Source organism: Coloeus monedula (genome assembly GCF_965178545.1).
Source record: "Coloeus monedula genome assembly, chromosome: 4".
Classification (NCBI taxonomy): Eukaryota; Metazoa; Chordata; class Aves; order Passeriformes; family Corvidae; genus Coloeus; species Coloeus monedula.
In genome coordinates, this window is record NC_138784.1 from 63,448,075 (window position 1) to 63,691,867 (window position 243,793).

At 41.8% G+C, this 243,793-nt stretch overlaps 1 protein-coding gene across 1 annotated transcript; it reads right to left on the minus strand.

Annotated features, from left to right (window-relative positions):
- Positions 1–69,308: 69,308 nt before the first annotated feature.
- On the minus strand, positions 69,309–232,603 carry LHFPL3 (LHFPL tetraspan subfamily member 3; the record flags this gene model as incomplete). The annotated part of the gene is made up of 3 exons (XM_082280371.1): positions 69,309–69,313; positions 71,409–71,645; positions 232,135–232,603. 3 exons carry the CDS (start codon positions 232,601–232,603, stop codon positions 69,309–69,311), a joined length of 711 nt encoding a protein of 236 aa, XP_082136497.1.
- Positions 232,604–243,793: the final 11,190 nt, after the last annotated feature.

Consider the following 243,793-nt stretch of genomic DNA (forward strand, 5'->3'; position numbering starts at 1 on the left):
GAGGGTGACCTCTCCAGGTTACTCCTCGAAGTTCAGAGATTCCTCACTGCAACAGAACCTTGGTAAGTGGTTAATAGCATGCTAAACTTCGAAATCTTAGCTAAGTGATATAAAGGATTGATTGTGCAAATATAATCTTTCAGACATAAACCACTGAACAAGTCTGGGACTAGGACTGGATTCAGCCACACCTACACTTCTCTTTGAGAAGGGGTTTAGAATGCAAGGGGTTTCTTTCTGAACCTCATGCCTCAATGACAGGGTCTCTCTGGCAGTTTTGTCTGACCTTGTCCTCTATATAGTAAATAAACAATCTTGCCATTGAATCTTGTTAAACCATTGTTGCATTTACCATTGAACTTTGTTAAATCACTGTTTTATATCAATAAAGTATACTGTTGCTTCTCTCTTGTATATTGTTGCTGCTCTCATACAAGTGCAGTTGCTTCCATCCATGACAGATGGTTTTAGGGCCACAGGGGTGATGATGGGCTGAACAGGCAGAACGCTATTTTTTTAGACATAGTTTTCAGAGAAGAAACAGAAAAATGTTGAAGGATCCAGTCAAATAAATTTGGCCAGGTTTCAGCATCGGTGTACAACACACAGCTGGACAGAACTTTGCTGTCAACTTACATGCTGTCATTCAAAAGAAAAAACCCAGCACACCATCAGACCTAAAGCTATACTCCTTAAATGTTTAATGCACTCAGTGACTGTCCTGCCCTCCCTGAAAGACTCTGGCCAATTCCTGTAGTTTTAAAATCCAATTTAATTTTACATTGGATTTCCCCCCCTTTTTCTGTTGTATGTAATGACTGAAACATGGCAGGATGAAAAGGCTGTCAGTTCAGAGGCTGGTTGGTTGCAGGCAGTGTGCTGTGGGGAGAGAATAATGAAATCATCGAATGGTTTGGGTTGGAAGGGACCTGAAAGGTCATCTCCTTCCAACCCACTTGCCATGGGCAGGGGCATCTTCCACTTGACCAGACTGCTCAAAGCCCCACCCAACCTGGCCCTGAACACTTCCAGGGACAAGGCATCTCTGGGCAACCTGTTCCAGGGCCTCACCACCCTCACAATAAAGAGTGACATGGCAGGGATACATTATTTTCAGCATTGTTTTCTCCAAACAGAAGTTTTTTGAAGCTATTACAACAATAAGCAAAAGTCTCCAGGACTAAAAGTGGTTGTCAAGAAAAATTGATCAAAAAAAAAAGGCATTCAGCAATGAAGTCTGACCACCTTGTGCCAAGATATGAAAGGAGACATGTATTTGGAAATTAAGTCTGGAGTCCAGAGTGGGTTAGGGCAGACTAACCATTTGTGGTCTTGACTTCATGTTGGGGTCCCTCCCCCGCCGTGTAGCCCTGGCAGAGGGGCCCTGAGGGCACAGACACGGGGTTTCCCTGCCCCTGCTCAGCCTCGTTCCCCATGGGTTGGTTTGTGTTCCCTGCGCGGGCAGAAGGATCCTTGGTCCGTGACTGGAACAGTTCCTGGGCACAGCCCCGGCCATGCGGCTGGGGAAATAAACATCTGTGAAACAGCTAGCAAGAATCAGTCCATAGATATTTCCTTTCCACGGGACGCCTGGTTTGATATATGCATGTTGCAGTATCCCCACTGCAACAACTTCATGTTCCTGTTTTCTTCCAGATGGAAGCTTTGAGAAAGGTGAGAAGATTTTTTGGGAGGAGAGAGAGAAGATGGAGGTTAGGCCTGGAGATGCACCTCACATAACATCAGCTCTCTTACAGTCAGATATCAGATGTGAGGGTCTAGGAAGTCCTTGGAGAGGTTCAGGGCCCTCCTGGGGAGACTTGTTTATTAGGATGGCTCCCAGGATGGATGAGTGATGTTGGCTCCCGTGGGACTGAGACCTGGATGAGACAGGAGGCCTAAATCTGAGATAGACAAAGTGAGGTGTGTGAATCCTGGAGTTATAATTAACCAGCACAAAGTGATTAACCACATTCATGGACACGAGAAGAGAGAAGCTGTTGCCCATGTATGGAAGATCTCCAGCCTGAAATATCAAAATATTAGGCAGCTTTGGATTAGTTGTTTATAACAAGCAATCAGAGACCTTGTCTGAGCACAGCTTGAGGATGGGTATTTTTAGTCCTTTTGGGGTGTGCCACTGTGCTCCAGGACTGCCTTCCCAGGGAGCAAACAGCTTTGCAGGAGCTGGGTCTGAGATTCCAACTACAGCTCAGGAAGGCTCAGTAAGATCAGCTAAACAGCTTAAGGATTGACTAGGCAGGGATGCAAGGAGTGGGCCAGCCTGATGGGAAGGCATGAGCCAAGCTACATATAGCAGTCAGCTTAGCTCTCTTGTCACTGAGATCGTGCCTGGAGGAGCAGGTGAATTTTGAATGCAAATCTTCTGAAATGGGGTTACAGCAGCTTAAAGAAGGCACCTCTTTAGAGCTTGGCAGTTTTCTTATCTCTGAAAGACCCTCCTTCAGCTACTCCTAAATATAGCCAGGTGGCAGTGACAGGCTCTAAAACTCTGAATATGGGCAGGCTTCAAGCTTCCCTGCCACCCTTCCTAGTCCCTGGCTCGGGTGGCTTTCCTCTGGTTTGAATGCAGCTCTAAGAATACAACATATGTGTATTTATTGGTGAGAAAGACAGGAGGAGAGTGACAGGCAGAGGGAAGAGAGAGTTATCCAAGGATGGATCAAGTTGTTGCTGTCATCACTGTCATCTGCTGGCACCAGTCTGGGCTGGTGGAAACAGGGCTCCCTTGGGTGATGGCTCTGCTAGCCATGCCTCGCTACCAACAGCTTTTGGGTTCCTCATCTGGGCAGGTTGGTGCTCATGGCTGTGCCTCCTGGGCAGGCATCACCATCCCTCTGCTACTGTCACACACAGCAAGTGTGCCCTGGACACGGCGGAGGCTGTGTGTCTGCCCAAGGTGAGAACCGGCACACTGAGACGTTGTGATCAGATACTGCTGAACAGTGGGCTGCCTTTTCCTCCATTTCAATATTTGCTTCTGTCAAGAAAAGGAAGATTTTTATCATAATGAACAAACACAACAAAAAGCCTCCTATTCTTTCTTCTAAAGAGTTTTCTTTTACTGTGGAACATCACAGAAATGCTCCTTCCTCTGGTGGTCCCATTCCAGAAGGCTCATCAATTTGTCTTTTGTACTTGGTGGTGTTTCTGTCAAGTTTGGGATGGGAGTCACGTCTCAAGACAGGTTTGCTGGCATGGGAGATCTAGTATGTTGTTGGAAGGACTGGCAAGAGGCTGAAATGCCTTCATCAATAATGTCTTTCACATGAAGTAGCTTCCTGCTCTGCAGAGTTGGAGGCTCGAGTCAAGCAAAATCAGTCACTTGTTGTTCATCTATTTTTATTTCCTCCATGTGGTTTGCTGCAGTCTTTCTTTGCCCAGATGGTCAAATAAATTGCTGTCACTAAACAGGAGTCTCTGAACAGTGATTCCTAAACTCTTCCTGTTCTTTAACTGTTAAATGAGAAAATGTTTCACCTTCTTTATATTCTGCCCATTTGCTGTAGCTGTTTTTCAGTTTCTCTCCTGGAACCCAGAGGATCTGTAGGTATTTTGTTTGTTTCTCCAGCCTTCAAGCTGCGTGATCAGACTGCTCAGAAAGGTCTGCATTGTCTGTATTTAAAAACTGTTACAAACTTTGATGTACTTGTTTTCTGGGAGGTCCTCTGAGGATCCAGCCATGTCAGTGAGGTACCTTTACAAGGTTCTGGGCATATTGGCCAGAAAAAGTTTGGGTCGGCATTGTACAATCCTATGCTTTTTTATTTTGTTAATAACATTTTATATCTAGCTTTAGTAGCAGTATATCTTCCAAGAGTTTTCCTGTGATAGACAATGTTAGATGTTGATGTTGGCACGTTTTTGGTTTGGGGAAACAAGCCTTGCTGCCATTGTTACGAAGCTCTCCTTGTCTGGGCTGGGCTGTCAGGGCAGGCCGGAGGCAGAGCCCAGGGCCAGCGTGGGCTGCGGGGCTGCGAGTGAGCCCCAGCCTGCAGGAGCCACTCACTGCCTTCGGTGTGTGCTCAGGCTCCACGCCGGCTTGAGCCTGCTTTTCTGTGAGCAGGGAGAGAGTGGGAGTTCGGTGCTGGGAGAAAGCCAAGATACTGAAGCAGATTCTTGAAGGTGCCAGCCAGGATCTCTGTGTAAGGAAGCTGCTACGATGGGGCTTATTTTAGTGATGTGACAGAAACGGAGCTCTGCTCTTTTTTCAACAGACAGGATTTCTCCAGATGATTTCCCAATTCATATAGTGAGTCTTTCCTCCTAACAGAAACAAAGAGGGCTGTGACAGTTCTCTGGCCATTCCAATATGTTAATATGACATCTCTGTGAATGAAATTTCCTGAAAAGAGATGCTGGTTTTTTTATTATAGCGTAATAACTAAAGCATTGCAAGAAGTTTAAATGTCACAGAAAACATAAGAAAAATATCAATGCTGGCAGACCTTAAATGCTGCAGAATAATAAAAACATTTAAACTCTCTCCTTTTTTTGGTGTGAAATGAATTTCCCTGTTCTTTGGCCAGTGCCAAAGCTCTGTGACCTGGGAACATGGCACAAATCCATGTTGTGCAAAGGCACATCCAAGGATTTCCAAAAGTTTTCCAAACTTTCTCTTTGTATGTACTTGTGCTGATGGGAAGAGAAAATTTGATTAATGAATTGGGCTGGGACTGGGGCTGTTGGGTCTCACCACGGAGGGGAAGGGTCCTGCAGCTGCAGGACTTTGTCCAGAGCACCTCTGGGGCAGGGGCTCACCAAGGCAAGGCTGTATTTCCTTCCTCCTGAGACACTCCTCTCTGACTGGTTGGCTGCTGTAATGTTGGTTCTCAACCAAAACCTGCTAATGAGCTGCAAATATTGATCCCATTTCTGCCTTTGAGAAAGATACAGGTGCCAATTTACATGTTTATGGGCAACAGGAAGATAACGATCTGGAGCAGCTTTGGTCTGAGATTTCAAGACTGCAGCTTAATGATTAGCTTACCGAGCACAGGAATGTTAATTAACAGGCTAGATACTCTCTAGGCAAATAGGAAGTATTTAGAACTGTACATTAGGCCTACAATTGTTTCCAAAGGTATGAAATTACATGTTAAACTACTGAAAAAATCTCTGTGGGGTTAGATGATACTCAGCTAGAGGAGAGTCTGGATTTGGGAGTTGGCACAGCCAGGGTCTAGGGAGAGGGAGAGGGTGAGCTTTTTCGTGAGTACCATCTGCCATGAAAACCTGCCTGATATGCAGCAAGGACAGTGTTGAGTGCTCACAGTCTTGAAGGCTTTTCTGCCATCTTCCCTTTCTTGCTCCAAACCCAATTTATGCAGGCTTTGGACAATATATAAGGATTTATTATTGCCATTAATTTATATTATTCCCTTAAACATTTTCTTGAGTTGCTCTAGAGGTGTGAAGGGCACTCTTGTAAAAGAAAGAGATTCCTTCCCTGAAGAGCTTTCAGCACAGAAGGCAAACTGCAATTAGCAGTGCAGAGAGAAAAAAAAAGCCATCTCAGAGAAGGAAGGGGAGGGCTGTGTTAGGAAATTGCCAGCTGAAAAGCATGCAGAAAGGCAAACTGGTTTGCAGAAGCCCTGAATGACAGGTGTAGTACAATGTCCTCTGGGCCAGAACAGGAAGATAACATCCCAGTGTATCCAGCAAGCCCTGTAGTCATAGGCAGGTATCCATGTGGTGCTGTAGATAGTTCACCTTAATTCCTCCTCTGGAAGGATCACACCCCACACAATATAAGATCGACTCCAGGGCTTAGAATTCTTGTTGGCTTCTTTCCCCCTCCTGTCCTGCACCTGATTCACACAAACACATGGACAATTTTCCCATTGTTTGGTTATTCCCACCAATGACCGTAAGACAAATCTTGGTAAAATGCACCTTTCAATGTAAGAATGCCACTGTAACAGGAAGAGACAGCAGGGCAATCTCGAGCAGCAACCAACCCCGTACAAAACACTAACAGAAAGGGGGGAAATCTCCAGTCCACCATCTCAAATCAAGCACCAGTTTCACGAGGATTCCTCAAAGGTCAGTCACCAGTTTCTCAGAGACAGCAATAATTCAGAACAACCTATTAGATAAAGAAGATACTGATATAGATTTGCTCAGAAATGAAGCTCATCTGTAAAAAGGGAGGCAGCTTAGACAAAGGAAACAAGTCTGTTCCAGTTGCGTCCCCACAGCTGCATTTGCGGCAATGCTCCCTGGGGAGCCTTTTTCTCCACCTACAGCCTTAGTGAAGGGGGGGCTAATGCCCTATCCTGCTGTGTAGCTCTAGAAAAGCTCCAATAAAAGCTTCCACCCACCCACACCCTAAACAAGTAATATCTGTCCATCCTTCCCTTTCATTTTGGTCCATCAGGGTATGGCCAGGTCAGCAGTGGGGGCATAGGAGACCCTGTGTGTACCCTTGGTGCTGGGCTGCTCAGGGACCAGTGCCACTGCCGCTGGCCCTGCTGGGGCTGCCAGGGCTGAGGGTCCTGCCGATGCCCCCTCTCCTCCAAGAGACCCTGGCAGTGTTGACTTTCCAGTGCAGGTGCCGCCTGTGTTTGGTATCTGGCACCGAGACACCTCCTCGGTGCTTAAATAATAACGATGGATTTCTGCTCTGGAGTGATAGCTTGTGCTGCGCAGCTGGGTTAATGCGTGTCAGCTGTCATCGTCCCTGTCAGCCGCTGCTGTCACTGAGCAGCAGATAAGTAAATCTGTGATGATGCATATCCCAGAGAGAGCAGGGATTAAATATTTCATCGCCTCGGACACTGAAACATCTCCTAATTTGGTGTCCTTTTCCAGCGGTCACATCCTCTCGGTTCGCCCAGCCCTGGGGAGAGCAGAGGCTGCCTGGGTTTCAGAGGCCACGGGGCCGGGCATTGCCGGTGGCAAAGTCCCTGCAGGCAGGGCAAGCCAAGCTGCTGTGCCAGTCTTTGCACATTTAAAAATAAGCAGAAACTGAAGGAAAAAGAAAATCCTCCTTTTTTCCCAATGGGCATGATAAGGCAGTTGAGCCTCTGTTGTACAGACCAGGGACAAGTGGCCTAGTGCCCACCTTGGGCTGTCTCTGGGACACGCTGCTGAGCACCATGGGCTGAGCATCTGCCGTGTACGGTGGCTCACTCCACTTGGGCAGCACTGTGGAAAGCATCAGCAGTGGTTGTAGTTAGGTAAATGTGCTTGTTTCATGGTGTTCCCAAAGTGATGGGTTGCTGAACCCTGGAGATGAGTTTGGTGGTCATTCCTACAGCCCTTACATCACCACGTGTCCATCCTCTTCCTTCTCTGTGGTGATATTCAAAGCCCTTTGCTAGCAAAGTCTCATATTATCGTCTGCTTGGAGACAGGAAAAAAAGCTACAATTCAGATTTCTTCATGTTTTTGGACTTTTCTGCTGTTGCCCATAGGAACTTTATATTGAAGGAATTTTCAGTGCAAAATACCGATTTGTTGACACTGAAATTTTCTCAGATGCTTCTTTTTTTTAACACATGAAAGGAGCTATATGTGGAAAATGAAAGAAAATGCTCTGATAAACAAGATCTTGGCTACTTTTAGACTAACTACCTACAGACACAAATAAAAATGAAAATGTCTCCTTTTTTTGTTTCACACTGGAAGAGAAGGAAGACCCATCCTGTTAGTGCTGCTCATGAAATAAAGTCCTCGTTTTCCAGAAAGACTTAATGAACCATAAACCTTCAAAAACCAGGAAGACATATAAACATGAGTTCTGAAAAGCCTGATTTCTTTCTTATTTCCTGAGAGCTCGTGGTTTTCTTTGCAATTTTGAGGAACAGAAGGTTGTTTTTTTGTTTGGTTTTGTTAGCATCTTTGTTTGTTTGTTTTTTAAGCTGAGATTCAAGTACAACATGTGACTCAGAATTGGAACTTGGAAAAGAGAAAGCATGAGCAGTTGTGACACTTCTAAACCTGTAGGTACTTCCACAGGCATTTCATCTTCATCCCTTCCTTGTCTTCATATGAACTAATCTCTTTATCTGGACAACAGATAGAGTGTATCTTCCATTTGGGTATGTTCCCCTATAGGTCTGTGATTGCACTGACTCTGGGACCAGTAGCTGGACCTCAGCAGGAAACAAACTGAGGTTTTGAAGGTGGATCTTTCTGCTTCCCTGTTATGTAAGGTCCCCAAATCAGTATTCATCTGTGCACTGTGAAGTAGCAGCATTTCTGCTTCTTTTTGTTTTTTTTTTTTCATGTGGGGAAAGTATAGTTTGTTCTGGCTTCTTACATAAAAATAGAAAATTTTATGAGATGCATTTCCCTCAGGCCCCACAGAGTAGATTTTGTTCTGTAATAAGAGACCAATGTGTTTTAATTGCTTGTTGTAGACTATTACCTGTTAAATTTGTCTGACAGTGTGACACCAGCAAAAAACTTCTTTTCTGTTTTACTTCCTTCTACTTTAGAGCTGTCAAACAACTTGAACATCTAAGGATAAAACATGACAGATGACTCAAATATGTGACAGGTCATAAAATATTGATTCTTCACGTTACCTGCTAATGAAACACGTCACCATGGGTAAATCTTCCTTACTTTGGATTCCTGACTTTTAATTGTTATCATTCCAGTTTAGGTTGTAGTCTAGAATTAGGAAGCAATGGGTTGGGTCCCAGGAAATGCTAAAGCCTATAAATAAGGAATCAGTTCTACTTTTCTTTAACTAGTGTTTTTTATCTAGACTCCCAGCCATGTTTTCTGTTAAAATCTACATCTGATGGAAACCCTTTTGGACCTTTCTGGGTCTTTTTTGATTCAGTAGAACCAAACCAGCTCCTAAGATCATATTATAATGAGAAGCACCAAGGATCAATCAAGGACTTCCCATTGGGATTTTTTTCCCCAAGAGAAGAACCTTCTCTTGATCATGTATGAAATAAATAATAATTACTAGATTTCTTTTCAGGATTTTGCCATTTTCCCAGTTAAGCTTATAATTTTTAGTATTTTTATGTAATTTTCAACTAGCAGCAGCTCAGTCTGGGTTTTCTTGTCTGGTCCTACTAGGTCCTTTCTGTCAAATGAAGGCAGCATTTTTTTGGCTAGAGATCTCTATGTAAGATCTTTTGGCAGGAAGAAAGGGACGCTGCCCTACTTGAACCTACCTTTCAAGCAAAATCTGGAAAACAATGTTTGAAATTATATTAGTAATCTCTTGAGTAGGGGTTGTGTCTTGTACAAGTTTTTTACTTCAGCAGTGAAATGATGGGAACTGCCAGCCTCCTGACTCAAGCCTGTGAGAGCAGAAGTGTGTCTTCACTTCTTAAACACTTCCCTGTCTGTGACTGAAAACTTCCCACAGAAAAGTTAACATCATTCCTCCTCAAAGGAGCCCTTTCTAATGCGGTGAGACCCCTTTCTAACAGTGAGCTTTCAGTGCAAAAGTACCTGGTGCCAGAGGAGCGCCAGTGCAAGGACGTGTTGGAGGCTGGCAGACATTCAGCTCTGAGAGCAGGACGTGCTGGAGTCTGACATGGTCTCTGCTGCTGTTGAGGGGAAGACCCCTGCTCTCCATAACTCCCATGCCTGGAAAACTCAGTAGCCCACAGGTGCCAGACTGTCCCTGCTCCAGATGGAATGAACAGTGCAGAGGAGCTGATGTGCTTTAGGCTGTTTTACTGGAAGCAGAAGGACATAGCCTTTGTGCAGCTTTGGAGGGATGGACACGCTCTTCCATGACGCACCATGTAATTATTCCCAGGGCAGATCCAACCTTAGGAGTGCTGAGAATCATAGGCCAACACTTGTAAACAAAAATACTGCCCCTTTTCCAAGGGAGGGGAGTGCTGACATGGCTAATGCTGACAGCAGGAGCAGCTGGGTTGTTCCCAGGCACCATTTGACACACTTGGAGGATTTGGATGGTGCAGCCAGACCTTGAGAGTATCTCTCTGGTAACCAAATTACCACAACTGGCACTTTAATTCTTCACTCAGGAATTAAAGTGAGATGAGAAGACCAGCCCTTGTATCACAGCAGCCCCATTGGGGTTGGATGACAAAAAGTCTATTGAAAGTATAGAACAAGCATTTGATGAACACTTGTTGATGTAGCACCTGTGTGCTTGGAAGGTTATCTGTTTTCCACTTCTATAAGCCAGACTACAAAAGGACTTGAACCATGAATCTGAAAAATCTGAAAAGCATCCTCATAGCATTTAGGAAACATTATTTAGATAAGCTGCTATGAAAATAAATGCAAAACTTGTTGGAAAAACATACTGTTAGAGTGGTGATTAGTGGCTCACTGTCCAGCTGAAGGACTGCATTTATTAGAGTTTCATGGGGATCTCTCTCAGGTCTGATGTTATTAAAATACTTTCACTAACCACTTGGATAGTGGAATAGAGGATCTCCTATGGAATAGAGGATGTCCTCCTCCATTTGTAGGTCACAGTAATTCAGGAGGGGGTCCAAGCGTGTTGTCGGACAGAAACAGTATTCAACATTTATCATGACTTAGAGAAATGGTCTAAAAAACAGAACACAATTTAATAGCAATACATGCATGGCAGAAGAGGGAGTTGTACATAAAAGTTAGGGACCAAATGACCACATGATCCCACAAGGCCCTTCTGTTGTGAAAAATTGACAAATGCCCTACCATTTTGGAGAAGCAGAAAAATTTATCTGCAAGATGCACAAAGTGAGTCTACCAGGCTGCTCAGCAAGGCCTCAGCTGCATGGTTGGCTTTTTGGCACCAGACTGTAAGGGAGAAGTGAACCTACCTGGTAAATACAAGAGTGGAACAACAAGAGTGTCAGAAGCCTTGGAATTCTTAATGTAAGAGAAAACACGGGCAATTGATTTGTGTAATCTAGAGGAAAGGAGACTTACTGGACATAACACTCTTAACTATGAAAAAAAGCTGCTGTGAAAATGAAGGGAATAAATCACAGGAATGTGACAAGTAATGGACTTAGAGTGCAGCCAGGGAAATTTCACAGACATTAGGAAAACCTGTCCAAGATAAAGTCCCTTGGCCTGGGGAGCAGCTGCTGAGAGAGGAGTGGGAGCTGGTAATGCTGGGGGTCCTGCAGTGCTCCCCTCACCAAAATGCTCCCGCTCCCTGCAGCCAGGCAGAGCTAGAGGCACATAAAAACCCACATTGCACACACTGACATCCAACAGGGAGAGAGGAAAAGAAAAATGTCCCGTCTCCATCTTACACCCTTTGCCCCACAGGAGGGACAACAGCCCTGTGAGGATGCTGGGCTACAGGGGCAATTCATAAAGCAGGGCTCAGGTGACAGCAGTGTCTTGCTGTTCACCACATCTCCAGTTGAAGGGACTAAATTACTTAGGAACATCATGTTTTCTCCCCAGGTGACTTACACAGAGGGCATTTCCACTGATCAGGGAAGAACGATTCCCCAGCCCATATTTCTGTGCCAACTGTACTGTCTATTTTTAACAGCAAGCTGCCATTAGCATTTGTTTGCTAAAAATAAACACATTTCAAATGCAATTCATTACCTAGTGCATTAGGGTAAAGGCAATTTATTCTTCAGTCAAGAAGAAATATTTTTAAGAGATAAATTGGTTCATGCAAATATCTGTGACTTGCACTCAGCGCACGTGGTACCAGCAGAGACAGTGCTCTGATTTCAGTCAATTGATGGGATAGATCACAAAATTCAGGAAGCTGCTGAGGAGCTCAGTGCAACATCCTATTTAACTTAATTAAAAACATGACGACAATTATTATGTAAGAGAAAAACAAAAAAGGGTTGTGGGATGGAAGACACGGTTCTCCCTTAGAGCTGCAGCACAACAGTGTAACAAATGGGCAGATAAGATTCTGAGCAGGTGGTACTCTTTATTATATTGATGATAGTGGCTTCCTAAAACCTAAACATCACTGCTTCTTGCTCACAGAACAGGGGAATATTACAAGGGCACAATTCTGAATCAGAAAATGCCAGTACAAAAGGATTTAAAAATGGGTTTAGATGAGCTGCTGAGACAGGAGCTGGATGGTGATCTCTGGTGAAGCTGTCCTTCATGAATCCCTTAGTTTCCTTTTTATTTAAAAAATCAGTTTCCAGAATGTTTTGTGGAGATAAGGTACTTGAAGCAAAACTTGCTGGTTTTTGGCAGGAGGATTTGGAGGGCATGTAGTGAATTCCTGCTCTGAAGGTTCACAACTAGGAATTGAACCTGAGCCTCACATGCCCCTATCTCCTTCAGAAAAAAAATAACTCACCATAAATAAATAACAAATCATAAAAAGAAAAATATCGACTCAGAGTCCTCAGGATATCTGGGGGAAAAGCAAAGCTTTTATATCCAGCCACTGCTAATGCAGCAGGTCCTGCAAAATTGGCACAGTCTGATTTTCCCCACTAGAGGGGACTGCGGTATCTGCAGTTACCTGCTCACTCACAGCAGTTCTGGTAACTTCAAAATATGTGGCATTACTAAGAAAATTAATTACTGCTACTTGTAATATAATTTAAAACAGTGTAAAATTGGAATATGTCAGAAACGCTTATTAAATGTACAAAATGAAAAAATAATAATTTCTTGGATTTAGGTTCCTTCATTAAATGTTATTTTGAAGTGACCATATTTAAAAAAAAAAAAAATCTCCTAGTTTATCTGAAAAATGTGGGGTGTTTTTCTATATTGTTTTGCAATGTACATATGAAATACTTCAAATTAAAACACAGTCTGTTTAACATCAGAAACCTAATCTATAAAATGCTTCTGATGATTCACAGTAACTTGTGTTAAATCTGCAAAAACCAACACCTTGGTGTCCCGAAAAAGTTTGGTGGCAGGATCCTTAGCTAATTGCAAACACTTGAACCAAAATGCAGAGAGAGAGATAAGAGCCCAGGCGTTCTTCCCACCTTGGATGTGCTGCTGGGGGATGCCACAGCAGGTGGCATAAAGAAGGCTCTGAATATGGGAGAAAACAAGTTCTGACTTCTCATGGTCTGTTATCCCTGCAGTTTTGGCACTTCAGCATTTCCAGGTGCCTTTTTCACCAGAAATGCCCAGCAAAGTAGCACAAGTTAAAGCAGATCTGCAGTTGTTGAGGTTTTGAATTCCTGGATAGGGAATCACAGAATCATAGAATTGAGGTTGGAAAAGATCTAAGATCATCAATTCCAAACTCTAACCCATCATCACCACGTTTGCCACTAAACCATGTCCCTTAGTGCCACATCCACACATCTTTTGAACACTTTCAGAGGTGGTGTTTCTACCACTTCCCTGGGCAGCCTGTTTAAATTCCTGGTCACTCTTTCAGTGAAGAAATTTTTCCTAGTATCTAATCTAAACCTCCTCTGGTGCAACTTCAGGATATTTCCTCTTGTCCTGTCAGTTGTTACCTCCTTTCAGGCAGTTGTAGAGAGTGATAAGGTCACCCCTGAGCCCCCTCTTCTCCAGGCTAAACAACCCCAGCTCCCTCAGCTGTTCTTTGCAAGAACTATGTTGAATGTGCACGCACTGGTGCCTAGGGCACTTGCCAAGGGCCAAGACTTGGGTTTGAAGCTGGTTGTTCCTGCTATAGGTTTTGTTTTACAGAGCTTTATTTGCGTCAGTTCTTACTAAGGGAGCAATAGTGGGAGATACCTCCTTCATTCTGTGATTCAGCCATACGTGGGTTGTGCTGCACCTTCTCCCCTGCCACAGTGGTGATCCTGTGGGAGGACCTATTTGCACCTCTGCTCACCACTGCATCTCTTTGGCAAGATCAATCCCTGGTTTATTACTGATCTTTTACTGCAAATCATTAAACCAAAATTAATATTGTCTATCTGCCAGTTGCCAGCAGTTTTCTTGTCTCAGTGTCAGAGACTCAGAAACCTTCAGAGGTTGGCAGGCACCTCTGGGGTACCTGGTCCTACCACACTGTCCAGAGGATCAGCTAGAGCAGGTCACTCAGGGTCACGTCCAGTCAGGTCTTCAGTATCTCCAAGGATGGAGACTCTAGCATCTCTCTGGCAGCCTGCTCCAGTGTTTGACCATGCTTGCTGTAAAAAGGGGGTTTTTAAAGTTTAAATGCAATTTCCTGTATGTCAATTGGTGTCTGTTTTGTCTTACACAGTGCCCAGGCCCTACCAAATAGAGTCTGGTTCTGTGTTCTTTACTGGGCCCCCATCAGGTATGTATACACATTCGCAAGGTCCCTACTCAACCTTCTCTCTTCCAGGCTGAGCAACACCAGCTCTCCTTTTCTCACAGGAGAATTGCTCCAGTCCCTTAATCATTCTGTTGGCTCTTCCCTGGATTCTCTCCAGTATGTCCACATCTCTCTTGCACTGAGGTGCCCAACACAGGACACAGCACTGGAGGTGTCACCAGTGCGGAGTGGCGGATCCTGTGAACCTGCTTTGTCACAAGGGCACATCATTAGCTCACGGGTAACTTGGTGTCCTCTAGGACCCCAGGTCCTTTCCTACCACGATGCTTTCCAGCTGAGTGGCCCCCAGCACATTCCAGTGTGTGGGCTTGCTCCTCTCCAGGTGCAGGACTGGGCGTATCCCAACTTCACAAGGTTCCTGTCCAGCCATTTCTCCAATCTGTTGAGGTCCCTCTGGATGGCATCATAACCCTCTGCTGCTTCAACACTTCCCCCAGTTTTTTATCTGCCATATCATCCAGCTGGACTTTGTACCACTGATCACAGCCCTTTCACCTGGCTGTTCAGCCAGTTTTCAGTCCACCTCACTGTCTAGTTGTTTAGCCCACACTTTATCACCTTGTCTGTGGAATTATGGCAAGCACTCAAAATCCCTGCTAAAGTCAAGATGAACAATGCCACTCACTGCTTTCCCCTCGACCACTGAGACAGTCATGTCGCTGTATGAGGTTTTCAGGTTTTCTCAGGTGTGATTTCCCCTTTGTAAATCCATGCTGACTACTTCCAGTCAGCTTCTTGTCCTCTGTGTTTGGAAATAATCTCCAGGACTATTTACTCCATGACATCCCCAAGAACTGAGGTAACACTGCCGTGCATATTGCTCCCCACATCATCCCTCTTGGAGATAGGAGTGACACTGAAAGTCTTGTCTATGGTATGCCCAAACTTATTGCAATTATTTAACTACTTTTTTGGTTCATTTGGTGAATGGAAAAATAATTTCCACGGTCATCTTCTTACCATGAGAATGGCAATCTTCTCAGGTGCCTTCCCAAGCAGTGGTTTTCCTTGATTGCTCCCTCCATTCCAAACTCTTCATTTCCTGCTGTTCTCTTTTCAGGGAGTGTGACCAAGACACCAGCCCAGTGCAGGTGAGTCACTGGGATGTTTCCTCACACACTGGGCTGTCTCCAGAGGACTGAACCTCTGCCACAAGCCCATTCAGCTACTATGAGGAGGGAGTGCAGTGGGAACTGAGAGCAGCTCAGAGGATAGAGTGGGAAGTATGAAGATCTTTTATAGTTACCTTTTCTTCTCTCTCTCCCTTTCCTAATGGATTCTTGGTCCTGAAGAAACTGCTGTGGGATGCTGCTGTCAGAAACATGATTCCCTTACCCCCTTATTTTCATTACTCCCTTCGCACGTGGCAAGCAATTTTCTCCCATTTATTAAGGTTATCTCTTCCTATACCCATCACAAGTTTCAATCTCCTCTGTCTTTTCTGCTTTCCATTCTCTTTTTTTTATTCTAAGAAGAGAAAAGGAGGAAGCACTGGCATCCCAATTATTTATATGCAAATATTCCCTCTACTTTTTTCCTGATTTAGCAAAATTTGGAGTCCCAAAGGAGCAGGCAAGAGACTCACTTTTATTCCCATCAGGCATTCTTGCAGGTTCATTCCTGGCTAGCAAAGCAGTTTACAAGACCAATGGAAAACTGACATTCTTTTATCCCTGCTGCAAAATTTGTTTCATAATTATGTACCCTATTCTAAAATGTATATGTGGCCTTAATCCTCCTAATAAGTAGGGCTTAATATGTATAAAAAGCCTGCTATGTACATCATCTCAGCACAGAATTTCAATTTCTAGAAAGGCTGAGACCGAATTAAAAAGGAAACACTGTGCATGGCAATGAGCTCATTTTGACAGGCTGAATTAATTTTAAATAATAAGGAAGTAATTTCCATCTCACTAAATGCCTGCATTTTCCTGTAAAAGTAAAATACTATAGTCAGAAAGATACTCTTGAGAAGTCTCTCATAGAGATAAGTAAACCAGATAGCAATTAAAAAAGTAAATAAATTGTAATTATAATAGTAAAAGGCAGTATTAAGTATTAATGCACTTCAAGCCCAGCTACTCTGATTGATTTCTGCTTTATCTCATTAGCTTTATAATCAGAAAAACATAATCATATGAAGATACATAGATTTAAGCACAGACAAATACCTCCAGCAGTTAGACATGGCTTTAAGGATGCAGTCACAACTGCCTGATGCAAAAGAAAAGACCATGAGAAAAAAAAGCTTTGAAGGATGTAGAGAAAGAGATATCTTCACCACCACCAGTGGTCCCCACTGCCTAAAAACATAACAGACTTGCAAATGAAATGTTCTCTGGATGGTCACATGGGGGACATGGCCTTCTTTGTTAAAACATGACCGAAAGTGATGATGCATTCTGTGATAATCAAGACATGATAATACCCATCTGGAACTGAAAAGTGATGTTCAACTCTCTCCTCTAGAAGGGAGGATTCACTTCTGTACTCCTGGCTAGTCAGGAGAGTTTTCTCACCACTAGGCTGGGATCACAACAAGGCACGTGGCACTGTGGTGTTGAAGGTTTGCACCAGAGCCTCAGGGGCCACCCTTGGTCCTAGGCCATTCTTTGTTTAATGAGCTATGCACAGGTACACCTGGTAGATCCAGGACTGGTGCTCGCCTGCCCTGAGGAGGACTGTAACCACCAGACACCCTCCACATCTCTCCTTGAACAATGAATTATGTTTTGCACAGCATCAGGAGGAGCATCTAGGTCATGGGTGTCTGTGTTTGTTTGCATTCTCTTCTTCTCTAGCATAGCCTCTGAGCTGGGGTGTAGGGCTCTTTCCAAGGTTCTAGACAAAAAACCCCACCCCCAACAGCACGGTGGTTTGAACATCCACCTGGGAAGCGGGACATCCTGGTGCAGCTCTAATCCTTGCAATAGCTGCTTGACTGCAAAGTGTTCTCTAAAATGTGTCTTTCCTTGTCCTGTAAATGAAAGTGGGAGAAAGGGAATATAAAGAGCAAGATCAAGGATGACATTGTAGCCTGGTGACAGGGGCACTAAGCTGTGGAAAAGGTGATCTGGCTTCCATTCTCTGCTCCCATTAATATTTAATAGTCATTAAATTAACAGTCAGGGACGTGTAGGATTAACTACAGGTCAGCATCCTCATACTTATATCTGAATGAATGAGATAGTGTTAGTATGGATGGAAATAAGCTATTAGCAATGAGCACAGCCAGTATGTCAGTAACAGGCACGAATTTAAATGATTTAAACACTGTCCCTGAAAACTAAAACAATGAAATGTCTGCTCCAGTACAGAGACCCACACAAACCCTGCACCCGTGGTGAAATCTCCAGCACAAATGCCCACAGAGATATGAAACTGTTTGGCAAAAATAAGCCCTTTCCCTCTGTGGATTTGCTCAAGGGACTTGCAAGAGACTGACACTGCTGATCACAGGGAAAACAGCCATAAACAGCTTTTCATGCACTCAGTAGCAGTGTTCTCAAAACAACCCTTGAAGAATGCTGTAACTGAGCCACCTGCACTGCCAGGAGAGGAGCTTAGGACCCCTGCACCAAGCTGTCAGGCTCATTTTCAGTTTGTAGGGTTGGAGTGGCTGATGGCTGGAGCCACAGGAGTGTCCTCCAGCCTGGCCCTGACACAGAGGCACACAAGAGCCTGACTTCTCTCCTGCAGTTCCTATTTTGGGTGCAACTTGGAAACATCATTGACTGCAGCTGTTAGTAAAAGATGCCCTCATCTTTTCCGTGATCTTTAAAATGAAAAGCAGTCTAATCTCAAACAACCTTTCTGCTTCTGGAGGAATCACACATGAGGACTCTGATGACCAGCTTGTTCCCTTGTCCCTCAGTGGAGAGAAGGACAGGGGGACAAGCCTTTTTATCTATTTTGGTGGGTTTGTTTGCTATCTCCCTTTTTAGGGAGGGCTTCCCACCAGCTGTGGTTTCCCTGTGCAGATGAGCAGAGAGGAGGAGGGCTGTCCTCCACAGAGGGAAGCCTGCTGGATTTGACCAGACAGCTCAGATCTCAGGCAGCTTCTTTTCCCACAGTTGCTAAGGAACCAAAAACAATCAGCTGCTGAAAAAACTGTTTAGTACATTTTCCTCACTCTGGATTACAGCAGCTTTAAGAATTGCTGGGCTTTCCCTGTGCTCCTCATGGTGAGGAGCTGGGCAAGCACTGTGCTGGAGAGGAGAGTTTGGCTTCAGTACCTTTTGCCATAGGGTTCCAAGCACACAGGTTGTTTCCATAGGTTGCCATCAGGGATTTCCCTCCCTTGAACTGTCTGCAGGGGTCTCAGGTACACCTATCCACAGGTGTCATTCCAGAGCTGTTTCAGCTCCCTTTCCAGCCACTGGCAGCACATCCAGCTCAGTTGCCAGTAGCTCCAGCTGTGACTTTAATGAAACCTGTTGTCCAATTCCTCCTTCAGTGTTTCAAATGTCTCCATTTATCCCCTTGCAGGTGGGGCTCTGGCTATCATCTTGACTACAGCCATTCACAGGTTGCCTGGGAGAAGGGACAGTGATGATTGCCCTGCAGGATTTTGGAGCGCCATCAGGAAAGAGATCATATTGGCATCCCTATGGCTGAGAGCCAGATGGCCAGTGAGCCACTGAAGAACAAAACATCACAGGAGGTTAATACCTGCTGGGAACATCACCCAGGAGAAATCTCCCACCCACATTTAGCTGCAATAGCAGAAATAAATGAGAAAATAGGCCTGGGATAAAGCATCCTTAGTCAAGGCAGAGGTAGGTTTCCAGATCTTCTTTGTGTAGTGGTAGCACAAGGCATTTGTCTCTGGTTGAAGGGGACTGGAAGGCTGCAAAAAAACCTTTGGGGAATAACCTTCCCTGCATAAATGACTGTGTGAACTTCACTTCTTTATTTCTCTGTCATGTCAACTCAGCTGCATGATCACTATTAATAATAGGTCCAACTCTGCAGAGACTTGTAGTGTCTTGGAAATGTCACCTATCAAGGTACACAAATAAAGCTAAAACAACCTCAAAATATTAACTGCTCTGTGTGTTTGCTAATAGTTCTGTGCTGACCGTGAGAGCTGGATTTCTGTTCCCAACACAATGCCTGTAAATTCTGCTGGTTCCCTGGCGGGCTTGGGTTGTTTTTTTAAGTGGTTACGTGTCATGCTTCCCTTATGTGGAACCTTCTGTTTTCTGATGGAGCTTGCGGCTCTTACAGCAAGTTACAGCCTTTTTTCTTGCAGCCTTGGTAGAAATTGGTTGTTGTATCAGCTCATATATTTTGTAACTCCAGCAAATAAATCTGTGTGTTGTGCAGGTCAGTAAAACAGAGATCTCTACTGCACAACAAAGAAGTGACATAGTGTTGGGAGTGAGAGGGACCTCGCTTGGCTTGTGAACTAAGGATGTTGTGCTGAGCCAACACTCCTGGGAGCTCCTGCTCTGTGGTGGGGCAGCATGATGAAGCATTACTGTGACGAGATAAATACTGTATTAAGTACAGGGCTGAGGGGAGTATGAGGGCATGTGAAGGGACAGCTCCACAGTGGCCAGAGGAGCCTGGGAACAGGCATTCCCCAAGAACAGACAGGTATGAAAACAAAGTTCTCACCTTTCTTATGTAAGGTCAAACCAGAATTCCACTCAGTCCATACTTTTTTTTCTGGCAGTGGCCACCAGTGGGTATGTAGGGCAGGGCAGGGAAAGCCATAGGGATGTTTCCTCAAAATTATGTACCATCCAACAGTTTGGAGGGGGGAATTTGGGAGCCCAATAGACATCACTGCGTGTAAGGGTCCTGGAAGTCTTTCTGCCATGAATACATCCACTTGCTTTGTGAACCTTTTTAGCACATAAAATCCCAGAAGGGGAACTACAGGCAAGTAAAGTCCAGGTCACCCAGGACATGGCGGCCTGACTGTCCTGAACCTGCAGCCCACGGCACTGTGTCATCCATTAAACCATCTTCCTCTCCTGAGGGTGAATAAGCTTCACTTCAAACTCCCAAGAGACAACATTCACCCAGTCAGTCATTAATTTTTCAAGTGGTGTGTGTGGCTTCAGGTTTAGAAGGGAGAAAAGGCTGCTCCCTCAATCTCAACAGCATTGTTTGCAGTGACCTTGTGTGTGCCCCATTCTAAAGCAGAGAAAGAGACTTTTTGAGAATTGTGGAAACAGTTTGCTGCACCTTCTGGTAGTATCATGGATGATGAGGAAAAATAGGAATGAGGGTCACTGACTAGCTGAGTAAATGGCCAAATTACCTGATTGGGTTCCTCCAGACAGCTCCTATGCTTAGCAAGAAATGTAACTGTATTATTATATAATGGCACACAATTTATCAAATCCTGCCAAAGGAATATATGTTCCCTGTTTTTTAATTCTTCAGAGCAAAATACTATTTTTTTTCAACATGTTTCTGTCAGACAATGGTTAAAAATGTATTTTGCTGACTGAGTTCCCTGTTCCTGAAAAGAGGCTGGATTAAATATTCAGGATGATTAAATATTCAGGATGTTAGAAAAACAGCGCCTAAACCACCAGGTAGGAGGAGGGCACTGTAGGATCCAGCACATCACTAGGATGAAGTATATTCAGCCAATTTGTACGATTTTTTGTGTTTAATGTTCTACCTGAGAAGTGACATTGGCTATTTACTGCACTAATGTGAATCCCCAGGCCAGCAGAGGTGAATTGCTACCTGGTTTATAGGTCTTACAACGCAGTCTGAGCATTACCTGTGCTTTCCCTCACATGGGCAGCCTATAAATACTGCCTGATGCCTTTTGTACAACATGCTCATCAAAGGTTATGTGAAGCAGACAGTTTTTGTAGAGCTCAGTAAACTTTACCACTGTCAGTGACAGAGTTGCCTTTAAAGCCGATGAAAAGCTGTGCACAGTTACAAGGCTCTGGACCAAGATAATGGAAAAACATTTACTATTAGGGGCATGTAACCTACAAATTAATTAAATTCTAAGCATGTGAGTGGAGCATCATAATATTTGCTACAAGTTACAATTAATTAGTCATAGAATTACAAGGAATTCAGTTAAGTTATGACTTGCACATATTTTGCAACATTATTAAAAACCTATTACAACTGACTTGACAATCTTAGCTGCAGGGTATGATGTCCATTATGGGTGACTTTGGCCAAATGGATTTAGCTCTTTCAAGCCCTCTAATTTTGGATGCAATTTTTGCAGCATCTTCATCTTAAAAAACCCCACCAAACCAACAGAAAACCCACGCGAATATCCAGGCTCTAAAAACTTAAAAGTTTACGTCTAATGCAGGGCACTCAAAAATAGCCAGCTACCTGGAAAAGCACCCTGGTTTGCAGGCTTGAATGAATTACTCTTGTATATGCTTTCTTATATCATCAGTACCCCTTTTTTTGTTTATTAACTTTGATATATAATTGACAAGTCTGTTTGTCACTCTACAGTGATATATTTAATCACAGCTAATTCTTGTTTTTTAGAAATCTTTGTGGCATCTCTGATCTTTCTAATCTGTTATGAATGTCTTTAAGGAATATGAAAATGGATGTATTAATTACGAACTGCTTCAGAGGCGGCTCCTGTCAGGCAAATAATTTACTGTAAATCAGAGAACTGAAATATCTGCTTGGATATGGTAAGTATTTTTAAGTCTCATACTTAGCCTGAGCACCATACACAAGGTAGAGGTGAATGATGGCAGGTAGTGTGCCCTGTGCTCGAGAGACTCTATTCAGACAGTATCTCATGGTCCTAGTGTCACATCCCTTTATTTTTCCACTGGGGAAGAAAAAAATAAATCTGGATGTAGACATATCCAGACACTTTCCCTATCCAAATCTCAATTATAGATTCCTTTCCAAAGGGAACTTTTCCTCAGTATAACTTTAATGTAATGCCAGGTCTTTCACAGGCATTTAAAATACTCTCCATTTGTAATAACACAATGGAGGCAGGAAACATGCAGCAGCTGTATCTGCTCCACAGAAAGGATGTTTTCAACTCAGGATGGGCTGTAGATCCTGTGCTACAAAAACAAGTGGCAGATGAAGACTGACTCTGGTTTATTTTGAGATAAGCTCAAGCAAGGCTAACTTGTGCAGGAGCATGGCATTGATTCCTCCTCCAGCTGCCCATACTGTGCTTGTGCAGAGGTCTACAAGAGTACTATTGCTCATGTCTCATTGAAGGCAACACCTCAACACCAGAGGCAGGAATTGTAGGTGGGAGATCAAAGGATGATTTGAAAATAGCACAGACAAGACTGATTTTCTGAGAATGTCTCAAACCTGTGGAAAACTTGGAAACTGATATGATTTGAATTTTGCTGTGGTGGCACTTGGGGAGGAGGTTTTGTGTTGCAGGAGGCTTGGGAGAAGGAGGCACCATGAAGAGGAAAAGGAAATGAGTCATCTCAGAAGAAAGGAGGAGAAAAGCAGGAAAAGCCATAGAAGCAGTTTCATTTTGAGAAACTTCTGAGAGGTTGGACCACAAACCTGACAAAGAGGCTGAAGGTGAAGCAGTGAAAGAATTCAGAGTGGTTTGCTAAGGAATTGATGCTAGGGATTGATTTTAGTTGTGACATTTTGAGGGAAGACAAGGTGAGCATCAAGAGACCCAGAACAGAGAAGGTCTTGAAAACTGAGGATGAAGCTATTATGGCTCTACTTTGGGAACAAATAGTAATAGATAATTTTGTAGGATGCTCTTGAGGGAATGTCAGCAGGATTAAATGACAGCATCAGTCTGGAGAGAAGAGAAAAGATGGTGACAATGTTGAAAATAGCACTGGGAGTGTGTGCTGCCTGGATACAGAAGCTAATAGGTTTACCAACTACAGTCAAACAGGGTAGGCATGTGAAGTAAGATAAGGGCTCAGCTGTAGCTAGAGCTTGGGCAGGGAGGTTCGACCAGATGACCCACTGTGGTCCCTCCCAACCTTACCCATTCTGTGATTCTGTGATTCTGTGACTCTGATATTTAACCCCGTGCAGCCCCCCATGTACATGTACTCTTAGAATTGCAGAACCTAAGATCATTGAGTCCAAGCATTAACACATTATTCCTGCTCTGTTCAGAGAAGCTGCCTGGGCAGCATTTGAGGATTTTAGATATTTGTTCTGAAAGTTTAGCAGGATGGAGGTGTACATGTGCAGAACCACCTGCTTAATTGTTCCAATCTGCATCTCACAGCGATCCCATGGGTGTGTGTCACACTCAGAGGTTGCAGTGTCTATGATCATGCCTGTATCCAGCATAACCACCCCCTTCCTCTGCTGTCCTAACAAGTGGCCCTTTTCCACATGCCCTAGCAGAAGCAAGTTTTACAAACTGAGGAGATTATGAGCTGGATATTGAACGTACCACTAAACGTACATATCTACGCACATCTGATCTCAACAAGGGACCATCTGCCCCACTGTTTCTTGGAAAGTTTGGTGTGTTGTGTCCCTGAGTCAGGCACCTGAAGTCTCTCCTACAGGGATTATATAATATTCAGCTGGAGGTGAGCATGTTCCCCACAGAGATATGCTATTGATAGGAAGATGTAATGACTTGGATGAAATCATTACTCATCCTTCCAGTAAGTTGTGTCCTGATTTAGTAACATACTCCATTTGTAGATCATATTGTCTCCGGTGAGTATGCTTTACAACAGCAGTGCAAACAAATTAAACAAAGTTTTGATATGCTTCTATCAAAGATTTGTCCCTAGTGTCCTTTGATTTACTTCTTGAGATCTCCTCTGGCATGAACTGGATCAATGCAATATTTTCTCCCCCTCAAAGCTGATCTGAGCTCAACACCTCTGAGAATATATGAGCTCTGCCTTCAGAACTGGCTTCAGGCATTCTACAGAATGACTGCCCTCCCCTTAATATATAATAGACTGAAGACAGCTCTATGTCTTCATTTCAGCGATATTGCTTTTTTTCTGCTTTTCCTTGGCATCCAGATAGTGGTGCTTTGGGTGTCCCAAGCCAGTGCCAAAATGAAAAGAACACCTTTTTATTTTTGCTGGCTGACAAAAGGAGTTGCAAAGGTATATGCTCTCTTGGCCTTTCACCCCACTTGCCTCTCTAGTAAGGACCAAAATTAATGCCAGATCAGATTTGTCAGCAGGGGAATATCCTTGCATTTTGCAATGTTTGTAATTGTGCCACAGAGGTTAAAGATAAGACTAACCTATTAATTGCCCTTTATACCACTTCAAGTCTGTTGAAGATGGGTTTCTAGAGCAAGAGGTTTATTTTTCAGTGCACATTTTGATAAGAAACAGAAATCTGTAATGAGAAAAAACCTGGTTCCATGGGCAACAGTATAGTCTTTTTTGTCTCTAGTCTGAATTTCAGAGGATCATTTTCTGCTGAAAATGCTGTGATTGAGAAGATGAGTACTTGAGGTCTCATGGTGCTAGCATAATTGTCAATAGGACTACAAAAGGGGACTGTATCTTAAGAAACAAGAAAATTTTCTTACAGATGAGTATGTTGAATGAGTGGGAAATCCAAAATAGCTGTTCACCAGGAAGATAGGTAAGGCAGTGTGTGCAAGAGCATCAGCCTGCTCTAGCTCAACTCATGTACAGTTTAGTGTATTGCCAGGTTGTTAGAGGCTACTGGTCTGTCTGGGTTTCTGCCTGTTATATTCCTTGTGTGGTCTGGATGCAGAGAAGGGACATCCCATGCTGCCACTATGAAAAAAGCATACAATATACAGCAAATCCAACCCTTAATACTGGATAATTTCTGATCCTTTGGCTATGTTTGATGAGTAGTTCATCTACGGTTTCCAAGAACGGTGGTTCCCATGGTACTAACAGCATCCACCTGACACTGAATCTCTGTGGTGGGGCAGGATCTGGGGTTGCAGATACCAGCATAAGCCCAGCCAAACTGTCTTTCATAGCAACTACGGGAGACGGACCCTGGTCTTGCCTATGAACAGCCCCATGATCTTTGTCTTGCTTCAGATCTTCATGGTCTATCTGGTGGCTGTTGGTCATAGGGAAATGTTGGCATTTTGGGGACACATGATGCAGAAAGGCTGGCCAGTCCTAATGAAGGATTAAAACTGTGCTCTGTTGAAGGAAGGAAGCTTGAGGTCTGCTGAGCTTTTCAATGTCTTTGATAAAGACCCTGCAATTTCCACACATCAGGAAGTTGGATAGTCTTTGGGCAAGAGAGGCATTGATATTCCACTGGGCAGACTTTGCTTTCCCAGCTGTCCCATGAGCTCTCAGGAGCAAGTTGGTCTGTGGCCCTCAGCCAGAAAAGCACTTAGATAAGAGCACACCTCTCAGTCCATGGATCATCCTGCTGAATTCATTAGGGCTGCTTATGCACTTCCAGGAAACAGTGTGCTTTGCTGGGCTCAGTCTCAAGTCCCCATTTGCGTAAAGCTCCTTCACATCCCTTGGAGCCATAATAATATGGTGGATGGGGTAGGGATGCTGCCCAGGAGTGCACTCCTTCCTTGAGTTATAACTACACTTCCAACAATGAATGAGTGAGTGTGCTTCTGCTCAAAGTTAAAAAGCACCATTCTTTTGGGTTGTGGGCACCATCAGCCTCAGGGAAGGGAGAGCTGTGCCTACACACTATTCCAGTGATAACCACAGAGACTCTTGTTTACTCCCTGCATAATATGACTTTGAGCTCAAAGTTGGCAATGCTGGAGAGAATCAGCACATGGCTGGTAACAACAGGTGGGGGCAGAGGAAGGAGTGGTGTGTTACCTTTTTTGTTACAGATGGCTCCCAGAGCCCCAGAGATGGCACTGAAACAGCAGTTTGAGCAAGGGACGGGTCAAATGGAAATGTCAGGACAGAAGACCCTGCAGAGATGACAGAGACTAGCATAAGTATCTAGCAGCAAAGGACAGCCAGGGATTAGGACATGAGACAAGAAATGTCCTGATGAAGGCATGCCTAGCTCTGTGGTGCACAGAATATCTGAACACAGGGAACAGAGGCAACTCAACAGTAGGCAAGTGAGCCAGACAGTGACCATTTCAGAGAGCGCTGACTTTTGCTTAATGCTCTTGTGGGGCAGATGAAGCAGCAAGCAGTAGCAGAGTGGACATATTCAAGGCCACCCAGCATCAGTGTGAGGAGCTCTGTGCCTGCCTGGGAAGCACAGAGGGTGTCATGGTAACTGAGACTTCAGAGACAAGCCACCAGGGCAAGAAACCAGTCTCCTAATCTGACATGGTCAAAAACGTATGTGGCTGAAGGGTGAATGAAATTGTAGGAGACCATTTAGATCAATGATGGCATTCTGTGAGTAATTTTCTGAGGATTTAACCTTCATGTGGGGAATAAAACTGCACTGTAGGTCTTTAGAAAAACTATTCCTGTCATTTGCTTGGAATGATGTAACTGGCAAAGGTAACTGTGTTGCAGGATTTGGTGAAGGATGGAGGCTCTGAGGCTCAAGGAGGAAGGCAGATGAGACAAGAGGGCCTGTGGAGGAACACATGGGACCATGATCCAGGGGGCCACAATGGCCCTGTGGGTGCTGCTGGTGTTGGCTGAGTGTGTAACATTGGCCTGTTGTCATGCTAAGAGGCAGAAGCAGTGTGCAGTGGAGTTACACCCTTGTGTGTGTGTGCACAAGAGGGAGATGACGACATTCAGCAGTCTGCAGCAGTTCTTGAGGTCTGTCCACTCCTACCAGTGTATTTGTGTCCTGGTGTCAACTGTTTATATGTGCACACAGTTTAGAACCGTGATTACGTTTTTTGGCTGAGGCTTTTATCGTCATTAAAATAAGAGAATCATACTAAAACAGGAAGGAGGAAACTTCAGGAGGTCACGTGGACCACTTCTTGTCCCAAGGTAGGCTAATTGCACCAGAGTCACTTCTGATGGTGCTGAATAATATATCCCTAGGGCTTTACAACACTGGAAAGTCACAGCACCCTTAGGGAATTGTTTCCTCTGTTCGCTCTCCCCACAGCTGAAAAGGCTGTGGGAATGTTGTTCATCATATCTGATTTGAATATTTCTTTCTGGAATTCAAAACATGGTTGCAGATGCTATTACCTGCATATGGGCACTGGAAACCAAACCCACTCTCATTTATGGACTGCTCCCTCACACTTATAAAATAAGAGAACTGAGTTGGAGACATCCTTGGCATAGAAGGAAATCAGTGGGGAAACCAAGCTTCTCCCAGCAGCACTGGGCTTACACAGAAACCAGAGATAGCTGAGTAAGGACATCAGCATGAGAACCCCAGATTATACAAATGAATAGGCTGAAATGTTGCAGGACTTAGCAGCTCTCTGCCAGATACGGTAACTGAGAGACAACTGGTTCCATCAAGCCTGTACTGGGGGTCAGAGAATTGAGAGGAGGGAGGTGGCAATCAAGGGGATTAGCCCAATTCAGGGAATCTGAATTTTGAACTAAGACTAGTTTAGGGGAAGAAAATGGGAGCAAAACTGCTTAATAGGGTACTTTGGGAAGATGGGCTATTTCACAAGACTCAAAGACAAAGTCAGGATCCTTAAGTGGTGCTAGAGACAGATCTGTGAGTTGTCTTCAATAAAAAATGGTCTGTGGACATCCATTCACCCAACAACTGTGAGTAGATATTGGCCATTGTTCTTTTGCTGTGCAGGATGAGAGGAGATGGGTCTTCTGGCAACAAGGGGAGGAGGTGGGAGGTTGTGGGGTGGCCCAGCTCTGTGTATGTTATTGCTCCAGCATCCCTGAGGAGACACATTTCTTGGGGAACCAAGCTGAAGAAGGAGCATTGTGACTTTTTGGCAGGTGTGAACAGAGATGCACAGCAGTCCTGCCTCAGGGCCTCAGCTGAGTCTCAGAGCTCTGACTGCTGGCAGGAACTCACTGAGGAGAAGGAGGCAGGGAAAACACAACCCCTTATTGATTCTCTTTCTTTTCTGCAACCCATCCCCAGCACTAACCATATTTGAAAATACAGCTTCCAGGCTTCTTTTAAAATGGTTAAAAAAAAAAAAAATCTTAGCTCTAGAGAGAATTATTTTGCCAGCCCTATTTTTCCCTGGCTTTGAGTTTGCCACTGACGTTAATTAGGACTTCCTGAGCCTTGTTAGCCTGGTGTTTTCCTTTGTTACTGAGAACAGCGAAGGTGACCTTGTTCAGTAGGTGGATTTTCTCAGCTCTGACAGTCTAATCATTAATGTCTTAGGAACAGAGGTAGGGATCTTACATGGGAAACTTGAGAAGAGCTATAAAAACATCATGTAGACAGCTGGCAGTGTCAGCTGGCATAGCTCCAGTAATTCAAAAGTGGAGGTGTTTCTGATAAGTCATCTTGATCTCACACAACTCATGCTATTCAACAAGTATTTTTGTTGCATAATAAGAAAACAACAAATATCTATCCGTGTAAGCTCAGTTGCAAGTGGTTGAACTGGGTATACTGAGAGTAATAACCAGCATTCAACAAGCTCCATTTTATTATCCAGGAGAGTGGACCAGTCAGTCACCAGAACACTGATCTCTGGTGATCTGGTTTTGAATGAAGGCTTACAGCATAACTAAAGTTATTTTGGTGGTTTCACTCTGCTCCCCACCTGTACAGTCATGAAACCGTAGAATCATTGACAGCTTTAAGTAGGAGGGGACTTCTGAAGGTCACATATTCCAACTGCCTTCTCAAAGAAGATCCAAACAGAGCAGGTTACTCAGGGTCATGTCCAGTCAAGTTCTGAGGATCTCCAAGGATGGAGATGACACTACCTTGCTGGGCAACCTGGTCAATACTTGACCAGCCTTATGAAAAAAATAAAACCCACCAGCATGCTTAAAATATGCGTGAAAATCCTGTGAGAAAAGAAACCCAGGAAGGGAATAACTGAATTCTACTTCTCCATACCAGGCAGCACCACAAGACTCATGTGGGTAAGTACATTTCAAGCTGCTGTGATTGGTCTCACCTTCATAAGCTTTACATACACTAAGATTAAAAGAACTATATAAACACAGGAAAACATCATATTTGCCCATAGTAGTCTTTTTTTAACAGAGACTGTGAAAACAACATTCATAATTCCGATGTGTCATCTGCCGCATGAAGCAAGAGTTTGACAACAGAGGAGTCACAAAGCATTGGTGGTAGCAGAGCCCTCCTCATCAGCCAGCTGCACCAGGAGCAGGCTTGACTTCCAGAGAAGGCAAACCAGGAGTGGCTGCTTTCCCCTGGCAAGCACAGAAGGGTCGATTCTGCTCCTGACCCATTTGAACTGCACACTTCAGCATTTGTACCGTGGATTTCTAAACAGCCACATCCAGTGGGGTCCTGATCCTAGCAGGTACTTCGGGAGGTCACTTAGGAACGACATACACAGCTTGCAGATTTGCCACTAGCAGCTGCCACAAGCTACCGAAAAAGGCAGAATATTTAGACTACGCAAAACCAAAGCTAAGCTGGAATATAAATATCAAATGAAACGCTTACATGTTGCTGAACATGCTGCCTAACATCAGAAACACGAGACAACAGCAGAAAGCCATGCAACGCATTTTGGCAGAAGCACGCAAACATTTCACAGCTTGTCCCCTGGATGCCATGCTCACACTTACGTTAGTCTGTGTCATACTACCTTAACTTGTTTTAAGCATTTCCATCATCTGTGAGGTAGGGAGGGAAAAACAGAACAGTTAAGGTATAATCAAGTGAGATCTTGCACAATTTGTAAACAGTCTCATTATTGGCTGTAGTGTGCAGAGTGTGAATGGTTCAGGCTTCTGTCTCAATTTATCCAGGCAGGGAACTTTCTGAAAGCCAGATAAGTGATTCAATGGATTACTAAGGAGGTAGATGAAAACAACTGGGATTAACAGAGAAGGAAATAGTGACAGAATATAAATAAACACATAAAACAGGTGAAGAAGTTTGGTGTTGGTAAGATGCATTTTTTTGCATGTCAGAATCAAAACACGCAGTAATATCTTTTGATCAGTGAGCAATTTTAAACACTATGTTAATCAGGCTACTTCAAAAATATTTGAATAAAAATGCAAAATTAAAAACCAAACACCTACAAATCATTACAATGAATTAGACCAAAGATAAAACTGTATCAGTTATCTCAATATGGACAGATCTGCAGAAGTGTTTCTTCTAGGTGAGAAATTACAATGATAAAATAAAAATGATACATTAAGAACTTGTTGATACATTGCTCCTAATTTTTGATTATACTTCCAAAATCATAGGTACCGTTTGAAAGACCCAGCCTACCAAATCCTTTTATGCACAAACTTTCCTATTGGCTTAGAATTTAAGGTAGATGTGCACTGTGCTTTTAATTATGCATCCACAGAAGCCTTCTCTGGTGCGATCTTGTGCCTATGCTACCTTGAGAAAGACCAGGGGAACCTAACAGTACTTTGGCTCTCGAAGTATCTACAGTCATCTGTAATTACTCCTGTAATTTATTGTGAATTTACAGTACTTTGCACAGTGCATAAACCTTTCATGTCTGATAAGACAGATACTAAGTCATCTGAAAGCTAGAGGATTTGTATCAAGAAAAAAAGTATTTTTCACATCTAGACATTACACTACTAAAGAGCTAAAAATCTGTAACAAGATGGAGGAAACAATTATCTCCTGAGAGAGTGGCAGAGTAATCAATTGCCCTAAACTTCTGCTATTCAAGGGAAGCCTAAAAGGAGATACTAAAATAGATAGAATTTGAGACTATTTCAAAACAGTAATTTCTTAACTCAGACCAATGGTTCCACTATCACTTGAAAACTGTTTTGAAAAGAATTTAAGGACTTTACTGTGGGTTTAACATATAAATCAGAAAGAGCCAAACTACCACCAGAGTTGTATTTTCTAGCTGGGCCTAATGTAGAACTGCAAAATACAGCAGAGAAATTACATACAGTAGCTGGAAATATCTAAATGCATTGATTATGTGATTGCCATGTCCCTGCTGAAAATAATCAATATATTGACTTTTCTGAAGATTCACAGTAGGCAGTAAAGAAAAAAAAAAATCTGTGTATGTGTGTATGTACTATTTTCTGAAAAAAGAATTTGATTTCTGTCTTTCTTGGAAGCTGTGACTGTTTGTACACTGGTACTGGAGTGCCTTCATTGGCTTATCTCTACCATTATTTCAGCAATGAAAAATAGAACAAATAGAGATGCTAAAGGATGCACTGGATGAGTACTGAGATACAAAGCAAGGCAGCTGTCTCATTTATAATGCTGAGAAAAAATGAGGTAAAGTAGCTTATTAAGCAAGTAATAGTGATAAAATTTTCCTATATTCCTATTTTATTTTGATCCTTCTGCGCTGTGAGAGCAAACAATCAGGAATTTGTAGCGATGTAATCATGCTTGGCTCCCTGCCTCCTCCGGCACATCCTGGTTAAGTGGAACTGATGCTGTTTTGTGCAGATTAGGTGGCAGCCGTTACAATTCAGAAGCATTACACCAATTGGATACGCTTGGGAAATATCCTTGGAAAACCAATTCTTCATTCAAGCAGTGAGGAAGGCTCCCACGCACCTCATGCTCTCCCTTTCCCCAGACACTTGAGCATTCCCTGGGATCACCCAAGGATGTCCCTGCCTGCCCAGCCCTGCAGCACACACAGTCTGTGTGGCCACCTAAGGACATGGGATGTGCAGTCCCTTCCCTTCCCTGGAATGCCATTGAGAAGACTCAGAGGAATTTGGGCACTTTTTCCTGTCCCAAGGGCCTTGGTTAAAGTTCACCATACCCATGGAGATGAAGGCTTGGTTATCACCCAGTTAACATAAAACATATGTAAGGAGAGTCCATCTCATGGCTCAAGTGTCCTGGGGGATCTGCACAGGTTTGTTGTCCTGGGCAAAATCTCCTCTCCCCTGGCGCCTCTTCTGCCATCCTCTTAGTTAATTCAATGACTGTTTCCCCTCCACACATACATAAGTCTCATGTAGCCACAGTAGGAATTATTTCTGGCACTTAACTTGTTAATGAACAATGTTTTCTTTTGATTGGAGGTATAACTTTTGTCCTTCTTTGAGTTCCTCCTTGGCATCTTTCATTGAGGGATGTCCCTTTCACTTAGCCTTTCTTTCTGCATCAGTCTGTGCCTCAAAATACACACACAATATAGGTTTCTAAGCAGTTTAAGAATATATAGCACGTCTGTCTCCTGAGCAAGTCCAGCCATGGGAATGACCCAGCTCTTGGTGGTGAACTGCAAAGACTGATCCCCTGTCTTTTCTCTGCTAAACCATGATGATGCATGTGAGATACTGGCAGGCTTTGTGGCCATCTGGGGGTGTGCCCACATCCTTGTTTCAGCTGGGATTGGGAGAATGTTTCTGAAGTGAATTTCCCAGTTACTGTGCTTGTTCCAGCTGCTAATGGGCAACTGCGGGGCCAAGCAGGAGCTTGGCTGGAATAACATCATCTCCCCACCGTGCTGCTGGCACGGATTCCGGGCCCCCAGCACAAGCTGTTTCCTCCTGCAGTGCTGCTCCTATTGCTAATGTAGACGTTGCCTGACTGAATCCTGCTGACTTGATTGATTCTATTTAAATCAATGTGATTGTACGAACAAAGTTGATAGAACTGGTCCTAAGTGGCATTTACTCCACCATGCTATTTGGCATATAAATCAGCTGTTTGGGGCAGTGGTAACTGTTTTGTTACCACTGTGACTTTTAGGGAAATCTGTTAAAGAAAATAAAGAAAGTCGATATTTGCAGAGAAATAACTGATATTAGCATTTGACTGGTCTTATTTAGATACATAGAGCAGACTTGCTCTGGAGGTAGTTTAAAGAGATTTTTCTGTCTTTTGGGATCCTCGAAATAATCAAGTTCATTATAATGCCTTTCTTCCAAAATATCATATACATTGATGAATTATGCATTTGGTTACATAGTTTAAAATCTGAATAGGGCTGTTTGTACCCAGTAATAAAGTATTCTTTTAGCTTTTTTTAATGGTTACAGTAAAATTCTGCATGATGTATATCGCAAGTAGTAATTTTCAGCTACAAATATTGATGACATCTTGCCTATGGTAATGAACAGGTTTTAATATTACAGTAAAGCATGTTCTTTCTTCTTAATTAGTCTCCATTGATTAAACACTCAGATTATTTACAAAAAGCCGAACACAATGGAAAGGAAGAATAACTAATGCAATGGCTGTATTCCCAGGGTCACATGCAATTCATCTTTACGAAGGTAGCTGAGCCTCTATAGTCGCAAGGCATTTATGAAATAATAGGGAGAAAGCTTTAGGTTAAGCATATTTAGTGTAAAAAGTATCTTTTAAATTTGTTTCTTAAGATGAAATTCTCCTATTCTTGAGGGAAAATTAAAGTGCTCGATGAGTTAAAGCCACAGACATCTTGCAGTAAGATATAAGAAGCCTTGTCAGATCACTAACAGAAACAATCTTTATGATGCTGAGATTTTGTAGCTTATAATTAAACATCACTGTCCAGCCTCTGTAACCTGTATCATCATCACATGCCATATTTTATACATCGCAGCAATTAGTGAAGCATACCGGGCACATTTAGAAGGCAGCTTTCTGTCAGGAGCTGATGATGTAGTGACTCAGCAAGGCATCAGAAAGCTTTGCTTGTGCTAAGGCTTTGTGCACCTCTGGGGGAGCTGGACCTGCCAGACTAATACAAGGGGCTATTTTTGTAACATCCAAAAAGTTTCTGCTGTACATCAAAGTGCACTAGCTGCTTATTTTAGGTGACAGCAACTCTTACATTTGTCTTGAACAATACAGTCTTTAGCACTTTTTTGGTATGTACTTCTCCAAAAAGAAAATTTCCTATGAAACATTTAATCGAAGAAGGGCTTCCAATTTGAGATCATCAGAGACATTTTCATCCTGTGCTTCAAACGTTCCAGTAAATTAACAGCCCACGTACCAAAGGTAAGAGGAAGTCATGGCATATTGGGGAGTACTCTGAGCATGTAATTTGGGACAACATGAACATCTGGATTTGTGCCCTGCTCTTGAGCTGAGCCAGGATTTGGCCCCAGGCAGTACCAAGAGCCTCTTGAAAAGGGGCTCCTCCAGTTGGTCTGGCTGTCTATTTACTGTCTTAATTTTTTTCTCCCATCAACCAAAATCTCACCCTCCTTCCCAGACACTCACTTGCTTCCATTCTTGAAATGAACTTGCCTGAAAGCTGCTCTTTTCCGACATTCATAGCATTCCACAAACAGATGGGCTGTGAGTTACCTTCACTGGGCTGCTCTTAAATCTGCCCGTGGTGTTTAGAGAATTAGTCTGAGCATTTTGCCCTGACTCGTGTCTCTTCCCTTGTGCCTGACCTAATAGGATCCTTAAAAAAGTGTGAAGCAGTGGAAGGTGTGAGGTCACAGATGTGTCCCCAAGATCAGAATCAAGAACTTCAAGCAAGTTCTAGAGAGATGATGGAAATTACGTCTGAAACCAGGTAATTTCACGAAAGATGTCCTCGTTTAACGCTTGGCTTTCACAGTGTGCCCTTTTTTTGTGTAAATCTCAGAAGGGTATTGTCAAAGAGGTTGCTGGTACAAACTCTAATGGCACAGTGAAGTGACTTGGAAAAGGTGACACCGGAGTCAACAAAGGCACTGAAATTGGAGTGACCTTTTCTGTGTCATGGCCTGACTCAGCTCTCCTTGCTCCCACTACTCCAATACCACTGCAGCTGCCTTCCCTGCTCCTTTTCGCTGTTGCTTTTTCATGGTCCCCTCCCAGCTGCCCATCCCTGCTCACCAAAGCACTCACCAAAGTCCCTTAGTTGGCGTGTGCTCCTGGGTCTTGCTTGGCAAAATGTAGCTACATTTGCACTTTTCTAAATGGGGATGGATTACTTGTGTGCTTAAAAGCTTTGCTGGATGGAGACCTGGACTCTAGAGCCAGACCCACCTTCATTGCTGGAGCCTGCAAGGAGGAGGAGAAGACATTTTTCTCCTTCTCACATGCTGACCAGGAAGGGGGTGAGCAAGAGAAGTAGAGAACCCTGACTTGGTTTCTGCAGTGCACTGCTGTCAGCAAAGCACTGGGCAATGAGGCTCTGAGAACCTGCCCAGAACCCAGAGCATCCTGGGGAGAGCTAATAGCAAGGCTGAGCTGAGAAGTAGTTCTGTCATATTTTTTAATAAAAACATTTGGAGAAAAGTTTTCCTCATTGACTTTTGAGAAAAGAAACACCCAAAAACCCAACAACAAATTTTATGCAGGCAGCTATTAATAGTAGTGTAAATATTAGTTTTATACTAGAAGAACTAGTAGTTATATTAATACTTGCCCATATAAAAAGCATTTCGGGGTTTTTAGTAGGAACAAGGTATTAGTAATAAAAATATTTTCATTTCAGTAGCTCCTTTGTGTGCAAAACATGTCAATGATTGTATCTAAGTCACACAACGCAGGGGTGCTGGAACCTCATTTACCTAAGCTGTTTAAAAGCATCCTGTTGTGCCTGTTATTGTAAAAACACAGCATTTAACACCCTATTGAAAATAAAAACTATTTTTCTTATGTGTTTTCCCAACTGAAGCTTATTTCCACTATTTTCTCGGAGAAGCAACAAAGTTTGGGCTTAATCTTCTCAATTGCACCTTCAGTATTCATCCCTTTATGTTATTACCATCAATGCATAATTTTAAAAAATTATACTACTTTCCTGTAGTATAAAGGACAAAGATTTCTTTGCTGAACCACTACGGTCAACAGGAATTTCAATATCTTATATCCATAGCAGTTAGGTGAGGTCTCTTTTAGTTTCTTTCCCTTTTAGGTTGCTGCTTTTGTTTTGCGTCTCCCTAGACTCTCAGCACGGCAGCGTGAGCTGAAGGTTCTCACCACGGCAGCTGTAAGAATCATTGATTTTTTTGTTCAGTAGCAGAAACTGAAAAAAAAGGATTTCTGTCAACCTTTTGAAATGCAATTCTGAAAAAATTAATTTCAGATCAGCAAAATACATGATTTGAGGGACATGGTATAAAAGTAGAGGAAAAAAGCCTGGCATCACAAAGTGGAAGAACAAGGTATGGCAGCTATTCTTCCCTGACCTGGTGTTCAAAGGAAGACGTTCACTGAGGTCAAAACCCACTCTGCTACACGCAGAGATTTGAGCCAAAGCCCTTCTTTTACTAGAGATTTCTCTAGCTCCAGTCAGAGGTCACCTGAAATAAGATGTTCTCCAGCTCTCCTGTTGTGACTATTTTACTTTTCATTGCAACTGTACAAATGCTCAGCAGTTGAGCAGAGCAGAGCATGTATTTGAGTGAGTTTTGTGCCTGGTACAACCTTTGGTTGAGACACAACATCATTAGGTTTTAGCTTGGTGGCAAAGGCCAGTGAAGCCATTTACATCGAATTAGATCACACTGAAAGAACAGGTTTCAGACGCATTCCCAAGAACTTCCTGTCAGTGTGATGGATGAGCAGCAGCTGCCCTGGAGGAGGGGAGTGGGGGCTCCTGTCTCCCAGGCAAGGGAGGGCTGGAGCCACTATTGCTGAATTTGACACAAGTTCATAAAGAATTATTATGATCCAAAATTGCATTTTTTTAATTAATAAAAGAATGAAAAATGCTGTTTCCAAATGCTGCTCACCCCTTCTGAGCATGAATCATGAACATTGAGAATCCCACTTTTTGTGATAGCCCATGCAGCCCATATGATGTCTACCTGTGCACATAGGAGGGCTGCTGGTTAATCCTTGTGAATCATTCAGCTCGAGGAATGTCGTGGTCAAGACAATAACTTCCTTCAATTTCCTGGTCTCTCTGTCAAACAGCCCTAACCTGAAGGATCTTCACATTGGTGTTACCTTACTAATCCCACTGGTTTAGATTTGAAAGTCCCAAGGCAGTATGGCAGTTCTCTTGTACATATTATTATTTTCGTATCTAAATCTTCTTTAAATATTGGGCAGACTCTCTTTTCATAGCTGAGTAGTTATTTCAGTAAGTGTGGCAGTTGATTTACAGTTAGTACTGTGTGCACTTTCTGTAGTGAAGCATAAAATTGAAAGGCTTATGTCAAATTCATTCATACATGGACACGCTCAAGAACAAATTAATTTTAAAGCACTCACAGGGTATATAATGTTTCTATGTAATGCTTTACAAATCTATAAAGTAATTTATAACATAAAGCCTACTTTAGAAGAGAGCTGTAGTAGAACAGATAGCAGAGTGATTTCAATCTAAAATATCCCAGTGCTACATTCCTCCAGATATCTGCAATTCAGATCTGATAGGAACCATGAGTAATCAGTTTCTAAAGCAAAATTATTATACAAGGAAAGACTCTTAGTGCAATGTCCTCTTGCAAAACCAGGCTATTCTAGGACAAATTAAGTTTTCTAACCATCAGTATGCAGCACACTAAATAAGGTGTCAGATTCAGATCTCAAACTAGTATAAACTGGAAATCACAGCCATGAAGGATCAAGATAAACTCTTAAAGATGCATATTGGATAAATCTCATGTGTAACTGTAATACCAGGGCCCTTGTAATTAACATCAAGGGCATTTTCACCCCATGAGGACAGATGCCTTCAAGCTGACACTACCGTTGTTGTCCTTCTCTTCTGGATGGCACAGACCATGGAGGGTGCCTCTGCACAGGGTAAGTGTCTTCCCTGTGCCATTCGTGCACAGGTTCTTTGAACGTCCTTCCAGTGTTTTGTATTTTGGAGAACCTCCAGCTTCTTTCTGCTTTCTCTGGAAGAAGGAGCTGCCAGCACTGTTCAGCATCAGCCTCTTGCTGCATAGGACCAAGGGAACCAGAAACCAAGAGAAGAGCACCTGTCTCTGACCACAGCTAAGCTTCTTCTCTGCTTTATCATGCCTGTAAATTCCCCCACACTGAGGACTTATCATTAGCAAATGTGGTAGGCAATCATCAGAAACATTCAAAGACAAGCAGTCACCCAAATTCAACCCTGATGTGAGCAGCTACAGCTGTGCCCAAATTGCTGGCACAACAGCCGGGCATGGACAGGAATGAGTGCTGAGTCTAAGGAGTTGGCACAAGTCAGCTGGTGTGACACAGCTACTCCATCTCCCTCCCCACATTTTCTTCCAGGGGCATTCCTGCTCTCTGCAAGCAGCCACTTAATACACTAACAGCTCAAGGAGTAAAATATACAGCAATGGCTGTGAACTGCTGCCGAGCTCCTCTTCCCACTATTCATCCCACTTGGCATGTGTGTTGCACCTGGGTAGCTAACTCTGTAATTTGGACACAAGTAGTGTGTTCCCTCATCTCCTCGGGAGAAACAGAGATATAATCAGAATTTAGAGTAGCTTCTAAAAGGTGCATATTTCAAAGGTGAAATTGCAACATAAAGCATTCAGAGAAACTATAACCCAAGTACCACCTGTGTGCAGAAGGGGGAAGGAAAATATCATTCTTTGTAACAGCCAGTGGAGGCAGACAAAAGAGTCTAACTCAAAGCAGCTGTATCTACTCCTTGCATCAGAGAGAGGAAGCCCTGGTTGCAGTCCCCTCATGCAGTGAACTTTGAGATATTTATAAAAAGTGGAACAGCTTCCACAGTGCAGGGCAAAAAAGGTCACCCCAGCACAGCTGGGCTGGTAAGCAGCCACTACAGCACAGCCACAGCAATGTGGCTTATGGGGCAATGGGATCATCCTTCAACACAGCCACGCAGGCTGGGGGTCAGCACGGAGCTGGGTGGGGCGATGCTCACACAGGAGGAAGAGCTGAGCCTTGCCCTTGTCTTCTCCTAAATGCTGGGACCCTGTTTCTCAAAAATACCTAATGACATCGGGTGCATTAAACTTCTCAGCACAGGAATTGGTTTTGTTGGACATTCTCTTTCTGAAAGTCAGTTCAAACTGGGTCCCCCAAAAGTCCTTTGGAAAAGGAGACAGCTAGTCTCCTGTACCACATTCCTCCTCACAGCCGCTACATTGCCAACACATGTGGAGGAATAAAAGACCTTATTGCAGCAAGAAAGGCTGAAAAAGGAAGAACTATTAGTCTGAAATTCTGCTATGAAAGAGGAAGGTTTCAAAGGAACCTGAAGAAAACTTGCATCCAGCTCAGTGGGAATGCCTTAGGTGTAGACTTCACCTACTTTGCAGCAAGCCAGTTAGTTCTGCAACCTTACCTTTTGCTTTAAACAAAGGGACTCCTAAAATTTGCTTTATCATCAGAAGGCAATGGCTGACAGCCAGGAAGCACAAGAGCAGTGGGGTTCTGGAGGAGCCCTCCCCCAGCCCCACGACAGCCACTGCCCCAATGCAACAGGGAGGCAGCTGCACGAGTGCCGGGCTGGGGACTGTGCCATCTGCCGAGTGCTTTGCACACTCCTGTTTTCAGTCACTAATAAATATCCCCGATGTTAATAATTTGCACTGGAATGTTCTGTGACTTCTTTATGCCTCAGGTTGCACTTTTTTCTTTAAAGTTTCAGCACGGCAGTTCAGCAGTTTTTGAGAACCTGTATTGTTGCCTAAGGAGTTCCTGACTCCAAGAGGACACAATATTCATCAGCTTTCCTGTGGCTGTCACAATAGTACTGAAATATTAAATAAATGGTATTTGGGTTGAGTTTTTTAAAATTTTGATTATGAAAATCAGTCATAAAATTCTTGACAATTAGATGTCAGTGTAGACCTATCCCACCATTGCTGTGCAGGTGCAGAGTGCTCCGGAGTGTTGGATTCACAAGGTGGTGGTAGTGTGAAGCCACGGTGCTGTAGCACCCACCTTTCAGGGATCTAGCCCTCCTAAAGCAGTCACAAAGCAGGATGTATATAGGGAGCTTGCAGCTCGAGGAGAGAGATGGGTTCCTAAGCTTGGGATCCAGGAAAGCCAATACAATGCAGAAAGACTGTCTTAGAAAATGCAAAGGCCAGGATGCATTTGAAATGAAAGCCTGCTGAGCTCTGCATAGAACACAGAGGACATGCTCAGGTTTTCCTGGTTGGTGGAGAGCTTCTTCTACTTGAGAGCATTTCTATGGACCCCTGCTGTTTCCTAGCCTTGTATTCCAGGCAGACAGTTATTGTCTGTCCTCCCTTCTACTGTATTAAATCTTTCCAGGTGGCTGTCACTATGAAAAGTCTGCTGGGACTGCCCTGGACACCTCTGCAGTGCCAGGAGGGGATGAAGTCTTGATCTCTGTCTGTGGTGGATACTCATTCCTGGCCAAGATTGTCTCCTTTGATGATGTGCTGTGTAAGATTTTGGGTAGGAGGGAACACTCCATGGAGATCACCAAGTCTCCTGTCCAGGCCTAAATAAAAATCTCCTACAGATAGGTCCTCTGACTGTGTGGACAAGGGAAAATTGAGTAAATGTTTGTATAAATGCCAGAAAAATGCTGATTAACAAATTATATTTGTTTCTCTCAAACACAGCCATCACTTTCTCAATGAATTGATGTGAAAGAGTTTCTCTCTTGAACTGGCTTTTTAATTGTGCTGCTGAGGAGGCAGGTAGGGTGCCAGGGTAAATAAGCACTTGCAGGGCTCTCTGAGATTATGGCTGGAGATTGCCTCCAGCTGCCAAATGAACACAGTGAGAGTGAAGCTCGCAGTGTAGACAAACATTCTGCTACTGCCCCAGATTTCAAGTTAGCTTGTATAAAGTGTGGACTTATGCAATACATGTGCAATATAAAAGACTTTCTAAGGTGTTTGACTTGATATTCCAGGGCATAACATTAGCATTATGTAGGTTTAGTAAAGCACATAGGAAACAAAAATGAAGAACTGCTTTCCCTGAGCACCATTTGGCAATAAGCCATCATCATTTAACAAGGGGGTTCCTAGTAGGGATGTATAGAGACTAAATGTTCCTAGACCTAAAACTGCTCATCAGCAGTGCAGATGCTACATTGCATCATGGCTGATAAAATCTGCAGCTTGCACAAGAATCGATGTTATGTTTAAAAGATGAAGAGAAGGCAGCGATATGAGACCTGTTGCTTGGTCAGACAAATCCACTGTTTTTAAGCCAAATAGAGAGTTAAACTCCACAGAAAAAGAAATAGTAGCGGCTCCAGTTAAGTGCTGTTTTTTCTCTAAAGGATTTAGAGGCCAAACAAGAAGACAAAAGCTCAAGTCCTCTAATAACTCAGAAGGCTAATGAGACCTTGACTGGCTAAACAGGGGATGCTGGGATGGAGGCAGGAGCCAAGACTAACAGTGCTATCTGTGGTCTTAGTATCCACTGAGGAGGCTGAAAAACTGGGAAAGAGGCAGAGAAGAACTGCCAAAGTGGGCCAAAGACTACAGAAAGCACCTAATGGGGAGACAGAGGTTTGGAAAGCACTGTCTGTCTAGTTTATAAAAAAGATTGAAAAGTCTTGATTACAGAGAATAGCTCTTCACAGAGACAAATGAGCTCTTTATTTTGGTGGAAAAGGATGAATGGTTAAAAGGTGAAGCCAAATATATCTGGAGTGGAAGTTAGACAAAACATGTTAATAGTGAGGGTTTGAAACAAGCAGCTAAGATATGGAGTCTGCAGTGCTTGATGAAGATGTCTCAATGTTTTTCTGAGACAATTTTCTTGCATACATGCTACGTTTCAGTCCATCCCAATAAGGGCACAAATGGGTGATATTTTAAGAGTGGTGATAAAATCTAGTTGTCTTCTCCAGCTTCAAGCTCTAGGACCCTGTATGAGCCATCTGGAGGCACACAGAGGTGTACATGCTAGCTGAGGGTCTTGCAGGGAGAAGAGGCCCCTCCTTGTTCTTTCTCTCTTTCCACCAGGATAGTCATGTCAGGAGCCAGCACTGGCATTCAGTCCTAAAGCCTGGCTTGCTGCACTTCCAAAATGCCTTGCAGCACAATGAACTCCTTGCTTGTCTGTCCTCACTGAAACTGTTCTCAGAGCAGAGGGCACAGCAGGATATTGCAGGGGTGACCACATTGGCTCCCACCTGTCCCGGGCAGAATGGGCGGCTTGGGGCACTGAGCCAGGCTGACACAACTCCAGTGGGCGCTGCCTTCCTCTGGGGAATCATTCAAGAGAACAACCTGTGTTCTCATCCTGAGAGAGCTTTCTACCCAAGACTCAATTCTTTCTCTTCACTAAAATATGTATCCTCATTCTGTTTTCTCTCTCTCTTCATTTTCCAGAGATAAACAATTATTTTTTTCCTCAGTGGAGCACCAACATCCTTCAAAATGTCTATTAGAGAGCTTCACCCTCACTTAGCTGGTGAATTCAGCTGTGCAGGCTGTGGGTGTCAGTCCTGCACCCTGGACTAGAACTTCTGTCTTGTGGCTCTGCCTTTGCATCCAGCAAATGGTTCCCAGTATATTTAGAATATTCAGTCTATGGCAGGATTGAACGCAACAGGCCTAAAAGGGTCAAAATAAGGTGGGTATGATGTCACCTGTAGCAAAACAATAATTCCTAACTTCTTTGAAGCTGATTGTAGCTGCTTTTTATTCCCTTAAGATGTCAGTCTCATGGCAAGAAGCTGGCAAAAATTAACTCACACGCTTGGCTTTGCTACAGGAAGGTGAGTGTGTCATGCAATGATGTTCCGGGCTTTTTTCAATTTATCTATGACAAAATGCCTCTCTTTAGAGAGAGGTGATCTAGGCTGGGAAAAAAAAGAGAATGCTGACATTCTATCTTGGTATTTCTAGAGTTTTTAAGCATGGAGAGTCCTTTACTCAGCATTTAAAGAAATTGTCAAATCTTCATATACTTACTATGGAAGAGCGAAAGTCTGAACAGTGGTAGCAGTGGTGGAGCAGCCCTGGGAGACAAAAGATATGTGGACTGAGCCTGAACTTGCAGTGCTTTCTGTTAACCCAGATCCCATGTCTGAGACCCTAGAGTATTCAGCCCTTAGAGGGAGTAACTTTCCTCCAGCTCCTGAATGGTTCCCAAAGAGTAATCTCCGCTGACAAGCAGCAGATCATGGATGCTCAGCAGGCAATTGACTGGTCTCATGATGATGCAGTAAGAAATTTAAGATCCTGCTCTTCTCCCAGGCCATTCTCATTCCATCAGGACTCCACACATATTTTCTTCCTGTGACTTTCCAGGGAAAGCAGCTGCTGTAGCAGTTGAGTTACAAGGAACAAAGCTGTTTCTTGAGAAATATAACTCCTCAATGTGTGGTTAAGCACAGAAATATTTCCTGATTTATTTATTTGTTTGTTTGTTTTTAAGGATGTAGAGAGGGGTAATAAATGGTAAAACTAATGTGTCAGTGAAGTGTTTTCAAAAGGATGTAGAATGAGTTATTTGATGGAAAATTGAAAGACATGATTGCACTCTGTGATGAGCATCTACAAGTTTGGCCCTGGTACAATCCATTGACTTTTTTATAATTGTCCTAATTAAATAGTCAGAAGTGAGGTGCAAATTAGACACAAAGACCACATTCACAGGCAATTAAAGCATAGAATTCTGGCCTGTAGAGATAAACATTTAAATCAGCTGATTTAACAACTATTAAAAAAACCCTTGCTAACTTGAAAAATAAAGAAATCAATAAAGACATCAGGATAAAATATTTAGAAATGCCAAACAGAGAAATGGAAATTAATGACAATTACAAAAAAAAAAAAATCCAAACCCAAATCCCAAAGGTTTTCTCAGAAAAGCACGTTCTAGAGCAACCACTCCACAGTAAAGTAGAGGAAAGCAGAACTTATGAAGACATTAATCAAGGTATGAGTGAAAAGAAAATGAGATGCTTCAGGGCACAAAGATGACAAGAAGCATATCTGTGGCAATAAGGGATGATGGAAATCATACAGAGGGAAATATAACAAAGTATACATGAGGAAAGGATGCAAGCACTGCTGAACACCTACTCTGACAATACAGTCTTTTGCTCTCGCTAAGAGCAAAAATCAATAAACTCTGTAGGAAGAAAAGCTTATTAAATCATTGACTGTCCAAGTAGATATTCCTGTTGGCAAACACATTTCTCTGTGTGATGGATGGACACCAGGGTCAAGAGGTCATTCACTGAAGTGATCAGGCTTCATAAAATCCAGATTTGCAAACAGTCGGGGCAGCAGAGGCTCAGTGCAGTCACTGCTGTCAGGTGATTTCCATGTGCTGCAACACCGCAAGTTTGTTTTCAGATCAGTGAGAGGGTTTTAATCAAGGGAGAAGTGGGAAGCACTCCCACAGCCCTGGCCCTGGGCATGCTCCACCCTTGCATGCCCATGACCGGCCACACCGCAGCGCCTGCCCCTGGAGCAGCCATGGGGCTCTGCTCTGAATCGCCAGCACTGTGGTTCACTCCCTCACCCTGCTTGTCCAACATGGAGCCTGGTGGTACAAGTGGGATGAAACCATAACATTGTAATGCCTTGTGTGGAGACACGTCCTACCCCATCATCAGCAAAGGACTCCTGAGCCCTAGATCATAGGGTTTGGCTTGGAAGGGGCCTTCAAAGATCACCTAGTTCAAGCCCAGTGCCATGGGCAGGGACATCAGGTTGCTGAAGGTCACCCTACCTTTGGCACATACCAAAGCAACAATAAAATGCCTCCTTTGAAGCTGTTCTGTGTTTCTCTCACTGTCTGGCAGCAAGCTGTATCTTGATCCAGTTTTATCTCTCCCTGTTGGCTATTTATTTTACTGGTGGGTCTCTCATCCCACTCGCATCAGCCCATTTCTTCCTTACGGCCCCTGCCCCATCCCTATACCCTCTCACCCTCAGCATTACTGACCCCTTTGTGCAAGGTGAAACCACAGAGCTCACTCAGTCACCTGTTGAGAGAGAGAGGCAAAGGAAAGGAGCTTTCAAGGGAGAGCAGTGGACTGTAAACTTCAGGAATGTGCATTTCATCCGTAACTGCGCAGCTGAGCAGACAAACCTGGGCCACAAGGTCCTACAGGACCAGGTCTCAAACCCAATGCCCAATTTCCTTTTTTCTATGGCACCTTCTTCTGACCAGAGGTGACAGGACTGTACTCTAAGAGAACTCAAACATATTTCCAGGTACACTGCAGGGCTCCATGCAGAGTGGGCTGGATTTTGGTGAAAATGTGAGATCTGGAGATGACATCCATGGAAATGTCACAGGCCCTTCCATAGCTCCCCTCCTTCTCTGAGTTTCCTCTTCCTCCAGTAAGATTTCTGTTCCAACCAATGCAAAATATTTGCATTTCATTAAGTACTTCTTCTTTTAAATGATGCCTCATTACGACTTTCTTTTTGGGTTAGGTATTTCTTTAATTTTTAAGCATATTAATTATTTTTTTCTTTTGGAGGGAAGATGGGCATGCCCTGGAGCTTGTGGATGCTCATTTTAGACCAGTGTGGAAGGAGCCTTTGAGGACAGGCTGCAAGTGTCCGTAAATCCCCGCAACCCTAGTGCTGTGTGTTTACTACTGTGGATTGGGATCTACCCAATTTGACCTTGATGAGCCAACTGTTTTCCTGGCGTTTTTCAGAGTTTCAAGCTGGAGAAAGTACAAAGGGCATTTTTTCCTTTTCCCGGAATACGAAGTGCTGTATCAGGCTGGTGAACACTTGGGGCTACTTCTGCTTCAATTCAGTCTGAGGAATGACAGGGGATCGAAATAAGCATTGGCCCTTTGGTATTAAAATTTTATTTTGAGATGTTTTCTCCATCCCAAATTCATGACAAGAAAATCTTGTTGTTTGTTTCTTGCAAATTATGGAGAATTTTTACGTTACAGTGTATTTTCCCCTAAATGCTAACATAGCAGAATAAAATCAAAATGATCATGTACATTAATAATAGACTACACACATAAAGAGAACCTTGAGGTGTCTAAACTTTCTGCACATTCTTCTAGATTGCTGATAGCTTTTGTACTTGAATATATTAAAAACAAGTAAAAAAATGAACCAAACTGAAATGTAAATATTTTTGTCTGGAAAAGAAAAATAATTCGTATCAATAAATCACTCATGATTTGTAAATACTCTTTGTTTTCCACCATCAACAATAATCTTTCTATCTGCAAGGAATGAATTTCTAACCTTAAATAGCTAGCTTACTGTCTAACCTCACTGTAGCTGGCACTATTCAAATAAGTTAGAGCTTAGCAAAACTCTTTCTATCTCAATTTATAATTTTTTCCTCTAATAGAAAGTAAAGCTTGATTTTATTTTACTGTGCTCACACAGCATCATCCCCTTGATATTATGTTTTTTTAGCAAGAGAAATGAAAGTTTTAATTTTTATTCTTCTGGAAAAAATATATTTGCAGAAAAGAGAAAATCACAAGTACTTATAACATGGTTGGCAGGAGCCAACTATGTGGAAAAAATGTTGCCACTTACTATTTTTCTATTTCTTTGGCATTTTTGGCCATGTTTAGAAGCAATGTTATCTATGATCCATGTTTGTGACACACTTAGGGAACCCTGAAAACCTGTGAGAAGCAGAAGGTCAGCGGTGGGCTGTCTCCTGTGTCAGGCAGCCAGGCCAGCATGTGCTGTTTGATGTCATGATCCCTTGCTCAAGTACCCGGTTTCCGTGGGAGCATTCAACCATTTGGGGCTTTTGACAAGAGCCACATACTGAGAAAACACATCACGTCCAGTGGAATGGCTGGGAACTTTGTCTGAGGTAACCTGCAGAAACCAAACTAAGTGCCAGACATGCAGTTTGAGGACCTTGTTTGCCAAATTTAGTTGTGTAACCAAGGTGTACAAAGTTTATCTACAAGTTACTCAGATACCAGAACTGTTCAAACTATTTGTACTCTGACAAAGGTTAAATCAGTTACGTCTGTACTGAACTGCTTTCATTAGTAGGTCAAATATATCATGGGGGCATTTTCTATGGAACTTAACTGATTGATGCCAAGGAGGAAGTTTGCCTTGTAAAGTTACAGGAGGCTTAGCCGCTCAGACTTCTCTCTGGCCTAGTTAAAGATACGGAATATTTAGTAAATGGCACGATCTAACCCTTGAAGAAATTTTACTGGGGTTCTCAGGAACTAAAAAGGACAATAATCTGGTTTTAATGCAATCAGTGCAATCCCACAGATGGAACTAGTCTGGTTGTAGCCTGCGGTAATCACTGCCACCTATGCAGAGTGAAGGACTACAGTAGGCCAGTGGAGAAAGAAGTTCTTCAGACATTTTCTTTGCAGGAATACTGTATGAAAATAGTTTGAACTATCAATCCCAGAATGACAGATTAATCTAATTTTGGGGGAAAAGCAGAACTGACACTGATGGATGAATGGCGGCAGGAGGGGCTGAGAGCAGTCATGGAGCAGGTGTTAATCCTATTGCTGCATCTAAGCTGAGAAAGGACCTCATCCTCCAGCTCTGATGACTCAGCAGAGGGCAGATATTTAAGGAAAGGTCTGACTCTGTTTACTTAAAAAATTGGCTGTTGGAATTTATTCTGCATGAGGGATGCAGAACTGAGCCCTTGGTTATGGCTGCAAGGTGTTACAGTTCCCCTGTTCCCTCTCCTGCCCCTGGAAAACTCCACGGCAAACAGGAATTCCCAAACAAAGTGCTGCATTTCTCATTTGAAGACCTGCCTGTTGAAACTTTTCATTTTTCCATTTTTCTTTGGAGCAATATATTATCAGATGTATTTGATGCCTAATTTAACTTCATTTCCATTTGTCATTATGTTTATGAAATATCTTTCTTTCAGTGAGGCAGATGTAACCACAAGATCTTGCTCTTTGGGTTAATTTCCAAGTAATTGTCACATTAGTTTTTCAAAATCCAGGCCAGCCTGCTAAACATACTTAATAATTTACAGTTTTCAATGCCTATTGCCTTGCCTGAAAGGCTAACTTTTCTTCAGCTCATTGGGAGCCCTGTAGGGGAAAAGACTGGAAACTGGAAAGGTCAAGAAGAGTTTCAGATTAAGCTTTATGTTGTGCTGTTATTTAAGTAAACAAAGGTAAATTCCAACAGGAGAGATGAATTTACATCGCATACAGTGTGTATTGACTATGGTGAGGTAGAGTTGGAATGGGAGTCTTTTCTCATTGTGAGGCAGACTGAGCAGGAGTGATGTGAATGTGGAGGAAGATTTACCAGAGGGTACTGGGATGAGTAATGAACACCAGAGACAGGAACAGCAGGAAAACACCCCGTAGCAGAGATTACTGCAGCACACAGAGCCTTTGCACACTCTGCCAGAGCAGGTTTTCATGCTGGCACCCGGGGCTATGTATATGAACCAGTATATGAAAGCAGACTGTGTTCTCCTCTCTACTCCTGTGGGCAAGGGGCACAGCATGGTAGTATCTATCCTTACCTCCCCAGCCTTGCCTGAAATGTGGGCACCTAATGTGCATCTCATGAAGGACAAGTTGACTCCATACTCTGCTCTCAGACAAGTACTGACTACATCTTCCTCGCTACAAGAGCTTGGGTACCTCACATATGTCAGCACCTGTGTACATGTGTCTTCAGGATGTCAGTCCCGCCTGAACTGTGCTAGTGACTGTGTTGTCATTGGCCATGCTGTTGCAGAAGAGACAGCCTGGGCATGCATGGCAAAGCCAAATAAAGAGATGTCTTTGTCACAGGTACCTGATAAAGTGACTGCAGCTTGTAATCAAGGATTTACGAGGATAGCTGTGGCCTGTTCGCTACTTAGTAGGGCTTGCAGCAGTGGTAGGTGCAATGATGTAAGCATCATTCATCTGTGTTTTTCGGATAAATTTAGCCTGTGCTACTCCTTCTCTATTGTTATGCCTAAAGCTAACCTGAAGCTAACTCTGGCCCTTCTGCATGGAGTTTGCTTGCATCTCTGCTCAGAGATGCAAGCAAACAGGGAGAGAAGTAGAACTGATCCTGCTGGATGTGTGAAGTGTTGGCCAAGAGGGATAGAGCTGTAATGAGCTTGATGGTCTGATGTGCCTGAAACCAGTGTATGGGCTCCATGTCTATACCATGTTAGATATTGCTGTCTCAGCCTTGCCTGAACTTGTGGGGGATGTACTTTAGTCACTGTGAGAAAAATACAGAGTGTCTTCTGAAGCTTATTAAAATGTAGTTGAATGGTAAGAAATGAGGAGGAAAAAGGAGCAGCTTTTTGAACAGAGCAGTCCTGCTGTTCAGGAAAAGTAAAAAGTAAAGCCCAGAGTGGAGTGGAACATGCATACAGGGAAACACCAACACAGGTATTTTAAAATAACCATATGGAATGAATGGAGAATGAAACTACAAAATGAACCACAAACAGAGCAAATTTACATGAAGCTGAACAAAACCATGGAAGTTAGACTCACTATCTTTATCTTGTGTGAAAGTTTTATTGTGCCTTTAGGATAAAAAGGAGCTTGAAAGGATTATATATCTCATGAAACACATCTACTGAGCTTCTAATGGTTATGCTGCAGGTACAAGACATTCCTTATCAAAGCCTAAATAATGTTCTCACTTTCACGTATAAACAGGAACCATAAAGTCTGGGAGTGGGATTTCCCAAAGCAGGCTCATGCCAGAAAAATATCTACTCATTCACTGCTGGCAGGACTGGGAATTTATGACATTCTGCATCAGTTATGCTGCTGATATGCTGTTAATCTCTACACAAATCCTGTCACTGCACTAATACCCCTTCATGCATAGACAGAAATAAAGAAAGATACAGACAAAAATACCAAATAATTTATTGTTATCTATGCATTGTGATTATAATGAGACTGTTCCTTAGCAAGGTTTGGCATAAATGAGCTGGTCACATCCCCTTTCACTCTGGAAATGTCCCAGGACTTCCCAGGTGAGTTTAGTGTTTACAGAAAATATTACATTGACAGCCTTGAAAAATTAAGTCTTTGTTTCCAAAGAGCAGAAGCACATCCAGTAGAAACAGATTTCTCTACCATTCTCCACCAATAGGCTGCCTGATGTCCTCTGGAAAGTGGAATTTTCCATACAACATGCAGCTGTGCCTATTGTTACCAGAAGAATGTCCTTGTGTCCTCATAAGGCCTTCCACAACTGAGCGAGGTGGCAGCTGTGGTCCTGTTGGGCACCCAGACACGGCAGGACAGAGTGGATACCTGTGCACACGTGTGCTCCTGCTCTGCTGTCTGACAGCCTCCAGCACCCTGCCCTGGTTAGCCTGACTGCACCCCAGCCCAGCCTCAGCTCTGTCTCCCCCATTGTCCCTGGTGGCACCACACCCCACAGGCTGTCTGTTTTCTGCCCAGATCTCTTGGTATAGCCCTGCTCTGTAGAGGCCCTGCTCCCTGTACACGTTCAGAACCATCCTACTTGGTTCCAGCCAATGAGAGACAGGGCTGGATTCAATCCAGTGTATCAGGAGCCTGACTCACCATTAATAACCATCTTTCCTATGTCCTCAAAGTACTGGCACCAGATCTTGGCTATAAATCTTTTGCTATAGACCAGCCATGCTAGAAGGTGTTATGAAATTCTGCTCCAGGTACATGGAGCACAAAATGGTTATTTTTAACATTTACCTGTGATGTTCCACATTCCCATTCATCTGAGAGTGAAAGAGCACCAAGGTGTTCCCACAAGACCCAGTAGGGTACCTCCACACGTACTTGGCTTTACTTGCTACCCCTTGATGGTTTTTTTTGTTAGTCAGTTGCCCCAGTGGGTTTAAAAATAATTTAATTTATCCAAATGCATTCACAAAATTTCTGTAATGGTTTTTAATTGTGTAATTAGTGTAAAGACATATAATCATGTAATTAGGCTGTGTAATTACAACATGTAATAATATTGTAGTGCCATTATGCACCTTTTTTAAACACAGGGAAAAAAACCCCAACATGCATAGAACTCCAACATTGTAACTGTGAGTCCCAGAGTGTCTGTACATATTTCCTTACGTATATTCTTGTGCAATGATTGAAGTTTAAATACAGGAATATATGCTGTTATAAGGCTGCCAAGGACACACCAATTATATTTGGAAATCAACTCAATGGTTTTGCACAGGTGGGCATGTCTAAAGGCAGGTGTTGAGGAAAAATGAGGGAATTTAGCTGAAGACATGATTATAAAGCACACTTAATTCCTTCATGGATGCCCTTATTGCAAAGAATAATGGTGCTTTTATCATGTAGCCTGAGTCTCTTTTACTCATGGTGAAATTGGATGCAGGACTGATCCAGCTCTCACTTCAGGCCAGTGAAAAGGCTCCCAGTGGGTTTGGTGCAGTAGGCTCACTCCACTGTGTGAAAGGCTCTAGGGATCCATGTACCCATGGAAAATTGGTGCCTCCTCCTGCTCCCCCTTGCCCATGCTCTGGTAAAATCAGCCTTACTTTCAATGGTGTAATGCACTTGGATTCATGCACTTCTCTAAGACAATGTGTCTCAAACAGAAAGAGTTTTTTGGTGTTAAGTTTCATCTGCTCCCGAGTGGACCAGACCATCTGTTCCATCATGCTGAAAAGTGTTTTACAATTTACAGAACTGAAGTACAATGGGATTAATAGTAATTACTGACTCGCTTTGAGGAGTTCAGGTGAATGTCTCCAATGTTGATCTACATTTTGCTCATTTTAAGAAAAGGATGGTAAATCCCCAAATGAGGCAGATGTTGCAGGTTTCTGTACACGACATCCTTCACCCCCAGCTGCGAAAACAATACTGTACATGTCACTGGTTTTGTACAGAATTAATGAACAGTTTGAAAAACATATCACATCCTCAGTAGTTGATGGATGTGTTAATAATGTCTTATTTAGTTTTTGCAGAAGCATGACCCAGTTTCATTCACACATTGGCATTGCAGTTAACTACAGTGAATGCACCATTTAATGCAAACAGGTGCCAGTGCTGGAAGGCTTCTGTACATTTACCTGAATGGAAAACCCCTTCTAATCTCAGATGAAATATCACAACGGGCTAATACTTTCTTTACAGTATGTACCGATCACTTCAGGATGCACCAGTCTTTTCAAATGTCTAAGAAACTTTTAAGGTCGACAAGCAGCCATGTCAACCTTGTTGCCACCATCAAGACGGTTGTGTGACTCTCCCTGCCTCCTCTTCCTCCCAAACATGCCATGTGTCATGCAGTAACAGCCTGGGTGCCCCAGAGCTGCAGGACACTTCTGTGGTCTGATGACTACCACTACAGGAACATACCCACTTTTTTTTACTGCTGCGAGCTCTGACACGCAGCTCAGCAGCCATGAGGAGGAGGATGGAGCTTGCACCCAGGGGCAGAGGCCTGATGAGGGTAAGGCATCTGGACCTCCTTCATTTGGTGGTGATGAGCTTTTGGATCAGCTGCTATGCAATACATATCATTAGAGGAGTATCCAAAGCACCCTACTGTGCCTCAACACAGTAATTGCTAATGGAGGCTATATATTCTAATGGAGACTAAAGGTGTGTATATGAAACATAAATAGACTTACAATAAATCCTTGTTCTAGTTCAATTACTAGAATGAAAATCTTAATTTTGTCTCTCTACTGTTAGGAAAAAGCTGCTTCCCCTTTCCTCAAAGTGAAAATAATAGTAGTTCAGGCGAAAAGCCATGTTGCAATGTATTAAAAATGATCAGTTTCTAACCATTTCATATTTTTTTGTAACTTCATGTGGTGTGTTTTTCTTCTTCCTGATCAAATATCTGAAACTTTTGGCAAAAGGAGAAAAAGAAAAATCAAAGATTTCTTTCTAACATGGTGAACAGAAAACCTCTGCATTATGTGCAACTATTGTGGTTGGTCTTTCTCTTCCTTGGAATTTGCTGTGAGTTAAATGATCATTGATACCAGTGCCTGCAGCAAACAAAGACTGAGATATCAAAGCAACGGCATGAGTTTTATTTGTGTGGATCTTGGTGAATGCTTCTTACTGCTGATCTCCAGCAGTTCAGCCAGAACAACTGCTACAGCAGCTGAAGTTTCTCATGGCAATCACTCAACACGCACAGTCCTGCTCAACCCGCTGATCGATGAGACACATTTTCCCTGTGCTGTACAGATCCAGGGGCTGCTGCTTGCATAAGTGGAAAAGGAAAAGCCCTGATCTGACCAGAGTGCAGGGGAGCATTAATTAATGAGTGCATTAATGAGTGCATGGCATTAATGAACTCCAGCCCTCAGCCGTGGATGGATCCTGCCTGGCAGACAGGAGCACAGCAGCCTCCCGCTGAGCCACTCAGCACCACGAGGGACAGGTGTCACATTGTCTCACCAGCACCACCATCCTCCTATCACATCCTGACCTGCTTGCTATGTATAGACACACCTCACCTCTGTGTTTGCCAGAGGAACACTGGGCAATTTGGGATTTACAGCCACGCTGTGCAGACATGGCACCTGCAATTCTTGGCCTTGTCCTTCTGAGCAGGACAAGATTTGTGCTGTTCTCCCTTTGGCTCTCTCTTATGTTGTTTGAACAAAGCAGCAAGTCCTTTCAACATCCTCAGTTTGATCAGAGTTATTTTTAACGAATTGTTTTTTTACAGTAATATACACTTTTACTGTATCTACCTCAACAGCAGCTCTAACCATTTCAGAAGTGTTAGCTGAGAAATCTTTACAGAAGATGCTGGAGGCAAGCAAATAGTGCTGGTGCCTCTGCAGAACAAGCAGGAAACTGAGGCATGGAGCAGTTATGTGCTTTGTAATCACACAGAATTGGAAATAGCCTTTTGACTGCCCACTCCTCCTCCTCCTCTAACCTCAAGGCAAGGACTGGTTCCAGCCTCCTCCTGTTCTTCTTTTTGGGTGCTTTTGAGCAAATACAGTGCTCATTTTGAATCCAGCCAAGTGTAGTTATTTCAGCACTGAATTACTTCTCCTTTTCTGCCTCTAACTGTATTTCTTTTGATTGCAGAGAGCTAGACAAGCTCTCCACAAGGCAGACTGGTGATGCTGGGGGACACTTGGTGTTTCTTCGTCACAAAGGAACACGACTCAGAGGTCCCTATGCAGCTGCCTGTGTCTGAAAGGGGGGGCACAGCTGTGACAGGGAGTTAATTCTCCACTCAAGCCCGTAAATCATGCCTGTTGACAGCATTTCTTAGCTCAAACAGTACTGCAATAATGCAGCTATGAGACTGTGAAGGTCTGAGCCAGGCTCTGCTCTGCATGGGCTACTGTGAGCTTTGGGATCTGTACACTGTGTTACATTAAGTGATATACACATGGCCAAAGAGAAGAATATTCTAAATGCTCCTTTCCAGATGGAAATAGGGAGTTATTAAAAGAATAAAGGAAAGGTCCATGCAGGTGAGAGACTGTATGGGAAAGGATGGATGTTCAAGGCAAGATGTATTCCCAACCAGCTTCTCCCCTGAGTCTGGCCCATTGGTTGCCTTGTTGTCCATCAAGTTGCACTAGGACAGGTTTGGATTGATTATTAGGAAAAATTTCTTCATGGAAAAAGTTGTCAAGCAGTGGAACAGTCTGCTGAGTGAAGTGGTTGGATCACCATCCCTGAAGATATTTAAAAAACGCGTAGATGTGGCACTTGGAAACAAGGTTTAATGGTGGGTTTGGCAGTGCTGGGTTGAACTTGATGGTCCTAGAGGTCTCTTCCAACCCAAAGAATTCTGCTGTTCTGTGATCCTATAAAACAGCATCTCAGCAATATCCAGAGGAAACAGCACACAGGAATTGGAATGCAGAGACCAAACCAGCAGCTCAAAGCACTCTCACTTGGCACAAGGTGCTGTGCAGACATAGCTGAGTCCTAAACCCAGGACGGCTGTGTCAGCTCCAAGCTGTGCTGACGCGCGAGGCATCTGGAGCTGGTGCTGGTTGGGAGCCACGCTGCTGCAGCTGCCTCCAGGCCTGGAACAGGCCGTGTTCCTCAGGGCCAGCAACTCCAAACCCCACCATGGTGCCTCAGCACTGCTTCCCAAGCCCAGGGAGTCACGTGCACGGAGGAATATGCTGCTGCAGGCCAAGTTTAGATGCACCGGTGCTCTTCTAAAGCTGTCTCAGCATGTACAGCAATTGGATTAAGAAAACTTTTCCCATGGGTACCAATAGCTTTGCATTCTGCCCTTTTTTTTTACAGATGCTTTGAACCAGGAGTTATAATCTGACTCCAGGCTGATCTCTAGGTTTACTCAGCTGGGCAGAGCACAGTGAGGTTTTTGTTTCAGGAGAAAAACCTGGCTTCACAGTTTTGTTATAACAAAGATTACAGACTTGGTTCAGATCTTGCTCACACCTCTGTAAGGGTTGCAGTTTTTTGCAGCTGCAGCAGGAATTGGGTGATATTGGTTTATCCTGGATGCCCATTCCACTGGCAGAAGTCTACTTATGCCCCCACTATCCATTGGAGGTGCTGGGTCTGGATTCAGACCAAAAGATAGCTGAGGCCTGGACCAGAGGCAGCACACTCCAGAGCAGTGCTGACAAGGCATCACACTAACAGCACATGCCTTTATCCCACGTTTTTCCTTAGCCATAACTACAGAAATGCCGCCTCTTCAAAATGCTGCATTTCCTAGATCTCTTCTTTATCTTTTACTCTTTAAAGGAAATGGCTGCAAAGTGCTGATTGACAGGATTTGTGAATATAGCTTTTTTGCTTATCTACAAACCACTTATACTGTGGGCACTGCTTGCCTGTTGCTCATTAGAAACAGATAATACCTATTTTCTGGAAGCTAGAAGTTCCCCAGACATAGTCAATGGTCCATTTAGTTTGTGAGATGCAGCAAACATCCTATCTTTAATCAGTATTGTAGACTGCATCTCATGAATCTGGTAGCATAAGCCCTGGTAGCATTTGGCACATTTGAACCATAATCTGTAGAGAAGAATTGATTATTTTGTATGCACCAGCCTTCAGACAAGTTTCTTACAGCAGCTGCTGAAATGATAGTATCTCCTAGGAAGATTGTCATTGGCAGAAGCAGGTTTGTTGGTTCTACTTTGTTTATCTTCATCTGAACAAGGGAACAAATTCTCTGAAGCACAGCCTGAAATCTTATCAGCCAGAACGCAATAGGCAGTGCCAGTGCCCTGGCACGTTTTTTGAGCTGCTGCCACACCAAAGCTCTGAGTGAAAGGTACTGGCTGTGCCTGTGTTGCAAATATTTTAAAGCATAACTGTTAGGTAAATAGCCAATTTTTCAGTTCAATGGCTGAAGCAAGCAGTGGAAAAAATAGTTTGGGGATGAACTGAAACAGAGTTTTTTAACGTTTCTATTGAAAAATGGAGTTCCCATGATTTCCCATTGTACTGCTTTCTTTAAAGTTAAACTGAATTTTCTCATGAAAAACTTTTTGAGTTACTTAGATACTTGAATAACCTTATTACTGGTCAGCTTTAAATAAGCCTAATGTTGCATGAGTGGTACAAGAAATCAGTGCCTGACTTTCAATGAGCAGCATGTGTGCTCCTTCTCCCACATGGCCAGAGTACAATGACCCAGCTCCTTTGTCACAGCCCCATGACACCTCCACAGCAATACCCTGCTTCCTCTTGGACTCCTGCACCTTCTATCTATGATTCTTGTCTTTCTCTTGTCCTCAGATCCCTCGTTAGTACTTAAAACTCCCTTCCTGCCTTAGACATTTCCAAACTCCCATGCTTCCCACTTGCCCCAATGTCTCTTACAGCTTCTTTGCTATAGGACTTGTCTTCACTTTCCTTACACTTTTAAATATTTATAGATACATATTTATATATGGACACACATACATACACACATGTATGTGCCATGTGTTCCATGTACTCTACCTACTTTATTTAGCATGACAGATGATCCAGAAAAGGCAGGAAGGGTGGCATATCTGACATGAAATTTGTGCTGACTTGGTTAATCAAATACTATTAGGAGCTGAATCTCTTCCTGGCTTTCCCTTAGTGGAATCACATGCTTATTTTTTAATTAATTCATTAATCTTCAAAACGCTTCTGGGAGTTTTATATTTTTATGATGTTAGCCTTTGTTAAATTTCATTGAAATTGGATAACAGGTTTTAAGGTTATTAGAGAAGGGGATTGATAAACAAGTGGGCAGATAAGCAATGTAATTGCATAAGGAAATTATTCTGATGGGGAAATTAGAAATTTTTGATTTCAGATATCAAAATGAAATGTACTAGCATAAAAAAAAATCCAACTAAAGTGAAGCATTAAATTCAAGAGCCATTCATTAAAAGGCCTTGCTTCCTGAAACACTATTGCTCGTTGAAATTGCAGTTTGTTAAAAAAGGCTCCATTATAGGGTTTGTGTTGGTTTGAAATCTAGCTGGTGCATATCATGTCACAAAGAATCACAGTGAAATTGTTGAAAGTAAAGTCAAATTTCTGAATATATTGATTGCTGTTGAAATAGTCCTTCTGTCACTAGAAAATTGCAGACAAAGGAAAATCATAACCACTGGAGACTAAATTTCTTGGAAACTTGGAGAAAGAAATGTCATATACTGGGTCAACTCACTTTACTAAGTCAATAGAATTCAAATGGCAAGGTGGAGTGGGAATGCCAAGCGACTGTTGAACTTTCCAAGGCAAACACATGCCATGGTAAGCTGACCTTTGGCTCTCCCACAAAGCCCTGCCAAAATGCAGCAGCTCTCTCCTGACATATTTCCATGGCACCCATGTCCCTCATATGCCCAGTCATCAAGGACAGTCCTGTCAGGGGCAAGCCATTACCATTCTTCAGAAGAGACCTCACTTTTCGAGTGCATCCTATTCAATGCTGACAACCTGGTGTTCAAAGACTTGAGAGGCATGTGTAGGTAAATTCCCATTCTGGAAATAGGTAGCAGATAGCTTAATGTAGCAGACCAAGGATGAAAGTATCCAAAGGTACACGTTCTGCATTTCTCACTCTCCCCAATTAGAATGTTTGCTAGCACAGGGTTAAGATACATGTACTTTTTTGTTATTGCATTAGTCTACCATCAGCTGTACAGAAAAAACCTTTTGTTATATACTTCAGCAATCAGTCATTCCCCAGATTCAGTCTTCAGTCAATTTTTGTCAAATATCTGCTATGCTTGAGTCGATGATCCAGAAATGAAAAGCACCAACTACCTCAAACTGTCAAAGCTATCCAGTCCACAAATTCCACTCTTATAAAAAGGCACAAAATGTTAACTAGACTGGACAAGTGATGAATTGCTGCATTCTTTTCCTGTTAAAAAAATGGAATTTGTCAATGCAGTGGGCTATAGCTAAAACAGCCCACATGCACCTTTTATACGGTAACATTCACCTTCTCAAGCAGGCTAAGAACAACAATATAATTTTAAACACTTTTACTGGTAATTCTTAGAAAGTAATATTAGGCATACATTTAAAAAAATCCATTTAAAAATCCCTTTAACTTCTGGTCTTCATCTGCTTAAATGATGATACAATCTCTTTTTTTCCCCCTTTAATTATGAAAATGTAAATTGAGAAAATTCCTGGTCCTGGGATTATGAAAGTTGAAGATCTTAAATAAAATTGTAATAAATATGTTTGCTTAGCAAATGGTGTATATAAAGACATGCTCTATGAAAAGAGAGGGGAGAAAGACGGGGAAAAACAAGAATAAAGGAGAATCAAGGCGGAACTGAGGTACATCCCAGGAAATCTGACAGGAGAGGAAAAATGAATGTTTAATATTATTTATTAAAATGTCTAGTTTGGATGAACTGTACTTTCTCTCTCTGCAACTTTTTTGATGGAAACCTTAATTTACATCAGAAGGCAGCCTAACTATAGGTCTAGACAAACAAAGGCTGATAACTGTGATTTCAATGCTGTGCAGAGCTTTAGAGAACATTCTGAAGAATAATGGGACAGAATGCAATGCAGCTGTAGCGGGGATAGATGGTGCTGAACCAACCTGATGGGGTTTAGTTGTAGCACCAGCATATTAAAAAATAATCTAAATAGCACACAGTGTGCCATGGTGGGACAGATGTCACTGGTCACCAGGATCCCTTGCAGTGCTCACCCCGCTTCCCTGCTGAGGTAACTGTGCCTGTGCTCCCCGTGCTCCAAAGGGCCCGGCCCTTCCACTGCCCCTTGAACCCTTGTGTTCAAGGCTTGTGGGAGCACTCCGCAGAAGGCACGCCGGGAAGTGACGGGCACAGAAGCTGAGAAGATGGAGCAACTGAAAGCATGTGTGCTCACAACCCCAGCTTAAAGTAAGGATTTGGGTGGAAAGGGAATTAATATGAAGATGCTGCAAACCCTTTCAGGTGAACCAGCTGGACCCAGGCTGAGACTGGTGATTGCTGTTTTCCTACTGGACTTCACAGCATCATGAACTTCCCCTCCTAGACTTCTCTTCATATTTCTTCATTAAGTCAGATCTAGTCTTTGCCTAAAAATGGGGTCTCTTCCAAAGTAAACACCCTGTGAGAGCCAGAGAACCAAGAAGTGGCCTTTGCACTTCCTCTTTGCATGCAGCTCCAGCTTGTCCAGGGGTTCCCAGGCTGCTCTTTCAAAACCAGAGAACAAAGGTCAGCATTACGCTGTCTACAGAGGTTTTTTGAGACTATGTTGGGTGTATATATACTCTGTATATATCTGCAAGTACATCAACTGCACTGAAAGGCAATGGATGAGCGTCAGTTTGACTTAGGGAAGAAGGTGGCACCTTGGAAAATTGTTTGAGACCAGGATCTTATATAGAAATTACTCCGAAGTATGAAATCCTATCAGTTCATGCTGTAATCCTCAGTACTTAGCATTTTAATAACATTTTTATACCTGTATTTGTGTCTGAGTACAACTTTAGTGCCTCTAACCTTTGTGAGAACTGCTTGATAGACAAGCAGACACAGGCTTGAATGTCAGCTGCTCACTAGTGTATAAATGATTGATCAGTGTATAAACCTGCTCATCTTCTGGCATCATTGTAAACATACAAATTCTAATAATTTCACAGAGCCTTTTTAGGGATTTATTTAAGATAAACTTGTCAGTCGTCTTCAGGAAAATAGTAGGGCTGTTGGTTATAGGGGAAGATTTATTTTACTTAATAACATGTCATCTTTGTCCATATGGGCTAAGAATTAACACCTACAGAGCAGCAGGGAGCATACATACAAAACTGAGGCAGACAAAGCAGTGCACTCTTACTCTTTAGACAGCTATTGCCTCTGCTTGGAAGTGCTGTGGCAACATTGCACTGAATACCCAGAGATTTTCAGCCATCATTTAAAATTCAACAATAGGATTCTGCAGGCTAGTTCTGAAAGGGCACAGAAATACTCCCTTAACACTGATACAAATTTTTATTCTCCCAAGCAAACTGCTCCTTAACCATTTAGAATTACTTCTTTCCATGTTGCTAAATCCGGAATTTCTATTAAGGATGCAAACACTGTTTTTGTGGCTGTTCCTATAAGTACAGCACTTTCATACTTTGCCAGCAAGGCTTCTGTACTGAATTTCCAATCAGCCCTTTGACAATGTTTTCGTCTCCTTAACATTTGAAACACGTTGAATGATTTCTAGCACACTTCCACTTTCTCTAGTAGACCAATATTTGTCTCTGCAGGATATATGATGTCTGATCTTTATTGCTTTATCAGTTTTACTTGCAAGGGGTCAGCCGGTTGTTATTGTCAGTTATGATAGTTCTTCAAAGGAAATTTGGCTGTATTTGATATACATCAAACATTAAAACACCTGAAAAATATTGGTTTTAATCTCTGTGGTCAAGAATTAGTATAAGTAAGATTCATAACCATTTAAAAATTGTATTAATTGCTCTAATGGCTAAAATTTTCTCCCACCCTCTAATTTTTCTACTGATTTCATAGGATGAAGCCTGCCCCTCTCTTCTGCATAATCAGGTCCAAAATGCCCAGTGGAAAAAATCTGAGGATTTTGGTTCAATAATCTACTTAAGAATAAAAGAATAGTAGTAAACATTTTGCATAAAATGAGCCCATTTTAGTTATGCCAGTTGAATTTGGTTTCTGAATGTGCTCTTTTTGAAGTAATCACTAAATAACAGAATTACTGTACTCTGCAGAGATTCCAGATGCATCCATTTTAGCAGGCATTTACATAATACTGCTATTTTTCTCAATTCTTATCTGGTGTGCACTCATCTTTCACGTATATCATTATGGTAGAAATGTACAAGTACAGCTAAACTATTGCCTCTGTGTTCAGGAAGCAAGAATATTTCTCCTTTCACGTTTCATTGCTGGTAACAATGCTGGTGGATTTCCTCAGTATTTCAAGATGGTTGTCCACCTGTTAGACCCTACAGTGGGCATTCAGGGTCTCCAGCTCCACCAGACAGTGGGAAGCATCCACACTGCAAAGATCTACCTTTAATGACTGAACTGCCCAAAGGCAGTGAGAAGTTATAAAACCCTTGGAAGAGTGGGGAAGCAAAGCAAAATTACAGGAGGCACAAAGTGTCCTGACCCTGTTAGCTACGAGAACTAGGCTTTTGTGTCTGAATTCAACACATATGCAGAAAAGAGAGAGGCTCCTGGTCTCCTTTGCATCTTTGCATCTCCTAGGGAGGAAGGAGGAGATAGCCCTACAACATCCAGATTTTCTCCAGATTGCTGGGTGCCAGTGGCAATGTCCATTTTCTTTCTCAACTGCTGCAGTGAAGAGGCCCAAGGAACTCTTAAAGTGTGTTGCCAAATGGCTCATTCTATAAGCATGGTCTGACACAAAAGATACATCAAGGAGTAAGAAACGTAGCCCCACACAGACAGAGAGCACGTGAAATGCCAGCTGAGCATGAGCTGGAGCCATGCTGCAGACAGCAGGGCTGGACCAGAGGAAACACTGAGCAGGAACAGAGGGGCTGTAACTCCTCTGGGCATGGCAGAGTCAGCACCACTCCTGGAACAGTGTCCAGCTCTGATTCCACATTTTACACAGTGCTGATAACCTGGAGGGGACTCAGGACATCCTACAGCCTGTGTGATACTGGGGGTGGTTGAAATGGCCATGTTGATCCTTTCAGCCTCTATCAGACACAAAGTCATACAAAGAGCAGAGAGGTTTGTTTTCAGCGTGCACAAAGTAGAGAGGAACAATACATGCAGTGATTAAGAGAGAATCAGTTGGGAATATCAGAGGGAAATAACATATAGGAACTAGAGCAATGGTCTGTCTTGCATCAAATGCTCTCACCTAGAAAGGTGGAAGTGCTTAGAGATGAAAGAACATTTTAAGATGAATAACTTTGTGCAATGATGTCCTCACATCAGCTCATTATCATCCTGAAAATTTTTAAATTTACAAAACTAGGGTGAAAAATCAGGTTTGTAAAATCAAATGTGCTGTGGTGGTGTAAATACATTCAGTCAAACAGGATTGCAACTAAACACCTATTCTCAGTTTTACCATGTCTGTTGAGTACATTTCATGGTAAATGCTCTTGAAGTAGGTGCATAAAAATATTTCTAACAACTGGAGGGCTTGCATGCCCAATGTCTGAAAGATTAAACATAATAACATGGACCACGTGATATGAACAAAATAATTGATTTATTTTAAAAACACGAATTAAGAAAAAATAACCTCCAGATATAAGAGAGAGGAAAAACTGTTAAAATACCTTTGTATTATAACTTCCCTTGTTTTTTTATCGTGTATCTTTCTAGCAAATGGAGCCAGGTCACACCTACAGCAATTTTAGTGCAATATTACTCATTAACATCACATCTCTGTTTCCTCTTCCGCTGCTGTTTTCTGGTATTCTATCAAGCAAAACTGTACAAACCTATCAAAGTCAACAGACAGAGACCTAGACAGTCAAAAGCACAACCCTTATTTTCAGTTGCAGCAAACTTGGGCTAAGCAGCATCATGGTAGAGCCAAGGAACTAAAATATGTGTATGCCCTAGTCTGGGCCTGTCCCAAGGCCAAGCTTCTCAGGCATCCAGGGAGAGGTCAGTGGGAACAACAAACTGGAGTCCACCAAGCTCGTCATTCAGGAGAAGATGAGGGACTCAACAGAAAGTCCAGATCAACTCTGTAAGTGGTCCAGAAATAACATGAACAGTTTTGAGGTTCCAGACTAAAGCCATATAATAATGACTGGCTAAAAAGGTCGACACTGTTAGCACCAAGGAGGTCAGCTTTTACTTTATACTGTAGTAATTTGTACCTGTAACAGAAAGCAGGAAGAGCCAGATATCTCAAACGTCTCATTAGCTATGACTTGAATGTCTCCTTGAATATAACTTTGGGAAACAGGGCTGTTTGCTTTGCTTTCATTTGGATTTTTTTGATAGCTCCTTTATTCTAAAACTACTGACAACAGCCTTTATTTCTGTTGATGCTACACCCAGAAAGAAGGAGGTTACCTTAAATTATTTTCAGGTGTTTTGTTTGCAGATCGAAAATAATTCTGGCATTAGGAAACTGCTGGAGAAGGATCACAACAAGTTCATGATGGAATGAGATAATGAAACTAATGACTTTTTAAATCCTGATAAAGTTTTCCAAGAAAATCATTGGAACTAGCTGCAAGAAGGAACAATTATAGCTCAGTGCTACCAGCTTCCTCTGTGTATGATGACAAGACATCAGGGCTGGTAGAAACATAAGGACAGCCCGGACTGCTCTTGGAACTGGCAGGCTGGACTGGACAGCAGAAATGACCTCTCGATAGCTGCTCCCAGTCATAGTCCAGATTCTTGGCACAAATCTTCACTATTTCATCTGCATGAACACTTTGCTGAAAAACATTCATTCAAGAGCAGCTAAGTAATGAGCTCTCCCATTCTCTGCTGTTCCTCCTACAAATATGGTTCCTGTCAGTAAGGAAGAGGGATAGTGCAGTATCATAATTTTTGTGTGTCACTAATCCTACCCGGAATGAAATACATGTCAGCTACTTCTGTTTTATACTCCTGTATATCGTGAAACAGCTCTGATTTTTTGTCCAAACTTCAAAACACCTTCTTTAATGCAGCTGCTAGTGATGGTACAGTCAGACTTGTTACCTTGTAGCTCAGTAAAAATGGTCTTGCTTGTAACAGGACATAGGCTTCCTTTTAAGTTAACAACACAGGTCTCCAGATCTGTCCAGGCTCACTGTGGACTTGTCTTGACCAGCCTGGAGATTTGCTTGTAGCTTGTAGCATCGCTGTCTAATGTCTTTATCCCCCATTCCCATGCATCCTGCCACTCCGCTGCACTACAGAATTTTTCAGCTGTGTACAGAGCCTGTTCAATGCATTGAGTTACCTATACCAGTTAAGAAGCATTTTTGAGGCTGCCTAACTTTTTTTGCTACAAGCTTTCCTATAAGACCCCATCCTTTAAGTCCCTCATATCATGAGCTCATCAAATGGAATGAGAATTTCTCTAACTGAGCAATTGTATGAGAGTCCTTACAGAGGGTAATAGCAAGTAGGATACATCTTCCTATGAGACAGAAAGCAGTTCACTATGTTCTTCCTTCATTAATCAGTGGGGAACTAGGACTCTTTATTCATAGTCTCCAGCTTCTATAGTTAAGTAATTAATGCATGTGTTTAGGACTAATTTTACTTTCTCATTATAGAAAGTAGAGCTGGAAAGGAACTGTTGGATCAGCTGATGTATCAATCAGTACTATTGCAAGATTGACCTTTATTTAATAAGGTGTTTTAATCAGCTTTTGACTTTTAGTCTGGATGTCTCATTTGCCTCTCCTTAAGAGTATCATCATTTAGCATGTTGGCAAAGTAGTTCCTTGACAAAATACTTTTATCAGACCTTAATCTTGGAATACATATTTTAATAGTAATTCCACCGTAATTTACTTTTTGTAATTCATCTTTCATTGCTGAACCACAACATATCAACAAAGTCAGTCTCATTCCTTCCCATTTAAAGTACAGAGAAATGCAAAAAGCAAATTATAGATCCAGTATGAGAATCAGGTATCAAACTCCGCTTTCTGAACACCACTCCAAAACTTTTGCCTTAGTTCCATTCAACACCAGGAGAAAAATCTAAGTAGCTTATTGCATACATATGCATGTGCTTCTCACAAGCTCATAAAAACAAAAATAGACATTTTCAAAAGGAAGACCTGGAAGTGTCTTCTAAGTTTGTGTCAAAACCTCTTGACTTCTGATCTCACTCCCCCATTTCTTGTCCTCAGTTTCTACTAAGACCTCCAAAATACTTTGTCATTAGAGATCAGGGCTGGAATCTGAAAACCTTCTACCTAAGGAGAGAACACCCTCAAACCAAGGCAGGCAGAAGATCAGTGTCCTAGAGAGCATACTGTAGAGTGCTGTGGAGGGGGGAGACACAAATCCTCTGGCTGGAGCTGTTCTGCTTTGTATGACAGAATTCCACACACACTGGGCAACAGAGTGCATGGCAGTAAGACACTGTACAGGAAGGTTCTGGATGTGGTCCAGTGGCTGTTCATACACTCCTTGGATGAAACTTCAAACCGTGGGCATGGATCCTAGAGCAGTGTGGTGAATACCTTCATTCTGGAGAGATTATGTTCTGTCTGATGCCAAACACAACAAAATCTCCACGTTTATATTTAAATTCTCTCTTTTAGAATATTATTTATATAATTGAAATTACAGGAAAATGGTTGCCATTATCAAAAGAAGAAAATTTTTTGGAAAAAAGTATAATAAAATCTGTTAGCTTGGCTTCTAGTCGCAGATTTTTAGATTAAATATGTCTGGTACTACTTGTCTACTGTTCTTTTACTCAGAGCTACTTGGAGCTTATTGTGGAGGTGATACCTGAAGGAAAGTAGGTTGTAATTGAACAAGGAAATTAAGAAGTGGATCTAATTGCAGTGGTGCTATGATAAATGAGCCACTTATCAGTTGAATCTCAAAGAGAGCATGTGAGTTCTTCTCAGCTGTGGCAAAACTGTTCTTGGCTGACATGGCAGGGAATCAAGTTTTGAAGCTAGAAATGACCAGGAATTCCCAGCCTGGAACCTATGACTGTGGGCTTCAAAGAAGAGTCTGATTTTGCCTTTGAAAAGAAGGGTATCTTAATACTTCTTATTTTAAGAGGATAAACCTTTTGACATAGTCTAGGTACCTCTGACCAGGTGCAGCCTGGCAAGAGCATGTGGTGGGCTGTCTATAGCAATCTATCACAGATTCCTCCCCAATGAGTTTCTTGCATATTTCCCTTCTCAAATGGGAATTCAAGTGGCCGAATTTGTTCTGAGTTCATAATCACCTTAAGTGACACAGAGCTACACATGAGAGCAGCAGGAGTCTGAAGTGGGTGATTCTTGGACTCTTTAGAAAAGAAAGAAGGCAGTGGACTAGCAACATGAAGACAAGCACCAGTCTGAAAATGGGAAGAGACTGACAGAAATCTTGCATTTAATTTTTAAAAGTATTTTTATTATTGTAATGTACACGCTAACTGAAATGAAAATGAGCATACAGTGACTTTTTTATGTATCAGGAGGAGTTGGGGTACATAACTTTATGAAAATGGGACTACATAATTATATTGGACAGAGAACATGGGTATACAGAGGTGTATTTGGTTTTCTCTCTGCATTTGTACTCTTTATTACTACGAGGGCTGCTGATAATTCTTTTATGCTTTGCAGCTATCTGGGAAAACTTAAATTTGGTCTCAATATTCATATTAATATACCTAATTTTGAACAAGTTGGTCTGAATGTTTGTGAGTGCATGACATGGAAACTATATGCTGACAAGCAGGGCTTTGTAATTTTGCAGCAGTTTGTACCTTCCCTGTGACCTGAGCTATTTTCCTTTTGAAGGATGGCAGCTGATGAGCGTTTTGTCATGTCATCCCTCCATGGGGCAGGTGAGCTGCTGTCATTCAGCTTCAGACACAGCTTTTGCAGAAGGTTTGCTGTTGCAGCAGTGATCACATGGGTAGGCTATTCCTGTTTGGAGAAGATGATTCTCTAGCCAAAGGTGCGCAAATCTTCGCGCAATACTACTTCTTTTCTTTTACTGAAAGCTGCTTTGTCACCAAGAAACAACATTCCCTTATTTTCTGTCTTTAGGTGTGTTTATTCTGTGGTGACTGCAGCTCAGAGGTATGGAGCCAGCCTCCAAACAGCCTGGAGAGAAAGGAGGGTGTAAATTGTCAATCAGCTGGCAAGTTCTGGGTTGGGCATCCTGCACTCAACTCTCTGCAATATGGCTGTTGGGAGCAGCATGGTGTACTTTGAGTCCATGTGAGTTGCAGTCACTGGAAGGTAGATGAATCCTTCAAATCTTTTATCTCCCAGCTCCTTTTTTACCTATTTCAGCTCTAGGCTTGTAACTCCAGGAAATCTTTAATGCAAATTGCTTATTTGTGACCCATTGCTTATATTGCTTACATTGGCTCCAAAGATGAATCAAATATTAAGCATAAACAGCTTGTGAAGCTGTTCTGTCCATTGGAAAAGCCACAACTGTTCACAAAGTGCATCATCCACCCGCCCTGACTGATACTATGGAACAGGATAGTGTCTTCTGAATGCTCTTGTATTTATAACTCATAATGCGGATCATATTACCACTTTCTACCATAAACATAGTTGCCTTGCACTCTCAATTTCTTTTGGAAACTTCTCATTTGGTCTCTTCACCCTCTGGCCAAAACCTTAATTTTATGTCATTAAGACATTACAGTTCAAAATGTTACATCGTGTAATTACACATCAAGGTTTATGACTGATGTTGATGGCTCACTCAAAATGGTGTTGAGGAAGCTTAAAGCTACAATGAATTCTAACTATTTTTGTTAGTGCCCTGTACAACATTACTTTAATGACATACAGGCCTTTAAGTCATTATCATTAGTTCCTATAAATTAAAGAAAACCATGCAACATGGTTCTCTCCCCTCCTTTGCTAATGGCATAAAGATGATAGGAAAATCTTCTTATAAATACCTTTTTTCCCCTTCAAAAGGCAGTTTTTAAAATAAAAAACTTATGAATTATTGTGTAAAATTTGCATGATTAGGGAACTTTATTAAAGAGACTATAAGTTGAAGAAACTCTGCCAAACTTTAGTTACAGTTCTTAGACGTGAAAACCACATGGTAATTTACTCTCACACCTAAGCAAATAAGAAATGAGTAAGCACTATTTTCATCATCCAGTGAAAAAGGAAACTTTCATTTATAGCTAAAACACAGCCATCTTCTGCCACGAATAATTTTAACAGTCAAATTCCTTATTTGCAAGCATTCATTAACCTATGTAAATATACAGAACTGTAGGCATCAAAAGCACAGAGCAGGTGGACAGTTCAGCATGGTAATGAAAACAACAGAGAAGTACAGCTTCTTCTTTTTGAGTCATCTTCTCACATTTTTACCATCCTGTTGTGTTTCATATACATTTAACTGTTTCCTTGCCAACAATGCTCAGACACAGCTGTGGCAACATGTACTTGCTTAACTACCATAAACTCTCACTAATGAGCCTGTGGGAGCTGATCTGCATCAAAGCCTCCAGACAAAACTATCTGATTAAGAAAACAACTGCCTAGATGACTGATCATTGCCTAATAATTTCTTGCTCTTGAAGTTTTTTTCCACGTAAACAAACACTGTTGTGATTCTCGTACTTAATTTATTGCGTCTTACCCACTGCTGAGCTAATGCATCATGTCACCCACATGCATGGGGCAAAAGCCCAGCAGCAGAGGGTGAGCTGACAGGGCAAATAGAGGTTCATCTCAGGTACAGTGTTGACTGCTTTCCAGGTGCATTGTCCTGTAAAGCCATGATGGAGCCATGACTGTCCTTTAAGGGGATACTTTTCTTGTCACAGGTTATGGGATGTCCAGGCCAACACCACCACAAAGGGGAAGGAGTCCCTGGGATCCCACTCAATGGACAGCTGTGACCACCCAGACATAGTTTTTGCCCCTTGGAAGGCAGCAGCAGCACAAGGATTCCTCTTTGAGAAAGGATATTCCTCATCCATGCTTGCTATCCAGAAGCAAAAGCCAGCACAAGCCTGAAGGCAGATCTCATGTAGATGAGGAGGGGGAAGAAAGGATGGGAAAGTATCTAATATTCATGACTACTTGTTATAAGGGCTTTGACTTCACATGGTAACAGCAGCTTGGAAAGCTGAGGGTAGTATTGCTTATATCCATAGTCTTACCTTGTTTGTCGATATGGGAGACATGCTAGTCCTCTTTGCATATGGCAGTATTTTCACATCCTGACCCATTCCAAGAGATGCATGGGTACTCTGCATGTGAACTAATGCTGATGAACAGTTCTGCACTATCTCTTAATCTGAAAGGGGACAAGGGGACGTAGTTTATGGGAAAAATGTCAAAGTACTCACGCATGTTCAGTGTGCAAGGGTACAGACAGATGCCACTGCCATGTTCTGCTGGGTCTCCTTGGGGCTGAGGCTGTGCCTGCTGGCAACACATGCAGGTGGGGGAATGCTGGGGGCTCAGGGGAATTTAGACTTGCCCTGTTGTTGCTTAGCAGAAGCTTTTTGTGACAAAAAGGGAGAGAATATCCTTTTTAGAAGCCAAGTTGACTCTTTTTCACTTAATTTGAAAGAGAGTTTAAAAAGTGGTGATCATTAGGCTTGACTGTGAAGGGCAGAACGGGGTAGGTCCCTTTTTGTTGGGTTCTGGTTTGTTTTGAAGCCAGTGGTGTGGTAGGTTTCTGTGTTTATTCCAAGGAAATTGAGTTGCTGAATGATTTTTTCTGACATGCTGTGGACCAAATGTTCTGGCAGGGGTTTGTGCCAGTGATGTGAGAGGTGATGAGGCTCCAGAAACTGTTTTCTGCTCACAAACAGAAACAGGTGCCAAACCAGATGTGTTTCTTTGATACAAGTAGTTGTTGGGTACATGAGCTCTATATGCTATAGACAAATCAGACATAGTGGCAATGCCAAAAGCACTTGTGGCATAGCTGTGAATGCCCTTCTGATAAGTATCTTGATTTTCAAATGCAGATGAATATTATTCTTACAGGAAATGGCCACAGTGATAGTCCTTGAAGCTGATGCCCTCAGTTTACCTGCAGGACAGATGTACACATGCATTTGCTACACACTTGACACACACTTCCTTAGCTCACAATAGTAGGCTCCACCCTGGTCTGGAATCATATGTGAAATTCAATCTTCAAGTCCATTTATCTTTGGGCTGAGTGTGCTGACTGCACTCCAGCAAGCGGGGCCACTGTACTGGTGCTGTCAGGTGTAGAGATAATGGTCCTTCTGGAGCAGGACTGAGACCAGCTATTTTCATACAACATAGGCTGCCAAACAGCAATCTAGTGGTGAAAGGCTCCTAATATCTTTGCTATTATTAGAAGCAGCCCACAAAACTACAAAGGTAGTAGATGAGCTGAATGCAGAATCCTGTACTTGGGGCAGTCAGTGAAACTAGCAGGGGATCAATTTGAAACAGATAAAAGAAAGTACTTCTGTAGCAGCCAGTAGTGAGCTTCAGGAGCTTGCTGCCACGCAGTGCTGGAGAAACTGACAGTATCAGTAGGTTTAGAGGGGATTAGACAGACTCAGGGACAACAGGCCCATTAAAGATAAGGAAGGGACATGCCCTCTGTGGTATCTATCACATCAGATACTCATCTGGGATGCCAGGGGAGCACAAGGGGAAGGGGCTGCTTGCAGGCAGGATGCAGGCTTGCACACACTTACTAATAAACATCTCTTTCTGAAACTGTGATAAATTACTGGTCCAAGCCAGTTTCATGTACGTAATCTAGAAATGAGTTTTATCCCCAAAGCACTGCATGAGTATTCAATTACTACATCATCCTAGATTTCCATGAGCTGACTTATGAGCTCAAAGCAGCACACTCAGAAAAGAACTAGGATTCTTCTTCATTCCAGGCTCTGATCCTCAGCCCACCAGTTCTTTGCTGTACGGGCAATCCCATTACACAGCTCATTGCCAGCCCCCAGCACTCTGCCCTTACTGTGTACTGTGTTAACACATATGCCCTACTACAGACATTCATATTACACTGCAAGATCCTAAAGGAACCAAGTGATCAAATCTTGCACGGGGTACAGAAAAAGATGGAGACAGTGAAAATTAAATGCCAATGAATTACTGTACAAGTGAGTAACACAATAACATCCCATCTACAGCTCTAAAAGCTAAGGATAAGTCATGCATAGTGCAGAAATTATGGCAATTCTGGGCTTTCTTAGACTTTTGGATGCTGAAAAGCAAAACTTCCTCTTCCTCTTGCATTTATTCTTCCCCAGAAAAGTAGGAAGTAAGCCAGCATGCCAACTTTTAAGCATAAAATAAAATGAAATTGAAACTGATTATTGTTTTTAAACAATTGCCCTTGAGGCCACCCAACAATAGTGTTTCTAAAGCGGTCCTACCTTTGTTTTCCAACTTGAGCTCCTCTGCTAGCAAGCTGTCTTGTCTGTTTCCAAGCACAAATGCCAGAAATGAGAGGATCAGGGCATCCAAGATTCCAATAATTGCCAGGATATACGCCCAGCGGACTGAACAAGCCCCCAGCGTGTACTTGTCTGTCTTTTCACCACACATCCGTTTTACCTCATCTGAATCCCAGCCATCAGGAAAAATCATACAACCCAGGACGAGACAGGCAGCTTGGAGAAAAAAGAAAAGGAGAACAATGGGATAATGAGACCGAGCTATCATTTTGATGAGAACCTACAAAGTTATCATTAAAGCAGTAGACTTTTTCATCCTGAACTTCAAAGCTAGGTTACTAAAAAACAAGCCACAGAATTACACACTGTGATTAAGTATTTAACATAAAAACCTAAGATGCAACATCAATTGCACACCTTGCTTAAAAAACCTGTTACATCCTGAATCCCTGGTCAGGTTTTGCATCAGTACAATCACATTTTCCTGATATGACCAATTTCTTAAATGCATTTTGAAAGGACCACACAAAACCAAAAGGGAAAATGGTTAATAACCTGGATATTCAAAGGTAGCCCTGGATTACTGTCAAGTCATCAGTCAAACAAACAGTTTAACAGAGAGGAAAAAAGCTACCTATCATTTCTGGTGATCTGCCCTTTTATCCTAACCCATAAACACTGGACTTGCTCACTACCCAGCCCAAGGCAGAGTTTGATACATTTCAAGTGTTGCCTCGCAGAGGGCACCTCCACTCCAGTGCCTGCCTGAGCTGTCCCTCCTAAGCACTGTGTAGCCCTTCATGACAACAGTCCAGACACGGGAGCTATCCCACCACATCTGTAACTGCAATGAGATCAAAGCCCTGTGACTGCACACAGATCACTAGTTCGTCCTGTTTGTTCTCCATACTGCAAGCATTGGTATCCAGGCACTTCATGGAAATACTTGATTGTGTCAATATCCCAGCAGGGGTGCAAAGGGATAGCCCATAGTCCTGTCCTGGGCTTACGTCTTTGGCCACCTGTCCTGTGCTTTGAGATGCTCTCTCTTAAGCCTTCTTTTGTTACTGGGGTGGTTGCTGTAGTTTTTCCCTCATCTTATGTTTGTCAAGCCTGGCTATGTCCCCATCCTCCTTCAAATCTAGTTTAAAGCTCTCTCAACAAGTGCTGTTGACTCCTGAGATAAGATTCTTTTGGACTGGTGGACCTTATTTGTTGCCAGCAGGCTCGCTGTTGTATAAACTGGCCTATGGTAAAAAATCTCCAAATTCTTCTGGTAACATCTGTCTTGAAGTCAGGTAGAGTCGCCTTCAGCAGGAAAGGATAGAATATAAAAATAAAGGAACATAAGAGAATTCTAAAAATAATGACTATGTTGAATGGGTTAATTCCTCGGTTTTTATTGCATTTAAGAGAATCAGAAAATCTGTATGCTTCCAGCAATTATCTGTAGTGCCTTTTCTGACTTGGAAACAGCCTCATTTCCAACATTAGCCCTTCTTTCTTAGTAGGGGTGATGAGAAACAGTGGAGCCTAAACCATCTTTTATAAGTCTTAATATTATATTGATGCAATATGCTCAAAATTGCAGGTGTATGTGCTAATTGAAAAGAATACATTGCGTGGCTTTCAGCCTTTTAAGTTTTTGTTGAGACAGATCTCTGCTTGGAAACCACAGTTTATACACCAAGTAGCTTGCGCAACCAACAGCTGCTGTCGCTGTGGGAACTGCAACAGGTTTCTTATCTTTTCAGGACAAGCACAGACACTACCATTTTACACACCTCTAATGGCCACAGAATAAAACAAGACTCACACTGGATCACTGTGATGAAATACTGGAACAGGGATGTGTAACAAGAGTTTAGGAATGGTAGTTTCCTTTGACAGCTACACAATTGCTGTAGACAATGTCCTGAAAGCGTGTCTGCAGGAAATGTTTGACATTGAGTAAAAGATGCACCCAAGGCATTTGACAAATTCCTTCTCAACAGCTCATTTGTGTGAAAATAAAACAGCTTATAATACTTTTAAGGACAATTAGGCTTAGAAACATGGGTGATTAGATAAGGACCAATCTACTCAGAACATGCAGGTTGGACAAATCGTAAATTATGTATTGCCTGCCTTAACTCATTTACACAATTACGTAAGATCTTTCAAATGCCTTAGAGACAAACAGTACAATAATTTATTTTCTTGAGCTGGTTACATGCACTTCCAGAAAGTGGAGTTGCCCTCACACTTGCAAGGAACTCCACTGAAATGATGCAGCAAATCTGCAAACTTCTTGTGTTCATAAAATGTCCATATTTACTCAGCTAACTGTTGACAAAGTTTCATTTACTATATAATAGCAACTAACAAAGCAAGTTTACTTTCATTAATCATCCTCAACATGTGAGGAATCTTAATGCTCAGTTAATGATCAATAGATATGGGATTTTTCTGCTAATTGTGCATGAATAGTTACCAAATACCGACATGTCTGTGGTTTTTTATTACACAGCAGATCAGATGTGTTCTTAGTACTTCCTAAAAGTAATTTAACTTTGTTCTTTTACACCTAGGTAATTAAAAAAATGGACCCTTATCTCAGGAATTCAGTGCAAAGCTTCGCAGCTGTGTTCCTCAGATTTCCAATTAACTCATCTTTCCTGAATTCTGTTCCTGCATTCTTTGATATATTTGCCTAATTTTCTGGAGTCATTCTGTTGGTTGCAGTTGGACTTCTCTTGGTAATAAGACGCACAGGTAAATGGTGGCTGGACTAGATTCCTTTGCATAAAGACATATCAATGAGGGGATATTATTTTTTTCTATTTTTCCTATACAGTTAAGATGCTGTCTACTAGATCACTACTTAGTCAACATCTTCAGATGAAGGAATCATACTTTACCTGTAGATGTGAACATAAGTAAGATTAGTAAACCTTGAGTTTTTACTTCTTGAAGGAATATTTTGCACTGAATGCCTTTAAGATTACAGACTTGCTCAATAATATAAACAGGTAATGATTCTTTTACCAGCTACAAGATTGAAAAGACAGATATGAAATCCACCTACAGATCTCTTTTTCACTGCTAGAAATTTTTACATTTAAATTCTTCTAAAGACGATTAGAAGATATTTCTTTAAAAGGAAATTACTTTCAGTTTTATACAAATTTGAAATATGGAAATAATTTTATGCAATTTCAGTGAAACTGCTAAGAGATGATTTTATAACACTAACATGGGTCTCATATCTTTGCCTAAACTTCCGTTGTCTCTAATGGCAACATTACTGCAATGGAAATGTAATAAAAGCTACTACTGTTTTACTATTAAGTAGCAATAGTGTTCTAATGAACTCAGAAAGTTTTGGATTTGAAAAGTTCATAAATGAAAACCCTTAAACCATCAGTTCCTGCAGAATCTTTGATTCAAGTAAGAAGAAAGTTATATCTATAGTGGTAGAAAGCAGTCTTCTGTGTGTGGTCTGGACACATTGGATCAGCACCACCTTTCTGAGGCTGCAGATGGCCCGGCCTAGGACCTCTGTAGCTAACCAAGGGCCCTCATGATAAGCAGCTAGGGGAAATTGATAAAGGACTGACTAGTGTCACTGACATCATTCAGAACCATTTGGGCAACTGTAAAACTTACAGGAATCATATCCACATTGTTTTCCCTTTGGTTGCTTGAGAAAGCTCCTGGCAGGATTATTATCTTTGTAATGATGGCCCTGGCTTTCCTCCATTTCTTCCTCTCCTGTGATGACAAGGTGACTTGCTTAGCAGATGGGGGAAAGGCTGTGGGTGTTGTCTACCTATACTTTACTAAAGTCTTTGAGACTTTTCCCACAGTATTCTCCTGGATAAACTGGCTGGTCATGGCTTGGACTACCATAATTTTTGCTGGATAAAAAAAAACTGGCTGGATAGCCAAGCCCAGAGAGCGATAGTGAATAAACCCAGTGATAGTGAGCTAAACCCAGGTGGTGGCTGGTCACAAGTGGTGTTCTCCAGGGCTCAGTACTAGGACCACCCCTGTTTAATACCTTTATCAATGACCAGGACAAGGGGATTGAATGTACCCACACAAAGTTTGCAGATTACACCAAGTTGGGCAGGAGTGCTGATTTGCTGGAGGGCAGGAAGGCTTTGCAGAGGCATCTGGACAGGCTGGATCGATGGGGCAAGGCCAGCTGTGTGAGGTTCAACAAGGCCATGTGTTGGGTCCTGCCCTTAGGCCACAACAACTCCATGGAATGTTGCAGAGTGGGGCAGAGTGGTTGGAAAGAGGCCCAGAGGAAAAGGACCTGGGGGTGCTGGTTAACAGCGGATGAGGATGAGCCTGTGTGTGCCCAGGTGGGCAAGAAGGCCAATGGCATCCTGACTGTATCTGCAGGATGTGGCCAGCAGGACCAGGGCAGTGATTGTCCCTCTGTACTTGGCACTGGTGAGTCCACACCTGGAATCCCATGTCCAGGTTTGGGCCCCTCTCTACAAGACAGACATTCTCGTGCTGCAGTGTGTCCAGAGAAGGGGAAGACAGCTGGTGAGGGGTCTGGAGCACAAGTCTAATGAGGAGCAGCTGGGGGAGCTGGAGTTGCTCAGTCTGGAGAAAAGCAGACTCAGGGGAGACCTTATCACTCTCTACAACTGCCTGAAAAGGAGGCTGCAGACAGGTGGGGGTTGGTCTGTTCTCTTAAGTAACCAGCAACAGGATAAGAGGAAATGGCCTCAGGTTGCACCAGGGGAGGTTTAGATTGGATATTAGGAAAAATTTCTTCACTTAAAAGCTTGTCAAGTATTGGAAGAGGCTGTACATGGAAGTGGTGGAGTCACCATCCTTGGAGATATTTAAAAGATGTCTAGATGTGGGGATTAGGGACATGGTTTAGTAGTGAACTTGGCAGTGTAGAATTAAAGGTTGGACTCAATGATCTTAGTGATCCAATTTAAATGACTCTGTGATTCTATGATTCCTGTAAGACATGGAGTAAGAATCATAGAACGCTTGTGTTGGAAGATGATCTTTAAAAACCATTTAGTTCACCCACCAGGTTGCTCAGAGCCCCATCCAGTCCAGCCTTAAACATTTCCAGGGATAGTATCTACAAGTTTTCTGGGCAACCTGTTCAACTGTCTCACCACCCAAACCATTGTTTTCTCCTACATATTGGAGTCTGGTGACAATTTTCAAGCTTTTAAAAAATGATTAATAAGCAGTAGTTAAACATGCCTTATATTTTTTCTTGTTTTCTTAAAAAGCTTTTGCTTGTGTGAACAGCTAGCAGAAACTGTCACATGGTTTTCCTTTAGGGCTTTAAGTGACAAGACAAATTATTCATAGTAGGAGAGAGAGCCCAGGATTTTTACCTCCTGGGATGAAAGGATGCAGATACAACACTTCCAGAGATTGGAAACAGACACTGAATTGTTGCTGGCACTGACAGACTTGTGACTCTGACCAAGCTAATATTATCACAGCCTGTGCTCTGTGCATGAGCTCAAATGGTAATTAGCAAACAAGTAGCTCACGATCCTATGGTTGTGCCAAATACGGTGACAGATTAATATTATATCATTGCATGAAATGAGGTTCTATTTATAAAAAAAGCTGACTGCTATGCAGGAAACCAGTGCTGAGAAATTCCCGCTGGCAGGACTCCTCTCTCATCTTCATTCTTTTCCTGACAACAGACCAAATTTGCTTGCATGTAGAGAGAGTATGATGATGGCAAGTTTCCTGATAAAGGAGTAAAAGAAATGGAATGGGAATTATGCTGACCATCTCTTTTCTTTCCATGCCCACACATGCAAGAGTCTTCAAACCTCTGTGGTTCCAAAACACAAGAGGCTTTTTTTTTCTTTTTTCCCCTAAATGGTATTTACAAAAACAGTGACCCATTAAACCTCCAGTAAACTGCATAGAGATTTTGCCAGCCATGTTGGTGATTAGGATTAGCCTTTCAGGAGCTTGTAGCTGGGAAAGAAGGGAGTGCTGAGTGGAGGTGGCTGAAGACACACTGAAGGTGGCTGAAGACACAGGGTCAAATTTAGTCCTGAGTGAAGACCGAGGTTACATGCCCATCAGCTGAGATTGATGCAAGTGATATGGACTGCACTGCTGAGTGGGGCAATAATCCTCTCTCTATATAATGCTGTTTATATTTATGTCATGGCTTGGAGGAAATGTGCAATTTTGAAGCAAATTCCATGATTCTCTCCATTTACTCATTCCATCCACAGAAACAGTTCTGCTGCATGCAAAACAGAGTATTTCTGGAGGAGCCTTCATTTCCAAAAGTTCTTCAACACTGAGTGGGGACCTTAAAATTCTGTCCCAATGTGTGGGCTTCATCACCACAAAACCTGTGCCTAAGAGAAAGCTCTTGAACCATGAAAAGCTTCCATAATACCTGAAATAGTTCTTGTGCAATAAAAAGAGGCAAATGTCATGTACGACTTCTTACTCTATGCTGTGTTTGAAGGCTGCCAGACGCAACGTCCACCTTTGAAGAGGGTCTTCAGAGAGGTGCCAGCTGGCTCCCCAGGAGATGACACAGCCTGTTAATTTACGCATAAGCAGACAGAAAATTCCTGGTTGTGCTCATAGATAGGTGCTAACCACATGACTGCTGTTGAGTATGAGGCAGTCAGTGAGAAAAGTGTAATGAAATTTAAGATATAAGGGCAGTGCTCTTAGAGAGCTGGAGTGGTAAAATCCTATCTGGACTTCTGTGCCCTGAGCTTCCATGTGGGACAAGGGAGGTGCCCTGTGGAATTGCTCCAGGACATTGATGTGATGCTCTCAGCAACCTCCTCCCCATAAGTGAAGGAGCAAAGGTTTGTGTGTTAATCTTCCTTCAAAAAACTTCAAACAACATGTATGATGGGGGCATTTGCTCTGGGAAACAGAACTATTTCTGATTTGAAGTAAAACCCTAAAGCCCCATGTGATGAGGATATGCAAGGCTTCATCAGTAACTACTTTAACCTACTTATTCTCTTATTTCATGTCATCTTACTTGGTAATATAGACAATTCTGAATCTCTCTGTTACAGTGCGGATGCTGTAACACGCGTATCAAACAAGGAGTCCTGTGGAAAGAATATATCTATGGACCGATTCTTGATAGATGTTTCAGAGATGTTTATTTCTCCAGCCGCATGGCCGGGGCTCTGCCGAGGAACTGAGGCAATCACGGGACCTGAGGGTCCTTCTGCCCGTGCAGGGAACACAAAACAACCAGTGGGGAACGAGGCTGAGCAGGGGCAGGGAAACCCCGTGTCTGTGCCCTCAGGGCCCCTCTGCCAGGGCTACACGGCAGGGGGGGAGACCCCAACATTTCACCTGTTTATTTTTAACTAAAAGAGATGTAAAACTTAACATTGAAAACAACTGGATAAACATAACAAGAACAGTTTCAAAACAAAACAACCCACCCTCCTGAGTCTTTAAATGTCCAAACAGATTCTCTGGAACATCTTAAGGCCTACAGAAGGGAGACAGGACTCTCCGGGCATACTTTGTGGGGAAACTGAGGCAGGAGAGGGTTTCTTCCATTTGTGCCTGTTGGAACTCTAAACAATATTTAATTTCTTCCCTCCCCCTCTTCATCCCCCACTCAGCATTGGAAAGGGATTTTTGGGGAAACAATTGACAAAGGCATGGTTTTGTGAGGGAAACCATGGGTGAAAAAACGGATTGGGAATACACTGAGGGTAATAGGATGTAGGATAAAAGGGAAAGGTGGGATTAGGAAAGGGAGACTGTAGGGGGGCTTACAATGGAGATATTGTCTAACATGACTACAATTTTTTGCATATATACTGCCTTTTACAGAAACACCATCAGGCCCAGTGACCTCTGCTGCTTGTAAGCCTTTTCTACCTTGCACAATTTTGAACTCTACCACTTCCCTGTCTTCCAAGCTTGGGATGCATTTTTCAGGGTTATTCTTTTTAACAGAAGTTCTATGAATGAATATGTCTTCTTGGTTGTCACATCTTGTTATAAACCATAATTTTGTTTAACATTATACCATTTTACTATTCCTAAAACCTTAGCTATGGTGATTTTTTCCTTTTTTCGAGTGGTTGCTGTTTTCTGTCTCCCTGTGTTTTTGCTTTCTCTTTCTCTTTCGCTCCCATGTTGGAATTTCCAGGGTTGTCAGTGCTGCCAGGGCTGTCAGGGCTGCTCATGCCTGTGAGCTCTTCCTGGGGTCACATTTGGGGCCATGCGGGCCAGGTCGGGCCGCGCCGCTCAGCTCCCCGTGCACCGCTGCCTCTGCTCTCAGCTGTGCTGCCGCTGCCTGGAGCTGCATCCACGTCTCGGCCGGGCCCCCAAGCGACGGCCCCCCTGTGCCCTGCTCCAGCACGTGTCTCGGCTAGGTGCAGCTCCACTCCACCTCCACCGCCACCAGCCGCCGCCCGCGCACCGCCCCTCTCGGTTGGGTGTTCACGGGGCTCACTCTACCACGCGCTGCACGGGGCCGGGCAGGCACCGCTGGGTCTCGCTCTGCTGCCGACACTGCAGCTCGCATCGCTCCACCCAGGCGTGGGAATTGCCTCGCTGCTGTTCGGAGAGGGCTTGGTCCATGTGGTCTGGGTCACACGGTCCCTGAGGCATGCTTCCCTTCGCCAGGACACAGCTGACATCGCTCAACAGTCTCGGTAATTAAATAATATTCACAAAAATATTCTTCCATCGGCATATATTTTGACTCAGAAATTAACTGTGTCCAAACGGTCTTCCAAAAGTCTTTAGTAAGAATGAAATCCCAAGAAACATAAAAAAAGTTCTTAAACAACCATGCCAGGAAGTGTTTCAGTTCCTTTTGAGCTTGAATTAAGCTAAAATTTACCAATCGTTCAAGAATCTTTTCAAGTTTAAGATAAATGTCCATATGTGGCTCTGAGAGCCAAGAGTCTTTCCATGGTTCCTCCATAATTTAGAAATGGAATAGCAAAACAAAAACAAGAAGAGGAATCCAGAATTTACTCACAAATCAGTCGCTGTCCTTAGGGATCGGGGATCGTTCTGCCCACATTATCTACCATTTGTTACAGTGCGGATACTTTAACACGTGTATCAAACAAGGAGGTCCATGGAAAAGAAATATCTATGGACTGAATCTCGATAGATGTTTCAGAGATGTTTATTTCTCCAGCCGCATGGCCGGGATCTGCCGAGGAACTGAGGCAATCACAGGACCCGAGGGTCCTTCTGCCCGCGCAGGGAACACAAACCAACCAACGGGGAACGAGGCTGAGCAGGGGCAGAGAAACCCCGTGTCTGTGCCCTCAGGGCCCCTCTCCCAGGGCTGCATGGCAGGGGGAGGGCCCCAACAGCTCTCCACTCAATTAAGAACATTTGTAGATGGTGCTAAGGGGGAGAAAAAGTAGGAGAACCTCCCACTGCATTCCTGTGATAATATTAAAGACATGATGCAATTATGGCCATTTGACTTACTAGAGCCTGGACTTTCTGATGCCAAATCTGATAAGAATATACATATATACACATATAAAAAGATATGTATATTTCACATGCTGATTTTAAGAAAAGGAAAAAAAGAAGACCAAACATTCAGTGACTGGACAGTAACAATAAAGAAAATAATATTGTGGAAAGTGGTGGTGAGGTAGGTGTTATGGTCAGGAGAGAAGACCGGCTGAGTAGACAGGTAGCAGACATTTTGATGCCTGCTAGTTATGCTTAGGCAGCAAAATGGAATAATGTGAACAGCTGTTGCAAGATGTGAAGCTGGGTATAACAGAAATAGGGGTGACTGACAGCTATAGCCAAAGACAAGCACTATAGAACAAGAATTGTTCCGAAAGATGGAAGCAATTGAGAAAGTGAAGTAATGTTATTCAGAGAAATGTGTTAAACTGTAAATAAGTAGAAAAGAATAGCAATGATAGTGCAATCTATTTCAGTTAAATCAACTGTAAGAGAAATTTTACTACGCTAAGGGGACCTGTTTCAGACCTCATGTGTTGGATTCACGTTTGGATAGAGAATTCTTTGATTTGATAGAGACAGAAATTCTTTGTGGGATTGTACCATCTTGGGAGCATTTAACTTCCAAGTTTTGATCATTAGCCATGATAATTAAACTTTGAGATTAATGCAGTTCTATGAATAATTTAGTTAGTACAACTATATTATCTGGAGAATAAGGATAATTTAAGAACATCATAGATTTTTATAAGTGTGTGGCAGGTGACTCGCAAGGTGGGTCCCAATGACTCCTTGTGAAAGAACATTTCTGATGTTCTAACCATGGTTATATGCAGTAGGTATTTATAGTGACTTGTCCAGAAAAAATTTGGAAGCTGGGGACTATTAATGGATGCAGGCCTAATCACTATGTGGGCAAAAAATCCTTAGAAATGTCATGACAACAAATTGCTAGTAGCTGTATCAGAGGTAGATGACTTACTGGTGAAGAGTAAGTAAACTGAAAGAGGTAAAAATACTTCTTTACAATGAATCAGGTGTGGGTGGTGATACAGCTGGAAACCCACAGGAAGGTGCATGTCAAAAGTTACATTTACACTGTATCACCTCCCGTGGTGTCCAAAGGCCCTGGGATCTAACAATTTTTTCTTCTCATTTTCTGTTTAAAGTATCTAAAATAACATGAGAACTGTGTTACAACCCACTAGAGTTTTCTGTAATGTGTCTTTGTACCACAGGATGTGTGTTATGAGGTCTGTGTGTCAGCTGGGGTCCGTGCCCAGAGATCACAGGAGCAACAAAGGTGCTTGCAAGCGCCCGCACTGAGGGCCACGACCTGGGTGTCAGTCGTCATGCAGGCAGGTTCTCTGATGCTGTGGCCATATCCAAAAGCACTCTTCTCACATGCTGGACTTACCACTGAAAGTGTTCATTTCAAATGCCGTCACAGAGGAGGGTTACATCTTTCTAATTTAATGTTAACTTCTCCTTGTAGAAACTGTTCTTCAGCCAGAACCAAACCATGGCACACTGACTTGTACTAGATCTAATTAATTAATAAATTCAACACAAGTGCTGTGTAGGCTACAGCAGACAGACTGGAGAATAGGTGTTAATAGGAATGGCATAGGCTACACATTGCTTGAGATATATACAGCTGACATTCCATCACAAGTTACTGATCCACATAGCAAAGCTGTTTTAAACATGGTTTTGCTAAAGATGAGGAAGAGCTGAAAATAATCTTACTTTCAATGACCATGAGTCAATTCAATTTAAATAAAATGAGAATATGAATAAAAATGTTTCTGAACCTGGGTTTTAATGCATATTTCAGATGGACAAACTTTTTAAAAGGCTAAAGAAACTACTAACAAGTTAACTAGACTGAAGAAGTTCAAACTAACTGTGGGGCAAACCTTGAATTTTTTTTGGACAAAGATGTAAATTTTCTGAAGTATCTTGATAAGATAAATGAAATTCCAGGGATGCTTTCAGCTCTGTATCAATGACTAACAAACTCTGCTTCATTCTACCCTCATTACCTATCTTCCCAAAAAAGCCTTGGGAAAAAAAGAGATGCGAGTAGAGACCTCAGAAATTCCAGGAAAAGAAACTAATTAGCAGAGAAAGATACATTTTGAAGGTTAGGTAATTCATGTTTAAAAGGTACCTTGCCAAAAGCTATGCTAACTTGCTTGTCAAGCTGTACTAACTCAAGACAAATTGAAACAAATAGTTGAGTCATCTTCAATGAGGTTAATAAAGAAGAAAAGCAGATATGGAGTGGGGCTGGGGTTAGGACCTCTTTGCCTCATTTTTCAATGAGGAGGATGATGCTGTGACGGCTTGGCACGAGGACTGGAAATGCAAACTCCTGTCCACAGCATAGAAAACGATCATAATGCGCTCAGGCAGGAGGAATGGATGTTCCAGCCCCAAACACTGAAATAACCATGACACTGAACTGCAAAGATGTTAGGAAAGTTTTTAAAATCAAATTTATTGTTGAGATAGTGGTGAAGAGCATATGTGCTACCTAAATTTAGTAAAAAAAAGACAAAATTGAGAACTGAAAAAGAATTGGAGCAACTAGTCACCATTTAGTTTTATCCCAGTTCTTTGAATAATTATTGAAGGAAAGTATAATTAAAGACATGGAAAGAAATACAAAGTAACACACTTTTCAGAAAGCATTTGATCCTTTACTTATTAGCTGGAAAATACAGAGGTTAATATGAGAATTTAAGGTGTTTATGTTACTTGTTCATGGGGAGCTGTCATTTTTTTGCTTGAAAAAGAAGTCTCCAGCTGTTATGAGGATACACTGGGCACCTCAAGGATCAGCCTGGGTGTCAATCATTTAGTGTTTTCATCAGCAGCTTTGGCAAGAGTAGAGGTTTGGTACTAAAACCCACTGATGAGAGGCACTGTCAATGCAGAAAGCTATTGGGACAAATGATGAAGAAGAGAAAACGTGTATGTTGATCATCCCTTGGAGGATCATGAGACACCAGTGAAGTGAACCAATGGAAAAGAGTTTTAGCAGTACTAAGGAGAGTTTTTCAAGCATAATGTAAGCTCACTAGACCTATCTGATGCTGGTGGTTTCTAAGCTTTAGAAGAGTGATGTTCACAATGACCAGTTAACCAGAGCAAGGTTATTTTAGGATGTAATGAGGTATTTTAGGAAAGGTATTGCATGAAGCTGTAACTGTCCATGATAAGGGGACTAGATATGAGGATTTAGTAGCTCTTTTCCTGGCCTATGTTCTTATGAGGAGACTGAGAGATAAATATCTTTGAAATTAATAAAGAGTGAAATCTAGAAGAGCAGCCAAAGAATTAGGAGCTTGATGGAACTACTAAACAAAAATAGTGTTCTTTAAATCAAACTGAAATGAAAATCTAGCAGAATAAATGGGGGTAAGAAGCAAAGAAGCAGCTCACTGCTGGACTCTCTCACTATGGTCTTTATACAAATTTGTCATTCCCCTCCTTTATTAAAGGTTTTAAAATGTGATGGCAAAGAAAGAAAGAAAGAAAGAAGAGATGAATAAAGTGATTTTCTTCTTCTGCCAGTCCTCTTCCAAGGTGACCTGACTTCCCTGACAGATACCAGGTATCTACAATGGCCTGGTTTTAGACTTGGGCAGTGCATGCCTCCAACTTGTTTCTGGAACTACTGCAGTTGCAAGCAAATCTAAATATGCTGGCAAGACAAGAAGTCTGGGACTGCACCAGCCATTGTTTTCAGGATAAAAATGGCAAAATTCTGCAGGCTATCAAAGTAGAAACAGAATGAAGAAGCAAAATATATTAATCTAAAAAGAAATTTTCTACGTCTAAGTCTATAGTGGTGTCCATAATGAATACAAGGTTTAATCTTTTGTTCCTGAAAACTAACAACTTCATAGCCAGTAAGCACTCATTTGCAAAAAAGGAGGTGAAAACCTTTAAAAAGCCATGGTAGTGCTGCCTAGAAAACAGATCTACGTGCCTTACAGTAAACAGAAGAATTTTATGATTACTCTGTATAAACACAAGGGAATGGGTCCCAGAGTGGGGGAAGAGCTATTTAACTGAAAGGGCAGTCTTGGCATCTGAACAAATGGATATAAACCATCCAGGAATACATTTAGGCTGTAAAGAAGAAGGCAGTTTTGAATTTTCAGGGGATAGGTGCTGGCACAAACTCAGGAGCTGTGGCCATGCCAAAAAAGTTTGAAGTGTATGCTGTAAATAGTTATTAAAAACGGAGTTTGATCAGTGTATTAAACAATTATTGGGATGTGTTTCTCTGTGACGCAAAATTCAACTACTCTGGCCCTTTAAGATAACTGCAAGAACTCAGAGGTCTTACATCAAGTATCTTCAGACACCAGAAACCCAGGGTCATCACTTTTCTCACCATATGAGCTTTTCAGTAGCTGCAGAGCTGGACACACAGGCAGGAGGAGCACTGAAGTCAAGCTTCAGGCTTGAGCATTACAGGCATTTTGCTGAAAAGCTTCAGATTTATTTTCCTTTGACCATAAATTTAGCAAATCTCTCTACCTTGCTAAACCCTGCCCTGTACTGTGGTCAGCAAAGCCCCTTGCTGACTTCTCTCCTATGGTTACACTCTGTGAAACCAGTTCAGCTTGCACTGCATAACCATGGAGTTCACAACCAGCAAGGCTTCCTGACACTGTTACCAAACTCCATCCATACCACTGCAACCGTGGACTGCAGGGGGTTGTCTACATCTCACCTCGTATATGCCATGTGCCACTAACAGCAGTTGCTTATTAGTAATGTATTAATGAATCAGCCCCCACAGACTGCTGCTTCAGAGAAACATCTGCTATGATGTCCTGGTTGTGTTCACAGTTTCATTTACATGACCACTTGAGGGTGTTTGACAGCCATAACTAGAAATTATTGGAAAATGGGGTAACTCACCCATCCAGTACATGCAATAGCATAGGTCAGCACTCAACATCTGACACAGGGAATTCAAAATTGCCACCAAGAATTCCACCAATTGTTATCTGACCTCCACTTTGTTGTCATGCCATGAAAAGAACACAAACTATAAAACTACTTGCAAGAGGAAATGAAATAAAAGAAGATGAGGGTGGGGAGTGTAGTTTTCTTCAAGTTCAGAGCCACTTCTCCCTGTGTATGGCTGCCCTTGGGGGCTGGTGCAGAACGCTGCCTCAGCACACTGGGTGGCACGTGGGGAGCAGTGAAATACCTGCAGTACAAACACCTGCAGAAGATGATTGAAAGATTCAAGAAATTGCTTGGCAGTGGATAAGATCATTAGCCACTGGTGAGATTTCTCCAGCTGAGAGAGAAATCTCTGAGCTGAGATGCAGGTTCATGGCCTCTGTGACATCCTCTGCCAAAGCATGACTATGATTCCCAGAATACAATGCATCACGATAAGGAAATATGATTTAATGTCAAAATGAGAAGTGTTTTAAGATCAACAACTTACAGGCATTCAACCCCCATCTGTGGGCGTGACAGTCACCCCCTGTGCCCTCACTTGGAGCTTTGTGTTCCCATGTACTTTAGTGGAGAAAGTGACTTTTCAGAAGGAGTGACTGAAGTCAAGTAGAAAGACAATAAGATGGACAAATAAATATTCTGTCATGAAGAAAGACAAAAAGAAGCAATCGAGCGCATGGGGGAGAGAAAGGAGAAGGCTCTTGCCTCTCTTGTCTTTTGTAAAGCATTAATGTTCTGCTAAAAATTGTCCTACAGTTGAATCAATGCCATGCTTTCCTTGGCATGCAGGAACTGTACTTGCCTTTTTTGAGACAGTGGGCAGACTATCAGGACAAATGATCCAAGTATTAAACCTGCTCAGGATTCATCAGTTTCTCCCAGGGCTGGGAAAGCTTCCATGTACTCTACCAGAAGACTCCATCTAGTTCTGTATGGGAAGACCTACCTCCAGACTGGTTTCATTCCCCTTTTTAGGATCAGCATCTTCCCAAAGCTAGCCTCCACCGAGCTCCCCATCTCCTCTGAATGAGGGGACCCATCCTTGGACCTCAGAATGGTTTGTCAGATAGGAAGAAAGTGGGTCAGGGTTTGAAGCACCTTTATTCTGCAGGCAAGGGGGAGTGGGCAATGCAAAGCTAAAGGCCGAGAGAGGGCCTGAATATGAGGAGGAGACAGGGAGCTGGAAGGCAGCAATATGGGGCAGTCTCCCCTGAAGAAAAAGGTGGAAGTGGAAGGAGGCAGCCTTGTTATTGAGTTGGAATGCTAAGATTTAACTAAAGTCATTATAATCATTTAAATCTGATTTCCCAAGCAGTGCTAGCCAATATTGCAAATGGGCTGGCAGAGAGACTAGACAAGTTCTGAACAGATGATAAAGGCATCGAGTTTTGTATAGTTCCTTTCAATGCCCCTGAGGCACCCGCATACATCTTTATGCCTGCACAGCTTGTCATGTGCTATTCTTCACTTATCTCTGCTATAGCTCTTCCTGATCCCTTAGCAGCTTTCCTTGGAAGAAAAGAGAAATGGACAATAGGCCCTGAGACCACTCAGCTGCATTGCTTCTTCATTCAAATTGACATTTGGCAGCAAGACTTTGCTGCCTTTCAGGAGTTGATGCCTCAGAGAAGCTAATGGCAGCAGAGGTATCAGGGGCTTTGCCTCCCCCACTGAGCATCTGAGCCCTGCGTGGTGAGAGAGCCCTGGATGGTGAGAGAGCCCTGGGGACTGAGACTGGTAACACTGGAAATGTTTTTGTCTTTGGTCTTTTTCCTGTTAGAGGGAGGTCTACTCTTACTGTGAGTGGTCTACTCTTACCTAGGGCCAAGCCTATGAGATTGCTGAGCCTTCTAAACTAATTGCTTTTGACATGGCAGACTTGGCAAATTTTGAAATATTTGAAAAAATATGGAATAATTCTACATGAATTTTTTGAATGTCTTATTATAATATCTCTATATTGGCAAGCACATCTCATCTTATATTTGCTATCAAGTCTGTCTGATCAGTAATGTGTCCTATTTTGTTCAGTACAACCACAACAGTCCTTGCCTTGGTGCTTTGGTAAACCTGATAGTCCTACCAGTTCCTAACGAGAAGGGTTAACTTTGGAATTTCAATTCTACAGAAGTATATTTCTGTACCTGTATTTTTTTGACTCTTGTTAATTAACCCCAAGATTTGCACTATACAGCAAAGTTTACCAGTACAGTAGTCAGCAAATCCTTGTGTGCATGCACATGCAATTTCAAGTCCTGACTAGGTTTATGATATCCATATGAAATAAATACCTTTTTGAACATTTTGGAAGTCCAGGACATGTACGGTTCTAGTGCTGCAATGCCTCTGAGGTAAAGTAATTCTTAGTACTTCCAACACAGCGAACAACCACAGCAAACAACTGTGCTGATTTTCAGCACTGATGCCCAGAAGTCATAGAAAGTAGGTCTCCCTCCATTTAAAACTTCTAGTATATGCCTATTAATATACCACTGCTGGTGATTTCTGCCTTAGAAATCATGATGTATGGTCAGACATTGAAAGGACTGGAACAATATAAGGCAAGGCAGCAATGCAAGGCAAAGGGAAAAATCTGACAAGGTCACAAAACCCACTGAGACTGACAAGGGCTGTCAGAAAAGCTGAGTGGGTACTTGCAAAGTGTGTATGAAGCTTGCTAGGTGACCTGTGAAACCCCTCAAGGGCATGCTGCCCACTGGCTCATTTAGAAGAATGAACTGGGAGATGTGTTGTTTCCAAATGGAGTAAGAGGATTTTAACCCAACTGGATACAGAGATGGGGCCAGAGGAAAGAGGAGTTTAACTGGGATTTCAATAACTGTGTCTTCTTTCAAAAATGTTCATAGGTTCTGGAGCTCCATGTCCTTTTCTATAAATAAATAATGGCCGAAAATGTGCAGAATAAAATTGTTTCCTGAAGCAACTGCTTTAGTTTTACTCTGGTAGGCATCAGAAAAAAAAATTCCACAAGCAACCCAAAATGTTCCTGAATGCATCAGGCAGCAAGTGCTTCTATCACTACATTGCAAGCAATTGAAAGACAGTGTAAAAGGTATTAGAACATTTCAATAAATGTACAGAAAATATAACATCTGCCTTGTAAACCATCCAGTGTCTTGTCATTCAAGTTACTCAGTTTTTGAAAATAAATGTCTGGATGAGACACAAGCTTCAAGAACTCATCCCATCAGAATCACCACTGGCTACAGTAATTTAGCAATCTTTAATGCATCACTCCTACCTCTACTACCTCTATTACCCATGACACCCATGAATTCATTTCTCAGTCTCATAGGTTGATTTGCATTGGAAAGTGGTACTAAAAAGGGACAAGGCTGAAAGCTTGTGATCTATCCCAAACAAGTGTACTGGAAGTATACCAAATTTACTTCAGAGTTCATGAAAATTTCTATGAAAATCTTTAGTTTGGGGAGACACATTCTTAAATCTGCTGACAAACACCCTAACCATGATGATGAAGACATGGACATATGGAAAACAGGTTCTCTAATTCTCTCCAAAATTCTAAGTTCAAAGTATGAAGGAAAGGAGAGGATGGAATGCTTGGTTCAGTTGAAACACAGGGACTCCAGAAATACAAATGGAAGTGCACAAGACACCATGAAACTCCGGAGACATCAAATACAGGGACTGTAAAATCAAACTTCCTTAAAACTTGTACAGCAGCAGTCATTCTGTATGGACTCCATATATTTGGTATTGAAGACAAAATGCCATGTCACAATTTGCATCTCATTAAGCCCAAGAGAAACATAAAAATTGCTGAGACAATCTGTAATTTGTGCAGAACCCTGTGAAGACAGGACGCTACAGCTTTTCAGCAGCCTGAGACCAGAGAAATGGACATCCAACAGTGTCAAATAAAAGTGACTTCAGCTGCTGGTATACTCTACATATTCTGTTGCTATATTCTGTGTATTCTAAACTGAAAAAATATGTAAGAGCTACCTCACTGACCAGAGAAGTTATACTGATCTTGCCCAGTGGTAAACTGGACAATAAGAACTAAGTATTTTTATTTGGATTCATTGCTAGAATCATTTTTGTTTAGCAAGAAAGTGCTACATTGAATTGCACTAATAGTGTGACCATAGGAACTAGGTAATAAGGTGCTGCTATAAATTTGGTGGAAGTAATTAGTGTATTCAAGAATTACATTTTCATGTAACTTCTGTGCTCCCAAAACTGAATGCATGAATTACTTAAAAGGCACAGTTAAGGACTGGTTCCTTGGAGCTTTGTCTTGTGTGCCTGTGGGACTCCTGCAATGTCCCTGTACCTTGCTTCTGCCAAGCAGGGCTATGATAGGTAAGGCAAATATCCTTATCTCACCAGTTCAAATAAAAAAGTCTTTCTGCTTAAGCAAACAATTATTTCTGTAACAAAATCCTTGTGGCCAGTCAAAAACAAACTTCAGAAATGTAATTATTCTGACTGAATATAACTGACCCAATCTGACAGTGAGCAGACTTTCTGTCAGATTCTGGGCAAAGCCATACTTGGAGCCTTGTGCAGAAAGACGCAATAATGGCCTCACTTTCTTGGATTTCAGCTTCTCTCAATATAGACGTGTAGCCCCAACATCCTTTGCCAGCCAGGGCTGCCAGCTATAATGCCTTCCCTCTTACCAGGTCAAAGTACCTCTCATTTTTGGTAGTACTGAGTGAAACATTAAATCTGAAACTTTTTTTGCCCATAAAGAATGCAGCAGGTCAGTGGAAACATTTCAAACAGTCAGGTTGATCATTGTGAACTCTACTGACTGAATACAACCCAAAAGCATTTCTGAGAAAAAGTGCAAGTACTCTGTTTTTATTGAGAATCCTTAAAAAATAAAGTGCATTTTCATCAGAGGTAGAAAAGATATTATTCGAGGTTTACTGGCAATTGATTTTTCTTGCCAAGTTTGCCACCATTCTTTTTTATCACATTCCTATATACTTTTAAAATTATTCTCACCACTTTTGCTTAACTTGCTGACCCTTCCTGGTCACTTGCTTATCCATACAATTGTTTGTAATTCTGCAATATAGCCCACATTTTCTTGTTCTGTGCATATTGACTGATGCAAGGTCTGACTAATTTGTTTTCATATTGACAAGACATATGGTAATTTTTCCTGTGATTTCCCTCCACTCCTGCATCTTATCCATCAGCATGTCTTTCATCCTCCTATATTTGTTTTATTGATTACAGGTTTCTTCTTCACCTTCTCTCACACCTTTGGTGTCTTCTTAATCTTGATCAGGAAACTAATTAGATTAAGGTTATCACTGCTCAGACAGTTATTACATCACCTACCATCTGCTGCTCAGGATATTTTTTCTCACTGTCAATCCTCTTTCTACACAGCACACAATGGGTGGGGTTTATACCTTGTCTGCAACACAACAGACAGATTAGATTCAAGATTCAACATTTACCTACACATTTGTTTGAAATGGGGAAGTGAAAAAGACCTCTCTCTCGGAGATGGGTGCCAGTATTAAATATTTTTGGGTACCCCTATCTTATCTGTGATGGTGAGGACACCCAAGCAGACTCCAGTGTGAATGAATGCCTGCTGAAGACTGAGTTAAGCTGTCTCATGGATAAAGCCCAGTTAAAACACTGCAATTCAAACTCAACCAGTCAGGATCCTCTCACATCCCCTCCAGTACAGGACTGCCACTGTAATGTGCCCTTATACTGAATGAGGCAGGTGCATGGGCTGGCATCAGCTTCCATGGCTTCCAGAGTTCCTGCAGGCAGACAACCATCCCCTCAAAGGAGCTGAATGGGGACATAGAAGTGAACAGTTTACCACGGTTTTGGTGCGGACCCAAGATGTAAGGGATTTAAAAGGGACTATAGTAAACATATCTAGAGTACAGGAGGATGGGATAAGAGGTGGCATAGGATGGTCCTCCCAACTTTGGGAAGTGCTCCTGAGCTCTCATTTCTTTCTTCTCAGTCTTCCAGTCTGCTCCTTGATTTTTCTGTTCAAATATTTCCCCTAACTTTCCTGCAAGGATTTCCCCCACTTCTCAGTTCATAATTTCCACATGGTTCCTGAAGATATTTCTCCATCTTCTCCTGCCTGTTTTCTTTCTCCTTGAACATGTCACCAACATTTGCAGGCTGATTGCTCCTTGCCAGTCACTCAGACGCATTCCTGCTTTCCCTTTCTAGTGAGCTGCAGATGCATATTTTTTCTCATATCTTCCTGTTGGGACCTGGCTTTAGTTGGCTTTATTTGGGGTTTGCAGGGAGGGCTTTAACTATATCTGAATGCTTTACATGTCTACACATTTGGGGCCCAGGCCACTCTAACTATCCCTAGTCTCTATTATTCATGCATCAAAATCCTCACAAACCAGTAACAAATATAAGTGCTAAACACTTCCCTGACAGTTTGTTTTAAGATTGCATTTTTTTTTTGTTTCAAATTATTAGTGCACAAGAGGCCTCTCACTGCCTCGCTCACCTTGATGACAAAAAGGGGTCCCACGAGGACATCCCTCTTCCAGTGCCAGTAGGCAGGAGCACTGTGTTGTCACAGCTCTGTCACTTCCAATAATGCCTCTACAGAGCAACAGCCCTTTGCTGATATGAAACTTCTTTGTAACAGACTCTGTAACACTTGGAGATAAGGTCTGTAAGCTTCCATTTGAATAAATGCCACTCTGATGATATGTTTTAAAGAAAAGGAATTTCTTTTGACAGCATATGGGTATATATTATTTAGTTGCCTACTGCTATTTGACTGTTTTAGCTCCTTTGAAAATCCGCTGGAATGGGTAATCCAAATATCTTTACTGATCTGGTTCTCCACGTATCTGTGTGTGGACAGCCAAGAAAGAGAGTATAATTGAAAAGCTCAAAAGAACACAACAGTGTAAGTCCAGGTGCACTAGGTCAGCATTTTCTCCTTGTAGCATTTTTGTCATTCCCGTATCCCCACACCCTGCCCCCAGCAGTGGGCAGCAGCACTTCCCTGGGGCATTCTGCCAGTCTCACACATCTGCAGTTCAGTGGGGGTATCTTTATACTTAAGGACATTTCATGAAATTTTTCTTTCTCAATTAATTTTCCCAGCTGATTCTTGTAAACTTTCAGTGTCCATAATGTTCTGCGGTAAAGAGTTCCACAGCTTAGTTATCCATCACTTGACAGGAAAAATAAAAAAAAGAAAATTATTTAAAAATTTTCACCTGCTAGCTTCTTTTTATGGTTCCTAATTCCTGCATTGGAAATTACAGTGGACAATATTCTTACTCATGTACCTTCCACTTTTATCCAGACCCTATATCTGGTATGTCATGGCTTTGTGAGGATGAAGAGTCCTGCCCTCCTCAGTCTGTCCTGGTATGGTAGAGATTTGCTGCCTCTGCTCATCCCTGATCCCCCTGTCTGAGCATTTTGCAGATCTACTCTACTGAACCATAATTTCTGCTTCTAAAATCCATGATGACTATCCCCAGTATGTATGTCATGTTTTCCAAGTGGCCACTAATTCAACATTTCTATCACTTTGCCAATACAGCCACCAACTTCCTGTTCTGCAGTAACTTTTTTCTCCTCTAAACTCTTTGAAAACTGATATAAAATTAACTATCTCCCAGCTTCTAGTACCAAAGAAATTTTAAACTAGAGGTTAGATAGTGCTGTTGAAATATTGAATACTACATCCTCAAGTTCCTTTAAAACTCTGTTACTGTTAATCCTTCTGATATGTTATCATGCATATAGCCTATTTTTCCCACGAACTTTGCTATCTCCATTTCAGTTTGAAAAAGAGCATCTGATCAATCTCTGTTAAAAAAGACTTCCAGTGTGGGAACCTCCCCAAACTCCTCCAAAGTAACTGTGTGTACAGAAGATTTGTTTTAGATTCTTTTCCTAGAATATCTCTGACTTAGATTCTGAGACTTTAATCAGACACTTCTCAGAGACTTTATTCTTTGATCATCTTCCTGGACTTCTGGTAGATTTCTTCCTTCTGATGTTTTTTGCAAAAGGATTAGTAGTTTTTATGCCTTTTACTAGATGTTTCTCAAATCTATTTTGCTCTTTTTTTTTTTTCTTTTGTTCTCCCTCATTATGCTTGAATTGAAAGTCAGATTGCCAGAGTTTAAAGCTGTCTTTGTTTCCCAAGCTCCAGAGCTCACAAGGTAGAGCTGTAGGGCTAATTCAGAGGGAAACATTTGAATTTTGTAAGGGCCCAGTTCTCCATTTGCTCTTATAAACAGTCACAGTGAAGGTCTGCAAATTCAGATGCTCTTGAGTGCTCTTGCATTTCCCAAGATACAGAGAAAAGAAAAATCAGCAAATTTACTCTCCAAACCCTTACAAAGAGGATGCAATATTTTAGTCCATGACTGCTGCATTTTATCTCTGCTGATGCAGCAGTCATAAATTCTATGATCCATATTGATAAGTGAAAGGTTTGTTTTAGAGCATGAGAATAACTATATATTTCCTCCTGCTGGAGAAGAATCATGGTGCCTTCAAACATTGCCTCTGGCTGACTGCCCCAACACACACAGGAACTGTGTGACAGCACCTTGGAGTCCTGCAGCAGCCTTCATTCCACACACTATGTCTGTGCTGTCAGCTGCCAGGATTTCACTGTGAATCTCACAGTGTGTTTAAACAGTTACCTCAATGTGAAAGATTTTGACATCTTCTTAAAAAGAAGTATGGAATGTACACCTGAAGGGTCATATGAAGATAAAATAATTAAAAGTAAACTAAAACAAATCCACCACTTCAAGCCTTCTGCTGGGACCCACACTGAGACCAATGCACACAGGAACCTGTTCCCAGTGTGGTCTCCCAAGGCCATAGAGACCTGTGGATTAGATGTTCAGCCCAGATGCTCAGCACCAGCAGGAGAACACTCCTGACACTGTGAGCACCATTCCTTCTCTGGGTAGTAGGACCTGTTAGTCACATTGAAGGGTTTGCTCTATATACTACATCTTGTTCCTAAATCTCACTCTTGTTTGGAAATGGAAATCTTCAGATCACGATTGTTTTCAACCCCAAACTCTCAACATTTATGGTAGGACACTTTCATGGATACATCATTTAAAGACTGTATTTCAGTCCTGCTGTGTAAAAGCCATCCCTGGAGGCACAGCCTCTTCTCAGGATGGGCAGACCCTCTCTGCCAGTGCCATGGGGACCTGCTGGTGTCAGCATGCATAGAGCTGGTGTGTAGGACAGGAATCAAGAAGAGTGTTATCAGGTCTTCACTTTCAAACATATGAAATTCACTCATTGTCTTTTAAAGCACACCAGACCTGAGCAGACTGATTTAGGCTCCATATATGACACTGTTTGAACACATGCCTTTTTCCTTCTGCAATGCAAACCAGCCTTCTGCTGTCAGACTTCTAATTTCACATATTTAAACACCCTGATAGGTTAATAACAGTGTCTAGGATCATAATGCTTGTAACAGCTTCAAACAGGCAACACTTCCCCATGTATCAGTACATTTTACTTATTACGTAGATAATATTGTGTAATTTGCTCAGGGAAGATTTATATTATGGCTGACACTGATGAAATATATGCAAGATATCTATGGTTTGTAAATAGATATGCACAAGATCTCTAAAGCTGCAAGCATGAATATTGTCAAAACATTCTCTCCCTTGTACACTCCAGGTAATATTAATTACTCAGACTGTGCTTCACAGTGTGACACTGCACTACTTCAGTACATTTGGCTGGGAAGGAATTTACTAAGTAAAGCTGCATATGAAACACCCCCTTCAACATCAAAGTCTGCACCTGAACTTAGATTTTACTACATAAATACATTGTAGAGAAAGACAACATGTATAAACCAGCCTGAGGTGCTGAGAGTACAGTTTCTCAAAATAAAGAAATAAGGTTTTGTTTTTCTTTTTTTTTTTTTTTTAATGGATAAACATTTCATTGAAAAGCACCTGGGTGTAATTTCCTCTGGATTTGCATTCACCATGGGCTATCTTTGCTCCTACTGAAGTCAAGTGCAAAATTGATTGAATGGCACCGAGGCCAGTCCCTCTGCACACATTATAAAGAAATAGAGAGTTTTATTTAAAAACGTCAAATAAAAACTGTTACAAGATGCAGTTTTCTTCATTCAAAAATATTCAAGGTGAATAGTTATTCATGGGCACATGTAGGACATTTTTGGTATTTCAGCATCCAGGCTCAAGCTGCAGAAATATGATCCTTGTTTCAAATACCAGAGCTTCAAAGTCTCAAATGTGACTGTATCCATTCTGTCTCTCATGTCCTCCCCAAACCAGTGCAGGGAGACTAAAAACTTCTGAGATACATTTGTTCCATAAGTGGAGGGTTTTGCTATAGCCTATGACCATAGCCTCTGCTGGAGGTACATGGCTAGGCAGCTGCATTAGCTCTCCTTGGTCCACGACCTGGAGTGGATCCATATCTAGTAGCAGTAAGGGAAGTGACCAGGGGGAAGGATGTTTTAAAAATCTTTCCCCTTGATCTACTGACACAGTAATCATCTGTATTCATCAGAGACTCAAAGTACATGATCGCTATGGTTGTCTGGTTCTTTAAAAACTTGTGGGAAATAAGGTATGGAAATATACAACATTATAACTGATGATTTTAAGCACATCAGTTTTGGGTGCTTTAAACACTCAAGCAGATCTGATTAAGCAGCCAAACTCCCTAGCTGTGTAAGAGGTTCTTGCTCATAATATTTCCAAATAAGATTGATTTCAGGATTTTTTTTAGTTCCTTTCAGTAATTCAATCTGACATGAGTAAGAACAACCAGCAATCATATCATCAATGTAAACAGAGATTAGGACAGATAAATTGAACTGTTTACACTTCAATTGCAGTCCATGGAGATGTGGTGAATACAGTCAGTGGTTTCTGGGTGACAATTCACTGATCAATTGTACGTGCCTGCTTCCAGGTGAGCTGAATAGCTCTTCAGCTCCCACTGACTGTATTGACTGCATCCTCCATAACTATACTGGGACTTACTGGACACTTGAGTGCATATGTGCCCCTCCACATACAGACATGTAAACTGAAGTATTAACTTGCAAGCTGAATCCTGCCCCTCTCCTGCTTTTGTCAACCCTGCATTTCAGCAAACGAGGGACAGCTCTGACTGTGTTTGGAACAGAATCAAATTTTTGTTAAGAAAAAGATTATCAGCTAGAATATATCCTTGCAAATTATCTGAAGCAATTTATACGTGAGAAAAACTTTTTGAAGTAGGCCAGTGAATTAGAAGATACTTTCGTTTTCTTCCAGGGCATACCTTGACTTTCGGTTTTGGTCTGGTACAGTATTTCTGCAATGTAAATCCAAACTGCTTGAAGTGCCACGAAGGAAGTCGTAAGTGCTAAGTGTAGATGATGAAGGCCAAAGTAACCATGAGCTATCAACAGCTTTGTAATTAATCAGAAATTTAGTCATCACCCTAAGAGGTTTTGTCATGCCTCTTCTGTCTCCCACTCCACAGTTTAGGGATTTATGTTCCTTTGCTGTGGAAATAATAGGCCAGGTATCAAAGGTAGAAATTTGCTATTGTAAAGAAAACAAATACTTTGGCTCCAGCTGTGTTAAAAATGTTATCTCTGCTCTGGTAAACAAACTGTGTATAGATGAGCCAGGATCTGGATGTTCTTATACTCTGGATAGATCATGAATACCCCAATGTGTAACTATAATCATATTAAAAGGAACTGGTAGCAGAAACAGTGTGTCCAGTAGAACCAGGATAGTGATGCTTCCCCTGTGCTCAGCTGGTAAAGCCACACCTGGAATCCTGTCTTCAGTTTTGAGCGCCTCCCTACAAGAAAGACTTTGAGGTGCTGCAGTGTGTCCAGAGAAGGGAACTGAGCTGGGGAAGGGTCTGGAGCACAAGTCTGATGAGGAAAACTGAGGGAGCTGGGGGTGTTCATCCTGGAGAAAAGCAGGCTCAGGGGAGACCTTATCACTCTCTACAACTGCCTGAAAGGAGGCTGCAGACAGGTGGGGGGTTGGTCTGTTCTCCCAAAAAGCAAGCAACAAGATAAGAGGAAATTGCCAGGGGAGGTTTAGATTGGATATTAGGTAAATTTTTTTTTACTGAAATTCCAAGGACTGCAAGAGGCTGTACATGGAAGTGGTGGAGCCACCATCCCTGTTGGTATTTAAAAGATGTGTAGGTATGGCTCTTAGGGACATGGTTTAGTTGTGGACTTGGCAGTTCTGGATTGATGCCTGGACCTGATCTTAAAGGTCTTTTTCAACCATAATCATTCTATGAATCTATGATTTTGATGTTATTCCATTTGTAGTTCTTACCTTATAGCATTGTCTTTTTTGACAGTTTACCATTTCTGAATAAATAATTGTTCAGCATGTCTAATCTTTTTAAAAAGGTTTACCGGTAAAGCCTACTTAAGCCTTCTTAAATATGACTCTTTTTATGTTTTTAGAGTTTACAATTCTCTCAGCATATCTGTTTCCAAAGTGCATGAGTTTCCATTTATATACCAACCCTACAGAAATCTGATCTCACACAGTGCAGTTGCAGTGGAGTTAGTCTAATACTTAAAATAAAATAATGATTGTGAAATAAATTTAATATAATGTTAACAGAATACGGGCTACAGTAAACTGATGTAGCTGGAAGGAATTAGAAGGCAGATAGCTTTAGAGAGAGAAGATGGCAGTTCAGCTTTGTCAGCCAAGGGGTATCTTAGATACTTTTGCTCAACAACTGCTTTTTTTTTTCTGGTCAAAGTCCTCTTCACCTACATGCAAACACCTCAGAGGTATTCAAGCAACAAGCAGATTTCGATCACAAAATGCATGATCATCTGCTGTGTAATAAACCGCATGCTTATGCTCTTGCATTAGAAAGGCCTACATGTGCTCATAGGAAGCAGTATCAATTAAACCAGATTTTAGTATTTTGTTTGTTTAAGCCAATATTTCTAATATAGAAGCACCGTTCCAGTATAGCACATCTGAAAAGAAAAACATTACTGCAGGTATTGCCCTTGTGTTTTTGGAATTATTTTGTCCCTGATGGACCTAAGCAGGATGTATATTAGTGTGAGATGTATTCTGTTATTCTCCAGCCTTGCAAAAATGCTCAATATGGCCCCAAAAGACTATTTGCTTCTGTATAAGTTGTGTCCAAACATTTAAAATGCAAATGCACTCTGTATGATAATTTCAAATTCAGAAATATCATCAAAGTTGGAATGGAAAAATTTTGTGAACTTTGGATTTTTCTTCTTTTGATCTGCCTCCACTGCCCTAGAGCCATTCGTATAATTGTATTTTCTCTTTAATTAGTACCAAACTATTCATGGTATCTTGGATACATCACATGCAAATCCTAAAGCAAATTTAAACAATAAAGCACAATGCATTGAAATTGCAAGGGGAGGTAAGCCACAGCAGATGGGGAGACCATAAACAAATTTCTTAACACATTTTCAGTTTGCATTCTCAAAAAGTATAATTTTCTTCTGATAAATATTTGTTTTCTTTGAATGGAAAATAATGAAGAGGAAGTGATTTTGGTTTGTGAGTAATGCAAAGGTAACTCCCAGGAGTGGGACCTAAGCAATAAAAATCACAGGGATTCCAAGCCAAACAGATGTGCCCCTGCAGACAGAACTTTGGGAAATAATTTTTAAAAAAGTAGTTATACTCTCATTACATCAGTGCTGCATTCCTATTAAAAGATACGTTTCTTGTACACATTTCTTTTCGATTATGAGTGACGTTCTGTTTACCAGTTGGAAGAAATTATTTATCTTGGCAACAAATTCTGTCATGCAATTTGTCAAATGCTAGTTTGATGCTAGTTATTAACCAGAACATTATGATTTTGACTGTAATTCAAAACTAGAAAATTAAATGTGGAATTCAAGCAACATCTCTAACTCAACAACCATAACACACAGATTTTTAGCTGCTACATGCAACGTTTTGCCTATAGTACCTGCACAGCTGCATATACATAGCTCTGCCTGTGCTGTATGTGTGACATATGCTTACTGAAATGGCAAATTTAACCTGTAGATTTGTGGATTTAGTGTCCCTTAACTAATAATGTTCTTTAGTAGGATATTACTGGCACTGATGTCATTACAGCATAATGATGCCATTAAAGCTTTACACATAAAAGAACATAATGGTGTCACTGATATATCCATATGGTAAATTTATTCTTCAGGACATCTAGACTCATAATTGAGATTATGAGAAGTCTGAGCAAATTCAAGACTGTATTCCTTACAAATAATTTGAAATATTTTCACACAGATGTTTCAGTTAATGCTGTAATGGAAAGAAACAGCTACATAAAGTGTTTTCAGGGGGATGGTAGATATTTCCAATTTGTAATCTCTAATGGGAATAATCAATGAACTCAAGCTTTAGCAGCCACTCTTAAATTTATCTTCATTAGCACTTTCCAAACAGACTTTTGCCAAACGTTCTACAACTTACAAAGCCTACTGAGCTACAGCCACTTTCTCTAGCATTTTCAACTACCGCCAGGTACTGAGGTTTTTTTTACACAGAAAACACAAACTTGTGCCAAATTTTCTCTTTGACTAAAAAAAACTCTCAAACCCCAAACCCAATTTTACAATTCTACTGTACAGCATGGCTAGCTTTCCTCCCGGTTCCTCCTCTGGCCTAACAAGGGTGGACACAGAATGAGTTTTGTCCTTGAATTCGAGACCTCTGTCTCAATGTGCAGTGTGCTGCTGGGATCAAGTGTGATGACTGTTTACCCTGTCTTATTAAGCTGTTGATGAGGCTGCAGGAACTGACAATTGAGAATTGTACATCAGTCAGTTCAAATGAGCTAAGCATCACTTGATTAAACAGTAAAGTCTAAACACACTGTGTAAGGAATAGAAAAAAACTGGGTTTCTCTGGTGTCAATCCATCCAATTCAGAGCTTGTGAAATATGCAGTAGTCAGCACCATGGACTCTCATGTATGTCACTTGTCATACAGCACTGAAAAGGATTCAAAGAGTTTGCTGCATAGAACTGCATGTGATTTCCTACCCAAGACAAGGCAGGGAGATGGTAGAAAGAAAGCTGATAAAGGTAAGGGTGGCAACAAGACGATGGCTTTAAGTAATCATGTCCTGGACAGATACTGAATTCAGAGAATTCAACATGAACAATGTGCATACAGATACAAAAGAGGATAATTTGAGAATACTTTACAAATGCCATTATTTTGTGTGTTAGTTCTAAGGTAAGTGCTGTGAAGTGAAAATGTTGGTTAATATTTCATCCAGTGGCATTAAAAACATGGGCTTTTTAAGGAGTATCAGAACAAGGCAATGTTTTTACAGCTTTGTCTCCTGTATCACTAGCTCTCAGGTACAAGACCTCACTATCTCCAAGTCTCTTATTCTTTCTCTTCAAATTCACCAAGCAGAAAGAGGTCTCCTCACTCCTTTATCCTCTAGCTGCTGACCAAATAAAACACAGCAGATGCTGCAACTGCTTGTCAGCTCCATGCTGAGAACCATGTGTTTATTGATTTGTCAGTACACAGGTTGTCACCCACCAAGCATGGGGTCAAACTGATAACCACTGGGCTCTCGCTGCTGTTTTTCATCCAGTGGTTATACTAATGTGGGACTCTTTTGTGAAAACCAGTCAGTGTCAGACCTCTCAGGAAGATAGGGCATTTAGGTCTCTTTTCTTGTGTTAGATCTGACTGAAGCGTGCCCATTGGCAAGAACATTTCTGAGAAGGATGTGACAGATAGTAGGACAGCAAGATTGCACATGCCTCATTTCAAGGGGAAGCCAAGCTAAAAATCTTGTTCTACAGAAGAGTCCATAGGGTAATTTTATTAAATATCACACAAAGCTAAACTGAAAGATGTCTGCATCTCTTTTTTTAATGTGGCATATCTAACAGAGCTTCATGTGTTTCTGCATATGACAGCTTAGATGGGCACTTGTAGGGCAACCCAAAACACAGGTTCTCTGAATAAATCACCCTGCAAGCACCTTTCTCTGTCCCACCAGTATTTAGTGGAGAGAGCCACCTATATAGATACAACTAGGAAAAAGGAATCTGATCCAAATTGACTCATGTGACTGAGTTTTAAACAAAGTGTCTTTAACATGCAGAAGGCTATTAAATGCTAAGAAAGAAATTATATCATCAAATTTTATTTGGTGCAACCTAAATAACTTTGCTGTATCCCTTACTTGTACTGCTTTTAAGTTTATTACTTTAATTCATTAAGTCTATTATTACTTTGAGTTTTTAAGACTCTGTAAGGCTCTCATCCTGCCAGCTAGGTGTATGCAACTCTCCTGATGCCTTTTGAAGACTATGAAGAGAGATTGCTTCCAGAGATACATTTGTCTCTACTACAATCTCCTTGTTCTTCCCACTCCCTCCAGCTCTCCAGTTGAAGCTTCCTCTTAACACCACTTGACACAAAGATATGCAGTCACACAGACCTCACAGAAATTGGGCAAAGTCTGAGAGAAATTCAACCCAGCATAGCTGGGCATATGTGGGTTACCCAATTCCACTGTGCAAATGGCATTGGGCAGGAAATCAGTGCCTCTTAATGGGAGATGCACTTTTTCTACTGCCTGGTCAGGGAAGCCTCACGGTTGCTTTGCAGCTTACTTGTCAGGAAGCACATCCACACTTCTCTCAAGGTATGCACAAGTAGGTTGGGAATGCACAGTACAAAAAAGTGAAGGGTTACCCCAGAAAATGCTGAAGTAGCAAGTTGTGAGATGGGGAGCAACACAGGTTGTCACCTCTGTGCAGCATCATGCTGGGTCATACAGGTGACTTCGTGTAGAGTATCTTAGGTGTCCCTATGATGGAAGTGGTGGTACAACATGTCCATACCCCTGGAGTGCCTTCAGAGCAGAGGCTTGCTTTAGTGGAGAGGAAGGACAGTTGACTTTTCACTGTGATATCTTCTCAGATAAAACCCCTTTGTTCAGGGGAAAGGAGTTATCTATCAGTTTATCAACTCATGATCTGTCACACAGAAAAACTTCCTTACTATTCCTGGACAGGACATTTTTATTTGTCAAAGTGTAAAAAAGCTTATTTATAAGCCTGAAAATAAATAACCCCATGCCAGGCCTAGATTTTGAAAAAAATGAAATGTTTCCTAATTCAGAGAAATTACCTTGCTCTCTTTTAGGTAAGAAAAAATCCCAAAGCAACACATTCTTTGAAGGCCTATTCATCTTCATTTATACTTTTTCTGCCAAAGGATACTGGACACAAGGAAATTACTTTTTGGTCTAAAATGGCAGTTTCTGTCTTCTATAACAGACACATGCCAGGAGACAACATGCTGGTGATGTTAGCATCAGAACAGCATAAAGCAGTTGAGAAAACTGAAGAGACTAATTTCTGTCTTTTGTGGGATTCTGTAACGCAATTTGATAAAACTCATAATAAACTCCCTTTTGCCTTTTCTCTTTTTGCACAACAGGAATATCTGTAAAATAATCAAATTCACAATCTCTAAGTACAAAAAAAGCTGCCAGCCAAGGCAATGTTATCATGGAAGCATGATGGAAAGAACCACACAGTGCCAACATTTAGGGATACTTCCAACTATTCTGCTACAGTGCTAGAGTCGATGTTGTAAAACTCTCCATGTAACCAATTTCATGGTCCAGGTGGAATGAAATGCGATGTATATTAAGCATACATTACAAGAGAGGAGAAGCAATGAGATTTGTAATATTTTCGGCTGTAAGCTTCTAAAATGGGATGGTCTAAATACAGCCTCTGGGCAAAAAAAATCATTGCATCCACACTAGCCCTGGAAGAGGCAGAGGGTGGAAGTATAAATGTGAGAAAGTACTTATCCTGCAAGCTGCCCTCATTACTTTGCTGGCAAAGGCAGTTCTGAAACTGTTCCCTAACCACCCTAACTTGTGCTACTAGAGGTAAGAAAGCTGCCATCATTCATTTGTTGCTGAACACAGAATGTAACTTATGACCCCTCAAAGTAAAATTTTCCTATGTATTCAGAATATCCAATTACTTTGCTTGAGATTACAAAGATGTAAACCAAATATTCATCGAATTTTATACAAAAACTGTATCTTCAGTACTCAGGCACAATAATTTTTCCCTGGTTTCACTTCTGTTTTACAAAGTTCTTCTCTGTGCTGGTTTTGACTGGGATAGTTACACCTGCCTGCCTGTGAGAAGTGGTGAATGAATTGTTTTGTTTTCCTTGTGTGCATAAGACTTGTCCTTTACCTATTAAATGGTCTTTATCCAACCCACAAGTTTTCTCAGGTTTACTCTTCTAATTCTTTCCCCCATCCCACTGAAGGAAACTGAGTGGCTGTGTGGGGATCACTTTACGTCTGGGCTTAAACCATGACATCCTCTAATTGTTTAAAAAATACAAACATGCACACAGTGAAATGTTGGCATTTTTATGTATTCTCCCAATTTCCAACAACAAAAACTTTGAAAGTTTCCACTTATTTTCACCAAGATGTTAATTTTTATATCAAAGTGTCCTAAAAGTTAAGTAACAGCTGTGTAATTTGCCATAGAAAAGGTTTTTAATCTGAATTAGTTACTTTTTCCCTTTATTTCTCGTCTATTAACTATACCAACAAAAGCCAAAAACTGATCAGAGATGCTAAATCCCTGCAATCACTTAGATTACCTTTCTAGCCTTCCATCAAGCTTTGTGATGAAGTGTATTCATCCAGAAGCTGCTGGTTGTAAATTATTGAGCTGAAACTTTTAGACTGGTGTGTCTCTACGAGAATTTAGTATATATATCCATTCACCCAGGCCACACATTAGCCCTCAGTTTATTTTCTGTTCAAGGTTCACATAAAAAATTGCACCTCATACTTCTAGACACCTGCATGTGACAAGAAGAAACTCAGTAAGAATCAAAACTACAGTATCCTTATAATGGAGTCCTGGGTCAATGCACGGCTCTTTTGGCACACGGCTTTTGTGATGTTTCCACACTCACTTGGGCAAACCATCGTAAGTTTAACTTTGGCAGAGAAAACCCAAAATTTTTTTCCAAAATAACAATTGTACTCAGAGGCTACAAGACGATTACAGGAGTCAGAGGACCAGTAGCTCTGCTGTGGGTAGCAATTTCTCTTACATTCAGGAAACAAAGGAGCCTTCTGGAAGCAAGTGCCCTTCATTGTCACTCCAATCACCCAGCTAAACTAAGCTAAGGAGAGAGCTCTGAAAATTATTGAAAAGGTTAAAAAACTAGATCTGAAGTAACAACTCTATGTGGTAGCTTGAAATATGTGTTCATCTGTTCTCTGCTGCCACACAAATAACAAGAGCTGCAGATAAGCATGTTTCCTATTCCTCACAGAACACCACTGCTTTAGCACAGAGAGCAGCTTGGTGACTCAGAGCACAGCCAAGCAGCCAGGACTGGGCAGACTCAGAGCCTACTTCCTACCACAGGGAGCCAAAGACACACTCTAATCCAGAAGATTTGCTTCCACATTCCTGTATCTTCAAGTGATAAGTTCAGTACTGGGTTTACTAAACAGGCATTGGAATTATGAATGCCACTGCTGAGCTTGTGTAATCAGGCTGAAGACAGCCTAATGCAATGACTACATTGCTAAAGATTTCACTGACTACCTTCACAGTCCCCCCCATAACACCTGGGATTATACTAGGGATCACCAAACAACCTGGAATCACTTTAAAAGAGTCGCTAAGAACTCAAGCAGAAGCAGGCGTATATTAGCAGATTTTCTTACCAAACAGAGTCATGTAGGACCACTCAGGTGGCACAGAAGCACAGACTGAATGAACCCAAAACCAAACAGACCTGAGATTTCTTAGAGTGAATGTCTACCCTTACAACTCCTCCTGTATGGAGGATGTTGAGTTTGGTCCAAATTAATCTGGAGGACAACTGGGGAGACAGCTTGAGGCATTAGGAGATACCTGCAAGTGATAGGATTTTTCCTGACAATCATACACAATACAAAATTGTGCTTCTTCTAGTCGAGACAAAATGCAGATTTTCATCCCATGGTTGCTACTTAGAATTGTGAACCTACTCTTTTTTTCTCACAAACTATCCCATTAACATGAACAGTGCTATTTATGTATCTGCAAGGCTTACTAGTGTGATTAAGAGTTGCTGGATTAAGCTGTGTGTTTGCAGTGTGATCTTTATTTTAGGTCCGTGGGAGCAGTCCTGAGATTGCACAGAGACATGTTGGTGTGAAATGCTGAGGAAAGAGCATCTGCTGAGCTCTGTGAAAAACAGATAAAGAAGTAGGGGAGAGATAGAGCAGATGAATGGGCAGAATGATAAAATAGTCTCATAACAAGCCCCAGACATTTGACTATTTATTTTGAATTATTTTAGTTTTGATAGCCCCCAAAGAGCACTTTAAAGTGCTTAATTTGCTTTGCTCCATTGATTTTAATTAATCTTGCCCTAGGCTTTCAAACTTGATGAGCACGGAGAACTTAAGAAAAAAAAATAGCAGCCTACTTTTTCACTGTATTAAATTCCTTAACTGCCTCAAATCAAGGGCGACTGCAGTGCAGCCCTGGACATGAGCACTTGTCATGCCCTGGGCACCACCCTTGTAGGGGTAATACCTTCATGGGCTGAACTCAAAGCAGAAGAGAAATATCTGCTGCTGAGGCCTTCTGGATGGAGCTGATCCAGTTCCTTTCCCTCCAGCCAAGAAGACATCTAATACCTGCTTGCAGAATGAGTAGTTCTTTCCATAGTCACAGTTCCACAGTGGCCCAAAGTTACACAGACATCACACGTTTGTATTGTGAGAGGCTCCTGTCAGCACAAAGCAGATGAGATTTTGCTCTGCACAGGAGGAGGTGCCTTGGTTTTAGGAAGGAAGGACGATTGACAAACGAAAAATTATAGGATCCTCTGTCCTCCCTGGAATGACCAACCCTAGGCAGCCCCTTCAGTAAGACATCTCCTGGGATCTTTTAAAGGGACCAAAAATAACTGATGATGACTGCAGCATGGGAGAGTGGCACTGGCTTCAAGTCCATCTAATGAAGGTGAATTTGACTATTGTCAAGTAGTTGAGTACCAGGCGTTAAATACTTACATAATTCTAAAATCTTGTTCCAGAGTTACTAAATTTGACATTTAAGAGATATTTTCTTTCAGCAACTTCCATTAAAGAGTCAGAAATCCCAGAGGGATAGGGACCTTCTGTCTGACAGCACAGCACTGCCACCATGCATGGGATGTGCGATGGGACCAGAGACTGAAGTGAAGATGTGCCATTTTCATGCTTTCCCAACCAAGCAGAAACAATATCAATCAGATGACCAATTTGCCATTACTTCTGCCAAACTCTAGATGTGGACATGTAATCTCTTTTTGATTCAATTGAGAGCAGCAACCTCCACAGAAGCCCCCAATCCCTCATCATCCCACTACTGAGAAGGGCTGCTGAGTCCTGGGTGGAATGCAGGACCATCACTTTGTGGGCAGCACCGTGCGAGGAAGGGGATGCTCTGACAGGACCAGGCTGTGGTAAGGGGCCCCAGTCCATCATGCAGGGGAATAATAAGGTCAGTCATCCACTGGGATTTACACCTTGTCCTCCTAAAGGGCAAATCACTGACCAGCATGAACTAATCAGTGGTTAAACTGTTACTCAGAAGCTGTAATTTAACATTCATGACTTCTCTAATTACTTCTTTCTCATCCTGCATCTTGCCTTTTGGGAAAGGTTATTAGAAGGTCGCATGTTTTAGATAACAGTTACTTAAATCTCCTGCCTATGAATAAGCAACCTCAGATTTTTTATGTCTGTAATTCTGAGTGTGGCTATCTGCATCCTAAAAAAAGAGAGGAAAAATAATTTGCTTCAGCAAAAGAAGGTATTGATAATGTATATCCACAAGAGACTTATAAAGAAATCCACAAATAGATTAAAGTAATTCATTAAGAACATTAATCAGTTTTGGACTATCCCACACTGTAGTAATCAATCATTTTAATTAAAAGGAACCATGCATTCTTTCCCTGTCTTTTACCTCAGCCCATCTTTGCAACACAGCTCATCAAAGACGTCATATTTCAAAGATGCTGAGTACAGTTTCTATAATCTTCATTGAACAATTTCACAAAGCAACAATATCCTCTGTATTGAAGCACCTGCCTTCTTAGGGAAGCTTTTGCTTTTGCTCAGGAGAAAATGATCAGATAATTGTTCAGCAACCTCAAATTCCTGTGCTCTGTGTAAGCGAGGAGAGAGGTCCCAGCTACCTTACAACAAGGTGTATGGGCTCACCCTTGTTTCTCTGGGACAAACCTGGTTTTCCACACACGCCCAGACAGGAAACATTACTCAACACCTGGCCTTCCTGTGTGTCCCCAGAGGGCTGGACCTCACAGAGGTCTCCATCTTGCCCAGTACTTTTCCTTCAACAGCTGCCAGGAGCAGACAGCACAGAAAGAAAGGAAGTACATAGGGATATTTCCCCACTCTGCAGTGTGTTATAGGTCAGGGACTTCTCGAGCCAAAGGCAGCGTTTAATTGGCCAGGATGGATTTTTCATGCAATGCATTCCTCCAGTCCCTTTTTGAATCATGTAAAAAGCTGAGATGAATTCTTCTTTTTAATATCAGCTGCTTTGTTCTGCAATTTTCAGAGCAATCTAGCACTAAAAATTATGGGAAAGAATGAAACATTTTGTCTCATAATAAGCAAGGAAAGAGTTTTGTTCCACTCATCAATGTGTTGCAGTCTTCTAAGATCAAAGAGCGCTGCTACTTTCCTTTTAGGAGCACAAGGAAGAATGAAGGAAAAAAAAAAGAAAACACATCTTCCTTTTCTTAAGTTGATTCTGCTGCTTAGCTGCTATCTGCCTCTGCCGATCAGCATGAAGTTTCAAAGGAAGTCTGGCTTCAATGATATCTAATGTTGATTTAATTTAAGATAGAGAAAGACAAGGGTGTAATAGGGAGAATCAGTCAACAAGAAAGGCATAAGTCAAATGTTGTAGCAGGGAAGACTTTTCAGCTGTCCTTTTCTAGAATAAGAGAAACAAAAGGCAAATGGATCAGTCACAACTATGATTCTTGCACTCCTTAAACTGCTACTCAAAGAAAGGGACTCGGAGGGATTGTTTCATTTTTCACCACCCCATGAGATAGCAAATGGAAACAGAAGCAGCAGACATGGTTCAACAGCAGGTTCAAAAAGCCACTGGCAGAGTTCTATTTGAGAACATAAGTAAATCATAGCATGAAAGATAAACAGTGATGTGGCCTGTAAACACTGTAGGAACAGATGGATCAATGAAGGGTCGCTTCTCTATAGACAGAAAGTTACACTTGAGAATGAAATCCCCAACCAAAAGTAGCGGTGCTAATTATATTTATATATGACCTGAGAAAAATATAGACAAATACAAAAAAATATTACTTACATTACCTAAACCTAGAAAAAAACCAGGAGGATCTCCTCAAGAGAATCCAGCTGAAACAATGTGACAGCTGGGTAACAGATAAATGTGAGGGAAATGGCCTGAATGACTCTTTTGCATCGCTAGTATGGAAATACAATGCAATCACAAAAGCCCTGCATCCATGCTCAGTATGGACTTCTGCTTGCAGAAACAGTCAAAACATTGGGATGCAAAAGGAACAGGACAGAAAATTCTTAACTCATAAGGTCCCAAAGTAAACAAAATGCTCACCCTTGCTTTCAACAGCACATCTGTTCAGAGCTTCACATCTCAAAAAAATAGAGTTTAACTAGAAAGAGTTAAGAATGGGATAGTGCACATATTAATGGACATAGCACAGTAAAGGCAAAAAATAATTCTTGCATCAGAGACAAACTGAAAAGCTTGTGACTCTTTAGTGAATAAGTGAACAAAAGCTGATATACTGAAGAAAATTGTTCTCTACCCTGCCATAAATCAAAAGGAAAGTAACATTTGAAGTATTTAGAAGGCAGCACTTATCTACGTTTGAGGGAATGCTATCTTTTTAATGAGAAAACAAAAAGGCTAAATAGCCCATGGATATCCTTATTTCAAGGTATCAAGTAAGAAAGAGCCTTACAGAGTAAACAAGAGGATCAAACACCTACAGAGCTAGCAACACACGCTGACATTAGGTAAAATTAAACAGAAAAATAAACTTCTATCTATTTTTCTAAGCTAGCCATTAGCTTGATCACTGTAAGATTTTTACAGTTCCTTGTGTTTCCTGGAATATACACCACAAAGTGGTGTATGACGGAAAGACGACTGAACGAGCAGAGACCTGAGCTCCTGTTGCACAGTGCAGCACTCCCTGGGCTTCACTGGCTTTGATGTAGGTGCACCCCAGCCACAACAGTGCTGTGCTTTGCAGAAGGGAAGGAGTGCTAATGTGGCTTCCTTCATACAGCCACAATGAATGTGGCTGCAAGCACTGAAGATCACCAAGCACTGCTCTGTCACACCTTCACACTGATTCTCTGCTGTGCTCCACCTCACCGTAGGCACACATGTGCAGGGGTACCTGACAGAGCAGGTTATGAGGAAACGAGGAGCCTTTTTTCATATGATGCTCAGGTAGACATCAACACTGTGGGTAGTAATCCTACCACTGGACACAGTCACTCTACTGAGGACACAATCAGAACTAGTATACCTCCCTCCCTCCACTCTGCTCTTTTGTCCTTTACAGTTTATTTTCCTAATCAAAACCAAACAGTACTCCTCACTGCTGTAATCCCCACTGTAACATAGCCAAAATATGTTTCAATTTAATTCAATGTTTTAAAAACATGGTAACTTCCAATGATCACATTGATTGAGGCTTCGTCTAAGTGAATGAGAGCATTTGCAGACCTCAGAAACCAGTTTGTCTCTGAACAATAGAAAGACTTGTTAAATGGGAATCTAAGTAAAAAGAAGAATTACTGTAAGAAAAGAGATGTTGAAGACTGACAGCTCTTCTGTTGTTTTGACAGAAATACCTTGTGGATGACCTGAACATTTGTTTTGAACCACAATACTGGCTTGAGAATGGGTGAGTTATATTGGGAATGAGATCTAACTGAAACTTTTAAGGCATTATTTATCTTAAAAGAAACATGATCACCAATTTTTATTTAAATGGGCTTGAGACACTGTTGCCCTATGGAAATAGGCAGGCTTGCTTAAAGAGACTTTGCACAAAATGTACCAGTCTTTAATATTTATGAGACTTTTCCCAGGTTTGCTAAAGTTCAAGTACACATCTCTTTTTATTGAGTAACAATATTTAGAGTTAGCTAAAAATAATTTATTCCCACTAATTCTAATGTGAGCAAATAATTCTAAAACAATACAGCCAGGAAAATCTGAGTGCAGAATACTGAGCTTCTCTCATTCAGATATCTGGTCCATTGATAATCCTGGTACTGCAGCACACATAGGTAAAAGCCTCCTCAGTGCATTAAAACCATTTATTGAAGGTAACTCTGCTTGAATGTTTGAACCCAGGAAATCTCTGAGACTCTGGTTTTAAGTTCTCAGTTCTAATGTTTCTTTGTTTGCAAATACAATAATTACCAGAACTGATAATAGAAAAATAGTTGGCAGACCTTGAAAAATAATGTATTTTATAGGTCAAGCCTACCCATGGTCAATTTATGACCAGAGTGTAACCGGAGCTGTGCAACAAAAATAATAGCACAGGTACAGTTTCTACCATAAAAATCACTTTTTTCCCAGTATACTTCTTCTATAATAACTTCTCTCTTTCTCCCTCTCTCCACACACCATTTTTGTGATGGCAGTTAGCCAAAGGCATGCAAGAATGAATTGCACTGTTGTGGCATTTAAATTATATCAATACTGAAATGCAGAATAGAGTCCTTTTCTATTTTATCTCTAAATTGAATGCTTTCACAGAGAGGCACTGTTATCTGCATTACAATTTGAGAGCTACATTAGTAAATCTTGAATGCTCTGAATTAGAGTATTCAACTTTTGAGATGGATGGTTGAGCTCAACACAAAAAATGTATTAAGCTGGAGATATGGCTTCATTTGGAGTGAACATGTATTTTGAAGACTATATGTGATTCAGAAACCAAGCCTAAATTTCTGGGGAGCCTGCACCCAGGTGAATGTTACCCCCTTTTTAAAGTAAATATTTTAAGATTTTCATTTTAAAACTATGCCTTCAAAATGATTCTCCAGGTACCATTCCCTGTCAGATGGGGAAATTATGTAAATTCCCACTTTCACACAATCATTGGAGCAGTCTGGAAATGCTGCCTGAGAGTGGAGAAGGTTCCCATCTCTTTTATGGCACATTGCAAGCACACTAGTAACGCTGCAAGTATATTGAGGGGGCCTGCATCTGCTAAGCAGTTATAAGGGTCTGAAGAAATGAATTAAGTCTCTGGGTGTATGTCAGAAGTTTTATCCTTAGGACTTCAGTGACAGCAACCTCTCAATGCCCCACAGTCACACAAAGACCCTTTTGGCCTTTAACCAATCTGAAAGTTTTCAGGTTTCTGAGATGCCACAGGTGCTGGGTGCATCTCTGGGATATGCCTGGAAGTGCTGTGCTCACTGCTCTCCAGGGTGGGTGCAGAAATGAAAAAAATCCCTCCCTTTCACAAAAAAACACACAAAGCAAAAAAAATGCATTTAAAATCTATGTTTGTGGAAACCTGATAAATATCATGATGACCAAATTTTGTGCTTATCTTGTGATAACTGAAACACGTATTCTGAAGCATAGTCTGTGTTTTCTTTTTTCATGTGTAGGTGTTATTTGCTAACAAATATCCAAAGTACAGCTGCTTCCCATTAAAAAAAAGGCACAGAAAGACTATTTACCTCACTTGGGCTCAAATGATTATTGCTATGAACCAAATGGTATTGAAAAAAAAAGTATTCCCACAATTGAAAAAATGAGGTCAGAAGTAGTTATACAAAAAAATTTTCTTTGCCCTAAAAATTGTTTCATTTGTGAAACTGATGTAAGTTATCTCATTGGTATAAAATGTGCCCTCAGTACCAGGATTATTTGATAATGCTGACCCAGTAACCCATCTGTGAAAAGCAAAGTCCTTCGTTCAAAGAAGCTTGAAAAAGACGGAAGGACTTTGGGGAGAAAAACTGAGACAGGCTATGTTTGCAACCTCATAACAAGGCAGGTTTGAGAAGAACCCCAGAGATCTCTGGCCATGGCTGGAGACTGATCAAAAGCACTTGCAGCACAAGGAGTCTGCTTTATGCAGGCAAAGGAAAGTCAGCACTGCGGCTGGAGTCCCACCTGTGCCAGGGAGAGGTGTGACCTGGTACTCAGCTGGAGACCACCAGCTCTGCCACCTGAACCCAGGCAGAAACTGCAACGATTCATGTCAGTATTTTCAGCCCTTTTCCACAGATATCACGTGCCAGCAGCTGATTTTCCTCTCTTGGTAGCTCCTTGCACCGGAGCAGCCATGCTGACCTTGGTGACATGGTTATGCTCCAACACCATGTCTGGGAAAGGAAAAGCCTCCAGTCCCCAGCAGCACAGTTCAAAACCAGCCTGGAGCTCACCCTGGCCCCACTCTGAGAAATTCGATTATTTTTGCCAGTGCATGAAATAGTGTCGTATGTTGAAGTGCAAAACATCCCTTTTGTTTCCTCTTTGACTTAAAAAATCCTGGAAGGGTTCACATCTGCATTTCAGTTTAATGAAGAACACTTTTTTATTGAATTCTGTCTGGTGGTGAAGCCCATTAGGGAATGTGTTAGAGATTTCAGGTGAAGGCTTGATCCCTTTGATCTTGAGTCCAGGGGAATGAGGAACAGGTCACATTTCTTTGATCTGAAGGAAACAATACAGGATCACATTGATATGCTTTCTGATCGTCCTGTAACCAGAAACCTTGCTTGCAATTTTTGTGCAACATCAGATATGGATTTCTTTCCTCAAACAAATCTATGGAGTCATCTCTTAGGAGAAAGGAATGGCCCCTGTGAGGGCAGGGGTTGCAAGCTGTTCAGTTTTTCAAAGACCTCCTGCTTCACCTCTCCTCCACCAGCTAGGACAGCAGTTAACAAGCAGGATTTTCAGATGCTCACACCAGAGAGTCGCATGGGAGCCAGAAGGAGAGACTGCTTTTCTGATGGGCTTGCATACTCATTTTCTGTAAGTTTGCTGTATACAAAAAGAACAGTTTTAATGCATCACTGATATAACTGAGCATGTGATACCACCCATGAAGTATCTGCCAGAAACTCTTGTGTTTCTTTCTCTCTTCCTGATGGATGTCCCACAGCAGTGGCATTTCTCATCCAAGCTGGACCTGATAGTGTTGTTTGTGAAAGCATATGGAGGGTGTGATGAATTGTTATTTATTATTTATTATTTAGTTGCTATTTATTTATTTATTTATTATTTGAGCTTTATTAGAAACTAGTTCTTCACTAGGAGAGTGATGTTGCACTAGAAGAAGGCTGCCCAGAGAAGTTGTGGATGCCCCATTCCGAGAAGTGTTCGAGGCCAGATAGGATGTAACATGAGTAATGGGGTCTAGTGGAAGGTGTCCCTGCCCATGGTGGGGAGTTGAAACTAGATGATCTTTAAGATTCCTTCCAAACCACTCTATGATTCTGTTTGATTTGATCCATTGCCATTATGCACCTGATGCTGACTAAGTCCATTCCTGCACAAAGCTGAAGTGATGTTTATCTACTTGCGCAGCAGATAAATTTTATCCAGGGTAAAGCACTGACCCTCTTAGCACCTCGATGCTTTCCTGCATCAGTCTGCTCTTTCACACCTTTATAACTGGTGGGATAACCCTTACCTGCTAGAAGCTGGAGGAAGGCACTAAGCCTGAGCAGACCTTAGCTGGTTTGTTACCCTTTGCTCCCCTCAGAGGGAGGGGAGAGAGAGCAAGGCAGGCATCTGGAGGAATTGTTCTGAAACCCTCTGATTGCAAAGAATGAGCCCAGGGGCTTCCAGGGCAGCTCCAGGTCTTTAAGGAATAATTTCACAGCACTTCATGCTGTATTGTAAAGGACATATTTTATTATTTGATCCTCATTCAGAGGGACATCCCCCCTGTTTATTTTGAGCACGTGTGTCAAAGGACCCACTGAGAGCTTTGGGCTCTGCTCCTCACTGCGTTCCCCTGTTCTGGTTCCCTGTGTGCTGGGGATCATTCCCCACATGCTTTGTGGAGCTCAGCTGGAAATCAGCTCTGATTTTATCCATTAATTTTGCCTCTTCCCTGTGTTACAGTTTTCAAAGTATTTCGTTCAGAAATAATTTAAACAACTACCATCTCTCAGCTTTCAAAGCAGCTTTGTCTTTCCTCACTTACATTAGCTATGCCTGAAAAGCTCAAGAAAGTGTGGTTCAAGAAACCATTGCCCCCCAGCTACCTTCTCCTGCACTGGAACCCACCAGTCAGCTGGAGTTGTATCTCTCATCACTACAGGTACCAGGTCACGGTGTGAAATAGAGGTGGTCTGAGGGTCTCTGGCCACTCTCTCTGGTGGCAGTGGTGATGCTTCCAGATGTGGTAGATGACAGAATCACACCATTTTCCATGCACAGATCCAAGCCATGGCTGCATTTGATATCTGTTGTGCTGTGGACGCAAGAGAGAAGCAGTTTCTAGGAAGGATGGGTTGAGTAAAGGGGAAACACAAAATTCTCCAGAAGAGCACATCATATATGGGGTGAAGAAAGAGCCCTCCTTTTGGCTTTGCATGGTTCCTTGTGTTGCATGCACAGCAGGGGGGCAAAACTGACAGGAAAATCTCCTCCTACAGCAGACACAATATCTGGATATAGGCAGACCCAAGACTGAAGCAGTTCTGTGTTCTAGGACTGTTAATGCATGGAGTGATTCACTTTCATTCAGTACAACAGCACAGGTAGGCATGAGATTATTGTGGGGCTAAAAATGGTTTATGAACCTCCAACTGAAATTTCCAGAATACCAGTGTCTTTTGGGGGTTCCAGCAGCTACACCACAATAGCAGAGACCTGAAATTTTATTGAAAAACTTGAAAACGGACAGATACAACAGAGCAGAGAAATGCAGCAATGTGAGTAAGTGAACATATATGTGATTAGTAAAGAAGTACCATGGTCCAGAGAGATAACAAGTCAGCAGAATGTAAGGTGAGGTCTAAAGACGAAAGTGATGGCGTCATATGTAATGAAAGCCAGTCAAGCTCCAGGAACATTTTTTATATTTCTTGTGATCCATCTCACCAAAAATGATAATTACTGTAGCAATTGGTTTACCCAAAACATGTTTTCTTCCTCCTCTTAACAGGCCCCTTTTAAAGCCAACAAATTTTCTTGGATCTCTGTGGAGAGCACAACTTCCTTTTAAATTGATAAATTATAGCACATAGTATCCTGTTTTTTAAACAGTACTGATGAAATGCTTTCAACTCCACAAAATGTGTATCCTCCTTTTGAATGGATTCTGTCAAATGTGAATCTGTTTTAGTTGATAATTGCTAAAGGAAGTGATGTATATAAAATTAAGAAGCTAGTCTCTACCTCAGGCGTTTCCCTGCTGTGGTTCCTATAAAAATACTCAAGCCTGCATGAGGCTTTGTGCTTTGGCAGCTTCCCTGTCCTAGATATCCCTTCTAGGTTGGATCAAGCTCAGGGGTGTCCCAATGGGTCCCATCTGCAGCTGGGACAATGGCAGCAATGGACCTGAAAACCCAGGACATTCCAGCAGAACTTCTTATCTAATTTATTTAATTTTGTCTCTTTTCTTCTGAAAATAGAAATGTACCTCTTTGTTTAATGGCTTGATGAAAACACAAGTGCATATTCACATATTCTACACAAACATTACACAAGTGGCTGTTTTCATGGGTTACTTTGATTTTACAAGGAATCTCTTTTCTTTGTGTAGGAAATCAGAAAGACAGAACCTTTTTTTTCCAGTGCAGCTGACATTTTACAATTCAGGCTTGAGAAAACAAGAAGAGAGTAAAATGTATTCATATTTAAGTATGAGAAGGTATCCCTCTTTGATCTTATTTTGGCTAGGATCAAGAACACCCAACAGGCTAACGACACCTGTGGCATTTGTAAAGCTGGAGTAGTAGAGACACTTTTGCCTTCAGCACTTCTCCCTGCTGCTATAAAATTTATGAGCATTATATGCTACCCAGACCAGAAGGTCTCTGCTCTTGTAGCGTTTATGAGTTTTGCAGGAGTGCCAGAGTGAGGAACTCTGAAATCTTCCAGAAACCATTGAAATTCCAGAGCCATAGACCGAGAAATTTGCAATTCTTATACCCTTTTTTGCATAGGAAATAGATTTCCATCAATCAGGAGGTATAGGGGCATTCCTATGGGAGTACCTAACTGAAATTAGCCCAGCAATCTCACTCTAAAATAGTAAAAGGCTCCAGTCTGAGATAACATAACAAACCATAGTTATTAGGTGTAGCTACCTTTGAGATAAGATTTCTGTTGCCTTTCCTCCAGCTATTAATAGCAACATAGAAAGATGAAGGTTTATGCTGTTTTTTCCAAAGGTGAAAAACTCAGGAATGTGCTAGGGATTGTAAATATTGAAAATTGCTGTAAGACTAGCCCTGAGGTTCCTCCACAGCTTCTGTGAATCTGAGAAAAATTTACAGTTAATTAATTTAATTTTCATGTGTGTTTAGGTAGATCTGTCATGATAATAAAAAAAGTCCTTATAACCTTAACTGGAAAAGATTTTTGCCTTTTGGCAGCAAGTCTGGTGAAGCAGTCATAAGGAGTACCCTAAAAAGCAACACAGAGTTCAATTAAACCCTGCAAATACCACATGCTTCACTGTTACAGACAGCACTGAAGTAATGGCAGACATAATCCTGAAACCCACTCTGACTGTGAAACCTGTGAAGTGACTGATATCCAGGGGAGAGAAATAAATTAAAATCTAAACTTCTTCTTGGTTTGCTGCAAGAAGACTCTTGAAGAAATCCAAAGCTTACACTGAGTATGCTCTTAAGGAATGTTTTAAAATATCCAGACTAATTTTATAAATTGAATTGAATACTACAGTGGGCCTCCCATGTGATCCAGGGGAAGAAAAATCTTGACTACCTTAGGGAGGAGAAACCTTCAGATGAATAAAGTTGTACCTCCTCAGTTAGGAGCTGTATGACTGCTGGGGCAGTTGGGCCCAGACTAAGAAAACCAACACCACTACACAGCAAGGAGAACTAACTTAAGGCAAAGTTTATGAGCTGCAATCTCATCTTCCCTGGCACTGAGGAATGAAAGCAGGACTGAGAAAATGTCTAGCAGGTGAACTGAGGTGCTAATTGTACAAGAAAGCAGCAGATTCACAGGAGGAAGAAGCACCTTCCAAGTCCTCAGCCTGGAAAAGGGTGATGGGGGTAGAAAACATTTAGAGACATGAAGGAAGGGAAAGCTTGAATGAAGTTCTGTCTCCTGTAACTCATCTCCGCGCTAAAAATGTTTCTAGAGGTATGTTCTCCAAAGGGTCTGGCTGCAAACCCCTTAGGGAAACTGGATGGGTTTCCACCAGCCCCAGAGCATCATCCTCCAGCAGCAGCAGCCTCTGGAGGAGGAAGTATGGTTTGGCTCAGCTGGAGCTACACAGCTCTGCCCTGGGAGGCCTGGTAAAATGTGCCATACTTTTCTACATCTTGAGTGATCCTGACTAGCTTATTTATATATTTCCAGCTTCCAGCAGACCTGGAAAATACTCATTCTGCAGATGAGCTCCTGGTTATTCTCATACCATTCTGGACTGCACTGAAAAGCATATTTTCGTGGACGCTCAACTTCCCAATCTATTGTCCAGTTTCAGTTATGTTGGACAAAAGATCAAAAGTCTCAGGAAGAACCAGACATAGATCCTACAGACTCCACAGAAGCTGCAGGCTACAGAGAAGACACTGTGGTCCAAATACCCACAGGCTTACCTCAGCCATTTGTGAGACTTAAAAGAGATGTGGTGTCAAATGGTTGCCTGCACACTGCTGCCAACCTACTCTGCAGGAAGAGATTGTATGTATGTGCAGGGACAACAGAAAATCTTACTATAACTCAGTCCTAAAGCCAATCAAGCAAGAGACATAAATCTGTGGACAACTAGGTTTTGAAAGAACAGGTGCTTGCAAAACTGATTGTTACCTAATTGAATTTTGTATCCATTCTTTACATGTTGTTAATAATCTCCATATGAACGTTTATGATCTGCCTGAATCTACAGACCAAAACATGTAACTCAAAATGCACAGGAGAAAGTGATTATGTCAGCACCTCCTGTTCCTCCTGGTGGTGTGCTGGAGACTAAACTCTTTAGTCAAGGTAACCCAGCTGGCTTTTCTTCCTGTACTGGCTCAAACGGGAGCTTCATCTATGAAGTGTTACAGTGGGCAATGAAAGTATTAGTAGTAGCTCAGCAGGGCACTTCAGCCCTGAATTGAAGTTATCAAAACCAATGAGCATGTTCTTAAATGTGCTCTTAGGAGTTTGGCTAAACTAGGTAATGGTCTTGATTATGACCTAAAAAAGCTACGACTCAATTAAAAAAAAAAAAGTCAGATTTATTCAGGTTATGGGTAGTTTGGACTGGATTAACAATTAAGGTTTAGTCCTTAGTTTGAAAAGAAATATACAGCTTGCATTGCTTGTTATTGGACTTGGATTCATCTGAAAGGATTCATTTATGTGAAAGCGCATATCTTATTTGTGGAAAAATCTCGAAATAATAATGAAGGCAAAATTATTACTGACTTCAGAAAGTCAACATTTTTAATTGCTTCATACCAATATTCAATGATTTTGCTGGCTGACTATGGATGTCTTCTGAAAAGGGAGAAATTAAAGGTTTCATGTTTAATTTCACTAACCCTAACCCTAACCCAAGTAAACAGTTTGTGGAGAGAAAGGAAGAATTTAATGGAAATTAGGAGAGATTCATTGCAAAGTCAAAAGGAAAAATCATGAAGGTATGATTTTAAAGGCCAAGTTAAAGTTGAAAAGCTAAAATGTCAGATGACTCCTTTTTCAGACTGGGGAGATGAATTTCTTGTATAGATTCATTAGGAGTAATTCTGCTGCATGGCAGCATCTCCCCCAGTTATGAGTACCATAATCAAAACTGTTACTCAGAGATGAATTTATGTAAAAAGAATGGGTATTTTGCCTTCCCCACGGATTTTGAAAAGCTGTCAAAAGGTATTTTATCTGTCCATTAGCTCTCATCACAGCCCAATTACATGAAATTACAGATAGAGAGCTTTTCATGATTGCGTTGAAACAGAAGTCCAATGTTGAAAACAAACTATGAAAATGTAGGATGAGTACATAATGTACTGTTTCACATACAAAGTAAAATCTCTGTTATGCAGAAGCACTTTAAAGTTTCTTAGGATATAACTTGGGATCTTGCTAGCTCCTATTTTCTTCCTAAGTCAAAGAATTTAAAGTCATTACATTCTCTGTCATTTAAATGGGAATTTCAAACAGCCTGAAACTAAAATATTTCATCATTAGACTATTGGCTGCACACAGCAGAATGAAAGGATTTGCTTCTGCATCACAAGATTTGCTCTGGGTTCTAGTGCAAAGCTTTATGTTTTGGATAACTTTGTCTCTCAAGACCTGAAGGTCAAATGTTGTACCATATTTCTCTGTATTTCAGAGAACTATGCTTTGCCCTCTTGGAAGCATGAGGAGACAGAATTGCTATCAATTAGGAGCCAAAATGCCTATGATTCTATAAGAAAAAAAGCTTATAAAACTCATTAGTAGGTGTCTTAAAATGTATTCTTTATGCAGCTAACTTATTTTGATTAAAAGCTACAAATAATTTTTAAAATAGCAATGCAAGATTCATTACACATTCTTAATTATATGAGTATACAAATACCCTAACAAAAGCCTTTGCTGTTTTCTTAACCAAATTAAACCTTTACATGAAAAAAAATTTCATAAGCAAGGTGCATAATTTTCACTGAATATCCATACCTTCTGAAAATGCCCCAAACCAACCATTAACTTCTTTCTAAGAGAATTTCTTGCCATTAATTATGTGTTAGATGTGCAAAGGAACACTGTAGCTAAAAAGAATTCAACTGTAGAAATTACTTTTTGTGTCCTATTCCTCTGTTAGAGATTCCAGTTGGGCCTTTTGCCAATAAAGGACCTTAAAACTGACAGAAAAGCGTTAGACACAACAGAAATCCATCACTACAGAAAAGCCTGGGAAAAGGAGATATGACAAATTACACAGGCTAAATCTGAGCAGCCTGGAGCCCCCGCAGATCCTGTGAAAAATGAGGCGTGTGGATTGACAATACAGGTAGCAGAATGTCTCTCTCCTGAAATGTAGACTTGATCCAGCTCTCAACCATTTTTGTGTAACAGACAAGTGAGGCCAATAGTTGTGTAAAAAACTAGCATGAATGAGATCAGAATAAAGGGCAAAATGTCCTTTGGTTAATTACTGCACTTCGCAGGATATACAGACAACCCATGTTAGTGTGGCTGCTCCAGTACAACAATGCTGTGGTGAGACGAGATCTGGGACTTCAGCTGCCCCCTGGGCAGCAAAGGTGAGCAAAGGGAAAGTGGGCACCTGCCACTGGTAGGAGCAGGGAACCCAACTCACTTCCCACAGAGGAGAGGGATGATGCTCTTACCCTGCCAGGTGAAGTTCTGCAATCAAATGTGAAGGAGAGAAGCTCATGTTTTATCTGGTACAGCAAGAACCAGGCAAGGAAAGGTGGAACAGCTCACTCAGGATGATACAGAAAGCATATCGCAGCAGTAGGTTTTTGAGGAAGGGAAGTTTCCCCTTTAATCCCTCATTTTACTACCTGTTTTTGGCATAAGGCAGCACAAGTTTATTCTCTGGCAGTTTATGCTGAGAGGTCTCTTGTGTTGGAAAGGAGGTGGAGGAAGGAGCAAGAGGAAAGGCACACTAGTACTCCAGAGCAGCTCAGGCAGAAATGCAAACTAATAAAAATGATGATGATGTTAATAATAATCCAATATGTGAAATAACTACAGCTGACATATGATCTATTGATTAAAGTCTTTCGTATGACAGGATGTCAGCCAGCAGAAATAGGAAATCAATACCTCATTTAACAGCAAAGAACGACTCAGCCTCCTCCAGGCCAAAGAGAGACAGGGCTGTTTGAGCAGACAGTATGAATTTATTTGATCTACTTTTGTGAAAAAGAAAGGTTTAATTATACTAAAGAATGAGTTTCCTTGAATCCAGTTGCGAGGGGGAGTTGTTAGGAAGCTTATGAGCAATTAGTCAATCTAACCAAACAACAGAAGTGTTCATGCATTTCAGTGCTTGTTTCTGGGATGTCAGGATTTTTGGATAAACCAATGACTGCATTGGTTTATTATTATTATTATTATTAAGTACATATAACAAAGGCAGGAAAGGTAATGTTTTCAGGATGTGCATATTATTTATATATTTGCTGCAAAATGCAGATTCTGCCCCAAAAATTGGTTGTCTGCCACCGGGACACAAAATCATGTCCATGAGGAGGCCCTGATGGAGGAATGTTCTTCACACTGGATATGAGCACATTCCTCCAGGGAGGAGCACATGGGTGCATCTATTGCTCCTGGGTCACAAGAGTTTTCTAACCCATGCTTCCAGACATATGCACAATTGGGAGATTTTTGTCCTGGTTTTTTTGGGTTTGGTTTTTTTTTTTTTTTTGAGGCAAGTATTTTAGTTCTAAGGGTTTTAGTCTTAATTCCTATGAATGAACCTCTGGTGAAAACAAAACTAGAAATAACTCATGCATTTTTAATGGCGAAAGCAAGACAGCCCAGGAATACAGGATCTGTGGATGGAGTAGACATCACATGACATTTTTATAACTGGGTTGTGTACAAAAGATCTGCTGCTTCATGAGCCCAAAGTTACTGAGATTCACGAAGGACTCAAAAGGAGAGAATTCTATGGTTTGCAGGTTGTGATTTGTGGGCAGATTATAAGGAGTCGTACTTGCCTTATTTCTGTTCCTAACCAGAGAATAAAGCAACAAAAAAGACATGAATACAACAAAGCAATTTGTAAAACTACACAGGAAAGCACTTCACTGCACCAGAAATACTGCATTTTCATGCATACAAACCACAAGTGATCTGCACAGAAAACTGATTCTCTACAGTTTCACAGAAAAAAGGTATTATACATGTAGTTTCACAACAGAAGCATCATGGTTTAGCATAGTTTGGGTTTTTAGTTAAAGAGGGCTCCATCAGCCACGGAAGTGATTCTTTTGCAAAGAGGTGCTTACAGCTTCCTCTAGACCCAACAGAACCAATCAACCGGCTAGTTTGAACATTGGCAACTTTTTAAAGCCACTTAAGAAGCTCGACACGCCTCTGTGATCCACATTTAAGAATGAACAAAGCCCAGGAAAGCTCTCTTGCTGCCGGCTTTCGGACAGGTAAGTGGGGGCCCGCAGTGCGGCCCAGTGAGGCTGGGCCGGGCCCTGCTCGGGGTGGGTCGGCCATGGTGAAGCTTGGATAAGAACTCAGCTGCTTCTGCTCACTGGAAAATAAGTAAGTAATGGATATTTTGAACCAAACCACTACAAGAAGGTTTAGCATGAGCACACTTTCCATCCAGTATCTCCCCACCCATTTTTCTTCTCCCCCACAGCTTGCTCCTTCTTGTAATCCTGAAGGAAGAAAAATGTCGGGGTCCCTCCTCTCCCCGCCATGCAGCCCTGGCAGAGGGGCCCTGAGGGCACAGGCACGGCGTTTCCCTGCCCCTGGTCAGCCTCGTTCCCCGTTGGTTGTTTTGTGTTCCCCTGTGGGGGCAGAAGGACCCTCAGGTCCTGTGATTGCCTCAGTTCCTCGGCAGAGCCCCGGCCATGCGGCTGGAGAAATAAACATCTCTGAAACATCTATCAAGAATCGGTCCATAGATATTCTTTCCAGGGGCCTCGTTGACTGATACGCGTGTTGCAGTTTCCCCACTGTAACAGAAATCCTTCAAAGGCATGCCTGTTACCCAAGGTGCAGGGTGCACGTGTGAAAGTGTAACACTGAGGGACATGAAAAATGAGCACCTCAACAATACTGCATGCTCATCCCTGGAAGGGAACAGCGACAGCCTTGATTAAATTCATTATTTCATCTTTGTCCACACCACTTAACCTTGCCTTCGTGTAGCTACTGGTATTTAAGTTGCCAGGATGGCAGCACTTGGGCTCCCAGTCAGTAACAAGGGGTTGAGGGAGGGACTGAAGAATTTTGCACCACATTCCTTTTTTCTGTGTACATCTCCCCTGAACACAGGGTTCCTCTCCTGAACAAAGTTAAATTCCAGCTGTTTCTTTTCAGGAACTGGAATTATGCTTTTTCTTTATTCTGTTAAATAGTCTATTCCTTGTTTTAGCAATTTTACCAGGTGGGTTTTATTTAATATATCATTTACTACCAATACCATGGTCCCCTGACAACATGGCTGTAAGTGATCTTTTCCTGAAGCTTTGTTGACAATCTCAGTGAAGAGTCAAAGATCAAAAAAGCAGGAATGCTAAATAACCTGTTAATCAAAAATACTGCAGCTAAAATTGACTGGCAGTGTATTCTGGGGAAATCCACAGAGTCACTGGTAATCCTTGCCAGTTCTCTGTTTTAAAAGAGGTGTTTGTTTCCAGACCAATAAATGGTTCACAAAAATAAATGAAAAACAGATGATGGAGAATTAATGAATCCATAATTTCAATATGCAGAGATGAGGATGAAAGCTCAGTGTTATGCAAGCATACATTTTTATTCTGCTTATTTTTGTAGCATACCCAACAAGGAGTTAATTTATTCTTGGTTTAAGCAAAAAAAAAAAAAAAAAAAAAAAAAAAAATTTAAGTTCACACTCTTGACTTGATTTTGAAGTTTTACTATAAATATAACTGTTTTCTATAACTATCAATACCAGGCACCATGTCCAGAGTATTGCACATTCTCAGTACATGGTACAGCAAACTAATTAAACCCTATCCTGGACTCCTAGGAAATGCAATAGCCCAAACATGTAACAGGCTCACTAGTTATAAGGACAACACCAAGTCTCTGGGGCCCTTGGAAAATTTCCAATATCTAAGTTGTCTTTTCTTAACAAGTGATTAGCTCATAACAATCATGATCAGAGTACATGTGCCCTGGTTTCAGACAGGGCCGTGGTTCAGAGAGCTCCCTCATTGCAGCCACGTGTCCAACATGCAGTGATGTGAATTCTCATGATCCGCTGGCACAAGCACACTGGAGTGCCATGACCTGCCCCTCTAGGGATGGACTCAAGCCTGAAAGGAGCTTTGGAGCATCATTCCCTGTAAAACCAAGGCTTCTCTTGGGATTTGCAGTCCACTTGCTGCAACATTGCAAAGAGCAACTCTTTTTTTAGCCTAATACAGGCAAGCCTACTGCTTTAAAAAAACCCCAATAATACTGTTATTTTTGTATGGACATCTAGAGATTCAGGAATGCACATGTTGAAGCATGTGGTAATATTGCCTCATATTAGAGACAAAGCACATGATTGTTTTAGTTTCACCTCTACAGCCCAGGCAAACCAGTGCTGAAGTGGAGTGGCATCAGCCTGTGTAGCTAAGGTTGGGATGTCCCAAGCAGAGCTGCTGTAATTGTCCTAAGAGTAAGTACTGGATCTGCATGGAGGATGACAAAGGTGACAATTATTTTGAATAGGAATGAAAACAAAACCTGAGCTATTTTTCAAGGCCTGAAACCTGAGCTGCTGGCTGAGCAGGTGCTAGCTGGGACACGGACATGCAACACAGAGAATTCCCTACCACAAACTCTCCCTGCAGTAATGTCAAGAAAGGCACAATTCAAGGACATTAAGACATGGAAAGCTGTACTTTGCACAATTCCATATTAATTTCTATTCTAGAAATTTCTGTAGTAAGTTTCAACTTTATTGTTTTTAAACTGTGTGATGGAAACACTCTCCTCCTTTCACAGCCAAGGAACCCAAGGTATGCAGACTATCAACCCTGTATCATGTTTCACTATAGGCTGTCCAACCTGCCTCCCAAAAAACCTGCCTGCAGCTCTGCTGGCTCCATAGAAATTGAAAAACCTTTGGGCAACTGCCACAGGACTTGAAAGCCCCCCACTACACACTGCCCCGAAGACATCTCAGTTGGCATAACAGCAGCAGTGGAAGATCCAGCACATCACCAGAGTGTGGACCAATTCAGAATACTTCATGCCCTTGGCCACCATCAAGCATGCCTATGCTCAGGTCTCCAAGCCTGGCCTGGCAGGTTCTGTAGCTGGGGCAGTCCAGCCACACCTTCGCCACAGAAGCATGATCTTCCCAGTGCAGAAACTGGACATGAAGTGAAATACAGCACTGCCCAGTGAGCACCTACCTCATCCTTCGTACTCTTTGTGACTTTCTAGGATTGTTCTTGAAACTGTACAGTTTGAATATTTCATGCTGTATTGCAGCATACCAGCTGACATCTCAGGAGGAATTTTTGAATCCATATAAATTAATTATCCCTCCTACCCACAGATCATTTCTTCAGCAGGCTTGGACAATTTGTTCATTAGCTACCAGTTAAAAACCACCTAGTTTTTCCCTTCAAAGCTATTTTTCAGTTAATATTGTGTATGAGTGTTTTCTGTATTCTTTTGCATAGATCAACTATTTTGTTTATAATTTCTTGAAGCTTAAGTCTAAAATACCAAAGCTAGACATAGAATCACAGAATTAATTAGGCTGTAGAAGACCCCTCCTTGAAGGAGGCTTATATAAAAGATGGGGACAGACTTTTCAATAAGGACTTTTGCTATAGGACAAATGGTAATGGTTTTAAACTAAAAGACAGTAGATTCAGACATGACATGAGGAAGAATTTTTTTACTATTAAAAAATAGTAAAAAATTAGTTTTACCAGTGGTAAAACACTGGAACAGGTTACTCAGAGAGGTGGAGACGCCCCCTTCCAGGATACACTCAAGGTCAGGTTGAACGGGTCTCTGAGCAACCTGGTCTAGCTGAAGATGTCCCTGCTTATTACAGAGGCATTGGACTAGATGGCCTTTAAAGGTCTCTTCCAATCCAAACTATTCTACGAATCTATGATTCTGACTCATGCCAAAAGGCATATGTATCATATACTAAGAAAATGGACTTTCTGGGTTCAGCAAATGAAAGGCAGCAGAAGCAGCTGCTCAGGGACTGCAGATGGCACTGGGGAAAGGCGGTGCTTGGATCAAACACCTGCTGAAAATGAGAAATGGGAAGGTAGAAAGCTTATGGGTTTTGCTTTCATTATGGGTCCAGCCCCAGGCAAGATTGACATATACTGTTAAAGTGTTAAAGTGTTTCAGTGTTAAAAGAACTTGCATGGTGTTACACAAAGTGTACATGCTGTCATGGCCATGCACAAGTCAGAAATGAAACTGAGAAATGAACAAATCTGAATGTACCTGCCCTGTGTCTGAACAGACAAAATCCCCTCCAGGGCCCTACCAGCACACCTGAACTTTGATAACCCTGTGATGTTCTGCCAAGCACAGGCTTCCAGCTGTGGCAGTGACTTTCTACCAAACTACAAAACTCCGAGCTAACCATTAAATTCTGTTAGTGCTGGAGTTGGATGGATGTTCTCAGGACAGATGTTAACTGTCCTTTTCCAGCTGCAGTTGAAGGGGGAGAATCAGCCAAGTACTGGCTGGGATTTGTGAGCCCTGGGGTGTACTGCCTGCCCAGACCTGCCTGGAGTGCCAGGATTCCAACCCTGTAACATGCCTGGGATGCACAGAAACTCCCAAGGAGAGATAGAAAGGGCATGAGTGAGAAACACATGGCCAAAAGCATCACCTTTGCATTTTCTAAAAAACTCATGCAATGCCAGCAGTTAAATCCATAAAGCAATCACAGAAGGCAGGACCTTTTTTCTAAAGCAGAGGCAAATTGCTGAAAGTTTTCTTCTTTCCCATGCTCAGAACAAAGGGCTGTTGAAGAGAATTTGTAGGGCAGCTGGTGAACCTCCTCAACAAAAGTGTAAGGCTGACTTTAATGTATTCCTGTCACAAGCAGTGAGGTGGTTTATTAAAGAGCACTGTACTCCAAAACCTCCCTTGAAGCTGTTAAATCTGATCTTTGGTTTTTCAACATTGTTATAAAATACATGAAGCCAATTGGCTGCATAGCAGCTGCTGTGGTTTCTCTGCCCAAGTTATGCCCCCACCACCACCAAAGTGCTTTGCCCTGGGAAAAACACCATCTCGGCAGCAGCAAATAACCAAGACCTAATTTCTCATAGATCAATTCTTTGTTGCTAATGACACAGAAGGAGATGGTTATATTTGGTCACCTCACACCCTGTGGTAACATGTGGACCAGAACACCAAACCAACCTGCACTACACTGCAGCACAGTTTCCTCCATGGCTTACCTGCTGCAAAACCGTGCAGGGAAGGAGGTGATGAGAGCGGGGAACAGGAAAGGAGGTATTTCTAACTGGTTTGAAGCATATATAGGGATTAGGCATCACAAATATGGATTTAATTTTCAATTTTGGCTAAAACTATTTCCATGCTCAGTTTTTTTAAAGAAAAATCTATGTTGTCTGTCCAGTTTTCACAGGAGTCTCAGCCTAGGTAAAAGGCAACTGGAAAATGGTTTGAAGGAAAATCTTGATGTGTCTTACAGGAAGTCCTTCAAAGCAGGGCTTTAGACTTCATAGTGCTAATCACAAATTTTTATTTGGAAACTCTTATTGGATCTTTCAGAAGAAATCAGTACAGAAGAGGGAGTTAACCTGTGTCCATATAACTATGTGTCACACAAAGCACCAACACTTATTTTTAAAACAACTCTCTGCTTATGCTGAATACGCTCCCTAATCATAGGACTTTAAAGAGTATTCGTGCACTTGCTCCTTTTGCAAATGTCAAGATCACTAAGGGATTAACTGTAACATTTTATAATAATTTTTGCTTCTCAGCAGTTCATAAGAAAATGCTTATACCACGGGAATTTCACTTTTTAAATTTTATTTGCCAGATTGTGAGATCAAACAGAGCCAAACCAATTATCTGCAACTCTCAAATGATGGACACGCAAACAAAAATGTTTGCAGCAAAGCAAAGAAAGTGCCGAATTTCTTTGTAATGCAACAGAAAAACAAGGGTTGCAGCATTTTTAAGTGCTTTGATTAAAACTCTCAGTGGGACAATACATCAGGTGTTATTGCAAGGTCAGCTCTGCTGAATGAAGCCAAACCATATTCAGTCTCTGGTTTTGCAGTTATGTATATCCTTATGTCACTACTTGGGACTACTGAAGCACAAAGCCAGAGTGTGATGTGCTCAGTTTGTCCTTCAGTTGCTTCATAAAGCAGCAAAACCAGCACCAGGTAAAGCACAGCTGCACCATGAGATTTGTAGAAGACTTGGAAGAAGCTACTGAGCTTTCTCTTGGGAGTACTCTTGGAGGACAAAAGCAGCAACAGGATAAGAGTGGTCCCCTACAGAAGCACATGGATAATAAAGCAGCCTCCAGAGATGAACCAGAGTCACACTGATGGCACATTGTCACACTTGACATTTCTTCAGGATTCCCTACAGCCTGGGGGCAGAGTGGCTGAAAAGCTGCCTGGTAGCAAAGGACCTGTGGGTGCTGGTCAACAGTGGCTAAACATGAGCCAGTGTGTGCCCAGGGGTCCAAGAAGGCCAACGGCATCCTGGCTTGTATCAGGAATAGTGTGGCCAGCAGGATCAGGGCACTGATTGTCCTACTCGGAATCAGCGAATCAGTCAGGCTGAAAGGGACCAAGTGGGATCAAGCAGGGATGCCCCAGAGCACAGGATTGCATCCAGATGGTTATTAAGTATCTCCAGTGAGGGAGACTCCACACCCTCTCTGGGAAGCCTGTTCTAGTGCTTGGTCCCCTGCACAGTAAAGAAATTCTTCTTCATATTCCTGTGCATCACTTCCTGTCCTGTGATTCTTGTCCTATTGGTTGGCACCACCGAAAAGAGCCTGGCTCCATCTTCTTGGGCACCCCCCCTTTAGATACTTATATACTTGGCACTGATGAGGCTACACCTTGAATCCTGTGTTTAGTTTTGGGCCTCTCACTACAAGACAGACATTCTCATGCTTCGGTGTGTCCAGAGAAGGGCCAACAGAGCTGGTGAAGGGTCTGGAGCACAAGTATGATGAGGAGAAGCTGGGAGAGCCAAGGGTGTTCAGCCTGGAGAAAAGGAGGCTCAGGGGAGACCTTATTGGTCTCTACCACTGCCTTAAAGGAGGCTGTGGCCAGGTGGGGGTCAGTTTCTTTTCTCAGGTAACAAGTGGCAGGACCAGATGAAATGGTCTTAACTTGCACAGGGGAGGTTCAGATTGGATATTAGAAAAAAATTTCTTTGCCTAAAGGACTGTCAAGTATTGGAAGAGGCTGTCCATGGAAGTGGTGGAGTCACCATCCCTTGAGGTATTTAAAGGACAGCTAGATGTGGAGCTTGGGGACATGGTTTAGGGGTGGACTTGGCAGTGCTGGGTTAACAGTTGAACTCAGTGATCTTAAAGGTCTTCTCAAACCTAAAGATTCTATGATTGCAATGAAGAAAATATGCATGATCAGCTTGGACCTCTGAAAATACCCACTTTCAGTGCAACTTTCTGGGTGTTGTAACTAGAGCACTGCTGATCTGAAGAGTGCAGTATGTAGTTATGCAGAAACATCATTTGCACCCTTACAGCCCGATTGCATAATCGCAGTGCTATATAAAGAGCTTCTCCACAGGGGACCCAGCAGGCACACTCAACAGTCCCTTCTTACATGCAAAATAAGGATCTGAACGGTGACATGCAGTGAAGCTTGAAATGTGAAAACAGCACACCAAAAGTTCAATATGCAATTAACCATAAAAGCAACACTTCCTCGGTTTTTAGAAGCATTTATAATATGATGTTTGAACTGATTTAATAGTATGGAAAAGACAGCAACTGACAATATCTCTCAGAGGAACAGGACAAACAGGTATACTCAAGTCACATACATGTGACAAAAGTTGTAAGTGGGAAATAAATGATCAAGATGCTCAAGATTTTCAGAAGCTGACTATAATTTTAAGGATATTTGGTATAGTCAAGTTGCAATAGAGGCCTGTTTTCAGAATGTGCTGAGTAACCCTTCTCTGACAGCAACATCACTGTGCGGCATCTCAAACCACGTACCCGGGAACTGTGACATCCTCAGTGACAGTGCTTTTTGATGACAGCCACCAGAAGGACAAGGTGCTCAGAGGCAATTGTCTCGGGTCCCATGAGTCCTCAGCTCCACGTTTGCTGGGACACAGACTGCTCCTCTGCCATTTCTGTGTGACCTGAGTGCAGCCTGAGCTTACCCAGACTCAATTTAAGTGGGGATATATTGAATTAAGTTTTAAGAATGTTCTTTCAGGATTGCTCCATTTTTTTGTTATCAAAAGAAATAAGAACTGCATGGGAAAGGACAGCTAAAACCCTGCCCTCAAAGAATATTTGATCATTTCTAAAAAGATGGAAAAACCATGCATGTAGAATACAGAAAATCAAAAAGATGAAGAGCCTCAGGGTAAGGGAAATTTGTGGAAAAGCTTCTGTCTTTGAGTTCCGATAGAAAGACTGACAGCTTTAAATTTTGTGAGATAATCCAGATTAACTCCCATTCATTCTCTCTTCTCCATTTCTTCCCTTCCTTCACCTCTCTCAGCCTGCCACCTCTTCTCTAGCATAGCTTAAACTTCAAATTCATCATTTACTTCAAATTCTCACACATGCAAGTTTATTTCACTCTTCTGAATGGAAGCAAATGAATTTTATTTTCATGGCTCACTCTCCCAATGCCTTCTGCACGGTCTGATACATTAATTCAGATTATCATTCTGTGCACTTTTTGCATTAATTCTCAACTGACTGACCCTCTTCATCTGTAATTATTACCATGAAGGTTTTGAATATCATTAAACTCTTCTCACCGACTGCATTAACTTTAAAAGGTAATTTGATTAATTCTGCAAGCCACTGGTAGATGGAGATTTAACGCCTCATGGAATTTCTGCATTATCAGTATTTTGCAGCAACCAGATCTGAAAGATAAACAAAATCCTTGGAGACCAGATGAAAAAGGTTGGTTGTTTTTGTGAAAGATTTTAAGTAATTTTGTTAAGCTTAAAAACAGTGCTCTAAATTGTTTTTCCCAGAATTACAAACAGATCATTCCTCCGCATTCCCCCACAGTACTGATTTAATAACTTTTCATTTCTATGAAACGCATATATTTCCAGAGCTCAGCCAAAGGTTCTTCGCTTGGGAAAACACAATGTCTGTGAGGCAGCAAAAGTTATCAACTGATAAATTGTAGAACAATATAGCCTGCCAAAATAGTCAACATGTAAAGACTTCACCTGTTCAAAACTTTGTGGAGAGCAAAGGTGCATGCTAATGCAGCATCAGTGGCTGGTGTCACATACAGCTGATGCTGCTGTGTTTAAATAAAAGTACTGAAGGATGGTAAGGATGGTAATAGTGTAAAATATGGTTATAGCATTACTGAGCAGCAATGTATTGCATTAATGACCCAGTGTAAACAGCTGCAGATGGCAATTCTCCAGCAGAGATTTCCCCCTTCTCCTCAGGTATGTCCGACGCCTGTACTGGCAACAGCTCTCTTCTGTGTCTACTACTTCAAGGGTAGCAGAAAGCAGTATTCATTAAAATTTCATAAATGTTAGTAAAGGCTCAAATTACAGATTAGAGTAGTGAATTAGGGCTACATGATTCCTTGTGTGGCATATATTGAAGGGCAATGAAAATAGAAGTCTCCCAAGGAAAACAAGTTGATGGAGAGGCAGCACCCATAGAAAGCGTCCTTCTGACCTGTGCCACAGCACATCAGCTCCAAAGACAAACTGCTAGCCCAGCGAGGCAGAGCTGCCAGAGAAAGGATGAGTTGAGTGGTTTGTTTGTCGTTTAGTAATAAGTACAAATTTGTGTCCTTCATGGCACAAGTAGCAGAAAAGTATCATGACATTATCAAACACTGTGATACTCACAAGACATTGACTTTTCAGAAAGCAGTAGTTGGGGGCTTTATCTCTCCTTGTATCAGGGATCTCCCTCTCCTCTGGGGTTTGGTTGCTCGGGTCAGGCAAGGTTGGAAAGGCTGCAGGTGTCCAGCTTCAAAGAAAGCTGTGGGAAGCCTTAGCACAGGTCCTTCTACTCGGCTCAGGAGCTGCATTTAAGCAGAGGATCCCACACTTGATCTCTGTCTGAACTGTGCTGCAGGAGAGCCTGTACCTCATCTCACAGCTAGGCTGGGTACAACACTGGGAATGTTCCCGTGCTGCTGAGACTGATGACGATGTTATCCAGAAGGGCATGAAAAAGGTGCATAGGGAATGATATTTTTTCTTTTTCTAGTAATACAACTGTGAAGCAAAATACTGGGAAATCACCAAGCAGGATGTTTATAGCACATAAAGGGAAAGATTCTTTTCCTCCCTACAGAATGAGTAATTGAACTGTGAATGCAACACTGCAGAATGCTGTAAAAAATAAATATACAGATTAGAAAATAGACCAGACAGATCAATTTACAGAGGATAAATTCATACCCGTATTCCAGGCAATTGACTAGATGATCACTGTAGGTACCTTGCAACTGCACTGTTCTATTCTATTCTACTCAACTTTTTTTCTTTTGCTGTGGAAGTGGGGTGAGACCGCTAAGTCAGGCCAAAATCTGGTTGTCATATTTATGTTGAACAACTTTTCAGTGGTAACAGGGATTCATGGACTCAACTTACCATGTTAGCTTCTTGAGATAATAAGCATTTCTTCCTCCAAAACTCACACGTTTGCATATGCACTGTGGTTTGCCTCAGACAATGGGTAAAGTGCCCATCATCTGGAGGAGCACAAGGTAACAGGGCTGGTTAAATGCTGGGATGCTTGACCTGTGCGTCTGTGTCATGGGTTAGCAAGCATAGTCCCGGAAGTGATGTTCTTGCCAAGGGGTGCTTACAGCTTCCTCTGTGACCTGACAGAACCTATCAGCTGGCCAGTTTGAATATGGACAATTCTTTGAGCCACTTAAAGTTGTGACCACCTCTGTGATCCACATTTAAGAATAGACAAACTCCCCCCCCAAGTTCTCTCTCGTTTCCAGTGCTGGGACAGGTGGCTGCAGGCCCCGTGTGGGGGCCAGCGGGCCCAGCCCAGGCCCTGCTCGGGCCAGGCCGGGCCGGGCCGTGGCCATCCTGGAGCCATGGACCTGTTCCAGCCATGGAACCCCCCCCACTGCCTTGCCGTGGGCAGCCGGAGCGGCTCAGCTCCCACCCCCCACCAGTGTGGCCAAGATTCAGCTGAAGCTGCACCGATGTCCGGCAGAGATCAGTGACCAACAGTGATAAGCTTCATTCCAGCTGCAAGGCCTGGGTGAGATTAACCCTTTTAGTGCTGTGAAGAGCTGAAAACCTGAGGGAGGAGAAAGAGGAGATGCTTAAAGCTGAAATTCTGCTGTAAAGCTATGATGTATCAGAGTACCTGTTGTAATTTCATGAAGGCATGGGGGGGTGGAGTGTTCAACATGTACTTGTGAGCAAAAGCACCTGCGCTGAGATAGGCAGATGCTGAAGCAGCTGTAATTTAATAAGAAGTTAGAACAGGGAGAGATGGAAGCGATGAGGACTCTTACTCCACATGGAAAGGGGAAGACCTCTGTTCCTAGAGATGCTCCCAGAGATAGTCCTAAAGATGAAGATGAGGAAGACCCTTTGCTCCAAGGGAAGGAGAAGGGCCTCTGTTCTTAGAGATGAAATGCTCCCAGAGATGGGTGAAGAGAACTTTTGTTTCTGAATGGCTCAACCTTAAAACTGTACCCCAAAAACCTTCAAGAGTGGACCCTCGAAAGCAGTTGTGGGAAAAGCTGCAAGTCGTGGGAAGGGACTCCCACATGATGCGAGCAGAGAACCAACCCGGGCGGCTGTCTCGTTGTGATAATGTTTTCATAGCATGGGCAAGAGAGACTCCTCTTCCTAAATGGACTGAACAAGGTTATTATGGAAATGGTAAACAGACTGAACATCTCAAGGGTTGTCATTTTACATTGTCACTGGGAGAAGGGAGAAAGGTGGGGGGAGGAGAAATGTTCTGAAGGTGTGGTATGATTTTTTTTTTTTTCCTCCTTTCAGGTCTGTTAATAAACTTCTTTATATTCTTTCAAGGTTGGTGCCTGCTTTGCATTTCTCCTAATTCTTATCTCACAGAAGGTAAACAGTAATGAGTATTTTGGACCAAACCACTACACTAAATTGGTGTTTCCGCCCGGTTACAAACCAAACCTGCTACAGTCTGCAATGTGAAGGTCCCTCTCCAGCAAATGGGACCCACACTCTAAACTTTGATGGTGCAAGTTCAACAAGATTCCAAGCTTTTCATGCACTCCCCAGCTGCCCACAGGCAGAGTTTCAACTCCACCCTTTGTTACCCTCTGTGGGTGTTCTAACTACTCTTGTTGCTATCTCTACAAGCCAACTAAACATCTGCTAATGATAATCCTATCATTAGATCAATGAGGGAAACTGACCTACAAAAAGCCAGGATTTCTCACCAGTCAGCCTGGCTTTGTTCTCACCTCAGTAGAAGGCACCATGTATTTGTACTGCCCTATTCCAAAAGACAGTCTGCCTGCTTCAAACTGTGCTCAAAATCCACTTGAATGTAGAGACACACCAGTTATCATAAAGCAAAGCATTAAAATGCATAATTTTATTTATGGTGTGCACCTCACTGGCTAAGATACATGGTATTATTTCTACTTCCTAACTGGACCAGTTTAAATGATGAATTAATAAAGTACAAAAAAACTTCAGAGACAAATTTTTGGAAAAATAATTCTGCTTTGTTTGATAAAATGCATTTTTAATTAATATGGTTTAGGTCATTAATTTTCTGTGTCAGTGCAGTAAAACGGACCTAAGTCTTTCCCAGGCTTGCATTTCTATTATTCTGTAACATTTTTCTGTATCAATGAGGTCTTGGAAATAGGAACATATCAGACCTTTACAGACAAAAATATCTATGCCAAATTTGCACAATTAGAACATCATTATCTTAATTAAACTTCAATGTTTGCAATTTCTGATTTTTTTAAAAGTAGACACTGTGAGAGCTATGTAGCATGCTTACAGGATATACAACTAATACAAAAATATTATGCTCTTAATGCTCTTTTTTCCTGAAAAACTCTGGATGATATTTGTAAGATCTGATATATCAATAAATATCTTCACGAGTGGAAACTTATTTCCAATGCCTGCCAGTCTCATTTTTTTTACAATTCAACTGCACAAACACATACGTACTTCTTTTTTCAAGCTCCAGCTGCCATGGCAGTCAAATTACACTGCAACAAAGATTTCCCTTGAACACAGAGGGAAAGAAAATATAAGAAGATCAAAATGAAACAGCAGAATGCTGCTTCCAATACACATTTCATAAGGCTCTGTATTACGAGTGGGCTGGAGCGAGACAGGAGAAGTCAGAGGAGAAGGATCAACTGCACAAAATGCCACAGCTGTCCTGCTGTCACAGGGCTGGTGGACCCACGGTGACACCAGAGAACCCACCCTGTGGCTGACCCCCTCTCACAGAATATGCCCCCATTCTTACATTCTCCTCTCTATCTCCTTCCTTTCCAGTGAATCAGAACAGACACTTTTCAACTGACCTGCTATTACTTCCTGGATTTCTAAAGCCCCTATTACTGCCTGGGCTACCTCGACACACACCACATAAATTAACCATGGGCCAGTTTCCCCTGGTCACAGCATGGGTTAGAAAAGGCAGTTTATAATTCTCTCCACAGCCCCACATCAGCAATGAATCCTTCCCTTAAAACCTCTTTGAGCATCATTATTATTTTTTAATGCTATACTGTGAGTCATGTGTGTTACCAATGTTACCACACAATTCAACTTTAAAACATTTAAATATGGAATTCACAACAGATGGCTTTTTGTAATGGAAGATAAATGAGTGAGACCCAATTTTAATATTATTTGTTGAATATATGTAGATGATGGACTGGAAAACAGTAGTATCACATAAACCATAACATTTTTTGATGCATTTTGTGATACATACATGTGTGTACCTTGCAGACAACACCAAAATCCAGTCTAGCATATATGGAAGGGAGGCAAAAATGACACCAGAAATCCCTTTCAAAAATTTGTGTCCAGATGGGTGAGGAAAATAAACCATGTTCCTGAGGCACAATAGCGTCCCTAATCTCCCTTAAAAGTGGAAGCAATCTCATCTAAAGTAAGAGTTTTTAAGCTGGTTTGGATACAAGGCAGATGCATGTAACTGCTGAGAGAGCCAGAAGCAGGAAAATGAGAAAAATGTTGGTAACGAAGCATTTATGCAGCAGCTGCACTGTGCTGCAAAACAAGCACAGGTCATTAATTAGCAAAACATCTTCATCCATGACCAACACTTTAAAATTTGAGAGATTGTTTACAAATAACTGAAATACTCAGAATCTGCTGTTTGTTGAGATCTATTTTTCATCCTGTTGGTTTTTAAAGCTCTTGTGCTGTAGGAAGCAAGCAGATATTTGTTGCACTTCACTACTAGAACCTGTGAAAGTAAGGTATGAATATAAATACTTCCAGCACTAGGCATTCAGAAACAAGAGCTCCAAGTCACCTTTGTAAGAGAGACCTTATCAAGGGTGTCACTGGGACTGACTAGACCCCAAAATACTTTTATCCCTGACCAAACTCATGCACAAACCCTGTGGAAATACATGCTGCAAATTCCCTCAGGTAAGGATTTGGGTGCATTAAGGGTTGCCTGTATTTAGACATCATTTAAAGTAAAACATAAGTGGCTCCACTTACCTCTGCTGGGATGGTCGATTCCCTCCGTTTCACTTGAATGCACGTAAGATTTTCATCTTAACTACAAAGGCAGATTTTGATGGGCTCCACAAAGTGCTCCAACAACCATTAAAAGCTCTTAATCTATACTATAGTAAAGAATGCTGTTAAGCTTAAGCTGCCTTTTCTGAACATTAGATACACAAACAAACTGGCAAAAATACAGGGAAAATGAAGAAGACAAAATGGAGAAAGTTTGTTCTAAACATAACCCAACTAGTAGAAAAAAAGGGAGTGAAGATGATGGAGAACATGTATGACGGCAGACATGTGAGTGTCACACCCTGTCACATCCATCTCTTCATAGTTTTGTTGCTTTGAATGCTTCACATAATAGGGCATTTTCTTATTTGAGAACAATAATTTTCCCCCCTAGAAACTTAAAAAAGAACTCCCTTTGTTTTACTCTGGATCTCATCATCTTCTGTTGTAGTTAAAAGTTGATATTTCATAATCCAATGGCTAAATTTAGTAACTGTTATCTTTTCATACCTAGAAGCAGGATAGCAAAGTTCCCTGATTCCAAATCCTTGGGCCTCAGATAATAACAGCATTATCTAAAAATATGTAGCTTTTCAAACATAAATGCATTTCACTTTGTCAGCGTTTTTCCAGCTTTTTCAATGCATTGACACCAAACTTATTTTCCTTAACAAAGTCTTTGCCAGGATGGAAATCAGTATTCAGCACTATAAAAAGCACAACAGCTTGCTGAGTCTCCTGACAATAGAGGAAAGCACAAAAGTCGCATTTTTATTAGTTGTATCTTTACGACAGCATTTAAATACACAGGTGAGTTCCCAGTATATAAACAAATATTTATTACTGACACAATAAAATATTTATAGCACTGAAAAGCCATTCAAGAACCTAGAAACTATTGTAAGCTTCAATATCAGGGAGCTTGTAAATGAATGCATAAATAGAAAAATTATGCCTTAATTTAAATGCATTCGTTATTTAAATGTTCTTCAGCTTTTAAATAATTTTTAAAAAAAGCTAATTGAAAGCACAGAATATTTTAATAATTTAAAAGGGCTTCTTGATTAATTTATAGGATTTATCTCCCTTCATTTTTGCTGGAAACCTTGCACAGGCGAGCTGTGCAATTTGCTCCACAAATTATTTCAGATTGCTCACAAATGTTTTCTTGTCTGGCAAGTTTGACAAAGCTAAAGATCAAATGGTTACCTTGGATCAGATATGGAACATGAGCAGCTTGCATTAAAAGTCATGCAATTTTTTTATATTTGTGGTGTTGCAAAAGAAGCAGAATTTTACACGTGCCCATTTTGAAGATCAATTAATGGGGAAATAGCTGGGTTTTGCACTCTAAGACTACCAACACATGTCTAGTCAGTGGAGGTTGCCACTGAATCTCCTTGTTGCAGGATCAATTTTTTGTAAAAATAGACTGACATAGGCTGCCGTTTCAGATATCTTAGACCTTTAGGCACAACATCAACTAAAGAAACTTATCACATCTTCTGAAAATGGGGCAAATCTGAGAAGTCCTTCGAGGTCTCCCACAAAGGGCATTCTCAGCTGCCATTAAGACAGCTACAAAAAGGTGCTTGGTGCTGGTGAAGATCAGGGCAAGGCCCAAGGGAGGAAAAGATGGAAGTTGTTGGGATACGTTCTTGTGCCTGTGCTGGTGGCGCAGCCGTGGGATGGCAGTGGAGAAGGGGAAAGCAGAGCTGTTGTTTGCCAAAGCCAACTGCAGCAGGGGAAAATATTCAGTACAGGCACTGGGAGGTCAGACCAATCCCTCTTTGGGCAGAGGATGTGGTAGGAGCAGGCAGAACCAGCAGGTTGTCAAACGGATTAGGCAGGATCATTAACACATGGAAGGGGAATAGGAAGGGAAGCTGGAGAAGCTTAAGGCAGTGGCAGGAGAAAGTGGCCAGGTTCATGTGCTCTCTCCAAGCCGTTTTGCCACCATAGAGTTCAGAGCATGGGGTGACATGCCTAGGATGGCATTTCTTATGTTTGTATTTTCACACCTGAGATGCCAGAGTGAAATGCTACAGAGCAGAAGAAAAATAATATCACAGCCTCACAAGAACTAATTGGAGTTGGAAACCACAGAAAACAGCCTGGATATTCAGCAATTTTCTGTGAGAGAGCCATTCACTGAGGCTGGTTAGTTGTGCATGCAGATGAACAGCATAGCTGGCCTTGATGAGGAACTGCTCCTGCAGCAATCCCATCTCACATACCACAGGACTACTGGTACAGATGTCTCATTCACTTGTAGGGGACCCTCAGCAGCTCAGTTACAGGAGACAACATAGGAAAAACACTTTTCACTGCAAGAGAAGCCATGCTGAAAATGGCTCTGGACTTGCCCTGGCTAAGACATGTCCTGAGCAGCTCAGACACTGGCCCGAGAGAACCAATTATTATTCTTTGGTCCATTTAACTCCATGGATTACAGGGAGCAGGTGATTTAGACAGTTACATCCTGTTCAAGCCAGAACTATAACTACATCATCCAAGCCAGACAAGGCAAAATTTTCCTTTTATGGGGGTGTCTTGAAAAATCCAACTTGACAGCAATAAGGCAGTTGTTAAACTATATTATCTCACTGCTTTTTGTACTCCTCTGAATACAGTCACCCACTGCCTTGTCTTGTATTATACCTGGCTGCCTTTATGACCGATGTTTGTGCAGTACCCAGTCCTGCTGTGTGATTAGGGCTCCTCCGAACAACGGAAAAGCCAAGAAAAAACAACAAGGTGTGCCAGAAACACAGTGTTTTACCAGGGCAGAAATTACCAATCACTGGGAGCAACTTTTCTGTTATGTCACAGAGCTGATATCTCTACAGGCTGTGGGTAAACCCACACTGAGTATAAATTTCCCCGTTGCTGACTTTTGCCCTCCCCAGAAGCACAGCATGATTAATTCTCTGCAGACAGTTCAGAAGCCTTCAAACCACCTTTCAAAAGCTCCAGGTGACAGAACAGCAAGAAGAATGTTCACCCTTGCTATTACCTTGCTAGGTAAAAAGGGACAGATGCTGTTGTTGAATCAGGTTCATGGGACTCTCTTTGCCTCTCCCACTGCTGGGACCCCTCCTGCCTGGACTGGACGTCAGAGCAAAGCAGACCTCTGGAGAGTACAGAAGGATTTTGATGCTTCACTTTACAGCTTTAATTTCTGTCTGAGCACTTAGGAGTCCCAGGCCAGCCTAGAGCTTCTCTTGTGATTTAAAATGCTGTAATATACTTGTCATCCTATGGGCTTAAATAAATCTCTGAAGTTATGCAACTGATCTTTTAACTTCTACAGTCAACTGGGAGCTAAAATCTCATGAAGTATCCCATATCCATTTGAATTAAAGAGAAATTATGTATGCTTTCAAGTCTACTTTTGGTTAGTGCAGAATTTATCAGTTGGCCATATTTGTATTACCAACTTTTTTTGTAGACAGACAAACTTCATTTTTTCTTTCTCAGAATGTACCAGTCTTTTTTCTGTACTAATACAGCAGCAGTTAGTAAGCTAGATGTTATCAGAAAGGTGAACATAATGTGAGCCTTGGAGCAGACCTGAAAAGTGCTGTATTCTTGGAAAAATACTTCGATATTGAAGTCTATGGTCAGAGGTAAAGTCTGATCACAGTTAGAAAAATAAAGTGTAGAGTGAAATGAAACCCAAGGAAAAGTGAATAAAAGGGTTCTGGGAAGGGAAAATATCTTAACCTATGAATATAAGTCACAGGAATAAGTGAAGAGATGGGAAAAAACTCTACCAAAAGCCTTGAAAAGGACAATGCTTTCCTTCCATTTTCACCCTGCACAAATCAATTTATTGCAGTTGGGTTGTTGAAGTGTTAGATTTGCCCTGGAACATTTCTGACCCTGCTGGGCTGCCAATTTCAGCGTCTTTTTGTCACACTCCTGCAGCAAACACATACACAGAGATTCAAAAGGATTTCTCATATTGCAGAAATACCAAACGAACCTTAAGAAACAAGATTCAAGAGTAATTGTAAGGCACAGGCTTCCTTCACCTAGCCCCTGACACCAACCACACACTTCAACATAAATACCGTCCCTATTTGAGAAGCACCAACTTGCTTGGGTTTTTTTTTCCCTGGGCTTCCTGGTAACTCAGCTCTTGCCTCTAGTGTTAAACCTCAAGTTCTTGCCTCCCTACAGTAGGAAGTGCCCAACTGTTGGGGTGGCTCAGCCTGCTCTCGGACTGAAACCATCAAATGTCACGCACCAAAAGAGATCACTGAGGTCTAGGTTACCTCCCCCTGGGAGGCTCCCAATCCTAAATTACCTCCCCCTGTTCCAGAAAGTTCTGCCTTTTTTAGTTATTAATTGGTTCCCTGTTATGACTCCTGCCTCCCTGTTTTCCCCATTTGTTCTGAAAAATTGTATCCTCCCCTCTGCTTGTACCCCATTGGTTGTTTTCCCTTTCCCTGCCTTGCTCCACCCCCCCATAAAGGGGGCTAGCCCGCGTCTCCTCCGTGCTTTTGCTGGTCCCTGGTCCCTCCTGCAAACAAACCTGTTGGAGCTCACACCAGAAGCCCCTCCTGCCTTCTTTGCCCCGGGGCTAATGCCAGCCTGATCATCGGCTGCCCGAGGTGCTTCCTCTGAGGAGGAGCCAGGCACGCACCCATCCCACGCTGATTCCACTGAGCCGTGCAGCGAGGATGCTGTGGAGGCCAGCGCTGCGTCCCCTCTGCCCGAGGGCACGCCGGGGCTTGTGCTGACAAACCCCCGGTTGCGTTACCCAGCAGGTTTGTGCAGTGGGGTACAGCCCAGCCAGTGGCATAACTACTGCTGTAGTGTGGTGCCATAGGTGTCAAAGATAAAAAACTTCATGTCCCTAAATTTTTGCTTCAGCTCTCAGGATGCTCTGCCTACACAGAAAAGTCACCGACAAAGATACAAGGTTTTCATATTTTTTCTGGGAAAGCAGCCCAGGCTGTTTTCTGGCAGTAATGTTATGGCTGATGAAGTGTCTACAGGAAACAGCCAGAAACTCCCCGCAAGGCCCAAATTGTGCCCCCAAAGCCTCAGTACCATTTCATTATGGGCACTAAGCGAGATGGAAATCAAGAGGGAAGTTTCATCTAAGTCCCATCATAATTCAGTGATGTGGAACTTAAGTGTGCCTACAAAATTGACTTTGTTCCTTTGCCTTTGCAAAGTCCTTCTTCAATTTACTCAGTTCCCCTTATTTTTTCCCCTACATTTTCCATTTGCTGCTATGTCCTCTTTTTCACCCTTTCATTTTCTCCCTGACCTCTCTTTACAGTCCCAATGCAACTGCAGTTTCTATTAAATTTTAAGAAATACACATTTCATACTGGTTTTGGCAGAATAAATTCTGTATTGATTGAGACCTGTATAAAACTGCATAAAGGAAAAAAGTTTGCAAAAAAAAAAAATAGAGGAAGTAGGTTCCAGCTATGATCCTCTGCCCTGTGAGCACAGATTGTACCCACCAAGAGAGTTCCCTCATCGTCTTGCACAGAATTGCTTTTGCTCATTAAATTGGATCTGAATTATCTGAATTCAGGGTGATTTTTAGTATAACAAAGTCCCTGCAAAGAAGTTGGCAAAGGATGAGGGCATTACATGGAAATTTGATGGCAGTATCTGATTTAATGGATGAAAAATTGGTTTCTTCATAAACGTAGTGCTGAACTAGAGGGAAAGTAATGTCATCTTTTCTGATTTCAACCTCCTACAGAGAAATTGTTCTGTGTTGCACATTACAGTCCTCTCATCCACTTCTCTTTAGAGCAAAGAGAGTTTCCACAGCGAGATGTGGAACCTTGGGAACGTTTTGCGTAGGTAGAGTGTTAAGCACGTATCTCCTCATGTCTCCTGTCTTTTGCAAGGCATTCAAGAGGAACTGGAGATACATTACTCTGTGGTTTGTACCAAGTTGCCTGGATCATGAACCCTGAAAGGTAAGCACTGTAGCACTTAACTGGTAGAGGCCTCCTTCTTTTCTGGATCTGGTCCAAATCCTTCATTACAGTTTCAGTACTGGAAAAGTTTCTTCTAAGATTAAAATTAATCTCTTGTAGAAGTTCAGCCTTTAAAGAGTGGAGACATGCATTACCCTAATGCAGTGTCCTTTTTTTGGACACAATTTCGAAGATGAATCATGTTCATGTGCAAAAGGTGAGAGACTCAATTTTCTCTTATCAGCCCTGTAAACAATACACATTCATTGTGTCAAAAACACCCAATCAAAAGCTTAAAATAAAAATAGATCTTAAAATAGGCATTAGTCCTGCCCATGGTTCAGTGCAGATGCTATTTCAAAGGCCCAGGAGACTTGCCCTTCACACTCCTTGTGCCAAGCAGCAGGGCGGTGGAGGCTTTAAACACAAAGGGACAACCTTTGAAAGGGACAACCATGAGCAGCTCTTGGCCATTGAAATGACCCTGCTGGTAGAGCCCATCAGGAATCTGCCTTTCATGCAGGGACTGCCTCATGGCAGCAGCCTTTGGGCTGCAGTGGAGTTCCCTTGGGTTACATCAATTCCCCTTTCACTGCTACAAAGCAACACAGCCACAGAGGTGAGAGCGCTTGGTGGTTCACTTCTCTCCTGAAGATAAGACATGTGGAACTAAGTCATCCACACTGGAAAATCTGGAAAATTGTTGAGCTTCTGGGTGTATGGCAGCATTATCTCCTACGTCAGAAGAAAATAAACCAAGACAAATGGAACCCCTGTGAGACCACAGCAGCAGGTGTATGCATGAAGGTGTGGTACAACCCCGCAGTCACTTCAGTCACATGGATTTTATGTATCTCCCATTTTGTACAGGAGATGGGCACCAAACTGCTCAACACTGCCAAGGCTGAAGCCATTCTGGACATATTCCTGTCTTCAGTGAAACTGCATTAAAAACTCAGGTGTTAGCAGAGAGACCCATACAAAAAGATGAGACGGGACAAGAAGATTCACACTTTTGAACCCAGGAACTCAGTCTACCTAAATTCCCTAAGCTGCCTCTGCATCTTATGCAACGGTGGACCTGCATGATGCAGAGCTTATTGCTTTGAGACACACACAAAATGAGAGAAAAGAAGCTTCTGCCAGACAGAGAAAGGCCAGAGGACATACAGGACAAAGGAAGAGGATAAGGAACTAGCTGAAGGAGATGTGTATATGAGAGAGACTGCAGTGATCTGAAAAAGCTACAAGCTGTACAAGTGGGACCTGAATATCACAGAGAACTCCAGCCCAAGCTAAAAGGATGCATTCAGGCAATGGTGGGAGCAGATATTTATAAACTGTATTATGTCCAAACATCTCATGTTAGCTCAGGTAAAGAGGTAAATGCAAAAGTTAAGACTACGTCAGGCACAACTGGTTTTTTTCACAAAGCAAGTTTTGCCTGAGTATAAACCAATTAAAACATAAGAGCTACACGGTTATTTGGAATATAAACTAAAAACTTCTCTTCTGACCAGCACAGGCTGAGGCCTTTTCAGAAACCAGCACTCCAAATATTCCGCACTGCCACATTTTCCAAAGATGCAAAATACTTTAATGCAAAGATCAAAGTAATTTTCCCAAGAAAAGTCTGCTCTGCCTCTCCTGTAGTTCTGAATTCATCTGCAAACTATTGTTTCTATTACAGCTTCCTTCTGCTATCATAGAATGACAGAATCACACCGTGTTCCTGAGAGCATTGTCCAAACACTTCTTGAACTCTGTCAGGGTTGGTACTGTAACCATCTCTCTGGGGAACCTGTTCCAGTGCCTAACCACCCTCTGGGTGAAGAACCTTTTCCTGATCTGTGAACACAATTTGGCTTGTGAACTTGGTGTGGTGGGTTGACCTTGGCTGGACACCAGGCGCCCATTGAGCCGCTCTGGACAGGGGAAAGAAAATAAGATGGAAAATGACTTGTAGGTTGAGATAAGGCAGTTTACTGAAGCAAAACTGAAAAGTTTGCATGTGCACAAGCCAAGAGAAAAAAACAATAGGATTATTTCCTGTTAGCAAGAGATGCTCAGCCATTTCTCAGGAAGCAGGGCTTCAGCATGAGGAGTGGTTGTTCTGGAAGGCAAACATTGTAGATAACAAATGCCTCCTCCTTTCTTTAGCACTCATAACTTAGCTGACATCATTTGGTGTGGAACATTCCTCTGGTTAACTTGGGTCAGCTGGCCCAGTAGTGTCCCTTCCCAGGACCTTGCACACTCCCAGCCTACTGATGGAAGGGAATTCTGGGGAGGCAGCACTAATGCTGCGTCAGAGCTGCTCAGCAGTTTCCAAAGCACTGGTGTGTTGTCAACACCCTTCTAGATATCACTGCAAAGCACAGCACTGTAAGGGCTACTGTGGGAAAATAAACTCCATCTCAGACAGACTCAATACAGTTGGGATGGCTACACTGCTGCAAAACATGTTTAAAGAATCAAGTTAAACTGATTAAAATCTCTGCCTTACCTCTGCCAAGGGGTTTTGTTGTGTTTTTTGCCTGTCACTTTGGCCAGACAAACCAAGTCACACGGGCAATTTGACACTGAAACTGCAATCGCATGCATAAGCCTGAATACCTTTTGGACCTTCTTCCTCTCATGCAAATTCCCACATTACACCACACGGCTGCTCACTTCATTGAAATCTTGTTGACAGTAATGCTAAATACCAGATGTTTAGGGATTACCTACAAGGGGGCCTGATGTTGAAGAGAGAGTTATGAGATGATCTTTCTCCTTAGAAACCTTCCTCCTGGCAATGAAAACAAGTCCCAACACTTGATGATTTACAGTTTCTCAACTGTTTGTTAGCCTTAAATTCCAAAGTTCTGCTATTCCAAGTTTCATCCATATAAACATACAGTCTTGTTTTGGATCCTGCTAAACTCTTTGCTTCAATGATTTTTAATGGCACAGAAATGTAAATTCTCATTCTTTACAACACAATAATATATTTCCTAATTTCTCTTTTTAATCCCTTTCTTTCAGGTTCATTGGTTCATCAGCTGTGCCCTCCTATTTGCCATTTCAACTCCTCTGTATTATTGCTATTTCATTGTAAGTCTGCTCTTAAATAAATAGCCCTTATAGTCTTTAATGCCTTCATATGAGATTTTCCTTAATTGTCTTTGACAAGCAGATCTCCCAAAGGTTGTCAAGGACAATATCTCTTAGTAACTTACTCTTGGGCCATGAAGTGACCACGCAATGGTCTGGCACGGTGTACCACCATCACTTTCAGGGGACTTGTCCCCCAGAACCACAGATCATTTGCTGAACCTGCATTATGCCTGTGTTCACTAAGAATGGAGGCAGATCCATGGTTTTGGGCTGAATTCATCAGAGCAGTAGCATGCCTATTTACATGATCTCTGGAAAAACAGTAGGAGAGCCAACCCTGGTACTGATCTGCTGATTGTTTCTCTGTATGTTACACACCACCAGTGACTATTGCTATTGTGTTATCAAATACTATCAATACACAGTAATGAAAAAAGTCAGGAAACATCTTCCCCCAAATGAAAGCCAGTGGAAGCTATCAGTAGACTGTAAATGTTATTTCTTCTTTTCTGTTTGTTTGTTGGTATTCTTATAGTTTTAAATGAAGGAAAGACATGTCTAGAAAAACTTTTACCACTTTTCAACATTTTTATTCCCAACAGCAGTAATGATACACTACACTGGTTCTTTGAAGAACTGGAAAGGGCAGGAAAAAGACGAATGAGGGTAGTGTGTCCAGATGCTAGATATAATTTCAGCTTCACAAGAAATAACCCTGTTTAATTTTTTTTAATACTGGTAATCACACTCTATTTAGTGTTGAATCTAGCATCAAATCTTTCCATTTGGCAACAACTCCTATAAAATGTGTCAAGAATGGTTGAATACCATAACCAGAACTTGGGGATAAAGAGCTCCAAATGCATGTTTTCTTTGGCAAATTTCTACATAAAGGCAAAGTAACTTTCTCAGAATTATTTTGCTGATACCTGTTTCTTCACCCAGCCTTTATACAACATGTATTTTGTAGAGAATAAACAGTAGTTTTTCTTTAATAACTATTGTATATAACACCCAGAATTTTAGTGCTGGGGTAAAGGAGGATTAGTTGCTCTAATAAAGAGTTTAGGATTTCTGAATTTTTTCATAAGAAGCTTTCTCTCAAACAGTATTTATTCAAGACTTGCACTGTTCTTTTCATTTTCTGGTACTTCTCACAGTGCAGTTGCTCTTGAATTTTACAAATTCATTTGTATCTTTCCTTTTGAGGGCTCTGTTTTCCTGCAATGTCTTAATTACTCTGCTGACCTAAACCAGGATTACTGAGGAGCCTGGAAAGGAGGAGGCCTTAGCTGAATCTGAGTGCTTACTACGTGTCAAAATACTCTGTAATCCTTGGTAGGATTACTCTCTGCAGTGTTTCCTTGCTGCTAAATGACAAACAAATAAAATTTGCTGTTTCAATACAGTGCAAAATGTTCTTTCACTTTTAGTAGACCTGAGACAATGTTTGACAAAGGTACCAGAAGGAAGAAGAACAACGAGGAAGAAGAACAAAGGCAAGGGTATGTCAGGTTTGTGGTGAGCTTAATCCTGCACCCCAAAGAGTCAGACCACAACAGGTCTAACTGTGACACATCTGTTTCGTAGAGACTTTTTTTCTGATCTTGAAGCTGAAATGTGTCTTTGAGGTGGTCAGACAAAGCTCTCCAAATTCTGCATGCTGGGAATCACAGTCAACACTAATTCAATGCCAGAAGAAATTTCAGGGAAGGCAGTGAACATACATAATAGCTAAAGAAATCTTTAAAAATGCAGCCCAGGATAGATGGTTTGGGCGAAAATTGGGTGTGGCAGACAGACACTCAGCTTGGGAAAACTGGAGGGTGAAATAATGGATTAATAGCTATCAGTGGAAACAGCTGTCTTTTTCTAGGAAAAACTGAGTTGCAACCTACAGAGAGGTACTGGTGTGATGGTGTTTTGCCAAATTATGGGGTTATTTTCCCTGCACCAACCCCTGCATGACGCTCTTGGCCAGGTGTGCTGACTTTCTGGTGATGAAACTCTGGACCAAGAGGGCCACACCAAGATTTATGCCTCAAAATACTTCATGAGATTCAGAAGGGGTTATAAAAGCACAACTATTTATTTCAAATAGGTGCCGTTATGAAACTCTGATGACTTCCCTGTTTTTCTGAAAACATGTGATAGTGATGGACATAATACAGAAATTTGTGCATACATGCTTTTGCAATCACATTCAGCACACCTTCCAGCTACTTTGATCTCCCAGAAAGCTATGAATGTATTTTTTTATCTGGTTTGATTTAGGGACATTTTACCATTAGTGATTTTGTAGGATTGCAGGCTGAGTTTGTATGTATTCCTGGATCATTTTACTGTTTGGTAGTCTGATGAACACTGCCAGAAGGGATGCTCTACCTATTCTCCTGGTTTTCAGGTGTTCTGGTGGGATCTCCGTGTTACACATACCCCTTTCTAGAGTACTTTGTTGGTATCTGCACCTGTAAGTGCAGCTTTGTCTTTCCCTGGGTTAACATTATCGCCATGTTTTCCTTTGTAAATTCTTCATACAAAAGCATTACAGGTTTCTTCCCATGTTTTTTTTTCCCCTCAGGAATGCTTTTCTTGGTTCTCAAGTGCTTGTGTTTTGTGGCAGTCTCTTCTAAATTTTTCATTCATTTTCCAGGATCTGCTTCACAACACTGTACTACTCAAATTGTTCCATGACATGATGTGCCAGATGATACCAGCACAGTAAGGTTTTTGGGATAACACCTAGTTCTTACAATTTCCCCTGCCTCTATTGTTTACCCTTGTATGAAAAAAGCCACTGTAGCTTCTGGCTCTGTTTAAGGAGTATTCAGCATACTAAATATAGACCCCAAGTGCACACTAGTAACATACTCAGTTCATATGCTTTACATGGTTGTGCTAATAAAAAACACAGATTTCTTTTCTTGCTCTAGAGGGGGGAAGCAAAATGTGTGAACTGCAGCCTCAGTATATTAATCTGCATTTAAAAAAACCCCAAATGGTCCTTCTTCCCAACAGCCTTTAAATCATAAAACCCATAGCAGCAGTGAAAGATAAACTTCTGAAATTCTTTAGATAATTCACATTAAGCCTCCTAAATTTTGATCCAAATAATCTAAGTCTTTAGAGCACCCAGCATCGAACTGTGGACATCTCTGAATACTCCTGGTCTGGGTCAGGCTTGCCCCTAACACCTCTAATAGCCACAGTTACCTGGAAGAAGTTAATTCATTCCAGAAATCCGCCCATATTCAGAAGCACCTTTTGCTCCTAAACCAAGAGATTGATGGGGGGAAACCATTTGTTCTACAAATTCTGGTGATACGCTGGCAGTGAAGAGAGGCAAGGCTGAGGCAGATAGTCTCTTCTTTGCCTCAGCCTTCACCAACAATTTCTCCGAGGTCCCTGTGTAATGAAAGGGGACCCATGCTGGAGCAGTCTGTTCCTGAAGGACTGCGGCCCGTGGAGGGACCCACACTGGACCAATTTGTGAAGAAATGCAATCCATGGGAAGGATTCACATTGGAGGAGTTTGTATCCTGTAGAAGGGACACCATGCTGGAGCAGGTAAAGAGTTTGGAATCCTCCAAAGGAGCAACAGAGGAAGGAGCAACAGAGCAACAATGTGGGATGAACTGACCACAACCCCCATTCCCCACCCCCCTGTGCTGCTGAGCAGGGGAGGCAAAGAATTCAGGAGTGAAGCTGGGCCCAGGAAGAAGGGAGGGGTGGGACAAAGGTGTTTTAACATTGGTTTTATTTCTCATTACCCTACTCTGATTTGATGGGCAATAAACTTAATTTACTTTTTCCCCACGTTGAGCCTGTTTTGCCTGTGACAGTAACTGGTGACTGAACTCTTCTGGTCCTTATCTTCACCCGTGAGCCTCTTGATATATTTTTTCTCCCCTGTCCAGCTGAGGAGGGGAGGGATAGAACAGTTTTGGTGGGTACCTGGCATCCACACTGACACACTGACAGGGTTACATAGGGTTCATTGAATCAGTGCATTGACTTAGATGGTTGCCAGTGTGGATCTAAGAATATCTGCCCTAAATTTGTTTTAGCACTCCAAATACTACAAACACTCATCCCAATTGCTTTCCAAAGGGATTATTTTTCTCCACTGAAAAGCAGCCAGCTCCACAAAGCTGCTTGAACTCAGTTAGACCTGAGCCAAGTTGATTTTTAACATTAAATAATGTTTCTAAATTGCTTTGGGGTTCACGGATGACAGTTCTTAGAAATTTGCAAAGAAGGGTTTAATTCTACAAACACCCAAGTCACACGCAAGCAGTTCTGACTCAGTGATACTGCCTCTAATTTTCACTGGGACCATGGATTTTTTGTGTGACTATGCAATATCAGATTAGCAGCCTATAAACCCCAAACATTCCAAAAACATGAGTAAGTCCCATGAAAAATAATGTCAGCTTGAATACCATGACATTTTAAAGATTCCTTTAACATGCTACTATTCTATTGATAATTACACTTTTTAACTTCATTTTTTAAGCATCACCTTGAAAAGAAAAATGAAAAAATCTTCATTTTTTAAAAACTGAAAGTTTGCTTTGGGATGGCCTGCTCCTCCAAGAAAAGAAGCCTCAGGATAAATACAACAACAACTTAAGTGCTGGTGTGTTTTGCTCAGGGTAAAGCCCATTTCCTGTGGAGAGGAAGGGGGGGGTCTAGAGGTCTTTCAGAAATGGGCTAATCTCTGCCAGATCCAGTTAGGTTCAATGATACTTAAAATCACTCTCAACACTCTGGTATCTTTGACTTTTAATCAGAACTTGTCCAGTGATGGAGATACTGAAATTTTCCTCAGCATACTCCTCCAAAGCTTCAGTATTTTAAAATAAAACCTTCTTCCCATCTCTCCATTTTACCAAATTACTTCTTATCCATCTTATGGGGGATACAGAGCATCTTGTTCCTGGGAGAGGCAGCAGAAAAGGGGAGAGGAGATTTCTGGTGTGAAGTGACACTGGTTTCCCATGGGTCATCTCCTCACTGGACTAAACTACCAGTTTTCTCTCAAGCTTTCCTATTACACCATATTTTCTCTAATTGGCCTTATTGTTTGCCTTTCCTGCTCTCCAGTGTAGCCCACTTGTTTCTGGAACAGCAGTGCCCAAATCTGGAGAGGTTACTCCAGCTAAGTTTTCACTAGTTCTCAGTGGCACATCTATTTCATTATTTATTTAATGTCTTATTTACATATCATGGCTCTGCCTCCTGCAAAGGTGATTGCTTTTGTTTTTTTGGAGAATGATGACGCTGCTGACTCGTGTTCTGCTTGAAAACTGCTGCAACTCTTACATCAGTTTCTGTCACCCAGAGGACCCTGCTGCCACATTTTGGGCTGTTTGTGTAACAAAGTCACAGTTAAGTGGGATCCTACCTGTACTTGATGATTTGCAAGAGCTGCTGCTGCTGCTGAACGATACTGCAGTTGTGCAACTGAATCATGTACTGACAAGCTGGATGCCTGTACCTTATGAAAAGACTGCCAGAGGTTTACACAGATGCACATATCACTGTAGGAGGGCCATGCACCTGGGGAATGCTCAAACATCAAGACAAACTGGACAAGCCAAACAGGTAATGTGGGTACTGGTAGGGATTGCCTGCATTGAATGTGGATAGCAAAGATGTCCGGTTTAAAAGCACATAAGAGAAATGCACAGTACAATGTACATGGAACTCAGCAGAACTCATTAGGAAGGGAAGGCTGGGGTTGGTTTTGTTTCCTGAACATTTTGGCTCAGTGGGTTCTGGTTAATCTCCTGCAGAGAGTCAAGCTCACCACTCACCACACTGCCTGGATAAATAAATCCAAGTGATGGGCCCAGTGCCAAGTCAGGGCTTTTTGTGAGCAGACTGGCCCCTTAACTGGGAGAACTGAATTAAGAAGAGGACCTGGAAAAGGCACCCATGCCTGGAAGGTGAACAATGTGCTGTGCAGCTTGTGACTGGGAGAGGGAGGCTTCGAGAAAAGGCTACAGAAACTTGCCAGCTGTATGTTCAGAATATCTGTGTGTCTCAGAATTTTGCCCCAATTTAGAAGATCAGTTTGAACTCTAAACCTGTTATCCAGCTCCTTTGATACATCTAGATTTTATAAGCACCTTCCTTAGTTTTCCATTCCTATCATCGATGGATCCTATCACTGAGGAGTTTTAGGCTCAGGACTGCCTTGTGGAGCTCCTTGTTGGAAATTAAACTATGATCTTCATTCTGTGAGCATGGCTATGGGAGCCTGTGCTCTCTTGCCCTACCAGTTTCCCCTAGACAAAATTTCCCTCTCCAGCTTGCTTTGAGATCCCCATGTAAGACAGCACTGAAAGCCTTATGTGATGTCCCTTGCTTTCCCCTCTGTCCACAGTCTCCTGCCTTTGTCCTAGGAGGGAATTACTTTGTTTTGACATGATTTGTTCAAGACAAATTGATGTTGGCTTTTTCCTGACACTGTATTATCCTTCTGTAATCCATTTCAAACACATGAAAGAACTCCATAAATATATAAATGAATTAACCAAATATTTCCTACCTAATCTTTAATGCAGTCTACTCACAGTTCATAAAAATATTTATGCAGAGACACATTATTGTGTTTTTCTGATCCTTTCTGAGCCTACGTAAATGCTTAACATAGCTGCTCTCTGCACAAATTAAATAAGATAATTCCCTGTAAATGAAGTAAAAAGCTGAGACTTAATTTGTGAGGCCAGTCACTCACAGAAAATCCTAGAGCAGCCTTTTCCAAAGGTTGAGGAGGGTTTGGCTCCAAAAATACAACTCTGATTTTCCCCCTGAACTCCTTTGAATATTTATTCAAGTGTTGAAAAAATTTTAAATGATAACATCAAGTACTGTGCTATGCAACAAGGTCTGTAAATCTTTTTGGTGAACTTCAAGAGTTTCATGAGCATATTCAGCAAGTACATAGGAAATATTTAATACGTTTATTTATAAAGCATTATAAAGGGTCATAAATGGTTTATGGGCACATAATAACGAGAGAAATAAGTGTTAAGGAGTATTTATCAAATCAATCTAATCTCTGAATACAGGGTTTAATTAGCATTTCTACGAAGTCTCCTGCTCTCTCTGCCATCACATTGTAATGTTACACTTCTCAGCAAGGCTAGGAGAAGATGTGGTACTCTTCCTGGAGCATTTGTACTACAGCAATAATTCATAGTTTGGATGCCAGGATGCTGGGACTTTGATTAATGTAATGACATACTTTATGGTATCCCTGGCAGAAGCTAGGAGAGATCACAATTTATACTGAAAAGTGAATTCAGGATTCTTATTCAGAGCAGAAGGTTTCAAGATAAATGATACACTACCCTATGGCTTCTTGCAATGGTTTCTGATTGTATTTTATTACACAGTGGCGTAACTTGACCTTAAGAAATACTGCATACATTCAAGATGCAATTTATCAAGTGGCTTATGTATCAAAGAAAAAATTCTCATGCCAGCACTCAGACATTAAAATAGCCCTCAGAACCACAGTCCCCTGGATGCTCTGTGTGCAGGACTGTAAGAAGACCTGCTCCAGGAGCTGAGATTTCGTTCCATCTCCCCAGAGATGCTGCAGGAGCAGAAGGATCTGTCCTCCAACCCTGCATATAACCACAGTGAAGTCACCCAAAAGACCTCTGCCATGGACAGGAACTTTCAAACCAAAATAAATCCCAGGCCTCCCTCCAACCTTCAAAGCATTATATCTAAAACACAGGAAGTATTTTTGTCTCACAGAATAACACAAATGGTAATGATGTAGTCTTTTTTACAAAAGCAACTAAACAGTGTCATGCCACTGCCAAAGAGATGGGGAGTCATTGAAAACCAACACTGAGTATCATAAATTATTGTTTATCACTAGACAAATAAATGTCTGTCTTTGAAAATGGACCTACTTGTATGGTTAAAGCTTAAAACAGCATTTATGGTAGCAATTTGAGCTCTTAAAATACACACTTTAAAAATAAAAAGACTTACTGTAACATCCCTCAGCTGCATTTCTGCAGAATAATCTTAAATCATTCCAATTACTTAATGCAGTCTGTAATTTATCAGCCCAAATAAGTCAGCCTTGTCAAGCCCAGACCCAGATACATGTAATTGTTAAATTACATAAACGTCATGTATATTATGAATTATTCAGATATCAAAGGACTCTTAAAAATTAATAAGTGGTTTCTTACATGCAAACAGCATTTGATTACATATATCTGATTTTTTTTCCTAAAGTCCAATATATTTTTGTAGAATCTGGGAAAAGAGTGATCAAAACAGGGCTTGGAGTAAATGTTGCAAATTCGGAGTGAAGAAAGAAAGAAAAAAACCAGGATGAACCTGCTGTGATACATCAAGGCACACATGAAAACCTTACCCATGTATGCAGTGAACATCCAGAACTCCCAGTGAATTCAGAAGTTGTGATGTATCTGAGTCATCCCTTTGGCCCACACAAGACAGTCTCTGCCCACACTGACACGCTGCAACATTATACTCCTCCTACAACTTTGGTAACATAAATATTACGATTTAAACCTTGAATAGTATTTTCATTTTTGCATTTCTTTACAGGCATTACTTAATTAATCCACCCACCAGACCAGATGAGCGTTACTAGCTCTGTTAATCCACACATAATTATCAGCAATGGTCCATTAACATTATACAAGAGGTGAAAAGCGGAATTGAAAGATCCCATTGGGATCCAGGTGGTCCAGAGTGCCCTCAAGAAACTGTAAGGGTGCCAGACTGCCAGAGGGCAATATTGGAGACTCATATTCAGGGATGACTGTGACTCTGCTGTCAACAAGAGATAGTTGTGGTGGTGCTAAATGCCAAATGACTGACTAAACAAGAGCTGAACCTCCATTTCACCTTTTTGTTCACATTGCACTTTTTTCCTGCTGGAAATCATTATACACACAGGCTTTTTTCCAGGTTTCATGCAGTAATGTTTGAACACCAGATTTCACTGAAGTAAAGAATAAATTTCCATTTGGTATTATGAAATACAATAGAATAAATAATTTCTGTTGTAATAACAAGTTCTTACCAAAGTTCCCTTTGTGCATAAAACGTATTACAGAATTTTAGGAAACACTTAATTTGATTAACAGTCTTCTACATTAATCCTTTGCTCAGTCATTCTTGAAAGCTGCATTAATTTAAGAGAAGCTTTGCCAGGATGCCTGCATGGCCATGGATCAATATCCCAAAAGGCAAGCATGCATAAGCTTTGATTGTGACTTTATGATCAAGTAAGAAAGTCCATCTAATATGACTATTAATTGAAATACCCAAACATTTATGCCTATTTTTCTAGATTATAGTGTTTAAAAAAGAGATATTAACCGAGGCTACAACCTTATATTACACTTTTGATACTGTTTCTGACTACGAGTAGAAAAGTATTTTAAGTCTTGGATACTGCCCCAAGTTTTAGGCAACACAGATGTACTTGATCCTAGAGGCCATTACGGATTTTGTAGAATGCAGGGCTATATTACACAGCTACACTTTGCAAAAATTACACCTCTGTACAGCCATCTACTCTTTATGTGGGGGAAGAGAAATTGGTGAATATGATCCTGCCTCTTCCAAGATCTCCACCAAACACCTCCCCAGGAAGAAGGAGCAGAGTTCCTTGAGAAGCCTTTGAGAAGAGCTCAATCTTTTGTATTTCTCAGTGAGACAGTGAGCCGCTGGGTGAGAATAGTGGTTTTCCTTCTTCAAAAAATAACCTTTTCAGTATAAACAATCACAAATGTACATTCACAGAGCCTAACCAATGTTACTGAGACTTCAGGGTCTGTAATTGCTAAATTTAACCCTGAAAACCTATCATAATGAGTTCAAACCAATACAGCTATGTTAAGCACATAGTTAGGAAATTAAAAATAGATGGTAGCAATAAAAACAGAAAGGAAAATGAAGGAAGAAATTAAAGAAGACCTGATGATGGCAGGAGGGCGTTCAGATCCTTTACTGAAAAAGGCCTTGGGGAATACTTGCTAAACAAAGATTAGCATTACTGCCACTGTGCTCAGGATTCATTATTCATGGTAAACTTCTCTATAACTAACACCTATTTAGTAATAAACAGTGTTTCTTTGATGTGGTTAATGACTGATATAGGAATAATTATTACTACTGAATTTTCTGTTCGGGGTTGGAAAACCTAAAAGGGGAGGGAATGGAGCGCAGGTGCATGGAAATTGTCTGTTTGAATTCAAGTCTTGGAGACTTCTGCTGAAGTGTTTTCTGTTTTTCTGCTATTCTATTGCACAGATGGGAATTTAAGATGAAGCCCAGTGGAAACTTTTAACATATTACTTCAAAATCCAAATAATGAAATTAACTAGTTTGTTGAAAGATTGCCTTCACACTACAAACTGCCAGTCCCACTGCCCTTCTGGACAGCACTGGATTCTGGGTTCAGTATCATGTCCAGAACTAGGAGAAACGTTTAATGTTTAAATGAGCTTACTCAAACTGATACAGATCTACATGTAAGGGTATGTTACTCTAGTTCCCATCAGTTTATTTTACAAGTAGGATATAGTTTTCTTTTGTTCTTTTTACTGTTTCTCTCCTCCATCTTTCCTTTGTGTTTTGGCCCTACTTTTTTTGTTCCACCCTATTGTCGTCTTTAGATTCAAAACTTGAATTCCATCATTTTTTCAGTTGTCCATGCTAGGTTTATTTTCCCTTGGGACAGTTTTTCTCTGACACAAGTGTCTTCTCTCTAACTGACCAATCAAATCTTCAGTTTTCTTACACAGCTTGCACCAAGTGAATTTTGCGTTCATGTTAAATCTCTATCCCACCTTCATATACTCCCCACCTTGGTGTACTGGACAAGTAATAGTCAACCAGTGCCATTTGTCTCAGCCAGCTGTCTCATTGCTGCTTTGAATTGACAACCATCAGATCAGCTCCTGTTCCTGGGCAGACAGGGTGGATGGATAGCTAGGGAGGAAGGTGGTTGATGAGCTGAGCTTCAGTGGACCGAGATCCTACTTATAGCAGATGAAAAAGATACTCATAATACAGAAGAGTGAGAACAGGGCGTGCAGCAGAATTTGTAGGCCAGAGGACCTGGATGAGCTCTCTTGTAATATGTTCCAGAAATGTGAAACTTTAATGTTTATACAGCTCTTCAATCACTTGACTTCGCATTTCAATCAACTGCCTTTTTAAAACTGCTGTAATTCTGTCTCTCTGAGAACGTACAATTTTTGAATGTGGAATAGATAATTTGATCCATTAAGTTTTATTAGTAGGTTCAGCTAAATGCTGCTAAGCCCAGGGATAAAACCAACTTAAAGATGGGCTGTACCATGTAGTTATGACGGATAGCACAGAAATTTCGTGCAGTCTGCTTCTTGAATCTCATCACCAAACACTACAACTTCCTGGCAGTGCTATCTAAAACAACTTGTCCTTCCTTATAACTGAGCACCTGGTCATGCTGAGAGGGACTGGAAAGCACTGAAGGGAGTCTCCTGTTTCTTGATGCCTGGAACTAGCTTTATAAACAAAAGACAATCTGAGAAAGACCCAAAAGCAACCATGACATAAAGTGACTCTCTTTCAATCTACAAAACTCACTGTTAACATGGATAGGAGCAGCTGTGGGATTGAAAACTACTTGCAGCAAGCAGAGCAAGCCCACTGGCGTTAGTGGAAACTCAGGCTTGGCTCCCCAGCTCTTTCAGCTCTGTCATCAATGCTTCCTTTTTTTTACAACATATAGGAAATGCCCTAATAAACTGAAGATTCTTGGAGGAACTAAAACAAATATACAGAAGAATTTTTCCTACAGGGACAGTCAGACTAAGGTCTGGGCTAGTTTTGCCCTTCTGGAGAGCCTTCATTAAGCCTGAAGGCAACACTGCACAGAGAAAGAGAAATAGATCCTGTGTAATGCATCTAGGCCATCAAATATTCAGCATGGAGAATATCATGGCATGTATCACATCTTCAGAGTGGTAACAAAGCAAAAACTTGTTGGCATGTTGGACTGGATATTTAAACACTGAAAAAACTCCATTTTTTGTCATCTAATATACAGTTGGAACATATGAGGAAGGAATGGGATTATTCTCACTCTATAAATGGGTTGAAATATGCCAAGGTATTGTAAGTTTTTAAGTGTAAATTAAACATAACATAGGAAACTGATCTACTCGGATGGGTGCAAGGCCTGTATGAGAGAGTGATGCTTAAAGAGCAGTGCAGCCCCCCAGAAGGTAAGCAGGACCCTTCTCAGATCTTTGGGCCAATGAAGCACTGACTGCAGAATAAAGACATTTAAAATGGATATTTTCCTTGGGATTGACAGTAATGGGTATTTTCAGAAAACAGCTTATTGAAACACTTACACAGGTTTGGAAATCAAGTATGGAGCCTGCACATTGTGAAATACAATGGATGTTTGTACCAATGGTAATTGTCTATTTATTTGCATGCCACTGAATATCATCAGACACTCATACAGCCAGCAGCACAAGGCTGGGAAGACAATAATACAATGTCAAAACCAAGTCAAACCATGTCAGCACAAATGATACACTGCAAACCAAAATAAATTGAACATGAAGTCTTAAGCCAGCAGGGAGACTTGGAGAGTCTCACAAAACCAAGAAGCTCTGGGGATATTCCTAATTACTTTGAGAAACTACATGTTAAGAGCATATTTGCTCATCCACACTTCGCCTCATGCTCAACAGGTGTGTATGGCAGGCAACCAAGGTAATCAATGCAGACATAGAAGACCTACCAGAGCTCCCATTTTGGTTGTGAGGGGTCAATCTCATCTAGGAATAAACAAACACCACTGAAACGAATGCCTCCATCAGTATTAGCAGACTATTTAGCAGCTTCTTCAGAGATTTCAAATCTAGGGCTGGTCCTGCTTGTTCACTGCCAGGCTTTGAGAAAGAGAAGCAAATAACCCAGAAGTAGATCCAACATTCAACTTGTCAAGCTCCTGCTCCCCCACCTGCAGTAGGTGCCTGTGATGTTACTCCTGGGATATCAGTCCTTGCACCGGAACTGCTTCACCAGACAAGTCTCCTTCTCCACAGCCACTGAAGTTGGAGTTATTAGTGTTTTCCTCCAAGCTGTGGTGCAGATAGCTGGGGCACCTTCCCTTTAAAATAAATACACCTGTCACTGCTTCCATCTTGCCGGAAGAATAAATGCTTTCAGCAGGGAATTTCTTGTATTTGGTTTCAGACCTCAGGGCAATATTTTTCTAAACATCTGAACTTTAGATGTTTTTGTTATTTTTCTGCTGGGAGGAAGGGACACAGAAAGACATCTTTTGAATGCTGAAAAAATATTTTTACAACCTTTTGAAAGGGAACATGTCTGCAGCTTGAGGTAAGAAATCAAATTCTTCCTGAGAATAAAGTATATTCTTCAATTCAGTTAAAAATACCAACTAATCTTTCCTTTTTGTACAAGAGACAATCTCCTTTAATGATTTCACTTACAAAACATTTGACAATACATTTTTCATACAGACATGGTTTGCTAATTGTCATGGTGAGTGATTCAGTTAGCTGCATTTATTCATGAATCTTTAAAGCATGTTTTTCTCATAATCAATTTACTCATTGATTATTGTTACATTTCTTAAATATTTTTGTTGGATTGTTTACTCTCCACTGCACACTCTAAGTCTTCTAAGGGATTTTTCTTCTTTAAGACAAAAAAATAATTTTAGCTGTTCCACTGTAATTTTTTAATGACATTAATAAGCATTCATATTATTGCTGTTGTAGTTGTTACTGCTGTCGCTATTGAATTTGCAGCAGTTGTCTCAGTATCCTCCAACTTTCTTTGCTGGACAAGCAAGAATTAGCTCATTGTTTTCAGGCCCATGAGCAAAACCCAGGGAAAAATCCATCATTTTAATGAGAAATGTATTCCAGAGATCAAAGTAGGAGAGAAACGCACCATGGAAAACCCTGAAACATTCACTGGGGAGTTGTATGTGTGCTTGTTAATCCATGTGGAAGTGCAAAAAAGTGTGGCCATGAAAGGTGCCTGTTGTTATGCATCTGTTGCTTTTCTTCTCCACTGCTGTAAAAATGGCTGTTTATCCCCAAGTAACACTTTTTTGACATAATGGAAGAAAACAAGTTTTTCCATACAATGAAAATACCAATACTAAAATCAAGTCTGTGGATAGTCAGAAGGCGAGGAGGTTCCTAAAGAGATAAGTAAGTAAATCCAATTTCCAGCTAAGGAGTACTAAGCTGCCTCATTTTTCTTTTCTTATTAAGTCAACAGTTCTCACCATTATTGTTTTTTCATTAATAAATGACTTGTGGAGTCTTATTATTCTGTAAAACTCACTTTCTCGCATTTTAAAGTTTGTTTGCCTCTGAGAGAAAGGAAAAGTAAATATCAGTTCAAAAGCAAAGGGTAATTTATTTTTTAAGTTATTACAAATTTGGTATTATAAATATAATCTCATTAGCCTAAGCAGTTGTAGCAATTTTTTAACTTCCTCAGGGCTAGGCTTAGAAGTCCCCTGAAAAAAGGAATTTCTAGGAGAAGGAACTACTTACTGGTTTGTGATTCATCAAGGCACTAATTTTCAAATGCACATAAAAATAAATCCCTAGAACTATTTAATACAGAATTGCTTTTATAATAAGTGATTTAATTCAACAATAGATGCAGCTCTCTGTCTCTGTGCTATCTAGGGGAAGACAAATTATTACACCCAACACTACTACGTACTGCTATGATTTTGGTTATGTCCCTAAAATCCCCAAGTCTGTTGTGTAGCTGGAAACAGAAATCATTGTAGCCACAGAGCTGCCTCCTCCAGGACACTTGCGCACAGGGGAAATAGGATTGCTTATATAGAGAAAGGGGGTGGGAGAGAAAGCACCAGATTTTTTGCAACAAGCATTCTACAGCAATGTCCTAAACCACCCTGGGTCAAATGGGGACCTCTGTCAAGTAAGTGAAAAGGTTTTGGTCGTGCACAGAACATTATATCCGACCAGTCACATAGTAGGCCGATTTTATCAGACTAGAGATATCAGTACGGTAGAACCACTTTTTGTCTTTCCCATTGTCATACTTTTATTTCCTCCTCAGCAGTTTGCAAGCACATGAAACAAATTCTAGCTCCCCAATTTCCCTTTCCTCTCTGTGGGGCTTCGATCCTTAGGATGATTTCCTGGGGTGCTGACCTCCATCACCTGGGGACAAACCCTGGGAGATCCCTTCTGTAGGTGAACACTCAAAGCTGGACATTGAAGATGAGGGGCCAAGCCCCATCACTGCTCTATTTGGTGCATCTACTTTGGAGGAATGGGCAAGTTACCCATTACTTGTAGCACAGAGCCATGGCTTTGGCATCGTGTCAGTGAAGCCCCTGCACAGCAGACCCCTGAGATACCTGACAATGTTCACAATGACGTTGAAACTCCCAGAGTGGATAAGAAAGCCTCAGACCAGATCATTTTAGTGCTACTAAATATACATAATATTGCTATTAAATATATTATAAGATATATAAAACCAGAACGTAGATTTCGTTTTGGTCTTTTCTGTCTATAGTGGCTTCCTGGACATACCAGAACAGCACCTAGTGCATATTTCTCCCACTGTCTGCTAACTGTCAGAGTTTCTCCTTTAATTACTGTGAAACAAGTAACTTCTTTTCACTTCTGTTGTTTAGGGAATGAGACAATTCACGTCCAGCTAACACAAACCCAGCAATATGCATTTTGGGGCTGAAATTATGTTTTCCATGTTCTGCAGTTACTATGGTTACCATCCCACAGCATCCCTGCATGCATGGCTAAAAGACACAGCACAAAAATAAATGTTCAGGTTAAAAACAAAAGGAGAGTCTGGGTCTATTAAAAAATACAAAGTACGACTTGAGGAATCTAAAAGACTTATTTTCCACAATGACAAAGGAAGATGGATGTCCCCGTGCTCTTGTTGATAAATTTCCCTACTTTGGCTTTAAATGCTGTAGTAAATTTTTGTCCCATCTAGAACTGGGAAGATGGATGAGACACTCTCATGCTCCAGAAAGCAGCCAGTGTCAGTGCATGCCTGGGAAGGGGAGGACAACTGTTGCTTTATTCCAGTAGGAAGCTAATTCCCTGGAGCCATGAACCACAACAATGTTTGGATTCCTAATGCCAGCCTGGGAAGCTTGCCATCCTCATGGGAGTTAGTAGGACATCAGGGGGTTACACTGTGAGCTGGAAGCTCAAGCCCTGCTCTGTATTGGGCACACAGTAACAAAAGGACTTGGTGGCTACAGTTGGAGTTCTGTGTCTCAGACCACAGATGCAACAGGCCAAACCATGAGAGGTGCCTGCATCTGAGTTGTCCCCCACAGTAAGTGCTCTCCTGGCTGTATTTGATTTATCCAGCTTAGTGCCTTCTTTGGACATAACCATGACCAAGAACCTCAGCTAGGCCTTCCCCAGCCCTGTGAGGAGGTGGGTGTAGACAACTTCTCTGGATGTACCTGACCCACCCTGTCTGGAGAGAGCCCTGTACAGCAGACGTGTCCAGGTATCTGTCCAGGAATGTACTGGACGTTGGTGGGGTCAGGGACATTCCTGACTCCTTCCCCCTCCTGAAACATCATGGGGCGACAGCACTAGTCCTGACCAAGCAGGGAGACCTGCATGGGTGATGGCAATCCAATTCTCAAAAGACAGAAGGTGCTCTACCCCATAGAAAAAGCTGGCATTTGGCAGGAGGTAACTGGAGACCAACTGGAGCAGAGAGACTGACCAAAACATAATCTCTCTGCTTGCCAAGGAGGAGGCGACCTGAGTTCCCACCTTTTCAGAAGGCCAAAGGCTTCACATTGCTGTAACCACAGTGAAGAAGGGGGAACCTTCCCTGGGAGGTAAGTTGTATGAGTCTGACCAACCCAGAGGCTGACTGACCTCTAGACAGACTGAACATCTATCTCAAACTCTGCCCTGCAAACCACTGCATGCTTTGAGGAACACTCATCACCTTCAGGCACACATCACTAACTGAAAGCCACGACGGTTGTGATCTGAAGACAGACACTAGGATTGAATACCATAATTTCAACAACTGAGCAACTAAACAAAAGAGAAAAACATCCTACAAGTGGAGATGGGATTTTAAAAAATCCCCAGTATTAAAAAAGTCACACATTTTCAACTTTGACCCACCACATGCCCTAGAAAATCCATTGAGTTAATGGCTGGCAGTCCATTCTTTATGTACCTAACTACTCACTCTGATAAATAACTGGCCAGAGAACCAACTCCATTGTTATGACATCACTGGGAAAGTGAATAGATCATCTTCTTACAGTCAGTGATTTGGCTTGGATTTCAGAATAAGTATAAATTTGTGAACTGCTGCAGACAGTAAATTTAAATGCACACAGCAGTAAGCATAAGGGAAAGACCGGGGTATTCCTGTGGTATACCAGGAGGCAGCTAGAAGCAGAACCTGCACTGTCCTGAGTCACAGCCTTGACTATTATGACCTGTGCTGGGTTTTACTGCACACCAGCATAATGAAGGCTTCCATTTCTGGTATAGCCAATAGTCTATTTAGAGCAGCGATGCTGTGGAATGATCCAGTTTATGTCAAACCTTGATGCTAGAAAGTAATGCTGTTATTATCCTGCACCTTCTTATTTTTGCTTTTCCTATGTGAGCATCATTGCATCATAATTTTCAAAGTTTACACTGGAAAAAATGCAAACTGAATTCTACAGACTTATGATACTGAAAAAGAGTTCCTTATTATTTTCTTCTATGTTTGTTGATTTGAGATTGCAGCACCAAGAAGGTCATTGCATTTCAGGGTCACATTTTTGTATTTGATCTACAAAGGCTGATTGAAAGCAGAGCAACATCTGAATGGTGAGTTCTTCCTTCAGTGTGTATCTCAGAGGCAAGGTATGACTTCAGGAATAAATAACAACAAGGAAAGTCCCTATTCTTCATTAACGAATGACTGGCATGAGGTGCTGTGAAATGGGAGGGATAAAATAGAGTAAAAGTGTGAAAATGCATCCTGAATTCCCCAGCACTTCCCTGCTGTGTCCTTAGGGCATTTCAAGACCTACCTTGGAAAAAGGCTTTGAATAATAATCACTGCTATGATTAGCACAGTGTTTCACATTATATAATACATACAATTCACCTGATAAGCATTGCAAGAATTATTTGCAATTAAAGTTCCAAAATGTTCCAGGCTTTAAGATTTCTTCCTCTCTACCAAAGTAACCCCATCAGTTTTCTCAGCAGCCCCTCAGCAACTCACTTAAAAGTAGGAACATTCTTTAAAATTCCCTCTAAATGATCACAAATTTGTAATAGCAATGATACCAGCAGACCCAGGGCTATAAGCGATTCACCAGCAGAGGTTTACTGGTCATCCAAGGACTGAAGTGTGGGAGCTGAGTAAACCAGGTTTAGGAGTAATGAAACGACACCCACATGTAAGAGAGACAGTAAATTCTGACCTAATGTAGACTGGCAAGCAAGTGAAGGAATGGCAAATTGCAGTACATGTTAGCAAAGGCAAAAACAATCCCAAGAGGATCGCAGGAGGAAATCTTCAATACTGTGCAACTTGGGATGCTGAGGATGCTCCTTACTCCAAGACTGAAGACACTGGCAGCAGAACCCAGTAGAGCAATGGAAGGATAAGCACACCACCAGAGAAATGGATGGGGTTTAGAAAGCTTTGCATATGTATAATTTTAACAAATTGAACTTGTGCTCCTTATGATCATCATAACTGGAGTAATAATAACTCTTGCATTGGGCTCTTAACACTTTAAGTAGACTAAATTCTTGGCTTTGCATCTAATGTAGGTTCCTTTTGCAGCTATCAAGTCTTTAACAACCTGGTGGGAGGATTTCAAGCAACCTTTCTGAAGCTTGGATGCAGCAAGTTGGTAACAGTTATCCTGAGGATACACTGCTAGCAGAGTGAAACATGCAGCTCAACACCACAGCCACGCTCTCCTGGGGAAATTGGGCACTGCCTTCCAGGAACTCAGGCTCCCAAGCTGCAGATGGACATGGACAAGCCTGGCATCAGGGTCCTAAGATAACACATGTGCCTGAAATAATAAAAGCTAAGAATCTGGTACTTCTTTTTGTATGTAGAAAGCACCAAAAAGTGATGAGATACAATTCAGGGTCTCTCTCTTCCCTGTCTTACTGAATTATATTTGGTTGAATTGTATTTAGAATTATTTATGTTCCAAATATAGTTCTCCATGAAAAGTAAGTATGTCCTCGGAGTCCTTAATCAAAATACTATAGCATATTTAATCATACAGTACAGTTTTGCAACTCTACCATGTACATAACTTGATTTTTTTTTTTAGCAGCATTTATTCTTCTAATTTAAAAGCTTGTAAGAAAGATTAAGTATTCGCAGCAGTAAACTGTAATTCTAAAGTCATTAGGGTAGGGACTAGCTATTGCTCAATACAAATGCTAATGTAGTTTACACTTGATATAACCTTTCTAGATTTAAGACATCAGCAAATAAAATGTTAATAAAAACTTCTGGACTGTATCTAGATTTCTTCTTGCATTAGTAACCTCACTGTTACAGAATGAACAATAATCAAAATCTATTTTTCTCAAATGGTAATGGTTTCTACTAGAGCAAATAACATAAGGGAAACAAAAAATTTAAGTAAGAAATATTAATATGAACTATGAATGCAAAAAAAGACATTGCATTCCTGAATATAAACACCAAATTAGCAGGCAAATTATATTGAATAGTCTTGAGAAATGTTGAGCTTCACATGTTTAGTATGTTTACTCTCATTGTCTTGTTTATTAAGGTGGAATGACAAAAAGTACATGTATGAAGAAAAAATCCCACAGTAGCAAATACCCTACAGTCTGGCAAGCGAACTTCAGAGATGAATGGAAACTTCAGGAGAGGCTGTAACGCAGCGCTGCCAAGGCGCATGGTTAGGGAAACCCATACACTTCCCTGTCTGCTTGTCCTGTTACAAAAACACCCCACATTTCAGTGGAACGGTACATGGGAACTTTAACTTCAACCTGCCAGGAGGGAGACCAAAGTAGACCTGAGGAACGCCTTCTTCAGGGACCATTTCTTTCTCTCTTTCATGTGTAAGCAGCTTCCCTGGCTGGAGCACCTTGTGTGCTCATTTCATGCCAGCAGCTACAAAGACCATTACTGGTGGTGATGCCATGCAGGCATCATGGTGATGCCTTTCATGGTGATGCCTTTCATGGTGATGCCTTTCATGGTGATGCCTTTCATGGTGTGCTTCACGGTGATGCCAAGCAGGAGCTCTCATCACCTTTCACAGTGGTGCCATGAAGGAGTTAGCCAAGAGTCGAGCAGCACACTTTTGTCTGAAAACAGTGCTAGCACCCTGTCCTCCAGTGCCAGCTGCAGAGGGAAGGGATGTTGTCCAGTTAGGGAAGGAAAGCACTCACAGAAGGACCACATTAGGATCACACTGATGTTCAACACTTGTTTTCTCGGTACAACATTAAGTAGAAAATTTTGTTACTTCTGAAGGGGAAATTTTGGGCATTTTAAACCCAAGTCATCCCATGTTCCATCTCCTCTTTCACAGCAGCAACCTCCATGAGATGAAATGGAAGCTCTAGAGGTCGTGTCCCAGCAACTCCAGACTGTCACTCCACAGTTCAGACACAAGCTCTCCACTCACCATAGCCCCTGTCTATGGAAACACAACTGTGCTGTGAGGTTTAATTACATAATTGCAGAAATAATGTTGCCTTGTTAATTGAAAATCACTGTAGCTTTTTCTGTGAAATGAAAAAGCCTAAACTATAGAAGCAGGGACTCCAGTGTATAAATTCTGATTTATATTCATACAGACTGCCTCCTCCTTGTTCATATCATGAGTACATCCCCAGGCATTCAGGACATTTTGTTTGCTTTGGTGAACAAATACAGACTTATATGTCTGGTGTCTTTTATGACAAACTATACAGGTGTCATTCTTCCTGCAGGCCCAACAAAAATGATCTCAATACTTGGAGTGAGTACAAATGTATGCACACAAAAAACCCCCAAAACCTCAACCAGCCACAACAGAATCAGGATACAAATCCCAAGGAATAGATGTGGTTCACTAAAGTGAAGGGAGGTCATGAGTGTCTTTCTTTGAGAGGCTGGTGTTACACTGGAGAGAGAAGTGTGGCTCTGCAACACGTAAATTATTGCAGTGGAGATGGAATGATCAGTTCAGTGGGAGGACAGAAGTACGGGGAATGACATTACTGGATCAATAAAATCTTCCTCTACCTCCCACGCAGTGGATGCACTGCTGTGCTGCACAAAACACCAAGATCAATTTCTTGAGTTTTGCATCAGCTGCTGAGATCTGGGAGACACTGAGTTTTTGCTCACCAAATCCAGTAATGTAATTAACAAGGTAATGGAGAAAATAAGAATAAATCCTGGAAAATCAAATTGCATCCTGTCCATATGGAATTTTGAATTAAAATATTACTAGTAAATTGACATACAGTTATTATTGCAGCAGACTCCTAGGGCTCCAGTCTGCCAGTGAAGCATTGGGTGGGGTACAACAGAAGAGACACAAAGGGTTGTCTTCATTATCAATTAGCCAAATATGGAGTTTGTACAACCACGGCAAATCCTATGAGCAAAATCATTCTGCCAGTCAATACTCTACTTGCTAGTATGAGTAATCATGTATGGACATAATTTCTTCCATATTTTCTTAACTCTACTGACAATGATGGTTTTTATTGTCATAAAGGGAAACTTTTTACTGCAGCACACACTGAGAGCAGGCACACTAACCATCAGGAAGAAGTCAGGATTCCCCCATGAACAAGCATTTTCCCTTAAAATGTGTCATTTAATTGCACTCACAACTGTGAAAAATAGATTAGTGTGGTTTCCTTTTGTGGCATTTGTTAGTGTAATTCTGAGATGTTTGTTTGAAAACAGTACTCCATTTCACTGCTTCTTGTTCAACAAAGATTTGATTAGCAAGAACTGTGTTGCTCTTGTGAAACTTAAAGCTGTATTTGGAATTAGGACCTTTTTTATTAGTATGCATTAAAACTTGTTATTGATCTCCTAGAGGTGCTAATGTAAGTGTCTTTTGTAATGCAAACCCAAATTAGATTCTGATCAGGTTCAGAGTGTTCAATCAAGGACTACCTAGAAGCATCTTTAAATGAAATTCAGTTTGTGTTTGGCATTGCAGATCAGGTATTTGATTGAAAGTCAGGAAGAATTCCCAACAATGTAGCATCTCTCTTCCTTTGCTGGGCATTTAAAATGCATCTAGAATTCAGCGGCTGCTTAATGCTGACATATTGTGTTGTATAGTCTAAAGCACTTTGACATTTAATGTATACTACAGTGGCTAACTAAAAAGGGACCACTGCAGTACATTAGCTTAAAAAACATTTGCTAAAAATTTTAAACCTAACTTCTTTATAATTGAAGATGACATGTTCATGAACAGAATGCGAATGTGTAATGTATCACTTCTTCTACTGATCACATAATGAAAATAATAGCCTTCATGTAGTAGTGATACAATAGGTGGAGATACAGTACAGTGACCATTTAAGACCTCAGATATGCTCAGGGACCCACTATGCAAGGTGCTATATGTGGGCCTCTAAGCAATGGGCATTGCCCTGAAAAGTTTGGAATTTATACTTGAAAAGACAGATGTAAGCCAGATGTGATATTTCTGTCATAACCCCAGTGCTGATACAAAATGGGTATTTTCACCTAACCCAATTCTATGGTTCTAGAATAACAGAATCAGAGAATCATCTAGATTGGAAAAAAACTTTAAGATCATCAACTCCAACTGTTAACCCAGCACTATCATGTCCATCACTAAACAATGTAAATCACTGTAGGGATTCACACAGTCAGTGTAAAGAAATACACTTTGAGGATGCAGTTCATCCAATCTCTGCTTTGCAGAAAGACATCTTCAGTAGAAAGCATGAAGTCATCTACTTCTGCCAGCCTTAACTTGCCTTCCCAGAGGTGCACAGCCACTGTGCCCAGGTGTGCAAGGTGAGGGGAGCACCATCCTCCATCAGCACAGGCTCATACAATGGGCAGTCACCTCAGGTGTAGGCACAGGTTTTGTGTATGCCAGTGGACATCAAAGGGTTCACTCTGGGGTGAAAACCAGAGCTCAGAGACACTGGGACAGTACGTGACTATAAGACAACACTGAGGCAGCAGAGACCAGAACGCAGCTCTGCCGGATGTTCTTTGCTTCATTTAAACTGATGATATTTTTAATGACTCAGCTTTGCAATAGATCTACTTACAGAGCAGCACAAAGCCTCCAGGTTCAACACTGGGACTCTGACAGGCAGCTGCTGCATGCAGAGATTACTGCAGCCAAATAATGGTCTCAGTGGTTTAGTCTGTTTATTCAGATTTAGATTAACTCAACCAAAGACAATGCCTATGTGGCATTACAGCTAAAATATAAAATTAGACAATATGTCACATGAAAACATCTCCTGGTCAAGGAAAAACTCAAGATCCGGTGCATGCCAGGTCCCCTCCTCCAGAGACAGTTGATTCCTGCAGTGACATCTCCTGCATTGCAGGAGCGCAGCCCCCATGTCAGTAATGAGCTCACAGTAGCTCAGGATACTGTTTCTAAACAACTTCTGATTCCTCTAGACACCCTGTTGTGCCAAACCTTGCTCAGATTTCACCACCCTTTTACAGTAAGTGGCAATTAAAGGTGTGGGTTTGTAAGTGGCACTGAACTCAGCACACCTCTCCCCAGACATCCTGGCTTGTATCAGAAACAGTGTGCCCAGCAGGAGCAGGGCAGTGACCCCTGGACTCAGCACTAGTGAGGCCACACCTTGAGCACTGTGTTCAGTTCTGGGCCTTCACTACCAGAAGGACATGGAGGTGCTGGAATGTGTCCAGGAAAGGGCAAAGAATATGGGGAAGGGTCTGGAGCACAAGTCTGATGAGTAGTGGCTGAGGGAGATGGGGTGTTCAGCCTGGAGAAAAGGAGGCTCAGGGGGCACCTTATCACTACCTGAAAGAAGGCTGTGGCCAGGTGGGGGTCAGTCTCTTCTCTGAGGTAAAAGTAACAGGACAAGAGGAAATGTTGCACCAGGGGAAATTTAGGTTGGATATTAGGTAAAATTTCTTCATTGAAAGCGTTGCCAGGAGTTGGCACAGGCGGCTCAGGAAAGTGGTGCAGTCATCACCCCTGGAGGTATTTAAAAGATATGTAGATACAGCACTTAGGGATGTAGTTTAGTGGTGGACTTGGCAGTGGGTTAACAGTTGGATTTGATGATCTTAAAGGCCTTTTCCAACATAAAGGATTGTATGAAAATTGTATGATTGTATTGTACATGAATATACAAATCCATAGCTGGTATGTAGCATTTCTTCCATGTTGTTCTCTAGTTTGACCTGTGCAAAAATAAAAAAACCCAATAACTGTAACTGTCCCATCACCAGCAACAATGCCTCCTCTACATTAATCCTCTTTCATCATTACCTTTTCTAAATGCTCCAAGATAATGGGAAAACTAAAGGAGTGATTGTGGCAAGTCTCACAGAAAGATTTAAGCATTAAAAGATTTTGTTTCAGGTGAAATCCTTTGCCTGTACTGCACAGCCACCCCTGTGTCCAAGGGATGACAGAGAAACAAACCAAGGTCATACCACCCTGCCCAAGCAGTGTGTGAGGGAGAGCCAAGCCTTGCTGGAGAGGGATGCTGCACCATTCCATGTGCCAGCCTTGCTGTAGTGGGATTACCTGGAAAACACAGCTCTCTCTCCAGGAGCTGAAAGACACCAGCCACTAAAAGCATGCAGTCAGATGCCTTGTCCATGCCCTGCAGGAGTATGAGCCAGGAATGCCAGGGTCAGAGTTTGACACATGGGAGTGAAACAGGGTAAGGAAAACCCTGTATTTCCCAGCACCAGACTGAAAGGGTCTTGTTCCAAGCCTAATCAAACTATTATTTTCAAATAATGGAATTAAGATGTATCAATTTGCTTTTTTTTTATTAACCAGAAGACAATAATTTGCCACCTGCTAATATCATTCATTATTGCACAAACACACGTGGCTTACTATGCCATGCTAGAAGTAGGCTATGTACCTAAGCATAATGCTGAACTCGCCCTTAAGTCAAAGTCACTGAAGCCAGTTACTCCAGGATCGAGCTTTACCCAGTTACAGACTTAGACTGTAGCATCAGTCCTGGGTAACAAATGGTGATAACTCAAGTATGAAAAAACTCTCTGTTTTAAATTACTGCAGCTTTACTCTGACCTGCCTCCAAATGGAAACTGTCGGCTGCTGAAGTTTTAATATTTGAGTGTTTTCAATTGGTCGCCATGCTAATAATTTGCTTGGAATCATTCTAAATAATACATATTGTGACTGAACTAATTTGGCAAGCAGCCAACAATTAATTAGAAAAAAGTTAATTATGTACTTGTCATGAAATGTACTCTATTTATGGCAAAATGTGTTGACTTTAAGTCAATCTTCATATTTACAGTGAAATTAAAAAGTTACCACAGAGCTTAAGTATTTATATAACGTACACGTTGTCTACAGGGGAAACCAGAAGAGAGAAGGAGGTTTGCTACCACAAACCGGACAGCAATATCTGAAAAGATGCAGATAAATTCCAGCAGATGCAAGTGGTGCCTTTCCAATGAAACCTGAGAGCAACCCTCTGGGTTACCAGAAGATTTCCTCAAAGATTTATTCTGGGGATCAATTTGATTAAAGACTGTAACCAAAAGCAAGAGGGTGATAATAGTTTGCTGATGATACCTAGTTAGGAGGAGTTCTGTCAATTCAGAACAGAACTGGGATTGCACACAGTAATAACCAGATGACCTTGAGGTCTGAATTAATAGAAATGGATGGAAATCAATTGTGCAAAGTGCAAGCCTGTACAGCCAGGGACTAATAATGAGCATCTCTGGCATAAGCATGGAGCTCATCATCTGGAACTGCTAAGGGACAGACACCTTGCTGTCTAGACAGATGCTTCTAGATATCCAGAAACACTAGCTGATAACAGAATCATGGCAAACCACCAAGAGGCAGAAACGACAAAAAAGATCCTAGAACATGTAGGAAGTATTTCCAGAGAGATGGGGAAGCATTAACAGTATTGCACAGGAAATGGTGAGACCTCCCCTGCAGACTTGTGTATGAAAACGCAGCACTGCTTACAATGTTTAAGAAAGATGGTCTGAGAGTGGAGCAAGAACAGAGATGGGGTATTTATGATGCTATGGAGGATTAACAGTTTGACTTACAAGAAGATGCTAAAAAAGTAGTTTGGGTAGAAATGGGCAGCAGAGGTCTGACAATTATTCAGTAAAAATGCAGTAGGGGGTAAGAATTTGTGTCTTTATTATCAGGGCAGAAAAAGAGCAGGTAAAGCTGTGGACACTAAGAGAACAGCATTGGGTGTATTGATAACAGATTTATACCAAATATATATATTAGAAGAGTACTTCTAATCAATATATGAACTGAGCAGCGAGGACACTAAGCCAACTCCTTCTCAGACAGAAGGTGATACAGCTGAGAAGGAAGTTGCATGAGACAGCTTCCAGCCACCATGGGGGCTGGAGGCCCCTTCAGAGAATCTTTTGGTGCCTGAGCAGCATTGTGAGCTTGAGCAGAGAGCCTTGATGTCCAGTGGGGCTTTTCCTCTGTGACCTCTTGTAGATGCGACTTCATTCCATGATTATGGTTCCATACAAAGAAGTTGTTTTGCGGGTTTGTTTTTTTTTTCCTGAAGGAGCAGAAACCCCATCTTTCCAATGAAAGAGATTAGTTGAATTTAGCCATTTTGTCCAGTGTACTAATTTCTTCCCTACACCAAATGAAGTGAATTAGCTGGTTCTACCTCACACCCACATGATGTAAGTAGACCAAAATATCACTAACTTATCTATAGAAAGAATTACTTAACACTCTTTTCTGGAATTATTTGCAACAATTGTATCCCATAACAGAGGGTAGCCAAACATTTTATGATTGGCAAAACTTTAGCTTAGATCATCAACTTTTATCCTAACTTCACAGCCCTGGAAATCCTCCACTGTTTGCAGCTAGGGACAATCCCACAGAGACAAGTATCTTTAACTGAAGTTTTCCATACCTGATACCAGAAAAGTGTACCTTCTAGATTATTATTATTATTACTAATATATAGCATGATTCTTTTGGAGATGGTTATATGAAATCAACTTTTCAACTTTAACTTCAATAAATATCAGATATATGTCTTCCTGTCTATATTGCCTCTAGAATGAGAACTAAAATTGCATAATATGCGTTAAATCATCAAAGAAAAAAAACGCAGCAACATCTTGTGTTGCTACAAGTGGTACTATACAGTACAATTTACAAGGTAATAGGCCTATTCATCATTGGCACATCATTCATTCCGGTTTCTCTGCTCAGATGATGCAGAGCAGGAATTTTGATGGTCTATTTGTTCTTGCTTTGATTAAGAATAAAATATGGTTTGAAAATAAGAAACTTTGTCTGCTGTTTCGCATGTCTGAAATACCATTCTTGTGTTACCAGCATGGATCAGAAGTACTAAATATGCTGATCACATAATTATGAAATCAAAGGTTGCACCCAAATCCCATCTTTTCTAAATTCATTATATCAAACTGGGATAAGGATCAAACAGACATCCACTGCATTTCTAAACTTGTCTGCTTTGACACCATGATAATCCAGGCGTTGATTGAGGACTCCATGAATCTGGATTCAGCTCCCTGCTGTGGCCTGATCATCCCATCCGACCTTAGAGAGGTCTCTTAGGCTGAAGAACATGATGTGCTTAAACACTCCATCAACCTACCTTTACTCTATGGCTGTTTTCTAGTCCTCTACATCTTGCTGACTACACCTACAGAGACCCTGCTCTGTTCTGCTCTTCACTAACTAGGGATGAAGATGACTTAAGGATTGTGCAGCACTTAGATATTATGGAAATGAAGCTATAAAAACTCTTGTAGCAATAACTTCTAGTACAGTGGCAAACATGTGCCCTGCTCTGTGGCGTTAAGAGGGTTGGCTCTTGCATGACTCTCACTGGGAGGAAATGCTGTTGCCTTCAAAGTGCTCCCTTAGAGATTTTGCTCCCACCTCTTCCTAATTTTTTTGGAGCACCCATTTAACTCAAATGCCCAAGACAGCTGAGACTGAATGTTCCACTCGAAGACAACAGCCTTCAGACTATGGTATTTTTTTATTAAGATCTTGTTTAATTGCTTTCGTACCAGCAGTAGATGAGTTAAAGGCACTGAGGTACATGAGTGTAAGATGCTCTTTGCCTGGGCTAACTGACACAAAAACATGCTGTACACACAGCTACAGACAACTGTCAGCAGGTATGAGGACTGAAATCCTGCTGGGCCCCATGCTGCTCACCTTTCCATGTGAGCCAACACATTGCACAGCCCCACGCTAACCTGCTGACTCCAGACCCTGCTTTTTTTTGCTGCATTTCCAGTCTTCTCAGGGTTTCCTAAATAATGAAATATCAAAAGCATTGTAATGCTCCCCTGCTATCATGGTGATACACTTGTAGGCTTCTTTGGCTTGGCCACTAAACCACTGGCACAAGTCAAAATGTCTCTGCTCACTGAAGAAGGCCAAAAATGCTTGTGGCCAAAGCAGGTGTCCTGCTGTGGGACTTAGGACCGCAGCATGATCGCCAGACTGCACAGTATCCAATGCATAATTCTGTCCTGAAATAGCATCTGAAATTTTCATTTCATGGTCTGTGGCATTTCAAGTTTTTCTTTCCATTTTAAATACGCTCATTTCACAAAGTACAAAAGCAAACTTCCTTTCATAATCCTGTACCTCACAAACTCTCACTGCAACTTGAGAACCAAGCTGAATCTTTTCTCCCATGAACTGCCATCTACAACATTTTAAGAGGCAATGTGAGCTTTCTCCACCTCCACTTTTCTTAGAAGTTTCTCAGAGAAATCCCGTGGGTCTGACACCTCCCTTCTTCCAGGTAGTCTGACCCTTGTTCTCTTAAAACAATAAACAACCTTCCTCATGTAAAAGAAATGCCACTGCCACACTCCAGGCTGGAAAAAGTAATTCTGATCATCCTGACTCCCTTCAGGGACACACAAACCGAACACACAAACCCCTGCCAATGCTGCTTTAACGGGGCCCATGTTGCACAGATCTCCTTCCAAATCCTTTCCAGCTCACTCCCAAACATTCACTAAAACTGGCATACACAATTTTCAGTGGGGATCCAGTATTTTAAAGTGATTTTTCAGAGCAATTTGTACTCTTCCAGTACAGTGAGTACAAGACAAGAGATGCTTAATGTGTTGTAGCTCCTGCTATGGTACCATCTTCCTAAAGCTGCAAGACAGAGCAGTTGCTGTAAATCATTGTTACTTCCAGCACTCACCCTGGTGCAGGCAGATGATGGCAGTGCTGTCACAGGATGTAAACATGGACAGAATGAGATGCTAGGGTTGTGTCCCTGGTCCCTGACAGGCAGGTAAGTGCCTGAAGGAGGGAGAGGCTCCACGCGTTTTGGCTTTGCTTCAGGCTGAGATTGGCATTTGCCAGCAAGAAGCAAGAGGACTGAAGATGGAAGGAGTGTAGCACAGTCAGGCAGGCGTGATGAGCCCTGGGACAGACAGGAGCATCACACTGTGCAAACAGCGTGTCCTAAGGAGGATATGGTACTTGCAGGTGCACCCCTCCAAGGACGCGATGTCCCTCAGGCAACCCGTTTTCCCCTCACTGCCAGAAGTCATCTGAAGGCACAAGCTAGTCAGACAACAGCAAATTAGCATCCTACTTTGGTCTGACAGTCCACTAAATAACCTACATTTTTCAAATTATATGCCCAAATAAGTGTTTATTTGATGAATGCTGCAGAAGAGCATTTTGCACTATCAACTAAATAGTAGTACTTGTTTACAAACCAGGCTAATTATGGAGCCATTATATTTACTGTTCTATGAGTTCGCTAGTGCTGCTGCAAGATTAAAAGTCAGAACTTGGCCACAAACCACTACAAATCTTTGACTCCACCTATACATACTCAGAACCATTTCAGTGGAACACAGGAAGGAGAACTGTGAGACGACGGACTGATAATTATTTCCCCTTAATCAGGATTTGATCTGATGTACATTAGAGGGAAGAAAACAAGCCCAGATACACACACTCCTATTCATTCAGTAATTCTAAATGATACGGAATTAAAAACAAAGTGGCGAATCCCTCACTCAACATGCTCACGCAATTCCCATTAACAATACTGGTTATTTTGCTGTGACCAGCATGTGTTTTGAATGTTTAATTGTCATCAGAGGTTTCTAGTCAATTAGATCTATTGGCAGCAAGACTTAAAAGCTAAGAAGGAGGAAGGTGAACCAGAGGTTAAAAAAAAATGCTATTTGCCTATGCAATGTTTTCCAGACCTGCAACATCTATGCCCCTTTCTCACAGAACAATGTTAACAAAGCAGAATTTATTCCTTCATTATTTTTCCATATAACTTTGGTGAAACTATAGCTGATACCAAGAGGAGTAGAAAAGTGAGGCAAAATAGTGAAGATTGGCAAGGAGAATTGTAAACACAATCTAGTTACTTGCAGCTGGGATGTTGAAAAACACAGGCATCGTATTAATTGTTGTTTAGCCTTGTATGTTGGACAAGCAGAACATCCGTGTTTAGATCTAAACACAGGCCTCTGATAGATTTGGAGCCACCTATTGAACATGCTCAAGATTCCTGTCCTGTTGTGGGAAAGATCAAAGCCCAGTGGTAAAATACACCTGTGCAAATCCCTGAAATACAGGTGAAAACAGCAGGTTTGGTGACCCTCTAGCATGGAAGATGCCTGTGTCCCCACCTGTGTGCCTCTGCCCAGGTGCTGTTTCAGGGATCCCCTGCTTCACGAGGTAACAAAAAAAACTTTATTCTCTGCATTTGATCCATGGCTTTGTGGTTGTTTTTGTGTCCTGCCTGTGCTGGCTCACAAACAAGGAGAGGAATCAGTCCTCTGTGCCATGCTCTCATCAACACAAAATGTGACACTAAGGTGCACTGCTCCTTGTTTGTGGGTCTGTCATGAAGTGAAGTTGGTGTGCAGTGCCACCAGCCTGAAGATGTCTGAGGACTCTGGTTACAAAGCTGTAACTCTTCATCCCTTTCTCCTCTAACACACAACTTCCTCCAGTGTGGCCATGGAGAACATGTGCAGCCTCAGACTTGTAATGGCAACCACAAAGTAAATAGAGCTTCTTTACAAATTTTTCCATTCCTTTTGATTGTTGAGTCACCAAAATCAGGTAAAACATCATAGAAAGATGCCCATCTGGGGGTTCTAAATTCTACAATCTCTCCTAATAAAATCAAAGACAGCTTTTCAAGATCTGGCCTGCAAGAAAGTATTTTACTGGTTCCCACAGAAGGTGGTAAGAAAACAAAATTTATGATTTATTGATCATTTAACCTCACAATGTATTAATTTTGTTAGATATCTTGGTAAAGATATGTGGGCTTCTGAACAAGAATTCCTTGGAGAATGCTAAAAAGCCCAGCTTCCACACCAGTGGATGTGAGGACCGCAGAGTCATTGCTCTGACTTCATTTGTGGGAGCAGGCACTTTTATAAATGAATGCAAGGAATCACTCACTGCCTGGCCTTCTGGACCTGGAGGTTGCTGTCAGATCCCTCTTGCTGCCCATGGAATTCAGCTCTTCATGAGCCACCCACAGCCCAAACATAGCAAATGCTGCCAAAGAAGGGATATCTTATACACCCATCGGCACAAAACATGATCACACAGGTGTTTGTAGGACATAAAAGAGAAGGGGAAGATGGAAACTATCCAGGGCTATTAATTATCGTGGGTCTTCCAGGTATCTATGGCCAAGTCCTTCATGTCCTATCATTTACACAGGTAACCTCATCAGAGCCATTTGCAGTAACAGGTCAGTAAAATGGACTGGATTTGGTTCCAGAGAGAATTTGATCAAGTCAAATAAACCATTTTCATAGGCAATGAAGACAAATCAGTCAGAAATTGATTTCCTTTTCTTACAACAGTGATCTATCTCTCTATAAAATGTAATCTACTCTCTACATTTCCCTGCAACAAACTGAAAGTGTAGGTTTTGTCAATGTTTGATAGGAATACATGATCACACTAGACTGAGTCAGAAGAAAGATCTGGTAGGGCAGATCTGATAAGAAATTAGATGGGTGAATTATGCAGGAGACTTTCTGTAAAAAACATCTTTCATACTTTCTGTAAATTTTGATAGCTTGACAAACAATTTCAAAGGCAAGAAGTTTCCCTCCACTTTTGAATATTTATGGAGTGGAAGAAATACTTGCTTGACACCAATGGGGAATTAGGATACAAACACAGCAGCATCTTTCCCCTCTTCCTTTAGCCCCCAGCAAACTCTAGATGTGCAAGATTGACTCCTCCAGCTGTGCCAGCCTGAGAGCCAGAGAATGGGGGATAAAGGGAATGGTGCTAGAAATCCAAACCAAAAGCAGATTTCTAAAGCTGTTGGATTGGCATTGTAACAGTATTTTGCACAAGTACTGACTTCACTTGAAATGCAGAGAAAAATGCTGTGTTCAGATACAGCTATACTGAACCTGAGAGTTCTCAGCATATTTTACCTAATGAATGCAAAATTTGCACATTTTGTGCTGTGCTCAAAGAAATGTCAAGTAGGTAACCTAAACCCCCAAATGACATAACCTATATCTAATTTAAAGGGCAGTGAGTATAATAACAAACTTTACAGGATTCCCATGTCACTGTATCTGACCAGCCATAGTAAAATGCTACTACCTCTGAATTTCAAAACTTAAAGTTAACTATTATGGACAACGGTATCTAATACCGGGCTGGTACAAAGCCCATTAAGATATACCATCTGTGCAAACGTCTGTCCCTACGCACACTTTATTTATAAGATAAAAAATAATGGGCGTGATATGAAAAAACCTAAGAAATAATTAGGAATTAAAACTTGGTTTCAGATAGGAATGAACATTTTAAAATTAAAGTATCTAAAAATATACACTTGTGAACGTTTGGTACAAGGAAAAGCACAATGATCTTGCACTGTAAATCAGCCTTGTCTTGATAAAACCTCTTTCCTAAGCAAGAAGGATTCTTCAATGTCATGGTTAAGCCACAGTTGCTGCAAGTGAATGGCAGCAATACAGGTCAGGAAGCAGCAATAAGATCCCCTACCACATCCTGATGCAAAGACAAGACTTCCAATATGTGATTTTTGGTTTGAGGGCTTTTTTTCCCTCTGACCAACTGTTTGCTCACACAGCAGCTAACACAGGCAGGGTGATGTTCAAGGAGAGCACAGCAGTCTGCTTACATCAACTGTGAGGTCAAGACCAAGGATTGAAGTTTTAGAATGAAGTCTTTTCAGTAAGGATACTATAAAACTAAGGTGTTAGAAACCTGAGAGTAAAAAAATATCACTCCATTTTGGTTTTTTAAAGCTCAATATCTTCATTGCTGGTATGGGTCAAATAATGAGTATTTTCACATCTGTGAGTGCCAGAGCATTGAGATACAATTATTGCACAGATTATAATTGATCTATTAATGAACAGTAGTGTGCTCCCATGCTTTGGCTGAGTAATTTTTTTTCTGCTGGGAGATCTGCAGACCTTTGTGGATGAGGGTGGCATGATGAATGCTCGTGCACAATGTGGTTTAGCAGGCTGTTGCACAAGAAAAAAACATGCAACATGAGGGCAGCCACCTCCTCAGCAGCACATTCCTCCAGCACAAACATCTATCTTCCCTCTGTATTTGCAGTCTCCAGTAAAGCAGTGAGCTCCAAGCTGTGTATCTGCTCAGACAAAGCGCTGCCACCCTGTGCTGGTGTGGGACCTGCTCACACCCAGTCCCTCTGCCAGAGAAAGCCAGCAAGAACACAGGCCAGCCTGTGGGATGCTGAGCTTCAAAACCTATGGGACCCTTGTGCATGGCCCTGTCAGAAAGCCTTGCTAACACCCTCCCGTTGATGAGGGCACTGTGGCCAGGAGAGGGAGAAGGGAAGAAAATGGGATCTCTCTTTGAGGATACTGGGTTTGTAAAGCTGCATCTATGAATAATGAATAAATAAAACTGCAGCTGCATTTTTCACGTAAGCTCTCACAAGAAGAGCTTCTAATTTGGAGTGAGACATTGATATTTGCAAAATTGAATATATATATATGCAAGGGCTTCTAGTAAAGATTCTCTAGCAGAAACTTCAGCAATTTTCTAATTTGTTTATATTTTTGATGACTGACTAAGAAAAAAATATTGATTGACAGGCCCAGAGATAAGTGTAAAAATGCTCAGAAAGTAGCAACTTACGAATGCTACTTTCATATAACATTTTCCCACTTATAAAGTTTCTCGTATTTCCAAATGGATGAGGTAATGTTAAAATCCTCTGGAACCAGAAAATTGTTTTCCACATAAGCCACATACTATCTTTCTACCTGCCTGCAATGTGCCCTGATTGCTAATGTCCTGCAAGCAAAAATGCTACATATTCTCCTTCTTAGTTTTTTCAACATTTTAAATAAACTGCTCCACATGCCATCAAGAATTTCAAGAGGTCCTCATGCCATTGGCACTGTTCTTCATCCGTGAGGACATAAACTTTCAGACAACCAGAAAAAATCTCCTGTCTTACCAGTATTTTCAGCAGGTAACACAGGCAGCTCAGGTAATTAAAGCTTATGAGCCTGACTGATCGCAGAGAAAACAATGAAATGGCTGAGAGGGACTTGATTAATAAGGAAATAAAGATGGCTAATATAATTACTGCCAATCAACACAGGCTCACAGCAAGCAGATTTTGTCAAACTAATTTGATTTTTTATGGGATTTCAAGGTGCTAAAAGTAACAATGATGACATAATAGACTTCTAAAAGCTAGTTTAAATAGTGCTTACTATAGGATGTTTTGATTAACCTGAACAATATAAAAATCAACATGACATATGTGAAAAGGAATAAAGTGTGAGTTATTGTTCATTCTTTAGGGAATTATTCTTGAGCATGTGTTTCCAGTGGGACCCTAAAGCTGTTAGCTCTTAGCCCTACTCTTCCTTATGTTTTGTCACTGATACGCAAGAAAACACAAAATCATTCCTAATAAAATTGGCAGATGAGATAAAGATTAGAGGAGTGGCTGAATAATGAGGAGACAGAGCCTGCAGTACAGAGGGGATTGGATTGCTTTGGGAATCAGCACAACCAACCAACACAAACTCCAGCAGGCAGAGACAACCCTGCTAACAGTGCTAACAAATCTGAAAAAGACTGGGGGAAACCAAGGGGTTTTCAGCTGAACATGCATTTGGGTAAGATGTTCTGCTAAAAGAGTGAAAGCAATCCCTGAATGTGGAAATACTGAATGGGATGGTGAAATATGGTGTCCAGCTTTGATGCCCACAGTTCAAGACAGATATTGAGTAGTCAGAGAGTTCAGAAAAAAAGATGAAAGAATCATGAATTGACACTTTATAGAAATATTCTCGGAACTCTGGGTTCCTACAATGAATGAGCTGGAAAACATGGTTCATGAGAAAAGGTTCAAGGTGTTCAAGAGACTTAAGAACAAAAAGTCTCTGCTCACAGTCCAAGACACAGTGTCAAACACAAACTGGATTTAGAGGGTTCTTCAGTCTGGCAAACAGACCCAAGAACTGGAAACTGAATCAGGAGCATCTGTTCAGACATATGGTCCATACTTTCTATAGGAAGGATGATTTACCACTGGAACATCTTTCCAGTTCTTCGACAAATGTCACATCACTAGACACTAAACACTTCACAGGATTTTTCTCTAAAAGATATGTCCTATTTCAACCTGAACTCATTTGAGAAAAATATGGCCTGTGCAACCCCCATGTTTGGGGGTTTAGATTAGCTGATTGTAATGTGTTCTTGGAACCTGAAAACTGCCATTCTACAAATATGTCTACTTATCAGGCAAAAAGGCAGCAGCAATGCAAATGTCTGCTGGGAAAAGAAGTTCTCTCTTTTCCTGTCCTCCTTCTCCAGGTACAGTCTCTTTTTCCAGTTAGAAGATGTCAGTTGTAGACCAATGATTGTGAATCCCAGTCTCCAAAAGCCCTCAAAGAAAAAATGGGCCACCAAGAACAAATGCTGGAAGATTCACAGAGAGAGAGAAAGCTAGTATAAAAAGGATGCTGTGGACAAGAGACCTCAGCTCAACCCCTGCTCCCAGGCTATTTGAAAAAAGACTCCTCAACAAGGCTGGATAGGCCGATAAATGCCCATCTTAAAGCTTTAAGTTTTCATATTGATAATCTAGGGATGAAATGCTTTTCACCAATATTCTTTCTCCTGTCCTATGCATTTGTGCATGTGTACATTTATAGCAAACCTTTACTTTAAACGATCTTTAGCAGCTGAAATAATTACCTGAAAACACTGTATCACTAAAAAAATCAGTGACCTGGAAAAATAAAAATCACTAAAATTTGCTACGTAACCTGCAGAAATTGAGCAGAATAACAGATGGCTCACAGTATTCTTTCTCCAATTAATGGCTAAAGAGAAATAGCTTACCTGAGGGAAAATGACACTTTCCATTTAAACTCGTAGTATTTTAAGGCAACAATTTAGGGGAAATTCTAGCAGGCAATCAGAAGCTATTATGACCCTTAATATTTCAGGACTTGATCTTCACAGGGGCCAAACCCTGGCCTTTCTCTCAGGATGACGTCTTTATTTTATGCTAAGTCTTGTTCCTTCCTTCCATTAAAGTCACTCCAAGCCCAAAAGCACGAGATAAAAAGGTGGTGAACAGAGATATAAATAATATGTTCACTGCGGAATAAATTCATATCTAAATTACAGGCCAAGGGGAAAAAAACAGCTTCTGCAGAAGGCTCATCACATTCACTGCCTTCCCTTTCATATATATTTCTCTACCTTCATTCCCAGACTATTTACTGTTTAATAACTCATTCAAGGTCTTGCTTGAATGCTTTGATGCTTCTCGATTGAATAGATTTTCTTTGGAACATACTCCCTGAGCTGTATGCATTACATTTGCTATGAAATATATTTTGACCAATATATTATCATAAAAAAACCCCAAACCAAATGCACACAATTTTCAGCTAAGTTTTTAAAGACCATTCCTTGACTTTAGCATACCAAAATTTGGCAAAATAGTAATTGTGAGGGTAAAGACAAATTCCTATTAAGGTATCTCTAATATATTTTTATATATGCCACTGAGTTTCATTTTACATGCAGGCTTCTAGATGTTCCTTATTTTGCATGAGTAAAAACACTCTAAAACCATGCAGCAGAATTGTGCCGTCCCCATGCAAACAAATTTCCCAATCAAAAAAATTAAGACTTTGATCTTAGAGTGACAGTAAGATCACAGCCTGGTAATGATTTATTTGTGACACCTTCACTGGTATCTTTGTCTTATCAAGCCTAACTCCTTCTGTGATTAAGGTTTTGTTTCGACTGTTAGCAATACAAGGAGATTTTATCCACCTTAATTATGCCTAAAGATTTTCACTTTCACAACATTGAATTTCTGAACATTCAATGGCTGTTTACTTTGTTTCTGATCAATTTCTCTAACACACTTGAAAGTGAATTTTTCTTAAGATTTTTTTTTCCCTTTAATTTTTCAAACCCATCTGGATGGTGTAAATATTTTTCTTCCATATTGATTTTTGTCCTTTTTTCCCTCAAAAAATGCTAATTATTTTACTAACATTAATTGAATCGGACTCATTTATGTTTGATTAGCCATTTCAACACATAAATTGCTATTATACTCCAATAACCTTGCCCACCGATATTATTAATGCAAGCAAAACTACTGGAAAAGTATTAGTTAAATTGTTAGTTTAATTAAAAGTAACATTTTCTGTTGAATCCTTTATTCTGCTGTATTCCCCTATGAACTGTAATGATAATTATCCCAAGATATAAATAAGAAGTTCAGGCTTGCAAAGCCAAGCATCCTACAGATAGGAAATGCCAAAACTAAGATAGGTGCAGATGCCAAATTTGAGCATCTCAGCACCCTTTTAACACAAATAATGGCAGTCATTAAACATAATGATATATTAAATATCCAGCAAAAGTAGAATATATTCAGCAGCAGTCCTGCATTTAGCTGTACAGATTAGGATGCTTTCAAGTACTCAGCATAAAAAGGGTAATTAATCTCACCTAAATTTGCTGTTTGCAGTGCTGCCTCTCTGAAGTCCACAGAGACTTGTTCCACCTGCTCAAGGCTGGTGGGTGAGCAAGGGCTGGTGAGCTCAACTCTTCTCTCAGGATGCCAGCCAGGGAGAAGCCCAGCACTCTTTGTTCCTACAGAGAGAATTGATGTAGGGAGTCCTGCAGGGATTGATGTAGCTCAACCCATTATAAATCCAGTCTTTAAAGACTGAAAGCAAGGATTCATGTTTCCTTCTCCAGAAGTGTCAGAGAGAGATGATCAACAGATACACAGCAGGTTTTACTAAGCCAAGTACAGGCTTAAGCCTTGTACCATGCCAATTGGAAGAGAGCAAGCTGCACAAATATAGAAAGAATTTGCCTGAGAATTTATTTGCTTTTTGTGGCTGTGGCCAATCTTGTAGGCCGAAGACACTACTTAAAGAAGGTGCTCACACCATACTTCATGGCTGAACACCAGCAACCAAGCTGATGTTCTTAGCAGAGCTTCATCAGCTGCAATGACTGTAGGGAGCACAGTCAGAAACCTGAAAGGAGTGAGCTGGGAATAGACCAAGCGGGCGTGTGAACCAGTGTGAGCAGTGTGAGCAGTGAGAGAAGTGTGAGCAGCGTGAAGCAGTGTGAGCAGTGTGAGCAGTGAGAGAAGTGTGAGCAGTGTGAGCAGTGTGATGCATGTGAACAGTGTGAGCAGTGTGAGCAGTGTGAGCAGTGTGAGCAGTGTGAAGCAGTGTGAGCAGTGTGATGCATGTGAACAGTGTGAACAGTGTGGGCAGTGAGAGAAGTGTGAGCAGTGTGAACAGTGTGAGCAGTGTGAGGAGTGTGAGCAGTGTGAAGCAGTGTGAGCAGTGTGATGCATGTGAACAGTGTGAGCAGTGTGGGCAGTGAGAGCAGTGTGAAGCATGTGAACAGTGTGAACAGTGTGAACAGAGTGAGCAGCATGAGCAGGTGGCCCAGTGCAGCCTGCAGTTTGGTTCGTTTGTTCCACAGCTCGCACAGATGCCAATGCAGGAACACTCCACCAGAAGCAAACTCAGTGAATAAGATTTGTGAGGCTGATCCTCCTAATTTTTCAGGATGCAATTTCAAGCCCAATTACAAATAAACCCAATTTAATCTGGATTTCCACCAAAATCATCTACGGGAAAGCTGCAAGTGCAGAGAATTGGAAACCTCACACCTCCTTAGGTGTCTTGATTTACCCTTTAGCTGAGGGCACCACAGCTCTAATGGCTGCTGTGCCTGACTACCTCAGGCCCCAGACTGAGGTACATCCATTCTATTTAACAAAGGAGAAGCTTTTCTTGGGCTCCTACCTACCCAAAAGCAATGTCTAAGCAGATTGTTGCAGCATATGCCTATATTAAAGCAACACAGCAAATATAATGAGCTCAACAACAACAGTATTATCTCCTTTAACGGGAGACGACCACAGATGCCATAATTTATGTGGCCATTTACTTCAAACAAAGACTGTGGCATGTAAATCACTCCTACCATCCTGTGATCTATCCAGTCACTGTGCAACACAATGTCTGTGAGTCAATTAGAGAGTAAACTCATGGTGTCAAAAAGATGCTTTATATAAACTGAGGTGCTGCAGTAGGAAGGCTGGAGAAGCTTTACCACCACTATCCCAATAGCTGCCTACTCTCTCCTAGCCCTGGGGATGTATTTTATTTCTCCTTAAATGATTATCTGCCTTAGCTGAATGCTGTTTAAATCCTTTCCAAAGGGCAATGATTTTCTTGGAAACAGACAAACATTCTTCTTTATTTCAGAAACCACGACTCTTAAAATAGAACATATTCATCCTAAATCGTATTTGCAGTCTCCTTCTCACAACCTCCTTTTCTACTTAACCGGTAAAAATCTTAGAAGTGTCAAATCCACATGGGAAAGCTAATGACATGAGGTGGAAAATTCATATATAGAGTATGATATCTGCCTAGCCAATGTATATGTATTTCATTCTAGACAGCAGGTTTCCCTCCTGTGATCACTTCAGAAAAGGAGGAATACTCAGTAACTAGTCTGTGAAATTATGAATATATAAACTTAAAAAATAATTTTTGTAGTGGCTTATGTAGTATGAGATGAAACTTTTGAACTTTGGGTTTCTCCTTCATCAGTATGAGCAATGACATTTCTAAGAAGTACCTATTTTGTAGCTCAGTAGTTGGATAAAACAAATTGTCACAGAAAGGAGATGATACAGAAGATACAACTTATGTAAAATGAAGTAAAATGTCATCTCAGTGTAAGGTCATTTTGTCTGACACTTCATTTTTGGAACATGGAGCAGATACACAAGATCTCTTTTTTTCCCCCACCAATTGTTCTATTAACTAGGCAAATAAAAGTTTTTTAAATATCACCTTTAGTCTCTTCCCCTTAAATGTAGCCCTTCTAAAGAAAATTAGATCTCGGGTTGAGTATAAAACATTTATCTACTGATACACCAGGGGTTACAGACAGGAATATTTAAAGTTTAAAATCAGCCTCTCAACTAAGTCAAAGGCCCTCACTGAATCAATACAATAAAGTGAAGGCTCATCTGTTTCTGCTCATCTGGTTATAAGGTTACAGGTCAATATGTATTCTATATTTTCTGAAAAGTGGCTCTAAGAAATACGTATGTTTGCAGTCTAAGGCATTTGGAGGGAGGTTCACCTGCTCAAGTGTAGGCTCCAGTGTGGTGAACAGGTATATCTGAATTGCTGTTCAGAGTTTGTTTAGAGGTATAACACAAAGAGGCAATGAAAAAAACCCAGACACTTCTGAGGGTTTGGACTAGATATTTATCTCATCCAAAAATAGAAAAAGGCAACTTCTCTCTCTTATTTAACTATAAAGGAAGCTTCAGATGTAGATGTCTACCTTGGAGATGTCTTAAGGCCTTGCTGTGATCATAAGGCCCATGGCCATTCTCTCCAACATACAGCATAATTTATTTTTTTATTATTATTTTTGAGATGGTGGTAATAAAACATCCATTCTCATCTGTGGCATGGTTCTCCTGTGAGTCATCTGATACTAAGTGCATCTGATACTAAGTGCACCCTTCTAAGTGAGCATCTTTGTTAACATTAACTAAGACCTGGTGCATACAGGTCTGTAATTTTACAGACAGTTACTATACAGAAGTAGTCCTGGGCTTTTATCAGATTTTAAACTTAATTTAAATGGTTTACAACCCCTTCAGCCTCTGTCAATACATGTTCTGTTTCATGATACATACACAATTGCGAGAAACCCCAAAAAGCAGATTTAAATAGATCTAGACTGTCTTATCACATCCTTTCAGTTATTATTTAATAAATTTCTTCCTCTCAGTTTCTCCTTCCAGAAGACAAGCTGGAATTTGTTCAGTCCTGATAGTCTCTTCACAAAACGTGGTTCAGATAGTTTTTATTTGTTGCACTTTTCAGTGAGTATATAGCAAGTTTTCCCTTTACAATTATGTGCCTTGAACCGCTTTTGATTCCTGTATTCTTGTGAAGAATCTTCTATCTTTATTTGCCTTTTTAAGGGCATGCAATTAGTTCCATCTGATATTTCCTCCTTCCTACATTATCAAAGATATCATGAAGTAGTTTTTGTCAACTACTACTTTGGATCCTTGTCTTGAGAATGTCTATCTTCGGAATCATAGCACTATTAAAAATCCAGTATTTCCTTTGTTTTTCTTCCCTTGTGACTTGCAGGAAAAATAAAAAAATTGAGATAATACAATGAAATAAAATTATTACAACCCTTAGAGATGTTTGTGCTCTAGAAACATGAAAGCTATCCTAGAATATGACTATTACCAATTCAAACATGGAGTCTTTTGTCCAGTATGGATCTGGATGCTTTGTAAATATTTCTGGTTTCTATTGTGCTGTAGCATTATGCACAATAATAAGAATAATCCAAATTAAATTTCCCTTATTTTCTGTAATTTTTTTGAGGGAAAGTGAGGAGAGAGAGAGTATAAATTCCTCCAACTAAAGCATTTTATTGATCTCCATTGATGAAAGCAAAATGTAGGGTTATTTTCTTTATTTCTCCTATTTTATTTCTCCTTGCTTTCACTAGAAATTTTATCTTGCTTCTGAGAAAACTACAAGAATAAAAGGTACCCTAGAGATGCCACCAGGCTGCATTAGGTGATATTTTTAATTCTCTCAGCTTTTTTTTCTTTTGGTTTTAAGTACAATATATTCCTGACTATCTGTTGATAGGATATTTGCCACATTATGAGGGCAGAATAACACATATTCAAGATATTTGATGATGTTATGTCTCTTTGCTACTCTATCTGCTACTTTTTAAGAAGCATGCACTATAATAAATACCATGGAATGTATGAAGCATCCAAAATATTACTATTTGGCTGAATTTAAAAATTATCTTCCATGTAGGTCTTCTATTTGGTAAATACACAGTGACTAAGTAATTCTTTCTTTTCCTGGATGCCTGAACTGCAAGCACTGGTGTTCTGTGTTTCACAACATTCCAGATGTAGCTGATATATTTTAAAAACTAGATTATGTCTTCCAGATATTAGTAGTTTACCTCTCTATCACATAACAGTTCTTATTCGACATCTTCAAGATGTTTATCAGCAGCCTGTCACCTGTACTGGTTATTTTGTACTCTTATCAATAACATCAGTTTAAAAAATAATACTAATAAGTAGATACTGATTTCTGCTGAGATGAATATCAAGATTTATTGACCTCAGGGCAAACATTTACCACAGCAACCTACAGTCAATAATTTCTTTGTGGAGCAATAACCCTTGATGATCACGGAAATATGAAGACGATCTCATGCATGTGCATTAAAGTCTCCCTAACCCACACTGCAGTAGTCTATAAGCCTACCTGAAAACAAATTTCCAGGCTGCACCTTCTGTACAGAACAGTACAATGATTATTTCTCCTTTAACTGGAAAGAAACCTCACTGAAGAGGAAAAGATTAAGAAAGAGGTAAAGAGATTTCATGAGTAGCCTCTCTGTTCTCATTTCCTCAACAGAACCTTTTCAGGAACAAAGGAAAAATGAATATTCTGTTGCTGGAGAGGGTAACTCTTACCTTCAATCATCCTGCCACACTTCCAACATAAACACACAAATCAGGACCTTACATACTTGTTTTTGTTTCTCTACATAATTTCTTTAATAACCAAAAAAGTCTATAAAATCTTCTATGAATTACAATCTCCCCTCAGAAAAGCAGAAAATATTCAGCACAATCTTTGAAATAACAGAATTCCAGATTATAGATTTTTTGTGTAGCAGAATTTTGCAGCACCATTGCCATATCATGCCTGATACAATCTTCCTTCCACCACCAGTCTTTACACATGAACTACATCTGAAAAAAAAAGATGGCAAAGAATTGCAAATAATAGTTGTTTGGGTTCTTTAAATAGAACATCCTACAATGCAAATTCCACTTGAGAGGAAAAAATTAACTGCTCTTCCCAGACTCTGATTCAGACGAACACTTCTATGGATCTTAGTAGGACCAACAGGGAAAATGTGTGTGTGTTAATTTGCCTGCACAAACAGATGTTCCAGATCTCTGTATTAATGAACTTGGCGATGGCAGTCACTTACTGACTCACTACAGGAATGTTAGAGTCATTAGTGTAAGCCAGAAAATGTATGACAATGTTTGAGTACAATACCTCCTCCGTGGCTAAAATGGCCTTTTCCCAACTCCTTCCATTGCCACCTGAAGTATCCTTGTCTGGTGTGAACCCTTCACCTGTCACAATGAGCCCAGATTGTCATGATGAACTCGTATTTTTCATAGAGCCTGATTAGCACTTATTGCAGCTCTGTATTACTCCAGCTTTTTTTAATTTTAGTTTGGTACCTCCAGGCTAAGCAAGACTCCAGCCTGAGGTTTGTACACATCACTAAACTCTAAGCACTCATTTACATTTTTGTTCTTTCAGTCTCTCAAGTTTCCAGACTGAGAGAACAAAACAAGTCACCTTCCTTGCCAAAAAGCTTCCTCTTCATACATCTTGTCATTTACTGTGCCATCTCATTTATAGTCAAATCTTCTCATTTATATCCTGATGTACAGCTGACTGTTCCTCTGCATTTTAAAAGAAATCTATCCACCAACTTCTTTATATTCATCATATTTGAATCAATAGATAACACTGCTTTATTGTGCTTCCAGAAAAAATTATCTACAGAACCTACTACAGTGTCTTCAGACACTTTTACCTCTCCCCTTCACCTACTTCCTTGGTATTCTACCACATCACTGAAGCTCTCAATGGAAAATACTTCTTCCCTTTGGCTGGGGAGAGGATGTTTTGACTACCTGTCAGCTCACAACTGGGATTCAAATGCAGATGTCCCAACAGCCACAGCTGGTGGTGACAGTTTTTAGGACATGGCTTGACCCTTTCAACTTAAACAAAAGGGTATTTTCAAATCAGGTTAAACTTCACTGGAATCAATAGGTTTCAACAATAGGGTTAGCTACCACCATTGACATCATTACAAATGACAGAGAAACACGCATTTCTAGTTAAAGTCTAGGTACAGTGCATAGAAAGTATTCAAATGTTCTGGAAGAAACAACAATGTTGAGTATTTTGGGGTGCAGGGATACATATATATATATATATATATATGTGTGTGTGTGTGTGTGTGTGGAGGGGGGAGGGCATGGCCACGAATGTTTAAGGGCAGCTTTATAGTGATGCCTTTGCCTGGTCTTAAAATCAAGAGGCATACACGGTTAGAAGGGGAAAAGGGATTTTACCCTGGTATTTATTTTAAGGATCCTTAGGTGCACACATCCAGGTCAAGTGCACCAAAATGCACATCGCAATGCACACCCCCAAAAGATCTGGTCTAACATTATAGGTTTTACTAATTAGCATACCTATCAAAGATTCCCCAATGAGAGGCTCGAGTGAGACCCCCCCTCCCCAAGGAACCTTCTCCTGGATGGTTCTATCTTCGTTTACAGAATGTGTTCTGGAGAGGACCTTGGGGTCTGGGGCACACTGATCCCTAGCTACAAAGCTTCTAAAATGTTTGGTCTCTCAGCTTAACAAACAAGTCCAAGAATGTAGGCAAAAAGCACTAAGAATACAGGATTTGTAAAAAGGTATAACAGGGGTATAAAAGAAAAGGCAAAAAATCTTCATGGCATCAATAGATGAAGAAACAAGAGGAAATCCCACAGAAACAACCCCAGGGCATGGCCACAAGGGACAATGCAAATAAGGGTTGAGCTCTGACGAAAACTCCCAACCAGAACAGTAAGAAAAAAGAGAAAAGACATCTGTGTAGTTACTGCAGACTGAATTCCTCCTGTATATGGATAAAGACTTTGGTAAATCTGGAATTTTGAGAACAGAAATTAGCTAGAACAAGGATATTAGAAAATACACCACAAACATCAACTCTGGGAAGACATCAAAGGATATGCAAGAAGGAAGAATGGCAGAGAGCCACTGGATGTCCATTTGGCCCACTCAAAAGATTTATGCTTTAGGAAGAGACTGATGCAGCTTGGGACCCTGCCTTTCCTGTCAGTTATGAAGACAGACAGTTTTAGTACAGGGAAAAGTGTTCTAATCCAGAATGGTCTAGGGCAAACTAAAATGGCTAAAGGATGGAGAAAATTTGCCCTGTACCAATGAGAATTTATAGGTATGGGAGACTGAAATGGTTAATGGCTTAAACATTGCTAGAATCATCGAAGGACTACGCCCACTGTAGCAAACTGCAAAGAATCAGCTGTTCATTGACCATGAAGTGTACATATGCAGGGAAAAGTCCCAGTCCACCTGCTTGCAAGATAAGTATTTCCTTCCCTTGGGAAGCATGGCACTTGAGTCCTACCCCAGTGTGGGTTTTTAAGATGCAGCCAGCATACACACCAAGAGCGAAGAGCTCTTTCTGTGTGTCATTTAAGACATAGCCTATGACACCTCTCCCAGCGCAGAAGGTGTTTCTGGTTAATAACCAGGAATCATTCTCCCAATGCCATTCAGTTTGCCAGCAGAGGGGCAGCAAGGGAATGACACCGGAGGACACCAACCCACTCCCTTGCCACCTTGCCATGTAGCAATACCCTAGGGGAAAAAGCACCATTAGCCAGTGAGAAAATGCATAACTGAATTTAACCACTTCCTGGGCTCCTCTAGAGTTTTGGTTAGGAAAAAAAAAAAAGGTAAAAATCAGATCAGAATTGAAGAAAACATACCTTATCAAAGGTAGGAGAGACAATCTTTTGAGGTCCTTTCCATCCGAGGTAATTCTATGAGTCTATGAAAATTCAAGTAATTTTAAATAATTTTTATCCATTATTACAAATAAGTGATAACCTAACTCTTCAGCAGGTTAGCCTTGTGTTGGGGTTTTAGGAGTTCTCCTTCGGTTTTTTTTTTCACTTGAAGAATTTTCCCCATACATGTTGCCACGAGGACCAATTACTGGGTGCTTAAGAAAAACAAAAGACCTGGCCATGGAGGGAGGGGTCCAACTGACTATTCTCTTTCACCTGGTTTGTGGGCTGTTAGTTCCCGGCGTTTGGATGGAGAGAGAGGCTGGAAGGAATTCGTCAGTGCTGCAGACTTCTGCTTTTTTGGCTGCCTTCCTTCCTTCTACTGGAGAAAACCCTGGGATTCCCAAGCCCGCCTTCCCTGTCCCGCTGGGAGCCAGGCCGTGGCCGCCCTGGCCCTGCCGTGGTTCGAGCCTTCGCTATTCTGTAGCCCCGCACACTCTGCCTGCCCAGGCCTCCGGGGGTTCCTGCTGCAGCTGGGGAGTTTGATACATCTCGTCTGCCACCCAGGATTTGTGCTTGTCCCTGCTGTTCCAGCCTGCTGTTCCCGAGGGTCCGGCAGACACCGGGATCGGCTGCCCAGGGGTTTGTGAAGCCTTTGTTCCATCCCTTCCCGGGATCCCAGGCCGCCAGTGCCGCGTGCTCCCCGAGCTCGCTCCGGAGCGCCCCCTGCAGCCGCGGGGGAACCATCGCACCTGCCCTGCTCACCGGGAGCCGCCAGCGCCCCTGCCGGCTGCGAGCGGAACTGCACCCCAGGGGAAAGGGCCCGACAGCCGAGAAGGCTGGCACTGGGTTTGTGGTTCTGTTTGCTGGTACTGCCATAGTTATTGCTGTTTGCTTGCCTTGTTATACCTCTCTCTCTCTCTCTCTCTATATATATATATAATAATAATAATAATTTGGAGGGAAGGGGGTTGCATTTTTTTTTTCATTTCAAGGGAGACTCCTGCCTTCCTTGGCAGACACCTGTCTTTCAGACCAAGACACCTTGGCAAGGTGAAGTGGACAGAAAGGATAGAGGAAACAGTGTTTTCACAGCTGAACACAGTCTGCAGCAATGTACAATGACCTTTCTGGCTTGGGCAGTGTACCTGTCACATCTGACAGTCCTAGAGAGGCAGCATGAGACAGTTCACCTCTCTCACCTCCCACATTACCTGCAAATGATATCCTAAGGCCAGCTAAAAATTCTGCTAGAATTGGGATATTTAAAACAGGTCTCAAATAAACAGACAACTGCTAATCTGACCCTAAAGCCGAAGGACTGAGAGTTGTTCCAAAGGCCTGAAGTTTATTGGAGGTATGTTATCAGCAAAACAAAATTTCATCAGCGTAATGAAAGGAAGCTGTTCACTGAACTGCCCAGCTCTCCAAGCATTCACAGATATGTACGGTTTTGTAGGACTATACACCTATTATAGAATATTTAAAAAAAATGAATAAATTACCATTGTTCTAAAACTGTCCATCAGACAGATTTGCCACTTTCAAAGTTACAAAGGCTCCTGTCATTGTCCCAGTATTGGCTTACTCATGTTTCCTGTTCTCATACTGGATAGAATAAACCAGTAAAAGTTTGGGAAGTAGCAACAATTTGGAGAACTATTGACATAAGAGCATGCTGAGTTGAAGTGGATGGCAACCTTCTACAGCAAAAGAGTAATTCCATGGGGAAAAATCATTGTACAATCAGCAACAAAACCCTGTCAGTAGTGACAGTCATAGACTGTTTGCAGCTTGGCCTGTAGATAACGCTGTTCTGATCATGACTGTGCATCCACCCTGACAACACCTCGAACAGATTCTGCAAACCTGCTTAATTGGAAGAACTGCAGCACTGTGATTGTGCAGCCCCACACGGGGAAGCAATGCTGGTGCCTTGTCAAGCCAGTCTCACTGAAGTGATAGACTGCAAACACTGCTCTAAGTAGAAAACAAAAATCTGATTTCTCAAAGGAGCAAGCATACTCGGGAAAAAAATTACTGTCTTCTCTCATCTTGTACTCTGCAGAAAGGGAAATGTTGCTGATTTATCCACAGGTGATAAAGTGGGACTGGAAGAACCGATGCCGAAGTAGATAGATTCTTCCCGTGTAGAGGGGCTTCCATTTCAGGGCTGCAGAAAAAATCAAGTGCATCCCCAATACTATGAACACATTTCAAAATTTTAAATCACTGAAAATGTTGGGATTTCTATGATAGGATGGCCTCTGCTAAAATAAACTAAACAATGGACATGAAGATGGTGAGTTCAAAAGGGTTTTGAAAAGGATAAAGATTCCAAGCTGAAACCAACACTTTGTCTCCATGACCACTGTCAGCTGTATTAGCTAGGTTCTGTTTTCCTGGTGAAGTACCATGCTCTGTGTGACAACCATGACAATCCCTGGGCCTGCAGGCAGACCCAGAAAAGAAATCTTGTACTTCTCGGAGGCTGGAAGAGAAATAAACAGGGAGTGAAAGTACCTGCAGAAGTTTCAGATCTGGGCTGTTTGGGTTTACTACAAGAAATCATGTGACAGACACAATAATTCCACCTCTCAAGTTTTGAACTATTGATCTGCTTTCTGTTTAGCAAAAAATTAAAGAAACAGCCCTAATTATGATATCTGGGTTAAACCTCGCAGAAAGTGGCAAAATTAGCCACTGTTTTGGCTTTAAGACAGAGGGAAGAGATTGGCTAGCCCTGCCCCAGATGAGCTTATCTGCAAGGGTGCACATGGGCACTTGGCCAGCCTGGGCAGAGCAGCTCCACTCAGCTCTGCTCTGGACAGGGATGTGTGTGGTAAGGGAAGAAGAAAGTGAGAACTCAGATGGATAAGCAGTGAGACATCCCAAAACAGATGGAAGAAAACTACCTACTCCATACTGATTTTGCCTGCATACTCAGCTCTGCAGGGCTAGCACATCTTTATAAGTAATTGCATCCTTTCTGTCTTCATTCAGAAAAAGTGCCCCAGTACATGGAATTTTTCTTATCTTTACAATGTCCAAATCTAGCTACATCTTGCCTGTGTTAGGCCAAGACTTCACAGAAGTCAAAGAAATTTAGTTTTACTTATATTTAAAATTTGAATTCTTGAATAAAATATGTCAACCTGTTAGGGAACTATTCAAAAAGGTTTAACTTCCCAAAAAGGCCAGGATTCAGTCCTTCCCTGGCATAGCTGTGTTCAGTGCTAATCAGCAGGCCTTGTTCCTGGATTCCCTTCACATTAATAAAGAAAAGCATCTTAGAAAAGCAGTGGGAAGGAATTACACATGGTTATTCATTTAGCCCTTTACTGAACCCTGAGTTGGTCTGTTCATTTTTTAAGAAACCTCACGTTTTACCACTGTAATGCTTGTGAACAAAGTGAACAAACTCCCTGTTCTGCATATCTGCTCTTTAAAGAACTCCTCATCAACTGAATTCATCAGCTCCCTGAAGGTACATTTTCAGCTAAGACAGTCAAGGTTGTTTTCCAAGGATATTATTTCTGGGTTAGCCTTTCTAGTTTCTGCCTACTCAGACAGCTAAAGATTTTCACTAAAAGCATGGAAACCATATTCACAATAATGATCAAATCCATTGTGACATATGTATCCACAAACCGAGTAGTCTTATTTTCCTTACCAGTGTGTGCCTTGAGATAAGCAGATAGCTCAGACGAATTTCTGGAGCAAATGTGCTCCAGAGAGGATGACAAATAAAATCTCCCTCATTGGTGGTTTGGTGTGAGGAGCAACCGACACACTTTGGAAATTATTACAGTTTCCCAAAAAAACACCATCAAGACTTTGAGAGTTACACAAGGCTGCTCAATGGAAAATAGCAGCAGCCACAACTATTAATTGCCATTAATTTAAACTAGCAGTCCAGGTGATGCTGCTAGCTGGGGCCTCCCATGGGGATGGGCAGCCTTCAAGGGCCAGGCAGGTGGAGAGCAGCTGTTCTGTTGCAACAGGGGTGAAGGGCAGACACTGGTGCAGGTTTGGGGAGAGGAAAGCAGGGTAACCTAACCTCAGAGCCCCACCGCAACCCTGGAGGTACCCAGGATTTGTGTCACCTGGCAGGAGAGCTACCTGAGAAGCCCAGCTTGTTTGATTTATTCAGGAACATGGATGCGCAGACTGCATCATCAGGCTCTGTATCCCCTGTCCTCCTCCCAGGGGTCCAGCTGCTCCATTTGAGGTCAGCTCTGCACTGTGCAGTGATGTGATCCTGGGTATAACTTCTGGGAGAGCAGCTAAGCTGTGGGAAAAGGATGTGTGGAGAAGGCTTGACCCAGACCCCCTGTGTTTGGGCTTAGATCTCTTGGTTTTTACTGGAATATACTCTAGGGATGGAAGCACCTGGCCATGTGCCATGCTGACCCTCATGGATGGGCTTCCCTGCCCAACCTTGGAGCTGCCTCTTTACCATGGATGTGTCTGGTGGATGTCTGAACCTGGTTATCCTCATTTCCCTCGCTGTATATGGATGCCACTGTTCCAGGTTTCTGATCTTCTGTGTCAGCAAAAGAACATTCAGTTTGCAAGGTACTTCAAAATCTTTAGAAATAAATTGTGTTTGACAACTGTATAAATGGAATTAGCAATGTGGCAAACTGCACAATGTCTTCATAAACAAATCTGATGAGCAAACCAACTTGGCCTTTAAGAGCGAGAGGCATAATTTTTGCTTTCAAACATTTTATTCGAACATCAGTGTTTCTGCACCCAGAGATGGTAAATTCTGAAGGACCCTTATGTGCTTTTCAGAAAACCGTACCTAAGAAAAATCCTCAAGATTCCTACAAATTAGCCCAAAATTGTAACACAGTACCCAGATATAACACCAAAGACATTTACCTTTACCTAATCTCCAAAAAGGCTATGTACTTGGTCCACATTTTCAGAATACTTTTGGTGGTGTGTTCAGATTTAAAATAACAGGAGCCCATTATCTAAAAGACTCATCAATTCTTTTTGTTGGCTTCCAGATTATTCTAGTATTTTTTAAAATTCAAGCACGTCTGTGTATGTAGCTTTTACACAAAATTACCTAAGTCACAAAATGTATGTAATTAAGTTATCTCACCCCAGCAGCAGAAAGTTACTTGGCCCTAGCAGGAGAAATTATGGTGGCAATTTTAAAGGTTGTAATGAAATATTAGAATGGTCTTTTTCTTTCTAATATTAGATGACATCATATACCTCAAAAGCAGCAAGTAATTAAACTGTGGCTTCCTTTATTAGGTAAGTTATTTTAAGGCAGTCAACAAATCACTAGCTCTGTGGTTAAAAACCCTACAACCTGCCTTTTAGCTTCTTAGTTGTGGGCTTGGCTAGAAAAACAAATCTTTTTCATAAACCTGTCTGGGAAAGATAACTACCATTGAATTACTGATTTGTAGCTGATAAGCTTATCTCCTTTACTCCTGTACACCGATCTGGTGTGCATTGGAATTAATCTGGGACACACCCTAAGAGTATTTATCAGTGCACTTCTCCCTCCATGGCCCCTAGGGTCCCGTGGCTGTTCTCAGGTGGGCTTCTTCCTGAGCAGCAGGCTCCACATTTCACTGCCTCCATCATTCCCTCCTCTGTGCATGCATTAAGCATGAAATCAAGCACACTTGTTTGCACCAGCAGCTTCATAACCTGTCCTAGATTTCTGGGAAATAGAGATTTTCCTCTACTCTCTTCCAGTTTCCTTATTCCCAAAAAGTTTGTCCAAGTTTTCCTCACTGACTTTTTCTATTCCAGTATTTTTTTTTTTTAATTCAGAACATTGCTGTCATCTCAAATTTGTCTTGCTAAATACTTTTGCTTTCAATTCTAAGACTCCCACCCACCACCATTTATCGGTAAAAAAGATGAATTCAGATGACTAATAAATCTTTTGAGCTCTTTAGTGTTTGCAGAAACGTTTATTTGCCACAAACACTGACACAATATACAGAAAACTCCTCCATTGCATTTGAACTGTTAACAATATCAACTGTTAATGCAGACCTTTCACATTAAAAAAGCCAGATAGCTTAAATTTTCCCCTTTAATCACTATTCAACTTCAAAATGCCTCTGTATGGAAGTGACAGAAATTAGCTGTATTCAGTAAAAGCAGTAGGGATGTGTTAAACAAAGAAAACTCTTGTTCATTTGGCCTCTCACTGCCTGACTATCACTTATGCTACCCACCACTACTCAGGTTCTCAGGTCAAGGGACAAAGTAGGCAATCATGTAAATGACTGCAGTACAGACCTTTTTCTCCCATCTGCCTGCAAACAGAGAAAAAGAGAAATCACGTTAAAAGCAATCACAGTTACTTCAGCCATCTAATTTTTCTGGGTCTTCTCACATCTCACCATGGTTTCAGTGACCTTACCTACTTCAAAGAGAATCACCAGAAAAAAGCGAGGAGGGAAATAAGCTCCAAGGACTGTCAGTGAGCACAGGAAGTTCCATTGTCCTTTCATAAGTGAGCCTTGATGAAGATGTTAGTTTGTAAGTAGCATGACATTCCAAGAGAAAAATAAAGCTATAAGGCTTTTAAAAACCTCTCTCCAGCTCAACAAAGAATACCATAAATGCCTATCATTACCCTACACCATCTTGCAACAGAAATAGATTCAAATTGTTTTGATATACAAAGATACAAATAATCGAAAGGAGAAAGAACAGCTATAGGCAGGAAAGCACAAAGTTGCAGCATTTACTACAGAAAAGTACACACTAATAAATAGGCACATTTGGGCTTTTTATGGTCACATATGTGATATTCAAAAGTCCCTTTTCAGACCTGTGTCTCACAGATGTAGATTTTGCTTAGACAAAGAGCAAATGAACCCAAAGTTTTCAAAGGACAGAAAAGAGCAGGAGAGAAGGAAGGAACACTCCTTATCAACAAGCAGCAACAGCTCCTAAGGAGAGCTGTGACATGCATCCATCACCTGCATGCTCAACAACCCCACTGCAGCAGATGCAGAGTAGGCTAACAACAAACAGCCAGATCCAAAACTGGCGAAAGATTCCAATCCAACAGTAAAAGCTTTGCAATAGATTATGGCCAAGAGTGAATGTAGGACACTGGAAAGCTGAGTTCAGTTAGGCGTTAGTAGTTTTGCAGTCAGTGAAGTCTTCCCTTCAATGCGCTACTTCCCTCACAAAGTAATGATTCACCATTGTTGTGTTCACCAGAAGAGCTGGATTTATTGCTCTCTACTCACTAATGAAGTTGGTTCTCATCACTTTTCAGTGCAGCCACTATTTTCCAAGATAAATGTTGAATAAGAAGGAGACAAAGAGGAAATCACCAGTTTGCCCAGGCATCCCTGAGGAAAGACTTTATAAACTTGCCTAACTTGCAAAGCAAATCCCACCTTATATGTGGAGGCCCATGAACAGACTGTTTGGGTCTGGATCTGCCACAGCAAAGAAACTTGAAAACGCAAACTTCTGTGATTCATTTCTGGAACATGATTATGCCTAGCCCTTGTTAAGTCAATGCTAATGGCTTAAGGTCTGCTGTCCTAAGTTTTTACAGAAAGTTAAAAACAATCCTACACATAATGTTTGTGATTAAGGCTATATAGCAGATTAAGGGTATTCTGTAAGGGTACACATTCATCTTTGAGCCACAGCTTAGACTCCTTTCTTTACTGACCTATGTAAGAAACATAATCAAGCAATGATGATGAAATAATGAAACCACTGAAATACTTTAAAAATAGACATCCTTGGAAATACATTCTATCTCTCTGCCTTATCTGTTGTCTGTTGATTTTAAAAAGTGAACTATTTGGGGTAGGTACTGTTCGTACAGTACGTAGCACACTGCTGGCATTACTGAAACATGAGAAATGAATCATCCAGGTTGGGTTTTATAACACTGCCTTGTGTCCAACCTTGACAGGTCTGCAGGGTGCAACCCAACAGGTTGGCCACTGGTCACCTGAATTTATGAACTCCATAAAGAACTTGCCTTCACAGGACAGAAGATGTTGTGCTATAGTTGGCAGTTCAGTGGCAACAAAGTTTGCCTCATATGTGGGCCATATAATCATGCCACCATTCACAGGAATACCAAATTCATTGTGTTTTCAGATGGCCTGGTAAATGGGAGAGTATTCCAGTTAAATTTCCCATATCAGTATTCAGCCAAATAAAATTATCTGAACTGCTAAGGACTGTTAGGCTCATGTACATTTTTTAAACCCTTCCACCTGGTCTATTTATCAAGCATATGCAGTAATAACAACAAAACAGAAAAACTCCTAAAACCAAACATAGTCACTCATGCTCCAATAGGTAAGTCTCACTTTGGAGCTCCTTAGAGCCACCCCTAGTGCATCTATTATGTCAGAAAACTCATTATAGCACTTTTATCTGAAATATTGCAGATATTAATGTAAATGGGAAAGCACTGACTGAAACCAAAAATAATATCTATACAAGTTATGTTAATAATGACTGAATTAATTACTGAACAGCACAGGCCAAACATACTAATATGGATGTAACCTTATGACACATCCACAGCCACAAAAAGGATGAAATAGAAGACATTCCTCTTCACAGTTAATCTGGCTACACTGCCATCTGTGTTACGATATGGAAAATCTTCCAGAAATGGCTAAAGGCTGTAGCTCTTAATTATATATTAACAGGTATAGTTACTCTCTCTCTGATCAAGGAAATTAATTTTCACGAGGAAAGTACCAACTTTACACTTTTTTTCTTCAGAAGGCAACAGTAATTAGATGTTGGACAGACAAAATACTGGTTATGACAAGCTTTCCTTATTAATCTCATACAGAAAAAGAAAGTGTAACACACCACAATAACACCCCAAGAAATACTCTGAATTCTTAGAGAGACCAGGAAGGACAGATATTAAATTTTGGGAAAGTTTATAGGAAGGCATGGTCTTTAATAAGGCCTCATTCATTTATTAATGAGAACTGATAGTAAAGGGCTTCCTGTAAGATATGAGGCAGGAGGGGAAAAGAGACATATACAATTAAAGAATGGCTATGGACAAAAAGCCTTTGACCTTTTTAATTTATTTATTTGGCCTATTTATTTCCTCCATAAGGGGCAAACACAACAATAGCTTTAAGACCTGGTTCTGTGGAGCTGCGCAGCAGGCAAGTGCATGCAAGAAAATTCCTCCTTTCCCAGCGCACTTCGAGTGACAGGCAGGATTGTTCCCTGCCTGCAAAGGAAGGGAGGGAGACCAGCTGGAGGTGGCTCAGCCGGGGCAGAGGGGAGCCCAGGACATCACATCAGGCTCAGCACACCCATGGCTCGGCAAATGACACCTCAGAGGCTGCTGTGCACTGCCATGAGCCAAGTGTTTTGCAGGCAAAACAGGAAAGAAGCTGGTTTATGCTGGATTCCAGCACTGCAGGATGGTCTTGTGTCTGCTGTAACTCTAGAAAGGGGATGGCTTTTCTACTAAACCTAAAAGATACTACCTAAAACAATGCAACCAAAACCTTTCTGGAGTTTTCCATCAATGCAAGAGGCATCCTGGGACAGCCATCATGGGGACTACCAGGACATCCTCCTGGGCAGGGGACAACTTCTAAGATTTAGGTATCTAGGCTTTCTGATTCCAAGGAAATATTTGATAGTGGGTATTCAGCATCTTGCACAATAGGCTACTCTGGATTATTCCCTTGGGTAATTCCTGCTCTAGACAGGAGATGCCTTTCTCATTACCTTCAGTTTTGCTGGAACTGGCAGAGTGCTGCATGTGGTTTTGATCATTGCAAGTCAGCATCTTCTAATGAAAAATATTTTTATTAAAATTTCCAATCAGCTACATGGATCATCTTGGAATTACACCATGAGGTTAGCTCTGAAAACAACAAATTTTTCCCAAATGTTTTCTCTGATGGATTTGAAAATGCCTTTGCATACATTACTTCTGAACCCATCTTGTCACTAAATCCTATAAACAGACACTGAAAATGTCTCCTTATTGCTGTTCATCATTGGATAAAGCAATTGCAAACCTTTTACAGTGTGAACTGATAGCGGCCAAAGCCAGAATGTGAGTGATTCATGTAAATCAACAGCTCCCAGCCATATTATTATGGATTAGGGATGCAAGACACAGCATTACTAGCAAGCATCTAGGAAATGCAGAAATTAAAAGCGTCACCTCTCCCTGAGTCTCACACCAAGCAGCAGGAGAGATGCCCTCTCAAATTGTCTACTCAAGCAGAGAGGGCACCACAGAGCATCAATAATGGGAAGGTCTGTATGATTGTGTAGCACTTGCCTATTTTTAAGTTCAGAGGAATGCAGCATGCATTATTTATTTAGTTGTGCTACACGGTAATTAGCAGGGCTGGAAACTGGAGAGCACAGCCAGTTAAGAGGTCAGATGTGCTCCTGTCACAACTCTGCTAATCCCCAGCAATCTGCCTCGAGCTGTCAGCACCATTTGCAAGTGCTCTGTTATCTGCTGCAGTGAAGCTGGGTAGCCATGAGTCTCCTTGGGCTTCTTAAATAAAGTCTTCTTTTTCTCTATACAGACTTTGACAGAAAGAAAATAATACACATGTTCTAACATAAATATTCTGTGGCCTTTTTTGTATGACCTTTCATCGTTTTAAGGATTTGCAAGAAATTATTATCTTGGAAATGGAGTCAGGAAAAGCAGTCAAATTTTGTACAGGAAATCAGGTTTTCCTTAGAAGCCAGCATTTTACACAACACTTTTACAGTTAAAATATTTTTACAAAATACCGACAGTTAATGTCGGACTTTTCTTTGGCATCTCAGCTGTACAGACCTGACAGGCAGGTGGCTCAGTGACCATGGCAGACAGAGGAATGAGGACACAGATCCCTGTCGGTGGAAAAAGGGTGAATCAGATACGTGGACAGGCTGAGTCAGTGGCTTGGCACTGGGGTGACGATTGGAGAATTTTGGCAGCCCAATAGGGTGCAGAAAAAGGCTGTGTTTTCAGGATATGTTGAACTATAGGAGGAGCAAAGTTAGTTATGACTGATATGGCAGAACAGGAGCTCCCAGCACCCTTCCATCTATGAGAACTTTGGCTTGCATTGCCCTTCCCCGCTGGAAAGCAAACATCAGAGGAAAAAACTGTCCCCCACATGGCAACTGAAGTATGTTCATCCTGCAGGCAGTCAGATGTTGAGATACCCTAGACAGTTATCTCACAAAGTTACCAGACTACAGATCTTTGAGCAGTCTGATCAATGCTGCTTCATACCAAGAGGCTTTCAGTAGCCAAGCAAACCAGGCACCTTGACCTCATGCTTCAGGCTCGAGTGCAGCCCTGCCCCGAGGGGCTGCTGAGACGTGTTCCCTGAGAAGATGGAGAAGAGGAGAAATGTGAAACAGACACCTGATTTTGCAAAAAGCCCAGCTGCTGTTGGCCCATTCCTCCTACAGTGCAGAAGCCCCAGGTTCTGGGTTCATGGCTCTGAGACCCATGAGCTTTAGGTTTTCTGGTCAGAATCCCAGCAGGTCCAGCACTGTGGAGTATCTTTTTACTAAGCCATCTCATCTGCTGACTAGCTTCAAAGCTTATCAAAATAATCTTAAGCAGACAAGCTACTTAGGTAGCTTCCTTCCACACCTCCAGGTCTTAGGGACAGGAATTCCAGCTCATCTCCCTGTAAGCACACCCAGCCTCCTCAGAGTCCTTTGCTGCCAGGCTGTTGAGCAGGGTGTCTTTGCCCCCTTACACTCTCTCAGATACATGGCAGCGAAGTGAACTAGACCCATCCTGCCCTTACCCAACCCTCCAGTGTTTCTGCAACAAGTCCTTCCTTACAGCCTGATGCCTGTGCAAAATCTTTGGTAGGAATGGAAAGCTGCACACAAAATGGTGTTCTCTAATCCAGATCTGAACTAGAAAGAAATTGGAAAAGAAATAGTAACTGCAGGAGTAGTAGTAATATTAAAAAGTAATATTAAAAGTTTTGAAATATGAGTTGGTTAGGAACCTGGTGAACTGGTAAGAGAATCCAGTTTCTGTTCATTTTTTTCTTTCTTTAACTTAAACCTGAATTAATTCAGGGAAGCCATGTGAGTCACATTAACCAGAAGGTCAGACTAGGTGTTCAAGGCAATCCACTTTGTCCTTTTGGTGTATGAAAATCAATGAAAGAGATAACAGAAAAGGCAACTCATTCTCTGTACCAGATTCCAGCACAGAGACCAGCCTAAACACCAGTGAACAATGTCTCAGCCACAAAAGAGGCACTTCTCCCTTCCTACTGCAATCTCATGCTGTTCTCCAGGCTCTTACACTGAGCTAAGGCAAGGTCCTTCTGGCATTGCAGAGAGTGTGTGTGCTGCTCTTTTAGCCCCCATGCATCAGACTCCTATGGACCACACTTTTGGGGTCCCTGAATCCCTGTCATTTGGGAGATTTCACACGAGCAGGCTTTTCATTACACAGTTTTACTGTAACATTGTCATCAGCTGCACCAAGAAGTATGGCCTTAGACAAACCTGGATTCATCTCCCTTTACAAAGAAAGAAAAAACCAGAAAAGGCCATTCAATACTAAGTAATATCTCTTTGAAAACATAGCACGAAGTTTTTTGTTAATCTAGGACATATTATCATGTCAGGGTCACTGTCTAATACAGTGACAATCCTCCCAGGTTCAAGCAGTTACAACTCTGCATGGAGCGCCATTTAGAGGAATGTCTGGCAGTCCTAGCAGGGGTAATCTGGCTATAAAGAGACTGGAGCTATAGGGTACAGACCTGGACATGACACATCTTTCCCAAGCAACCTTGAACCAGTCTCAGAAAACCAACATCTTTGGACTTAGACTCGAGTCTAGACTGATGGTATAAGTTCCTTTCCGCCTCAATTTTCTCCTCATTTTCTCCTCATTAACTATCAGCAGAGCTGCCCTGCTGCTGCTGAGGTTGAGAGGCTCAGCTCATGGAAGTTTGCAAAGTGCTCCAACACTCTTAGATCAGAGAGTGATCAGAGAGTGCAAAGCAGGAATGAGAAACCTTTTCTTCCTGAGGCCCGAACAGGCTTTTAACAGGTTATGTATTAACCTCTTGTTCTCCAACAATAATTCCCAAAGGAACCCAACCAATATGGTGGGGTGGCATGGTCTACATAAAATAAAGCTACAGGTTATATCCAAACACATCCCAACGACAAAGTAGCATGAGGTAATTTATTAGGCACTTTTAAAAATGTTAACACATTTCTACACAGACATCAGTAGCAAGTAATTCACATAGCTGACTTAAAGAAGAAACTCTATGATGTGCTCAAAGCCACTAAGAGTACTTTTGCAAAGTATCAAAATTGCAATTCGAAACTAGAAAATCCTGACTTTTACCTCCCTGTTTGATCTGAGAGCAGGTTGCCTTCCACTTAGAGCTGAAACTCCATATGCAAGCGATTTTTCATTCCTACTCAAATTGCTTTAGCTATTTTTAGGTCATATGAGTAGAATAAATATCATTAAGGATTTTTCAGGCATTTTTAGAATCGCTTCCTAACTAAAAAAGAGATCCTTTTCACAAAAATATATTCTTTAGTCATCTATCCATAAAAGCACTCAGATCTTTTGATACTGTAAAAATCAAATAATGAAAAAATACTGAGTTAACCACATTAGGAAAGCTGATACTGTACATTTATGACAGCTATTCAGTATAAAAACTTTTAGCAAGCACAGGTACAGAGCTGGACTGGAGGTAGAGCCAAGCTGTGCTATAGTGATTTAGAGGAAGAGACCAAGCAATTAGAAATGAGGACTGTGAAGCAAATGACAGGGCATTACCACTAATATCTCTCAGTGAAGTTTGGTAGAACATTCTTTAAAAAAACTCAGCTCAATCCACGGACCTTAGCCCAAAGAGCCCTCCCATGACCATTTTTGAGCAGTGGAGTTTAGTGGCTAGGAGTGGATCACAAGTCAGGAGATGCAGACTTTGTTCTCAGCTCTCCCGGCACCATCTCTGTTCTCTCTGCCACTGTGTCCCTTCCTGCCTTGCCTGTTCTGAACATGGAACATTTTGGGAGACAGTCGCCTCTGTACCTCTTGGACAGGGCTTAGCACAGCAGGGCTCAATTCCCAGCTGGATACCTTCCATGCCGCCCACATGGGAGCCCCACTGAAGGAACAGGCCAGCTGCACTCACACAGCACCACCCTGTACTTACCCTGAGATGGCTTTACAGACTGCTCTTCCATGCAATCAGAAACATCACAGGCCTGCTTTTCTCCATGCACATGTTCCTGCTGCCTTACCTGCATGTTTGACACCATCTGTATCTCTCCTTCATCCCAATTATCTTAACAACATCCCCACTACATGGAATAACTGAGAGGTTGCCAGAATAACTTCCTCTTCTGCTCAGCCAACTGATAGAAATAGAACTAGGAATGTTACTTGCCTGCAGTCCCAGGAGGTGCACATAGTAGATGCAAGCCTACAACTGAGAGCTTCCTTGACTGCCCCCATCAGCAAAGGGTTGCCCTTTCTTATTTTTATCCAGACAGGCAATAAGCTCCTGTCACAGGTGCTGAATTCAGTCAGACTTGTCCTCTTGGGTGTTTGCTACAAACAATGAGACTTTTTGGGAAGGATTTTACAGACAAAAATGGCATGAGAACACAAGAGAAGTTCAAGCAGGAAGCAGGACGTGAGATGCTATCCTCTCTGCTTCTCTGACACATCTACTTAGGCTGGAAGAGATAATTCTCTGATGTTTCCAGGTCTCAAAATGCCAGCACTGGAGCCAGGTGGCCACTGCAACACAACAGAGCAGCCAAGGGCTCGTTCACACTGTAAGTTGTGCCTGCTCTGCTGTCAGCCATCCTTAGCTGTCCATAATGAGCAGAAAGTGACAATAGAGGTGACAATGAAGACAGGCTATGGGGCAGAAGTTGGTAAATAATTAAGTGTTCTGAGTGACTCTGAATACCCAAAGAGAAACACTACCTGCTCAGAAACCAGGCGTCACTACTTGATGAGTTCCAAGTCTGAGTTCTAAGAAAATTGGCCAACTGTCAAAAGAGAGAACACAAATCCCGTGGTCACTCTGCAAGACACACATGTATTTGTGTATACACTTATCCTAATAGTTCAATTAACTGAGACTTAAGCCCCATGTTTAAGAATGCCCTTCACAGTGCAATGCAGTGAAGTCAGTATGGACAAGTATGACAAAACAGTGAATATTCGGCATTATTTCCGAAAATGAGGAGCTCCAGTCAGCCCCAAGAGTACTCTCCCTAGGAATTAAAAGAACAAGCAGCACTATCTTCACTTCTCTGATTAACCTGAAGCTCAAATATGCACATTTCAAAGACCTGCTCAGCATTTTCAGTATTTTTACCCCTTTCAAAAAGGAGAAAAAAGAACACAGCTTTACAGGGCATTTGGCTGGATCACATTCAAAAAAGATTTCTAGTTTTGAAGGCATACAGCCATTTCATCACTTTGTCCAGTGAATCTCCTTCAATATATACCAGTGTGAAGAGTAATCCCCAGCATATGCTGGCTGTAGCAGGGGATTTTCTGCTCCACTACTTCTGAACATCGCCAAGCAAACACTGGACGAATTGCACATGAGAAGGGGTCAGTGCCATCGTGAATGTTTCTTCTAGACAGCACAAAAAAATCCAGCATAGAGAATAGAAAGGTAGAAAAATCTGTGAAAAATCACTTTTCAATTATTCTTTTACTCAGTGCTACTTGTTCTTCAGTAAAACACTGCAGAGTGATTCCCTTGCAATCAGAAGGAGAAAAAACCTCCACTCTTGGCAATCTATTTTTGGAAACTGAAAATTTCATTCTGTTTTTTTCTTAATTCCTCCTTAGAGGAATTTTGTGATAAAGATGTAAGCCTTGTAGTTTATTAGAAATTATACAATTAACATTTAAAAAACCTACAAGTATTGATTTTTTTGTATTAGACTTTGCTTTTATAGACAATCATTGCATAGACAAATTTATCTCTCTTAGGTATTTTCCAATATCTAACATTTCTCTGCATGCTAGCACTTACTGTCATACCTTTCTTGTAGGCTTATTAACCCCTTCTGCTGTTTTTCTGTCCTCCACATAAAACCTTTTTTTAAAACAAGATCATCATTCAGCCCTGTCATTTTACCTAGATTTCTAGGTCTCACTTTTTTGTCTCACTAGCTGCTTTTCCTACTAGGTTAAAGATTACTCTTTTATCCTAAAAACCATGCATTTGGAATTTTTCACCTCTGAATCTCAGGCTGCAGTTTCTGGAGTAATTGTTATTTTGTCCCCATTTTTGCTCACCCTCAGAATTTCACTAAGTATCTCAGAAATTTTGTGATTTAGCAGAGAGACTGTTCTTGGAGATCTGTGCACAAAAATGTCACACTAACCTTCAGAGTTCTAGACCAAATTCTGGAGATGAGAATCTGAAAGGATATTACTCTAATGGCAATTAGTCCTTCCAAAATGTATTTGAGTTTTGTGATGCTGTATTTTCATGAAGACTTTTGATTCTAGAGGGTCTTGGCTCATGACTACTTATGGTTAGTTGACTCATGGTTAGTTTACAATCAAATTTGAGAATTCAAGTATCACCAACAGTTGCATCTGAATCCACATGACTGCCAATTCTGATTCCCACTATGTAATGTATCTTCAGACATCATGACTCTCACCTCTGACCTCTCATCTTCACCACATCGTTCCCATCACCTCCTAGGACTGCAAGAACAACAGCTGCATGTCAAAAGTGCCATCTGCCATGGCACTGTGGTCCTCCATTCCTTTCAAGTTCAGCCACTTGCACAACCATCAGCCCTATAACAGGCTGTGCGTGAACGGTACCAGTTTGATTGGACCCAGACAATAACAGAGTAGAGGAAGAGCCTGGATTCTGTTCTGGGCTCTGCTACTGATGAAACACAAAAACTGGCAGACAGCAAAGCACTTTGCCCTCAGCTGCTGAAAACTGGGAGAGTGATAGTTATGCCTATCCTTACATAAAAAAATATTTTGAAACAGTTGGCTGAAAGCCACTATATAAATGCTAACTATGTATTATGAGACACTGCTCCTACTTTAGGGCACTTTGTCATTCACAGATGTTATGCACAAACCTTCTACATAGTCAGCCACAACCGTATTTTTTAAATCATGGGATATCTGGAGAAAATAAACTTGGTAGCCATCTCCTGGGAAGGGAAAAGAATGATCCTGACTCTGGCAGCAAACACTCACTGCACCTCATTAGAGTTTCTAGCAGAGTAAAGGAACCAATATTAGCATACTGCTCTGTACAGCAATAGCTTGGTAAAACTCCATGGTGTGTGTTACCCAGTAAAGCTGACTCATGGACCTGTCTGGCATTGAAGTCTATAGATCCATGAATTCATTTTATGAAGAGAAAAAGTCTCCCAAAGCATTTTCAAAATTCAAAACAGGATGCTGATGGGCAGGCAATCCTCCGACTGGCACTTAGTGCTGGAATATGTCATTGCCCACAGAAAGAAGAAATAATCTCTCTTAAACCTACCTGCAGAGGAGCAACTAATACACAACAGTGGATATACTTGGTGGTAACAAAGGTTCATCTAGTCTGGAACGACATTTTCAACAGCAGACAGTATCAGACACTTGGAAGCAAGATGAATTTGAAGTGGTTTTCTCCCATTGCGTCATCCTTACTCCCACCAGTCTGCTCCCCACAGGGTGAAGCTGTGCCAAACATGCAGACCAGTACATATAATAGCCATCACTGGATCTTTTCTCTCTTAATTGTCTAATCCTTTTATGAAGCAACCTGTGCTTCTGCTTTCCACATCCTTTGGCAACAAACTGGAGCAACAAAATGTGCTGTGATGTACCAGCATCACAGCACCATGCTCTGCACCCTGCAACGATGGGGAGAAGGACTAGCCTCATTCCTGATGGTGGTACTCCCAAGCCAGCTTCCTGTGTCCTACAAGAAAAGCAGAAGGATGCTAGATGTGCTATGCAGCTTGTCCAAAGCACAATTTAGGACAATTTTCTGCTGTTCTCCTCTTTGACCTAAACCACAAATACCCAAAAGAAACAGAATATTACACTAAGGAGCCAGGGAGCTTTCGAAGAGGCAGCATAAGAACATGCCCTGTTTCCATTTCTAGTTAGTTGTCCTCCTTGTGGGACATCCATACCTTCACTTCCCTTTCATGGGAAAACTCATGGAAGATAGGATCAAGTTGCCTGCAGGTGAAATGAAGCCTGCAACAGCCACAACAAGCTTCAGGGGATAGGTACAAGCTGGATTAATGTGCTGCCCTCCATCAGGAAGAGCACTTCCTCATGTGCCTCTTTGTGGACACTCCTGCAGAGGCCCCTTCCCCCTGCTATTTGCCAGCAACCACGTTTGCATAACCTGAGTCAGAAGTTACAGTCACTCTAGTTAGTCCTTGAACAAGAGTGCACAACCCGTGTAGCTACCACAGCTAAAAGATATGGGGGAGAACCTGTACCAACCCCTCACGAGCCCCTCTGGCCATGAAGACTTTAGTCTCATGCATTTGGGGGCATAAACTGGAAATGACAGCAGAGTAATCAGGAGAGTATAATGCTGTGCCTCCTAACTCTCCTGAATCTCCACTGATGGTATAGGAGAAATCCAAGCAGACATGGAATTAAATCACTTCCCTTACGTTGGACTAGTTAAAGCTGCTCTGTAAATGACAGATTGCTAACAGCTCCCTTAATGACATCACCCAATATGTCATAAAATCTGCTGCCAACACTAGGGATTTTTTCCCCCAGACAGAAGTGTTCTCTGGCTGTGGAGCACAAGTCTCATTGGCTCAAGAAATAACCTATAAAAGGTTCTCAGTGCATAAGGTAAGTACCACCCAAAAACTCACTGAAGAGTAAAATTATCCTTGGCACTGCTTTCCTGGAACAGTGCCCCATGTCAGATTTTTCTAAGCATTTGTGATTGAAATTATCCATCCACCATCTCTGCAGGTAGCACTAAAACTCACAGCTCAGGAGCAGTATCCAGATCTTTGCCAGATTATTAGCCTTGGGTGAAAACTCTTATCTTCTTATTGCTTTCATGCTTTTTGGAAGTAAACTCTTCCCAGATGGGTATTTGCATTAGAGAAGAAACGGATATACTTGTAGTACAATAGCAAGGATTATTTACCTGGAGTTTCACTATTATCCCTTTACTTCCAAGCTCACATCAGTTCTTTTGCTAGAACTACAAGTGACAACCAGAGCATACATAGCATGAGCAGCCTTTGAGAATTTCTCAGAGACAATTTGCAGGTTCTCTATTTTTCAGACACCAGGAATCTAGCTTGCAGCAGTGCACCACAAATGACTACCCATCCTTTAAAATGTTACAGTAGGACTCACTTGGGCAGCCATCAACCATGACCACACAAAGAGTGCTTACTTACCTGTTCCTCTCATTCTGTGCTACCTGTATTTTCTCACCAGCATGCCTTGTGTGAGAATTAGCAGAGTTTCATAGACTGTTTTCAAAAAGGGCAAATATATTCATGAGGAGAATACCTCACTAAGGGGAGCCAAGGGTGAAGGAGAAAGCCCTCCTTCCTTATCGAGACAAACTAAATTCTGCTTCATAGTGCAGTGTATTGAAAGTCTCCAAGATTTGGTCCTTCTGATCAAGGTGAGGTTGCCTCTCTCTGTTCAGTTGCAGAAAATCAGTGTTGGCTGCTGTTCCTCTAAGTCACTCTGTAAACAGATCCTCTTCTCTATGCATGCCGTTCTTCCTGCATCCCATCACCTCTCCACTCAAAACAGTCACAGCTGAACAACCAAAACATGTATAGGAGAAGGAAAAAGTGAAATGCTAAATCTTGTGTGAACTTAAAGCTAGTGCACTCATCTGCAAGGTCTCGGGATGTGGCTTGACTGCCTTTGGTAACTCCTTGTGTATCAAGTGTACTTCTGTTCCCTGCAGCAATTCTTGCCAACAGAACACCCTACAGCACACCAGTGTGCTGGGGATGCTGAGAACCAGTGGTCTGAGCAATCTGTCACTCATGTATGTTCAAAAGAGAATCACTGCAGAGGCACTCACTAGCACTGTGAGTAAATGAGCCATGAGCTATATATCTGGCTATGCTGCAGTTCTTTTCTGAAAGAAAAAGCAAGTCAAAAAGGAAGTGTAACACTCAGCTGAATGCTGAAGTGACCAAATAAATAGGATTAGCTAAACCGTGCTTATCTGTCAGTCATTCCTCCCTGTATGGAAACAGTCCTCTCAAGCTTGCCCATGATGATGACAGCCTCAGTACCTGTTTGGGTTCCTGAACAGATGCATTTCAAGCTATGTCATCTGGTTATGGTATGCATTCATTTTGGTCTTGTCATCCAACGGATAAACATGGTTTGGCCAAATGTGTTGCACTACAAGTATTTCCAGTGCATGGAATAAAATGCTAAAGTAATCCTCCATGAATTTTGTTCTCAAATTCAGATCTGCACTGCCATGACTGCAAAGTGACAGATGTCAAAACCAAGCCAAGTACCTCATTAATGCAGAGATAAACACACAGAGTATGTTGTTTGGAATGACAACGCAGTGTGTTTATGTATGTATGCCACTATTTATCATTCTACAGATGGTTGCTCACAGTGATCTACATCCACAAATATGTTTAATTTTTCCTTTTCCTTTTTTAGGTAATTACCATTTTTCCTTGTTTACACTGACTACTTCTAAGATGGCCTAGAGATCTCTGAGTTTCTGAGAGGGCAAGGGGTCACACTGCACAAAGCAGACCAGAATCAGCATGCAATCAGTTCTTTGCAGTAATAACAGTCCATGCCTGTAGAGCATTTTTAAAGAAATTATCTTGCTCTCATTTTATAGCCAGGAAAGCCCAGAAAGGTGAAATGACTTCCCCAAGGTCGCACAGCAGGCTCTTCTTAGTACATAGTTACTATTGTTGCAAATTGGGTAGCTCATCAAGCTTATACTACTCACACCACTCAGATACAATTCAAACAATAATTATTATTTCTACTGCAATTTACACGGCAGTCAAAGCTGGAGGCCACAATCAGGATTCGGCTTATGCTGGGCTCTGTTCAAACACCAAATCAAATCCAGTCCCTGCTCCAGGGGGCTTGCCATCTCAGTAGGGACATAATTCAGTGGGAACACAAATTGCACTGGAAAGGGAGGGAAGGAGAGAGGGAGAGACAGAAGGCAGTAACCTCAGTGTAAGGTTTCATTTTGTTTTGGATAACTGAAGTTTGGAAATTTATTATTACTTAAATTATTTAGGTTAGCAAGAAATAGAAATGCATTCTTGACAGTCACCTGGCTAGTTACTTAGGTAGCAGTTTATCTTCATAATCTTAATTGCACAAATGCTTTACTTTCACTCCTGTGGTCTTTGATTACATTGAGAGACAGCAATTGGATTCTACTCTTCAGGGGACTGACTCGCGCTGCACTCACCCAATACTTAGAGTACACTCTACTTCCTAAGGAGTGATATTATACTTAATTTTACAACTCTCTCATCAGCTGTTAGGGTAATTCTTGCTGTACACCTTTTTATACAATATGTGCTTATACATTTTACAACACATGAATATTTGGTACACTAGCCATGAGCTAATGAATTCATTTCACTCATGCTAACTTAAAACTGCTACTAAGCTCTGCAGTAGTAAAACATGTATTAACTCCCACCTTGCTGTCTCTGCATGCTAACATGGCTCCATGCTAGCAGAATGTTATGTACCAAATGACCATATAGCCATTCCTCTATAGAAGCCTTAACTAAGTCTAATATAAGAATTAATAGCTCCTCTAATACTGAATGACATAGACACAATGGGATTATTTTCAAGAGTAAGATTGCTCAGTACCAAGTCAGGACTGCTGAATGGTCCTTAGAAGTTAACTCCTAAATTTTCACTTCTACCCTATTATTTATTGTAATGCATGTATTTGTATAAATAATGTAAAAGTGCATACAGGAAATATTTGATTGACATCCATAACCTCAGATGGGTGGGTATTTTTTCCAGATTTCAATTAAGCCAAGCATTTAAAACATGCTTCCAGTCCATCAAAGCATGTGCTTATAAATCCTTTGCTCAGCTGATGTAATCTGTTGAAACAATCAGCTTTTCACTGACAGTAACAGATTCTAGACCAGCACAATAATACCATAATGTACTCTAGAAGAGCTTGAGAATTCACAATTAAATACATTATTTTACAGAGCGAAAGAATGAGCATTCATTTACAATTACTTTCCTTGCTCCTATTTTCAATTGGCTAAATCCACATATAAATTAATGACCTATCACAATGTCTGTTGAGGATACAGCATCAAAAACAAAGGCTCTGCAGAACTTACATAAAAAATACTAATGCAGTTTCATTTTAGACCATTCAGATTTTTCAGAAATTCATGTTAGGTGCACATTACTACCTGCATTTGTTCCTCTTGCCAGGCATCACTGAAGCTCAGCAGAACTGAGGTATTTACTTAAATGATTAGAATCTGACTTTTAGTACTATGATAAATGGAAGCAATAAATAACAACAGCTTTCTCTAGCAATTGCCAATACATATTTTGCAGCTATTCATACACCATCCACTAATCTCCTTTAGCATCAGGTAATTCAGATTCCTTTATCATTTTCTGATACCTGTATTTATGACATTGTGGCTTTATTTTAATCCCAGGCAAAAGCACATTAAGAAGGAACTGTGATTGACAGAATATTGCTAATCAGAAACAATCCTCCCTAAACACAACTTCGTAAATTCAAGACGCAAGCACAACCACAGAGAGCGGGATTCAGCTCTACACTGAGAAACCTAAGTGAAAGTGTTCTACAGGCAAGTTGAGAGTTGAATCAGGGTTTGATTCACTTTGCCAGCATGCTAGTGCCTAATGATCATTTGAGCAGTTCTACTGCTTGTGAGACATCTGTGTGTAGATGACAGAGAACCTACAGAAGACCTGTGTCCTGCTGAAAAAGCAGTCAAAGGTCAGACAGGATCCCCCAGGCATTTTAAGCCCAGACAACTGGATGTAGGCAACTGCTTGATGGCTTGGATACCACAGACTGACATCATATCCTAAGAGCCTGAACACTCCTGGATGTACTGCAGAAACACTTGACTGGCCCTGCCATAGCCAGGTTAGGTTTGCCAATGCCAATGGTCCTTTCACCCTACTGCAGTCTGACAGGCTGAGCCAGATGTGTAGTCGGGCATTTAATCCTCTGGCACATCCCTGCTCTTGAATCTATGCTTACCCATCACCTGATGAAGTGTGAAGTAAAATGGAGCTGTCTGTAGAAGTGTGCTTTGCATTTGGTTCAGACTTGATGGGAAAAAGCAGCCCCAGGGAATAAAAGAAACTACATCTCTTGCAAAGAAACAAAAATGCAGTAACAATTTCACAGACAACCTCACTTTTTCCTCGGCACAATTCCTCCAATGTACCATACAGCTAAAATTAAATGAAATGCTGTCTTATATGTTTAACACTCAGTTATTAAATATACCATCTTAGGTTCAAACATAAACTCGCTGAATTCAGTAGGACGAATTTTAAACCCAGACCCTTGTATCTGCAGATCTGTCTGTCTAAGGGTGCAAAATCCTGAACAGCCACTTGTAAGCATCCATACTGCATGCAAGAGCTTTCATAGACAAGTACACGATCAACAGTGTTTCACTGGAAGCTCAGGGTGTGCCTTAAATACAGTTATTTGATGCACTGAACACTTGTTTGGCCTGTTGACAAAGTGCTCCCTCCTCTCTGTCCTTCCCTGAAACTGCCACAGGAGACTGGAAAAGAGGCAGCAAGGACAGAACAGGGAACTCTGCATCGCCCTGCTCCCATCCTGTGTGAGCAAGGACCACTTGATGAGCTCCTTCTTTCTTCAGCACCCAACACACTTGACACCAACCTGTTCACACAAAACATGACATGTGCAGCTGCATATCAACAAGGTGAAAAGATTTGATGAGTCTCTTAACTATTTAGTAAGGTAGTTTACGTAGCAGCATGGCACCACAAAATAATTAGGTGCTTGGGAAGCTAACAAGGGACAACTTCTCCAGGAAACATCCTTAGCAAAACTACATCTCAGATTAGTCACAGTACTGATGATTTGTAAAATGATTTTCCTGAAACCTTGATATTTCAGAATATTTGAAAGATTTCTTTTTTGATTGCTTTCACTTTTAAACACCAGCACCTAGCTAACATAAATGATATTTTTTTAAGGAAATTTACTATCCAGGTTGTATGAAAATGTTGAAGGCAAAGAGAAAATACAAAGTACACTGCTAAACTGCTTTTATTGCCAATGTTTTACAGTTTTGCTGGGAATTTACAGAAAACCTTTGCCTGTTTGATCAGAATGCCAGGCAGGAATGAACCTCACTTGACAGATTTACAGATCTTGGTCACCGTCTATTTTTAATGCTAGAAGTCACTGAGTGTTGGGGTTGTAGGAGTTCTCCTTCGGTTTTCTTTTTCTCTTAAAGAATTTTCCCCATACATGTTGCTGAGGGACAAATTACTGGGTGCTTAAGAGAAGAAGACCGGGCCGCAGAGGGAGGGGTCCAACTGACTATTCTCTTTTACCTGGGCTTGTGGGCTGTTAGTTTCTGGCGTTTGGATGGAGAGAGAGGCTGGAAGGAATTCGTCAGTGCTGCAGACTTCTGCTTTTTTGGCTGCCTTCCTTCCTTCTACTGGAGAAAACCCTGGGATTCCCAAGCCCGCCTTCCCTGTCCCGCTGGGAGCCAGGCCGTGGCCGCCCTGGCCCCGCCGTTGCTTCGAGCCTTCGCTATTCTGTAGCCCCGCACACTCTGCCTGCCCAGGCCTCCGGGGGTTCCTGCTGCAGCTGGGGAGTTTGATACATCTCGTCTGCCACCCAGGATTTGTGCTTGTCCCTGCTGTTCCAGCCTGCTGTTCCCGAGGGTCCGGCAGACACCGGGATCGGCTGCCCAGGGGTTTGTGAGGCCTTTGTCCCATCCCTTCCCGGGATCCCAGGCCGCCAGTGCCGCGTGCTCCCCGAGCTCGCTCCGGAGCGCCCCCTGCAGCCGCGGGGGAACCATCGCACCTGCCCTGCTCACCGGGAGCCGCCAGCGCCCCTGCCGGCTGCGAGCGGAACTGCACCCGAGGGGAAAGGGCCCGACAGCCGAGAAGGCTGGCACTGGGTTTGTGGTTCTGTTTGCTGGTACTGCCATGGTTATCGCTGTTTGCTTGCCTTGTTATACATATATATATATATATATATTAATAAATAACTGTTATTCCTATTCCTCATATCTTTTCTTGAAAGCCCCTTTATTTCAAAATTATAATAATTTGGAGGGAAGAGGGTTGCATTTTTTTTTTTCATTTCAAGGGACACTCCTGCCTTCCTTGGCAGACACCTGTCTTTCAGACCAAGACACTGAGATAGGAGTGATCCTGTTTAAAAAACAGAACATACGGGAGTAGAATAGAAAAGAGCATTCACCCAGATAAGTTTGTTTTCAGTAATGAGAAAGAGAGGAACAAGGCATGCTGTTACAAACACCGCATTCTGTAATCCCTTTCAGATAGTCATCTGTTTCTAATACACAGCTCAGTATTTTACCAAATCTCCTCCCTTCAGAAAGTTGCTGTAGAACCTTCCTGCTCTGATACTTAGAAACCACCTTGTAATTTTCAGCCTGAAGTGATTTATATCCAGATAAAATCCATTTGTTCTTGTACCACTGTTAGCCATGAGTTTAAAATCATTAGTTTTGACTCTACAGTCCGTGGATTCCAGAGGGTTCATAAACTACTTCTGAGATTTTTTAAGTGTCATGAAGCAAAGTAGGCCAACCGGCTGTAATTTGTTCCAACAATGCTACATGACATGTAGTACCACCTTTGGAAAAAGTTTAGGAAACCAAATCTAGTCAAAGAAAAAATCAGTAGCTCAAAAAGTTTTTTTATTTTCCTCATTCTGTGCCCTTCCATGTGTTTTTAGTCAGCAGTTGCAGACACCTTATCAACCTTCCTCTTTCCACATTAAACTAACCAAGCTTTCCAAGTTTTCTTCTTCCAGAGATGTCACCACTCACTGGTATTCCTTTTTGCAGCTACTGTCATCTCAGTCAGAACTGGACGTCAGTGTCCAGAATCCCACATGAAATATCACAGTGCATCCTTAATTATGTCAGCATTGCCCTGAATCACCTGGAAATATTTCACGAAGTATTTGCCAGGACCATGTATGTCCTCTTCAGAGCAAGCATCACATTGCCATCCCACTGCCATCCTTTGGGGAACAGGTCCTCTCTTCACTCACAGAATCGTGGAGTGGGTAGTGCTGGGAGGCACCACTGAAGGTCCATCTAGTCCAACCTCTCTACTGCAGCAGGGTCCCCTAGAGCCAGTAACTCAGGATTGTGATCTGATGGCTTTTGAGTATCTCCACTGTTACCCGCCCTGAGCTGCACGGCCTTTCCCTGTGCCAGCACTGTCCCCTCGCTCCTCAAGGCTGACAAACGGCCAAGTGTCACCTCAGAAGTGACTGCTGGTGGGCCACACTAGCATGGTGCTGCCACACTAACGGAGGAATCTGATCAAATACAAACGCCTGACAGGAACTAAGCACAAGTGACTGTGGCTGGTAAGACATCTGCACGTTTGGAATGTTTTGGACTGTATTTTTCTAGTATAATGACCATGCATTGCAATTTCAACCTTTTTATTTTAATGATAGTCTAATATAACTTCACCAGTAATAGGAAGGCTAAATACTAAGACACAGCAACCAAGTAATAATGAACTTTGTTTAGAGGAACATAAAGCTACAAGGATGAGTAATTTTATTTTCATGGAAAGTCTAATACTTCTCTCATAAAATTAATCTTAAAATTTTGAATTAACTCTTTGTGAAATTATACTGAATGTCTCTTAAGTATATGCACTCAATGCATAACAGTTTTATAGTGTTCAAAGATGTATTAGCCAAGCTGAAGATACCTGTGGGAAATCTGATTTTGAAACACTCAGTCTGCATCAGAGAGAAGTCTCATTTATGATTTTTAGACTCATGGATAACATTCTTCCACTGCCTCTAGGTGAAAACCCTTTTTTATGGTTTGTTCTGCATTTTTGATCACTTCTTCCTCTTGCCAAAAGTTATAAACATCTTTCTTTTTCAAGGTGACTACTAAGTCTAGTTTTAAAGGTAACTACATTTCATGTAAGTTTTTCAGCCAGAGGTTATTTGTTGTCAATTTAAACAAAGCAAATCAGAAGTTTATGCAATGGCACTAAGTTGCAGTTATAAATTGATTCAAATTAAAATACTAAATCTCATGTGACCTTAATTTTCCTGCACAGATAATTCTTGAGCTCCTCATTTTGAGACTTGGCTACGTATTGGTTATGTCTACACAGATAAGTGAAGCAGTACCAGGGAGCATTCCCAGGCATTGAAAATCAACTGTCTACGCTACTAAATTGTTAGAATTGTCCCCTAGCATGTGTCACAGGAGTGGTTTTAGTCTGTTCCATCTAACAATCTTCCAAAATATTGCCAGGGCACAGTTTGCAAGATAGGACATGCCAGGAACAGTTCCCAACAGGCAGAATAATTCTAGTGACCCAGTTTTAGAAAGGTAAAAAATGTAGTAATATGGACAATGGCCAGTGTGCCAACTGACTCTACAGCAGAGGGGGACTCTGGACGTGGTTAATTTGCAGCTACAGGCAAAGCAACCACATCTTTTGTTGGGCCCTGGCAAGCTAAGATGGCTCAGTGCAGAAATGTCTCTCCAAGAGGCACAGGATCATTTATGTTGGTATTTCATGCTTGCAAGCTGTTACATCTGGGCAAAACAACCCTCTCCAAGGCTCTTGCCTCCATCAAGAAATTCCATGGAGCTGAGGAGCATTCACCTTCTGCAGCCACTGCAGAAACCTGTTATTCCACAGGAAGAGGCAAAAGGTCAATCGGGAGGAAGAGACATTGCTAAAAATCTTCCCTGATCTTAAGGGACCTTGTCCTATTTTATTCACACTTCTGCTGCACACAAGGTTCACCATGACCAATAAGCTATAGTAGGTTGCAGAGGTACGGTTTAGCATGGCAGGACAAGGCACATCCTAGCCATGGTAATTGAATGAGATCACTCACCTTATTCAACCACTTCTGCAAAGTAAGGCACATGACTTTTGACTTCTAGAAGTAAACAAAAGAACCTCCCAAGGTTTCACAAGTAGTGTTTTCTGAACCTCTGAACTCAGAATATTTGTCTTTGACTTTGCAAGCACAGCATGTCTAGCCTTCTTCTCTATAAACTTTTCCTTTTGAAAGATAACCAGAAAAATAAAGAAAGCGGAATGTGTGACAACTCATCAACTGTTTGTAGTAATTTATTTCTAACCATTTATTCAGTAGCTTTCTCCTTCTGATGCACTCTCAATTACTTGATTGAATAATATTCTCTGAAATAGCACATGATGTGCTTGTGTCAAAGAGGCTCTCCACAGACGCCATCAGCTACCTTTTAAAATCAATGAAATTCATAAATTTGCATCTGGCTTCTCAAGGAGAAAATAAAGGAACCTTTTCCCCCAGTAAGTATGACCTTCTCATTCTAAGGCCAGCTTGTTTCAAGTCTTCTGCATCTCTGAATGCCAATGTGGATAATATCTTTCTTAGAATAGATAGATCTTGAAGTCTATTATATTTCCCTTTTTAAGGATTCTAGCCGTAATTCTCTCTTAGTAATTGGGAGCTGCACACTGTTCCACACAGTAATGCGTTTTCTAGCTATTCACTGTCATGCTGCTGCCACTGCATTTTTAACAATGCTGATAGCAACTGATGTTATCAAATTCTGCAGATTTTCCAGGCTATAGCCTTGTTCATGTCTTTTTTTTTTTTCATTTCACCATTTCTGAGCAAAAATGTTTTTATTTTTTCCTTTGTGATGCCTCAGTATTGTGACCCTGCCATTCCTCACAGCCGGATCTTGTTAGTTTTCAAATATTGAGTCCACACCATCTGATCATACCACAGATTTTCTCTTCTTATATGTCTGCTGTCTTTATGTTTGCAAGATCAAAGCGAATGCTGTTTATACCACAGTGCTAAAAAGGTTCAATTCTCAAAAGGTAAAATAACCTTCACGTTTGAAATCTAGCCTTCTTTTCTTTTATGCCTTTTTACTGCTGATAATATCCATATGTTTCCCTCTTCCTGGCTTCATTGTGGCATATAGCAATTTTCTTCATTAAACTTTTAGAAGGATTCCCTGAAAGAACTCAGAAGCAGCTGTACCCTATGCCAACAATGTTCCTTCAGCTGCAAGAAAATAGAGCTGCACTGACACCAGCCACTTTCCAAAACCCCACTCCCATTTCTCTTTCCTAACCATATCCACGTTCTCAGCTCCCCACATTTCAATAGGTGATATTCTCCTCTTTTAAACTCTCTCCCAGTTTCTTTCTCCCCTAGCACATATACTTTTTCCCAGTAAAATGGTATTCGTCCTCAAATAGCCTGGATAACTTTATGAATTTCCTTTTATATCTTACTATTCTGTTATCTTACTGTTTTTCAAACAGTGGACCACAGCCCCCAGGATGTTCATAAAAGGCAATTGGGACAGTTATAAGATGCTGAAATTTTTATTACACTCTAAACCAAAAGAAAATATCTCTTCCCCATTCCCAAAACACCTCTATCCTTCAAAAAACAAATTTTGCTACCAAATCTCAAATCACTCATACAAATAAAAGATATTCACTTCTTACATTATACATTTTAGACAGGTTACCTCTGGGATCAAGACCGATGTGGCTGTGTGATTTTGAGCCTGATGACCAATTTCAACCACATTTGACTGATGCTACAAGCTTCCAAGACACTAAACTCATTCAAGTTTTGTGAAAAAGCTGGAAGCAGAAAGAATCCCAATTTCCCGCCAGTGAAAAGACAGGGATAGGTTATCCTTTAAAAAATCTAGATGGCAACTTGAGGACATCTTGAGGTTGATGGCAACCAACAGACAAATAGCCTTCTGCCAGGTATAGCACATGCTGTGCCTTTGTCAACTATATAGATGGGGAGCCTGTGAGGAGCTGGAGAGTTTAGCTACTGAAGGCATGAGATCATAGGATGCAGGAGAGAACTTTTGGTACTGTGGGCACAGAGTATTTAGGGAAATAGAGACAAGACATTGGGCACAGCCTTTCTCCCTCATTTCCACTGTTCACACAATACACCTTTTACCTTCGTTTTTATAGACAAGCATTAAGTATACTAAAATGTTTACGTCAAAGTAATGAATCTGAAAAAGCTGCACAGCCCCATCACTCACTTCACCCACAACTTCCCACTAAAACCTTCAGGTAATCTTTCCAACCTCCCCAACTAACCTTCTGAATCATGTGGGGGCACAAGCACTTCCCAACGGCAATACTCATCACAGCCAGTGTGACAGCAGCAGAGCACAGGCTACCATGGGGCATTCCCAGGCAAGGATGAGGAAGGCTCTAGGGATCTCTTTTAAAACCCAATGGGAAATTTTCCTCTGGAGCTTAACATACAGAACATCGGACTGGAAGCATGATTTCTCCTCTGGGAAAAAGAAGCACATGCACCAGGCCTGCTTGAATTAGATGTCCTCAAAGGCTTGATGAGACATTCCATTTGTTGGCAAGGAGAGCACTGGGCTCTTTCCCTGCTCCCTGCCTGCCTGCACAGCTCCAGCACCTGGTTTCCCCAAAATGCAGAGGCAATACTCATCATAGCATGGTCAGAGCCTTCAAGAACACTGATTTTTCAGAATTTTCTTCCTGATGGTCCAACACCCACTACTGTTCAGAGACCATTAAATAACTTCAGTCACCTCACCCTGAAGGTGGCGTGAGGGTGTTAATGCTCTTGTTAAAATCAGCATCAATGATGAAACTCAAGCTCAAAAACCTGCTCCGTATTCCTGGATTTGTCTTCCTCTCCCTTTTGCCTCCCATGTGCCTCCCCATTTTACATGTGGGGTACCTAGTGGCAACAAAAGCTGGAAGCACTGTTGGTTAAGGTCCTTTGCTTCTGGTAAGTTAGTAAAGACAATTAACAAATGAAAAATGAAACTTAAAAGGTTACAAATGTACATACCTCATGGCTAATGCAAATTTGTGTAACTTCAGCTTCCAAACACAGCATTTGTCAAGTTAAGGAGCACTGCATGACTTGAAATCTTCCCCTGTAGGTCCTCATACGCCATCATCTGTCAATTTTTAATCTTCTTTTGAATAGCAAGAAAATTCATCCTTTTAGCTCTTCTCCTTTCATTTATTTAAATCGGTTCTGAGATTCTTTCTACTTTATACTTGAAAGGGCATCTTGAAAGATATTTGACCTAGACAGAACAGGCATGGAAACCACTATGGGTAAAGGCAGTCCCATTTTTTGAATACACATTTAGGGACAACACTGGACTTTTTCATTGCAGTGAGAGCTCACATACAGATGTCCATCTACCACAGTCTCTAATTTCTCTTTTAAATAACTGTTTTCCATAACACGTAATTTCATAATTTTCCCATCAGTAGGACACCTCCTACATTTTTTGAAGCAGGAACTGAACCTGGCAAAGAGTAACAAGAAGCGCTTCTACAGGTGTGTTAACCAGAAAAAAAGGTCAAAGAAGATGTACCCCTGGTGACCAATGCTGGAAAACTGGTAACAATGGACAAGGAGAAAGCTGAGGTATTCAACAACTGTTTTTTGCTTCAATGGCAACCGCTCTTCCTACACCTCTTGAGAGCGTGCATTGCAGGATGGGGGCTGGGAGAGCAAAATGCTTCCGACTGCAAGTACAGGTCAGGTTCATGACCACTAGCCAGAACATATGTAAGTCTGTGGGAACCGATGAGATGCATCCCAGAATCCTGAGGGAATTGGCTGGTGTAGTTGCCAAGCCACTCTCCCTGATACCTGAAAAGTCATAGGTCTCAGGTGAAAGTTCCAGGTGACTGGAAAATGGGAAACATTGTACCCAACTTTAAAAAGGTAGAAAGGAGGATCCTGCAAACTACAGACCTGTCAGCCTCTGTGCCTGGAAAGATCATGGAACAGATCATCCTAGAAGCTGTGCCACGGCACATGAAGGACAGGGAGGTGATTTTGGACAGCCAGCATGGTTTCACCAAGTGCCTGTTCTGCCTGGCCAACCCAGTGGACTTCTATGATGGGGTGACTACATTAGTGGACAAGGGAAAGGCTATGGATGTCACTTACCTGAACTTCTGTGAAGCCTTGACATGGTCCCCACAACATCCTTCTCTCTAAATTGGGTTCTGTCCCTCTGTTCTGCTCTGGTGAGACCCCACCTGTGGTGCTGCACCCAGCTCTGGGGTCCCCAGCACAGGAAGGACATGAACCTTTTGGAGCAAGTCCAGAGAAGGGCCATGAAGTTGATTAGAGGGATACAGCACCTCTCCTATGAGGAAAGGTGAAGGAAAAGCTCAGAGAACTGGGATTGTTCAGCCTGGAAGGCTTTGGGGTGACCTAATTGTGGACTTCCAGTGCCTAAAGGGAGCCTACAAGACAGATGGAGAGGAACTATTGACAAGGCAACATAATGACAGGACAAGGGGGAATGGATTCAAACTGTAACTGAGAAGTAGGTTTAGATTACATATTGGGAAGAAATATTTTACAGAGAAGGTGGTGAAACACTGAAACAGGTTGCCCAGAGAAGTTCTGGATGCCCCATCCCTGGGAGTGTTCAAGACCAGGTTGAATGGGGCTCTGAGCAAACTGATCTAGTGGAAGGTGTCCCTGCCCATGGCAGGGGGGTGGAACTGGATGATTTTTAAGGTCCCTTCCAACCCAGGCCATTCTATGGTTCTGTGATTTCATGATTCTGATTCTTAGTAGTCTTACACTGCATTTGGTGTATTAAAACAAAAGTTGTAGAAATAAGCCCATGTTTTTATGACATCCAAATCAGTCCCTGCAATTAGCTATCCTTACTGTAATTTATTAGACAAATAACTATCATTTATTAAACAAATAATTTTTGTGCCACCTGCAAAGTTCAGGAGCCATAAATGTAAATTACTCTCTCAACAAATTGTTAAGGATACTGAGGCTACAAACAAGATCTTTTTCTGACTCCATGAGACACCCTGTTCAAATACTGGTGCAAGGCTAGCTTTTTCCTAGCCTTCTAGAATTCACCCCTATACCAAGATCTGTCAAACAGCAGTAACAAAGGCTCCAAGAGCATCAAGGTCAAGCCTTTTAAGACTCTTACATAAAAGTCACCTGGTCCTGCAGACTGATTTCAAGCATAAAGGCAAACAACACAGTTGCACTGAGGAATTTCTCCTCTTCATTCTGAAACAATTCCCTGTTTTAAACAAACTTTTAACTGTGGCATGTAATAACCTCTTCATTATGGCTGCTCTGGCTTCAAAGAACTGGCAGTTGAGTCATAGGAAACCAGTTTTAAAAAACAGTTTAAAACAAGTCCAGGGAAACCCTCGGGAACCACAGAAAGACCGACGCCTGCACCATGTAAATCAGTAAAACTATGAAAGAAACAGTGTATGCCAGCATGTGTACAAAGAGGACATATTTGTGTGATGAAAGGAAGTAAGGTAGGACCAATACAACTATTTGAAGTAATTTTTCACAAAACTACTAGAGTTCTCCAAAGAAGTAAAAAATAATGTGTACCATGGAGTTTTCACTAACAATGTTTACTTGGATTTCCAAAAGACATTTGATGAATCTGACATTCGTAAGTCTTAAAAAACCTAGACTCCTAGAGGATAAAAATAAATGCCCTTGCAAGGATAAATAATTGGAAACAGATGGTAGGACACTACTGTCAATTTTTCAAGTGGAGAGAGGTCAGTGGTGGAATCCTGCAGGGATCTGTGCTGGAACTTGGGAGCTACTTGCTTATTTATAAATGAGCTGGAAAACAGGATAAATGGTGAGGTTACAAAGTTAGCTGCTGATACTCAGGCAGGGTAGCTACGATAAGGGTTGACTATGAAGAAAGACTTTACAATACTGAATGACTAGGCAATAAAAAGTCAAATTAAAGTCAATGTAGATAAATATGAAGTCATTTATTTAAGGGGGAAAAAACCTAACTACACAAAGTTATGTGCCCCAAGGTGATTATTACCACTTCAGAACTGAGATATTGGGATTATAATAGGCAGTTGTGTGAAAACATCAGCCCACTGTTCACTAACAGGGAAAAATCGAGTATTACTAATTACTAGGAAAGGAATAAAGAATGAAGAGAGAATGTTATTAAGTCACTGTATGAATGGCTGGTTTGTCTGTCTTGAATACTGTGTGTAGCTCTGGTCCCACAGACTCTGAGAAGATACAGCAGACTGGAAGTGGCAATAGGCAGGGCAGCAGGGATTATCACAAGTTTGGTACAACCTAAAACTAAGGACTGACTAAGAAGCCAAAGACCTCATAACAGGTAACTGAGTGGATGCAACAAAGGTGTAATCAGAGCCAGGACAGGGGATGTGTCTCCAAGTTCCCTGTTCACAGCCTCTTCCAATGCATGAGCTGAGAGGATCAAATGAAATTGGCAGGCACAAGATTTAAAACACAAAAACCTCTGAATCTTCACACAGCACACAGTATCAAGCTGTGGAACTCCTTGCTCTGGAGCACTGTAAATGCTAGAAGTTTGCACAGGTTCAAAAAGCGACCAAAGTCTCAAAAAAAAAAAAAAAAAAATCCAGCAAGAGCTTTTAAATGCCAAGATCCACCTGAGGAAGTCCCTGAGTACAAGTGCTGGAGAACTGAAAATACAAAGGGCAAGATGATGCTCTGATGCTTTTGTGGGCCCATGTTACTGGATCTGTGGTTTGCCAGATCATTGGACTGTGGTTTGCCAGAGCTTTTATGTTTTGTTCAATGGTCCTCTTACTGTGGCCATGGGCTCAGGCACCTTTTGAAAAACCTATATATTGGCTTCATCCTACTTGTCCATGGGACACTTTTATGCCTTTCTTTTGTTTTCTTTTTTTTTTTTCTTTCTTATAACTTGAAACATCCTAGTAAAGGAAAAAAGTAATGACAAATATCTAATAGCGAAAAAAATCACAATGACAGAACTGAAGTGTTTACTTAACCTATACAGGGATAGATCTCAAGAATTATATTTATTTGTGAGGTTTCCTGCAAATTTTGGTGTAGAGTAATAAAGAACAATAGTACCTAATTCCTAATGATTTCAAGAGTTTGTATTCATGCAGCTGCTCAAATTAGGTAAGTGCATATGCAAGTGCTTGTACCTATGATTTTGCAATTGCAGAAGAGGAGGTTAGGAGATGGAGAACGAGACTGCCAACACTGGCTCTCAAAGTATTAAGTGTACCCTGACAGCATAATGCACATGGAACAAAAAAAGCAGTCTAAGCCACAGCTAAATCATAAGGCCATCTCATCTATGTTATACTCATGTACACACAGGAAATACCTTTTTTCTCAGGATTTTTCTTCTTTATCATGACATAGACATGTCTAGTCATCGAGATGATTAGACAGCAACAAAGACTGAAAGTGTATGTGTCCAAGATATTGTTTGTCTTTTTCTTATTTAAAAAACAGCTCTTCAAAACAAGAGCTATATCATGCTGACAATTTAAAATGACTCATGCAAGACAGACTGTGATCAAAATCTTTCTTCTAAAGAAATAAGTTCCTAAGCTTTTATTTGCAATCCTAAATCAAGCATGATCCCAAGTCAGAAACCTGATTCTAACAAGATTTAAATTGCATCCATTTTAAGTATTATATGACCTAACCAAATGCTAACACTATGAAGGTACATAATAGCAAGCAAAATCAAAGCTATATTCACATGCTTCTTTATTTCACTACTTCAGATTCAATTTTGTTCCTGTACTACACAGAACTATGTGCATATGTAGATGACATTACTATATTGGTTTTTGTGAGATAAGCATTTTAGGATTACTATTATTTATTACTTTTACTCTCCAAACAGTAAACTAATAACAGAAGTAGGTCATAGAGCTCAGAGAAAAAATACCATTTTAACACTCCTGTCCTGCACATTTTACTCTAAGTTTTCCTTCTGTCCCACCACCTTTGTTTTCTTCTTCAAAGGATGCAACCCGCACCAATATGGACTTTTTGGTGGCTTTTTCTCCCTTGAGGAAACTTTTTTAATACAGAAATGAACAGTGAGGTAAATACTGAATTAAGGTAAAACATTCAGCAACCAATAAAGTCAGGTTCTTTCAACACCCAGCATTGCTGTAATTCTTCCAGGGCATTCGTGTACAAATTGGGAAAGGCAGCAAACAACCACTTGGCTATCCATGTATTCCCTTATTAATTTTGGAGGGAAGCAGTCTGAGAAGTGATTCTTCTGCTGACATAAAGCTCCTTTTGTTGACTTTTAATGGCAACAGTGCATCTACCAGCTTCGGAGATGTCAAAAATTCTGTGTTGCTTTGCCTGAAAACGTATCTCCAGTCACACCTGCACATGTGCAGCATGGTATAGACTCCTTGGGCTCCAGTAGACCAGTTGCATGTGGGGGTTTCTAAACATTATTATTCACCTGTACAGAAATGCAGTAAAGGAATCGGATTCATTTTATCTACTATGCACTAGTGTCTCCTGGCATGAAGAAGTGCAACCATATAAATAGATATTGGTGTTGGAAAGTGCAAGGGATTTGGCAATTGTGCTGTCCTACTGCATACTGGACATGAACAAAACATGCTGAAATGTATCAAAACTGAATATTCATGGCACCTTTTAGCAGCAGAGCCATAAGGAGAGGAGACAGCTGGAAGCAGAAGTCCTTAATGGAGCAGAGGAGACATCAGTGGTGCAAAAATGAAACTCTGCCCAGAGCCAAGTGACATGACTCTGTACAATTAACCAGACTGTATCAGAGAAGCCACCAGCATCCAAGAGGGTTCCCAGTGCAGAGATAATGAACGTAAAACTAGACTTGCTGGAATTGGGGAAAAACCTACCAGCCTCAAGCGCCTTCAGATCACTCCCCAAATGATACAGAAAGAAATTACCAGGACACTTCAGTGATGGAAACAGTATAAAAATGTATAATAGCACACAGAAAAACACCAGCAGTGAGAGAAATGGCTAAAGCTGTTTCATACAAACCAGCAAATTCCACAAAGTCTCATGGACTAGGTGGCAAACTGAATAATGCTGAAGCTGTTCAGTAAAAAACTCAAAAGAATTTTTGCTTGGAAACTGAAACGAATGTAGGTCAATTAAGGGGACTGAAAAAGTGATTGTGAGCCCATTTTGGTGACATTTTGTTATGTTTCCCTAACACCTCATTCCTGCTTATTTCAAAACTTCTCAGTTTCAGGGTTTTACCAGGAGGACATGTAACAGGTATGCTTCGATTTTAGCCCCTTTTTTTCCAAATGATTGAAGAATTAATATTTTCTGTCTTGCTAAAACTGCTTATATTACTGTCTTAATTCTACAGACCACTGTTTTCTCCTTATCCTCCCAGCTGCACACAAATAATCAGCTCTCTGCTAATTCAGAGGGAAAGCTGTGCTGGAAATGCAGAAAGATATGTCTTGGTGTTCTCCCTCTTTCTTACTATACGCTTTCCCCAGGGAGACACTGGATGTGATGGGGAAAGTCAAATGAAGTCAGGAGATCTTCTGAGTCAAAATCAGCAACTGAAATAAATTCTTTTTCTCTACACTCCTAACATACAGTGGAAAATAAACCTTGTGAACAAGTGAAACAGACCACAACTAAAACTCGTGCATGCCACATCCAACGACCTCAGCTGCCCTTCCAGTTCGCTAGCAAAAAGACCTCGCCAACCCCTCCCACGGAGCCAAAGTGGGCTCTGCCTTGGCCATATGGGACTGGGACGAAGCTCCAACAGGCGGACAGCTGCCTTCATCCACCGTCGCCTGCTCGAAGTGTCCCCACTGCCATTTTCTCCTGACCTTTACAATAGACCACGCGCTGGAGGACACCCGCCCGCTGCCGCCCGCCGCCGCCCGCCGTCCCTGGAGCTGCTCGATGCCCACGGGTCGGTTCACAGACCGAAACCAGGCAGCTCCCCCGGGCGACTCTCGGAGGGGTGCGAGGAGCTGCGGCTGAGCCTGACTTGGCCCACGCCCAGGCAGGCGGCGGGGCAGCCCGGGACAGGCACCGGCACCGCTCTGCGACGCTGCCGATGTGTCGCGGCACCCCCAAACACCCTCTCCCGGCCTGCCCCGGCGGGCCACCCCCGGCCCTCGCCACCCGTCCCCCGCCGCTCCCCGACTCCCTCCTGACCCGCACCGGCGCCGCAAGTTTGTCCAGAGCCGCCCGTGCCCCTCGGGCCGGGCCGGGCTGTGCCGGGCAGGGCAGTGCAGCGCGGAGCCCCCCAGCACCGGGGCCGCTGCCTCCACTCACCCGAGGTCAGCTGCATCCAGGCACAGATCTTGTAGACAGTGGCTGTGTTGCAGAAGAAGAAGAGGATGAAGCAGACGATGCAGGCGATGATGAGCATCATCGAGAGCCCGATGAAGAAGGACGCAGCTTTGAAGGCTCCCGAGGGTAGGCTGGAGAAGTCCGTGAAGCTGCCCCGGCAGGTGAGTTCCCGGCTGAAGCCGTTGCCGATGCAGTAGTGGAAGAGCCCGAAGTAGCCCGCCTGCGGGGTGTCCACGCCGTCCCCGATCCAGTACGGCTGGATGAAGCACACCACGTTGACGATGGCAAAGCAGATGGTGAAGATGGCCCAGAGCACGCCGATGGCCCGCGAGTTCCTCACGTAGTTGGTGTGGTAGATCTTGGCCGCCTCCTGAGCTGGGAGCATCCCCGCTGCTACCGCTCCTGACGAGCCTGCTCCTGTAGCCGCCGTCCCTGCAGCCGCTCCGGGCATCCTCGCCGAGAAGATGCCCCCCTCCCCTTCCTCCTACTCCTCCTCCTCCTCCTCCTTCTCCTCCTCCTCCCCGCTCGCTCCGCTCGACGCGACGCGCTCCGCCGCCGCCGCTGCGTGCGAGAGCCGGCTAGCCCCTCTGCCGGGCTTCAGCGGCTCCGCGCCAGCACCAGCAGCCGCGGCAGCGGCGGCAGCACCGACACCGCCCGCCGCCGCCTATCGGGGCGCAGCGCAGCGCGGCCGGCCCCGCGCACCGCCCGCCCCGCAGCCCGCCCTCCGCCGCCGGGCGCCACCCGCGCACTGCCCGCCGCGGGCGTCCCGCCGCCCTGCGCAGCCACGGCGGGGGCACGGGTCAGGGCCGGCCCCGAGGGGAGGTGGTGGCGGCGGCAGGCGGGGGCGAGGGGGCCGCCGGCGCCCTTTCCCCGGGCGGGCAGGGCGAGCCCTGTGTGCGGCTCCCCTCAGCCCGCGGGCGCCTCTCCCGGCCGGGACAGCGGCTGCCGGCGGACCCGCTCTCGCCGCTGCTCCTGCAGCGCGTCCTGGGAGGCATGTTCAGGAAGCGAGTTCTGAAGTTTAGAACGTGTGTGTGGTGTTCCCGTCCCCGCACAAAACATCATCCCCTCTCCAGCCGGGGGCGGCACCTGCTGGGTCCCCTGCGGCGGGTGAGCGGCGGTGCCTGCCCTGGCGCGGGGGGAGCCGGAGACGCTTGTCTCCCGGCTGAAGGAAACCTCCTCGGGGCAAAGCCTGGAGCCCGGGGGAGGCAGGAATCCCCAGGGGCCGCTCCTCGCCTCGGGAGCGGGATGGCGGCCGCGGAGGAGAGCGCTGTGCTCACACAGCGCAGCCGTGGGGCGCGGTGGCGGCTCGCAGCGCGGGGCCGAGGCTGAGAGGGGCCGCTCCGCTCCAGCCCAGTGCTTCTGCCTGGCACTCGGTGCGCTGAGCGCGCTGGCATGCAGCAGTGATTAGCGTACATTAACGAGCAATTAGCAAATGGTAATAATCATTCCTGTGCCAGTGACACTTGGATTTGCAGTCCCCGACCTGTGCGCTGAGCCCGAGCTCACAGCAGTAAGCGAGGGGAGGCTCGGCAGAGCGAGCGGTCCGGCTGCCGCGCCGTGCCGGCAGGGGCCGCGCTCAGTTAAATACTGGCGCTCCGCGGCGCCGGCAGGAGGGAGAGAGCCTCCCGTGGAAATGACTCCTGGCATTCCTTAAATTTTCAGTTGTTTCAGGCGAAGTTTGATTTCTGCCCCACGACTGCCAGTAACCAGGCGTAGCCCAATGCAGCGGCAACGCCAGCCCTTCCCAAGTTTTCCGCAGAGCAGTTTAAGAAGGGGCAGCACCTGCTACCAGTTTCAGACCGCCGCGCTCGAGTCGGGGACAGTCAGAGATGGGGAAGCTGTGACCGAAGGGTGGGAGCACAAAGGGAGCCGTCTCCGTGCAGTCAGTCATGCACTGTCCTTGGGACACATGGCATGGGAATGCTTAAGACACAGGCAGCATAGGTAGTGTGGACCCCAAATCCTCACACGTGCCTCGCTTCCTTAGGTAGGCGGGTCCAAATGTGCAAAGTACTGCTAAAATTCCTGGAGATTTGGTTCACACCGAGTGGGCTTTGTCCAGTGCTGCTGGAGGTGGCCGGGTGTGCTCCGCTGGCTGCCTCGTCGTGCTCCTGCTGCAGCTGCTGCGCGTGACCGGACTGCTCATATGCCGCCTTCAGAGAAGAGCTGAACTTGTTCCAGCCTCGAGCACCAGGAGGAGTGATGGTTCTTCGGTGCTCCCTTCTGTTTTCTTCAGGCTGAGGTTTGCCAGGCCCCAGGAATCGGTGCAGGATGCCTCTCTTCCCCATCTAAGCGGCCGTGCAGTGTGGAGGTGCAGACAATACGAGCCAGATATAGAAGGCAGGAAGGAGGCCTGAAGTGGCCCAAGACAATTTAGGAATGGAGGTCGGAGGGAGGGTTGGGAAGGATGTTCTGTGAGATAAAAAAAACCCAACAAAACCAAACCAAAAACCAAAAAGGGAAGTAGTGGGGAAGGGATCTGTGCCAAATGGGAGGTTTACTGGTAGTGGGCCTGTAAATGTGCACACATTCAAGAAAGATGAACCTAGGAATTGGTATGGCAGGAAGCAGAGATATGGACCTGGGAAGGAGTCAGGAAAGAAGAAACGAGTTGCTTGTAGAAGAAATGGGCTAACAGAGCTGATGAGGACAAAATACTGAGTTTTGAGAAGAAGCTGGGAAACAAGAGTCAGACTAGGGTAGGTAAATGTGGGAGCCAGTCTATACAAGAAGAGGAAAGGCCAGAAGCAGGGGAAGAAACTAGGATTCTGCTGAAAAGCTAAGTAAAAGACTGTGGACAAAAGACCTGTGCCTAGGCAGTGATTGGTTTGGTTGTCCTAGGATGTCCTCTCTGGTCTCCAGCACCAAAAGGGCATATATTTCACATGGACTTCAGGTGATACCCATGAGTCCTTCAGTTTACTGCATTGGAAATGGGAAAGTGGTATTAGATGTCTGGTTTTGGGGGCATCTGCATCTCTCTGGTTTCTCCCTCTCAAGCTCTGAAACCTCTAGTGTCACTTTTTGGTATCACAATTTCTTCAGAATACCTGAAGACAGGCATAGGAGGTACTTTTATGGTTCTTACCACAATTATATGTGTGCCTCATAGCATTAGAAAATAGAATGTCTCTATGAGATAGAAGGTTGGAGTATTCTGGACAGAATAGTTAAAAGGCAGCTGGGACCTTATTTCTCAGAACGGACTTCCCATGGATTTTGGTTGCAGCAGTTCTGAAAACAAAGCCTCAGAAGGAGCCATACTGAGGTACTGCTCATCTATGAAAAATTTTAAGCTTTGTGCCTGGCATCACAGAAGAATTCTGTGGCAGAAGCAGGGATAGTCCCCAGCTCTTCTGGACAGCTTTCATCATCTTAATTCTCAGAAGATTATCCATTTTCTCCAACAATGTTGTACCTCCACGATTTTTCTCCCTGAAAATTAACTGGGTCCCAGCCCCGTGGCTGCCATCTAGTCTCACCTAAAAAAGAGTCTGAGTTTTGAGCCGGGATTGTCACCAAAAGCTTCTTCAACAGGTGAAACAGGATTCTCATCATCCTGATCTTTCTGGACAGCAGCTGCTGTCTCCTGCGCCTGATAAGACAGGATCCTGTTTACCAATTAGCATGTGAGCATGCATGCAGAACAAAGGGACGTAAATCAAGTGGCACAGATGGCTCTTTTTTTGGCACATCCTCTTCAGTACTGGGTTTTCCAACCATTATATTGTTCTTAAAATTTTTTCATGTACATGTGTGGTTAAAAATAGGCAAGTTTAAAGAGAACTTATACAATCTTTAGAAGTATAGTTGTACCCCAAATTGGCCTGAAACACACTGCTGATCATTTTATCTTACCATGGATGTGCTCATTTTTTGATTATACAGATCATTTCACAAAACACAAAATAAAAGCTTATAATCAAAGTTATTTAGTTAATGTTTCTAATCACAGCATTTCTCTTTGGAACATGTCAGTTACTTGCAGTGGTGGAGCTGTGGTGGAGAACTACTTAAATATTTTGTTTGGAGCACTGTGGGGAGAGGCTGTGTGTTGTGCTGGGAAACCCTTGGACATGATGGGTAAGAAAAACAGGCATTCAGTTGCTGGGCTATAGGCAATGTCTGACAAAAAATGCACATCTGGGAATTCATTGATATTCACATGGTGGGAAATGAAAAAAAAATGGAAGGGGGAAGGGGTGAATGCATGGTTGGAGAAGAGTTATCAAGAGAGGAATTACACCAAAAAAGTCTCTGAGGAGGGAATGGGGTAGTAGGAAGTTACACATTCATGAATAAATAGCAATAAAGGTGTCAAACAATGAATGATAAGTTTTGATGACGGTTGAGGGAACTGGGAAAAGTTGTTGAGCACATGAGGGTAGGCTCACACAGACATAGGCAAACTTCCATGAGGGGGATGTCCCTGCTCAGACACATGACTGCCTCCTGCCAGCCCCTCTGAACAGTGTCTCCCATCCAAACCTCCTAAAATGCAGCTCTGCCTCAGAAGTTTTTTCCCCTGGTTCATAGAGAGGTCTAAGCTGCTATGAGTTTTTTCATATCTGTAACTGCATGAAAGGATTCATGAACTGCTCTACCTCTCCAGGGCTTTCCTCCCCTTTTTCTGTGGTATCACTCAGTGCCTATCTACAATTTATAATTTCACTCTCACCCTGTTTAAATAGCTACATATAACTGTTACAACCTTTTAACAAAACAGATACAGATATATACAAATAACAGACTACTTTAATTTGGGCTGGCCTAGATCCCGAGTCTTGAAGAGAAGGAAGGCAAGTCATGGTAGACTTGAGGCTTCTCCAGCTTTTGTCCAAGGATACATGGATATCCATAGCAGGAGCTGAAAAAGAAGAAGGTCTCCACTCTGCTCCCTGCTTTCCAGAATTCAGTGTGAGCTGAAGCTGGGGCAATGATGAAGGCCAAGCAGGGCTTTTTGTGCCTATGCATGTTTTGGGCTTGATTACAGCTTAACTGCTGGTAGACAGCATCTTAAGGCATGCGTCAGTCTGGATTGATTTTTCCCTTGTGCTGTGTTGTCTGGAGCTGGCTGCAAACAGGTGCTGGTGTGTTTGCTCAGGGCAGCAGGATGATGGCCTTTAAGCAGCCCCAATGTGCAGCCCCAGCAGCCCCACAGTGCAGCCTGGTGTGTGTAGTCCTGTTGCTGTGGCAACCCACAGCCTCACCAGTGGTGAGCACTTACTGTCTATCACAAAGCATTAACTTTTACATTATGTCTTATTTTATTATGGTTTCTGCACATTTTGGCTCTCTTTCCCCTGGAACCCAGCTGCACTGGTGAAATGTTCCTTCTTGGGGAGTAGGAAATGGCATTTCTTTCTATTTCTGTGGTGTTAACAACCATGGGAGAGGCACAGCAAAGGGCTGGCTAGAATTACTGTTATTGATGTTGCTGAAACTGCTCTTGCCATCACTGTTTCAGTCACAAATGGTCCAATTTAGGCCTACTGTAAAAATTAGAGAGTAGCTTAGATTTGTACCATTTCTCTTGAGTTCACTCCTACTGGTGGAGGTGATAGTGGAGGGGGAGTCCTGTAGGGCACCCATAAGGGCAGAGCTGGGAAGAACAGTGTGGCCATTCTGGAGCCACATTCCCAGAAGCGTGCAGGACTTGATATCCTGAAGCACTGGGGAATGGTGTGCAATCATCAGAAAAAAGCCACATATTCTGAAGTCTACCCTGAATCAAGGTGCTTGGCTGTAAATGACAGACATCCACTTCAGTAGGCAGAGAGGGGGTAGGTGGGAGAATGGTGGTCAGGCAAGGAGCAGTGGCTGTCATGAGAGGGAAAGGATGTGAGGAAGGTGAGAAGTACCTGGGCTGTATGTGGAAGTAAAGACTGGAAGGAAGAAAAGATCCCACCAGCCTTGAAAAGAAAGAAAAGCTCTGTAAAGGGATTAAGTAGCAGAGTTCCCAGTGACAGCAGAAGATTGGACTTCATAACCCAGGCTAGGTTCACCTGCAAAAAAGTGGGATGGAGAGTGGCTGTTGAAGGGGAGAGCAGGTGGGAGTACAGATGAAGCTGATGAGGTAAGTTCAGGGAAGGTGGGAACACAGTTATTAAGATCCATGCTGAGGATGGAGAGAACTTAAGGCACCATGACACGTGAGTCAGCTAAGACCTGTTTCATCTTCCTTCCCTCAGCCTCTCCAACTTGGAGGAGTTGCAAAATGACTCTGACACACACTGTCTAAAATAAAACACTTTAGGGACCAGCTGGAAGCTAAACCTTCCAGTCCCTGCTCTCCAAGGAATGCTCCCTCTTGAGGCCCTGTATGCTCTGTTACAATGCCGGGGGCGTTCTGCAAGGCCCAGTGCTGCACCTGGGGCTCTTCTGAGCAAGTCATCTCACTGCCAGCAGCAGCCACCCAGCACAGTGCTCTGCCTCACTAGCATAGCCTGCTTGTCAGGGCTGCTAATTAACCCAGACAGAGCTTTCAGGTGCCTTGCCGTGTCGTGCCGTTCAGAGACACCACCGGAGACTCCCCCTAAAGTGACGGAATCTTGCTGCTCTTGCTGCAGCAGCTGTTTGCCAGAGGGTCAGGAGATTCAACACAAAAGGTGCTGTGAAATACCGTGCTGCAGGCTATATGCTGTACATCTTCAAAGATAGCTGTGCAGCTAAGGCTGCTGTCTAGACATGTTTTTCATGTAATAAAAGCTTAGTTAATATATGTCTCCTAGACTGAAATTCACGTGGAGAAGGACTTATATTTCTCTGGACCAGCCTAGTCTAAGGTAAGTACATAAACTCTTCTGCCAACAAGATGCATTTTAGGTTTTCTTTCCAGAGCCCCAAGAATCATGTAGGTAGCTAAAACTTCACTACGGTAAACATTCAGTCATTTGTATAAGGATTATATGATGCTCAATATAACTTTGATGTTGTTCTCAAAAATTGTACCTGCCAGTGGTGAAGTCCCCTTCTTTGCCTTTAACAAGGTAAAATTACTGCAGTCAGGATGTGACTTACAATGTTTGCAGGCAATTTTTTTCATAGTGGAGAATGACTAAAAATATTTTACCTCACACCAGATAAAAAAATATGCTTTAAATAGATAAAAATTCTAATTAATTAAGTACATGTTACATTTATTTCCAAACATTTCTTCCCAAGAGGCTAAGCAACCAACCAGTGAGGATGTAGCAAGAGAACCTTCTGGTCTCTGGTAAGTCAGAAGCTGGGCAGTTACTTTATCCTAGTGACAAGCCAATTAGGATGCTGCACAGTGTTTCTGCTTGCTTCTAATTTTAGAACTATACAACGGGGAGGCAAAAGTAGGTGATATTAACTCCTCTGGCATTGATCTGCTAGAATCATAGTCCTCCTGCAATCTAATATATTTTCATGTGAAGCTGGAAAATTACCACTCTTCTAGTGTAGGTGCTAGGGACTATGCAGACCTTTCTAACACACAGGGCCTGATCAATACTTGGATAGAGGAATCTGCAGGGGAAGCTTGGGAGCTGCAGTGTGTGATTTTGATGCTGTGCAAGATGATATCCTAGCATAAAGTGAGCATTCACTCTGGCATTACACAACACAGCACAACTGAGTCTGCTGTTTCCAGGAGGATTTATGGCAAAATGTTTAAATGTACCTAAGTGAGCTGCCAGTAAATCAGCATCTTGACCTGGAGCAGACTGGGAAATGTGATTAAATGGAGAAAGTGTGGAATTCCTCTCTTCGAGAGAATCTCTGTGGCATAATGCAGTGCCATTCAGAGATATCACAGCTACCCCGAGCAGTATGGTCACATTAGCAAGATGTTAATGTGATTCATTAGCCCTGATGACAAGCAGGTTATACTAACCTGGGCACAGCTTAAGTATTTAACTGCTTAGGTCTCCAGAGTGCCTGCAGCTCACTTAGGTTAATATAATCTAGTGACTTAATAAGCATATAACCTATTTCAGTGTTCAAGCCATTAATAACAGTATTGAGTAACACCAAACCCAAGGCAGACTTGTGTGGAACTGCTAAAGATACACACATCCAGTATATCAGTGAGCAGAAAGTAGCTGCTCTTTTAAAGTGTTCCTTGCCACCTACCTACACATTCACCTCCCAGGAGCTTCACCTATATACCTTTTCTTATCTGGCTGTGAAAATATTACTTAAGAGGGCATCAAAGCCTTAAAGGAGGCAAGATAGGGGATACCTATATCTTTGCCTTTATCTACAAGCTATCCTGCAATAGAATGGAAGAAATTAAATCTTACAAGATCATTCCTTGATAAATCTGTACTCAACCCTACTTTATCTTCCAGGTACCCATAAAAAACATTGTTTGTTTCTATATTACTCTAGGAATTAAAGCTTACCTACCTGTTATTTCTTCAGTTGTATACTCCATGTTTATACCCCTCTCTCATCCCTTTCTGAATACATACACTATATTTGTCTTTTCTAATCTTCCTAATATTCTAAAAGCTGTCGTCCCCCATGTGTGCTGTAATATTGTCTCAGCCTCTTGTCTGTAAGATTTACAATTCCCTCAGTGATTTCTGCAGGCTCCCCTAATAAGCAAACTCATGTACATGGTCCTTAACTTATTCTTATTCCACACCTGAAATTTCACCTCTTTATAATAAAGATAATGGCACTAATCATATTATCAAATTTAACACCCAGGAGGAAGCAAAAAAAAAAAAAAATCCCACCAAATATCAGTCCTTGTGTCATCTGCTATAAACTTTCCCTTTTCACTGAAAAATAGAACAACACTTTATGTAGACTTCTGGTCCTTCTCCTGATGCAAATGGACTTCTGGAATGTCTCCTTTTTTTTTTAGCCCCAAGCAGTCATTTGAATAAATATTTACTTCACATGTACTGCTGAAATTATAGTTGGCCCAAAAATGTCTCTAAACTAATTTTTCATCTTAATAGTGGTACCAAGGTAAAGAGCTGTTAAGTAAAGCCAACACTTTAATAGATCTCAAAAAAAGTATCAAGACTTTTACAGTGGGGAAAAAGACAATATTATTACACTATGCATAAAAAAAGTGTACAATGATGGGAAAAATAGATGGAAATGGCTACCAACATGAAGAGGCTAATGAAACCAAATAGCATTAAACAGTGGGAGTTTACACAGCATATGTTTTATCCAACATAGTTCTTGCCAGTTAAATGGCAATAGGAGGGAAGTGGGATAGCATTCTGATTTTATTGGAGAACGTGATACTGCATTTTTCAGTATCTTGTCCAAAATTTTTGAAGTGACTTGGATAGGCTCTTTACAATGTGTACTGAAAACCTTTTGAAAGACAATGAAAATAATCAAAACCAATGTTGGAGCAATATTTAGTCACATACCCAGTGGATCCTTGTTAGATACAATTTTAATTAATAGCTTCATTATCCAAAGGAGGCAATAAACATTATATTAATGAAACTTACAGTAGAGGCTAACTCATTATAATCACAACTAATAGCAGAAAAATTTAAAGGGAACTTATGTAAATGAAAATGTCAGAAGTCATCATCTGGGGAAAACCACAAGTTAATATAACTGGTAAAAGTAAGAGTCTCCGTAATAGAGGAGAAAACTGGAGACCAATACGTTGGAAGAGAGACTCTTACTTATACTGAATAGAGTTGTGAGAAAAATTGATTTTCCTATTTGGTGAAAATACTGAAAATAAATTAGGGGAAACTAATATCCAGTCCGATACATTACTCGCTTTTCACGTATTTTTACTATTTATTAACACTAAACATAGATCAATTTTAGAATGAAAGAGTACTAGATAACAAAGCCAAGATAATTTTATTTTGAAAATATTGCAACAGAGCACTTCTGGCTTGTTTTTTTTCCCTGGTACTATTACTCAAAATGAATATCTCAACATGTGAATTGATTTTTGATTCATAATGTGTCTTTTTGAGAAATGACTACAATAGACCCATTTGCAAAACACAGGTTGTAAAAATTCACCCAGAATGCCTTGTCTCCACACCAAAAACTTGTGCTTGATCTTTAGGATATGTGTTTAGGAAAGCAATTCACAGTCTGGGAGCTTTCCTTGTCAAACTGCAAATCCCATTTGGTCTTGTTGAAGTCCTGTAGAAGTCACCATGGGCTGGAGCCTTCAAGTGACAACACTGCCTTGGTCCTTTCCAGCCACCAGGGATGGAGAAGATGAGACAAAGGGCCATCAGCATCATGCAGCTCTTCCCTGCTGTACCATGGAGACTTCTTGCACAGAGCCATGCAGGATGTCTCTCTGCAGAAGCCCACCGTGGGCAGAGGACAGAAGAGGTGCTTGCTTTCAGCCTGCAGGACCTCTGTCCCTCCCTCACTGTGGGAATGCTGTGGCCAAGGAGATGGAAAGGGCTGGTGTGCCTGGGCTAGGGAGACCTGGCAGAGGGAAGCTGCTTCAGGCTTTGGCTGTGTCAAATGTTACTGCTCATAAATTAAAACAAATCTGAGTAAAAAATAGTGTGGTTGTTTCCTTTGTAGTGCTCCTTTCTGTGCCTGTCTAGGGGGAGTCAGAACTAAGGACAGTAACTTGTCAGATGCTAAATGTGTGCCTTGAAATCAAGATGCTATACTGGAATATTAGGTCTGTTCTGCAGATTTACTTGTCCAGAAAAGTATCTAGTGACAGCCTGTGACAAGACCCCACAGAAGATTTAGGATATAATAGAATGGTAATTACCTGACTAGATTCAGCTTCCAGGCATTAGATTTTGTTGTACCTTTCTCTAACAGATGTGAGAACTGAAATGTATCAGATGGTGTCTTCTTCCCACATAAAGACCTTGATCAAGTTGCTTCTTACTCTTTGAAAAAGCCAAACTGCCAGAGATGCCAAAGATACAGATCACTGTAATATGCACTTCCCAGGTGTTGGATTACTTGCCTGTCTCACTTCTGAACCTTTGCCAATTTATAAATAATATTTTGACTTTTGAGGTGGAAGAAACATCTAGGCTGGCTCATCATCAACTAGGAAGTAATGACAGAAAACATGAAGCATCTGGCCTGGGACCACTCAGCTGTTTGGTTACATAGTGGGTGCTCCAAGACCTGCTCAGGCCAGGAACTCCATTCCAGTGAGGCTAAAATGTCCTTGCTGCCCAGTCCAGCCCTGCTGATCATCAGTGCTTTTGTTCAGCTGATTGATCTGTCACCAACTACAAATATTTTCAACCCTGTTCATCCCAATACAATGCCCAAGTGTTCACAGGCAGAACTGCAATCCCTGTTCACAAATAGGATGATCTTTGTCCATCTCTGTTAAAACAAGTTGTGTAAAACCCCATCTCCTTCAAAGGCAGCATGAATCTTGGGCATGGTAGGGTTTGTTTCTTGGCTGGTTTGCTTTGGTGTTTTTTCCCCCCTGTGATACGTGTTCAGTTTATAGAGTGCTCCAGAAGTTCTTATCATGATTTGCTATTCTGATAGTGTGTGAATTTTTCCAAACATTACTAAAACAAAATAGCAACAAAAAAAAAAGATCAGTACTGGGCCAGGCACTTGTCATTACAGAACTTTTCAGAGACACCTTCTTTTCTTAAGCATTCTTCTTAAGAAATACCCAGTAAAACATACCATAACTTAGTACTTGCGATATTGACACTGG